At 44.7% G+C, this 252,845-nt stretch overlaps 1 protein-coding gene and 1 pseudogene across 1 annotated transcript; one reads left to right on the top strand and one right to left on the bottom strand.

The window, feature by feature from the left end:
* Positions 1 to 10,790: 10,790 nt before the first annotated feature.
* ARHGAP24 (Rho GTPase activating protein 24) lies at positions 10,791 to 142,861 on the bottom strand. Its single transcript, XM_066631829.1, has 8 exons — positions 142,621 to 142,861; positions 76,083 to 76,205; positions 44,142 to 44,349; positions 28,269 to 28,401; positions 26,554 to 26,627; positions 24,128 to 24,249; positions 18,751 to 19,813; positions 10,791 to 11,671 (listed from the first exon to the last, which is right to left on the bottom strand). Exons 1-8 carry the CDS (start codon positions 142,631 to 142,633, stop codon positions 11,428 to 11,430), a joined length of 1,980 nt encoding a protein of 659 aa, XP_066487926.1. The 5' UTR covers positions 142,634 to 142,861; the 3' UTR covers positions 10,791 to 11,427.
* LOC136656150 (5S ribosomal RNA) lies at positions 37,683 to 37,805 on the top strand (annotated as a pseudogene).
* Positions 142,862 to 252,845: the final 109,984 nt, after the last annotated feature.

Below are 252,845 nucleotides of genomic sequence, written 5' to 3'. Positions count from 1 at the left end.
CATTTCAATTTTTATTGAAAGGCCATAAGGAATGGGCCACCAATATTAAATAGGAGTTGCTGTTAACCAACCTGGTGAGCCGAGTGGCTGGGCCAGGCCAAGGCAGTTTTGATAGCCTAAATGAGAGACAGCAGTTTGCAGAGGTTCCTCCTGCATCCTTGATCTGGCCCTGGGGAAGTGAGGTCCACCAGGCAGGAAAGGCTGCATTCCCTTCCTTGTAGAGCACATGGTGAGGACAGGATGGAGAAAGAGCTACCAGGTTCCTGGGATCAAGACCAGGGTGAAGTCTGAGTGATACTGCAGGGAATCAAATAAAACCCATGGATTTGTTCATCCAAAGCCTCTTAATTTTCCCCATGAGGCTGAAGCACTGCCTGGTATTGCAGCAGGGGATGTCTTTGCTAGAGGGAGGAGAACATTTCTATAGCAATGACTTTTATTTGTTGGCAAATGGCCTCCTCTATGTAACTGTGTCTCTGTCGAATTGCAGCAAGACAGCAAGGGACTCAAATTATTGGGTATTATTTCCTAGGTTTTTTTTTTTTCATGCAGAACAGTTCAGTGCATCACAGAAAAAATGTCTGGAGCACCATCAATCTAGGCGCTTGAGGCTGTGAATATAAAATGTATTCAAGCCACATCCATTGTGGGAACATTAATTAGAGAGTAACAAATGCTTAGTTGCCTTCGGCGTCACCTCTTTTCCTGCTACCACCTCTTTCTTCACGACAACTAATCTGAAACTCCCCCAAGCCCAGACCAGAAGAGATTTGCACACAGAGCAAGAAAAATATTCCAGTGGGTGCCTAAGAGCAAGCTGAATTGACAGCCTTGAAAGTCGTCTTTTTTGAGAAGCCAAGAGATAAATATGGTAGCCTCAAAGTGTAACAGGAATTAGCATTCCGTCTACTAACAGTGAGAAGCTACCATACTGAGGGCTGAAGCAGTAGAGGAGTTGAGAGTGTTTTAGGGTGAAACTCAGCAGGAGGAGCATAATTCATCCTTTCCTATATGTACACCCTTTTCTCTGCTACCCTGCTGGTGCTCAACACACTTTGATGGAGGACAGAGTGTGTTGTGGCAAAGCTGGCTATTGTTGAGTGATCCACAGGCTGTGTTCCTCTCCAGGGCCCTGGAACATGGGATCTACAGATGCCTTTGTGCACAGATGGATTGCAAAATAATGTTTTTAGAAAATCTGAAATATCGTGTATTTCCCCTAACTAGATACTAGGAACTATCAGCTGGGGTTAACCTTAAGAATCAGCTTTTATGCCATATTCAAATAGCAGGAAGTAACATTTATATATGGCAGGGGTGTCCAAAGTTTTTGGCAGGAGGGCCACATCATCTCTCTGACATCGTGTCAGGGGCCGAATTAATTTACATTTCAAATTTGAATAAATTTTCATAAATGAATATATTAAAGATGAACTTGTATGAATGAATGATGGTCTTGCAATAGCTCAAGGCCTATAAAAGGCCTTGCACAAAGCAAGGCTGGCCTTTCCTTTGCTGTCGCTACTGCATCGCAGACATGAAACAGCAAATAGTGGAGGGAGCCCTTGGCCCGTAGCTCATGCAAGAGGTTGTACAGTCACCCTCATGCTGAGAGCAGTTGCATCGGGCCAGTGCGGGCTCCAACAAATCTCTGGAGGGCCAGAGGCTCATTGGAGACTGGGGGCTCCCTGAGGGCTGCATTGAGAGACCTTGAGGGCTGCAAGTGGCCCCAGGGCCGGGGTTTGGGCACCCCTGATATATGGGACTCAACCTTCTTACAAAATATGTAACTTCTCAGTTACTTTCCTTAAAACTATCATGCTTAAAATGGCTGAAAAAGAAAATGATGCTACACTTTTGTTAGTTGAAGCTCAAACAATCTTTCCCATAAGGCAAATAAATGTATAGGTATGTACAGATATGTTTAATGGCCACAATCCAACAGAGTTCAGGTCTCCTAAAATCGCAGTAGTCTAAAACAAATGGAATTCTGTGTTGAATTGTGGCCACTAGTAATTCTAGAGTGCTATAGAAGAGAAATATTTTCTTCCCTGAAATATTCCTATTGCACTATTTTATTTGCATTTCTAAACGGTGTAGGTTGGTAGATTTTCCTTTGAATTTAAAAAAAACAAAAAAAGAAAACCAGAAAAGTTTAGTTAGTGCAGTATGTATAACAGCAATAAACAATAGATTGCTACTGCAACAAAAATTTAGCAATATAGGGGGCAATCCACCACGCACTGCTGGTGTGCCAGTCATGTGAGTGGGCCGTTTACACGGACCATCTGCAGCTTCCATCAAAGGAGGAATCGCACCATGGTGACGTGTGGTGGATTGCTCTTGAGTTCTTTCTAAAAGCCATTAAATAACATTACCTGTGTGTGTCACTGTAACCTTGACTCTGCCCAAATGAATGGCAGTCCCTTAAAAGGGACGCCGTGGTGCATCATGGATGCCACAAAGGCAATAACAGGGAAGTTACGTTCTAAGCAATAATGGCATCTGCTAGCTGTGCATTTTTCTGCCCAGTATTGTGGGCAATTTAAAAAAAAAACCCTTTTCAACTGTCCATCAATTTGGTGCTGATACCACAGGCAGCAGGGATTCTCTCAGAATTAAAAAATCAATTGTCAATGCATTTGGGGAGGGGGAATGTGCCACAATCCATAGTAACAATAAAACAACCAAGTTTGCTGAGGATAGCAAACTGCTCAGGACAGTGAAAGCTGAAGTAGCCTTTGAGCCCAGTCCCATCCAACTTTCCATCACTGATGCAGCCGTACCAATGGGGTGTGTGCTGCAATCTGCAGTTGGGGGCAGGGAGTAGTCATGGAGGCCTCCACAAGGTGAGGGACTGTTTGTTTCTTTGTCTCTGGGCTGCATTGTGGCTGCATCAGTGCTGGAAAGTTGGATAGGATTGGGCTCTCTGAGGAGTTTCAAAAAAGAAGATTGGGTCACCAAGCAACCGATGGTTACATGCCACGTAATTCCAAAGTGCTGTTCACTGGGATTGAAAAATAAATCCTAATTTTATGTCAGTGTTAATAGGTTTTTAATGGGCTGCTACCATCCGGAAAGATACTTTGATACCACTAAAGAACAGAGACTGGCATGAGCAGTGCACTGTAAGGTGGGATTGCTCGAAAGGAAATGCAAGTAAAGCAGCCAGTATCAAAAAGCCATAATATAAATCTACAGCCTGCCCTCATTTACGATGCAGTCCTGGACCGGTTTACTCAAAAGTAAGTCCCAGGGTGTTCGGTGGGACTTGCACCCAAGTAAGCATGTCTAGGATTGCAGCCTAAGATTACTGGGTGCCATGCTAGTGTGATCCACCTCAAATAAATGTCATCAGATGCACAGGACTTGCATTAATCCAAAGGGATCTGGTTTTACTCTTATGAAGAAGCATTTAAAATGAAAGGGGGAGTGGCTTAAAAAAACACAATGGACTGGGGACTTGATAGAGGTTTATAAAACTATTAGCAGTTTTTAAAACTCACCACATATTAGTACTCAGAAACGCCTTTTGAAGTCATCAGTCGCGGCTTCAGACAAAAGAAGCCTGTTGTCAACAAAGCAATGCGACAGGAACATGAGAATCATTGCCACAGGATGTTGTGGTGGCTACTAGTGTACCTGGCTTTTAAAATGGTTTAGGTACATCTCAAGCAGAAAGTCTGTCCCTGGCCATCTAGACCACTGCTCTCTCAGGGCACAATCCTATGCCTATCCAGAAATAAGTCCTGTTGTGCCCAACTCCCAGGCTAGTGTGGATAGGATTGCAGCCTCAGCCATTTTAGTAGACCTAGAAAATATAAGAAGTTGACACGGAACAAGGAGTTGTCGGACTACTGCCTGCGTTGTAAATCCTTATAAATTGAGTCAGGAACTTGGTCCGTAATCAGTCAAAAAATTTACTATGGACTGAGTTTACCTTTTTTTTTTTATTGTGTGAAAGGCAGATTTATGTATCCAAACAAATTATAGTCAGTTTTCCTGTCTCCAGCTTCATAAATAAAGCTGTCTGAAGGATGAAGGTATGTTCTGTAGAAATCTAAGCAGGCAACTTGTTCCCCATAAGAACTTCTCACCCTGGATCTGCAGCTCAATTCACACCAAAAACTGCAGCCAGCTCATTCAACAGGGCTTGGGTGACCTTTGTGATGGGGATAGAGGGAAAGAATGATCCAGTTGTGAAGGCTGTTTATGCATGTAGGTCTCGCTTGCCAGTGGTGTCACTAGGGTTTGTGGCACCTGATGCAGGAGGTCAGTACATCACCCCTATGATAGAACTCCTCCCATGCAGTAGACAGGGCAACTCACCCTAGGTGGGGAATGTAGTGATGTACCATCGCTCCACCCCTGCAGGGTTGTTGTTTTTTGTTTTTTTTGCTATAACTTTTGATAGAGATATTTCAACACGGTTTGTTTCATTGCATTCTGCATGAAATGTCACATTGATTGATACATGACGGTATTGTTCAAAAATACCAAGATTTAAAAAATTTGGGCCAGTCATGGTGTCGCTCCCCTGTGCATGTCACCTGGAGTGGCCCGCACCCCCTGCAACGCCCTAGCGACACCACTGTCATTTGCTTGGGTGAGATGACAAGTTGTAAAATTACTTAACCGCAATTTGCAGATTGCAATGGAGCCGAGGGATAATACAATATTTTAAGGACCATGGGACATTAGTTACCATTATTTTGTCATTGGGAGCCCATAACTAATATAATGTGATTATATAATCAATAATCCCGTTTATCATTTGACTGGTCTGACTATCATTTGTCAGGCTACAAGAGGGCAACCCTAGTCAGCACTGCAGGGCTTCATGTCAGAAAGAGTAGAAAATTAACAATTTATATTAAAAATCAAATGAAGAGGCAAAATGACAATGGAGATGTTAATGCTTTTAAACCAGTGTTTCTCAAGCAGTGGTAGTACTTACTACAGGTAGTACTACAGGTAGTACTTACTACAGGTAGTACTACTACAGGTAGTACTTGAGGTGGTGTCCGATGGTACGCACAGCACCCCCAGACCTCTGCCGCCCAGCAGGGGGAGCAGTCACACCACAAGACAAACAGCTATAGAAGGTTCAGCTTAGCGGACAGAGCTAAAAATGCCCTCCTGAGCCTCTTACCAGTGTTTGTCGTGTTGTGTCTGGCCTCTCAATGCAGAATGCATCCAGATGGTGCTTCGTGTATGTGGACCATTCAAAATGGCACAGTGGGGGACGAATGTTGAGAAAAGCTGCTTTCCATTCCCCCACCCATGGAATGTAAGTCAGTTGCCCTAAATCCGGTCTCATAAGAGGTGGCAACTTCAAGGATTCCCCAATGCGTTCTGCATTCTTGCATTGAACAAAGGTTGCTGGCATGCTTGGCTGCCAAAAGATAGTGCAGTGCAGATGAGATGTGGCCCACAGTCGGGAACATCAGCCTCGAGACATGGGCTTCAAGGGATGTGCAGCCCAGTCGTCCCCCCCCCAACAAGTAATTGTTGACTGACAGTTTTTATTTCCCTCAGAATTTCTCAGGGAACATTCAACATTTGCCCAAGCAAGAACCTTCCATTCACCCTGGGTGCTTCATCAGGTGGTATTTGGTGACCACTCAAGATGGTGCAATCCCTCCCTCCTCCCTCCACCCTAGCGTCCCATACCTTTTGCTAGTTTTATATGCATCATTTTGACTCCAGAAACTTCTAGTTACTCAGACTAAAGGGCCGTGCATGATCCATTGAGCAAAAGGGCATCTAATGAATGACCCAGCCAGTTCAGAGCCACCCAAGAGAAGCCAGTGGAATTGTTACCCCTGCCATATTCAGAAAGACCCTGAACTCGTTTTGGATAGCTACGTGGATATTTATATTATTGTTTTACTCTGACATGCTAGTTTTCTATGAGTGGGGCATTTATTTTTATTTTTCGGTTTTTTTGTACTGAGGTACATTCATTAATGGGAGCTCCCATCTGGAGTTGCGTATTGCAGTCACAGGTCTATCTGTGCTTTGTGACAATCCATAGTTATTGGGTCCAAACGCTAGGTACTTGGAAAGGGGCATAGATGACATGGAGGATAGAGTTCCAGTGCCTTTTACAGTTGTGCAGAAAAGACTATTTTGGCACCTGAAACATGTTTTCAACGTGCAGCATCGCAACACCACCAACTGCACCTGCCGAAATTAGTCTTCCCCCCTATGTAAAATAAGGGTCTCGGAGCATTGTTCTCTATGGCATCATTTTGATGGTCATGCGTCCTCAGCGAAAGGTGTGGAGCAAGCATCTCAAAAGAATTAGATTTTGTTTGGATAGTTTTGGAAACCACACTGGTTTCCACTTAGTGTGTTTGGATTTTTTTTTACTTTTAGTATGTATCTTTGTGAGCCACCTGCAAACAGCTGTGATCTTTGTAGCCTGCTAAATCCAGGGCATGAATTTGCATTTCTAGGCTGGAAATTTCCTCTGTAATATTGGCTAGAACCCTGCATCTTTAAGACTCTGACGGCTGAGCTGGTTTGAATATGAATGAATGACTTTAAAGGGTGAGGGAGAGTAGATTTGAATTATTCCACAGATACCCAAGAGCCGAATCCTGTGCATGTCTACTCGGAAGTAACCCCCATTATAGTCAATGGGGCTTACTCCTAGCTATGTGTGGCTAGGATTGCAGCCTTAATGAGGAAAGATGGTTAAACTCGTGGAGCAGAAGCAGTGCGCTATTTTCCCTGAGTAGCCCTGTTTACCTGATAGATCTCATTTTCTTACAAAAAGTGTGTCCCTTTCTCACAGGCTGGTTTTAGTGCCACTGATGAATGGGAAGCTGCCATTCATAGCCCACTTACAATACACTCCCTTCTGTAAAACTGGTTGCACTAAAGTGCTGCAAGGGGGTGTAACCCAACACCCCTTGTGCTATAGACACCAACTGAACTGGAGTACTTTGATTTGAAATGACTTAGTCCCCGCTATGTTATGATTTGTCTCATATAGCGTGCTTTATTTTATACTTGGTTTCCCTGTAAGATAAGGTTCCCTGTAAGATAATATGCCTAGTTTAAAGAAGTAACCAAGAGGATGCCTTGTCTAAGCTTTCTTGTCTAAGAAAGCTCCTGGCAGAGCAGGGATTTGACTCTGCTCCTGTTCCACGTAGCCTGACATGGTCCTAAATTAAGTCCTATTAAGTGTGACAAGACTAAAGCAGCTCAAATCCAAGTACTCTGCTAGACTGCAGATTGAGCTGATCATCTTGAAAGGCACCTGAAGACCCTGTATTTATTCCAAAACAAAAGACAGATGCAGCATCCAAAGGTGTCCCACTAATGCCAAACTCTGAAGACCTTTCTAGGTGGCATAAAGAATTCCCTTTTAGTCTTAACTTCACCACTAGGGTGTGCTTGAAGCAACACAGAAAGTGAGCCAGTTTTAAAGTGAATGTACCTTCTATTAAGTGCAGTTATGTGAGCAATGCAAACAGCAGAGTTTCTGAAAGGATGACATCTATTTATCCACGTATGAATCTCTGGAGTCACAGTACACTCCTTCGGACCTAGATGAACGAGCAACCAATCCAACTATAGTTGTGTACAGTGCAACCAATTCCATGACTCTATATAAGAGAGTGTAGATGGACGCGCACTGCAGTTTGTATGCGTCACTGCAAGATTTGCATATAAAAAAAACAAACACCAGGGTTCAATTCCCAGCATTTCCAGTTCAAAGACCTCAGCTTGAGATCCTAGAGACCTGCTGGCAGTCAAGGTAGACAGAGATGGTCTGATTTGGCATGTCAGCTTAATATGGGCTTCAGGGGAAATATTCCAGGGACTTAAAGTAAATGGAGCAAGACACACTACATTCAGTGAATTGGGTTATTTCAGTTGAGCAGGGCTGTGCATTTCGCCTACCTAGCAAGATACATCTATGTAAATATCTCTACCAATTCTCCCCCCTACCCTTTCCCTCTTTGTAACTTATCTATAACGGTCCATCACTTTCTGCGTTTTTCAAAGGCTGCCATATACCTGCATATGGTACCGCTGGTCATTTCCTCTCTTGGTGATCAGCCAGAGGGCGGAAAAGTCTTTGAGGGTTGAATGTGTATATAGAGAATTATGTATATTTAGTAAACTGAAAAACAAAAACCGTGGGACTTCTGGCCAGTAATATGTTTCGCAACAAATGTTTCCAGGATCTTGCAAACCCAACTAGCGACACCAAACTGTTCACCTTGCCATGCCCATCCTGTAATAAGACCTTAAGTTGCACCTGCCTGTAGTTCTGCATGATTGGATTTCCAAATATAATTCACAATGACCAGGAGTGTAACCTCTCAGTGTTGATAAAAGTAGTTTTTATATCTCTATATATACGGGGAAAACAAAACAAAAAAAAACATGCAAGAGCCACAGTTCAGCATCAAGACTGGAAGAGGAGAAAGTGTCCAACTTCATTGCAAGGTCTTAGTTTTGAACGTGATTTAAGTCACAGCCAGTGAGCATGGATGAACTGACAATTGTGACATTTGATAAGGCAATGAACCTCATTACATTTTGTTTCCTTCCGCCGTTTACTTTCTACCTTTCATTGTTTCCTGTGGGTGGTACGAGGGGGATTGGAGGGGTCTTGGCTTTGTTCATCAACCTTTTGTGAATCAATGTTGAGTCGATGCATTCTGACTTCTGTTTGTTTTGAGTTATTAAAAGCAGAAGGGAATCTATTTTCCCCTTTGTGCCAAAAAAAGAAAAAAAAAATCAGAGTTCTTGTCTAAATACTTTGCACTGTTGTCTTGAGTCCTTTGGGTTGTCGTCTTTGTTGTGTTTTATTTCAAAAGCAAAAACAGAGAGAGAGAGAGAGAGAGAGAGAGAGAGAGATTGGATGTTGCATCCAAGAAATCATTCTGGATGAGGAGCATATATGGTATTCTGTGATGAGGGGAGGTGAAGTACACTTTATTATTATTTCAGGGCTAAACTATCCTCGAGTGATGTTTAGCTCTGGCATTCAGCTTAGTAATTAAACACTACTCATTGACTTCCTCCCAATTGTGATCCTGGCCCCTGTGCCACCAAAAAATGCTGCTCCGTGTCCTAAAAACATCACTTCTGGTTTTTGGAGAAGGCTTCTGAGTCTTCCAGAAGACTCTAAAAACATCACTGCTGGTTTTAGCTGACACAAAGGCTTTCTAACTGCTGTTGGGGGCAGACTGTCAGGCAAACAAGGTGTTCAGTGGGCAAATATCAATGGGTTAAGAATGGAACCACATTAACCATGGGCAGGCTGCAAAACAGGTGGGCTATTGAGCACTGACAGAGTTACCAGGTTGGTATGCCGCGCAGAATTTAAGAACTGAGTCTCACATGCCTGGCTATGGCACAAGCCCTGCCAGTCCTGCTGATGGAGCAGTTGGTCATAGGGGAGAGGAACCAGATGGCCCAGGAAAGGTAAGTAAAAATGTTTTTTACTTATCCCTCCATAGGCCTCCTGGCCTCCAATTTAGCTGGTGTAAGTCCATGGAGAGTCAGAGGGCATGTCGGGCTGGGAAAAAGGGGATAGGATCTTGGTATGCACTGCTGCTGCATTGATCCACTCTTCCCACCCCACCCCACCCCACCAAACTGCCCCTGACACAGTTCACTCCCCACCCCAAAACAATCCTCCCTCCTGCTGCATCCCTCACTGACTTAGTGGCAGCACAGGAAGGAAGTGGTTCAGTGCGGCCTCCAGTTGTTGGCTGTAGTGACTGTGGCCCACAGAATGATAATTGCGCTGTTTTTCTGGGATGTACGCCGATGGATCACAAGCTGTCTCAGCCCTGCATAGGCTTGGACTCTCCACATATGAAACTAGCGAGGGTGTTAGAGGGTGCACCAGAAGCTTCACTGGAGACACATACTAATACACATACTGTATTAATGGTAGTTCTAAGGATGGACTTTGAGACAGAAGCAGAGGTGCATAAGTTTTGGCTGGCCTCGGAAGCTTCACTAGATACGTAATCATGACAAATCTGCTAGTCAGGGATACATTTGATAAGAATAGGCCCTCGGTTTGGCTGTACTTGTCGTAAGAGGCGACTAAACAGCCACCGGGTAGATGGGACTCGTCAGCCTGGGAAGGCAGCTCATCTGAGAGAAGGAAAACTCTGATCCCAAACCTCCACTGCCTTGTGGCTACATCCAGTTATGGAGAAGGCTTCAGGAGTCAACCTCGAGGCAAAATCCGGAGCCGGAGTCCCTGAGGCAGTTCATGGCTGAACACAGTCACGTTCTGGCAACTCCTGCGACGCCGCTGGAACCATCCGTATTGGCCTCTGCCTTTCCATTGGACCATTTCAGCGACGTGGAGAGGGGGGATTTGCTGCATGGGTAACAGCCTATCCTCCATACCTACTTTACCCAGGCTTCGTGCACTGGAGAGGACACTCTGTTCCAGAACCACCATTCAGAGCGTGACACCATAGTCTTCCGAGACTGAAGGATGCCAACAACAAAATATAAACCATTCCACAACCTTTATAATAAAACATCTGCATTTTCTCTAAGTGCTCAAAGTGCAGTCATAAGTAAGCAAAGTACTGGGACAATTCAAGGTGCCATCACAACCTCCCTATTCGAGTTCCCTTTCCACCAACCCTGCCCTGCCATCAGCAGCAGCTTGCCAGCGTAGGAAGAGGTCTAGATATAGGAGGGCTTCCTGCACCCCCTGGCACCCTTAGGGGAGAGCCTGGACCCAGATCTATTAGTCGAAAGGTACAACACAAGAAAGAAAAGAGTTCAAGCTCAGTGATACTCATGTTATATTTTTATAAAATTATTTACACTTTGGTCATGGGCAAATCCACTGGCACAAACAGCACGGTCACGCATTATCTTTTTGTTTGTTTGCTTTAATAGCGAACAACATTATATATATATATATATATATATATTTGTTTATCTTAATTCCCCAGTGACAAAGGCAACCAAAGAAAAAAAATTAATATACAAAATAAGCCGATGATAACACAAAGCCCAAAATAGCTTATTATGTTAAGTAAGTGCAAGGGAGAAAAGCCTCAATATAAAGCTTGATTGCAATGACGTTTCCATTTGCTAGTTTAAATATAAGACTGGCATTAAAATATTTTTTTTTCATGTCTCTATTTTTGTCTCCCAGGATGACCTATTTAAAATCTATATACACAAGCCCAGTTGTAACACTTGACAGTAGCAATATGATGTACACGAGGGGTATGATTTCTCAGTTACAAAGGTCACAGGGCAGATGCGGTGTGTTGATGTCAACACAGTGCCTTTTTTTTGAAGGTTGACAACATCACGTTGAGTGCTAGCCTCAGCCGGGTGACCAGTCACCTGTTCCAATAGAATATCCTGACAACCCTCTTCCCAGAATTCCACAGTCTTCGTTTGCCACGCTCATTGGATCCAGATGGTGTTGCCTCTTTCCGGCCTACGTGGCTCTACGGTCAGTTCACCAAATGTGGAGAAGAATTGCTCCATCTCTTTCTGCAGCATGTCGTTCCTCTTCTCAGCGTCCTCTTTGGCCCTCTCCGCATTGCGCATTTTGATTTCAACCATCGTGAACTTCTTCTTTTCTTGTTCCAGTTCATCGTGCAGGTTCATCATCTCGGTCTCCAGGGAGAGGTTCCTCTGTTCAAGGCTAGATGGTTAAAACAGGAGACAAAGACTCAGTGTAATTTGGCATTAACACAACATTGGAAAAGACTTTGCACTCACGCTTAGGTTTAATGCTTTACAAACTTTGGGGTCTGTAATTGCCCAGTATTTCAGAAGTAGAATAACCATTTCAATAGGGGTCCACTAACTCATGATCGTCAGTGAGCAAAATGGTAGTGTCAATGACCTGACTGCCTTGTGAGGATAAGTGAACTAAGGGTACAGTCCTAACCCACTTTCCAGCACTGACATAAGGGCAATGCAGCTCCTAGGTAAGGGAACAAACACTCCCTTACCTTGACTGACACCCAACTGTAGGATGCAGCACACGTCCCATTGGCACAGCTATGCCAGTGCTGGAAAGTGGGTTAGGATTTGGGCCTAAGGGACTCACAAAGCATCTTCTTCTGACCCCACTGGATCCTCTATGTATCAGCCCACACTTGACTCACAGGCTGGCACCTACGCTGGGCCAGAGGACAAAAGCAGGTTTACATCAAAACGCATCTGCAAAAGAAGTATGTCTAGTTTTAAATGAGCCACTTGGGGGTGAAATAGCTATCCTTCTTATGCAAATTCCCTTTGTTATTTAAAGTTTCTGGTTTCCTCAAGTCCAAATTTAGCTGGAAAAATGAGTTAGATCTTCAGCCTATGGCTGTGAGTATACCACAGTTGACAAGAGCCCACTGGCATGATTGCCAGGGGCAAGGATTTTAACTGACTGCTAATGAAGATCACTACCTATTAACACCCTTTTGCCCAACCTGAAGGGGATAGGCCTGAGGAAATGTATTTTCTTCCAGATGTGTAAACTGGCCACAAGCACATTCATGGAGAAGGTGAGGCTGCTTTCAGATCAACAGCTCTAAGGGCACCAGTGCTTGGAATAAAGCTGGCTCCACTGCCAGGTATCAAACAGCCTGATACAAGGGTGCCCCAGCACTGATGCCTTAAGGCACATTTGCGAAACCCAAGGAGTCTCAGGATCTGGTAGGCATTTGGAGCTGCCATTCCTGCGCTGGACAGGATTGGGCTGAAAATCTGTTTAATTGGCTGATAAGAGACACCCACTGATCCAATGCAAAGAGTACTTGAATTAATTCTACTGTTTTTAAAGGAAATGAGTGGGGAGAGTCAGGCTGGGGCTTGTGGATTTCGTAAGCTCCCCTCTGATATTTCACCCCATCATTAGGACTCTGCACACAAGCTGCTCTCTCAGAGCAGTAGATAATAAAACTAATAACTAAGCTAATAAAACCTTTTGATAGAAATAACTACTGGTGGTAAGTCATATGTTTCCTTCTTGACCTGCACGCTGACTAATTTCACGTAAGAAATGGTGATATTGACCTTTCTTGGGTCATATAAAATTGACCCATCAGACAACTGGAAATTATTCTGCAGATTAGAAAATGGGGACTTTTTCTTTGGTGTTCTTGTTGGAACGTGTGCGGTTTTTTCAAAAAAAAAAATCATTCCATTAGATTGAATTGGATTACTGCATATTACTTGTTTATCATCCTTCAATTGATAAATATTTCAAACATAATTACCAGTTATGTTACCAAACATAATTCATCTGGTTAGCTTCCCTTCCTGACTCCAGCTAGATTGGACACCTTTTCTAGGAACTCCACATCCCAAAGCTTACATACCCAAACCTTCATTGTGAGTGAGATGGGCTTGGGGTGGGGGGGTCCAGCAATTGCTAACACCCAGCTGGGCAGATGATCCTGATCATTGAGGATAACTAATGAGTTAATTATTCCAAAGAGTAATATCATGGGATCCATTAGCAATGCAAACTCGATCTTTGCTTCGATATCATCTAAACTTAAGAGTCTAAAATGGTGATGTCTTACAGTCCAATCCTATTGGGCACATCTGCTGGCAGAATGAGTGTTCCAGCCATGTTCCAGCCTTCTGGCAGCTGCAAAAGGACCTCTGGCAAGCGGGCAAAGACGTGTGCTGCCAGACCACCAACAGGGAGGCCCCAGCTATCACCTGCATGCAGCGATAGCTTGGGACCAGCCTGCTGAACCAGTTAACACATAGGGGAGGCTGGACGGGACAGGGCGGATTGGTTCTATGCAGCAGTGCGCCAGTGATTTGTTCCCTTACCTTACCAAATGTTCCCTTATTCAAAAGGAGACTTCTGGGATTCCCCCTCCCCCACCCTGCAGGATGCAGCACAAGGCATTTTGGCATGCTTGCATTGGCAGGGGGAAGCATAGGATTGGGCTGTTAGGACCATAAAATATACAACAGAGCTGCACCTGTATCTTCCTCATCTTTTCCATCAAACTCTGTCCAGTCTCACAAATCATCATGTTTCCTTCTTCAGTTCTTAATTACATGTTTAATTTGCAAATAGTGACACCACCAAATTCCTTGCCCTTGCATTTCCAACTTACAGCCCAATCCTAATCAACTTTCTAGCACCGATGCAGCTGCAATGCAGCCCCAATATAAGGGAACAAATGTTCCCTTACTTTGACGAGGCCTCCATGACTCCCCCCCCCCATAGGATGGAGCATATGCCCCATTGGCACAGCTGTATCAATGCCGGAAAGCTAGTTAGGATTGGGCCGTTAATCGTATTGTAAAATTATCCTCCTAGATTAAAGACCCAATGATAAACACATCATATTGCAGCCACAGCATCATATCATCAAAATATTCCTGTCCTCTATCTCTTCACTATAAACATTCCTTTGAATGTTATGCTGGAATAATAATGACCATGTATTTAGGGCGAGCAAAAAGTCTTACTATCCCTGGTGGTTATGGGTCATCAACATCCCCTTCTACTCACGGATGAAAGATTAATTTGCTTTCACTTGCTTGTCAAAAGCCATAAATTACACAAGTTTTACAACCTAATCCTATCCTTCCCCTACAATGCAGCAGTGCCAAACTGGCTACTGCTGCATCCTGCAGTGGGGGAACCATTATGGGGGTCTTCTCTGGCAGGACCATGACAGGAAGGTGCAGGGGGTACATTGTACCTGTGCCTGGGGTAAAAAAAAAAGGGGGGCCTGAGAGTCAAAAGATGAGATCTAGAAATTTCCTGGGATTTCAGAAAATGTTTACATATATTGTGTGAAGACTAGCAGTCACATTTTGTGTAAGCCCACATTTGTAGAAAATTACAAATTACAATCCAATGATCATATGAAATTGTGATCCATTGGAGAAAGGGAAGGGCCCCAAAAGAAACCTTATAACCCAGATAAAATTCCTCTCAGAAGCCCTGCCTCTGGGTAAGGGAACAATTGTCCCCTTACCTGGGGGTAAGCCTCCACAGCATGGAGGAGGGGTCTAAATAGCTGGCATAGGTCCATGTGGACTTACACCGTGGGATCAGGTCCGGGAAGGGGGCTAGGATTCTGTGGCCTCTTTTTCCCCTGCTTTTTGGCTTCATCATCTGATATTCAGGTGCATGCTGAAGACAGACATCCTATTTCTAGTTAGGGTATACCCATTGACTGACCTACTGTTAATGAATTTTGCTCAACTTCTTTAAAAGGCCAGTTATGATAGCAGCCATCAGCATCTGATGAACTTCCTGGAATCCAATTTAGTCAAATGATTAACCCTGTGGATCAACACAAGCTCCATCAAATGGGAAGCCAAATAGACTTTTAGAGAGCCTCATAATTAGTGGCTATATTCAGTATTTTTTTTTAAAAAAAATTCCATTATGCCACTGGTTGAGATTGCCGATATAAATACTCTCTTTTGCTGAAGAGAACTGCTCACTCGTAAACAAGCCTGTTTTCTATTCATTTGTAAGGTTGTCAGATAATTGGGTTTCTTGTCACCCATTCCAGATGCTGTGATAAAAGTATCCCCACTGTACATTTCTTACTCATGCCCACGCTCAGACTAACAAATGCCTTGAAATAAACTAGAGTGGAGTTATTAAATCTGCTCATTCACGGCTATTGGAAAAAATTATTCTGAAATCTCTCTTGGGATAGGGAGGAGAGAGAGTACTCTGAAGTAAACAAGCACAATTGTAAATCCTCAAATAACAGCAAACAATTTTCTATAATTGTGCCAGATTTATACATGCTGTTCTCTTCCAAACTGTTGTGATAAACAGATTATGTTACTGACATTTTAAAAAATACAATTTCCTGTGAGCTGGCAAGGAATTTATGAATGGTGGGCTTTTCAGAGCATTCATGAGTATCAGGAAGGAAGATTAATGCGCGGTCATGGATTACAGAAAAGGCGAGGCTGTCACTCTACAAAAACTGACAGCCCAATCCTATGGACCTTTTCTCACAAAAGGTCCTGTGATGGCACAAATGTTAAGTCACCATCACATGATGGAGCCACTGACAAAAATAGCCAGCAGCTTTCTGCATGCTCCAGAATCACCCAGGTATCTGCTAGCCCAGGTATGATAGCAGAGGGGAGCAGTTTGTGGTGGAGAAGAAATGTTGGGAGCTGGCGGAGCTTGATGGCAAAAGTCCATGCTAGATTCTATCCCATTTGCCAAACCACCTCACCCCTTTCCTCTCCTTGGACATACACCAGCTAAATAGTGTAGTGGACATACACCAGCTAAATAGCTGGTGTGGGTCCAAGGAGACCCACACGTGACCAGAAAGCCAACTGAGGGCACTCTGGTCATTCTCCCACCATCGCATACAGCACACACTCTGCTGATGAGACTGCATGCCGTGTTGTAGTGGAGGATAGGATTGGGCTGTAAATGATCTTTGCGTGAGGAGGCCCAGACAATATTCTTTCCTGCCTCTGCCCCTGCAGCTGCTGCAAAAAGCAGTGCCCGCCATCTTCCTGACTGCCTGCTTGATGGGTCTTCTCCTTCTCAGGATGGTGGCAGCTGCTCTGATCCATTTAAAACAGCCAGTGGGGTTTGCCCCACACTGACCTGCACTTCCCCTTCTCTTCCAGTTGGCCCTCTAGACCGGGACTTGAGCATCCACTGAATTTCTCATCCATGGGGGGGGGGGCGGTGTTTCTGGAACCAAACCCATGTGGCTAAGGCGGGCCCACCTTAGCATCTAATAATGAACCCTATTTAACTAGAGAATCTGCTGTGAAGTGATCATAAAATGAATCCATTGTCAAGTGGGGGTCCATGATTTCCTCCACAACAGTAAGGCTAATATTTTTTTTTTAGTCTGAATTTTGTGATTACACGTTGTGATCCATGTTTTGCGAAAACATGGCATTCTAATAACTCCCCCAACATTTTGACATTCACAGTCCAAAATGGGAAGCCAGCTAGCCTCCGTCTTACACTGGGTCATGCTAAGTTGAAGCCTTTTTCTAAGACTCATTTGCAATTTTCTGTAATGGAATCAAAGCCTCCTGGGCTCAACCAAAATCCATGCCATGAATCGGAAAGACCAGCCCTTGCAGAGGGACTTTTGTATCTGCAGTTGCTGAGAAATAATTTTTCCTTTCTGAGTGTCTTCAGCTCTGTCCCTTGACGACGAGTGAAATAAATTTTGTGATGCTCGTTAACATTTACAGCTGGATCTTTAGATCACTTGGTGAGTGACACATCACCCCCTAAGAGATAAATTAAGCCAAGCGCTAAGATGTCATCTGACCTTTTTTTTGCTTCTTCATTTTTAATGCAACGCTCTGTGACAGAGCATATAGAATTTAAATAATTTTTTTTTTTCTCCTGGGATCTGAGTGGAAAGCTCAATGTAATGATCTTAGCTCCCCTGACTAGCAAACAGTGTGTAGCTGTTTCTATCCAGATGGGAGTATAAGCCACCCCAAACAGAAACCAGTTAAATTAGGTTTGGATATGTGCAGATGAAGAATGTATTCTTTTGCAGATAAAAAGGCAGGCAGCCATGTTGGGTCACCAGGAAATCACAGGGATCAAACTTCCCAGGACACCAGGACCTTCTTCAGATAAATTGGTGCCTCGCAAGACGAAATTAATTCGTTCCGCGAGTCGTTTCGCATTGCGAAATTTTCGTCTTGCGAAGCGCGATTTAAAACAAACCAAAACAAAAAAAAAAATGCAAAAAATTCGTCTTGCGAAGCACGGCCATAGAAAAATTTGTCTTGCGAGTCACCAAAAAAAATCACAAAACGCTTTCGTCTTGCGAGTTTTTCGTTGCGCGAGGCATTCGTCTTGCGAGGCATCACTGTACATTATTAAGGAAAAAGCCACAGAGCAGAGCCAAAAGTTCTCACAAAAGAATTCTGGCTCACCTTTTCAAGGACTGGGGAGCACACAAAAGCTCCTTTCCCAAATTGCACCTTGTTTTCCAGCTCCTCTCCCTAGTAGCAGTTGGTGGCCACCTCAGCTGGCCCTTCTTATCTGAAAGTTTGGTACCCGTGGATTTGACTCAGCGCAAGTGTGAACCCTGCAGCTGGAGGGTCTCAAGGGCCTCCTGGACATGACTGGAAGTGCCTTCTGATCACATCCAAGTCGTGGTTCTGGGGTGTGGGAAGGGCACGTCCAGCATCCCTGAGCCTCAGAAAGCCTCCTGGAGGTGTGGAAGGGCACCTCCATTTTTCACGGAATTTCTCATAAAGTGGCATTCAAAGCCTCCCTACTTCAAGGAGACTGCTAGAGACAAGGTCCCTGTGCTGATGTGTCCTCCACATGCCTCACTACATAAGAACATAAGAACAGCCCCACTGGATCAGTCCATAGGCCCATCTAGTCCAGCTTCCTGCATCTCACAGCGGCCCACCAAATGCCCCAGGGAGCACACCAGATAACAAGAGACCTGCAAGGCCTCCTGGGAATTGTAGTTTAAGAACATAAGAACAGCCCCACTGGATCAGGCCACAGGCCCATCTAGTCCAGCTTCCTGTATCTCACAGCGGCCCACCAAATGCCCCAGGGAGCACACCAGATAACAAGAAGACCTGCAAGGCCTCCTGGGAATTGTAGTTTAAGAACATAAGAACAGCCCCACTGGATCAGGCCCTAGGCCCATCTAGTCCAGCTTCCTGTATCTCACAGCGGCCCACCACTACTCTCCTGCCTAGACAAGGCCTCTGCACTAATGCGCCTTTGAAGCTGAGCTCCTATCCCTGGCCGCTTACCTTTTTATCCTTGTCTCGTACTCCACCTTCTGCTTTGCCATTTCCTGCTTTAAGCTCGACACCAGGCTGTGCAAAGCACTGTGGTTGCTCGTGTTGTTGACCACAAATGTCTCGCTGTTGTCGCTGCTGCTTGTGGCTCGGCTGCTGCGCCCTCCGATGCTTCTGCGGTCCCCTTTGCCCTCGAAATCACCTTGGTTGGAGAGCTCCTCTTGTTGGGGCTCATCTAACACGGGGTCTTCAAAATTGGCCCCGTAAAAGTCTTGCTCAGGGCAGGTCGTGGTAGAAGAGCGACAGGAGTTGGAATGTTCAGGGAGGGATATTTCACAAGAGGAGGTGGACCACGTGGCGCTGTCGACGCTTTGCTTGTCTTCGGCGTTCACCAGGGAGAACTGTTGGTGCACGTTGTCGTACGTTGAGAGTCTGTTGTGCTGGCCTGAGTCGCTCATGGGCTCCTTCGGCTTGCTGTCCCTCAATGTCACGTACCCATTGGGCATCCAGCTCTGGTTGCGGCTGTTCAAAGAGTTGCTGTGGGGGTCGGTGCTGGAGATGCCCATTCGCACACCTCCGTTCTGCACAATGTGTGTACCCATTTTAGTGACCGGCCCTTTCAGGGAAGATGTTCTTCTGGCCTGCAAGGTTCCATTGGGCAACGCTGGTGAGGTCTTCTCTTGGCCCTCCACGGAGCTGCTGAAGGACCCATTGGTGACGATGCCACTGCCTTTATTAAAGGCTGGGTTTTTTTTCACCATGAGGGGTGGGCTTCTGGTGACATCCAGTTTGTGGATGCTGTTCCTGGGACTACTTGACTTGCTCCCAGTAGGAGACCCGTTGTCCACCAGGGTCCTTTGAGGAGACTCTGGTTTATCCCAAGAACAGCGTTTCACTGGGGATTCCTTGGTGTTGTTGTTCTCTTTGTTCTGGAGCTGACCAAGAATCATTTTCTTCTGAACCTCATTGTTGTTGTTGCATACCTCCTGCCCGCCTTGTGAGTCAGCGTCCTTAGGGAACAGCAGCTCGTGTTCACTGATCATCATGGACATCAACTGCTGAACGACAACTGTACCTAGAAGAACACACATAAGAACATAAGAGAAGCCCCACTGGATCAGGCCATAGGCCCATCTAGTCCAGCTTCCTGTATCTCACAGGGGCCCAACAAATGCCCCAAGGAGCACACCAGATAACAAGAAGACCTGCAAGGCCTCCTGGGAATTGTAGTTTAAGAACATAAGAACAGCCCCACTGGATCAGGCCATAGGCCCATCTAGTCCAGCTTCCTGTATCTCACAGCGGCCCACCTAATGTCCCAGGGAGCACACCAGACAACAAGAGACCTGCATCCTGGTGCCCTCCTTTGCATCTGGCATTCTGACATAGCCCGTTTCTAAAATCAGGAGGTTGCGCATACACATCATGGCTTGTAACCCGTAATGGATTTTTCCTCCAGAAACTTGTCCAATCCCCTTTTAAAGGCATCCAGGCCAGACGCCATCACCACATCCTGTGGCAAGGAGTTCCACGGACCAACCCCACAAACGTGCCCCAGTTTAATGCACAGCAATCATTGTTTTAAAAGAGGCGCAATATCACAGTTTGCATTACATCTAATTATTGTGAGAATCACAGTGAAAGATGATTCTCTTCTATAGGACTAACTTGCTGGCAAAAAGCAAACGCAAAGGAAAGTTTGCGTTCCAGTTTCAAGGGTGATAGCGCTCATCATAATTTGTTTCATTGCACGTAACACTTTACACAGCGGTTCCCAAACTCCCAGGGAGTTTGAGAACCCTGGGAAGTCTTTGCGGGGGGGACGGGGGACGGGACACGACCCCCAGGATCATAACCCTGCTGGGGACCAAGAAGCTTTTTTTCAACTTACCCCTTTCTGCACTGGCAATTTTTCATTATTCTGAGGCACAAGAAGCCTATTCTGTGAGCCCTCCCCCCCCCCAGGAGGCCAATGAAGGAAGGGGTAATTTGAAAAAAAAGACCCTTGGTCCCCAGCAGCAGCGCAAACCTGGGGAACTCATTGCTGCCTTCTCCCCTTCACTGCCCCACAAAGGGCCAGGGACAGTACTTCTCAGGTGAGTGAGTCACAACCCACCAGTTTGAGAATCACTGCTTTACAGAATTCCACAACAAAAATACTGATCCCTGCCCTGAGGAACTTACAATTACAATGTGTAAGGATATGCCATCCAGGTGTTGCCTGCATGCTTCAATCAAGTGTGACCTGGCTCATTTGCTTGAGTTAGTTATTCACTTCAGGCACTCCATACAGTATCTATATTTGGCTCATTCACTCTGCTTATGGAGTTTATTAAAGTCAGTGATGGGCTGGATTCCAAATAGATCAGCCCCCACAGTGGTCAGGTGGCATGAACCGGTGCCGGAAACCTAGATCCATGAGGACTCCTGTGTACTGCACAAGGCTGCACACGATCGAACCCTGACTATCCATGACAGCATGCATGTGCTATGATGGCAAGGGTCCGTGTGAAAATACACACTGGGCCAGATGCACGGCATCCAGTTTGCAGAGCAGCAGGTGTGCGGATTGACCGGAAAAACTGAGCATGTAGTGAGCCAACTGCACTGCTGCTCTGTGGTGTGTCCAACAATGAACAGAGCTGTTCCAGTCTCATTCTTCATATACTGGTTTGGCCATGTGACTTGATTGGTAGCTGAAGGGGGGGGCGAAGCAGCCAGTCTGGTGGGGAGCCTCAGCGCGGCGGGCAAGCGGCCCCTCCCTTTGGAGCCATTCCCGGCGGGGGGGGGGAATGGAGCCTCCCCCCCTCCAGCTATGCCACCAGACTTGATTCCCCTGTTGACTGCCCAAAATTGATAAGGCTGAGCTGTCATGTCAGAACAAGACAAATATCTAAAGATAATAGTCTGCTGCTCTACGAACACCCTGACAGTGAACAGAAATAAAGAGTGGGAAGATGAATGATCTTATTACAATTTATGAGGTTCACTTCAATATTACTCAAAGCTGGCACAGTGTGGAAGTTGGTTGGACTCCAAAATTCACAGCGGGAACTTGGCGAGGTGTTTTTCTCCTCCCTCATTTCTGCAATTCCTTCATTTCTTTCATTACGCCGACCGGAGCGGTGTATCGTAATTAGAAAAGGCTGTTCAATTAATTGAATATAAATATTGTTGAGCACGCTTAAGATGAGACTGGGAGCAGCCATCGAAATGCACCGCGCAGTCCTTCACAGTGTGGAATACGAGGTGCCTTGCGTTATGATTCAAAGCAAACTCCCTCAAGTCAGGAGGGGTTCATTTGGAAATGCATTATATAACCCATAACAAATGACTGCCTTCCTTTCTGGGGAAGGTGGCGGTGCGCTAGCAACATGACTTCCCTTTAATTTATGAAGCCTGCCTTTGGAACATAACAACCAGGGACAACACTGAAGCTGTTCCAGTGGAACCACACCTTTCCCCTCCTGGATCCTTCCAGTGATGAGGTCAGAAGGCTTCTAATCACAGTGCCTATTTGTTGGCAACCTTCAGTCTCGAAAGACTATGGTATCGCGCTCTGAAAGGTGGTTCTGGAACAGCGTCTAGTGTGGCTGAAAAGGCCGATTCGGGAGTGACAATCCCTTCCACACTGGGAGCAAGTGCAGTCTGTCCCTGGCCTGTCTCCCTGGCTATGGGCCTTCCTTCTTTGCCTCTTAGCCTCAGACTGTTGGCCAAGTGTCTCTTCAAACTGGGAAAGGCCATGTTGCACAGCCTGTCTCCAAGCGGGCCGCTCAGAGGCCAGGGTTTCCCACTTGTTGAGGTCCACTCCTAAGGCCTTCAGATCCCTCTTGCAGATGTCCTTGTATCGCATCTTGTATCACATCGTATCTTGTATCACATCGTATCTTGTATCACAGTGCCAGTTTAGGTATTTTTCAAAGTGTGCTGAGCAGCCTGGAGCAACAATTTCATATGTGTGTTGTATCTACAGTGGTTAGACTTGAATATTAGAGGTTCCATTCTCCAAATGGAAACTTCTACCAACTGAAACACCAGGACTATCCCAGGTGAACTCCCAATGTGACTTCTGGATCAAAAGCAGGGGAAGGGCAATAGCCTGTGAACTGTTAGCTGAAATATCCCTGAACTGGGTGAATATTACTCCTTTTTTTTCTATCATGCTCACAGTATGATGCACTGGGGCCTGCATCTCCACGCTTGCATCATAAGAATGGATTGAACAGGCTGGAGGTCTCATATAGGTTTGTGTAAAGCCCCAGCCTGCTCAATGGGGCAACTCAGATCTGTGCCTGCTAAACGGCCATTGCAAGTTCAAGTTGGCCCCTTTTGGATTCTCAGGCCCAGGGAGGAAGAGAGGATGCAGTGTGCACTGGTGCCACCAAGCCTGCCCCCTCCTAAGACCCAATCCGGCCATTCCCTGCCCATCTCTTGCCCTCTTACCTGCTCCAGCCTGTGTTCCCTCTTGTTCTGGCGCTAGCAGTTTGGAGTAGGATGGCCTTCCCACTGGTGTGCCTAACTACTGGGCTGTCACAACGTGCTTTACAGCATGTTTGCAACAGACTAGGCCAGCGAAGTGGTCGCTACACAGGTTCTAGAGACCATCATTTCCCTGCCCCTTCCAACTCACAACCTGTTTATGACATTTTTCTACCATGGTTAGTACTTTTTTTCTCCTTCTAGACTGGCCCCAGCCAATCAAATGTACACAGCAAATGAGACAACAATCAGATCAGGCTGGGTGATGATGCCAATGAAGTCAAGCAACGTCCAATCAAATTGCAGGAAGTGCTTCCTGAATGTGATTTCATTTCCCAACCATTTCATACTTCCTTTGAAGCATTCACTGAAATCATCATTCCAAGCGTGGGGGAAGTACTGTTTGATACAGATGGTGTATCTCGCTTTAACAGACTGCTGTAAGTACTTAAGCTTAGGGCACGACAAAACTTTGCAGAGAAGTACAGCATGCAGATTGTGATTGCAGCCACTCAAACTTCAGCTACAATTTCATAGCATAGCGATTCTTCAGATTCTCCCCATAATGAAGTGTGGGGATGTAGCTCAGTAGTACAGCACCTGCTTCATGTGCCAAAGGGCCCAGGTTCCATCTTCCACATCTGCTATGCTATGAAACTGTAGCTGAAGTTTGAGTGGCTGCAATCACAATCTGCATGCTGTACTTCTTTCTCATATTAGTAAACCACATCTTTGTGGATGAGAGTAATAGATACCCACTGAAGAGGGAGAAGAAATAAAAACCTGAATTGGAATGCCAGCCAATGCCTCTATCCTCATGCAGGATCGTGAGCCTTCAAAATTAAGCTGATGAACAATACATGTGTCATTAGGAACATAAGAATTGCCATCCTTGGCTATTTTTACTCACCTTCCATGATAGTCAGGGGGTCTTCTACTTTCGGACGTAGGATGTTCGGGCCAAACACTGTAGCAAGGTTCTGCACACTCATTTTGTTTACTCCAGAGTAGGATTGGACTTCATCCAGAAATCTGTTAAAATTTCCCATGGACAGAAGGGGAATAAGGAAATCAAGAGTCAGGGTAGAATCAGATATAACTATACATATGTATGTATTTCTATATATGTAGATATACAGCAGGCTGTTACTAGTGTTCTGTATGGAATCTGCCAAAATTTGTGGGATAAAAAGAGAATTGGGGAGAAAAAGAGCCTGGAAGGAGGGGGTGGTCAGAATTCTAGGACAGACTAACCGAGGAACTCTTAACTACATGGCTATATTTCACCGGAAGAAACATACCAGTTTAAACCTTTGCCCAGTGGTGTGCAAAGAGGTCTTTTAAAAACCAGGTGGGCATAGGGCTGAAGCATCTGGGTGGATATACCTGGTAATTTTTCAAAGCATGCTGAGAAATTCCTGTGAGACACCTGTGTGCCTCACTTATAGAGGCACCCCATGAAACAAACATGGGAAAAGTCATAATCGGGGGCAATTCTAAGTGACTATCAGAGGTGTAACACACTGCCCCAGCGACCGGGGCAGTAATGTCATGTGAGGACACATGTCATGTGTTCTCCCTGGAGGAAGGCGCTCACTGCAGCGGCTTTGCATCACTCATTCCTTCTTCTGTGGAGGCTCCTCTTGAAGGGGAGTCTCCACAGGAGATACAGGGGTGCAAAGCCACCAGTTCCTCCTACTTAACTAGGGGGCAGTCATGCACCTCCCTTGGCATAGCACTCAGAGCAGGTGCCCCTTAGCCTCCACCCTTGTTACACCTCTGATGACCGCTGGGGCACAGGTGTGACTGAAGTATGTTCCTGATCCACATTAATAAGATGGGTAGAAAAGCATCACCCAATGTGAGGATGACATGGTTACTTCCCAGTGCCACAACACCATTACCAGCTACCACAACAGGGCCAGCCATATGCAGAGCTTGTATGTTTGTATGTGAGGGTAACAGGTACGTTAGAAGCAAACTGAAGCTGCATTGGATATAATGTTTGAGGGCATATCTATGAACTTATAACCCTGTATCTCTATGAGCTGCCCAGATCTTTTGTAAGATTTGCTGTAGCAAGTGGAAGTAATCTTGCAAAAGGAAGAAATCACATTCTGAGGGGTGAGGCCAGGCTCTCCAAAGGGAAGAAAGGGGAAGAAAGAGAAGGCTTTTTACTGGAAGCTCTGGAACTGGTAGTTTGAGAGGCAGAAAGAGCTGAGTTTCACCCTGTGTGGCTTCTTTTCTGAAGAACTACAAGTCCCAGAGATCCTTGTTTCTGGATGACATTTCCTGTACACAGAGAACAAAAGCAAACAGCATGTGGCATCCAGCTGCCAGCACGGAGGAGACAAGTAACCATAATAACTGTTATGTATGTAAGTTATGCAGGATTGAACTCCTGCATAACTGATTGGCCCAGACTTATGGCTGGCCAATCGGGTGATGGATCGAAATCCTACCATCCGATAGGCCCTCTAGTTAATCTAAGTTCTGGCCAATCGGGTGATGGATCGAAATCCTACCATCTGATTGGCCCTCTGGTTAATGTAAGTTCTGGCCAATCGGGTGATGGATCGAAATCCTACCGATTGGCCCTCAAGGTTTCAATTACACCAATCACGGGAAGTCTGGGCGGAGTTAAAGGCTATAAAAAGCCAGGGGTTTGCCTTGTATTTTGCTAGGTTCTGTTCTGAAGATGGAATAAACGTATTGAGCTGTTATCACTATGCCTTCCTTTATTCGCATGGACCCACTATATAACAATAACCATTGAGATTCCAGGGATGACAGGAAGGCGCCAGTGCTGTTGACCCAGAACAGATGCCTGTCAAAAAGTTAGTCCTCTGGTCTGGAAGGGTGCATAGAATTCCCAGGGACAGAGACCGGTGTCTAAAGGGCATTTGTCCCTTACCTATAATTAATATATTTGCATTGTCTACTGCCAAGTTCAACTCTAAATAAAAGTCAGGCAGCCAAATTTACACGGAGTTTAAAGTAAGGGAACTAAAAGAAGCAAAAGGACCTCTATCAGTACCCCCAAGCTTTTTAAAAGATGGATCATGTGATCAATGCAGATTATGAGAACCAAAAGCATGTTACAAGTTTGTACCAGGCTTAGAACTATGATGCTTGCCCATGTAGGGTCAGACTGATCTTAAATTCTGTAATGGGATTCAGTAAGAGCTGGAGTTTTAGTCTATCAGCTCAATTTGACTGGTGAATTCCAGTCCTGTTCAGTCCTCCCAGTCCTGATAAAGCTCTGCAAAGATAAAGGTTCTTAATGACGGCCATGGAAACAGCCCACTGCTTTGAGAGTATGGCAAGGATATTTACCTGCAAATATACTTCAAGAGGTTGTAATTGACAAGCGGCAAACTCTTCACCTGCTTCACCAATTCATTCAGTCCCTGTGTGGAAATTCAAAAAGAAATGGAATTCCCAAACATTTGCAGGGCGGAAAACCTTAGAAAACAGACCAAACCATGAAGTTCTCCACTAATTACCCTGCCCCAAATCCCACAACTAGATTATGATGGATCGTAGCTGATTATAACTTTGTGAGACAGAATACAGTTGCCTTTCAGAATGAGAGGCCAGGAGGCTTGTGCTGTATCCCACACAAGACTGGGGCCTGAAGTGGCTCAACCAGAGGCAAGGGGAAACTCTTCCCCTTAACCCCAGGTAAGTCACCACGGCCCCAATTGGTCTCCTCGGACTTGCGCCACCTCAGGAGGTCACTTAAGTTGGAGAATGGAGCGATTGCAAACAGGTCTTCGCTGCTTGGGGAATGGTGTTGGGACCCGGTATAACAGCTGGGTCCCGGCCCTGCTTCCCATTCCCTGCCCACCCACCCCCAGAACCACCCTCCACCTGCCCTTTCCCCACCCTGGAATGCCTCCCTCCTGCCTCCTCCCTGCCCTCCCCAGACCCCTGCGCTGGCCTTGCTCAGCCAATGCAACCTACCTGGCCCTAACAGCCACAGAGCCTGGATGCATCCTCTGTGTGCTGGCATGGCTTGATTCCAAGGAGGTGTAAACGTGCTTTACGGCACGTTTGCAAACCTCCTAGGCTGGCGCAAAGGACGTGCACCGTCCTAACATAGGGTTAGGATTGTGTCCACAGTAACTTAAGAGTTACTGAAGAAAAAAAAGGTAGCTGGCATAGCTGGTAGTACCCAGGAAAATCACAACACTGCTGGCAGTAAGTTCTTTCCCTGAAAGACTGCTGTGATGCCCCCCTCCTAGGTTTTACCACCCACAAATGAAGTGGTGAAAAGTAGGAAGCCATCTCAGGCTGATCCTATATACATTAATAGTTTATTTTTAATACATCTAATATGTTTAGATAAGGGAAAGATTAATGTAATCTATCTCCGGAGGGGCGCATCTGCCCAGAAACCTCTGAACTATCATTTGTTCTTTCTGCTGCTCTCTTGACCTCACAAAGATCTTCTGTGCTCCGATTAGCACCAAGAACATATCCAGATCAGGGCTTGCTTTTAGGTTTGTAAATGGAATATTGACTGCTTCTTTTCTCCAGAAGCCTTTAGTAAACCTAATTTAGTAAACACCATTGTGGAGGGGCAAACACAGACTCTGTTTAAAGAACCGTTTCCTTGCAAGGAGTAGAAAAAGAGCAGTTGCATCTAGTCCTTAAGAAAAGCAGCCCTCTGCTAAGATGTGCTCAAAAGAAGAAAATATTACTGCGTTTAAATTAAGACACTTATCCTCAGAGGACCAAAGAGGCCTGTGTCCTAACAGCTTCGAAGTTCTCCCCCACCCTAGATATCTAGTACCAGTCTTCTTGTGCCTTCAAGAACAACAATACCTGGATGATGAGAAACAGCCACTGCTTGATCATGTACATCTCTCTGTCACATTCTCAGAGCTTAACAAAAGAAGAGAAGGCTCTAGAAATATCACCTACCTAGGTGGCCAAGTATTCAGTTAATCCACTCAGTGGATTCAGTTAATCCACTCAAACTCCCCCCCAAAATGCTACCAGGCATCTGATGATTCTGTAAATTAAAACCGAGTCTGCGAACTCACCGTCTCCTCCTCCTTGCTGAGCATTTTGGCACAGGAGAGAAAATCTTCATATTTGGAATATGGAATAACCGGCTCCGGGAGCTCTCTGAGGTACAGTTTCAAAAGTGATGCCACTGTGTGTACATCTGTATTTCTGTGGGAAAGAATCAGGCCAAGATTACAGCAAGAAATGAAATGTTCGGCACCTAGAAGGCTACCGTCCATTGCAGAATTCAGCCAATATTGCCAAAGGCAGTTGAATCAGCAGTTCAAAAGACATATATGTGATACAGTCAGATTACAGCTAAACTTTGTGAGTTAATAGCCACTGCTCCACAGGGCTGGCTAATCCTCCAGTACTGTCCCCACAGTTTGTAGCAGCAAATTCCTGAAGTTAATTGTGTGTTCTATAAGGAAATGTCTGCATTTTGTCTGTCCTGTATCTACTGCCCATCAGTTTCATTAGATGACTAGAAGTTCTAGAATTATGAAAGAGGAAGCAATCGTTCTCTCTGCCTATTTTCTGAAATCCATACGCATTTCTGGGCAAATGTTTGTAGCTCAGACTAAATTCATTTATCTTCTCTGTTTCGAAATGAGCCAGGCCTTGGAAACTGTGCTATATCCACATATTGCCACTAGATGGTGATATTGTAAAATAAGATTAGAGAAAAGCCATAAGAGTTTCCATTTGCTGCAGGGCTACTGCTATACTATACACTGTTTTCAAGGTGGATGGTGAGCCCAGCTAATGAGATGCGAATGGTTCATAAATGAGAGCTTAATTTCTAAATGAGAAAAACATTGTCATGATTCAAAACCTGCCCAAGAACCATCCCTCTGACTGGGGGATCCGTCCCCCTAATCACAGATTCATGGAAGGATTGCAGCAGCCTTGAATGATGGGGCTCCCTTGTATTGGCTGAATGGAAAGGGGTCACACTTTGCCAATCTTGTGGTGGGCACATACACACCTGGGCAACAAAGTTACTCTTTGAGATGGCAACTTGCTTCGTAGGGAAAGCACAAGGAGCAGTGCGCTTGTCTTGGCCAAGCATGCAGTGAACTGTGTTGATGCCAATTCACTGAAGCTGCCGCGACAGCCACTTGAATGAAGGCAAACTGCGGCAGGATGATGTGCTGTGAGAGCCTCCCTCTATCTTAGCAAAATGAGAGGGAAAGAACCACAGAGCACTTGAGGTACTGCAAATAGGTCATTATAATGGCAACTGGAGCCACTTTAAAAGCAGGCAACCCATAGAACAATTCTCAGTGGGGCACCTTCTTCGCTCTCAGAAATGGCTTGGACAAGGAGGGGTTCGTGGATCAGAACTGTGCAATGCAGTTCTAAGGAGAGGACTGGAGTTAGGAAGAAAAAAAAGTGGTGTAGAGCTCTGCAAAAGTGCACTCTGTTTTACAGGGACGCTGTACGAAACAGTTCCGGCTGAACATTAGCTAAGTAATAAAAAGAAAAGTAATTTCTACCACTCCACCCCCTTCCCCTATGCACTGACTCAAAGCCGCCACTGCTTTTCGTTCCAGCAATTTTTCTCTCTGTTCAATCAACTCCTGTTTTGGCCCTTTATTTCCCCCCGCACCGGACATTCATTAAAAATTAACAAAAGTTGTCAGTTGCACAAGAAATGCAGACTCAGCAGCACAGCTTCTATTAGTGCACCAGGAAGGCAGGCTCTGGGCCGCTCGGGGGCTGATTATGGACTTGAAAGTTTTGAGGGGGAGGGCAAAATCATTTTCTTCCAGAATCAGTGTGGCATCATGCAGGGACCAACACTCCAAGCTGGAACAGCTCAGGCTTGCATCTCTTTGGCTCACCATTTCAAGGACTGAGGGGGAGGGGGGGGTCTCTTTGAGAGTTGTTAGGAAGCCGAAGTCAACCTTACCTTGCAGGGTTGTTGCAAGAATGCAGATGGGAATGACTTCATGTACCCTGCGCTGAGCAGTCAGGTGGAAGAAATAATTGTGCACATGCACCAAATAGGTTCGGATTGCTAAAAGCTGGATTGCCAGTGCAAAGGCTGGATCCCACGCTATTGAAAGTATGGCTGGCACATTCCTTTCGGACCCAATACACCCAAATGGGGGGACCTACCTGATAACAGAGGTGTTTTAAAATCAGCATTTGCCCCCTGGCTGCTGTTAAGCCAACCAGAGTCATCCCACTATTTCTGGCAGTACTGCCCTTATACAAGTATTGCCCTGCTAATATAAGGTTGCTCATCATTGTTATGGCATAGATACTAGTTTCTAGATGGAGATCAATTTCTCTACCTTTTCTTACTATCTTCTCTGACACTTTAAGTGCATTTTGCTCTAGCAACAACCATCCATTATGCAAGGACAGCTGATCGTGGAAATGCACCCTGAAAAACTGACTGTGGCTCAGCTGGGCCACTGCTGACCAGCAATGTAGCCAGGGGGCGTGACACAGTCAGTACTGCAGGTGCTGCAACATGCAGTGTGAGTGGCACCACCCACTTGCTGTTGGAGCCATTCTGGGCAGCAGTGGCAATGGGCAGGTGCTTGCTGAACCAAATGGCATCCCCTGGGTGTTGCCGTTACTGCACGGGATGGCTCCAACAGCGGGTGGAGTGGCCACTCGCAAGGCATGATGCAGAGCCTGTAGTATTTACTGAGCTGTCCCCCTTCTGGCTACACTACTGCTGCTGTCTCTGGTCTGCAGTGCTTCTGCTCCAAAGAATTTGCCACTGAGAAATCTTTAGGACAGTTGTTCCCTGTCAGGTCAGGGAACTGTGGTTCAGGACCCACTGATGGGTTGCAACGTGATTTTGCCTCAAGCCCTGAGGCTGTTCAAAAATCAGATACTGTAGCTGCTAATTACCTTGCAAAGAGCTCAGCTCCTGCAGTTTGCAAGCACGTGTAAATACAGGGAGATAAATGTTTGAGGGTCTTTTTTCAGATAGATAGATAGATAGATAGATAGATAGATAGATAGATAGATAGATAGATAGGTAGGTAGGTAGGTAGGTAGGTAGGTAGGTAGGTAGGTAGGTAGGTAGGTAGGTAGAATATTATTTCTTTCTAGATCTCCTTTTTAAAAGTCTGGTAAACCTAGATGGGTTCCGATAGAGTGTCATTTTAAAAAGTGGGTCCCGTGCTAAAAAATTTGGGAACCATTGCTTTAGGACATCAGCACAACAGTTTCACTTGCCCACCACAGGCAATCATGTCTAAATCCCTTGCTGAAGGTTGCAGACAAGTCTGCAAGTCAGCTATTTGGGCTGATTAGCACAGAATTTAATTAAACAGTACATACTCTTTCGGATTTTCTAAATTCTTGGCCTCTCGCATTGACTCCTCCCTCCTCCTCCCCTTTAAACTGATATGCTTGCATGGACATATCCAGATAGAGACAGGCTAATTGTTTTGTTTTATTGTCCAGCAGAATGCCCACTGCCACTCAACTATAAGCCACCCCTAGGAACAGAATAGAAAGGAAAGTGTGTGTGTGTGTGTGTGCGCGCGTGCGTGCGTGCGCGCAAACAGACGCAAATCCTTTCCCCTGCAATTAGACAGCACAGATTCAGAGCTGTTTCCATCCAAGGCCTGTTGTTGCAGACTCCCTTCACAGCAGCTGCTGCGTCAACAACATTTTGCTTTGCGGTATCTGCAAACAGTGTGGAAATGCCTATCAGGCCAATTACACATCCCGGGGACGTTCATCCCGCTCCTCCATAGACAGCAGGTCACCGTCAAGACATACGTAATGTTTACACTCCCAGAAAAACACACACACACACACACACACACACACACACACACACACACACACACACACACACGCACACCATACAGACAGAATGGTGTGATGCCGCAGTCAACATTTTAAGGACGCAAAGTAAAGACCTCAGGTGGGAAGATGTAGAAGCAATAAAGCCAGCTCATGCCAAGAGGAAAGGAGTGTCAGGCCGGTTCACACACATGCTGTTTGCCGCACAATTGCTTTGGAACCCTGGGGCAGAGGGGCTGCCAACCGCTTCGCAGCTGAGCCTGAATTGCAGAGAGGCCCCTTTATTCTTCTTTTTAAACTATATACTTATTGAAAATACTTACTGAGATTATTAGTAATAATAAGTGAAGCATAGAGTAAGAAAAGGGTGGAATCACCCATCAAGCACCACCAAAAGCATAAAATAATATGATATTATTATTTTAATGTCTCCCTGGGAGTACTTGGCTTTGCCCTGATCCCTACGAGGTCTTTTTCCTACATGGGTGGTGGTCTTTTTTCAATGCCTCAATTGGTTTATAAAGCTGGCTCTGCTACACAATTCTAGACAAGCGATGAGCCTCGTGGTGCTCCAGATTTTTGGATATAGCTATATGGCAACCACATGTATGCCTCAGAAATCAGTAACACAGCTATGGGTGGGCAGAGAGCACTGCAGGTGCCACAATATGCCGGGTAAGCGGCCTCTTCCACTTGCCGTCCGAGGAATTCTGAGCAGTAACAGCAATTGCGTTACTGTTGCTGCCCAGAAAGGGTCTGACAGCAAGCAGAAGAGGGCGCTTACACGGCATGTTGGCGGCCAAGAAATTTGCTGGATAAGTCACTACCTCACAGTGATGTTGTGAGAACAAGCTGCTGTGTAGAACACCACCACCACTCTCAAGCCCACCACCCTGAAAGACTGGGAGGAAGGCTTTCATATACAGGAGTGTCCTGGTATCCACAGGGGTTCCGTTCCTGAACTCCCTGCAATTAAGTGAAACCGCGGCATTAGGAGACCTGGAGAAGCCCTTAGTGGGCCTGCAAGCTGTCAGTCCCCCTGAGGCCTCTGCTGGGCTCAGAAGACCCTTCAGAGGCAAGGCGCGCAGAGGGTGCATGCATGGGGTCACACGAACCCAACCCATGGATAAGTGAAACGGCAGATACAGGATCCACGGACACAGACCCCGCCATAAATAAATAAGCTGTCTTGTTGCTTTAGCACAGACATGTCACTTTCTTCCTCTGACCTCTTTGACTCTTACAGGGCACAATCCTAACCAGGTCTACTCAGAAGTATGTCCTATTGTGTTCAATGGGACTTACTCCCAGGAAAGTGAGGTTAGGATTACAGCCACAGTCTTCTCCAGTGACCTTTTTGCTTGCCCTGCTTCTCTTAATACTACTGGCAAATCAATTCTGATGTCACAATGGAGCTTTGCAGGCATAGGTGCCATTGGTTTAATTGCTCTGATGTCACACAGGGGTCAGGCAACCTGAGATTAGACAGCTGATTAGTATAAGTATGAATTTCAAGCTCCATGAGCAATTCTCGCAGCTCAAACTTATGGAAGCCTACTGAGATGTAATGGTCCATTCCTATCCAACTTTCCAGCACTGATGCAGCCCCAAGGTAAGGGAACAAATGTGGCGGCCTCTGTGACTGCCCATCCCTACAGGATGCAATGCATGCCCCATTAATATGGCTCAACGGGTGCTGGAAAATTGGATAGGATTCGGCCATTAGTCCCACTGAATTCAATGGGACTTACTCCCAGTTAAGTTTCCATAGGACTGCAACCATACAAACCTACAACTGGACTCTTATACCTGGAAGTAAATCTCAGTAAGGGTGCAATCCTAACCAACTTTCCAGCACTGGCATAGCTGTGCCAGGTGGGGAGCAGACATGGAGGCTTCCTCAAGGTAAGGTAATGTTTGTTCCCTTACCTCAGAGTTGCATTGCCCTTACCTCAGTGCTGGAAAATTGGTTAGGATTGCGCCCTTAGTCTCATTCAATTCAAAAGGACTTACACAGGATTGTGTAAAATCACATTACCATTACCTGGGTTTTCAAAAAAAACATTTTGTTGATGGCAAAAGACTTACAATAGCTGGGCTTACAGGCAAAAACAGACAAGATCACGCTTGCTACTAATTTATGAGATGCACAATGGTTATAACCCTCTCAGATGGACCACTTTTAAATTCCTTGGAGACCTGCACTTTGTTTAACTATGGAAATTGCCTAGGAAATGTTCCCACATAAATATTAATGTCCATCTTTCTGACATTTCAAATATTTCCCTACCTTAACAGATCTTCCCAATCATACAATAATGGCAATCAGCAAATGATGGGAAAAGATAATTTACTTTTTACCATCTTCTTCTTCTTCTTTTTTTTTTTAATGAGAAGAAATCCAATTTGGTTTCTTTCATTCAAACATTATTTTAAAAGACTTCGAGTTTTCATTTAATTCCTTGTGTATCCATGTAATTAAAAGTTTGCTTACATTAGCTGAGGTCAAATGGATGGTGTGTTTGTAAAATTACAGACAAATGCATAATCTCAATGACTATCCGAACTCACGTTTGCAGAAGAGTGAAATCTTTGGGGAGCCACCATTCACCCGGTTGTCAGAACTAACAGCCCAACAGGTGCACTCTTTACAAAAAAACAACAACCAGGTAATATTGTTCTGGAAATCTTAGGGTAATTCAGGTTACTTAGGCAATAAATTATATGGATGTTAGTCATTTTGTCAAGAGCCTGTCCTTGGGGAAAGCTACTAGTGAACAGATTTTACTGTGCAGCTGATCTAGCTCAGTGATTTAGGGCCCAGTCCTATCTTCTTCCCCCCCCCCGTATCCGCCCCCCTGCAGCTGCATCAAAAAGGTATGTGGGGGCCAGCTTGAGAGCAAATGGGACGTGCTGTTGGCAACCTTCAGCCCCAAAAGACTATGGTATCGCGCTCTGAAAGGTGGTTCTGGAACAGCGTCTAGTGTGGCTGAAAAGGCCAATTCAGGAGTGACAATCCCTTCCACACTGGGAGCAAGTGCAGTCTGTCCCTGGTCTGTCTCCCTGGCTATGGGCCTTCCTTCTTTGCCTCTTTGCCTCAGACTGTTGGCCAAGTGTCTCTTCAAACTGGGAAAGGTCATGCTGCACAGCCTGCCTCCAAGCGGGCCGTTCAGAGGCCAGGGTTTCCCACTTGTTGAGGTCCACTCCTAAGGCCTTCAGATCCCTCTTGCAGATGTCCTTGTATCGCAGCTGTGGTCTACCTGTAGGGTGCTTTCCTTGCATGAGTTCTGCATAGAGGAGATCCTTTGGGACGTAAGTGTAAAACATCTAAACTTACCTCCCAGGAAGGCCTGGGGCTGCCTATGGGACTTCTCAGACACACCATATTTGGTGGTGTATGTCAGAGGAGAGAAAGGGATGGGGAGCTTCCAAAAGAAGGGGATAGGATCTGGTATGCACCGTTGCTGTGGGATCCATCCTGTCCTACCTCTTCCCCACCTCTGTTCCTCCCCACCCAGTTTTGCTCCCAGCTTTCCCCCATCCTACCCACATGCACCGCATGTGGTCCAGCAGGCACAACACAGACTAGTGATGGAGCTGCAACACTGCTGCCTCTTGCAGCTGTGCTTACAGAATGGCCACCGGTGGAAAACCGTGCACACCAATGGTAGCCATTTTACAACAGCAGAAGTCGCTCCTGCAGCTGTAATTCACTCTACCCGGCATGTAATGCACTCCATAGCAGTGGTTCTCAAACTTCCTAGGAATTTTAGTGGGGTAAAGTCTTAGTGGGGGAGAGGTGAGGGCAGCAATATGATCCCCAGGATCGCGTCGCTAACAGAAGTGGAAGGGGGGTTCTTTAATTTACAGGTGGCTGCACGATGTTGCAAGAGGTGCATGGAGATGTAAACGTTCAATGTTTAGAACATTGGGAAAAAAGGCGCAAAGCACTTCAGTCTTTGTGTCTGCAACTAGGAAAAGCTTTGTGCCCACTTTCTTCAATGTTCTAAGCATCAGGGAGCCCTGCAGAGGGCTGCACAGGGCTCCCCGCTCCTCCTGCAATGTCCTGCAGTCACCTGTAAGTCAAAGCACCCCCTTCCACCCCCGTTAGCTACGTGATCATTGCGTCACTGCCCTTGCCCCCTCCCCAGTCCCTTAAAAGGATGAGGGACCCTTTACACAAACTGGTGGGTCAGAACCAGTGCTCTATAGGACAAGGGACTATATGCCTATATAACTATCTCTCTTTTATCCTAATCAACGGCAATTGTTGGCATCAATTGAGTCAGTTTGGATTTGAGGCATCTCCCCAGAGAAGAGCATGGATGAACATAAGAACATAAGAAGAGCCCCACTGGATCAGGCCATAGGCCCATCTAGTCCAGCTTCCTGTATCTCACAGCGGCCCACCAAATGCCCCAGGGAGCACGCCAGATAACAAGAGACCTGCAAGGCTTCCTGGGAATTGTAGTTAAGAACATAAGAACAGCCCCACTGGCTCAGGCCATAGGCCCATCTAGTCCAGCTTCCTGTATCTCACAGCGGCCCACCAAATGCCCCAGGGAGCACACCAGATAACAAGAGACCTGCAAGGCTTCCTGGGAATTGTAGTTAAGAACATAAGAACAGCCCCACTGGCTCAGGCCATAGGCCCATCTAGTCCAGCTTCCTGTATCTCACAGCGGCCCACCAAATGCCCCAGGGAGCACACCAGATAACAAGAGACCTGCATCCTGGTGCCCTCCCTTGCATCTGGCATTATAACCCATTTCTAAAATCAGGAGGTTGCGCATACACATCATGGCTTGTACCCCGTAATGGATTTTTCCTCCAGAAACTTGTCCAATCCCCTTTTAAAGGCGTCCAGGCCAGTCGCCATCACCACATCCTGTGGCAAAGAGTTCCACAGACCAACCACACGCTGAGTAAAGAAATATTTTCTCTTGTCTGTTCTAACTCTCCCAACACTCAATTTTAATGGATGTCCTCTGGTTCTGGTGTTATGCGAGAGTGTAAAGAGCATCTCTCTATCCACTCTGTCCATCCCCTGCATAATTTTGTATGTCTCAATCATGTTTCCCCTCAGGCGTCTCTTTTCTAGGCTGAAGAGGCCCTAGATGCTTTCATATTCATAGCAGCTGTCCCTTCAATAGCATAGAAGATGATGATAATTCCTTGCATGCAAAAGGAAAAAAATATATTAATTTATTGCAAATTGCTTTTGAGGGGTCTCTGATGAATTGGGATAAAGATATGTCAGCTATTTTACAATGAACTCTGTTGAAGAAAACCACTATAAGTTGAGTACCACAGTCCCTGAACACAGGTACACAGTCAGGTAACCTGTGTTGTTTTGGATTTCACAGTATTGCTGCACCTAGTTTCTGCAACTCATTTGGTGGACTCCTGTGCTGAAATGGTCTAAAGCAGTGGTTCTCAAACTTTTTGGCATTGGGACCCCCTAAAAAAAGGTTTCAGTTTACCAGTCACTCAAGCCTCGGTGTAACCCCAAGATGTACATAGCCTAATTACCCTGTCAGTTTTGCAAACCACCAACAATTGGGTCATGCCCCACTGATGGGCCACAGACCCATAGCTTGAGAAACACTGGTCTAAAACAAATTGTTTAAAAGGGGCAACAGAATAGCTGCTGCTGCAGGACCTCGGACAGCAGCCATGCTCAACGTTTTGCACATGCCTGATCTCGTCTGATCTCGGAAGCTAAGCAGGGTCAGGCCTGGTTAGTACTTGGATGGGAGACCGCCTGGGAATACCAGGTGCTGTAGGCTTATACCAGAGTCTTTCGAGACTGAAGGTTGCCAAACAACCAGTAGTCAGCAAGCAGGGACCACCTTTATGGAGCACAGGGGACAATAGGTGGCTAGAGTTTCTCCCCCATATGTCTTTCTCACATCATGGCCTCCTGTCAGTGCTTCAACCCCTGTTCACTTGCTGCAGTTATCCCCTGTAATAAACCTGCTCACTGAGCGGAGGTTGCCCACCAGCTTCTTCACAGGGACTTGTGAGTTCTGACTGAAAATTCATTCTCTGGGCTTTACCACAGAATTACTGTATTGCCACCAGGTCCACGTGGAATCCGGACCCTCCAAAGAAGGGAAAGCAGCTAAGAAATTGCTTAGAGGGCCAATGATCCCCATTCTTTAAAGGGGGAACATTTTTCATTCAATTATTTTAGGAAAGCACATCTCATGTTTTGCATATGCCACTAACAGAATCAGAATATCAGAAGGGCAGCCCAATCCTGAGCTGCCCAGTGTGCGGGGCTGCTGCAGTGCCAAAATGGCTTCTGCAGCACCCAACGCTCCCTGGGCAGCTGCTGCCACAGGAGAAGGGGACTTTTGTCCCCTTACCCTAGGGTAACGGAAGTAGCCCCACAATGGGGCTATTTGATTCTACGGCAGCTCTTGAGCCAGTACAGAATCGAAGGGTCCTGTTTTGGACCATGAGGCTCTGAATCCAGTGTGGCTGAGCTCTGCTACTACCTTCTATGTGTGACTGTTGCTTTCTTGCACTTTGCTCCCACATGACATCATTAATGGATAAACTTTTTAAACAAGGGTCATATGTGAGATCCTTTCAGAAACATGATCTGGGCTGGTCTTCGAGGGGTTCAATGTTGTGCAAACAAAGGAAGCTGAGAGTTTTACTAGAGCTCTGACAAAGATAGGCTAGTTTCAGTTTTGGAGAAGATGTGAACAGTTTCAGGACAAAAACAGATGTGCTGCAGGACATTCATTATTAAGGTTTCCTACATTAAAGGAAATAATAATAGCTGCTAATGGGGTGGAAAAGCAAGTGTTTCATATGGAAGAAAAGGGGACATAATTGTTGACACAACTACTAAACATGTTTTCAAAAACTTGCCAGAATTGACTCAGCACTATTTATAAGTTTTCATAAGAAAAGCCCAGCTGGATCAGGCCAAAACCCCACCTAGTCCAGCCTCCTGTATCTCACAGTGGTCCACCAGATGCCTCAGGGGGCAGAGAAGACAACAGACACAACCTTCAGCCTAGTGCCCTCCCTTGCATCTGGCATTCTGAGGTAGACCACTTTTAAAATCAGGAGGTTGCATCTAACTGTCATGGCTTGTAACCTGTGATGGACTTTTCCTCCATAAACTTGCCCAGTACCCCCTTTAAAGGCATCTAGGTCAAATGCCATCACCACATCCTGTGGCAAGGAGTTCCACAGACTAACTATTTCCTTCTGTCAATCCTAACTTTCCCAACACTCAATTTTAGTGTTTGTCCTCTGGTTCTGGTGTTGTGTGAGAGGGAAAAGAGCATCCCTCTATCGACTCTATTCATCCCCTGCATAATTTTGTATGACTCAATCATGTGCCCCCTCAGGCACCTCTTTTCTATGCTGAAGAGCCCCAAACGCTATAGCCTTTCCTTGTAAGGGAGAAGCCCCAGATCAGTAACCAATTTGGTTGCTCTCTTCTGCACCCACTCCATTTCCACTATATATCCTTTCCGTACTATGTATTGATTTTAATTGATTTTAACATTTTATATGGAAAAGGAGGGCATATGGGGAATGATTCACTTTAATGGCAGTGGTGCTGGGTGATACAAAAGAAGGGGCAGGACACTTAAAATACTGTATGCATCCATGAGTATCCAGGAAAGATCAGGATTTAAATTCAAGCAAATACATAGGACGTCACTAGAATTTCCTAGTACACAATTGAGTAGAACACACTATTAACATAAGCCATGCAAAATACCATCATAATAACATGAAATGCACAGACAGCCTGAATTTAAACTTCCCACACTATTAACTAACCCTTTTGGTCACTTCCACGCATGAAACCCTGTTGCTACTTGCAAGGAGCAGCTCTTTTTATTTATTTTTTAAAAATGTTTTTTCTTTATTTTTAAAGAAAGATATTTTTAAAGATAGAGGAGATCATAGAGGATCTCCTCTATGGAGAAGTCGTGCAAGGAAAGCGCCCTACAGGTAGACCACAGCTGCGATACAAGGACATCTGCAAGAGGGATCTGAAGGCCTTAGGAGTGGACCTCAACAGGTGGGAAACCCTGGCCTCTGAGCAGCCCGCTTGGAGGCAGGCTGTGCAGCATGGCCTTTCCCAGTTTGAAGAGACACTTGGCCAACAGACTGAGGCAAAGAGGCAAAGAAGGAAGGCCCATAGCCAGGGAGACAGACCAGGGACAGACTGCACTTGCTCCTAGTGTGGAAGGGATTGTCACTCCCGAATTGGCATTTTCAGCCACACTAGACGCTGTTCCAGAACCACCTTTCAGAGCGCGATACCATAGTCTTTCGAGACTGAAGGTTGCCAACACACTTTTCTTTCTTGCTTGTTCAGAAACAAAATGCTGGAGACCTCAGGGCTTTTTCTTGTGCAAACTGCTCCTTCAGGTCTACAGAGGAGGAAAGAGAATGAATACAGAAACCCCCACGAAAGACCATTTTGCAGCAGACAGCAGTCTTGCAGGGCCCAGCTTGCAGAACTGCCTTCACAGAGTGGCAGGAAAGGCAGTTGCTGAGGCCAGCAGAATTGTGCCTTAGCTACACACACAGGAGTGCCGCAGCATCTTCCATCACAGCACACCTCTCCTCAGTAGACTGCAGAGGCGGTAAATGCCTGGCTGCACAAGATCACTGCAGAGCTGAAAGGGCAGGGCCCTATCACAAGAGACTTGACATAGACTCAAATGCTTCCTTCCAGTGGCGTAGCTAGAGAGGGGGCAAAGCATTAAGTTTCGCAAGGAGCCTCACCGTGGCATGCAAGCAGCTACTCCCTCTCCCCTTCAGAGTCCTTCTTTCTCAGTGCTTGCCAGATAGAAAGTTACAATTATTTTGTGGAGGTTGCAAAGATTTTTCCTTCCCCTGGTGTTTAAAATGTTGGTTTTAGTAGTAGGTTATGACTAACAACTGAACTGTGATGTGACATCTTAAACCAGGGTGTCAAACATAAGGTACAAGGGACGGATGCAGCCCCCAGTAGCTCTTTATTTGGCCCTTGGCTTCTCCCAGGCCATCATAAGCTGCTCTCAGCTGGTGAGCTGTGCTGAGGTGTCACTGCTGAAAGGGCAGCCCGCTTGACAATTGGGCTCCCCCATATCTTGAAAACATAATCAAGATTTGCATATTTTCTCTTCTGCCATTTGCAGCTAATGAGTTTCTAAGTGAAGGAAAAAAGTGCTAATTTCTGATCATGATGATCTGCTTCATGACATCACTTCCTGCTTGATGACATCACTTCTGGCCCTCAGTAGGCATCATAAATACTATTTATGCCACTGTATGAAATGAGTTTGACACCCTTGGCCTAAACCATACATATGTATCTCTATAAGTAGGGCACTACTCGGTTAGACCAAGTGTCCATCTAGTCCAGTATCTGGTTTCCAGTAGTGACCACTCAGATGACTTCAGGAAATCCACAAGCAGGCAACAGCATTTTTCTGTTGCTTGCTTGCTCAAAGTATCAAGCACTTTGCCTCTAAACAGGTAGGCTTCACTTCACTCTCAAAGTTCACAGATTCTCTTGTGTTTCGTTGTTTGTAGTTCATAGTATCTCCATGACTTTCAGCCCAATCCTATCCTCCCACTGCCACTGACGCAGCCACACAAAAAAAGGTGTGCTGCATCCAGCAGGGAAGCAGATCAGTTGGCTTGAGAGGCAAAGGGGGATTTAAATCTTCTTACACAACCATGAGTCTCCTGCTTCAATATGGGTCTCCTTGAACCCGTGCCAGTGAAATCACTGGCACAAGTCCAAGGAGAGAAAGAGGTGGGGAGGCTGCAAAAAAGAGGAATAGGATCTGGTGTGCACTATTGCAGCTGGATCCACCCACTCCTGCAGGCAACCCATCCCTCATGCCTCCCCCTCCTTGCCCAATTTTGCCACTTCCCCCCACCAGTATCTGACCTGCTCCAGTGGGCAATCCACTGGAGGACTGGGAGTGCTGCTGCCGCGGAAGACCACGTCACTCCCAATATAGCCACCGGCTGAACACTGTACGCTCTGTCGGCAGCCATTTTGTGACAGCAGACAAAATGTTACAAAGGTTGAGTGTGACAGCCCAGTCCTCACTAGGACTGGGCTATAAGTCTAATTCCTTTTCAAGACACAACTCAGTGCCCCTTACCATATGCTAGTGTTTCTCAAACTGTGGGTCGGAACCCACTAGGTCAGTGTTTCTCAAACTGTGGGTCGGGACCCACTAGGTGAGTCCCCATTCATTTCAATATTTTATTTTTTATATATTAGATTTGATGCTACCAAGGTATGTGACTGCATTTGGGGAAATGTTACAGACCTGAACTTTTAACAGGCTACTGTGAAGATGCTTTTAACCATGATAATAAATGGAACTTACTCATGGGTAAGTGTGGGTAGGATTGCAGCCTAGAATTATAAAAAAATTTTCCTGCTTGATGATGTCACTTCTCGTCACGACATCACTTCCGGTGGGACCTGACAGATTCTCATTCAAAAAAGTGGGTCCCGGTGCTAAATGTGTGAGAACCACTGCACTAGGTGGATCATGAGCCAATTTCAGGTGGGTCCCCATTCATTTCAATATTTTATTTTTAATATATAAGATTTGATGCTACCATGGCATGTGACGTCAATGGGGGAAATGTTACAGATTTGTACTTTTAACAGGTTGCTCTGTATATACTTTTAACAATGATAGTAAATGGAACTTACTCTTGGGTAAGTGTGGGTAGAATTTCAGTCTAGGATTGTTAAACGTCTTCCTGTTTGATGATGTCACTTTCAGTCATGACATCGTTCCGGTGGGTCCTGAGAGATTCTCATTCTAAAAAGAGGGTCCCAGTGCTAAAAGTTTGAGAACTACTTCATATGTTAAGATAGTGAATTCTATAAGAATTATGCATTATGAATGTAGCACTGTCTTTTGCCTGTCTTGAAATTACTTCAGTCAATTTCACTGGCACCTATTGAGTTTTTGTATTAGAAAAAAGAAATGTCTCTCACACACTTGTCTCTGCACTATTAACTTTTGATCATCTTCTTCACCCATCTTCTTCTTATCCATCTTTTTCTAAACCAAATCATTTTAAGGGTCTTAGCCTTCCTTTGGAAGATTGATACTCAAACCTGCTGATCATTTCAGTTTTCCTTTTCTGTGCCTTCCCCAACTCTATAATATCCTTTTTGAGATGAGGCAACCAGAACTGTTAATGTGAGGCACATTTATAAAAAGTCATTGTGATATCGATCATTTCCAAATCCTTTCAATTCTCTTTAAGAAATTTGCCTTTTCACTGCTTCTGCACAATGAGCTCACATTTTCAAGGAGCTACCCCTCCACAACCCCTAGATCTCTTTGCTGGATATTCACAGTAACTTCAAATCCCATCAGTACAAGCTGCACCTTGCATTTTTGTAGAGAGAAAGGAGGGGAAAGGACAGAGAAAGTGAGAAATTGAAACACAGGAGAGACCAACAGTGAGACTGGAGGAGAGATTCAGTGAGTTTAAAATAATAAATTAAAAATGGGTTGGTGGGTTGCAGGATGGTCTTAAAGGCTGATATGGAAAGTTAACAGCTGGTTAAGCTACAAAACCAATTATCCTGGAGTGAAAGAGCTCCAGTTCCTAAAAGGGATCATTTCTCTTTCTTTTAAAATACCTTTGAACATGTAACAGAGGATCAATTTACGCATTACTAAAACAGGGTACTGCAGTTCAACCATACTCTCTTTGAGTATGTCTGAGAAACAGAACTATCTGAGATGGGACCTTCAAGTCTAAGGAGGGATTGGAAACCAAGAGCCCAATCCTGTTGCTCAATAGCATTTCCGGCACTGATGCAGCCATGCCAACAGGTCGTGCGCTGTATCTTATGGTGGGTGGGCAGTCACAGAGGCCTGCTCGAGACAAGGAAATGTTTATTCCCTTACCTCAGTACTGCATTGTAGCTTCATCTGTGCTGGGAAGTTGGATAGGACTGGGACCCTAGTATTCCCAAACTAACAGTTTATACACTACGTAAGAGCTTACTTACTGTGTTAAGAGCCAGTATCAACAAAATGGCTCATCTGGTCCTGGATGGTACCACTGGCAAAGAAAGGAATACAGGTCTTTGTTCTTACCTGTCAAACAATGGCTTCTCTCCGCAGTCAAAAGCATCTTGTAATTCTTTGACAAGGTTAGCCTGACCCGGTAGTCGGAATAGCCCCTCTTCCTTCAGCCCACGCAGCCGAATAAAGTCCACACACTGTTCCACCAACATGGGAGCCAAATGGTTTCCATATCTTTTCTCATAACGGACGGTATCTTCCAGTTTCTGGCCAAAAATACCTGTTGGTGACAATAAGAGGAGCTATAAGTCAAGTTGAAGGAAGGAGATCTCTAGCCTCAAAAAAACGTGCAGAGAAGTTTGTAAGGGTCCCTTCTGGATTGAAAATTAGTTCTGATCCCTTCTTTTCCCCTCTCTTATTTTTGGGGGTGGCAGTTGTGCTTACAGATGTAAAGCAAAAGAAAATATTGACAACAGATTGATCCTACAGAAACATTGCATATATTACTGACGTTGGCAGTGAAATGAAAGACTCAGAATTTGAATGATAATCTGATTGGATGGCTTCAAATCTCTCTGATTTAAAAAAAAAAAAACACACACAAACAGTTTTGCCTGTCAAAATCTAAGACTTATGTTGTGCTTCCTCCAGGGAGCTCAGGAGTGTGTGGAAGAAATGGGATTATGACATTCAACTTTATCCTTATAATATTCATTGTGATGTGCCCTATACATGAGGTAGGTTAGGGCGCAATCCTGACCCGGTCTGTGCTCATCGGCTGGGCTGATGCAAGGAAGAAAGGTAGGCAGGAAGGAGGTGGGGGAGGGGGAGGAGGCGGGAGGGAGGTGTTCCTGGGCGGGGGGAGGGTGGGCGGTGAGTGACAGGCGGGTGACAGGCAGGTGGGGAGTGGGAGGCGGGGCTGGGATCCGGTAGTTATGCCGGATCCCATCCCCGTTCCTGGGGAGAACGGAGTGGCTTTAAGGCTCCAAGGAGACCCATAGACACAAGTGGTCATTACTCAGAGGTAAGGGGAAATGTTCCCCCTTGCCTCTGGCTGAGCACTTGCGGCTGAGCCTCTTGGCTTGCCTGTTCCAGCGCAGGATAGGATTGCACCCTTAATTAATGAGGCAGTGACTGGCCCTGGGCCAAATTCAGCACTCTATAACACGTAGGCATTCAAAAACATTAAGCCAAGCAAATTGCGAAAATTCTGAGAATATATAGGTTTGTGTGTACGGAACTAAGGTGGTTTAGCTTGCAATTTGTTTTCTTGAACTTTCATTTTTATATTTCTTTTCCCATTTCAGCTGCGCACTAAGCTATTTTCACAAACACTGAAAATCCCAAAGGACAAATTTCTCGATATCACCTCATTCCTCCTATATGACTGTTCCTTCGACAAGACAAGGGGAGTTCAGTAGGCAGTCACCAGCAATAGGCAGAATGTCTACAAAGTTCAGAGCATGGAAAGGATGTTTAACAAAATCTAGATACATTATTTGACACCAAAGCTTAGCATTCTGCCACTCTCAGTTTTGTGAACTGAAACGTTCACAAAAATAGTAAGTTGCACTCAAACTCCATTGTGAATGTATATAAGAACTTCTGACCAATCACAGGAGAGGTGGAATTTTTTTTTCACCCCTCCATCCTTCTCCCCAAACCTGCTGCTGTGAACTGGGGGATCCTTGGGAAATTATGTCACACAGGGCTGGGGAAGAGTGAGATGAATGAAAATCTTTTCCTCTCGCATGATCAGAAACATGCAAACTCAGAGAAGACAGAGTTTGGATACAACTCAATGTGCTTATAATGCTCTCTGTCCATGACATGAATTGGAGCTATGGGGTGGATTAAATTGATCGGCTGTTCTTGCAGCCAACACAATGGATTTTTGCTCTCTGTCTGCATGGTAGAGATCTTCATCATGTGCCTATAATCCAGTGATTTTCAACCTTTTTTGTCTCACAGCACCCTGACAAGGTACTAAAATTGTCATGGCACACCACCTGTTTTTTGACAATTGACAAGGCACACCATGCTGTTGGTGGGGGGCTCACATCCCCCAATTGCCCTAGTAATAAATGACCCTCCCCCAAACTCTCGCAGCACACCTGCAGACCATTTGCGGCACATCAGTGTGCCACAGCACAGTGGTTGAAAATGGCTGCTATAAACCATGGAGTTTAGAACGTCGCCATCTGAAAGCAACCAAATGTCATCAGAATGACCATGGAGCAAGTAAGGTTTCTAGCTCTAACATGGACATAGGATAGTACTCCATCACTAGCCCAGAAGTGGAATTTCTAGGATTGAGTTCAGTTTCCACCTGTTTTAATTTTCACATTGAAACAAGCCCTTTTGATAAGATGGAACTATTTTGCGGAGGTGGAAAGTGAGTTTTCAAGGCTGTTTTGTGCCACAGTTTTCCATGTTCAAAGGTGTATAGCCCAAGAAAAAGTCCTAACAAGATGCTCCTAAGTGCAATTTTCAATGAAGTTTGTCAAACATTCAATTAAAAAATGAGTGGGTTTGTCCCAGTCCTAGAGAATTTCTTAGCAAATGTTAAATTTTCCAAACATTAAGTTTTTTTTAGGTGTATGCTCTCTCTCTCTCTCTCTCTCTCTGACACACACTGACACACACACCATGGAATCCTGGAGATCTGAGACTGCAAAATGTACAACCTCTAGAATAACCTGTCAAAAAGAACTTAACAAAACATTAATCTGAACACAAGTTTTGCTGATTCCTTTAGAAAGGGTGCCCTCATCTTCCCAACCATGTTTCTATTAGCAACCAATTTTGCTGGCCTTGAATATATACTCTTTTTCTTTTCTTTATCTTTTTGGCAAGGATTCAAGGACAAATCAGCTACTGTTTTAGAAGGCACACCTGTTTCTTTATTTGCCCCTGTCAGGGTCCAGGGGAGGGGGGATGAATACCCCCAGGGTAGCTACCCTGCTGCCACCAGCCCAAGAGTCAGGATCACTAGAAGGATTCCCTGGGCTGAATCCCCCTTCCTTAGTGGGTCCTCTTTAGTTCCTCTCTCTTACTCTCTAGAGCAGGGGTGTCAAACTCATTTAATACAGAAGGCCAAAGTTAGCATTCAGGGCTCCAGTTGAGGGCCGGAAGTGATGTCATTAAGCAGAAAGTGACATTGTTAAGCAGCTAATGGCCAGAAATCAGACCCTGTTCTCATACAGAAACTCATTAACTGCAAATGACAGAAGAGAAAGTACGCAAATCTTGATCATATTTCAAGATTTGGGAAAGCCCAATTTTCATGTGTGCTGCCATTTCAGCTGTAACACCTCAGCAGCTGAGAGCCTGAAGGCCAGATAAAAAGCTTCCGGGGGCCACATCTGGCCCCCGGGCCTTATGTTTGACACTCTTGCTCTAGAGGAAGGAAGTAATGGTCCCAGGACTCTCAATAAGGCCCAAACAAAAAGGAATGAGAAAAACAGTTTACTAAGATATATTAACAAATAAAAGGCTTCAATATAAATCCAAATATGCAGTTGGCTAAAGCTTGCAGGACTCCCCCCCCCAGGCAAAACCCTTTCATGAACTTGCTAAAAAAAAACAACTACAAAGAGAAGATTAAAACCCTAACACAATCTAACCTCTTTTCTGACTAGCCAGAAGAACTGGTTTAATTTCTCTCACTCATAATACCAGACTGAAGCGAACTCTCCTTCAGATCTCATCCATCAAGGAGGCAGCAAAGTTCCCTTCTCTAAAGGTTTTTTTTCTGGTTCATTGGCCATAACTTTTGATAAAATAGTTTGTTTCATTGCATTCTGTGTTAAATTGTCTTTCCAAAGATGTATAAGATGGTATTATTCGTGCATACCAAGCTTTTCTCAATTTTGGCCACTAGTGTCAACCTCAGCTTCTTGCACCCCTAAAGCTTGTTGCCCAGTGCAATTGCTATTCCCTGCACCCTCTTAGCTACATCACTGATAGGGACAACATTTGTTCTGGTCTTCAGGCACATCACCCATTTACCGCTAGCTGTCCAAGATTAAGGGCGCAATACTAATAGTTAGGCTGTCGCAAGGAAGTTGCACCGGCCTAACTAATAGTTGGGATTGCGCCCTTAATCTTTGACAGCTAGCAGTAAAGCACGTTTGTGCCTCCTCTTATGTCGGCTGGGGACCTGGCAGTTATGCCGGATCCCAACCCTGTTCCTCGAGCAGTGTGAAGTGGCTCCAAGCCGCTTCGTTCTCCTTGGATTTGCATCACCTCCTGAGGTGGCTTAGGTCTGAGGAGGTCCATCGGGACTGTAGTGGCTTACCCCGGGGGTAAGGGGAAGAGTTTCCTCTTACCACCAGCTGAGCCCATTCTGGCCCCAATCTTGCACTGGATACAGTGCAGGCCTCCTGCAAGTTTATGTCTGCCAGCTCCTTCAGTAAGTACCCTGGCACATATGTAATCTGGTCCTGGGGACTTAAATCCATTTAAAATAACCAAAATTCCTTTAATCAACTCTTTACTAACCTAGAGCATGCAACCTTTTCAATGATGTAACCCCATTCCAATGTGCTATATAATTTTCACCTTCTGCTGGTATCTGTCTAGTATCACTATGTCACCTCTGCATCTTGAAACTGTGATTACATCACGATTGTGAGGTGTTTCTTGTACATCTGCATTTGCATTCAATTTCAATTGCATTTCAATTTCATGTTGAGTCTCCTGCTTCTAATGGTGTTTGGACTAGGTGGTCCCTTCCAACTCTGATTCTGCGCTTGCAGTCTTGAGTTTTAAAGAGCAAAACACCAGTTTCCTTGTGTAACAGATGAGTAAGCAGGTGTACACAGTAATAGGCTGTGCATAGATCTTTGTCTTGGTATAGCTCACAATGGGAACACCATACATTTGTGGGTTTCTGGACTGTAACTCACAATACCTGCTAAAATGAGTACAAAAATTTCCCATTTGACAAGACAGATGGAATCAAATTTGAGTGAGGGTCTTCCTGCCATGCACTCTGCAAATTTGAGTAAATTAAAACTTTGTGATCTGCAAGGATCCTCTGTACAATGGATACTATCCTGCAACCTTTTAGGATCCAGCCAGGAAGACAAAATGATTGATTCCCAACTACACCCTTTGGTGTATCTTGATTTTTCCCAAATCAAAATGCTCCATATGATTAAGATTTTTAAAAATGTCCGTACGGTATATGATGAAATTACCCAGAAGAAACTGAGTGCTTTATTTTCAAGAAATTCTATTCTATTAAATCTGTTGACAAGAACTACTGCCCTTTAGATGATCAAAGTGGTGGAGCCACATGGAAAAAAAAAAACAACCCACTGAATAATTATTTATTAACTGGAGCATTTCCAAAAGTACAGGTAAAACAAATACATATACGTTTTTGTACATCTGGGTTTCCACTGAAGGTCAAATCTAATCCTTGCTGAGTAGCACAATTCCTGTTAAGCCGCACAACCATGCAGCTCCAAGTCAAACTTGAGGCAGAACCAGGAAGTTCAGCGATGACACATAATGTCACACCGGTGTGGACCCCTCACAGGGAACACTGTGTAATCTACAAATTCTATGGGAAATTATATACATTAAACCCACACGTCTGGCAAAAATTAATGTAATTAGAGTTCAGGATGTGATCTACAGACTATATTCCAAAAGAAGTGTCTTCATTTGGTACAATAGGTCAGGCAATTATTTTGAAAACTGTGCAAATCTCATCAGCCAAAAACTTTTATAGACTTGAAGCACATATTCGAAGTCATGTAATGTGGATTGCATATTCCAGGGGTGGGCAAACATTTTGGTAGGAGGACCACATCATCTCTCTGATGATGTGTTGGGGGCTGGGGGAAAAAAAAGAATTCATTTACATTTCAAATTTGAATAAATTTACATAAATGAATATATTAGGGATGGAATTTGTATGAATGAATGAATTTTACTGAGCTTATTTATAACTTATAAATGTATTATAAATGTATTATAATTTATATAATGTATTATACATTTATATCTTATAAATGTATTATAAATGTATAACTTATAAATGTATTATAACTTATATAACTTATATAACTTATAAATGTATTATAAATGTATAAAAGCTGTATTATAGCTTATGAGAACCATAATACAGGCATGTAGAACCACATGAGAAGTAGGAACTGTCTGCAACACATCTTGCACACTGAGAACATACAGACCAAGCCAGAAACATAAGGAGACATAAGTTGTTCAGAGGCAATGCGGGTGGGGGGGGATTAAAATAATATCCAGCAAAAAGCAGAAAACACACGGAGACTATAAAAGGCCTTGCCCTAACTTGTCCCACAGATTGTGTCTGGCAGTCGCGGGCCAGTGCAGTCTTCAACAGTCTTCGACAGGCCAGAGGCTCATTGGAGACTGGGGGCTCCCTGCAGGCCAAATTAGGGGTTCCCGAGGGCCACGAACGGCCCGCAGGCTGAAGTTCGCACACCCCTGGCTTAGTCTTTTGATACATCATAACAACCCTTTTATGACTGAACCTAAGTGGTAAGAGTGTGAATTTTTTTTTTACCAATCTTTGAGTGAATGCAGGTGCAGCTGGGAAACTTCGTCATGTTGCTAGTGATTCCAAAATGATTAAACAAGAGTGGGGTATACCCCAACATGCATGTTTACACATGTGATGGTTGTATCACTGACAGCTCTCCTTTCTAACATCACATTTAGTCTGCCTAGCAACCAAATAATTTACTGCACTTTACTCTTGATTTCCTCTTATTTTATATTTATTCTGGCAAAAAATATGACTGTGTTGTACCTATAGTTCTGTTTCTCTTATCATTGTTAAATGCTAAGATATTTTGTGTGCATCCCAAGCCAACTGCACAAAGTCCCTGTACGTGTGTTCAGTCCCCTATGTGTACATGTGTTTTAAAGCATGTCTTAATGCTTGGTTTATCAGATGGTTTTCAAACAGTGTTTTCGGACCTCTTCAGAAGCTCATCATAGATCCTCCATGAGAAGATTAGCAACTTTTTGCCCATTTCCAACATTCTCCCACAATGTACAGCTGTAAAAGAATGTTGGGTGAATCTCGGTGTTTTCGAATAATACCATCATGTTATATATCATTTGGTGCAGAATTTCATGCAAAATGCAAAGAAACAAAATTGTTTAATTGCATCTGTAGCAAAAGCTATGTCCAAAGAACCAGAAAAGGAAAACACAATTGCCTTATGTAACAAAAAGTGGATTTTCTTAACTCAAAACTATCCAATGAGACTGATTGTTCTGAGAGCCAGTGAGGTGTTTTTCCATGGATTAGAACTTTTATTCAGTTGTGTGAATGTCATCAAGTTGGCCAATTTTTTTTTTTTTTTTGCTGTTGACCTATATATTATAATAAATAAAGTTGGTGGGGATGACACCAACCTTGATGATGCCACTGCATTTAGGCTATGTGCATGATATTGTAACTTACTCTGTGTGGTCTTGCATGGGAGTAGGTCCACCATGGGGCTAATGCAATGATCTCTTGCACCAGATGACACACATCCCAGTGATGCTTCTGATAAAAGTGATGAATTTCTTTTCTTAATCTCCTTGAAATCCTTCAGTATTTATTGGTAATCAAAAGAACTGCGCAAAAACTTAGTGGTTTAGACTAGTCACCTCAGTCAACCACTTGGAGAGTTTGTTTTTATAAATGTTTACTCAACGTTTCATCAGGACGTCAGACACTCTGAGGTTCAGGGCATGCTCTGAAAATAACACCAGTGTTGTGTAAGTCCCTGCCTTTTGTCACCTCACATGTTCCTCTTCTATACATAGGGAATAAAGGTAGCAACCTCTTTTGCAATGTTGTTAGAATGAATAGGTTGATTGTAAAGCCTTATGTAAAATAGGTAGGGCCTCGGTATCTGCAAGGGATCCATTCTTGGACTCCCCCATAATACAGAAAATCACAGATAAGGAAATCTACGGTTTTGACCCCTTTAAATCCTCCAAAGGTGACCCGAGCTGCACTTCAGTCACCCCCAGAGGGCATTCTGAAACCTTCAGAGGCCACGTGCATCCACCCACAGCCTCTGCGGCTTTCAAAATGATCATTATGGTAATAAAAAATGCTGCTTTTGGTTTCCAAGTGGGTTCCAAGAGGGAACCCACAAGTGTCTTTTTATGTCTTATAAGGTATTCTGAGGTCTGGGAAGGGATTTGCATAGGATTACATGCATAGGATTGGACTTTTAGTGTGTTCTCACTCACTCACTCACTCACTCACTCACTCACTCACTCACTCACTCACTCACAGAGCACCTCCAGTGAGTGCTAAACTCTTTGTGGCATGTGTGGCACAGTGTCTGAGATAATACACTCTAGACTTGGAACTTTTTAGCACCATGTTTCACTGTTCAATCATAATTTATCATTAATCTGCTTTAAAAAAGAATGCAAAAAATGAAAAATCCTATTTTTACTACTTTATACATCACAGCGCATCTTTGGCAGTTAGTCATTTTGTTAAGGAGCTCATGTATATTCATTGGTTGCCTACTCCCGACAGACTATTAAAATCCTATTTTATTCTCGTGCATATGGTTTATAGGGCTGTGCCAACACAGCCGACTCTCTGAAGCTCTTTTAGGGTGGCATGTCCAGCAAGTTTTCTTTTCTCGTCTCTGGACCACATTTTAAAAATGTCCTACTGGATGAGGCCAGTGATTCATGTACCTCAATGCATCGTTTCCAACAATGGCCAACAAAGATATCATGACTGCCATAAGTAATTTGTTGCTATTCCCCAGCATGTGCGTAATGCCACTGAAGATGAGCTGACATTTTGCTTTCATGAGCAATATCCACTGATAAAGCTATCCTTGGTGAAGGCATCCCATTTTACTGAGAACTCGTCTATGCTTGTGGCCATAGCAACATCCTTGGCCAATAGGTTCTACACAATGATTGCACATTGTATGGGATAAAAAAAACCCAAACGTTTTCTTTTATTTGTCTTCACTGCACTACCTATCTCCAATAAATGATGAATGCCACAGAGATTTTATTGTACTTTTAAACTATTCATTACTTATCAGCACTTAAAACCTTATGAGAACAAATAATCTCTCTCTTTAGAGAATCAATCATTTTTCCCCTATTCCTGATCTCTTTCCTGTTGCCTGGCTGTGCTCACAGCTCTGCATGTTGTGGGGCAGCCATATCTTGTTCTTCTCACTTCATTCACTAGGATGGAGAGTGGGACAAAAACCTAAAAGGAATAGGAGGGCACCCCGCTATGCTGAAGGTATCCCTGAAGATAAAATGCTGAGTTGAGCCACCACAAACCAGGTGCCCCCCCTTCGTTCAGGACACCCCTGAAATGACTGAGGGGAGGCGAAGGGATATTTTTGTCCTTTTCTGAAAGTTAAAATATTATTTTCCCAGAAGCAAGGAAGTCTAATTTAATACAACTAATTAGTAGCACTAATTCAAAAATTAAGTTCCTTTCATGCTGTCGGCTGCATCTTTTCTGCAAAAATATTGTGCTGCTCCTAGCAGCTGTCTGAACTAAATGCTTCTTTTGATGCGTTAACAGCACTGAAGATGTGCCTCTCTGCACCCGCACAGATGGTGTCAAGGAAACAGCCTGAACTGCACAAGAAATAATGCTGACACGCATATGTTTCTTCCTGTTTTCTTTTCCTCCATTGGTGTTGCTGAAGAAATGTTACATAGTAGAGCCATTAATGGGAAGAAAAAAAATGCCATATGCCTCTGGAAAAGTCGACACACCATATTATTCCTCGAGAGAAGACAAGGAAAACTCAGATGGAGGTCTTGCTAGATTAATTTATAGGGTCTGTCATGTTTCCGTCATCATCTTCCCCAAACAACTTTGAAACCCTTTCACCCAGAGAAGAAATAATGTTTTTCCTGTTTTCATTTATATTTCATTTATATTCTGCAAAAGAGCCGAGGCTGGTACCCATAGAGGTTATCCCTCTTTATCTTCACAGTAACCATGTGAATTAAATTTAGGCTGCATAAGGGCCCTATCCTCGGTAGCTCTGTGTGATGCAGAGACATGAACACAAGGAAAAACCATGCTGCCAGTGGGAGCTCACATCTCCCATTCCCCCTATTAATAAATGACCTTCCCCCAAATTCCTGTGGCGCACCTGTGGACCACTCGCGGCACACCAGTGTGCCACGGCACAGTGGTCGAAAATGGTTGCCCTAACCACTCTGCCACAAGAAGTCAGTGTGCAGTTCCCCATGTGTGTCTGTTTTACTGTATGCATGTACCACAGGAAGGAAAGAGTTGTTGCTGGTAGTTTCCTACCATGTCTATACATAGCTAAATGGAATTGGGTGGATCTGTGATGAATAACCTCATGCAGTGGAGGAAATTCATCCTGTGTAGGTTTGGTTTGGTTTTTTTGGAATGGTTTTGAAGACATCACTGTTTTTCAGCCCTATTTGCAAATTCCAGGGGTAGAACAAGGGACAAAGCATGTGCCCTTCCCCTGATGGTGCTGTTGAGGACAGAAGCTGAACTTGGAGTTGAGCCAAGGGAAATCACAAATGTTTAAAAGAGACATCTCTTGGATTTCATTAGGGAAGCAAGCGCAACTCATAACCTACTCAGCTGCCAGCTACCTCGCCACTGTGGCCTACAAGCGATTTGATTAAACCTTTTGTTTTCGCTGCATGACATAAACTGAAAACAGGAGCATTTGGCTGGTCAAAATACATGGCTGATGGGCTACATTGCACTTGGAAGGTCACTGTGTGGACCCACATGAGGTTTTCCTATTAGTTGGCAAGTAATGGGTGTTAATGTATCCTTCCTGGTTGGTGAGAAGAAGGCCTCTTGAGTTGGTTGTGAAAGAATGGCAGTGCCTTTTCACAAGCTCACATCTTTCACTGTGTCGGAGCAAAGGAGCAACATGGCAGCTCAAGCCAATGAGGGTTCCACACCAGGGGACTTTCCCGCAAGAGGAAGGCTTTTCCATGACAGTCATTTATCTCCTTGAACGGAAGGAGTTCAGCCCTTGAACAGAATCACACACAGAGAAGAAAACTTTATGGTGTAAGAGCTTTCAAATCTTGCTTTTTTTTCCCCCTCTCTGATGCCTCATATAGCCTGACCCAGTCTCATTTTCACTCTTGACACTGTTGCTCTTGGTAACACGCAGCAGTTATGATATGAGGTTTAGACTTTTCCCTCTGGATTTTCAAGGACTAGTGGGAGTTTACCAGATGCTTCCTGAGTCACAGTAGTTTCTAAGGCTTGGGCCGCTCTTTTGTGATAAACTTATTCTGGGACATGGGCCCCTCATAGAGAAAAAGGAACTCAGTCTGGATATCCCACCAACTTCTCTGGGGTCCATGATGTTCACTGTACCTTGTGTCTCAAGTGCCTGCCTCTACCACCCTTGAATGAGAAATGCCTCTTCTTTAGATTGGAAGTTTTCAAACCCTTCTACCTTCATGGAACCATATTTGCATTCCATATATCTGATATTTGTGGACTTTCCACTCATCTGGCATGAAACCCCAGTGCACTGCAAAGGGCTATATTTGATTGTGCGCACTTAATTCCTGAGAAGAACTGGCCAGGCTTTTTGAGTCACGCTGTTGCTCTGTTTAAACACCCAACATGTACACACACACACACACACACACACACACACACACACACACACACACACACACACAAACACACACACACACCCCGCACCTCTCTAGCAATGCCACTGGTTTTTATACTGAATTTTAGGGAAGAAGCATCCTAGGTTCAGAACCAAAAGCCCAAATCCTTCCTCAATGGGTGATACATATCTGAGGAAAAGGAAGACTTGCCTGTCATTTTTTTTTCTTATTTTCCAATTTAAACAACCTTCACGAACACTCTTGCTGGGCTATTGTTCAGTTTCAGGCTGGTCATTTTCCTCATTACAGGGCACACTGGTTATATTCGCAAGTGAAAAAGAAACAAAGGTTAGAGATCAAGAGAGGTGTGGCACCCTTCCTGAAATGTCACTAAATCTTAAGTGACCCTAAATTCTTCTAACGCTTCTCAAAATCCGAGATTCGTAAGACATCTTTCACGAGGTCTTTCAAATCTGTCTCAAACTTCACTCTGTGCTTCTCAAGTAGTGGTACTGGTACCACCAGTGTACTTGAGGTGGTGTCTGGTGGTACGTGCAGGACCTCCAGACACCTGCCACCCGGCAGCCACACTAGGAATACAACACAACAAGCAGTAGTAGAAGGCTCAGCTCAGTGGGCAGAGCTCCAAAGCATGCTTTCCGGTAGTCAAAAAAGCCCTCCCATCTACCCTGAGCCTCTTACTTCATTTCTTGCTTGGTATCTAGCCTCCCAACCTAAAAGTAACTAACTATGATGTCATCACCAGTTACTTCTGGTGACCAAATAGGTTACCAGATAGGTGATTCTGGTTACTTCAAATAGATGGACCATGTGAAGTGGTACTGCAGAGGATAAACCTTGAGAAACACTGCTCTAAGTGGAATTTGGGTGTAGCTAGGAATTCAATGAATATCCAAGGTTAACAATTATTATTATTATTATTATTATTATTATTATTATTATTATTATTATTATTATTATTAACAGTATTTATATACCGCTTTTCAACTAAAAGTTCACAAAGCGGTTTACAAAGAAAAGTCAAATAACTAATGGCTCCCTGTCCCAAAAGGGCTCACAATCTAAAAAGATGCAAAAGAACACCAGCAGACAGCCACTAGAACAGACACTGCTGGGGTGAGGTGGGCCAGTTACTCTCCCCCTGCTAAAGAAAAAGGAGCACCCACTTGAAAAAGTGCCTCTTACCCAATTAGCAGGGGCTAATTCCCCAAACAAACATTTCATATTTGATTGTTTCCCCAATAAAGCAAAAAGGTAATTCTAGATCAGTGAAAAACAAAACAATAACTCAATGACTCGTGCAAGATGTGTGCAATGAAGCCAATTACACAAGAATGGGAAAGGATGTGTTTCATGTTTTCAGCAGTAGCCCAGCATCCTGTTCAACAGTCAGCACTTTGAAAGGAAGACTTAGGAAAGAATGGGAAGCTATTCAGCACCCTAGATGGGGAACAATGAAAACCAAAACTGTTCAGCAAGCACCATGTACAACAATGAGCTGATCAGCATTCTGAACAGAGAAATGATGGCACTGTCTAGAATGAGACCTACATGTCAACTAACTATTTGGAAAACCCCATGCTTGCAAAAATTGCATAACCACTTTGTCAGTTAAGTTGTCCAGTTGTGATGTTGGTTTTTGGAATGGCAGCAATATTTGCAGAAGTAAGACCATAAGAACATAAGAAGAGCTTTCTGATCAGGCCAAAGGCCCATCTAATCCAGCTTCTTGTATCTCACAGTGGTCCACCAGATGCCTCAGGGAGCATACAAGACAACAAAAGATCTGCATCTTTGTGTCACTCCCCTGCACTTGGCATTCTGAGATAGCCTGCTTCTAAAACCAGGAGGTTGCACATACCCATCATGGCTTGTAACCTGTGATGGACATTTCCTCCAGAAATATGTCCAATCCTCTTTTTAAAGGCATCTAGTCCAGGTGCCATGACCACATCCTGTGGCAAGGAGTTCCACAGACAAAAGTCGGAGCTCCCTGGCAAAATTTCACAAATTGGTTCAAAATTTCTGCACTGCCACTTGAAATTCGAAAAAATACATTTCCTGAACTGGACAGTCCAACTTCTCTTTGCATTTCTCTTGATAAAACTGCAACTCAAAGACAAAAAGACAGGCCTTGTTTCACCTGCAAAAAGTGCCTGTGTATTACTTCCAAATCCCAGTGTCCTGTAGACAAAGAATTAATTAAAACATCACAACTAACAGACCATGCAGTGAACAGGATGAAGTTTTATTAGCTTTAATTCTCAATGAGTTCTTCCACTCCTTTCTGCTTCAGTAAACCTGATTTTTAAAAGCACTGCTCAGGAGCAGACTTTAAATGACCTGAAAACTGCCCACGGTGCAGAAGTCCTTTAAACCCATGTGCTGCTTCTGCATTGGTCACTCACACCACCATGAAGAAAGCAGCAACCTTTTCTGTTTTGCACAGCCCAGGACTGACAGCTGCTCCTTGCTGTGTCACAGATGAGTAAGGCATGTTTGGTCAACTCACTGGCCACTGTGGACTGAAGGGGCTGGAGGTGCACATATGTTCTTCCTCTTAAAGAGTAATGGAGAAGAGCCACAGCAATCAGAACAAAGAGTCACTGTATTGCTGAAATATGTGGGGGCACGACAACAGCTGACAGTCTTATTTCCTTATAAAAAAAGTCTGGGACAGTTAAATTAAAAAGCGGGAGTAAGGGTTGGACCAACTGCCTCCAAACTAATCAGTTAATCTTTTTCCCAAGTTCTGAACATTCCAGAAATAGTTACAACTGGAGCATTAAAAAAAGCCACAAGCAGCCATATAACGGCACATGCTGTTCCTTTAGTTATATCAGCTGTTCCTTTAGTTAGCCATATCAGCAATGGCCTAAAACCCATGACCAGGTGACTGGACAGGTAATCCCATCCTATTGTGCGCAAACAAGTCTGCTGGCACTCCTAGGACTTCCCTGCCTGGAGCTGAAGGCATCAGCTGGCATTACACATGCTATGAAAAAAGTAATAGAATTACCTTATAGAATTCTTTGAAAAGGTCAACAGGCATGTGGATGCGGGACAACCCGTGGACATTATATATCTGGACTTTCAGAAGGCGTTTGACACGGTCCCTCACCAAAGGCTACTGAAAAAAACTCCACAGTCAGGGAATTAGAGGACAGGTCCTCTCGTGGATTGAGAACTGGTTGGAGGCCAGGAAGCAGAGAGTGGGTGTCAAAGGGCAATTTTCACAATGGAGAGAGGTGAAAAGTGGTGTGCCCCAAGGATCTGTCCTGGGACCGGTGCTTTTCAACCTCTTCATAAATGACCTGGAGACAGGGTTGAGCAGTGAAGTGGCTAAGTTTGCAGACGACACCAAACTTTTCCGAGTGGTGAAGACCAGAAGTGATTGTGCGGAGCTCCAGAAGGATCTCTCCAGACTGGCAGAATGGGCAGCAAAATGGCAGATGCGCTTCAATGTCAGTAAGTGTAAAGTCATGCACATTGGGGCAAAAAATCAAAACTTTAGATATAGGCTGATGGGTTCTGAGCTGTCTGTGACAGATCAGGAGAGAGATCTTGGGGTGGTGGTGGACAGGTCGATGAAAGTGTCGACCCAATGTGCGGCTGCAGTGAAGAAGGCCAATTCTATGCTTGGGATCATTAGGAAGGGTATTGAGAACAAAACGGCTAGTATTATAATGCCGTTGTACAAATCGATGGTAAGGCCACACCTGGAGTATTGTGTCCAGTTCTGGTCGCAGCATCTCAAAAAAGACATAGTGGAAATGGAAAAGGTGCAAAAGAGAGCGACTAAGATGATTAAGGGGCTGGGGCACCTTCCTTATGAGGAAAGGCTACGGCGTTTGGGCCTCTTCAGCCTAGAAAAGAGACGCTTGAGGGGGGACATGATTGAGACATACAAAATTATGCAGGGAATGGACAGAGTGGATAGGGAGATGCTCTTTACACTCTCACATAATACCAGAACCAGGGGACATCCACTAAAATTGAGTGTTGGGCGGGTTAGGACAGACAAAAGAAAATATTTCTTTACTCAGCGTGTGGTCGGTCTGTGGAACTCCTTGCCACAGGATGTGGTGCTGGCGTCTAGCCTAGACGCCTTTAAAAGGGGATTGGACAAGTTTCTGGAGGAAAAATCCATTACAGGGTACAAACCATGATGTGTATGCGCAACCTCCTGATTTTAGAAATGGGTTATGTCAGAATGCCAGATGCAAGGGAGGGCACCAGGATGCAGGTCTCTTGTTATCTGGTGTGCTCCCTGGGGCATTTGGTGGGCCGCTGTGAGATACAGGAAGCTGGACTAGATGGGCCTATGACCTGATCCAGTGGGGCTCTTCTTATGTTCTTATGTAAAAGTGCCATGTGGTGGGTGGGAATGAGTGGCCACTCTCCCTTTCTGAACACATCACTTCTAGGAAACTTTTCTGAAGTCTCCTCCTCCTTCCTCCTACGCCTGAGGAAGCAGTGCAAAGATGGAATGTGAGAAAACACTGGTGGCAACAGAGGGAGGGGGAAGAGCAGAACACAATAAATAGCATCAGCAATGAGAGACAGAGATGATAGTTGGTGCATGGGGATGTCGGTGTTGAAGGGCACATAGGCACACACTCAAGGCCCTCTGGAATCTCTGCTTCTCCAAGGGTAGGGCATCCCTGAACACAGAGTGCATATAATCTATATTATTCAGTCAACCCTCACGCTAAGGTTTTGTATGGCTACAGAGTTTCTACTATTCATTTATTTAAAATACAACTATTTCATCTTCTGTTCCGTTAAAGCAGTGGTCTCCAAGTGGAGACCTCTGCACACTGGCCAAGGCTTACCGAGCATGGACAGCGCTTACCTTTCCGCTGGGGAGCTTCCGCAAAGTGCCTCCGTGAGCCCCCATTCTTCGCTGTGTCCAGCTGCTTCTGCCCAGAAATCCAGGGCAGAAGCAGCTGGACTAGAAGCAGGGCTAGAAGCTTCTAGCTGCAGGGTTAGAAACAGCTGGACACGACAAGGAATGGGGGCTCATGGCAGAGGCTCCCCAGCAAAATGATAAGTGCTGTTCAGGCAGGGGAGGGCTGAGGAAGGACACCAGATCTGAGTCTGGAGGTGGAGAGCCCTGCATTAAAAGGACCATCAAGGTGGATGACAGATCTTCATTAAAACAATTTTGTGTTTTGTGACTGATTTTATTTATTTATTTTTAAAAGTTTCTTATTGTTAGCCGGCTAGAGACCTCCCACTAGGGTGGGAAAGCACGGGGTATAAATGTTTAAAATAAATAAATAATGCTATAATCAATTTAGAAACAACATTCAAACACTAAGAACAGAAGCAAGAAACGACACAGGATGATAGTCAAGATACTGTACAAACAAAGAAAACTCAATAGGAGTTCAACGGTAGCAAAAGTGTTTTTACAGTCCACTTGTAAAGGGCAGCGCTGGGACCAGCCAGGCAGGCATTGTTGGGGGAAAGAACTCTACAAGCAGGGGGGCTACCACTGAGAAGACCATGACCCATGTCCACAATAACTGTGCTTCAGTTAGTGGTGGGGCACAGACCAGGGCTTCTGATGAAGAACACAGTTTGTGAGAAGGCTGACATGGCCAGTCCCGTGATTAGATTTGTTCTCAGTTTCTCTAGAGCAGGGGTGTCCAAAGTTTTTGGCAGGAGGGCCACATAATCTCTCTGACACTGTGTCGGGGGCCGGGGGAAAAAAGAATTAATTTACATTTCAAATTTGAATAAATTTGAATAAATTTACATAAATGAATATATTAAAGATGAACTTATATGAATGAATAAAGGTCTTGCAATAACTCAAGGCCTATAAAAGGCCTTGCGCAAAGCAAGGCTGGCCTTTCCTTTGCTGCCGCTACTGCATCACAGACATGAAACAGCAAGCGATGGAGGGAGCCCTCATCCCACAACTCACACAAGAAGTCAAACAGTTGCCCTCAAGCTGACAGCAGTTGCGTCGGGCCAGTGCAGGCTTCAACAAATCTCCAAAGGGCCAGAGGCTCATTGGAGACTGGGGGCTCCCTGAGGGCCGCATTGAGAGGGCTCGAGGGCCGCATGTGGCCCCAGGGCCGGGGTTTGGGCACCCCTGCTCTAGAGGTTAGGATAGGACAAATGGGTTTAATTCTCAAAAAAAGGGACATTTCAAATAAATGTTAGGAAGGACTTCCTGATGGTACAAACTGTCAGTTTGCCTCAAAACGATCTGTGTAAGAAGGTGGTAGACTCTCCATCACTGGAGTTTTGAAACAGACTAGACAGCCAACTATTGGAGGCGCTGTAGACGGCTCCATTTCAGTTTCAGCAACCTTTATTGGCATAGAGGCTGCATTTACTAACTGCTTTTCTACGAAATGTACCCAAAGCAATGTGCAGTATAACACGCAAAACTACATTTACGGTAAATAATACAGTACAACAGCTCATTCAATATAAGCCACAGTAAAAGCACATTATCACATAATATAATCACCGCCTCACTATAAAAGAGCAGTAAACTGACACACGTAACCCTTTTTAAACACGTATTCAGTGGTCTACACACAGCAGCAAATAGAGAAAGGCCTCAGGGAGACATAGGCAGGGCTGGCCCATCCATGAAGCCAACTAAGGGCCCGATTCTAAACAAGTGCGTGCCGGCTCACCGCCGACGCGCACTGTCGCAAACGTGACGTAAGAGCAAATTCCATAAAGAGGGTGTCATCACAGGGGCTGTCCATGAGTCTGTGTTAAGACTCACAGATTTATGAGTCTGCAAGATGGGACACAAAGCAGGGTCTTTCCAGCAGATCTCAACAGATGGAGAAGAACATGTGGAAGGAGGTGTTTCCTTAATGGCCCATTCCTATGCTGACTAGCGCCACTGCAGCTGGCATGCGAGAGGTTGCAAATGTGCCATTAGGCATGTTGCACCAGCCTGTCACCACCACTTGGAGGCCTGTGCTTGCTGGAGCAGGTAGGCTCTCTGCTGGATGCTGGGGACAGGGGGATGGCAGTACAGGGGAGGCACTCGGGGAGGGCGGCAGTACAAGTGTGGTGGGGACAGAAGCCACAGCTACCGCCACAACCTATCCCCCCTCCTTGGCCTGAAAGGCTGACACGGGACTACCCAGATATGAGCTACTGCTGGTGGGGATCCAAGAAGCCCCATAGGGTTGTGGAGCTATAGCTGGGGTAAGGGGACGAATTGCAGCGTGGGACTATAAACGTGAAAGACCCTAGACATTTAAGGCTTTAAAAGAGCCACCAATATTTTGAATTGGTCCAGAAACTTAGCAGTAGCCAATGCAGTAGAGCAAAACTGGGATACTGTGTTCCCTGTGCCTTGTGTTCCCTGAGGAGGTGAGTAGCCAGATCCTGCACCAGCTCTGCTTTTGGGTCAAAGGAAGGTATGCACTAAATGGGATGCTTCTTTGGTGTGCATGAAGGTGTCAGTTAATCGAACAATTTTTGACAATTGTTCAGGGATCAAATCCCATACTCTCATCATCAGGTTCCCATATCCCCAAGGGGTAGGGATACCCCCAAGGATACTCTTGGCTAAGAATCCTGATCAACTCGTATCTGCCAAGTCCAGTCAGTGAAGTAAGAAGAGCCTCGCTTAACACCGTATCCCCAGTTCCTATGCTGTCTGGATGGCTCAGAAAGATCTGATGCATTATGGGCCAAAACCCAATAAGAGGATCAGAAGCATGGTGTTTATTTTATTTCTCATTTTTTTATACCACATTTTAGGTGGAAACCTCAGCAAGCAGCTTATATAACAATAATAAAAACAATCACCAATAAAGACCGAAAAACGCAATAGCAGAAAAAAAACAGAGCCAGCATAGGTGTACAATTACACTGAAACCGGCTAAAACCCTGGGCACATCAAAAAGTCTTCATCCAACTGGTGACCAGAAAAAAAAAAATCGTAGAGCCAACACCAGAGTTACCTCTGCTAACTGGGTAAGAGGCACTTTTTCAAGTGGGTGCTCCTCTATTATTTAGCAGGGGGGGAGTAACTGGCCCTCCTCACCCCAGTAGTGTGGTGGCTGTCTGCTGGTGTCCTTTTGTATCTTTTTAGATTGTGAGCCCTTATGGGACAGGGAACCATTAGTTGTTTCATTTTCTCTGTAAACCACTTTGTGAACTTTTGTTGAAATCATGTTGGCATCCTTCAGTCTCCGAAGACTATGGTATCACACTCTGAATGGTGGTTCTGGAACAGAGTGTCCCCTACAGTGCGCGAAGCCTGGGTAAAGTAGATATGGAGGATAGACTGTTACCCATGCAGCAAATCCCCTCTCTCCACGTGGCTGGAATGGTCCAATGGAAAGGCAGAGGCCAATACGTTTGGTTCCAGCGGCGTCGCAGGAGTTGCTAGAACGTGACTGTGTTCAGCCATGAACTGCCTCAGGGACTCCAGCTCCGGATTTTGCCTCGAGGTTGACTCCTGAAACCTTTTCCATAACTGGATGTAGCCACAAGGCAGTGGAGGTTTGGGATCAGAGTTTTCTTTCTCTCAGATGAGCTGCCTTCCCAGGCTAAGGAGTCCTATCTACCCGGTGGCTGTTTAGTCGCCTCTTACGACAAGTACAGCCAAACTGAGGGCCTATTCTTATCCCCCAGCCCCCAGGGGTAAAGTTGTTGAAAAGTAGTATACAAATACTGTTAATAAAAATAATAACAGCAGAGAAGACTTTCTGCAGAGAACATTTCAAAGACAGGGGGCCACTAGGGAGAAGGCCGTACAACACATGGCCATTTCTAGACACGGAACATCAAGCAGCGTCACCAACCTATATTTATTATATTTGTATTCCACTCTCCTTCCATCAAGAAACACATTGCAGCACCCATGGGTGGCCCAGGCAGTCACCCATTCAGGCTCTGACTTGCTTAGCCTTAGCAGGTGGCAATATCACATACCCTTAAGCCATGAAGTTTCTGTTCTGAATCCTTGTTGGTACAGGACTGTATAACTGGTCTCATTCAAACATATTCATCAAAGTCCTACTTGCCCATTTTACTAATAAATGGGAGGTTAAATACAGGCCTATAATTACTCAAGTCTGCTTGATCTTATACAAGTGCTTTTTTCAACAGAGGTTAACACCTCCTTCAATACCCTTGGCATTATGCACTCTTTAAGGAGACGTTCACTACAGCTGCGCTCAGCACACTTGTCTTCACTAAATGCCCTTGTCTTCACTAGACATGATGGCCAGAAGTTGAGCAGCCAAGTGGCAGGCTGAAAATTTCTACGAATATGGTCTTCACTTGCCAGGGAAAATCTGACATCACCTGAAAGGTATCCACAGAAATTTGACAAGCCCCCTTATCCGTGGGGATTCTGTTCCAGAACCCCTGGCAGATAGCTGAAACTGCGGATATGGATTAATACCTGTCCCCCTGGTTTGGACACACCAGAGGGGTTTCTGAACCCCACAGAGACAGTGTTTGTCCACCTGCGGCAGGCCTCAGAATGGCCGTTTTCAGCCCAAAAAAGTTACTCTCAAATTTTGACCAAAGAAGTAACATATTTCGGCCAAAAATGGCCATTCTGAGGCCCACCGAGGCTGTGGGGAGACACGGACATCTGCATCCTCTGCAGGGCTCAGAAGCCCCTCCAGAGGGATTGATCACAGTTGCCCTTGCCTCTGGAGGGTGGGGGGCACGGAGGGTTGCCCATTTCAGCAGATAAGAGAATCTGTGGATAAGGGTTCTGTGGCTATAGGGGTCCCCGCCCGTGTACTCCCCTGCCTCATGTGTACAAACCAAGTTTCACCCAAAGTGAAATTTTGAGGTACATTTGAGATGCCTGCACAGACAAAGCAGATAGAACAGTGATTTTCAACCACTTTCTGCAGGTGTGCCAAGGGAGTTTGGCACATATTGGAGGATGTGAGCCCCCAGCTGGCAGTGCAGTGCACCTTGACAATTTTTCAAATAACTGAAGCTGTGTCTTGACCATTTTTGCGCCATCTCAGTGTGCCATGAGATGAAACAGGTTGAAAATCACTGAGGTAGATAAATTTTAAGTAACGCTGCTATAATTTTGATGAGATTAGCAATATTTCCGAGAGGATATTCCACCTGCCCCTAGAGGTACCACTGAATTTGTCTGATGAGCAAAATTCAAAAGCAAAATACTTGTGGGGATTACATGGGAAGTCAAATGGTTTGGAAAAGATTCACAGTTTCAGGGTTTGGGGGGATCATTTCATGTACCTCACTTCTGACAAATAGACCACTCAGAATAGTTCACTGCAATCCACTGTCTCACTAGTGCCCAAGCCACATGGGGTGACATGCAAAAGCACAGCTTGTCCTTGAGATAAGTGACTGATCTGTGATGCAATCTGCCTTCCTTCCCCCTACCCTTCCTCCTTGGCCATATGCAGAGTGAACACTGGGATGGGCTCACAGTCATTGATTTATCTTCAACCATTCATTCCAAGAGCTTCCCAAAGGCAATAAAATGAATGACAGCATTCTAAGGCTGGTAGTCAAGAGGTCATCTGAGTCATTGCAAAGAAGGATTCTACATACAGCTCCCTTCCCACCCACCCCCAACCCCATACACAGGTGACAAATTGTTTCCTAGATCTTCTCACCTTCCTGGAACTACATGCATGCATGCAACAATTTTGCAGGTCTCTAATGTTGCCTCTGAACATGAAGTTTCATTGGCTAAATAGAATTAACCTTCATTCTCAGAAGCTGGGGACAACCACCGTGGAAAGGCTGTTGCCTTTTAGCTTTGCTTGCAAGATTCCTGAAGGCATGTGGCTGAGCTGATCATTGCTGGAGAATGCCGGAATAGCTGAGCCCTTGATTGTCTCCAGACAGGATCTCCTTGTGTTCTGATTCTGATCCCTATCCTGATCTTTTCCCTATCAGAGAATAAATTACCAGCTGAGCTAGTCACACAGACCTGCACACAAGTGCCCAGTGAAAAATCTACACGTTAGTTAGAAATACTGGATTACAGAGGGTTATTACAGAGGGTTAAATGAGTAGCTGCAAAATGACAGCTAGCAAACACACACCCCCAACACACAATGTACAGCAAAATGCTAACAGGAGAGCAATGGATGTGTACTGCAGACCCTCACCAGACATCTTTAGCTTCAAACACCTGGACTTACAGCTGTCCTGCCTGTTTTCAGGCAAAGCTGAACACTTCCTTCCACACCAAAAGTCTGGCAACCGCTGTTCAAGCTTTACTATGCATGGTGCCTGACTGATTTTGCGAGCTCTGATGGAAAAACCCCCAGTTAACCATTCCGCAACTCTTTTACATCCAGTCCACAGGTCGTGAAGAGAAGAAAGAAATCGTGGGGACTACAAATCAAGGCTAAATCAAATCCACCTAGCACTGCAGGCATCTTTTATGGGTTCTACATGCCCTTTGTTTCTGAATTTCTATGGAATACATCATAGCTCTCCTTTCTCACACATCCTCCCAATGACGCTAAAGAAAAGGCTTTGAAGGGGAAAAAAAACCCACGCAAAAGACAAGGACATGCTGTACCTACCTTTGCGGAAGCTGAAACAGCGCTTAATTCTTCTGTAAGTTGTTTTAGGAACAAAGGGGGACGATGCTAAAGCACCAGAGGCACGGCCCCCTGGACTCCGGTCTTCAGGCATCATGCAGCAGGCCTGAGGAAGAGTTGCAACCTCAAGGCATGCGTTCAAACCCACTTCTGGATGACAGGTTGCAATCAATCATTCTTATTTGCTACTGTTTTTACCGACATTTCCACCCCACTCCCCGGACTTTCTAAATTTTGATCCTCTCAGTCTTGGCAGATTTGGGTTCTTGAGCTCCTTAAGTTTAAAAAGATATTATGTCTTCCCTGTGATTTCAGAGGAATTTTTTTTTTTCTGGTCTTCCCAAGTCTTTCTCCTTGAGCTTTTCTATTTTATTTCCTGCCGAGTGGCCACAATGCAAAGTCATCACAAAAGAATTTCAGCAGAAAGGTAATATCTTCCAATAGACGTGCCTCGCAGGGGTCTCATGGCAAGGATTTTTTGGGGATGGGGGGGTCGATGCTTCTTCTCAGCTGGAACTGTATGGGGGTGGAGCGAGTTGGGAGAGGAGCATAGATTCCGCTTGGAAAGGTCAGCAAATAGCAACACGCAAGGCGGAAGATGAGAACAATGACAAAAAGGGCCCCCAAAGAATTGCCTTGGACGCTCCTTGACGACTCCTTTTTTTATCTCCGCGAACGGGGGACAAAAATAATGACAGCATCTCCCAGAAGGCTACATGTGTCCATTATGGAAGCTCTTCAAAGGGTCTCTTCGTTTTCCTAATTATTATGCAATCAAACGCCTCCCCGTTGGACAGTCTGTGGGGTTTTCTGGATGATTTGTTGCCTTCCCTGCTCCTTATTGACTCGCATGTCAGCCCTGGCGGCATTGACCGCTCAACACCACCACCACCACCAAGTTCCTTGGCATCTGCTGGAGAAAACACACTTCACGCCAGAGACGCCGGTGCTGACATGCTCCCTGTCCTACTCTTCTCAACGGAAGCTTTTCACAGGCTGCTGCTACTGTTTGCCTGCTGCTGTTCTACTACTGCTGCTGCCGCTGGCTGCCTTCTGCTCCAGCCCGTCGCATGCATGCAGCAGGTGCAAGCAAAAAAACAATGTACAGGAAGCTCAGCGAGCCTGTACAGCTCCTACAATGTTGATTTTTTAAAAGGAAAAAAAGAGCAAGTGTTGACTTGGAGCTGACTTCAAACAACAGTCACATGTATGGCTGCTTAAGAGCCCTTCTGCCTCCCACACGAGCGGCCCCCAGCTCCCCCATTCTCACCACCCCTTAATCTTTGCTGTGCCTTCAACCCTCCCAGTTCCACGCTATTTCAACTTTCATGCTCCGTAATCAAAGCTGTTGTCCTCTCTTATCAACAGCAGCAACCAAAATGTCACCTTTTAAAACTAATCAGGAAAGGAATTTAATTCACAGATAAGCATTCGAAGAATTGGTTTAAAAAAAACAAAAACAAAAAAAACCCCTGCGCTTTGTACCTTTTCTGTTTGTTTTTTTTCCTGCTCATAAGTAATTCGTCCCTGGCTGGTTTCTCCCTCTCTCTCCCTCCTCTTGCTAGTACAAGTTAACACCACCGTTTAATAATATGGTTAATCATTTGCAGAGCTGCTTGTTCTGTGATCTCTGCCATCACGCTATTCCAGCAGGAGGTCAACTCCAAATATTAGAAGTTCAGCAAAGGTTACAGGCACTACCCTTGCTTCTATTGCTTTGGAAATACATGGGATCTTGCCCTCCAATTCCAATGGGGGGGGGGGTCAAAAATAACTGTATGCGTAGCTGAGTTTTTCTGCCACTTATTTCCCCACCTTCTCTCTTGGAAGCCACCTTGTAAAACGAGGCTTGTGACCTATCAAGCCAAACACCAGCCACCACAGGACTTGACAAACCTCCTGTTCTTGATGCCTGCCTGGTTTTGGCCAAAGCAGAGGGGCTGACAAGCAACCAGCAGGGTCTGCTCAGACACACACCACCTATTTTGGTGGCATATGTTCATGGAGGGAAAAGGTGTGAAGGAGAAAACCCAGCATGCACCATTGCTGCCAGATCCAATCCCTCTGCCTCCCATAATGCCCAGTTCCTTCCCTTCCCTGTCCACAATCTAGCTCCGCACCAACTTATCTGCTCTGAAGTTGGTTGACTGTTGTGCCAGGGGGCTGCCGCCACCACCACTGAGTGAGGTGGTGGCTCCAAAATGGCCAGGATTTCACTGTGTGCACTGCCACGTGACCTGTTATGACCACAGATCTCTGTTATGCTGTCGTGAATGGTCCAATCGGACTGAGCTGCAAGTTGCACTGCCCTGGTTTGAACACAGGATTATTAAAGAAGTCAGGAAAGGACCATGGCTCAGTGGTAAAACATGTGTTTTGCAGGCAGAAAGTTCCAAGTTCAATCCCTGGCACAGCAGAGAAAAATTCCTGTCTGAAACCCTGCAGAGCCACCACAGGCCCGTGTTGACAACCTTGGACCAAGTAGACCAATGGTAAAATTCAGTATAAGGCAGCTGCCTTTGAAAAGGTAGATCCATGAAAAATTGATACAAGAATATAAAAGAATGGACAGATCAGACCAAGGCCCATTTAATCTACTACAGCATTTTAATAGCAACCAACCAGATACTTCTAGTTACTCAGAAGGGCATGAAGATTAGAACTGCTTTTCACCGTTTTCTTTTTGTGCTCTGGTATTCAGAGGTGTACTGCCTTGGTACAAGGAGGTTCTATATATCATTTAGTGGGGACTAGCTATTAATCAATGTCTTTGCCATCAAAAACGTACTGCATTTTCTTTTTAAAAAGCCATGTAAGCTACCAGCAATCTTGACACCTCACAATGGAGAATTTCTCCTATTTAGCACATATTGTGTGAAGTCTGAAAGTTGAATTGCTTAATTGGGTGATCCTGAATTCTGTTAAGAGAGCAGGAATAAAATGTATCTCTCTTAGCTCTCACACATATCTGTCATACAGTGGCAGACCTGCGGTAGGGGCAGGGGGGCAAAAGCCCCGAGCAGCACATTTGATGTGCCCCTGCTGGTGTCTTTGCCCACCGCACCGCCCTGCCTGCCTGTCTGAGCCGTTCTGCAGGCAGGCGAGGCCTTGCGTGGCGCTTGGCAGTGGGTGAAAAGCCTTCTGAGGCATCTCCCGCTGTTTTAAGCAACACTTCTGGCTTCCCAACAAAACCAGAAGTATTGGGCTTTTTGCCTGCTGCTGAATGTTGTGCGAGGTTCCATGAGTATTATGGGGAAGAAGGGGGTGGTGTGCTGGGGAGGTATCATTTCAGGGGTGCAGCATGTTGCAGACCTGCCCCGGGGTGCAGTGAGGGCAGGTCCACTACTGCTGTCATATTCAGTTCACCCACCTTGTTCACAGGTCCGGCATCTGTGGATTTCACTATCCACAGATGGCGTGGAAACAAGGGTCCCCTTTTAAAAAATTTTAAGAAGTAGATATCAGTAAGGAAACATCCTTCCCTTGAGGTCTTCCAAATGCACAGCTTGAGGGCTAAATCCTATCTAACTTTCCAGCCTTAGTGTAGCTGTGCCAATGGGGTGAGTACTGCATCCTGTGGTGGAAGGGTAGTTATGGAGGCCCTCTACAAGGTAAGAGAACTTTTGTTTGCTTGCCTCAGGGCGGCACTGCAGATGCACTAGTGCTGGAAAGTTGGATAAGATTGGGCTCTGGGACAGATCCTTGGTGTCTATCTTCGTGATCGCGTTGTAATGGGAGAATTTGCATAAGGTGTGACCAACAACTGTCAGTCAAAGAACAAATTAAAAAATGCAGACGGAGATGGTTTGGCCACATCTTCAGAATGAACACCAGTTGGCGGCCACACAAGCGACCTGCCTACAGGAGGGTTCAATCGGCAAAGGAAACCAAAGACATTGTGGCTCAAACACATTGAGGAAGATCTATGGAACCAACGGTTGACCATCAACAAGGCTAGAAATATCACCACCAAATGGTGATGAATTGGTGTATTGGCTAAGGGGATGACCTGCTCTCCAGTTAAGCTAAGGACTGAAGAAGAAGAAGAAGAAGAAGAAGAAGAAGAAGAAGAAGAAGAAGAAGAAGAAGAAGAAGAAGAAGAAGAAGAAGAAGAAGAAGAAGAAGAAGAAGAAGAAGAAGAAGAAGAAGAAGAAGAAGAAGAAGAAGAAGAAGAAGAAGAAGAAGAAGAAGAAGAAGAAGAAGAAGAAGAAGAAGAAGAAGAAGAAGAAGAAGAAGAAGAAGAAGAAGAAGAAGAAGAAGAAGAAGAAGAAGCCCCCTTTAACATTTCAAATACAGGATGAAAATAATGTTTAATAGTTGCAACTTTCACATAAAAAGGCAGCAATGAATATTTCAGTATTTGCTTTGAACGAAGTACATCTAACAAATTATTAAAACAAACAAACCCAACCCAACCCACAGTCGTCAAGTCAAACATCTCTGTTGGTTCACTGAACATAAGAACATAAGAACAGCCCCACTGGGTCAGGCCATAGGCCCATCTAGTCCAGCTTCCTGTATCTCACCAAATGCCCCAGGGAGCACACCAGATAACAAGTGACCTGCATCCTGGTGCCCTCCCTTGCATCTGACATCGCCCATTTCCCACTGCTATTTGATTCCTTATAATTGCCACTTTCTTTGCCTCAGTTCTGGAATCTCATTTGCCCAAGTTAACATTTTATATGACTGGCTGTAGTGTAGCACTTGCAACATCATTTCCACAAGCAGCATTGTGACATCATCCAAAACGCCACGTGAATCGCGACAGTCAACACGACGCAAATAGCACTGTGAGCAAATGAGGATGAGGATTGCAAGGGCCACGATGAAGAAGGATAATGACACCAAGAAGAACTACATTAGAGCAACATGCTATGTTTGCAATAGGCGCTGAAGATAATTGAAATGGGAAATGCCTTTTGACACAAAAAAGCACAGAATGTTCAACTTAGCCCTCATTAACAAATGTGATGGGGGACAATGACACAGAATAGTCAACAACACTTAAAAACACACTTTCCTTGTGGTCTGCAACCATCTGAGGACACGTCTTTTATGTTTCTAATGCAATTTAGGCCCACTGCCAACCAATATCCATTATAGCAGAAACCTAAAACCACTAAAAGCCTTTTTATTCAATGCCAGCATTTGCGCTCTTTATCAGCCAGTGACTCCATTTTTCTTCACAATGGCAACTCATGGCAAGTTGCTAAAGATGTCTGAGCACTCTAAAAGGCATTTACCAATGTCTTAAATCCTAAACAGCATGTAAGGCACAATCCTGTCCTTCACTTGGGCCGATGCAAGTCCCTTGTGCCAGCCCAAAAGTGTTGCAAAGGTGACATAAGGTACTTTTGCGCCACTTTTCTGAGAGATGGACTGGTGCACAGATGCTTGCTCACCTCCCCATGCTGATGCAGGCCCCGGAGGACTGGTGAGTTGTATTGGCCAAGCTTGGCTGATGCAGGGGTCTGGGGAGCATGGGGAGGATGGAGAGAAGGTGGGAGGTGTTTTGAGGCGGGGGAGGGTGGGCGAGAGGCATTCCCGGGGGCAGGCAGGTGGGGAGCAGGAGGCAGGGCCACGATCCAGTGGTTATGCTGCATCCAGACCCTATTCCCGGGCAGCCCGGGGCAGTCCTGGGCTGCTTGGATTTGCGCCACCTCATCAGGTGGCACAGTTACAAGTAAACCCATTGGGGCTGTTGCAGTGTGATACAGAGTAAGGAGAAAGGCTCCCTTGCGCTGCCTTGGGCCCCAAACCTGTGCTGGATACAGCACAGGCCACTGGTCTGCCTGCTTCCAGCGCAAGTTAGGATTGTGCCTGCAGACTCTCATGGGGTCAGAAATGATGATAACTCTCCCTAATCTGGCCCACATTCATGGAGAAGAGGGAGGGAGAGCTCACCTCTCCACGCACTTGCATGCTGGTCCCATCTTGGATTTCTCTAATTGTCCACGGGGGTCTGTCTGAACACAGTACAGGCCTGTAAAATTCACCACATAGGACCATTGTGCGGTCATTTCCCCAGGTAAATCTAGTAACTGAGCATGTGATCTTCTAGACCAGGGGTGCCCAAACCCCGGCCCTGGGGCCACTTGCGGCCCTCAGGGAGCTCCCAGTCTCCAATGAGCCTCTGGCCCTCCGGTGATTTGTTGGAACCCACACTGGCCCAACGCAACTGCTCTCAGCGTGAGGGCAACTGTTTGACCTCTTGCGTGAGCTGTGGGATGAGCGTTCCCTCCACTGCTTGTTGTTTCACATCTGTGATGCAGTAGCAGCAGAAAAGGAAAGGCAAGGCCTTTTATAGATCTTTGTGCAAGGCCTTTTATAGGCCTTGAGCTATTGCAAGACCTTCATTCATTCATGTAAGTTCATCTTTAATATATTCATTTATGTAAAAGTATGTAAATTTATTCAAATTTGAAATGTAAATTAATTCTTTTTTTTCCCCGGCCCCTGGCGCAGTGTCAGAGAGACGATGTGGTCCTCCTGCCAAAAACTTTGGACAACCCTGTTCTAGACCTATGCACACTGGAGTTTGTGAGTATGGGATGTATTTGAATGTTACAGTTCTCTGTGTATGCCCAGGATGCCAGAGGATGCATGGCAGGTGGTACTCACCCTCCTCTATGCAGATGTACTGAGGTGGTGACAACAATATCCAGGAACAAATCTTATTCCTGAAGTGGGGGCATTTGTCCTAGGGGCTGCTAGCTAATGGCTGCAATTTTCCCCTCTTTAATTTCCATGCTGCGTGACACTTGCCATGATTTTCCAAGAAGGTTCTTGGAAAAGGTGGTAGCCACCAGCTCAGACACAAACGGTGATAAAGGAAGCGAGGGGGGGGGAGGTTTTAAGAGTTTGGGTCTCCTTTGGTCCCTCAAAATTAGCCCTAATTTTTGGCCAGCAAGCAAGCCGTGACAGACAGTAAAACAGAAAGAACAGCTTCTCAGAGCCATGGGAAATTCAGCAAGAATCTGACCTTGTTTACTCCACTAAAACTCTCCATTGTAGGTCACTGCAACCAGAGTGCAAAATTCTTTGGACCGTTCCCTTGTTTCTGCACAGGCATGAGATTCCTAGTAGATGGGCGGAATGTATTTCAAATGAGTTTCAGACCTCATTCAGTCAGTGTCTTCTCCCCACAGGGGCATCCCAGACACAGCTGCAGAAACATCTGAAGGTAGCTGGGCAGGCCTCCAGCTGAACGGGTGCCACAGCACAGGACCACCAGCCAAGGGCTGAAATTCCCTTCCTAAGCAAAATCCCACAGCCTTAAATTATGGGTAGGGAGTATGCATGTTGTGTAGTTCCCCACGGAGGTTCTGTTAACAATAATTTTCTTCAGGCCCCCCCATGGTCTAATTGATAAGTGGAAAGGGTGATTTTCCAAGAGTAAACATAGTTTTCAGCTGCATCTCTGTTCTCTCCTATTACAAAAACAATACAAGTGTCAGCTACTGAACTGCCCGACATTTGTTTTCACAGCCAAGCATTACTGGTGACAAGCCAGAAATTCTGTGTTCTTTTATGCTGATGCTCTAGTCTGGTGAAAAACCGGGACACTTGAGAGTAATTCCATCCTTAACCCAATCGGTTGCTACTGGGAGATAAGATCATAAGTCAGGAAGACCACACAGCGGACTCAGACCTCTTGCAAATGGCACCCATAAAACAGACTTGACACACAAGTTCTTCATCCATTCAGTAGAGAAAACCGCTCCACGACTGCACTGCTTTTGAGAGTGTGGAATTGCCCCCTCACTGAAAAGGAATCTCATATGAGCTTGGGGGCCATTTCATTCTCCCTGCACATAAGGTCACCTAGCAATTTGTGACATTTGCACCAGGTAGTCTTCATTATAGCAGGTCTCACTGTTACCTAACACAGGATCCATACCTATTTGGCTAGTTTAATCTATGGACTAGATTTCACAATACAGGTTGTACCTCGTTTTCCACTGGGGTTCCATTCTGGAACCTAAAGGGGATTAAAAAAAATCAGTGGATACCAAATCAGTGGAAAAATAGCTTTAAAGACCCACTTCCAGGTTTCCTGCGCCTTCATTGTCACCCAGAATTCATTAGTATAGACACTATACTGTATTCAACCAGTAGATAGGTGAATAATGGAATTTAATGGAATCTAATGGAATTATTCACTCCATCTAGTGGCTGAATGCAGTATAGCATGTATACCAATGCATTATGGAGCTACAAGAAACCTGGAAGTGGGTCCTTAAAGCTATCTTTAATCCCAAGATGCTTGCAACCAGTGTGGTTTAATAGGAAATTGGATTTGGGTGCTTTTTCCCCTTGTTTCAAGGTATTTAAAGGTGGATCCTGGTGAGTCAAACCAAGGGATGCCAAATCAGTGGATACTGAGGTCCCATCTGTACGAGTTTGTACACAGTTTTGACATTGTGGTGACTTTAGGAAGATGCTATGTGCACCAGCAACATGAAATGGGCAACACACCTGCTATCTAGATGAAGGGGCTTATTTTATGGGTTGCAGAGAAATATATATATATATTGAAAGGATGTGAATAAAATATTACCGGAAGCAGTTTGTTTACTGCACTATTGCAAACCTCATAGGAGCATGAGGCATTATCTTTGTCAAAATAGTGGAGGTTGCCATATCTTTATGTTTCATTTGATTTCTCCTTTTCATTGCAGAGAATCCCTGCCTGGCACTTGTCAGAATAAAATAAGCTGTATGCATATATTTCAACAAAAATAAATTGTGTCTGTCTTCTCATATCTTTGATGGACATACTCACCACCTCCGAAAGGCGCCCAAATAACCCGGCGTATAGACTTCACCCAATCCTCCATATCATTCTGAGTGCTGGCCATAAGGAGGTACGTCTCATGGTTTGCTGTCATCCGCTCTCTATCTCCTCCTACAAGAGAAGAGAGCCACACTTTAGAGCACTGGTTGGTCTTCAATTCTGCACCAGTGGTACAATCACCATTTTCCTGTTTTGTTTACGTTTTCTGTTTATTTAGAAATGTGGAGAAAAGAATTTTTCCCTGAGTGTACTTGTTTTAACCGGTAAACTAGATGAAATGAAACCTCTTAGCCCAGTGGTTCCCAAACTGTGGGTTGGGACCCACTGGTGGGGCATTACCTGATTTTTGGTGGGTCGCCAAAGAGTGATAGAAAGATCAGATAACTAATTGCCCCGAGCTCTGAGGCTATTCAAAAATCAGATACTGAAGCTGCTAATTACCCTGCAAAGAGCTCAGTTACTGTTGTCTGCAAGCATGCGTAAATATAGGGGGATAAATATTCAAGGGTCTTGTTTCTGGTTATTACTTACAAATAAATAAATAAATCTGGTAAACCTGGGTGGGTCATGATATAATGTTGTTTTAATAAATGGGTCTTAGTACTAAAAAGTTTGGGAACCACTGTCTTAGCCTAAGGAAGATCATTTCCACAATGCATGGGGCAATCTCCAAATGATAACCGAGAGCTAATTTCAATATTCAGCTGAGTGATCCAGACTGGGGGGGGGGGGCGTGGTGGTACTGCAACTATTTGCCCCAGGAGGAAAGCTGCCATTAGACCAAATGGTTTTTTTTATCTCCCAGGTCATATAACAGCTAGTTTAACCCTTTTGCCCCATTTGCAGTTTCAACCCTGCATAGGAGTCACTGCCACCGCTATCTGTCAAAATAAAGCCCCCATGGACTCAGATGTTATGTTTAAAATCACATCTATTTTGGTCCACAGTTAATGGAAATTGGAACCACTTATTTTTATTAATAATAACAAACAGTATTTATAGACTGCCTTTCCCCTCTCCATTGTGACCTGCAGTGTTTTTTTTCCCCCTTCATATTAGTAGTGGTCCCATCCCCAAGCGACTCACAATCTCACAACGGTCTCCCCAAGAGACTCACAGTCTTCCATATTATATATACTTTACAGCGTGATCAAATGTAAAGTATTTACTTATGAAGGTAGCAAGCTTTATGACACTACAAGCTCTGTTTTCAGCCAAGATCACGGGAAGCAAAAGATACAAGACAGTACAAGTTTGCAGCCACTCTAATATAGACTCCAGTAAATACACAGCACTCTCTCTCTCTCCCCCCCCCCCATATCTTGGGATGTGTTTAACCTGAGCTGGGAGTGCACTATGCCTGACTGCCACAACCGGATTCATCCAGCTTCTGCCTGGTTGTGCCACAAACTCCTGCGACTTGTGCCATATCACACCCCAATCCTATGCTGCCCCAGCACTTAGAGGAGCAGCAGCCTTGATATGGCTGCCACTGCATCTTATGGGCACATGGACAGCCTCTGGAGCCTTGACGGGAACATTCCCTACTGACCCAATGAGTCTCCTCGAAGCTGTGTCCACTATTGAATGGGTGGAGAATCGCTGTCTGTGCAGAGGCCCATGTCTGGCTTACAGGGCAGGGAGGGAGCGCAGGATATGGCTGCAGAGGCTGTTGCCATCTCTGCCCCTTCCCGGGCCTGATTCTCCCCTCCCCTTGCCCAGTTCTGCCTTCCCCCTGCGCCAAAAAGTCTTTCCACCAAGCAGCGGAGATATGCACTGCCAGCTGCTCCTCTGAGGACCTCGCCAACTGGCAACGGCCCAGAACTGGCACTCCTTGCTCCCCTGCTGCCATGAACATGCTTTAAGGCACGTCTGCAACATCCAGAGCTGGAGGAACACTGGGGGTAAGGCCCATAGGATTGGACCCTTAATCACTTGTGACGCATTTTGACTGCCCATGCGATGACACAGAAGATGAGGCCAATCAGATTCCAGTTTTTACTCTAAATCAGGGGTGGGCAAAATTTCGACTTTAGGGATCCTGGACCTTTAACAGGAAGAGGGAATTTCAGGAGGTGCAGCTTGTCACCTAACAGATGAAATTTTCTCTCCTACACAATTGTTAAAGGTTCAGGGTCCCTAAAGTTGAAAGTTTGCCCAACCCTGCTCTAAATAAATTATTTTCAACCTTTTTCATCTCATGGCACACTGGCAAGCACTAAAATGGTCAAGGAATACCATCTGTTTTTTGACAACTGACAAGGCACATTGTGCTGTCAATGGGGGGCTCACAACCCCCCAAATGGTTCTACTAATAAATGATCCCCTCCAAAATTTCCATGGCACACCTGGGAACCATTCGCGGCACACCAGTATGCCACAGCATAGTGGTTGACAATGGCTGCTCTTAATCCACAGGAGCTATTAGCAGTGTAGCATTCTGGCATTTGTGCCCTGTCATATTTCACATAAGGAAGGACGAGGAGGAGCTATGAACGCAAGCATATGGGCTCACCGAAGCTCCAGAAACATGGAACTCTTGATACTGAGGAAATTGGCTTCGGGTTTGTCTGAAGACTTGCTCTAAAGCACAGCATGAGATGGGTAGACAAATGCCATTCCCAGAAAATAAGGAGACGCTAATGGCTGGGGCCTGCCTGAGGGGTGATTTACAGATCATACAGCAATATCCTGCTCCGTCATCCTACAGCTCTGCCAGGAACATCAAGGCACTGACTTCAAGTGACAGTTGCTTCAGTGTATTCCTGACAGCGGCGACAAACATTACTGGCCACTCAACAACTTATTTTAGTCAATACTTCATGTCTGAAAATGCAGCCAGAGTATGGTCATTTTGAGACCTTGATGTTCATTTGGTTCAACCTTGGACAGCAAGATGATAGATACTGACGCCTCATATATGCTGTAATGCAAGCAGAAAATGCAGCATTTCCCAGCCCCAACCAGACCACTTTTAAGAGTTTCCTTTCCACTCACAAAGAGCCAGTGGTATTCACATGGTTATTACGGATGGGAAAAAAAAAAAGCACAGGAGTGTGAAAGAGTATGACATGTAATCATGCCAAGAAACACGTGGGCAGATGAAGCACTGCCTTGGCTACATCATATTCCAGAGTGTTATAAAAGAGCAACAGTTCATTATAGCAAAACAACACAACAGAAAGCAATAAAAACATCAGGAAAAGAGCATAAGAAGAGCCTAAATGTTGAGACCAAAGTTTCCACTTTGGTCCACTATCTTGTTTCCCACAGTGGGCAGTCACAAGCCTCCAGCAAGGCTGCAAGAAGGTAGGAAAGAAACAGCAAAAGGAATTCAGTGGTATCCCCCCCTTTGCATCAGGAGGTCCCCTACGCCACTGAATATGGCCACTGAGTTCCATTTTCAAGGGAGCAACAGCAGGGGAGGGCTGTTGCCTTCATGCCCTGTTTGTAGGGTTCCTGGCCTTGGGTGACCAACCAGCAGCACTGGCATAGACAGGCCTGGACTTGGGCATGCAAGTCCATGGCCCTAGTTATGTACAGAGTACTCCAGCCTACCTGCTCTGTGCTAGGATGTCTATTTCCTGGCTCCACAGATTGGAGGTCAACCCTGTACAGCACACACAAGCCGATCTGATCCAAAACTTCCTGGTGCCTGAGGTGGCATGCAAATTCTGCCCCCAGATCTAGAGTTGTGCTATCTCCACTCCTCCTAGTGGGACTCTCTAGCCCTCCACTCTCCTTTCCACCACATTTCCTCTTCTACTTCGCTTTTCCCATTCAGAGTGGGCAGATGGAGATGAGTGCCCCCTGCCAATCTGCTGTCTGAGGCAACATTCTCAGTTGGTCTCATGCACGGGCTGACCTTATGCACTTTAAGCTAGAACTGTGGCACATATTCCAACAACTGGAATATGTAATTTTCACATTCTGTGTTACTGCCTTGACTTTTCCAATGTCCTTGGAGGACGGGCAGCAGAAGATTTCTGACAAGTACTGTTCTTCAGTATCACAAAACCTCAGCACGTACAAAAACAATACAGAAGATTGGGGCAAATTCTTCACTTTACCTGAGCCACAAACACACCAGGCTACCTTCGCACATCACTCTAGTTACGCCTGTTATGCAGGATTGACAGAGACCACTGAAACTAACGTACGTTCAAGGCTTTTATTGTGAGGAATGGAACCTGAACCAAAAAAAAGCACCTTTGTTCCAAATTCCCCAATTGAGTGAGGACCTGAGGCAGGCACTAGGCGGGCAGGAGGCAGCAGGACTTGAAGCAAAGGCTCAGTGTTTGTTCCCTGGATCTCTGAGGCTCTCCCAGGGGCTCCTTGCTATAACTCTCTCCTCAGCTCTTCTGTAGCTCCGCTCTGCAGCTTGGTCTCTCCCCCAGCTTGCTCCTTCTCTCATCAGCTTCCCTGGTGGTCCCCTTCCTCTGTAGAGCTCGCTCTCCAAGTCTCCTCATGGCAGCTCTTCCCTGGTGGTCTATCCCGCTCCTTGCTTGTGCAGCCCCTTTTATAGGCCTCTGCACACAGCAGCCTCTACCTTCCCTCTGCTGGTACCTGCAGCCTCCTCTCCTGCAGCAGTTTTCCCTCTGGTCCTCCTCAAACAAACTCAAGTTTTACACATAACACGCCAGAATAGAGAAACCATGTAAACAGAATGAGACCATATAGGAAAAAACCATGCCAAGTGGTTGCACATTTCACAGGCCACTTGCCAAGGGGTCAAGAAGAAGCCTCTCAGCACCACCTTCCAGACCTAACAAGTAGAGGTGGAACCACACAACACCGTGCCACCCAGAGAGTCCAGAAGGATGACACGATCAAAGGTATCAAACCACTTCAAGAGAGCCAGCAGAACAACAGGGCCATGCCCTTCCTCTTTAGCTCCTGGCAAAGACCGCCCACCAGGGCAACAAAGGTGTTTCAGTCCCCAAACCAGATCTAAATCTAGAATGGGGAGTATCAAAACAATTTAGTCAGGAATACTGGGAGTCAGATGCCTGCCTCGTTAGAAGGAGTTATAACTGCAACACCCGCCAAAGCTGGTAAAACATTCCAGAACATTCTGCCTGTTGAAGATGTACATAGAATTTAAAAATTAAGGATTGAATATCCTTAATTTCAACAAAAAGCTGTTTTTTAAAAAATTAGATCTTTCCTATTTTCTCTTTACCTTGAAGGCTTTTGATGTTTTGTTCAATGTGTGGATTCCTTAAAGAAAACTTCAAATATCACCCAACCGTTTGGAATCAACATGGTGAGACCGACCTGTTCTCTGCTCCTTGGAGTGGCCAGATTCTCCCCCTCCCTTGGCACCTGGCAAAATGGTTTATAAGTAACTCATTCTAGCTGCCTGTCCTTTCTCTTGCAAACTCAGATGCACTCCAGTGGTTTAGTAAATAGTAAGAGGAGAGTTGAAGTGTGCTTCTTGATCAAGGCTCCCTCTGACCACTTGACCCCACGCTGGGTGCAGCTTTGTGCAACCAGCTGGTATGGCTTCGATGTGAGCAAAAATAGTTTAGGAACATCTGCCCAGCAGGTAGGAGGAAAAAAAAAAAAGACCACAGCAATTCAGATCCAGGGAGGTGCAATTCTGGAAGAAAAACAGAGAGGCCTTGGCTTGCTTTTTGCAACATTGCACCATACCCTCAGTACGGAACAAGAGGAACTTGTTGAAATGAGTTAGGGTTTGTTTCCCGAACAATCAAGCCCAAACAACTCCCTTGCTGCTTTTTTTCTTCTGAAAGAAAAATGAAAGAAAGAAAAATCTTAAGAATTCTTTAAGAAAGAAAATTCTTATCCAAATTTTAAAAAGAAAAACATATTTTTCTTTTCTAAAATCCAGACCCAGGGACTCCCGTTCTTGATTATGTAATTTTATTTGAGCATACAGTATATACAATATGAAAGTGAGTTTTCCAGTGAACATACTAAAGATCAAATTCAACTGATGTGAAGACTCTTGTAGTCCAGTTCACAGCTCTTAGCAAAGGTGATGCAAGAGGAATTAGCTAAGAACATAAGAAGAGCCCCGCTGGATCAGGCCATAGGCCCATCTAGTCCAGCTTCCTGTATCTCACAGCGGCCCACCAAATGCCCCAGGGAGCACACCAGATAACAAGAGACCTGCAAGGCTTCCTGGGAATTGTAGTTAAGAACATAAGAACAGCCCCACTGGATCAGGCCATAGGCCCATCTAGTCCAGCTTCCTGTATCTCACAGTGGCCCACCAGATGCCTCAGGGAGCAGAGATACCTCAAAAAATGCACAAATACCAGTGTTGGCATGGACATATTGATTAAGAAACAAAGAGTATAAGGCATGACCCTGCAGAGGAAAAGATCTTCTGAAGAGACCATCGTTTGCCCCCATTAAAAAAACAAAACTCTTTCTGTCTGCGGAAAGCGGGACTGTTGTATCTTCCTTTTGGGATGGCTTCAAAGTGTTAGGACCAGCAGGTGGCATAGTTACCAGAAGTGATGCAGGGAATGGCTGTTTGTGGGGTGGTCTAGCCATGAGGCAATCTGATGTGGCTTGCACAGATGATGGGGGTGGGGGGCAGGTTTGGGGTGCCCTTCACTGCCACTGCCTCCATCCAGTCCACCTCAGATGCAAGCCCCATTGATCTACTTCCCCCCCAGCTCAAGCAGGAAGCAGATGATCTGTCTCCTTCCCATGCTCCATTGCATGGTTTTCACAAACCCAGAGAGACGGGGCTTCCAGATTTGCTTAAAGTAGTGTTTCCCAAACCTTTTCGACTGTGACCCTAAATATAGTTTTTCTCCTAGCCTGGAGACCCATGGAGTTGGTATCTACCAATAATAATCACAGGGAATGCTGTCTTACCGTGACCCTAAGGAATATCCATGCAGCCCTCATTTGGATTGTGATCCCTGGTTTGGGAGCCACTGATTTAAAAGGGAAATAAAACTTTGTTGCCGTGTTCCTTCAATAAAACCGGAAGTTCTGCATTTCTGAATCTGCAAAAACTGCATGATGGTTCCTGGTAAGGGGCTTATTTTTTCAGCACTCTGTGGCAAAACTGATGCATTGTCTCCCAGTTGCAACGCCCCTGCCAGTAGATAGCTAGTTCAACCATGATGCAAAGCTCCTGTTCCTTTTCCCCATCAATTCATGCCCTTTCTTGCAGAGTCCCACACAAACATTCCTTGCAGAAGATGCATTTGTGTGCTTAATCTTTGTCCTGCCCTGCAGCCATGCCCTTGTGCTTCCCCAAGAAGATTATTCTGCCCAAGATAACAAGGCTCTACCATTTCACTGCAAGCCAATGATTAATTTTTCTTGACATCATATAAGCAAAAGTCGTAGCAGGAATTCACAGCTCATTTTTCAGGTCTTTTGGCATTCTGACCCTCAAGTCATCCTGACTGCTGAACAAGACCTTCCAGACAAATACAATGAACGGCTCACCTCCTAGACATGCAACATGGCAGTTTTTCCTCTCTTTGAAGTGTCCATGCCAGTGACAGGGTATAACTAGTACTGCATAGGATACAAAGATGTATACATCTGAATCTTGGGTCAATAGAGAGGGAAACAGATGCGTAATATACGCATTTTTTTTGTCGCAGGGATTGTGGGTGGCCTCCATCTAGAACAGTGGTCTTCAACCTCTTTCAAGTCACAACTCCAAGTAAGTAAGTAAGTAAGTAAGTAAGGGACAACCCAACTCTAAGCTGCCTGGAACAAAGGGCTCTTTCACTTTAACATTTATTACCACGCTAATGTATACTTTGGCTCTTGAACATGTGAGTGAAAGACTGACAGCATAATGCTACCCATGTCTATTCAAAAGTAAGTCCCACTGTGTTCATTGGGGTTTACTCCCAGTATATAGGATTGCAGCCTGACCTGGGAGTAAGCACCTTTGAACAAAGTGGAACTTAGTGAAAAAACCTGGAGTATTCTGCAGCAGGAGAAAAAAGGGAGTATTTTTAAAATGGGGTCTACGTAGATGGGAATACAGAGATTTTTTTTTTTTTAAAGCTAGGAATCTTCTCTTATACATCTTTATTTGCAAATCCTCCTCCTCTTTAAGCACTTCTTTTTCTACATACTGTAAAAAGATTATTTACAAGACTACAGTAAATAATAGATTAAAACTATAATGACATTTTAAATGTTTCATTGAATGGTCATATTGTGAGCAGAGGGGATGAGAACGTTGATATAAACTTTAATAAAAGGTTTAACAAAAGAATATGTCAAAGTACTCTTCGCTCACAACAGGAGAGGAAACTGAGCGCTTTCCACATGCGCTGCCTCCGACGCATCCTCGGCATCACCTGGCAGGACAAAGTTCCAAACAACACAGTCCTGGAACGTGCTGGAATCCCTAGCATGTATTCACTGCTGAAACAGAGACGCCTGCGTTGGCTCGGTCATGTCGTGAGAATGGATGATGGCCGGATCCCAAAGGATCTCCTCTATGGAGAACTCGTGCAAGGAAAGCGCCCTACAGGTAGACCACAGCTGCGATACAAGGACATCTGCAAGAGGGATCTGAAGGCCTTAGGGATGGACCTCAACAAGTGGGAAACCCTGGCCTCTGAGCGGCCCGCTTGGAGGCAGGCTGTGCAGCATGGCCTCTCCCAGTTTGAAGAGACACTTTGCCAACAGACTGAGGCAAAGAGGCAAAGAAGGAAGGCCCATAGCCAGGGAGACAGACCAGGGACAGACTGCACTTGCTCCCGGAAGGGATTGTTACTCCTGGATTGGCCTTTTCAGTCACACTAGATGCTGTGCCAGAACCACCTTTCAGAGCGCGATACCAGAGTCTTTCGAGACTGAAGGTTGCCAATACAATGTCAAAGTGTAATCCATGGCATTGGAAATTTAACACAAAATAAAATCCCAAGGAAGAGAAAAAAATTCAATCTGCACATAACTAGAGATGCAAGACAGAAGAATCTGTCACATCCAGGTTGTTCAAAACCCAAATAACATTATGCCCAGGTTGAGTTCCTATTCCTGTTTCATCTTGTGCCAGGATTTTAATCTCACAAAGCACACAGAACCAAAGTATTGCCAGCTTGAGGCTAGGAACCCTTACAACAAAATAACTGTGTCCCCAGGGAAGCAAAGTTGGCTAAATAATATGTCATACAGTTAATCCCTCTCCTCCCTGCTGTTTGTCAAGACAGTGGAAGTTTCACTAATACAGCTGCTAATTAGCTAAAAGCCGCCACTAATAACTTGTGACTCATTTTCTAGAAGCTCAAATCTATTTGATAATTAAAGCGGCAATCCAGTGCACACTTAGATGGGAGAAGGCTTCATTCAACTCAATGGGGTTTATTTCTGCTTAAACATGCAAAGGATTGTGCTGCACATGTTCAAGTAGTTTCACTTAGAGCACAATTTTCACTTTCTGTCTGGCTGGTGCAATTCCCTTGCACCAGCCCAGGAGTGTAGCGAGTGTGCCGTAAAGCTTGTTTGCATCTCAAATCAAATCATCTCCTTTTGAGTTGACTGAACTGGTGCAAAGACATGCGCTGGTCCACAAAGACCAAATCCAGCCTCCACGGCGCCTGACAAAGGTAAGATCGTGCTGGCAGAGGGTGACCGGTTATGGAATGTTGCAGAGGGTGGTGGAGGGTGAAATGGGGCCATTTCGGGGCAGGAGAGGGCAAACCAGTGGGCAAACTTCACCAGGGAGGGTGATGGGACCAGCTTCCGGAACTTAGGACCTATCCTAACCCCCTCCCAGTCAGCCTGGCGTTACACCAGGTTGCTTGGATCTGCGCCAGCGATTTCGTTGGGGCAGATCCGAGTAGCTCCATAGGAGTGCCTGTTGCATAACACTGGGCAAAGGGAAATAAATCCCCATACTCTGAACAGCAGCTATGTGCTGGATAGGGCGCAAGCCTGTTGGCCTGCCTAATTCAGCGCAGGTTAGTATTGAGCAGATGGATGCATAGCTATGTATTCGTATTATTAGAAGATAAGGTTGTCTTTGTTAACTAACCTCCTGATTTTAGAAATGGGCTATGTCAGAAGGCCAGATGCAAGGGAGGGCACCAGGATGAGGTCTCTTGTTATCTGGTGTGCTCCCTGGGGCATTTGGTGGGCCGCTGTGAGATACAGGAAGCTGGACTAGATGGGCCTATGGCCTGATCCAGTGGGGCTGTTCTTATGTTCTTATGTAACTCTATCAATTTCAGCAAAACTGATACAAAATGCCAGTAGGATTGTCAACTAAACAATGTGAAAGGTGCTCTTAGAGTTTGGCTTTTGGGATCAAATCCAGAAACTCTATGACATCATCTCAGGGCAGTTCTATACATGACCCTGAAGGCTTCTCCAACAGAATGGTGTCGTATAAATATTTGACATCGGTAAAATAAAAGGATAGTTGCTGCAAGAAAACTGGAGCTGCATGTAAAAATGTGAACATCACATACTTTTGCACAAGTGTCTGGCCCAAACAGGGTTTCCATATGCATGTACGTGGGTGTTTAATGATGCATGTTTATGCCATTATGAACTTGCTGTATACTGGCAAACAAAATGTGTAGAGTTCTCCTGATCGTATGGTGAGCAGGATCTGACTCCATGTTCCGCTTGGTACGCACAGCTCAAATGAAGAAGCATAATTGCCACACTACTATATTATTAATGAGAAAAATAACTATAGGAAGAGAATACTTATCCATGACCGAAAGGGACTGTGTAGCACTGGGAGCGTCAGTAGCATTTGAAGAGACAAGGGCTTAATTAGCCACACTTCCAGTGGTACAAGTCCAGCACTGGCGTGAATTATCAACTTCCCAAGAACACATTTTTACTATGGCATGACAGGAGTTCACGCTACTACTGGACTAGCTCCAGTGCTAATTGAACTAATTAAGCACTCTTGCCTATGCAAACACTTTACTAATGGAACTACTCTCCATACTCCCTGTAGAGCGCAGCTACTTTCATTTATGGAAATGCATTCCCTTGCTTCATTCCTTTAAAAAAAACCATCAATAACTAGCATAAGAATCTGTCTTGCAAAAAGTCACATCAGTTAAATTGACTGCAACGGCTCATACATACTGCCAAAATATACTGCACACATACTATGTACTGCAAACTCAATTATTGTGTACAAAAATACAGTGTAATCGATATTTTATTTGTTGCACTGTATATTTTTAGTTGATTTTTTTCAGCTAAACAAGTTCTTAAAGTTGACATGCAAAAATAATACAAAATGCAATTATTAGCTTTATGTTAATTTAACATGAGTTAACAGCACAACTTCTCAGTAGCCTGAGATGGAACTATGGCTAACATAAAAGTTATACCTGCTAACTGGTTAAGAGGCACTTTTTCAAGTGGGTGCTCCACTTTTATTTAGCAGGGGGAGAGTAACTGGCCCACCTCACCCCAGCACTGTCTGTTCTAGTGGCAGTCTGCTGGTGTTGCATCTTTTTAGATTGTGAGCCCTTTTGGGACAGGGAGCCATTAGATATTTGATATTTGATTTTCTCTGTAAACCGCTTTGTGAACTTTTTGTTGAAAAGCGGTATATAAATACTGTTGTTGTTGTTGTTATACCAAGGATGGATTTTCAGCTTGAATTTGAGAGCGGGAATCAGGGTGTTCACGTGTTCTTACATTCTTGAACTGGTTCATTTTCTGGTTAAGAACATAAGAACAGCCCCACTGGATCAGGCCATAGGCCCATCTAATCCAGCTTCCTGTATCTCACACTGGTTCATTTTCAGTTTTGCAATGGCAATTTTACCCTAGCATCACTATTACGGGTATGCCCCCTTATCCATGGGGGTTCCGTTCTAGAACTCCCCCCCCCCCACAGACACCATGAAACAGGTGAATACCCATTCTTGTGGTTCAAGAGGTCCCCCGGAGGGTTTTCTGAGTTCAACAGATGCCAAGGACATCTGTTCCCAACCTCTGCCAGGTTCCGACTGAGCTTCAGAGCTCAAAACACATGACTTCCAGTTTCACGGAGAAACAAGAAGTGATGTTTTTAATGCCTTATAATGCATTAGGAGGACCAGGGAAGCCCTCCGGGTTTAGGAGGCTAGCCGGACCCGATCTCCATATAACTGAATCTGTGGATACAGATTGCAATGATATGCCCCCCGGTATATCATTACATTCCATTGTTCCTGGGATCAGGCCTGAGGTTAGAGGAGGTAGGGGGGCAAAATCCCTCAGGCGCGAACCTCCAAGAGGGTCCTGACAAAACAAACTAAACAGCACAAAACAAATTAAAAATACATGTGGGTTCCTCAATCTCAGCCTACCCAGGGCTACGGTGCCACTACTACATGTTTAATCCACTTTCAATGCACTTCTATTAACCATGCATTCTGGAGATTGTAGTTTGCTAAAGGTAGTTCTAACAGCTCTCAGGCTTCTTAACAAATGACAATCCTCACACAATGCACTGGGGGAATTTTTTTAAAAGGCAGCCTCCCAACCATCTGGGGGGTTGCCACTGCTGACACCAGTAAGCTCCACTTCTTTTGCTCTCCCTGGAAATCATGAAAATGCCTCTGGTGGAATCTTGGCTGAAGTGGACATGGAGACCATGCCTTCCTGGCTTCCTGGCTTGGAAGATGGTTGAACGTGGACAGCTTCTTCAGCAATGTGAAGTCTCTTCAGCAACATCAGATGGACTAGATAGAAAACAGAATATTCGCTGCAACAAAACATTTCTGAATCCCCACCCTGTGTTAAGAATGGCTGTGGATCTAGACAGATAGAGGCTGCAGTTCAAAGTTCTCACTAGACAGGCTGCTAACAAGCTGGAATGCCAAAAAATATTGCTAGGGCATTACACTGCCAAAGATACCTATTTGAGCACCACACATGGCAGGGATTCTATCCTCCTCCTCCTCTAATTAATCTATTGGCCTCGTTCTTTTGGAATGTTTCATACTGCTACTTCTCTTTAACTCTATCACAGCATTGCTTTTAGGAGTCTCAGATTGGATTAATGCACAGGTCCTTCAGGCCACGAGACATATATATAATCAGGCCATGGTACCTGAGCATCATAATTCTGCCCAAGTCAGGTATCTTGCCCCAACATCCATTTATAAAAGTCTCTGAAAGACAACTACAGATGAGTTAGTAGAGCCTCCACACTTAAAGAAGGAAGGGGGACCAAGTAACAAGTCATGAATAGAAGTGCCTCTGTGATAAAGAGGGGAATAAAATGGTCAAAGTCACCAGATTTATTCATGCCACTCATTTTCCCACATGCAGTGGGAGCTGCATGATGGAATTTATCGCCACTTTGCTCCTTCTCCATGGTTTCTCTGAAATTCCCTTCATTTGCAACTTGTAGTTACTGCCTCAGTGACAGGCAAGGTCTGGCACTGGCTGAAGGCCTATGCCTGTAGACCCCTTCCGGTATCAGCATGTGACAGCCAAGAAACTTATTCCATCACTGTGCCTGGCACCCACATCAACCAATGGGAGCATCTCTCTTCCAGATGCCCCTGCATCTTCACGGGGCCTGTAGGTGATGCTCTCATTGGCTGATGGAGACTCATGCAGCAACTCCCATCTTTCACCTTCCCTATTGGTCGATGGGGAGGAGCTGCCATCACAGATTGCTGTCATTGATGGGAAGCATGAGAGAAGCCAGCACCCACCTCCCACTGATAAGTACAGGGCTTTCTCTCAGAGACTCCAGCAAGGGCCTCACCCAAAATGTCTCTATGTTGTTGTGGCCATCTTGGCATGGCTATTTGTAACCATCTGGCTTCCCTAGACATACCGAAAATCAGGATGAACTGAAATTATCCCTACAGTTTTGGCTTCACTTTTATTGTATTTTTAAAAGCCTCGTTTTTGTCGTGTTTTCAACAGCTCGCTCAAACTTTCTGTAAAGTTTTGTCTTAATGTTTTGACTAAATGTCTTTGTAATAATTCCTTTATTTACACACATATGTAGAGCATATGTGGAAGCAACTGGTGTGTGCTTCTACCAGGCTGGATTCAGCGCCCTACCTTTTCCCTCCCCTGCATAAATGGCATTTATCATTCTGAGGGGGAGGCGTTCTTCCCGGCTGCTGATCTCCCCCAAACTGAGCTCCTTCTCGCTGCTTCTGGGTTCCGTAACCCATCAGCCATTGCGCCCAAATTTCTGGGCAGGTGTGGCGGGCTACAGTTCAGTTTGACGGAGATTAGCAGAGGGGAAGGATGGCTCCCCAGTAAGTGCCGGTCGCGTCGGGGATGCCTTTCCCATTGCGCAGTGGTCCCTGGTTTAGAGACTGCTGCTTTACAGCCTTAATAATTAACCAATTTATTTAAACATAGACTTTCGTGGATGACAGGTTCTGCAGCCAGTCATTCTGGATCCCTAACAAGTGACTTCTCTTACAAAGGAATGAAAGTCCAGCTGTAACAACATGCAACACCATGGAGATGAATGGAGTTCTCCCTTCCGTGATGAACAAGCCTTGGATTGGAAGATTTGCAGTGGTATCCAGGAAAGACAACTGCATGCACTATACAGAACAGAAGGCTACAGCAGTCTCCACTGTGCTACTGAAGTGAAAAGCCATTGAATTAGTTTACTGTGACTATTTCCCGTACAAGGACATTAAGACACTGAATATTTCACATTGTTGTTAACAATGTGGATTCAGAACATAGCTATTGTGCATCCCACTGGTCGAATTAGCACTCATCATTCTTTCCCATTCAAAGCAAGGCCCTGGACATCATGCAAGGCTACTGTTCTTCAGTTCTCCACTTGCTACTGGATGATACATCTACTTGTGCACTCCACCTGGCACCCGTCCCCCTACTACAGGGGTGGGCAAACTTTCAATCTTAGGGATCCTGGACCTTTAACAACTGTGCAGGAGTGAGAATTTCAGCAGGTGCAGCTTGTCATCTGGGAGATGAAAAGCTGCACCTGCTGAAATTCCCTCTTCTATACAATTGTTAAAGGTCCAAGATTGCTAAAGGTGAAAGTTTGCCCACCCCTGCCTTACTACGTACCTGTATGGGAAGATAGTCTGAATTGCCCCTCAACATGCAAATTCAATACTACTAATGTGCTTGTGCATCAGCAGGAATATACACCAAATGGAGGAATCAGTGGTGTCACAAGGGTTTGCATCACCTGGTGCAGGAGGCCAGCACATCACCCGCATGATGGACTAACATCCATACAGTGGGCAGGGCAATGGCCTGGGCAACCGACAAGAAGTTTCCCATTTGCCCTGCCCTGCTGGTTTTTTGGCTATAACTTTTGATAGCATAGAGATATTTAAACACAGTTTGTTTTGTTGCAATCTGCATGAAATTACACATGATGGCATTATTCAAAAATACCAAGATTTAAAAAAATTTGGTCAGTAATTTGGCCCCATACATGTCACCCAATGTGGCTGGCACCCTCGTGCCCCCTAGCAATGCCACTAGGACAGTGACTTTCAACCTTTTCCATCTCAGGGCACACTGACAAGGCACTAAAATGGGCAAGGCACACCATCAGTTTTTTGACAATTGATAAGGCACACCTTGCTGCCAGTGGGGGGCGGGGAAGGACTCACATCTCCCATTGGCCCTACTAATAAATTACCTTCCCCCAAATTCCTGTGGCACACCTGTGGACCACTCGCGGCACACCAGTGTGCCATGGCACAGTTGTTGAAAATGGCGGCACTAGGAGGAAGTAATGCGTCTATGATGCAGAGAGTTCCCCAGATGCATTATCTTCACCAGCTCCATTACATTAGGCCAGATTCTTCTTTCATCACTTCCCCTTTCAAACCCGAAACCAGACGATTTACAGGCATTATTTCCGACTTATTGCTTAATGAATGTTCTTTTGTGGAAGGACAAGAACTATCTACAAATTGTTTCTCCTCTGCAACATCAAATACATGATTTTAGCACGGTGGGCTAAAATTTATGGATATTCACTGAATCTCCGCCCTTCATGTACTTTAATAAACTCCCTTCCCCTTGACTTGAGAATGGCTCCCTCTCTTGAGACTTTTCAGCGAGACCTGAAGACCCTTTTGTTTAAACAAGCCTTCTGAGTTCATGGCCTTTTTAACATCTTTTCTATATCTTTTAGTATTTTTACAGGCCTGATTCCTCTATGATTTGCTGCATTCCTCTATGATTTGCTGCATATGATTTTGCTCTTTTTATCTGACTTTTTATCTGACTACTGTTTTTATGGTATATGTTAATGTGTTTTAATATGTTTTTATTTGCTGTTAAATTATGTTTTTAATCTGTTTTTAACATGTTGTAAGCTGCCCTTACAAGGCAGAAGGGCGGGATATAAATAAAGTTTATTATTATTTATTATTATTATTATTATTATTATTATTATTATTATTATTATTATTATTACCCATTGATTGGGAGAGGGGAAGGTTTCTACCAGCAGTCTGGAATGTGTCTGTGCCTGCAAAATGCAAGCTTTATTAGTTGTATGTCTTTGTTTTAATTAAAACAATGTTTCTCAATGTTTGTCCTCCGTCGTACCACTGCACACGGTCCACCTTTCCAAAGTGCCTGGTGATGACGAAGTAACTGGCGATGACGTCATTACCAGTTGGGGGTTGGGAGGCCAGATGCAATGCAATAAACACCAGTAAGATGCTCAGGGTGGGCAGGAAGCTGGAAAAGCATGTTTTGGAGTCTCCTACCACTGTTTGTTGTGTTGTGTTCCTGGTCTCACTGCTCTGCGGCAGATGACCAAGGATCCCAAGAATACCACCAGACACCACCTCAAGTACCATTGGTTGAGAAACACAGATTTAAAACATTGGTGCCCATCCTGAACTTTGATGCAGAAGAGTAATGGAAGCAGAAGAAAGAAACCCTCTTGCATGACTAGTGGACCTAATTGTATTGAGAGGATGGTGTGGATCATCAAGCTCTCCCAGTAGCACTCTCGCTTGTAATGTGAGCTCTGTCAACAGTGGATGCAATATTTACAAAGTGGCTTTCAGACAGTTGGTTATTTTGAGATGCATTACACTGAATCACCTCTAAATCCTTGATGACAGGTAATGCGTTCAGCTTGATAGATACACCACTGATCAAGGCAGCTATCATCATCAGATTCATTGTGCTGTTTACATGCACCTGTTAAACATTCACTGCAGCCTGCTACTTGTCACAACACAGCAGAGAAAGCCAGCGCAGAGCCCACATTTGATGTAGGTGTCCCAGGGAGAACGGAGCAGCTCCAAGTCACTCCACTCTCCTTGGACTTGGTGCAAGTCCGAGGAGACCCATAGGGGCCAGTGGCCCGTACCCTGAAGTAAGGGGAAATGTTTTCCCTTACCTCTGGCTGAGTTGCTTATGGCCCCTATCCTGCGCTGGAGACAGCGCAAGCCTCTTGACTTGCCTGTCCCAGCGCAGGATTGGATTGAGCTCTAAGGACGCAATCCTAACCCACTTTCTAGCACTGGCATAAGAGCAATACTGCTCCGAGGGAAGGGAACAAACATTCCCTTACTTTGAGGAGGACTCTGTGAGTGCCACCCAACTGCAGGATGCAGCACATGTCCCATTGGCACAGCTATGCCACTGCTGAAAAGTTGGTTAGGATTTGGGCCTAAATCTGTTATTCCTTCCCCCCACTGTGTGTGCACCAAAGACCTTTAATCCCACATGTCTGTTCACCCCTGCAATCAATATACCATGATGGAATTATTAGAGAGGTGGTGGAGCTGGTGGAGTGTTTGGGCTGGATGCTAGAGGCCTACTTCTTTAGGACGGTTCACTCCTTAGTAAGCAGGTGGAGCCTGGGAAGACTAGCCCAACCCAGGAGGTATATACGTATCAAAATTCAATTGTATTCCACATATTGTTGAAGCAAGTTCTTGGCTTAAAGATACCCACAGTCCAGCAACTCCAGCCTGCTCTTACACTATGCTGATTGAGAGATTACAGCTGGGTTGTGGCGTCCCCACTGTTCTGGAACCTGCTCCTTCCCCCTGGATCTTTGGTTGGGAGACGGGGCAAAACCAACATAGTAAGACTGGCTGACACTACAGCACTTGCTCCCATTGTGGGTTGTCCAGAGGAGGTTTGGGTCACAGGCATTTTCATTCTGTATCTCACTAATTTTTTTTTTTTTAAACAAAGAAATAATAATAGTAACTGGCCCACCTCACCCCAGCACTGTCTGTTCTAGTGGCTGTCTGCTGGTATTCATTTGCATCTTTTTAGATTGTGAGCCCTTTTGGGACAGGGAGCCATTTAGTTATTTGATTTTTCTCTGTAAACCGCTTTGTGAACTTTTAGTTGAAAAGCGGTATATAAATACTGTTAATAATGTTAATAATAATACATTAGTGCACTTAGATATTTTTGCCTGCAGTGACCTCAGCATTGGCAGTTCAGATTTTCAACAGCCAACCTGTTCTTTTGTGCTAGTTCAAAATAGGAGCACTCTGACTTAGAGATCCATTCCCTTTATGAAACATACCGCTTTAAAAACCTGACGTCTGCAGCCTTTTCTAAGTGCTTTAATGGAAGGGGGGGGGGAGGAACCAGGTAATTTTAGTCCAGTCCCTAGAGGGCATCGCATGACATCATGGCTCAACTCAAAGAAAGAAAAGTAACAAAGGAAAGCAGCACCCACTGAGCAGCATAAATAAAAAATGAGATATTTCTGGTCAGGCTCTCGCACTGCTGAGGCTGGTGGAGGCTTTAGAGGAGAATGCAAGTCAACAGTGAAATCCTGTTGCAGAAGGGGCATTTTGCTCCGCATCATTAGGTGAATCTATACTATTTAGGAACCGTATGCAGCAGAACACAGTACTCCTTCGGTGGTGTAGCTAATGATCGTTTAGCCCGGTGCTGAGCTCAAAATGATGCCCCAGAAGTGACATCACACCCGGGCTTTTAAAAAGTGAAAATGGGGGAAAATCACCTCCCCCAGCAGCTTGCTGCCCACTTGCCCTGCCATCCCCTCCCCCAAGCCTTGACACCCCCTCCCCAGGCCTCCTTGACATACTGAGTATTTACAGAGTACACCTAAACATATTCCTGTGTGTGAATGCGCCCAAAGGTGTTCAAAAATATTTTGGTATGCGCACCAAGATGCCAGGACTATCTGCGGCTCCCTGTGGAGGTGTAACCACCAGGACCCACCAGGATTTACTGCTGTATAATTTATGAAATGGCCTTTAGATGGCTGATTGTGTACTGGTTTTGTTAACAATCTTGCTATGTAGTTCCCACCTGTAGCGTAGCCAGAGGGGGGGGCAGTAAGTACAGCAGGTGTCACAACACACTGTGTCAGCAGCCCTTCCCATCACTGTTGGAGCCATTCAGGACAGCCAAGGGGGGGGCACTTACAGGGCACACTGTGGTGTCTGCTGTACTTACCATTACCAACATCCTGCTGGCTATGCTACTGGCTCCCATTTCTCCAAGGGGTAAAACATTTTCAGAGAGGACTATCTAGGACTTTGGGATTTCCAAAGGACTTCCTTTGGAAGAGAGAGCACTCACGATTTATGGCATCTTTGCAAAATTTTCTCAGTTTACAAAAATATAAGCAGAACACAAGCAAAGGCAGAAAGGAGGCACTGTTACAAGGCAACAGCTCCACTACCCCAGATCTGATGCCCCACAGTACCTTCAGCCAGTGGCATAGCTAGAGGGGGTGCAAAATATTAAGCTACTTTAGTAACCTCAGTTTATTCAACTAATTCTTCCCCTGGGGGCTGGGGATAAGAATAGGCCCTCAGTTTGGCTGTACTTGTCGTAAGAGGCGACTAAACAGCCACCGGGTAGATGGGACTCGTTAGCTTGGGAAGGCAGCTCATCTGAGAGAAGGAAAACTCTGATCCCAAACCTCCACTGCCTTGTGGCTACATCCAGTTATGGAAAAGGCTTCAGGAGTCAACCTCGAGGCAAAATCCGGAGCCGGAGTCCCTGAGGCAGTTCATGGCTGAACACAGTCACGTTCTGGCAACTCCTGCGACGCCGCTGGAACCAACCGTATTGGCCTCTGCCTTTCCATTGGACCATTTCAGCGACGTGGAGAGGGGGGTTTTGCTGCATGGGTAACAGCCTATCCTCCATACCTACTTTACCCAGGCTTCGCACACTGGAGAGGACACTCTGTTCCAGAACCACCATTCAGAGCGTGACACCATAGTCTTCCGAGACTGAAGGATGCCAACAACAACTGTATGAGAAGGAGTTTTTAAATAATAATATAGTGTAATAGTCACATGGCTCAAATTTGTTGTATACATTCCAGCAATTCCAATGTCTGAGAGTCAGTAACACAGATGCTGTAAAGGTGGAGTGTTGCAGTAAGTTGGCTGTCCTGAAACAACCCCATTGAAGATGACAACAGTGGTTACCCAGACCTTATAGCTGTTGCAATTGGGCCCTTATTGAGCTGTCTCAACTAACAGAGAGCCAGGTGGCGTAGTGGTTTGGGAGGTGGACTTAGACCTGAATGACCCAGGTTCAAATCTCCCCTCAGCCACAAAGCTTTCTGGGTGACCTTGGGCCAGTCACTTTCTCTCAGCCTCACCTACCTCACAGGGTTGTTGTGAGAACAAGAAGGATGGGAGGAGCAGCTGTGCAAACTGCCCTGAGCTCTTTGGAGGAAGGGCGGTATAAAAATGTGAAAAATAAAATAATAAAAATACCAGTTCAAGCTTCAGGGCCCAAAAATGAAGCTCCATCACTGATCAGGTAGCGTTCCAGGTTGTAACACCCCTGCCCTTAAGGATGGGAAATTCAAAATAGCAAAGCAGCTTTATAATCTCCTTCTAACAAATAGAAAACGTACCTTGCTTTACACCCAAGCATAAGAACCAATCTGAAATGGATTATCTAGAAATGTCATCTCTTCAGAGTAATATTTGTATTGTATTTCCAGTAGCAGAGAGAGAAAATCAAAAGACAAAAGGTAAGTACCTGTTCTTTCTTTATGAAATTGTTCAAATGAACTTTGCCAGACAGAGAACTCTTCCTCCCCACACCTGCCACTAACCACAGTTAAATGAACTTCAGCCATCTCATTAGACTTATCAGCATATGAAACCAGTTTGCCAGGAAAGAGCTCCTTTTGCCAGCCAGGTGAGCTGTAATGCATACCAGGTTCAAAAAGGAAGGCATTTAAGGGCTCCTAATAAATGCTCAACCATCAACAAATCCTCATTAAGCCATTAGTGATTCATTATTGTGACACACTGAACCAGCAGCCTATACATCTGAATTTCTATACCTTGCAACCCCAGACAAGATTCTGCCTGAATGACACAGAAAGGAAGAGAAACTGACAGACAAAAAGTACAAATTTGAACAGCCAGGTTCTAGTGATAGCTGCCTAAGAGAAGGAACAAAATGCAAATGACAGCGTGATTGCAGGGTTATTTTCTTCTAGTATTTAGCAAGCCTCAAACTGCCGCCAGTTAATCTGATGGGGCTCTATTAATTGTTTCTGCTTGTCTGCTCTCATGTTTTAGTTATTATCTGCACACGACAAGCAGGGAGACTTTGGGCGTGAGATGACAGTTTGATACGTATATCCTAAATGCACTGAGCGAAACCTAACTTTGATGGAAAGCAGTCACAAAATCCCCATTGATTTGAATGGAGTTGGACTGTAAATATACAGTAATATGGAAATTCCACTGAAGTCAATGAGCCTTCCAATGGTCAGACAGGGCATTACAAAGACTGGGGTTTAGGTGTTTCACGTAGCAGCAGGCACTGGGTCAGGTCTATCCCCAAGGCAAAGTTGAGGGGGGCAGTGTATTTTCCAGGAGACAGATGACTCAACAGCACAATCCTAACTTCTTCCTTGGTTGCTACAGCAATATGCGAAGGTGATGCAAACGTACTATAAAGCATATTCATGACATCTCAGGAGTAAACAGCATTGGCAGAGCCGCCTGCACCTCCTCAGTGATGCTGAATCCTGATGATCAGCCGGACAGCACAGGTAAGGTTGTGCTGGGTGGCCTAGGGGTGTGGGAAGGGTGGCAGGGAAGTGGAGAGGGGGCGTTTCTGAGTGGGGGAGGGTGTAACAGGGGCAGATCAGGTCCAGGAAGGCAGTGGGATTGACTCCGCAGGCATCCGCAATCCTAACCCAGCATCACGCCGGGCTTCCCAGATTTGTGCCGGCTAAATATCAGGTTCTACTAGATGACACAGAGTTGGAGAGGAGAGCCAAAATCACAGCTACCAGTTTCAACACATAGCTTCCATTTCACGCCTATTATTTTAGAATGTATCACTTGTGAATGTCAACAGGAGAAAAGTTTACAGAAAGGGCCCTTTTTCTCAACCAAAGATACTGCTAAACAATATCGGTGTTACATATGAACTGCGCAAGGTGCAAAATTGCTTAAGTGTCCCCTCAGTCTTGGATAGCTTAGAAATTCATTTGGAAAACATTTATCTCTGTTCCAAGACCTCACTCAAACACTCCCGCTCATACCTGACATTCCTGCAAACTTCCCAAGCAGTTGGCACATGCCCGCTCTTGAATCAACCACGCTTGGTGGATATAAATTTTGCTACACAATTCATCTCAGCTCTTTCCAGGAGTGTAAGCGATACAGCTTTGCCATGTATAACCTTCCATAAACGGGTGATGAAAAACAACAACATGACAGATCCCTTTGTTTTCTTAGGCAAAGTATTTACCTTTTAACATCACATAAAAATCAGCAAGCATATATACAAGCTTAACTAAGAGAGACAAGCCTATTGGGGCATGAACTCTGGTTGTCTAAACCCATGCATATTCGTTTCCTGGATTAAACATACAGACAGTCTCAAAGTCGGTCATTTGCATTCCAGAAAACCTGAACTTGAGGCAGGAGGAGTAGATAGAAAGCAGGCCAGCAAGAACTCTTTTAAGTGTGTTGATCAACATTTGTAGCCCTTCCTCTATTCTGTTAAGTCAGTGTTTCTCAAACCCACTAGGTGGGTCGCGAGCCAATTTCAGGTGCGTCCCCATTCATTTCAATATTTTATTTTTAACATGTTAGACTTGATGCTGCCATGGTACCTGACTGCATTTGGGGAAATTACAGATCTGCTTTTTTAATAGGCTACTATGTAGATGCTTTTAACAATGACAGTAAATGGGACTTACTCCCAGGTAAGGGTGGGCAGGATTGCAGCCTAGGACTGTTAAAAATTTTCCTGCTTGATGATGTCGCATCCGGTCATGACACCACTTCTGGTGGGTCCTGACAGATTCTTATTCTAAAAAGTGGGTCCTGGTGCTAAATGTGTGAGAACCACTGTCTTAAGCAGTTAATATTAAGCAGGTAGGTAGGCGGTCTGGCTCAGTTGGTAGAGCTGCCGTCTTGTATGCCTGAGGCTAATCTAAGGCTGCCAGTTCAAAACAACCGGAAATACCCGAGAACTGACGACACGCTGATATACTGGTGAGCTGACCCTCGGTGGCAGAGAGGAGTTGTCGTCAAGTGGAGCGTGGGAGGCGAAGGGCCAGAGAGAGACCAGACCGGGAAGGAATCCAGCTGGAAGGAGGAGTTCTATGAAAGACTAGAACTATTCAATTGTAAAAATCCCCACGGGGTTAGAACAGCCTGCCTATGTAAACCGCTTTGGATTAAAGTCTGAGAAATCTGACGACCAAAGAAAGGCGGTATATAAATACCTGTATAAATAAATATTGCAAGTGATAGTGACTAATCATAAGAATCAGTCGATCCTAATCAAAGGGACAGAAATAGGGAGCACCAAGTAAGAAAAAAAAAATCTTGGAATAACAGCTACTTTATATTGTATAATTCAGGTAGGGCCAATCCTTACCCATAATCAAATCTGTTCTTTGCATCATTTTACAATTACACTGCAACACAAAAAGTTGCACATGCAGGTGTCATAACAGGCATTGACATAGGGATAGGAACTGGAGCTATGACTCATGGACCCTGAATCCCTTTTCAAACCTATGCTCTAAAACAGGGGTGTCCAAAGTTTTTGGCAGGAGGGCCACATCAGCTCTCTGACACTGTGTCGGGGGCCAGGGAAAAAAAGAATTAATTTACATTTGAAATTTGAATAAATTTACACAAGTTTACATAAATATATTAAAGATGAACTTATACGAATGAATGAAGGTCTTGCAATAGCTCAAGGCCTATAAAAGGCCTTGCACAAAGCAAGGCTGGCCTTTTGTTTGATGCTGCTACTGCATCACAGACATGAAACAACAAGCAGTGGAGGGAGCCCTCATTCCACAGCTCACGCGAGAGGTCAAACAGTCGCCCTCACGCTGAGATCAGTTGCATTGGGCCAGAGCAGGCCCCAACAAATCTCCAGAGGGCCAGAGGCTCATTGGAGACTGAGGACTCCCTGAGGGCCGCATTGAGAGACCTCGAGGGCCGCAAGTGGCCCCAGGGCCGGGGTTTGGGCATCCCTGCTCTAGAAAAACTAGATGAGAATATGGGCTGTATATTTTCCTGGCAGTAGCCCTGCAAAACAGACCATTATTCTCATTTTTCAGATGGTGAACTAAAGCTAAAAGTTAATGCCTTGCCCAAAGCCATTCAGTAAATGTATGGCTAGGGAGAGATTTGAATCCCACACAGTTGTGCTTCTTGCTTTATATCCCTTCCACAAGCAAGGATAGGTAGGAGGAACGAGGGACAGTTTATGTGGTTTGTGTAATTGTGTCTGTAGGCAAATTGGGCCCTCCCCAACTCCTTACCGAATGGTGGTGCAGAATATATTCATTGACCCACTGCAGAGATCCCTGGTCTGGGTCCCACACCTTCCAACCACTATGCTATAAAACAACATACCGCTTTATAGGTATGTCCGAACCAACATTCAAGGCCCAAAGCAAAGTCCCAATCCTAACCAATTTTCCAGCACTGACCTAGCTGTGCCAAAGGGGCAGGTGCTGCATCCTGCAGTTGGGTGACAGTCACAGAGGCTTCAAGGTAAGGAGATGTTTGTTCCCTTGCCTCAGAGCTGCATTTTCTTTACTTTGGTGCCGGAAGGTAGCTTAGGATTGCGCCCCAAAAGACTGGGCTAAGGCAGGCTTGTCAATAGCCACTCACTTGGTTGCCTATGGCAAGAACTGATTCGTCATCATTTTGACCAGATGGGGCAGCTTTGGATAAAGTTAGAATTATTTTCTCTTTTCAGAATGTTGATCTGTGTTAGGAGCTGTCCAGCTGTCGATGACACTTTGCACAGCTGCTCCATGCAGGAAATCACCAGGGATACAGACTGGCACATGATGCGGTCCCATGTATTGCAGTAGCTCCACCCAGTGGCATAGCTACATGGGGTGGTGGTGTAGTAAGCACTGCAGGTGCTGCAACACAGCATGTAAGCAGCCTCTCCCACTAGCACAGGGCTTTTCAAACTGGGGCGCCACGACACCCCAGCCAGAGTGCCCTGGCCACTTTTCCCTTAAGGGGCAGGGGGGAGGCAGCAATGCGATCCTCAGGATCGCGTCACTAAGGGGCCTGCAGGGACTGGGATGCACTCACCAGTCCCTGCAACAGCCTGTCAGGCACGAGGAGAGCCTTGCACGACCTTCCGCAGGGCTCCCCAGGTCTTAAAAAGTGAAAGTGTAGTGATCGTGCTCCACTTCTGGTTTTTCAGAAGTGAAGCATAATTGCTCCAGTTTCACTTTTTAAGCTGCAGGGAGCCCTGCAGACATTCGTGCAGGGTTCCCCGCATCCTCGACAGGCTGCCGCAGGGACTGGTGAGCGCATCTCAGTCCCTGCAGCCCCCTTAGCGGCGCGATCCTGGGGTTCGCGTCGCTGCCTCCCTTCTGCCCCCGCAAGAACTTACTGCAGTTCAAACTCTCTAAACCGCTGCACTAGCTGTTGGAACCATTCTGAGAGGGAGGAGCTTACACAGCGCCTGCAGTACTTACTGCATCTTCCATAATGCACCTTCTCCACTGACTCCACCCACCTGGGCTAGCCAAACAGATCAGTCCTACTGAAGATGCACCACCAATTATCACCATAATCATATGTGAGCAGATGGACTAAAGCAGTGGTTCTCAAACTGGTGGGTCGTGACCCACCCGTTCATGTAACGCTTCCCCCATCCTCCTGCAGCCTGTTGCAGACTTACATTGCAAAAAGTAAGTGGAAAGCACCCCCCTCGCTTCCCCCAGTCCCTCTCCCGCAAGAACTTACTGAGGGAGTAACGCTCCCTCGAAGTTTGAGAAATATGCTGGACTAGAGAGAATTTGTGGACTTGTATACACAGCAAAGCAATACTAAGGACTGAATCTGAGGAATTTCACTGTTTGTGGGAAGTGAAAAGGAGCGTGTTAGAGCAAGACAACATTAGGAGACCACCACACAAGTCACACCTGCAATTCGCAAAGCATCACCCTTCCCTTTAGGTTAGAGCTGACGGAACTAATTCACTACTCTGATGACATCTGCTGTGGGCTCCTAAGTCATCCCCTTATTGCAGCCTGGATTGCTGATGATCTCATGTCAGTTTTCACAGCAGGAAGGACAGTGACTGTTGAGACTTTGGACAAGTTCTGTCCTCAGTAATTGCATGCCGCCCATCTCAATTTGCCACCTTCTTTCACGTGGGCAAATCAGCCTTCAGTCACTCTCTGTTGTAAGCAGCTGTATTTCACGGACTGTTCAAATTATTTCTGAATAGAGCATTTTATCTGGTAAAAAAACAAATTATGTGGTATTTTTATGTGCTGGGCACCTCAATCCTCCACTGGAGTCGCCTTGCGCAACTGTACATTAGTGATGCATGAACTAGCCCAAGGAAAGGGTGAGAGGATGTGATTCCAAAGAGACTTTATCTCACAAAGACTAGCAAGGAATGAATACAGATCCTCTGGGTTAAAAGGAAACATCTTATAGGTGCCTCCTACAGACCTGAGCCAGAGGTTTAGCTGGCAAAGATCCGAGTTAGTCCCATTGGGCAGGCTGGGGCTCAACATAGGAGTAAGGAAAAAAAGAATGTTCCCTTAGGCCAGCCATTTTCAACCACTGTGCTATGGCACACTGGTGTGTCGTGGGTGGTCTGCAGGTATGCCGCAGGAGCTTGGGGGGTGTCATTTATTAGTAGGGACACTGGGGGTTTTGAGCCCCATACCAGCAGCATGGTGTGCCTTGTCAATGGCCAAAATACTGATGGTGTGCCGTGGCAATTTTAGCACCTTGTTAGTGTGCCATGAGATGAAAAAGGTTGAAAACTGCTGCCTTAAGCTGAGGATCCCTCCAGCCTGCTCAATGTCAGTGCTGGATACAGTGTGGGCTGTGCAGCCCCATTGCGCCAGCGCTGGATAGCATTGGGCTGTGAGTTGGTATAGACAGGGTGAAGAAACCAAGAAAATGCCTGAGAGATATGCAAGTCATTTCAATGAACCACTTTTCCAGTGGTTCCTTGTGAAAAAAATCAGGCTAGTTAAACTAGCTGTATACATTTAAAACCTGAAAGCTGATTCATTCTAAACTCAATGGTTTGCATTCCCTAGCAGTTTGTCAAACCAAAGGAGATACAATCCACTATATCATGGCTCTCCTCACCCCGGATCTGGGGTAAAGAAAAAGCCCCTTCTCCCCCGTGAGGGGCACTTACTGTTCTGCCGCATTGCCACTTATTTTCCAAGCCATTCACTGCACACTGCGGACAGTAGTGTCTGCCTGGACGTCCTGCTGCACAGCCTGCTGGGATGCTGGACAATAGACATGAATGCCCAGAGCTTCCTCATGCAGTGATCATCTTGGAAAATAAGTGGTAATGCGGCGGAATGGTAAGTGCCAGTCAGGATGGGGAGGGCTTTTTCCAGACACAGCGCTGCACTATATAATAATTTGTAGAGCAATGATCTCTGTGCCTGGCTTGTGGGTTTCCCAGAAGCATTTGATGGGTCACTGCAGGAAACAGGATGTTGGGCTAGATCAGGAGAACCCAAACCCCGGCCCTGGGGCCACTTGCGGCCCTCGAGGCCTCTCAATACGGCCCTCAGGGAGCCCCCAGTCTCCAATGAGCCTCTGGCCCTCTGGAGATTTGTTGGAGCCCACTCTGGCCCGACGCAACTGATCTCAGTGTGACGGCGACTGTTTGACTCCTCGTGTGAGCTGTGGGATGAGGGCTCCCTCCACTGCTTGCTGTTTCACGTCTGTGATGCAGTAGCAGCAGCAAAAGAAAGGCCAACCTTGCTTCGTGCAAGGCCTTTTATAGGCCTTGAGCTATCACAAGACCTTCATTCATTCATATAAGTTCATCTTTAATATATTCATTTATGTAAACTTATGTAAATTTATTCAAATTTTAAATGTAAATTATTTCTTTTTTTCCCTGGCCCCTGACACAGTGTCAAAGAGTTAATGTGGCCCTCCAGCCAAAAACTTTGGACACCCCTGGGCTAGATGGAGCCTTGATCTGATCTTGCAGTGTTCTTGTCATGTTCTATTTCCTTACATCATTTAAGAAAAATCCAAATACCAAAAGAGCAAAAGCAAACACTATATGAAACTCACAAGCTTCCTATGCATGACTAAGAGTTATGCAGAGCAATACTTCACTGGAGACTCCTCATCAACACTCAAGAAACAAGTGATTTCTCATGAGAAACCCTGACCTCCTGCCAAAGAGGAATTCCCAAAGATTCCCTGGTGATCTTCACTGGGATTTCTTCCTTTGAACAGTAGACTTCACTTGCTATATCATAAATTGCTTTGGTAAGTTTCCCAAGTTTCAAAACAGTTTCCCACATAGCATGGACAGCTGCGACTCTGTCCATCCTGGTCAGTGACACAGCTGAATATAACCCCAGGTTCTGAGATAGTTTGCCACCGAATACTGGTCGGTGGGCAGCAAAAGCACTCATGGGGCAATAGTGATAGCAAAAACACCAGCATGTGGGGTTACTACCTTCACGTTCCACCTGTGTGCTTTCCAAAGACATCTGGCTGCCCACTATTTGCAAACAGAGGACTGGACCTTTGTTCTGATCTAGCAAGACTCTGGTGTTCTTCATATAAATATTTAACTCACTGATGCAGCTGGTTTAACACCTTTTTTGTTTTTTGTTCTCATTGCTTTCCTTACAAACACACAAGCTGAGCATTTGGCTGGAGTAAGGCAGTAGCACTCCTTGCAAGAAGTGTTACTTTCCTAGCTGGCGTGTTTGGACTTCAAAGTATCCTGGTTCTTGGCTTGCTCTCATCCAGCAACTTCATTCTAGTCGCCTCTTGCAGAGGCTAAAATTCTACTATCTGTCTTACTCAAAGCACACACTCCTATCAGGATGCTTCCTTTTTCTCTCCACAGACTAAACAAAGTGGGGAGGATCATTTGATATTCACAACTTGGCTCCTTCCTCTCAATCTGGAGGGTTCCAATGGGAATTCAGTGAAGCTTTCTGTATGACCAGACTCTGATTTGTGTAACAAAAGGTTGGGTCCCTGGTAGCCATTAAGAACTACAGTGAACCATCCATGTTATGGACCAATAGGGAGGAAGGGGTGCTTGTTAAAGCTGAGTTAAATTCAGAGTTTAACTGCTCCTCTCCCAATCAGTCACTTAAATCTCTAATTTAGTGGTTTGGTTTGTTAGCTGGAATAGGAGGTAATACACCCAAATTAAAATGTCACTTTTTCTGATTTTCTCCAGTAATTGAAGAGCTGTAGATCACATATGTAAACCCAGTTTTAGTCTTTTGTCTGGCCTGGAAATCCCTGATGGTACATCTTGCTGTCCAGTGTAGTTTAACCTTCAGGGATCCCTGGAATGACTGTAAAGGTTTGGGAAAAAGTCCTTAGGGAGTTTCGAGGGACTTCATTTCTAGGGAGAGTCTAGCAAATGTTTACACATCCACACACTATACATAAGGTTTCTAGCAGCCTCAGAAGCACATGACACCAGTTGTTGTTAATTAATTAATTAAAATATTTCTTTCTAGGTCTCTTTTTGGAAAATCCAGTGGGTCGCGATAGTCATTTTAAAAAGGTGCTAAAAGGTTTAGGAAGCACTGGCTTACACTCATAAATACATGTCCTTTAAAACCCTTGCAGCACACTCACTCCCAAAGAAGATGGAGGGAAGAGAAATCCAGCATCATCAGTAGAATCCAAGTTAGACTTGGCTGAGAGAAAAGTTCCACAGTGCCCTTGGCAATGGTGATTCCTCCATGTTGTGTTTTTAAAAAGCCAGATGATGTGAAAAGCGATCAGTCAGTGACAAAGGTAATCAGTGACAGCCTAAGGCTGAAGGCCTAGCAAGATCACATTCAGCAAACATTCATTCCCCAGCAGTGAAGTGACCCTGTCTGCCCTGTACACAACCATTAACCCTCTCAAGTCAAGACCTGAGAAAAAATTGGAAATGCTAGAAGGAATTCCTGGGAGAGAGTACAAAGGTTAGGCAAATACAGAATACCCGTCTACACAACAGCTCCAAGTCCAGCTCTTGTCAGGCACAAAACAACTAATGCCATCTAGACTGGAATGCACATCTCCACCCATATCAAAAGGTGCATTAACAATGAAGCTCACAATGTGGATTTAGATGCACATATGAAGCTGCCTTATATGGTGAGGGACCATAGGTCCATCTTGCTCAGTACACTGACAGGGAGCAATTTTCTGAGTTTTCATAGAGGTGTATTTCCTAGCCCTACCTGGAAACAGCAATATTGAGGCTGCAATCCTATGCACACTTTCGTGGGAGTAAGCCCAACTTAACACAGTGGAGCGTACTGCTGAGTAGGCCTGCATAGACCCGTGCGGTGAATCTACTATGGAACCTCTCTTGAGCCATTTCTGCCCAACGCTGCATATACGCAACAGGGATCAAAGGTGTACATGTGTGGGCTGGGCAGAAATGGGTTAATCAGCATCCACACTGCGCAGTAGGGATCATACTGCTCCATGCAACTCCTCCTTGCTGGGCATGGGCACAGTTCTACATTATAACAAGCTGTGCCTTTATTTTGTATGGTTCTGGATACAGAATATTTAAGCATAGGAAAAACCCTGTTAGGTCAGGGCAAATGTTCATCCATTCTTGTCTCCCGTTTCCCACAGTGCCAAGGCATGAGGGAAACAATACTCTTCCTCTGTTGGTCCTCAGCACCTCTCTGTTCCACAGAGACTTCACAAAGCCCATGAATGGCTAACAGCCACTAATGGACTATTCCAGTGTTTCCCAAACTGTAAGCTGTGGCTCCCTGTAGCCAGGGGAGCTGCAGAATCCTTGTGAAAAACCCACTGCCCCATACAATATATTGGATTGCATTTCTAATGGGGAGCCATGGCCAATGGCCCAATAGGTCAAGGGAGCCGCCAGTCAAAAATGTTTGGACAATTCTCTAATACCCTTAATGTCATCTAAATTAGTGCCCACCACCACATTTTATGACAATAAATTCCAAAATGTTCATTATGCCACGTGCGAAGAAGCATTTTCTATTGGCTGTGTGAAGTCTGCTATCAACCAATATCATCAGATCCTGCTCATGTTCATGAATCCCACTCATAAAAGGCCTGGTCCAAACTATACAAAAACCGCATTTTTAAAAAGTGCAAAACAATCACTGATACGTTGGAGTGGATTCCTGAGACACGATGCCACTGAAACGGCATACGATAATTCTGCTGAAAAGCATTCTCTGATTATGAACTCACCACACAGTTTAGGACAGGTCTAACTTTTTTGTCTTGGCAACAATGGTGAATATGCTGGTATAACTAAACTAGACTTTTTCAATGCTCCAGTTACATGGAACCCTGAGGGCACCTGGCCTTTCGCGCTGGCTCTCTGAGCTACTGTTTTTAGGAGGCAATGGAGAACCACAATTTGACTGAAACTGGGGGAGTGGAGCAGGGCTTGTGGATGCTATTAAATCCCCCCCACCTTGACCTTCATGATGTGAGTTTAGTTGGCCCTTGGTACCCATGGGGAGATTTTTCCCAGACCCCCTGCAGATATAGAGATTTTTCCCAGACCCCTATGGATAAGCGAATCAGCAGGCCATGACCATCATAGAACTTCCAGAAGTGTCTTATGGTTGCATCCAGAGGCGTTCTGAGGCACGGGAAGGCCATCCACATTCTGAACTGGCAGATAAAAAGGGCCCACCTGGTGGCTGTTATTCAGGATTCATGGGCAGGATCGAAAGGATGCTCATAAATCACCCTAACAAAATGGCATGCATTCATCCTGTGCACCTTTCCTCCAGCCTATGAAGCGGAACAGCTGCCCCAAACTCTGAATTCATTGCCTTCCACAAGACCATGTCAGAGAGAACCAGAGTTCAAATAATTACTTGCTTCTGGCAAGAAGTTTTGCACGTGACTCTCATTCTACTCAGCCCACACGCTAGTATCAGCTCTTTTTGTGAGATTCCTTGCTTGATGTCTAGACATAAGAAGCCGGGGATACATTTCAGATAAGAAACTGTTAGATGTTTATCCAGGGAAAACCTCTGAGCCTTTCTGCCCTCCACCGAATGCTGGCAAAGAGGCAGGAGGATGGGACAAGGCTATGGCAGAAAGTGTTCAGCTGTGAAATCAAGCAAGGAATATGCAAAGGCAGAGAAACCCTTGAGAAGCTAAACAAGAAATCACAGCAGGTCAGAAACGGGAACAGCTCCTCATGTATCACTGACTTCCTTGCCAAGGGTTTGCTTCTCTTTAATTAAGCTCTCCGAATGCTCGCTTCCCTTGAACCGTCTCAACTACGCTGCATCACAGTGCCAACAATTTTCACACCATTCCAATTTTTTTAATTGTGCAGTTTGCCCACATATCCCAAGTAACGCGTGATGAATTTGGATTATAATGGGCCACAATTTAGCAAATTAATGATTGGACAAGTTTCTGGAGGAAAAGTCCACTACGGGTTACAGGCCATGATGTGTATGTGCAACCTCCTGATTTTAGAAGTGGGCTATGTCAGAATGCCAGATGCAAGGGAAGGCACCAGGATGCAGTTATCTGGTGTGCTCCCTGGGGCATTTGGTGGGCTGCTGTGAGATACAGGAAGCTGGACTAGATGGGCCTATGGCCTGATCCAGTGGGGCTCTTCTTATGTTCTTAACTACAATTCCCAGGAGGCCTTGCAGGTCTCTTGTTATCTGGTGTGCTCCCTGGGGCATTTGGTGGGCCGCTGTGAGATACAGGAAGCTGGACTAGATGGGCCTATGGCCTGATCCAGTGGGGCTGTTCTTATGTTCTTATGTAGGTATCTTGCTGCATGTCCTAACTAAACTGAGGTTCTGCTGCCTTTTAGTGCAAGTGGCAAACTGGGCAATCCTACAAAATCCTGTCCTCATGATTGTGCATTGCATTGTTCTCCTGTTCATTTCAAAAACTGGGATGAACTGAGATCCAGAAATTCTACGCAGTTATGTTCCATCCTTTCTACATGCTGGCAAAGCTGCACCCTATGCACTCATGGTACTAACCATCACACTAAAAGGATTGTGTAGAACCTCTTATGTATGTCAATACCGCCCTCACAACATACAAGCATGGGTTGTATCACCAGATACAACGGAGGACAGAGTGCCTACACATTTAACCACTGTATAGAAGAGGGAATTTTGGCAAGTGAAGCTTTTTAAAACCTTTCATGTTGCACTGCACCTGCCAAAATTCCGTCTTCTACACAATGGTTAAAGGTATAGGCACTCTGTCCTCCATTGTATCTGGTCACCTTGGGGTAGAGAGCCTTTCCCTCCCTACTTATGACTACCCTTAGCCTTAACACTGCTTTCAAAAATTGAGTGCTGCTTTCCACAGAATGACTGGAAAGGGAGCCAAGAACAGAAGGAAGTCCTTGATTTCACCTGAGTCATAGGAAAAGATGGAAGAAGTACTTTAAGGAGACCAAGCAGGAATGCATGACAAAAATGTATTTTTCCTACTTTGGTACTATGAACAATTTCTTAGGTATCATGGACTGGTGGACTCCTAAACTTGGTTAGTATCTTTTGTGGACTTATTTTTAAGGCTAGGTACTACTACTACTACTACTACTACTACTACTACTACTACTACTACTACTATGCATACATCACACAGTTACATAGGCAAAAATATAGAAGGAATGCTACTCTTGCCCCACCTCCCCGGGGTTATTTTAAATTACCGAAGTGTCTACACACATAAGTTTGCAGGTCTATATTTCTTTAAGAAAGGTTATTGTTTGCTGTTTGCCAAGAATCCACTTGCTACTGGTAATTTCTACATACACAATTCATAATTTCCTCTCACTTCTTATAATCCTACTTTAATTTTATGTATAGTTTAATGATATGTTTACTCAGAATTATATACCACTGTGTTCAGTGGGTCTCAACTGTAAAATAAAGTTGCACAGGATTGCAACTTTATCATTATTTGAAAGGATGCTGAAAGTGCACTCACCATGAAACATCAACCCAGGCAGCAAAACCAAGGAAAGATAACCTTTACCCAGAGCACACTGAAGCATGCAATCATCTATCTGGGAATAGCCATTCATTGTGTCAGCTTCTCAGTTCATCAACAGACAATGAGGGTTGAGCAATCAGTCAAACAACAGACTGTGCTAAGTTTTCACCCTAGTGTTCTCTGCACATTTTAGATCCTAAACACAAAATCTTGGCAGAGGCCATATTTGAAAGAGGAGTGCGTAGAAATCCACTGGATATTACATAAAAGCAAAAAGTGGTTGCAAAATTTACTATGAATTGCATATTATTTACAAAATGCAGACATAGTTACAAAATTATGACAAACTGCAAATAACTTACTCAAAGCACATTATGGAATTGCAATGTTTACAGTTCTGATGCATGGAAAATATTAATCTGAAGAATTAATATCAAGCATTTTCAGAAGTTCATTCAAGGATATTCTATCAGCATACACCTTATGGTAGATGTCTTGATGTAACCTCGTTGTTGTTTTTTTGTACATATGCACCCAGGAAAGGTAGCAGATTAATAATTACTAAATACAAGAGGTTACCAAATACAAGAGGTTATGCATTTTTGCCTTGCATAAACCCATTTACTACAAGGTAACCGTTGTTATGACTATCACGAAACCAGTTAAGAAAAAAAAATGTTCTTAAGACAAAGAGCAACACAGTTTTAAAGAATAAAACTGAACCACAAAAGTAACACATACACACAAACTATTATAATGGTACAATAATCTTCAGAAATCTTTGTTAGTAGACAACTGGCACATAAAAGAAAAAAAATTAGAACTCACAGAGTTTTCACTCAGCTCTGTATCTACCCAAAACAGACTTTCAGCTCAAGGTTAAATTAACCTGAGGGAATTCATGTTTCCAATGCAACCTAAGCAAAATGTCATCAAGATTAAAGATTACCTGCACAGGACAAGAATGCTGTGAAAGGAAGAATAACTGAAAGAACAATAATTAGTTACCAGGTGTTTTCTTTGGGTCAGCGATGCCAGCTTGTAAGAAACTACACGACAAATACCCAGGAAGGCCTTCCAGGAACAAGTTCCTCCACAATCTATGCCAAATCTACTCCTGACCTCTCAGCAGCAGTTGCCAGACTACAAGCTGGGGAAAAAACCTTCCAGGTTTTCATTCCACTGGAAAGGTCTCTTACTAGAGACTGTGGCTGCAATCTTATTCAAGCATGCATTGAACTCAGTGGGGCTTACCCCTGATTAGAAATGCATTGGATTGCACTGTGTTAGTTGTAGAGAAAAGATCTGCATAGGAATTAGGGCATCCATTTTCAACCACTGTGCTGTGGCACACTGGTGTGCCGTGAATGGTCCTCAGGTGTGCCATGGGAGTTTGGGGCAGGTTCATTTATTAATTAGGCCATTGGGGAGTGTGAGCCCCACACCAACAGCATCGTGTGTCTTGTCAATTGTCAAAAAACCGATGGTTTTAGTGCCTTGTCAGTTTTAACAAACAACAGAGAACAGTTATTGCCTTCAAGTCCTGTTTGTGAACGTTCTGGTGGCCCCTGGCTGTCCATTTTTAGGAAAAGGGTGCTGAACCTTTGACAGATCTTTGACATAGCCTTGGCCAGAGATTCTCAAACTGGGCAACGCAAGTCTGGGAGACTCATGCTGGCCAAGCTGCTCAACAGCATGAATCCAACATGATGCGCTAGAGTGCTTCAGGGAGAGCTGGAGTGGAAAGCTGGGCTGTCTGTGGAGCTGTGGAAGGGCCCACCCACCCTCCGTGGCCAGTTTTGCATTATTTTTAAGCTGTTGTTCCAGGTACAAACCTGGAAGTAAGTGCTGATGACATCATTATGTTATGCTTCATAACATACTTCATACTTACTTCTGGGTCCAGAGCTCAATGGGGGTGTCACGGCTGGGTAAGTTTGGAAAGCACTGGCCTGGGCTCTCTAGAACAGTGGTCCCCTTGCATTTCTCTTTCTGGAGTGTAACTCTCCGGAGAAGACTTTCCTTTTGCTTCTCCCACTTCCAAAGGCTTGCATGATGTTATAGCTATGACCCTCTTTAGACCAGGTTGCAATCCAGTGGCATAGCTATAGTGGGTACAATGGAAGTATGCCTCCAGTTTGCTCTCCCCTCCTGGAATGGCTCCAAAGAGAAGGGGGATGGGCCCCTTTCACGCTGCGGTGAGGCTCCCTGAAAAACTTCGTGCTTTGCATCCCCTCTAGCTATGCCACTGCTGCAATTCATTTATGGCTTACAAGAAATGAGCTGAAGACCACCTAGCATTAGGTTGCTGGGATTCCTGGAGCAGAGTCCTGTATGGCACTCCTTGATGGCCAGTTGCACTAGAACTGAAGGTTCAGAGCTCCATCAGAAGAGGCAGTTCTCAGCCTTGGCCACCCTGGCCAACTTTAATGCTACCCCTGAGAGAACTCACCATGCACCCATGCCAAAACAGTTTGCTTTAATCAGTGGGATAAAAGGAAGCCATTTTGGCCATTGCGTCTGCTTTTCAAAGAGGATTCTATGGCTCCCATAGAGTTGGAACACATCTGGAGATTCTTAGCAAGAATAGGAAATGCCCTGAGGGTAAGCCAAACTGCAATGTATTAAGTTTGTACAGTGTACAGACCGCAATGTACTAAGTCCAGTGAATGAGAACACAGATATTGGATGGAAAACCAAGAGGAGCCCCATGTAAGAGCAGGATACCCAGATATTTAAATCATCTGAAAAGATAAAGGATCGTGAACTTACACTTGCCCTTTACCTGCACCTAAATCTTGCCAAATTCAAGAAAAGATTTCTCTAGACCAGGGGTTTTTGATTTGTCATAGCAGACTTCCTGAAAGCTTATAGAGTTAACAGTATGTAATCTTCCCTTGTGTTCTGCACCCTACATAGAATGAGATAATAGAATTCTGGGCTGCACCACTTTAGACTGGTGGAAGAATGTCGTATTTTTGAATCCCCCTATAACAACTTACCTTCAATACACGTGGAACCTCGGTATCCACTGATTTGGTATTCACTGATTTGACTCACCACTGATACTGAGGTCCAACTTTAAATGCTTTGTAACAAGGGACAAAAAGCATCAAAATCCAACTTCATACCTTCACGCTATTAAATAATTATGTCATTCCATTAGATTGCATTATTCACCCCATCTAGTGGCTGAGTGCTGTATAGTGTCTATACCAGGGAAGCACAAACCCCAGCCCAGGGGCCACTTGGAGGCTCCCAATCAGGCCCTCTGGGAGCCCCCAGTCTCCAATGAGCCTCTGGCCCTCCTGAGACTTGCTGGAGCCCGTGCTGGCCTGACGCAACTGCTCTCAGGACAACAGTTCGACTTCTCATCTGAGCTGTGGGATGAGGGCTCCCTCCACAACTTGCTGTTTCATGTCTGATGCAGCAGTGGTAGCCAAGGAAAGGCTGACCTTGCTTTGTGCAAGGCCTTTTATAGGCCTTGAGCTATTCCAAGATCATCATTCATTCATATAAGTTCTACCTCTAATATATTCATTTCTGTAAATTTATTCAAATTTTAAATTGTACATTAATTCTTTCTTTCCTGGCCCCTGACACAGTGTCAGAGAGATGATATGGCCCTCCTGCCAAAATGTTTGGACACCCCTGGTCTATACCAACACATTCTGGGGTGACAGTGGAGGAGCAAGAATCCTGGAAGTGGGTCTTTAAAACTATTTTTCCACTGATTTGGTATCCGCTGATTTTTTTATCCACTGGGGGTTCCGTACCAGAACATCGTGGAAACAAGGCACAATCTGTAATAAGCACAATCTGTATAAAGGGTATAGCCCAATAATTTCTCATGGGTGTACATGCAGGGAGATTTTTACATGCATGAACACCCAAAAATACTCCCCCCAACACACCCCTCTAGTATGGAGTGGCTTAGCCCAGAATTCCACCACCCCAGTCTGCCACCTAATTTTTTGTAATGTGAACACATCAGCAAGAGGCAAACTAAAGAAATAAAATCAACAGATAAGAATGCAGCTTATTTTCAGGTGGTTCATCACACATCTTAGGGTGGGTAGTGAAGAAGATGGGTGCCCCTACTACTAATCCAACATTTATAGCAAGTGTTTTAAATATTTGATTCCTGGCTGTAACAAATCACATTCTAGGAGAGGCTCTGGGAGGAGACAGCCTCCCTTGGTGTCTGTCCACTTCACCTTAGGGAGGGCCACAATTCTGCTGCTATTGGCTGCTTGGAACTGGAGGCAAAAAAAAGAAAAAGAAAAAAAGTATGGGCTGAATAATGGCCATAGCAGAAACAAAGAGAAGTGTTTCCATAACTTCATTTTTTTTATGTTATTCCAGACTGGTACACAATGATCCCCATTTACTGCTTAAACATTCTTTGCAAGGCAATAAGTGAATAATTGCATGTGGAGGTAGGAGGTGGAAATCAATAGTAAAACAAGCATATCAGCAGCCAACTCTGCCTCCTTGAGCCAATACAAACAATATGCTTGACCTTGGCAGAAGTCACAGCAAAGTAGCTCCTTATCTAATTCCCAGGATGGGTACCTGATTAGCCAGAAGGTCACTTAACTTATTTTTAAATAGAAATGCCTTTGTTGATTTGCAGCACTCTGTCAGTGAGGAAGGCAAAGCTAAGTGTAAATGCAATACTGTTAAAATTGTGTTGCAGAAGACTCTGGCCAGGAGGTCTTTCAGCTGCCCGAACACTGTGCTGGGGATAACTCAATCAAGAGAAGTCATTTATTTTCAGCATCTGGTTTTTGTTGTGCTGAGAATTCACCACTGGGGCAAACTGAAGCTTTTTTCCCTTATAAAACAGCATGCCTGCGTGCGTGCGTGCGTGCGTGTGTGTGTGTGTGTGAGAGAGAGAGTGTGTGTGTGTGAGAGAGAGAGAGAGAGAGAGAGAGACTGGACTGGAGCTGCAATGGGACAAACTGAGTTAAGCTTCCTCAATCATGACATGGTGTGACACAGCTGACTAGTACAGTGTTTCTCAAACGGTGGTCAGGACTCACTAGGTGGGTCGCAAGCCAATTTTAGGTGGCTCCCCATTCATTTCAATGTATTTTTTATTTTTAATATATTAGACTTGATGGTATGTGTCTCTTGGTTTTGAAATGCTGAGAAATGTTACAGATCTGTACTTTTAACATATATACGCTTTTAACAACGATAGTCAGTGGGGTTTACTCCCAGGTAAGTCTGGATAGGATTGCAGCCTTTGGGATGTTTTCAAGAACTTTTTTAAATAGATCAGCAACTGCTTGGGAGGGTTAAGAGGGTTCTTCTTTTAAACTTAGAAACTTTTAATTGATTGATTGATTAATTTGATCTTGTTGTATGGGGGAGGGTTTAAAAATGTTCCAATCATGTCACTTCTGGCCATGACATCATTTCAAGGTTAATGACAACGTCATCACTTCTGGTGGGCCCTGAGGGTTTCTCATTCTAAAAAGTGGATCCTGGTGCTGAAAACTTAACAACCATTGGACTAGTGCAGGGGTCCCCAAACCCCAGCCCGGGGACCAGATGCGGCCGCGGCCAGCCTCTATCTGGCCCTCAGCCAGCCTGTTGTCTCCTGAAAGCCTCTGGCCCACTTAGCTGAACATGATTGGAGCTGTGCTCTGGTTGCATGTGGAGGGTGTTCTAAGGGCCAGAGAGGTTGAATGAATGAGCCCATTCATTCATTTATTCACTTATCTAAGTTCATCGCTAATTTATTTATATAAATTTTATATTTAAATTTTTTTTCCTCTACACTGTGCCAGATATTTGATGTGGCCCTCTGGTCAAAAAGTTTGGAGACCCCTGGACTAGTGGATAAAGACTGCTCTGGACAAAGTGGTGTCAGGTCTAGCTTTAGCCTTCCAGGTTAAAATGTAGTAGCCATGTAAAGCTTTTACTAATCGTTTGTCACCTCTATTATCGCCTCTGATATTTCACAGGTCAAGTGTGGTGCACCCTTCAAATTGTGTGGTGACCAGAGTGACAGAATGTCTAAACCAGCCATTTAGAAGCCAAGGGTGGAATGTAGGGGTCTATCTAGCCTAGAGGGAAAAGAAGAAACTAGGTGGAAAATGACAGGGACTGAATTCCAAACAGGCATGTAAACATCACAGTTCTTAACTTCTTTGACCATGGTTGATTTTAGGAGTTTTCTTGAAATTTTTTATCCCAGCCATGTCTGCAACCCTCCTCCCAGCGCTCTTCTGTGAAAGGACAGATTTTTCAATTTGTCTGACTAGACACAAAAAATCCTTATCAGCCGCACAGACTCTATAGACAGGAACATTTGACCGGCAGTTACTGAACAGAACCAGACACACTCCAGCTACTCTTCTTGTTTGTTAAATATCCATACTCTAACTGATGCACTCCTCTTCTCACCCCTGCCTCAGGTAGACATATACACAGAAATGAGAACAGCAAAAAAGAAAAAAAAAGGTTTAAAAGGCCAAGGGGCTAGAAGAGGTGCAGTGATTTACCATTCTTGTGCAAAGTCCACTGACAAGCACAGCAGATCAAGTCGTTTCCTGGCTGTCCTAAATTAATGAAGTGTTGCCTTTGGTCCAGGCTTGTGAAGGAAGGGACCAAAATGACCATGGAATGCAAAAAATGCAGTGGGTGACTGTTCTTAAGAGGAAAAAAAAATGTTTGAGCTAAGTCTGATTTATATTAGCAAGTACAGGTAATAAAACAGTCTCTCTGGCTGAATGTAGTAAGTCACAAAATCATCTTTGTACAAGCAAACTCAAAAATAGACTTAAAAAAAAATTAATTCTAGCACAGCAGGTTCTCACTGGAGTCTCCCTCTGCGATTCCCCGGCTGTAAAGGGGTGACTTTCATCAGTAGAGAGATTAAAATGTTCTCCCACTGGTTTCTGGATGTCACTATGCCTTATGTTAGATTTGGGTTCATTTATTATTTTGCACAGAGGTCGGCCTGTTGATCCTATGCAGGAAGCAAAGAGTTTATTGGCAGATGTACAACACTGGAGGATGGGCAAGTATGGTGTTAATGCTGGTGTTGCGATCTGGTTGTATATCTGGTTCTGAGAACGTCTCTTTCCATCGTGCATTGGATTGGGCTGCAATTCTGATGTTCAAGAAACTTACTATAGCTCTGTATTCAGTCATTTAGTTTTGGTACAGGTTTGACTGCAGAAGTGAGCAGGAAATGAGATGCAGAAGTGAGATACAGGAAGCTGGACTAGATGGCATTCAGACTGGCTCTACCTCTCCTCCCAACATCACATCCTGCAAATGGCTCCAAGGTTCTACCAACATCTACAACAAAAGTTGGTTTTGCAAGTCTAAACTTTGCCCCCACCTCCTGTCCTATACTTAAAGCATCCCTGGACAGGCGTATGCCCACCCTTTTGAAAAGATCTCTAAAGAGCAGGACATTTTGCAATTACAGAAAGGTAGATTGAGGTAAAACTTTAGAAATAATTTGAGATTCAGAGAGCTTCCAACATTTCCAGTCCCACTGATCCCAACAGAAATGTTACGGATATGCACTTTTGCTTAAAAGTGCCTCAGACGTGGCAGGCTTGAGAATATTCAAGATATGGTCTCTTTGAAGTTCTGGTCTCACTGTAACAGCCAAGGTGTAATTCTATAGACTCCGACATTTGCAAAGAGCAACCATACCAGCTCATAACACCATGTTATAAAATGAAAGTTGTTGTTTTTTTTTTAAATAAAGTAGCAAAGAACATTCAAGCAGACATGCAACTGGCAATTGTAACTCTCTGAAACTGGCTCAAGTTTTTTACCGCAGCATCTTAGCCATCTGTTGTAACAGGCAAGTACTTCCCTAGCAGAATATTTGGGCCTGACATCAATTTACAATTGCAACTCACTTAAAACATTCTTCGGTTTGCAAAGCAATGTGAATTCCCAAAGTTTTGCAAGTTGGACAAACGTCCAGCACACATTCAGAACATGTCTCACCACATCCTGAAGAAGAAGAAAAAAAATCTGGATAACAGCGGATTACAATCAGGCTATGTAAGAATTCATGAGACCAGTTCAGCAAGCTAACATCCACCTATTGGGTTATATTTACTATTTCAGAAACAGTCATGCGAGCCAACTTTTTCATTTACTTTTGCATATATAACTCTGTATTCTGTATGTAAGATTCACTATCACAGGCTCCAGCTGGGTCAATGCAATATGAATGACTTATTATGACGCAATCCTAACAGTGACTTAAGGCCCCCTGCACTGGCTCCTGAGTAAACATGCCATAAAAGCCAGTTTGCGCTGACTCAGAGGCAAGCCACACCGGCAGGTGGGGGTTTGACACGGGGTAAGGGGAAAAATATCCCCTTATCCTGATGTGACCTCCAGCAGCCTCCCAACCTACACTGTATCAGTGGCCCATATAATTCACTCACTAGTTTTCACAGTACACATGTCCAGTTTAAAGCCTGGGCCTAGAACTGTGTTTTAATCCATAGAGTAATTAATAAAGACCAAATCTGAGCACTAATTAATATAAGTGCCACATTAATATAAACTAGAGCGATTATAATGTTAAGTTTCCAAATTACCTTCCCAACATATCTCTCTGCTTCTCTGAACATTAATAGGACAAGCATATTATTAATACACCCTGATTACAGCACTTAAAAAAGAATAATGTAACTCCTACTGCACATATTAAATCTATAATTCAGCAGAAGAAGCTCAGTGACAAAATGCCTGTGGTACCACTAACGCCGAATGCCAAGATAAAATTACAGCATTAATTTAATCAAATGTTAAACGAATGCAAACATGTTAGTAGTAAATTGAAACTTGGAAAGGAGGACGGTATGGCTGTGAGACTGCTGTCCAGATGAATTCTGAGCCAGTCTGCATGGGAGCAGCCTTCTTCTTTAAAAGGAACATGATAACTTGACCAATGTTTGGACACAATGTCCAAATCTGACAGGAACTAAGGTTGCATTCCTATTCGCCAGTATTTTTCAGCCTTTTTCAACTCATAGCACACGGACAAAGTACTAAATATGAAGGCACACCATCAGTTTTTAACAATGGACAAGGCACACCCTGCTGATGATGGGGGGCTCACATCCCCCAATGGCCCCACTAATAAATAACCCTCCTCCAAACTTTTGTGGTGCACCTGCAGACCGTTCACAGCTCAGTGGTTGAAAATTGCTGCTATACTCACTTATCAGAAAATCAGGTCCACTGAGCTCGGTATGTTTACTCCTCAGTGATTACTGCTTACTCAGTGTTTACTGCAAGTTCTGTGCTGTAATATACCAAAGTGTGCACGTGTATTTTTATGGGCATGAATTCTGCATGTTTGTTTGCTGTGTTGTCCGGTTCAGAAGAGCCACAGAGCTGTAGCTTAACAAACCAGGATTCCTCCGGTGCAAGCAAAGTAGGGAAAAAGATCAGAAAGGAAGTGCATAGCTTGGGTTGCATTCACAACCCACTGACTATAACGGGACTTACTTCTGAGGAGACATGCATAGGATTGGCCTCTAAGTTATGAATTTTTGTTGTCTGAACTCACCCAACATGCTGTGTAATATGAAAAATCCCTCATTGGTCCTTTTGCATCAATTTCCAATAACCTGGTGAAAAGTTAAGCATTTATTTGAAGTAATGTAGCTCACATAAATTTTACTGCCCCTGCTCCCAAAAAATTGTTCTGGTACTTCGGAAGTTAGGCCTATTCCTGGGTATATTTGGGGCAATGATTTCAAAAATGGCATGAGTTTCGCTGTATCAGCTCCTGTTATTCGCTCCTAAAATAACAATACACAATTATATTTCTGCACAGAAGCATATAAGGTGGCTATGCCGTATCTCCAAAACTAGAGCTGATAGGGCAAAACTGATGTCATTTTTGGAATCAGCACCCCAAATACATCCAAGAATAGGTTTAAGGCACAAAAATGTGTGTTGGGCCATGTTATCTGTCAAAAAAAAATTTCTTTAATTCTTCAACATCTTCCATTCTAGGATGGAAAAAAGACCAGGTTAGATTCCATTCATCAGTAACAATGGAAGCAACCATTCCAAGCATGGCCGCTACAGAGAAAACTAATCAGAAGCAATTTTTGCATTCTGTAATCTTGAGCAGGAAGTTAATCATTTCACAACTTGGCTACTTCCCTGATGGAAATCTCTTTACATACATTATTTCCATGTATTTGCATAAGGACCTGATGGAAAAGGCAACTCAGACTGAGGGCTGCTTGCTTCTTTTTAGCTCATCCCCACCTTTTTTTTTGTTTTGTTTTGTTGATGGAAGATGAGAGTTCAGTGACCTACATATAAAGGCTCCCAAATCTTCCCTTTAGCAGAGTTTATATGGCTAGACTGGACAGAAACCGATTGCAGGTTTGGGAGGGGGGATCACACCAGCTAGTCCTCTGCTAACAAAGGGTTCTACACAATGGGCAGATTAGAGGGTTCAAAAGGCAGGCTTTGAGTTTCACTGTCAGTAGTTCTTTAAAGGCCAGTGTAAACACAACACCCTGTTTCACAGCCATTCAGGTCAATTTGGGGTTGCAGGATCACATTCTCGGAAATAAGAGGGATGATGGAGTGGCGCTTGTTCCGCGGGGCTGCCGTGTCCTGTAATATGATGTTTCATTGAGTGACTATGAATAAGAGAGAAACTCTGAAAAGAAGGCCGACATGAACGTTAGGTCATTTCAGTGGCTCTAAAAACAGTCCACTTGCACTGCTGACAGTCATTGTACTCTGGGGTACAGGCAGGCTGCTTTAGTTCCATCAAACGTCAGTGGGAGCAAGGTTGAGTATACAAGGCAGCCCTCGTTATCTGTGGGGACTCTGTTCCTGGAACCCCCGTGGATACCAAAATTCACAGATGTTCGAATCCATGGATTTTGGCCATCTGGACACGCCAAACGTGACTGGAACAAGGTGCCAGTCATGTCCAGAGCCTCGAATGGCCTCGGGGGGCTTCAGAAAGCCTCCTAGACACAACCAGAACATACATACTCTTGCACAGTATTATAGGGGCCAACCGGACCAAGTTCCTAAATGCATCATGTGGCCCATTTGGGAGGAAAGAGATTTTTTTTTAAGTTGGAGGGGTAGTAATAAATCATAAGCGTTGAAAGCCAATCAAAGATCTCTGTAACTAAAAATAGCACATAGTGGGGATCTGTGATTGGGATCAGAATCATGGTGGAGGAATGTGCTCATCTATCTCCCAGAGCAGTTTTGCCAAGTTTTATGGGAGGGAGCCCTGTTAATAACAAAACTCCCCCCCCCCCATCAGACTAGGTTTCATGTCTAGGTGCATGTCTAGTTTGGCCCTTATAATATTGTATGTATATGAGATGGTCCTCCAATGCTCCACTACATCTTTAAAATATGCCTCCTCCCCAACATTTCAGTTTTGCTTTTATACATGCTGTTTCATACTTTCTTGATAGCTGGAAGCTCTGGGCAGCTTCCTGCAGGGTCTTTACTTTCATGGCGTTTCTGTAAAATCAATTTTGTTCACAAATGCACAAACCGAGTACGGTGGAGGAGGCCTGCAACTAGACAGGCAGAGCTGGTCTTTAGAGCAGCATCAGGATTACTGTAGTAATGAATGTGAAGCACCTTGAGTGCGCAGACTTGCTATATATATGCTAATTGCTTGCAGCTCCTCTTAGTGATCAAAATTCAGCTCTCCAAGGCTGTTTTTTTTGCCAGGTAGCTGAAGAACTCAAGAATGTTTCTTTTCTGGTGACTACCTACAACCCACCCTTCTAGCCAGACATGCTTAAAGAGAATACCAGTTTCAGCACCCAGCCTGCAGTCAGATGTGATTTGCATTCAAGACTTTGGGAATACTGATGCCCATCAAGCTGTACACAAATATACACAGATAGCTATCTTTTGCAAGTGCCATTTGTAAGACTTGTTCAAACTAACCCTCACCTACCGGAGTGGGAAAATTCTGCTTTTATGTACCAAAAAATAAAAACACAGTACAATTGTGTGCTATATTTCACTATTAGCGACACCATTGATTGCATTGTCATATTCAAAGGAACTCCCATTTCCTCAAAACATTAGGAATAATATTCACATTTTCTCATAACATTAGCAATAATAACCATAGGCAGGGCCAAATAAAAATATAAACTCAAAACACTGCTTCTAGAAAACCCAAACCCTGCAAATGAGAAACTGAAATGAAATCTGCAACCAGTGCAATTTAGGCACACTAAGTAATGTCTTCTTTTCCTTAATTTGCATCATTTATTCTGCATTTGTTTTATGACTTCCTACAATTTATTCTGCTGGCTAGTTCTTGCAGAGACGTACAGAAGTCCTGGCCTATGAATGGTGCATTCACAAGAAATCTTATTTTGCAACTTCCCAGAGACTTTATGAGACTTGACCAAGCAACAACTAGACCTTCTCAAACATATTATAATGACTGCTGCCTAGCCAGTTTTTTTGCTAGGCAGGTTCCAGGCTAATGGTCCAGGATGCCTAGTTAATCACAGTAGATATTTTTAATGAGACTTTTCAGTACATAGGTCATTCTGGAATGAGTGAAGAAACCAGATTTTGGAGATTTTCTATGATCCAAAAATGGGGACAACATAAAAGTATGGTGTGTATGGGAAACCTTTTTATTTCATTTTGTAGCTTTGAGAAAGTTTTCTTTTTAAAGAAAGAGCCTTGAAAAATGTAGTAGAAAAGCCCACAGATCCAAAAGCCTATCACCGTGACACCAAAATTAGCAGGGAATGTCTACACCAGTGGTTCTCACACATTTAACACTGGGACCCACTTTTTAGAATGAGAATCTGTCAGGGCCCACCGGAAGTGATGTCATGTTTGGAAGTGACATCATCAAGCAGGAAAATTTTTAACAATCCTAGGCTGCAATCCTACCCAGGATTAAGTCCCATTGACTATCATTGTTAAAAGAATATACATAGTAGCTTGTTAAAAGTGCAGGTCTGTAACATTTCCCCAAATGCAGTCATGTACCAAGTCAAATATATTAAAAATAAAACATTGAAATGAGTGGGGACCCACTTAAAATTGGCTCGCAACCCACCTAGTGGGTCCCAACCCACAGTTTGAGAAACACTGGTCTACACAAAGGAATAGCTCTAACTCCAGACGCTGTGTTTGGTAGAAGCTTTATAAGGATGTCAAAGCAAATACATTTCAAAGTTTGTGAAATATTATCTGGCTTCCAGTTTTCAGTTAAACCTGTTTCTACTTAGTTTTCATTCAGCTATATTAACATGAAAGTTGAATGGATTTGATTCTAAATATTCCCAAGCAACGATGGAAAGTGGCTTTGTTCTGAATCCAATGCAGGTGCTCTTAGCCTTGAAAATTCCCATTCTGACATTTCTGTAAACTTAATCAACAGAGTCCGGAGGCCTTCCAATTGGAAAGTAAATCACTGGGGCATTGCTTCTCAAGACAGCAGGCTGACATGCATGTGTGTATGTTCTTGGCATTCCGACATTCAAGTTCCTTCTAAGCATGTTGGGAATTATTTATCTATTTAGAATTTATCCATTTTTCAATCAAAAAGTTCTCAAAGTGGTTTACATAGCAAAACAATAAAATGGTTTCCTGTCCCAAAGAAGCTCGCAATCTAAACCAGCAATTTTCAATCTTTTTCATCTCATGGCACGCTGACAAGGTGCTAAAACAGTCAAGGAACACAATCTTCTTCTTCTTTTTTTTTTTTTTAACAATTGACAAGCCACACTGCACTGTCAGTAGGGGGCTCACATCCCCCAGTGTTCCTAGTAATAAATGACCTCCCCCCAAACTCCCACAGCACACCTGCAGACCATTCACGGCACACATTTGCCACGGCACACTGGTTGAAATTCACCAATCTAAACAAATACAACAAAAGCAGCCACCTGCAGCATTGCAAGAGCACCCATTACCTGCAATATGCAGCTGTCCCATAATGCCCAAAGTGATGAAACAGGCTGACAGGTTTGAACAGACTGTGCAGATCTGTCAAAGAGGACAGCAGCTCCTGATGCCATTTTGAATTTCACCCGGCAATGGGCCTCAGCCAGGTTGGATGGAGCATGAATCCTACCTCAAGTGTAATGATAGCCTTCTATATTCTGATTAGAATGCAAGCCCCCTCTAATCTGGCCCAGCAAAAACACAGCATACTCATCCTTGGCCCCTTCCCCAGTCATACCTCTGAGTCCCACCCCACAGTTAAGGAGAACCTCTATCAGCTCCTCTAGAGCCCCCTAAAATCTAAAGCTGACCTCAAGAAACTCCTCAGTGGCATCAGAAACCTTGTAAGCTTTCCAGGTGAGATGGATACGGATCTTCACAAATCTCATTAAAATCATCTTATTTATACCAACAGAGGCAGATGTGGTCCTACAGCAATTGCAAGCACAGCTAGTACTAAGCAGGTTGAAAAACAGTAATGGAAACGTTCGTTTCTCCACCAGCTATGAAATTTCATTCTATGGAATTTACTTTTGGCGAAAGGTTAATCTCTGAAGTTATTTGGTGTAATCAGACATCACAGTACAAAGACATGCTGTGCCATACAGTTTGGGATTCCTGAAGCAGGGAAGAAAAAGGTCAACAAAGTCCATCATGTTCACACTTCAGCTGAAGAACAGTTGTGCGTGATTGTGTATCTGAGACTCAAGCTGCAGACCTATGCGCACTCACCCATGCACAGCATACTGGCTCTTGAACACGGTGGGGCTTACCCTTCCTTCTAACTAAACACGCCTAAGTCTGTGCTGTAAGTAGATTTGAATATAGCTTGCTCTTAGGTTAAAGGATTATATTCCCACCTTTGCATTAGCAGTGGCTAAGCCTTTCCATGCAAGAGTCAGCCAAGGTTCAGGTGCTTTCACCCCATCTTCACAAAAGTATGTATCAAGGTAAGCAGCAGCCCAGTCCTGGACTGCCCTGGCTTTCAAACATCTTACCAGCAGGAATTCTTGCTGCATCACATCTGCTATGAAACTCCTGCAAAGGTCCTATGCACAGAAACCTGCACTTCTAGTATGCATTATCTGCTCACGTGGAATGTTGGCCTATTTATTGTCCCACACAAACCGGGCATCCCATAATCTGCCCAGTGTACCACCACAGCCATGAATGGCAAGAAAAGACCAGGAACAGTAGGTGAGGTACCTCTGCTTGTCTATCATTGCAAGTATTCTCTTTGAAGAATCCCTGATAAGCAAGCACTGAGAGTCTACCAGCCCAATCCTGGGTGGCCTGGGGCGCCCCGGCTCGTGGGAGGTGTCTCTGGAGAAGGGAAATTTCGTCCCCTTCCTCCAGGTAAGGTAAGTAGCCCTGCAATGGGGCTATTCACTTTACCGTAAGGTAAAGGCGCTCGTGTAGGGCACTGAGCACGAGTGCCTTGAATCCTGCAGAGCAGAGCTCCGCGGACCCGCCTCCCTCCCTCCGCCAGGCACGCCTCCAGCCCGCCTCCCTCCCCATGTCACGCCTCTGCGTCACACCTCGCCCCCGGCCTCTCTTCACCCCCCGCTGGCCTCCCCCTCCCTGAAACACCTCCTCCCCGCCCCGCCCCGCCCCTGCTTACCGTGCTGCGGCTCTGCAGTCCATGAGACCACTGAGCCGCAGAGGCTGGGCGACCGCCCCGCGCTAGCCCAGTACCAGCCCTTGCTGGGTTAGCATGGGCGGGAGCCCAGCGGAGAAGCTCGCAAACGTGCCTTATGGCACGTTTGCAACAGTGCTCAGTGGCTCAAAGCCATGCCGCCGAGCACAGGATTGGGCTCTAAGTGGGCACACAATCTGAAAACTACTTCACTGCCACTTGGGTTGATGTGGATTGATATTTTACACTTTGCTGTTTATGTGCTCTAAAATCCTTCCTATTCCCTCTGTTTAAGATTTATAGAGGAAAGGTCCATCACAGGTTACAAATTACGATGACTGTACATAACCTCTGGATTTTATAGGTAGCCTGTCTCTGAATGCCAGGTGCAAGGGAGTGGCAACAGAACATGTCCTGTTATATTGTGTGCTCCCAGAGACAACTGCTAGGCCACTTTGAGATACAGGAAGCTGGACTAGATAGGCCCTTGGCCTGATCCAGCAAGGCTTTTCTTATGGGTGCACTTTGCCAAACTTGTCTGAATGACCACTTCAGTTGGCCTCATGGATGGGCCAGCCTTGACTTCACGGTCTGGAAGATGGGATGAAAGGTCTTGCTGGCAACTATGCCTCCTTCACTACCCCTCCAAGCTACAACAGATACCTGGATGGTTCTGCTCCGTCAATAGGGCCGCTATCAAACACTGCTGCAACAAGCAGATCATTTTATAAGACTCCATGAAGAAAGGCCCTCCTGCCCCCAAAGAGAACTCTTCCACAGAAGCTGAGCCACCCAACAAGTGATTCATAACTATATAAAAGTTTGCATAACTAGCAGGACAGCCCTATCAATGTGATGCCACACCATGAAACTTGCTTGGCGGCTTTCATGGTCAGCATCAGGCTTACAGCTCTGTGGAACTGCACTATGCACAACCATTGTGGTTTCTGCAAAAGCAACAGCTCTAAACAAGTTCCATTGCTATGGAGGAACTACTGGCTACCACATGTCCAGTACTCATGTGCTGGCTTCTGTTTCTGTACATGGCGTCTTCACATATATGTCATCCCACCATAAGTCCAATAGCAAATTCTGACCTCCTGAAGCCATTAGATAAAGGCCATCCCAATGTTCAATTGAGCTTTACTGCCCTTTTCTGAACAAATGCATTCAAACTGAAACAAGGAAAGTGTTCTGAGTTACTCATCAGTTGTATCCCAAGAACTTAAGACCAATATTTTAGCCTCCTAACAACCTGTGAGGTCGGTTGGACAAGTGGCAGTAGACCTTCCCCAAAATCACTCATGGAGCATCACAGATGAGCAGAGCAGAAAGATCTGATGACTGCCTCAAAGGGAAGGCAAATACTTCCAATTTCATTCTGATAATCTTTCATAAGGCCATTCTGCCTGTGGGACAGCATAAGAACATAAGAACATAAGAACAGCCCCACTGGATCAGGCCATAGGCCCATCTAGTCCAGCTTCCTGTATCTCACAGCGGCCCACCAAATGCCCCAGGGAGCACACCAGATAACAAGAGACCTCATCCTGGTGCTCTCCCCTACATCTGGCATTCTGACTTAACCCATTCCTAAAATCAGGAGGTTGCGCATACACATCATGGCTTGTACCCCATAATGGATTTTTCCTCCAGAAACTCGTCCAATCCCCTTTTAAAGGCGTCTAGGCTAGACGCCAGCACCACATCCTGTGGCAAGGAGTTCCACAGACCGACCACGCGCTGAGTAAAGAAATATTTTCTTTTGTCTGTCCTAACCCGCCCAACACTCAATTTTAGTGGATGTCCCCTGGTTCTGGTATTATGTGAGAGTGTAAAGAGCATCTCCCTATCCACTCTGTCCATCCCCTGCATAATTTTGTATGTCTCAATCATGTCCCCCCTCAAGCGTCTCTTTTCTAGGCTGAAGAGGCATAGCAAATTACTATGATTCTACATCAGTGGCATCAACAGCACGTACTAAAACAACACCTGATGTTTTGTCATTGAAAGTGTGTCACCAGTTCCGCCCCAGAGAGTCTCATGCCTCCTTCCAACATCAATATTGCTTTGTCAACTGATGCTCTGTCCTAAACAAAGTCATCAGTATTATGTGTAGGTTTGGTTATGGCTACTGTATCTCTCTAGGCTGTAAACCTAATGGTTACCTGGTAAATTCCTCTTGATTTACCCAACAAGCAAACAGTTAAAAATGTTGCCCTTAGATACCAGGGAAGACAACTGATGCATCATGCTGAAACAGAGCAGTACCACAAGGAGAGCTTCCGGGATATTATTAGTTGCTTTCTGAGAAATAATCACTGTAAATCCCAGGGTCTTTCTCACAATTCACTGCTAGCATTCCCTCCCCCTGCAATCTATATTTCATAATGCCCCAATGCATCTCTGAATTTCAGCTCTCCCTTAAACCCCCTCCCGTTTCCCATAAATACTAACTTGTACTGTAATTTACCTTTTTGCAGTTTGTTCATTTAAAACCTGAATGAGTAACCATTCCCCATATGGGGCTGCATTAGATTACCAGCTAGGCCCAGCTCATGCCTTTATTTATGATTTTGAATCAATTTCAGCAATACATTTTTTTCACATAGAACTGCACATTTTGTAATTTTTCTTCTCCATCCAGTCCAATATGTATCTCCTCTCTGGCATGAGCATTAAAAATTAAAGCTGATTTTTAGATTCTGGTCTCGTGGATAAGCTTCATTTTGTTCCTTCAGATATTGCGATCTTTGAAAGTGTTTTGAAATAAGAGTACAAAAGCTTTAAAATGCAGCTTGTCTTTCGAATAAATATCAGGATCACTCTGAACCTCCTACCAAAAAGTGCCGCTGGTACCACCACCCCCAGCCTTGATCTATCCTCCTCCATCCCCATTCCACCTCCCTCCAGACCCCCACACTGACTTATCGGTGCCAGGGTTCCTGTCCAGGCCACTGGGACATAACTGCAGCCACTTGTGGCAGCAGCCTGGCCATACTGACTGGCATGTTGAGTTTTGCAACAGCTTTAAATGAACTTGAGCTTTGAAGGAACACTAGTTGCGGCAGTCCAAAGCCCTCATTGGATTGGGCCATAACTTCTGTATCAGATGACCCAGTTGATTCTATTTTTAGTTCTACATGTACTGGCAGAAGCTTATTGTACTGGCCAGGATTTATTTGATTTAAGTAAATAAACAGAAGTTCAACTCTGCAGGAGGTCTGGCTCAGTTGGTAGAGCTGCCGCCTTGTATGCCTGAAGATCTGAGGCTGCCAGTTCGAAACAACCGGAAGTACCCGAGAACTGACGACAGGCTGATATACTGATGAGCTGACCCTCGGTGGCAGAGAGGAGTTGCCGTCAGGTGGAGCGTGGGAGGCAAAGGGCCAGAGAGAGGCCAGACCAGGAAGGAATCCAGCTGGAAGGAGGAGTTCTATGAAAGACTAGAACTATTCAATTGTGAAAATCCCTATGGGGGTTTAGAACAGCCTGCCTATGTAAACCGCCTTGGATTACAGTCTGAGGAGAAATCTGACAACCAAAGAAAGGCGGTATATAAATACCTGTATAAATAAATAAATAAATAAATAAATAAACAAACAAACAAACTCCCTTGCAGTGTTCAAATTCTATGACTTGACATCATCACATCATGTCTGAAAAAGTCTGGTCATTTTCACACTGTACATGAACATTTAAAAAGCATCATTAAGGAGTAGATGCATTTTTCTTCTCAGAATACAATAGTTAACACTGATCTAGGCAGCTTGCCAACTCCCCTCATCTGATGAGGTCTGCATGCTTTTAAGAAGCAAACATACATAGTATACAATCAATGCTGACCCTGCCATGACTATCACTACTTCAGACAGTAGACAGGAATAAAGTTTAAAGGCCACAAATTTTGGACAGCAATCCAGAATGTACTATTGCCATCAACAGACTTACTGTTCTGTAAGTCACAGATGGGATCCAGAGGAAACAAGAGCACATGTGTGCAAGCACAGCAATACCTTGAACAGCATGGGAAATACATTCCCCATAGTCAAGCACTTCATGAAACCGTAGTATTTGAGACATCTTCCACCTGAAAAGCAGCAAATGGGTGCCGATTGACCCAGAATGCTCTGCTTCCATTTGTCCCTAACAGCTGCTTGTGAAGGCAGGTGCAGTGTCATTTCCAAGAGGACTTCAAGACCTCCTCCAAGAGGAGCAGGTGCTTCTTCTGAAGGTTAGGTTGGAGCATACTGTAAGTAGATGGATGTTTCCAATGCAAAGAGTTGTACTTCAAAGACAATACTGGATCATGCCTTAGGGCAGCTATTTTCAATCATTGTGCCACCGCACATTGGTGTGCTATGGAAGGTCCACAGGTGTGCCGTGGATGTTTGGAGCACAGCGGTTGAAAATTGCTAAAAAAAACTCTTCCAGGTTCTGTGGCTCTGTTATTAGGGCAACTGTCTGTAGTAACAAATGGTTTGTCCTTCGTCCTCTGCCGGCAGCATAGGAAGAGGGACAGACAATTCATTATTACAGATGGCCGCCCTAGAAACAGAGCCGCAGAACCCAGGAAATTCTCCTAGAAATGACTTCACAAGAGGCAAAGACCGTAAAGGTTAGTGTGCTGTGAGTAAAAAAAAAACCATTGAAAATCACCGTCTTGGAGCCTAGAAGAGGTTTTCAGGAGAAATCACAATTCTTAATTCTCTTCTTAATATCCTGTTGCACCCGCAATATCCAATAAGCACCTAGTTTGACGGAAAGTTAAAAAGCAATTTGAATAATAGCAGCTTAAAAGGGACTCAATCAACACTGTGTCATCCCCCTGTTCCACTTTTCAATTACGAGGGCTGCATGCCTTGAGGGAGGATATTGTTTAGGCACATCACGCAGACACCACAAAAATCTCTAGCCTGTTGGACAAAAGCAGCACAGTTAATATATGTCTTGTTGTAATAGCTGTAATTTAGGAGGCTGAAAATTAATCTCTTAAATATCGACCAGCTATGCCTTGTAATATGTTTAACGCTTATCTAGCAAGATACTCAATAGCTTCATCCTATTTTTTTAAAGCTTCCATTTATCTTTATGGCAGTGAATTGGTTTCTCTGTATATATCATGCCAAGCATTTCACTCCTGTCACTGGTGAAGAGCCCTGCTGCCTCTACTGTTTGTTAGGTTTAGGGTATGCTCTTATCAGAAGTTTATGCTAGGTTGATGTGGGCCTGTATATTTCCTCTGTTGAGGTTCTTCACTTCATCCCTCTCTTCAATGAAGCTTCAAAGGACACAATATCAGGGTCCAGATGTGGAGTGAAAATGCCAAGGCAGCTTCACTAACAAGATTGAAAACATAGTTAATGTCCCTAAAACCTAGAGCACTGGTTCCAAAACTATGAGTCGGCACCCAAAGGGGATTGTGAGCTGGTTGGGTCATGAAAACTTTTTGAAACATTAAAAAACAAAGCACCCTTGCCTGGTTTGCAGAAGAAAATCAATAGCTGGAATGCCAACACCTGTGGAATGAGGTAATTTTCATACCTCCAAATTAAAATGTCCCATTTTCCAATTTTCTCTAGGAACTGGCATGCTGTAGATCATGTGTGAACCCCGTTTCAGCCTATCGCATAGGCCTACAAAATTGAGGGTCAGAAAAGTTTTTCCAAAACTTTATGGTGGTTTGATATGAATTTGGGGTGCCAATTCCAAAAATGGCATCCGTTTTGCCCTATCACGTCTAGTTTTGGAGATACGGCATACTTTCATTAGTGAATGGTTCAAACAGCTTTCTCTTGAGGAAGCCATGGTGTCATGAATAGGATTGGGCTGTGAATCAAGAATCTTTTGCCTTATGTAGATTGTCATGAAGGTTAGAACGTTTTCTAGAAATTGGTAGTCTAGAAACTGGAAACTAATCTAGAACTTTAGTCTCGGACACCACATACATGGCAAAGAACTCGTGAATAAGCTTCAGTGGGTGAACACAACCTGGTGAGGTCACAGCCTCAAAACATGGAAGCCTCTGTGCAATCCCCTTCAAATCGGCCAGGTGAAGACATTCCTGCACTAGTAAAAGCCCAATGCACCTTCTCTTTCTTCTCTGTCGTGGTATTCTGACTGAGGCTGCATTCAACTGAGGTTGTGGATATAGGCATCTGTTTGGTTGTGTGCATAAATATCATGGAGATGGAGATGGAGCTCAGTGGGAGAACACATATTTTGAAGATACAAGGTCCCAGGTTCAATCCCTGCCATCTCTAGGCTGGGAAAGATCTATCTGTTCTGAAACCCTGGAGAGCCACTGCCAATCAATATGCAAAATACAGAGCTAGCTGGAACAGTGGTCTCACGCTGTAGAAGGCAGTTTCATAAATGCATAAATTATGTGTAATCACTGTGAGTTTGTTCTGTGTGTTCCCTTCAGCTGCTACTGGTCAAAAGAAGCTTTAAAGCACCATTCTTATTTAGTTCTAATAATCATACCACTACGATAGCCTCAATAACATAGATTCCTGCCAGTAAATGCTGGGAGTAGCAGATACCGTACTTCATTGCTGATCTATGAGCTGGTTAATGGCACTCTGAATTTCACAAACCAAAGGGAGGAGGAGACGTTTGTGGGACAGGCAAGGGCAGTGCAGAGAGAGAAAATGGGTCTCACAGCCTCGTTAATTTCAGCCTTGACTCCTGAACCGGGCTGCAATTCATTTCTTATTCCATAAAGATACAGCAGTTTTTCTTCTGATAAAGCTTAGGAAATAAAACACCAAATTCACACATCACAGCTATTTAATAGGCCTTCACTACAGAAGCCTGAGTAAGCCATTATATATCTGTTCAGAAATATTTAATGGTACTCTTTCTTCTTAGAATTTTTTTTTCCCAGCCTCTGACCTGCACTTTTATTTCCAGGGGAGATCTGAACACAGCAATCATCTTTTTTTCTTATTTCATACCGATCCAATGATCAAAGTGGCAAGAGATAAGAGGAGTGGAATCACTGAAAGCAAAATGAAGTGTATCTGTTCCATCCTGGAGCAATAATATCCACTACAATTTAACAGTTAACTACTTTTTCTGTAACTTACCCAGCAGCCACTGCAAAGTTTGCTTGTTTGTTTTTAATTAAGATTCAGATAGTGAAAGCTTGATTTAAGGTCACAGGGCGATTTTCTGACTTTCATTTGGGCCTCACATCTCTCTAACCAGATGTGAAAGGGCATAATTGATCAGTAACTTCAGTGAGCAAGGCTCAGTGAAATGGATGAAAGCTGTTCAAGAGCGGAACAGCCGCCCTGTTTCCGCCTGTGCCGGATCTTGGGAGGTAGGGATGTGCTGGAGGTATAGCGCCAAGTCTTGAGTTGAGGCCCGAGTAACCCCGTTCCCAGGCAGCCTGAGCCTGCCCCGGGCTGCTTGGATTTGCGCTACATCCAGACGTGGCGCAGATCCGAGTAGTCCCATTGGGGCTGCAGTGGCTCACCCTGGGGTAAGGGGAAGTGATCCTTCTTGTCCAGGGCTGAGCCAGTAAGTGCCCAAGCCTTGCACTGGATACAGCGCAGGCCTGCTGGCCTGTTTCAGCACAAGTTAAGATTGCGCTGTAAATGTCCCACCAATATCAGTGAATGTCTCACCTAATTAAAAAACACTGTGTCACACACTCCTTCCACACAGCAAGGCTAATCCCATTCCTTTCTACTACATGCTGTTAAATCTACATTCGTAAAATATAGAGAGAAGCCGTATTATGCATTCAGGGAAGAAAAGCCATTATCCAAAAAGGCCCAAAGAGAGAAAGTCTTTGTCAGTGGGTAGACAGTTTCAAATTCTTTCCCCTTTAAAACCCTCTTTTTCCACCCAAGTCTTTGTCGTGAAAGTGGGACATCTTTCTATTTAGTCTGCCACCTGGTGGCTAATGCTAAACAGGTAATATTTAAGCAGCACACTTCTTACGTGCTAAATATTGTGCCTTGTGCCTTCATTGTGCAAAATAATGTGCCTTGTACCTTAGTAAAATACTGGACATACCTTTCTCAGTAACCCTAAGAACGGTCTTCTAAGATACGGTCAAAGCCTAGCTACAGCAAATAAGTAGTTTTCCTTATTCTGAGTTCAAAAACGGGTACTTCATACTGTTGTCAGAACTGACTGACAACAGGCACTCTTTCTAACTCTCAGAGGCTGCTCATTCTTTTTCTCCAGCTTTCCTGCTACCAGGGATCCATCAGTTAAAGTTGCCAGGGACTGAACCTGTATTTATGCAATGTGATTTATGTCACCGAGGGCACAATCCTAGGTCACCCTTGGGCTGGAGCGAGTCCCTTACGCTGGCCCAGGAGGGTTGCAAAACATGTCTTAAGGCACTTTTGTGCCTCCTCGAGAATCAGCTAGGCTGGTGCACCGAGCAGCGCCAGCCCGCGAAGGCTGAATTCAGCGTCTGCACGGACGGAGGGACTGAGCCTTGTGTCAGCTGAGCTTGGCCAACGCAAGGCACTCGGGTGGGTGGGGAAGTGGGAGGAGGCAGGAGGAAGTTCTGGGTTGGGGGGCAGGCGGAGGGCAGTGCCGGGGATGGGGGGAGCAGGAGGCGGGGCTGGGACCTGGCACTTTGCTCTCCTTGGACTTGTGCCACCTCAGGAGGTGGTGCAAATTCGAGGAAACCCATAGGGGCTGCAGCGGTTTACCCTAGAGGAAGGGGAAGACTTTCCCCTTACCTTTGGCTAAGCCACTTTGCAGCCCTATCTCACACTGGATACAGCACAAGCCTCCTGGTTTGCCTGTTCCAGTGCAAGATAGAATTGCGCTGCACATCACTGATTAGGAGGAAACAGAGCAATGAACCCCAAGTCAGCTGATTTAAAAAAAAACAAAAACTACCAAGTAATTTGACTGATACAAATCTAATATTTTTGAAACTGCAAACGCTGAAAACAACCAGAACACTTGAGAATGTAAACAGACTTAGGGCGCAATCCTAACCCCTTATGTCAGTGCTTTCCAGCACTGGCATAAGGGCAACGCAGCTCTGAGGTAAGTGAACAAACACTCCTTTACTTTGAGGAGGCCTCCATGAGTGACACCCAACTGCAGGATGCAGCACACGTCCCATTGGCACCGCTATGTCAGTGCTGGAAAATACTGACATAAGGGGTTAGGATTGCGCCTTCTAGGAGTTCTAAGGTCCCAATCCTATCCTTTAGCCCCTCTGCCAATGCAGCCATGCCAAGGAGACTTGTGCTGTATCCTGCGTGTGTGTGTGTGCGCCATGATGCGATGGGAGAAAGAAGGAAGGCAAAGTCCTACATAGCCTATTGTGGCATACCATGGTCTCCTATGGAATGTCAGTTCTGGCAGCAGTCCACCCCAGTAGGACTGGGCTGAAAGCCGCATGGACAACAAAGGACAGGTAAGTCATTTTTAATCTTAATGCTCAACAACAAGAACAACTGAACTGCAGCAATGATAACTCACAACTAGCTTTCTGACACTATCCCATCAAGGTGAAAAAGTCATGCCACAAGTATTGGTTTAACCATTCACAATCAAGTGTGACCTTTGTGAGCTTAAGGTACTCCATGTCACACCGCAATAGTTTTTGCCACTTTCTGTGAATATGCATAGCGTGGAACTGCAGGGAAAGGTACTGTATAATGAAAGCCCTTTCTAAGGGCTAAGAAATCTAGCAATCAGAACAGAACCTGAATGTTGAAACAAGGATTCATTAATTTAAAGCTTCCCAATAGTGCATCAGACCACTGGTCCACCTAGCTCAGTACAGTCAGCCCTCAGTATCTACAGGGGACCCATTCCTGGTTCCCTCCCCCGATACAGAAGTCTGTGGATAATTAAATCTGCAGGGAGGGGGGAGCCAGAAGTCAACCAACATTCTCTAGACATGGGCTCCTCACTTGTGTTGAGTCAAATCCATGGATGCCAAACCCATGGATAATGAGGTCCCACTGTATTGTTTATGCTGATTGGCAGTTGTTCTCCTAAGTCTCAAGCAGTAGCATCTTTCCCAGCTCTCCCAATTGATGCCCTTTCCACTGGAGATGCCAGGGACTGAACATGGGACTTTCTGCACACAAAGCACGTGCTCTGCCATTGAGCCTCAGACTTTATGTTACTTCCTGGTTTCCAGATGGTGATTAGAAAAATGGATGCTAGGCACTCACTAAGATTGCTCCTCAAAACATAGGGCCATCACAAAGTTATTTTGAGGACTGAAGCAATGAGGCAGACTTACACAAATGTGTGCATGTGTGAGAGGGGAAGAACGTGGGAAGAATCCTTGCCACAGGATGTGGTGACGGCATCTGGCCTGGACGCCTTTAAAAGGGGATTGGACAAGTTTCTGGAGGATGTGTATGCACAACCTCCTGATTTTAGAAATGGGCTATGTCAGAAGGCCAGATGCAAGGGAGGGCACCAGGATGAGGTCTCCTGTTATCTGGTGTGCTCCCTGGGGCATTTGGTGGGCCGCTGTGAGATACAGAAAGCTGGACTAGATGGGCCTATGGTCTGATCCAGTGGGGCTGTTCTTATGTTCTTATGTTATGTTAACGCAGGGGTGGTCACTGAGGAATAAAATGAAAGTAAAGCACATAATGGGAGAGTCACAGAATTCCTTACTGCAAAGAGAGCAACACTAGGACTTGGCTCCTAAACTAGTTTTGTGGTTTACTATGCTAGTCTGGTGGCCAACCTTCTGGCCTCCAGTGCCAATCATGTCAAAATAATTCAAAGAGCCTTTTCGCTTTGTATCTCCCCCGCCCAACTTTCCACAGATGAAAACAGCAACTTGCTTGAACACCTGAGCTCCTTCCCTCATTATATGTGGCTCTGTTACCTCTGCTGCATACTATATTCATTTATTCTACACTAGATGCCCTTCACCAATTTGAAAGCCACAGTAGGGTTTGTTCTTTGGGGTTAAAGTAGCTGCAGTATGTGAAACGGTAGGCTGTGCACCACACAGTGCCTTCGTGTTTGTGCACATGCATTCGGATGTGTATGTAACACAGACGAGATGCAGTCAGCTCCGGTCAGAGATTTAAAAGTATAAAAGATCAATGTTCATACTGTCAAAACATTGCTTAGAAACATGCAAGCCTTCATTTGTCCTGGACAAATTCCTCTTGAACTGTATCTCTAGCAGATCTGACACTGAGGGGTCAGTGTTTTGGGCTCTTCAGTCTAGAAAAAAGGCGCCGGGGGACGACGACAGACGACATGATTGAGACATACAAAAGTATGCAGGGGGTGGCTAGAATGGATAGAGGGATGTTCTTTTTCCTCTCACACAACACCAGAACCAGGGGACAGCCACTAAAATTGAGTGTTGGGGAGTCAACAAAGAAAAAATTTCTTTACCCAGCACGTAGCTGTGGAACTCCTTGCCACAGCATGTGATGATGGCATCTGGCCTGGATGTCTTTAAAAGTGGATTGGACAAATTTCTGGGGGGAAAGTCTATCACAGGTTACAAGCCCTGATGTGTATGTGCACCCTCCTGATTTTAGAAGTAGGCTACCTCAGAATGCTAGATGCAGGGGAGGGCACCAGGATGCAGGACTCTTGTTATCAGGTGTGCTCCCTGGGGTATTTGGTGGGGCCACTGTGAGATACAGGAAGCTGAACTAGATGGTCCTTTAGCCTGATTCAGAGGGGCTCTTCATATGTAGGTCCAACTTGCTTCTATCCAAACTACCAAGGATGCCATTAGAGAAGCAAGGAAGTGATCAGAATCTGCAACTGAAAGGGGCTAAGTGTTTGGGTTCCTCCATGATCATTTCTGCTCAAAGAGAACAGTTTTTGCACTGCTCCTGTAGCTTCACAGTTTGAAGCAGCAGCAGAAGGAGCTATCGATGCACAACTATGACAAAAGGACTTGTCTCATAAAGCTCTCACATTGGGAAGAACTGCTCTGCAAAGCTGATTTTTTCCTTAGTTCCTTGCAGACTGTTCCGTGACCAAATCCTTCGATGAAAATGCAATAGCTGGTTGTCGGTTCAGGTCTGCTACTTTATTTTGCATTCCAAAGGTTGCGCTGACTTTCCAAACAGAGAAAGGGCTGGCAATTCAAAGTCACCCTCTGTGGGTGCTCTGAATTCATTCGACATAACAAGACAACACCAAACCAGAGCAAAGCTGTGACAAATGGCAGAATAGTTTTTTATGCTTTCCGGGCAAAGATACAAGGAACGGAGCTGCAACAGCTCTTAACAGAGGCAAGTGGACAAAGGTGCCCTTTGAGGTTAATAAATCTCAAACTAAGGACTGAGCATCAGTCGTGCACGTAAATAAGGCAGAAAACATTTACAGTAACTAGGCAATGCAAATGGGACCGGGCATTTGGGCTGTGGCAATTCTAATTAACCTTCTCAGCTTGTTATTGGGGTTTTATTTTCCTGGAGGGTTTTTAAAGATGTTTGCGTAGTGTAGTATATATAATGGTAATCCCTCTCAAGCACTCACATGGTTTGCCAAAGTGGATCTCACTTTGGTGGCAAACTCCAGCACAAGGTATTAACAACAGCAAAGCCTTGCTTCCAGAAGTCTCTGTCTTCTGGGAGCCAGTGGTTCTCAACCAGTGGTACAGGTACCACCAGTGGTATGGTGGGTGATGTTGAGTGGTGTGTGTAGCACCCATTGCTGGGCAGTAAGATCACAATGAGAGCTTCCAATGGTGATAGGAAGCTAGAGCTGGTGGGCAGAGCTCTAGCACATGGTTTCTGAGCACAAGAAAAAGCTCTTCCGCCCACTGAACCTCTTACTGATCTTCTCTGAAACCAGAAGTAACTGGCGATGACATCATTGCCAGTTACTTCCAGTGGCACCTCCAAGGACAGCATGACCACAAGTGGTATGTTGGGGGAATGGCGCTGAGAAACGCTGCTCTAGGAGTAAGTCACATAGTGCTGTTCTAAAGCTCTGGACAACAGAGAGGAATTAGTTCCGCCTTTAGATGAGAAGCTATTTAGATGGGAGGCTTCCTATTTGCTGTGTCAGCAGACCAGGCAAAGAGCTTCATTTAACCTCAGAGGCCAAAACAGAAAGTTGGAGATACACCTTATCTGCCACATTCAGGAACACGTACAACAGAGCTACAAAAATCCCAGGCACCTGTGATTTCCCCTGTATAGGTACTAAAATTGTGATGCCGTAGCCTTGGAATACTGAAACATAACATATTTTCCCCTTCCCTGACTGGAACTCCTGATATCATCTGACCCACAGACTCATTTCCCTTCAGGTTGTGGATCATTGCCTTAGAAGCTCTCCAAAGATCTTATCTACTGGTGCTGCCATATTGCTTGCCAACCTGGCTCCCTGCTCCAGGCACAGCTTGCCAGTCCCAGACCTGAAATGGATCATGATGAGTACCCTTCAGTGCCAATCAGCACATGAGGCACAGTCAAATGCAAGAAGAATGAACAGTTAGCCTGCATGCCAGCAAGCTAATCCTGTTCCCTTTTGCCGGAGCTCCTGGAAGCCTGGCAACACTCACCTCCAGCATACATCCACTGTGGCACAATTCAGTTATCCACAATGCGCACAAGCATGTGTTTGCCAAGCCCATTCTTTCTGTGATGCTATCAAAACATTCGGTCACATTAGAGTGATAAAAGAAACAGAATCAAGGACTGGGCAATCCTGTTAGATTCTCAATGGCTACTAGGGATACAGAGTAGGTTTACCTTACGTGCCACTGTAGTGTTTCTAATGCACCTTTTACTTTGGAGAAGAGCCATAACTGAGTGAAAGAGCACATGCTTTGCATACTGAAGACCCCGTCAGGCCAGCGCGGGAAGGAAAGTCGATGGCTCCTCCCGGCCTGATGTTCCGCCGAAGTTGGGGCTCAGCCACTAGCTGGCCACAGCTGAGGCGGATTCTCTGGGTTGGGACAAGGATAAAAGCAACTGTCAAGATCAGCCGGGGGGGGGGGGGCGGACACGAAGCAATAGGTAGTATCATGTACCCATGCTGAGTAAAGGGAGCAACTTGACGCACCTTGAGAATAACCATCACCTTCAGCTGCCTGCCTGCCCCCCTCTCCCCAAGGCCAGACTGACTGTAGGGCTGGAGATAAGTTAGACTTGTGGAAAATTGCTGCCGGTTCCACTTATGGTCTGTTGAAAGCCTTATTACCTCCCCTTCTGTTGTAAAAGCTGGAACCGTGCCGCTCCCTTGGAAGACTGCCTGGGGAGAGGAACCCATCTGAGGAACTGACCCAGGGGCATGCCAGCCTAAAACGGGTGGGGACAAGGACTAACTTGGATGCCACATCACCACAGACAAGGTACACTGTTATCTGTGTGTGCTCCCTGGGGCATTTGGTGGGCCGCTGTGAGATAGAGGAAGCTGGACTAGATGGGCCTATGGCCTGATCCAGAGGGGCTGTTCTTATGTTATGTACAATGGACACAGGAAGGGACTCTGTGAGTGGGCTCTGCTCAAGCTTGTTTCAGCTTCCTTTGAACAGGGAACATCCCACTTTTATTTTCTTGGATGACTGAGCTGGGTGTTGCCATCATTCTGTTTAAGTTTTGCCCAGAGAACCAGCCCCACCAGTGACATAACTGAGAGGGGTCTACTGTTGTAGCAATAAAGTCCCCTTTGCCCGTTCCTCAGCTCTCTGTGTGGTCTTTTACTGAGCCTGACCAAGATGGCCTAACAAAGTGAACGCCTAGAAATCCTGAAACCCACTAGGAGAAAGAATAAACTTTCTTTATTCTTTTCCTCCACAGTGTCACATATCCCCAAACCCATTTTCACTGTAAAAATGTCTCATGCAGGAACTAAGGCTTCAGTGGCCTTAGAACAGACAGTTTATTCTTGCTCCTAGTGGGTTTCAGGATTTCCAGGTGTTAGCTTAGTTGTATTTTTCTTTATTCCCTTGATAATGCTCTACAGGGTTTAGGGTGAAACGTCGGTTTATTAGTTAGACTTGGTGAACGTGGCCTTGAAAGTTGGAAAATGAATTTCTCATGAGGTGATAACTCTGGCCACAGAAGCCTTAAGGCCCAATCCACTACAACTTTCCAGCCCGGTGCAGTTTACCTTGTGGAGGACTCCATAACTACCCACCCACCACAGGATACAGCACAAGCCCCATTAACACAGCTACACCAAGTGTGGAATGTTGGAAAGGATTCGACCATTAGTTCCTAGAGTTTCTCTCCCTTTTCAGTCAGGGGTTTTTCCTAGCTATGTCTTGAGGTACCAGGGTGGAACTGGGGACCATTGGTGTGCAAAACACACACTCTTCCACTGAACCATAGTTCCACTCCATGGTTCCACTCCAACTAAAGCTGGGAAAGTTGTTGCAATGTGGCTACGGCTTCAGGTGGTCAGAAGATGAGTCTTCTTCATTAGGAACACTTCTCACCACATTCTGTGGCTCCCACCCCTGCATAATGACCTCAGATAACTGTGGGGCTCATCTATAGTTCCTCATTTATAATAAGGAGAAAAGTTAGAAATGATTTGAGTTACTGGGGAAAAAGAATTTAAACAGGTTGTGAAAATAAAGAAAAGTATGGCATGTAAATGTATGCAACTTTCCTAATTTTCATAAAGTATTTAAGCCACTTCTGCCCAACGTTGCATATACACAACAGGGACCAATTGTGTACACCTGTGGGCTGGACGGAAATGGATTAAGATACAGAGTTTAGATTCAGTTAGTAGAATTCAGAAGGCTTGCATTTGCAGTATATATGGAGTTCTGGGTCCACTGGGTCTTTGTTAAAATTGTATTTCATACATATCTCTTGTGCAGTTAAGTTATTACACTATAATTTCAAAAACGAGACCTTAAGTGCACAATGCCAGACTTATGAATTGCAAGAAAAGTGATGCACCTATGACTGGAGTTTATTCAGCTCACTTTTCATGTCAGCATATAAAACCACTACAACAGATGCCCACGGGTACGTCATCTCAAATAAGAAGGGGTGTACAGCTTTCACTGAATGTCCACTTCAGCCCTGAGTTACAACTAACTCACAGGGCTCAGTTTTACTATTGGTAATGTTAGACTATCATAAAAAGCCCTGAATTTAATTAGCAGAGAAAAAAGAACCCTACACGTTTGAAACCCTATCTTGGTTTGAAACAATGAGTTAAAAATAAACATTGAACCTGCCAAGACAACAGATTCCCAAAATTAAAATGTACAGGTTAGTAGTGCTTCAGCTAGACTTTGAATTAATCTGTTATAATTAGTCAGTTTCACCTGAAAACACCATCACTTGGGAAACAAAAAAACAAAATCAGAAACTAAACCCGACGCCTCCCGACTCTTTACTTCCAAATCCTCATTGTCAGTTGTGGTGTGTTAAGATGGATTAGGACGCACGGAAATTTCCCAAGAAATTCACACAATATGCCTTCTAGGTTTTGGCAGTAGTCGGAGAGGATGGAGATGGAAATGAGGTGGGCACAGCAATCCCACTGCCAGCCCCAACAGCTGAAAACATGCAAGCAATCTAAAGCAAGTCTGAACTCTCACCTTCGTCTAACATGCACTCCAAGGAAAGGGCCAGCTACAGATGTAGACACTTCCAGCTCTCCCAGCCAGAGCTGCTGCTACTGCTGCTGCCTCTGTATGCTGCTTCCCAGACTGGCTCCTGTACTCCCACTATCAGTGTGCTGGCTGCAGTTTCTCCCATGACACCATCACGCAGGAATGACAACAACTTCTCTCCTGCGCAGGCATACCGAGAGCTGTTGAACTCAGGTAAGCAGAGTACACAAGGCCAGTGCAAGGTGAACCAGCGGGAGCCCAGAGAGGGATGAGGCACCCTGAGCGCCAGGGAACTGTTTGCCTTTGAAAGTGGTGCTGAGCTACAGAAATTGCAGCTGGAGGCAAAGAGGGGGTCAGGAGAGCAATGAATCAGAGAATCCAAGAGGGGCACTGACTTTGAGCCAGGCTACAGACCATCATAAACAATCTTGCCAATCATAAACAAAATACAGAGAGAAGTATTTTTAGATTATAGTTTGTCATCACCAGTTCTATTCAAGTGTGTGTATGGAGAGAGAGAGAGAGAGAGAGAGAGAGAGAGAGAGAGAGAGGATTCCTTAGTGTTTAAACCAAATAAGATCAAAAGAAAGGAAGAGACCAACACTTTTTACTTACAGACAATTAAAGGAAAAGTTTTATCATCCCCACCCCAGCAAAACCGTCTAATAATTTACGGGAGGGGGGAGTATTCGGGGCTACTTTTTAAAAAAGTAACTCTAAACTGATCTGGTGCCTTGACTCAGTTCCTGCAAAAGGATCTCTTAAAGAAGGAGGTTGGAAAGAAGATTTTTCAAAAGATTTAATAGCTGTGATGGATGTCAAAGGAATTTGTGGAATGAAACCCTGGAAGTCAGATGACTGCGTGCTAAACTGATTCATGCTTCTTCCTTAGATACAGGCTACAAGGCCAGTTCATTTCAATGGGGGCTGAACAGGATAGCAATCGAGTTGATTGCACCCCAAGTGAAAGAAAGACCAGTGTGCGCATGTACACATAGCAAAATGAAATTTTAGAAATTAAGGTTCTAAACCTCATCCTAAAAAGATTTGATCAAAAGTAAGTTCTACTAGGTGCAATGTGACTTACTCCCAAGTAAGTACAATTGTGGTCTAAGCATGCTGTACAAATACACAATATATAAACAACTCTAGTACAAGTCCTCTATAGTCATTTTACTTTTGTGTATCATTGTCCTTAAGCTTACTCATCTCTTTGGAATGGCAATTTCAATACAAAAAGCACGTCCATTTTCCCCTCCATTTCCCCCAGGCTCCAAAATCAAGTGCCTTACTGCACAGGGACAAAAAATTGGGCTGGTTTGTTTTTGTTTTTATTTTTTTTCCCAAGCACTTGCCCAAATCACCCTTGGGCTGAATGCCATGTGACCAAGTAGCTAGTTAACTATCAGCAAGCTACAAGAGAGACTAAAATTAGTTCAGGCCCTCACTGAAAGCATGGACATGCTCATGTTCCATCCATGCTTGCCATGAGCAAACAATGCTGTGCTTCAATAATTAATGGGTAGGGAGGCACAGATATTTATTTATGTACTTGCTATATTCATGTACAGCAGTATCTCCTGTGAATGTGTTCCTGGAAAACAGTGTGCTGTGTGAAACAGTGCTCCAGGGTAGTAATTATAACATGGTTTTAAGTAGATGTACTCACAGTATTGTATTTACCAGTGCATTAGGTTGGAGCCTGGTACATAAATGACCACTGCTGCTGTTGTTATTCCTGCTTGGTGGAAGATGATGGGAAGAGCTATTGCTAGAAGGATGAACCAGGTTGTGACATCCTTGGGAACAACAGGCTACTGGATGAAAAAAAAGGTATCTAGGTAAATCGCTTTGCCTGCTGTTTCTTCTCCTGAAGGATATCTGGGCATCAAGCAATTGGCCTCCTGCTAGCCACAACACATGGCTCTCATCAGTGCAGTCCTAGCCAGAATACAAAGCTTCTGTGGGCTGAAAGCACAATGCAGAAAAGTGTACTCTTCTGCACTGACATTTTGAAAGTTTTATGGATTTTAAGCTTTTCCTTTTTTATAATATTGAAAAAAACTAGGATGAAGAGCATTATAATGAAACAGTGCTTTAGAAAGCAGTGTTCTGGGAGGTATTACTGTCAAGGATAACAATCACGATGAATATTCAGCAGTCAGCCAACACTCAAGTTGGTTTACATTTTTAGAACAATGGCCTACACACTGGGATACAGGATACGAGCATAGTCTTGAGCATGCTTGGGTGCCTGACTCACTCCCAAGGTTTTGGGTGCTCAGAGTTGTTGGTTCTGAACCCTAGAGCCCTCAAAGATCCCTGTTCGGTAGTACTGCCACCACCCTGTAAAAGCCAGTGTCTCAGTCCAGGGAAACCAAGACCCTCTAGGCTTAACTATATCCCTTGTAGGCACTGAGCACTTTCTTTACTTAAAGTCTCACTCCTCAAGTTTCTAGTCCACAATGAGGATTTTTGGTAGCTTGCTGAACGGCTAGGCAGGATTCTGAACCTTTGTCCCCAACAGACAATGAACCAACATGGTAAAAGGATTTTTACTTTATTAAGTACATAGGGTTACAAAAAGTTACAAAAGGCAGCAAATGCTAGAGGCATAAAAACTTCTAGGAAACATATCAGCATAAAACAACAAAGCTAACTGGCTAACTCTATTATTCTCTAACCCTCACCTGGGTCAGCTTCTTTTGTAGATCCTCAGGCCAGTTACCTATGGCCACATGGTCCTGGTGGGGCAGGATGTGCACCCACCACCTCTCTCACGAAGAGACCAGGAACAAAGACCCTGTCCTCCGGAAGTGGGGCTGGAAGCTCACCCTCTCAGCTCTTCCCTCCCCCCCTGGAGATCTATAGCTGCATTCCATCCTTGATGGGCGTCTTTCTGGCTGCCTAGGTGTTACATAATCACCTTCCATTGAGTTGTAAATCCTAGCAGCTAGGAAATGCAAGCCACTTCTGTGTTACTGTTTTAGCTTGGTTCAGGCCTTGCAATGCTACTAGGCCTGAACTGTACATATTCATGACACTGACCAGGTATGTACTTTTGGGGCTTTCTGAGCAAAAAGAGTGAGCATGCTGGCTTTTCCCCACTTAAAAGTGACATTGCTTTCACTGTTGTGGCACTAACCACTGTTTGCACTACCACATCTCAAGCTGCTTTATAGTCATTCTGTGAATCTAGCCTGTGTCTCTTGTTTAAATGGGAATAAAATACACTACCATAAAAGAGCACTGTGCAGTTTATGCGGTGGCAAACACATCTCTTTAGGAAATCCTATTCACTGTCAGCAAAAGTATCTAGTCAAATTAGCAACAGCAGCTCGCCTTTCTCTAACAGCACAACCCTGAACACACTTACTCAGAATTAAATCCCAGTGAACTCAGTGGGGCTTGCACCTTAGTAGTTGCTCAGGACTGCAGTTTCATTCACTCCCATTCTGGCAGTAACTCATCGCTATGTCACATCGGATGGACAGTTGCTTGCTTTTGACGGGCTCAGTTGAGTCACAAAGTTTTTATTAGTTTTAACACCTGTTAGCCCTGCAAAGTCAACAAACCGGTGGGAACGAGAGCCAGATTCCATTCCAGTTTGTGCACAAGCCGATGGCTAATGTGGAACTAGGTTCAGGAGTGGAATGCTATGGAGTTATAACACAGTCGAGACTGCAGTCAAAAGATGAATGAAAAGTAGTCCAACGTCAAATTCAGCACAGCTGGAGCACTTTATATTGATTTTGATAGCAGCCCAATCCTATGCAAGTTGATTCATAGATAATAAGCACACAAAAACTCGATGAACTGTTATATTCAGATGCACGACAGCTCTGATGGCCTGATACAGTGGGTGTGGGGGGTGATGTCATCTAGGAATTACTTTGCTATTTCAGTCAAGAGCCATCTGGAGTCCACCATTCTGAAAGGCAGATGCTTCTGGAAAGTCACAACTAAAGTTATGAGTTATTTATTTCTCACACAGATATCCTGACCATCCTGCAGCATGCTCAGGACAGCTTATGTGGCATTTACCCCACTTCAGCCTCACAGGAAGCCTGTGAGCTTGACTGAGTGTGGGCAACTGATCCAGAATCACTCAGTGTGCTTCATTAATCTGATGCCTTTCTCTGCTGCTTAGTGAAGGAGACTAATTTTGAAACTAGGGGGTTCAAGATCAGATCCCTCCATTTGGAAACCCTTAGGCCAGTGATTCTAAACGTGTCCGTTGTGATGCCTTAGGGCGGGGGGTCTCTAAACTTTTTGGCCAGAGGGCCACATCAAGTATCTGGCACGGTGTTGAGGGCCGGAAAAAGAATTTAAATATAAAATTTATTTAAATAAATTAGAGAGGCAACTTAGATAAGTGAATAAATGAATGAATGGGCTCATTCATTCAACCTCTCTGGCCCTTGAACACCCTCCAGACGCAACCAGAGCACAGTTCCAGTCATGTTCAGCCAAGTGGGCCAGAGGCTTTCAGGGCACAAGAGGTGGGCAGCAGGCCAGATAGAGCAGAAGTGATTGTGAGGAGCTCCAGAAGGATCTCTCCAAACTGGGAGACTGGGCAGCAAAATGGCAGATGCGTTTCAATGTAAGTAAGTGTACAGTCAGGCACATTGGGGCAAAAAATCAAAACTTCACATATAGGCTAATAATGGGTTCTGAGCTGTCTGAGACAGATCAGGAGAGAGATCTTGGGGTGGTGGTGGACAGCTCAATGAAAGTGTCGACCCAATGCGCGGCAGCAATGAAGAGGGCTAATTCCATGCTTGGGATCATTAGGAAAGGCATTGAGAATAAGTTAACTAATATTGTAATGCCATTGTATAAATTGATGGTCAGGCCACACCTAGAGTATTGCTTCCAGTTCTGGTCACCACATCTCAAAAAGGATATAGTGGAGATGGAAAAGGTGCAAAAGAGAGCAAGCAAAATGAATACTGGGCTGGGGCACCTTCCCTATGAGGAAAAGCTACATTGTTTGGGCCTCTTTAGTCTAGAAAAGAGGTGCCTGAGGGGGGACATGATTGAGATATACATAATCATGCAGGGGATGGACAGAGTGGATAGAGAGACGTTCTTTTCCCTCTCACATAACACCAGAACCAGGGGACAAACACAAAAGTTGGAGAGTTAGGACAGACAGAAGAAAATACTTCTTTACCCAGCATGTAATTAGTTTGTGGAACTCTTTGCCACAAGAAGTAGTTATGGCATCTTGCCTGGATGCCTTTAAGAGGGCATTGGACAAATTTCTGGAGGAAAAGTTCATTATGGGTTACAAGTCATAGTAGGTATGTGCAAGCTCTTGGTTTTAGAGGCAGGCTGCCTCTGTTTGCCTGATGCAGGGGAGGGCACTGGGACGCAGGTTACGTCTGTTGTCTTGTGTGCTCCCTGGGACATTTGGTGGGCCGCTGTGAGATACAGGAAGCTGGACTAGGTGAGCCTTTGGCCTGATCCAGTGGGGCTCTTCTTATGTTCTTATGTTCTTGCCACGGGCCACATCTGGCCCCCAGGCTGGGGTTTGGAGACCCCTGCCTTAGGGCAGTGATTTTCAATCTTTTTCTCATGGCACACTGGCAAGGCACAAAAATGGTCAAAGTAACCATCAGTTTTTTGGCAATTGACAAGGCACAGTGTGCAGTCAATGGGGGGGGGGGGCTCACATCCCCCAACAGTCCTATTGATAAATTCCCATGGCATACCTGGGGACCATTCACGGTACACCAGTGTGCCACGGCACAGTGGTTGAAAATGGCTGCCTTAGGGCATTATGGCACTGCGGGATGTCTCCAGGTGTCCCGCCTACCTGTTCCCCTTGGGAGCCGCTAGCTTGGATCTCACAAGATTTCATGAGATCCAAGATCGTGGTGCCTGCCTGAGCCAGGAAGAAGATGCTAGTGGGGGTGTCATGACCCACGTAAGTTTGGGAACCACTGCCCTAGGCCATTACAAGTTGAGCCCAGCCCAGTCTGAATTTCATCTCAACTCATAATGGCTTGGCTAGCTCATGTGCCAGTTTCACTTCCCCCCTACCTTCTCTATAGTATCACAAATGTATCACATTGTGATGTGGAGGACAGAAAAGAGTGACTGAAGTTAAAGTTGAAGGCTGCATCTAAGGCTTGTTTGTTTTTGGTTTCTTTTTGTTTCTGCCTGGGAAGACTCTGGCCTATGTCTTTTTTTCTATTCCTTTTGACCAGAGGTGTAAAAACGTATACTTTTCAGAGTTAAGCTGAGAGTTGATTTTTTAATTCTTCAGTGAAAAACTTTGGAACGTGCTTGTAGTATTTATTGCTCACTTTGGAAGGAATTTTATTTTTATTTTTAAATTTCTTCTGGCCAAGGAGTCAGGAGATTGAACAAACTACACTTCCAAGAATTAAAGCATGCACACGCACTATAATTCACTGAATTTCCACTGACAATGGACAATTAGAGCATGCGCAGGTGCCTCTGGAGAGAGCTGCAACATGAAGGGAATGCTCATCTTTTGCTTGAGCTTTTCTGAGCATCTTCCTAAAAATCTTGGAAGGACCCAACACATTCTGAATGGAACATTCTGAAATGAGATGGGTGGATTTTACTCATCACTATTCACCAGTTTCTGGTACTCATCATAGCCCATTATGGGGGCCAGGTAGAAATATTTTTCTGTCATCCAAACTGGCTGTGGATGGCAGTTTTTTCATCTATCCCAGACTGGCGTGGGAGGGATGGTGTGTTCAGTAGGTTTCATGTTTCAAAAATTGGTCACTTGTGTTTAATAAAGTACCCAAGTCGCAGTCTTCATTGGGGGGTCTTCACTGGGGGGTGCAAGGGTAAATAGAATGCCAGATGCAGGGGAGTGGTAGCGAGATGCAAGTACAGGTGTCTGCAGCTTAACAACCTTCAGCTTAACAACGGACTGATCTTAAGAGCCTCTTAAACAAAGAGGCTCTTAATGAGGCAGTGAGGACTTCCATAGCCTGCAGGAGAGTGTCTGTTTACACAACAAAGAGGCCCTTAATGCAAAGAAGAGGCAATTTATCTCCAGTAGCCTGTACAGCCAGCAGTTTTCTGACAAGGAGTGCCTATTTACACAACAAAGGCACTAGGTTGGGCTGAATGTTCGCTTAACAACCAAATTGCAGAACAACAGGGATTGGAGAATGTATCCCCATCGTTAAGTGGTGTACGCCTGTATTTTGTGGTCTTGTGCTCCCTGAGGCATCTGGTAGGCCGCTGTGCGATACTGGAAACTGAACTAGATGGGCCTTGGGTCTCAACCAGCAAAGGCTTTGGGTCTCAAAGGGCTCTTCTTTATGTTCTTATGTTAAAACCACAACGAGAGTTAACAAATACTAAATAGAATTCCATATCCCCTGTCAAACATTGTCAAATATCAACTATTAAATACCAAAAGCAAGTAATAGAGTAAGCAATCAAAAACCACATGCCATATGTTGTAGGGCTGGGGTGTTAAACACTGATATAAAAATAATAGACAGTTATCAATATTCAGTATTAACTTTTGTACAGCAAAGCATTGAGTGTACTCGGGAGGGAGAAGGAATTTGTTTCAGTTTTTAATGTAAGCTAGTCTCATCAACCTGTGGAAGAAATTGAATCTCAGTTGTGAATAAGACTGTATATCTTCACAAAATGTGGGACAGACAAGTTTTAAAAATAGTTCCATTTCTCTGGCGACGCAGGAAGGGGAGAAATACTATTTTTAATAGCAGTTGTATTTACTTTTACCTCAGAGAGAGCCAAGCAATGCAGGAAGCCATTATTTATTAATTTGGGTTGCTAAAAACAGGATACCTTCCCTACAACATATCTGCATTCTTGAGACTTTTTTTTTTTGGTAGTTCATTTTCAAAGTTTTTACAAATATAGCATGTCTCCTTCACATTGGGGCCTCCAGCCCTGTCTTTACGGACTGAATACTATGGAAAGCAGGCTGTTCTAATATACACGTAAGGATGTCTGGGTGACAGGTGACAGCCTTGCACTTGGCTGCCTTAACAGAAACTAAGTATTTAAAAAATGCCAATTTCTTTCTGCTTAATTCAGTGGTTCTCAAACTTTTTAGCCCAGGACCCACTTTTCAGAAAGAAAGTCTTTCGGGACCCACCAGAAGTGGTGTCATTAAACTATCCTAGGCTGCAATCCTATCCACACTTACCCAGGAGTAAGCCCCATTGACTATCATTGTTAAATGCATATATATTGCAGCCTGTTAAAAGTACAGATCTCCCCAAATGAAGTCACATACCATGTTAGCATCAAGTCTAATATACTAAAACAAAAATATTGAAATGAATGGGGACCCACCTGAAACTGGCTCATGATCCAAACAAAATGGCAGCCTGTGATTATTGAGTTCCTCTTGCTCCCTTCTCCCCCCATATGTTTCACTTAAGGAAGAAATTGTTAATGGTTTCCCTCAAACACTTTTGAAATCAGCACCATTGCAAAAAGACCGCATGGTCAAGCAGACAGGTTGTTTTGTGGATTGATTCGTCTTCTTCATTAAGGTCCAACCAGAAAAATAGACCTGAGCCAGCCAGCCAGCATACTGGGATGGGCGTAATCCACCTGATTCAGCAGACTGATCCACCTGACAAGGTGCACAAAGTTATCACAGAAACTAGGTTATTTCATGAAGACTCAGGGTCTTTCAAGAGGACTGCTTGATTGAACTATAATATGTGCAGTTATTATTGCTGATTTGTGATGGGAGATCTAAGAATTCTGTTTCTAAGACAGCAGTGCTGCTCTGGGGAAACTGCATTGATTGCATTGCTTTATTGTTGTTATTTGTCCAAACTCTCTCCAATTTACCTTGGTGTCCTGGATGTTATGAGCAGGGATGAAACTGCCTTAGTCCAGTCTGACCATTGGTTCAGCTAATCCAGAATTGTTGTCTCACAGCCCAATCCTATCCACACTTTCCTGAGAGTAAGCCCCATTGACACTAATGGGACGTACTTCTGAATAGAGTATAGGATTGGGCTGTTAAGCTGGTAGCAACTCTCTAGTCTTGGGTAGTGGTAGTTTCTAGCCCTGTTGCCCATGATCTCTTCCACTATTTATATAGCACCATCTTCCCTCTATTTCTTATTCACCCAGACAATAAGATCTTCATGGACTATCTTGCCTTGTAGTTCTTCATTTATATATGTGAGAAGAATGAACATAAGAACATGAGACTCACTGGATCAGGCCAAAGGCCCATCTAGTCCAGCTTCCTGTATCTCACAATGGCCCACCAGATGCTTCAGGAAGCACAGAAGACAAGACACAACCTGCGACCTGGTGCCCTCCCCTGCATCTGGCAATCTGAGGTAGCCTACCTTCAAAACCAGGAGGTTGCACATACCTACCATGACTTGTAACCCGTGATGAACTTTTCTTCCAGAAATTTGTCCAATCCGCTCTTAAAGGCATCTAGGCAAGATGCCATCACCACATCCTGTGGCAAGGAGTTCCACAGACTAATTACACGCTGGGTAATGAAATATTTTCTTTTGTCTGTCCTAATTCTCCCAACATTCAATTTTAGTGGATGTCCCCTGCTTCTGATATTATGTGAGAGGGAAAAGAGCGCCTCTCAATCCACTCTATCCAGCCCCTGCATAATTTTGTACAAAATCTCCATTGCATTCCCCCATAGGCACCTTTTTTGCTAGACTGAATAGCCCCAAACTCTGTAGCCTTTCCTCACAAAAGAAGTGCCCTGATCCAGCAATCATTCTGGTCATTCTCTTCTGCACCTTTTCTAGTTCCACTATATCTTTTTTTGAGATGTGGTGACCAGAAATGTATGCAGTACTCCAGATAATATATGACAAGATAATGGAGATATTAGAAATAATATTATACAGGTATAGAGAAGACATTTCTCAATGATAGGGACTACATTATGAAATACCCTTCTGAGAGAAGATTGCCAGGCTTCATTCCTTCCTTCCAATGATGGGTGGAAGCCATTAGTTTCAAGAGGCTCTCATGTGCACAGTTATCAAAGATTAAGGGCATGTGGGACAGTGACATGGTTTTTAAACAGGCAGAAGGATTGAAATTCTGAGGCCCTTTTATATGGTTGTGAATTTCTGTTCTGAAAGCAGTCCCAAGCCTTCTTCTGTCGACTGCCATGCTTGAAACAACACTGGATGGAATTATTTTTACACATGTCAGCAGCCTGACAGCTCGATTTACAAGATTTGTGGTGCAGTGTTGCCATACACCAGCCTCGCAATGGCAGGAGAGAAACCAGCTGATTCTGAGCCTCTGAACAAGCTTTGCGCTCTTGCTCCTGCAATGGGTCGGCTAACTGTTCTTGATGGGTGCACTTAAGTGACCCACATTTGCCATCTGATGTGCCAATGGCAGTACAGACACAACAGCATTGCATCCAGCAGACCTGGCAGACAAGATTAATCAGTCAGAGAAGAGGCTGGAGATAAACCCATTCTTCCAACTGCTCCTCAGAGGACTTACATTGTAAAGGTGCTACCCTAATCTGTTTCAGAAAACATTCTTATTTCAAGTGGCAAGGTCAGTAAGGACATACCAAGTTCGTATTAATGCTATACTTTTTCTTAACTGCTGTAAAACCAGTACAGGTCGCGTCTGAACATCCATGGATTTTTCATCCGCAGATTTGACTCAACACAGGTCACCCAATCAGGCCTGTCCTGTAGTCCTCCAAACATGACCGCAGCAGAGCTCCAGAGGGTGTTCAGAGGGCCGGGGAGGCCACGCGCAGCCTCTGCGGCCCTCAGAATGAATATTCTAAGGAGTCTCCGAGGCCTTAGAAGGAGGCACTGCTCCTGTTGTGTTCGGAGGGCTACAAGTGTCAAGACCCACGGATTTCATTATCTGTGGGTTTCACTTTCCAAGGGAGGTCTGGGAATAGATCCCCTGGGGATACCAAGGCACCATCTGAAATGTCTATTCTAACAAGCTGTGCCTGGTCCTATGTCGTTCAGGGGTTTAAAGATGAAAGCCATCTCGTTTTTTAAAACAAAGTAACAGAGAAAGTTAAATCTAGTGAATGCTGACATTCACATACACAAATTCACAAAGGCTAATAATTCTGGATTAAGACAGATTGGCAGAAAAGCAGAAAAGTGCTTTATAAATGAATTGAATATATAGTCTGCAGTTCTCATTGCATTCCATCTTTGTTGATCTCTGACAGATAGCTAATGGTGGTTACTTAGCTGTTCCCTTAGATGACCTCATTACTTTCCATGATGTCACGGCATTCTGACAAAAGTCCTGGTTCATGAAAGTGGCATCCAACTGCAATCAATACACCATTTGTATAGAGGTCCTTCAGGGCTTCATGATGACCCTTGTTCAAAATCTAACAAAACATGCTTGGTGCTGGAGCAGGCAATGATTCAGGGGAGGACATAAACACTGACTTTGGCATTTACATTTCCTGAACTCCTATAACCCTGCTAGTATGCCGACCAAAGCACTTTCTCCAAGCCATAAAGAAAAGAACGGCAATGAGCTTAGAATATTCAGAACATGGCGAGCAACCAAAAGAGTCTGAGTGGGGCTTTCTTAAAAAAATAAGCAGTTTTTTGCTAAATAGGAAAATCATTTTAGCCAAGTGCCCTATAGCAGTGTTTCTCAACCAGTGGAATGGGTACCACCAGTGGTACTTGAGGTGGTGAGCAAGACCTACACATGCCGCCTGGCAGCAAGACCAGATACATGACACAGCAAACAGCAGTAGGAGGCTTAGATCAGCGGGCAGAGCTCCAAAGCATGCTTTTCCATGCTCACAAAAGCCCTGTCCACCTTGAGTCTCTTACTGGTGTTTGTTGCTGGCGTTGGCTGTGTTGAATTGAAGTCATCTCAGTTACTTCCAGTCGTACTTCGAACAGGTGGACCAAGTGAAGTGGTGCAGAGGAGGACAAACCTTGAGAAACACTGCCCTATAGTTGTTGCATTCACACAACTATATAGAGGTTGTATTCACACGACAGCCTGAACACATTAAGTTACAGGTTAACCAGTCTGCATCTGAACACACACACACAAGAAACAGCCACCAGGCCAAACTGGTTCACCTAAAGGACTAATTCTCAGTTTGGGTGTGACAAGTCTTGCATGCAATTCCCATTCAAGCCCACACACTGAGAGAGAGGAGCATACTGTCATGGTGAATGGGTCCATTGATGGCTATTGGCTGTTACAGATAACTGGAAAACTAGTAGCCATACCAGAATGGGTTATATTATAAGGAAGAAATATCTCTCATTCACTGCACAGAATGGCACACCTGGACTCACACCTTTTTTTCCTTTAATGGCGTTTTTCTTCTGCGTTATTTAATAGAATGGTGCTGCGGTCATCGGTTTTAATGCAATTAAACCTCTTAGTTATGCACCACAGCTTTGCCAAATTACAACTGTATATTATTGCTTCCATAGTTTATTAATTCTATGGAGCTTCCATTATGGACAATTCAGTCTTGAGGTATACACTTCTGATAGAGCCTGTTTTAGAGTCGTAAGTGATCATCTATCAAAATTAATATTAGAATTGCAGGTGTGTGAAAGCATCTCCAATGTGATATTTCGCTATTTAGTGAAACTATGTTGGTATCTTGCAAAATTCCTCAGATGTGTCATCAGGGGAACCTTCACATTTAATGCAGGTTTTGGAAATCCAGTTCCAACCTAGAGGTATGCAGAATCCTCTTGAGAAATGTTGCTGGTCTTATAGAAATGCCTTTGCCTGTCCTCAGATTTCCTTGGATGTCCTGCCTGAAAAAGAGCCCTCAAATTTCCGTCCCAATTAATTATAGCAGAAACTAACTCCTGGTTAAGGCCACATGCCTACAATCAGAGAACCTTTTCTTTCATGCTACTTTATCTGGAATAACTATCTGCAAGATGCCATGTTTTTGAGCATTAAAAAATGTTGATAAAGGCTATACAATTTCATATTTAAATTATCTTGCATCTGTATTCTTGGGCGAGTGGATAACTGCTCCCTTGAAAAAAGCCAGCATGGTGCAGTGATTTGAGTGCCAGGCTGGAGAGATCCGGGTTCAAATCCCTGCTCAGTCATGAAGCTCACTGGGTGACCTTGGCCAGTGCCAATCTTTCTCTAGCTTCTTCACAGGGCCTTTGTGAGAATAAAATGGGTGTTGAGGGAGACTAACATAGGGTTTGCGTCACCCGATGCAGGAGGCCAGTGGTTGGTTGGCAACCTTCAGTCTCGAAAGACTATGGTATAAGCCTGCAGCACCCGGTATTCCCAGGCGGTCTCCCATCCAAGTACTAACCAGGCCTGACCCTGCTTAGCTTCTGAGATCATGGTATAAGCCTACAGCACCCGGTATTCCCAGGCAGTCTCCCATCCAAGTACTAACCAGGCCTGACCCTGCTTAGCTTCCGAGATCATGGTATAAGCCTACAGCACCCGGTATTCTCAGGCGGTCTCCCATCCAAGTACTAACCAGGCCTGACCCTGCTTAGCTTCTGAGATCATGGTATAAGCCTACAGCACCAGGTATTCCCAGGCGGTCTCCCATCCAAGTACTAACCAGGCCTAGATTGGGCATTGTGTCACCTCTATGATGGACCTCCTCCCGTCAAGTGGGAGGGTCAATGCCCTGGGTGGTGGATGTGGGGATGCACCATTGCCCAGCCCACTGGGTTTTTTTTGCTATAAATTTTGATAGAATAGAGATATTTCAACACGGTTTGTTTCATTGCATTCTGCATGGAATCACACATCAAATGATATATAAATGATGGTATTATTCGAAAGTACCAAGATTTTATAAATTTTGGCCACTAGTAGTGTCACCCCCCTGGGTGTGTGACCTGCTGTGGCCTATGGCCCCTCTAGTGATCCCAATGCCCACCTGTACTGCCCTGAAAAAGAGAGAATCAAAATGCCATTTTAAAAAGGTCTGGGTAGAAAAACAATATGAATATAGGAAGAATACAGGATGCAGAATAGAGGAAGAAAATACAAGGTTGTTTTTTGACCGGGTTGATTTTTTTTCAATAACCTTGGGGAAAGATCCATAGCCTCCATGAGATTTACAGGCTCTTAATTCTGACAAGGCTAGTTGGCACAATATTGTGACAGAGCACTTAAATGTCATTTCAGCATGTAAGCGCCAGTTCTTGCACACCTGAATAGGGAGCACTTGACATATAGCGCCACTGCTTCCTTTGGGAAATGAGGAAAAACAAACCCTGAATCCATAAATCCAGAGAACAGCATTGAAAGTGTATAGAAGCAGACTTTGCCTTACAGAAAACCCATGGACGGGGGAGGGTGAGAAGAGGAGGATGTCTATTTCATCTTTGAATAGGAAGTAATTGCTTATTTCAGTTCAGCGACATTATTCACAGGCAAATTGAAAAGCAGGGTGAGGGTGGATAGGGGCTGTTTACGTTACCAGCAATTCTAAAAGTGATGGAAATCACAATGCCCTCTTTTAATCTCCCCTGAATCTTGTTCCATATTCTCAAAGGCATCGTTAGGCTTTGCAACACCTGGTACAGGAGCTCATTGTGTCATCCCCATGATGGACCTCGCCCCATACCAGAGACCATACAGAATACATTACATGTTTTTTATACATACATACATTGCATTACGATATCATACGCACAGCCGAAATGCAGATGCAACACTAGTATTGGTGTCACCTCATTAACTGTATTTTAATACGAGATCGCTGTACAGGTCACCCAACGAATCAGTAAACAACAAAAAACTAGTCGCCAACCTGATGACCCTCACACAGCTGGAGTTCTAGAATTAGCTCTGAGGCATGGAAATGAGAGCTGCCTCATAGTAACACCTTACTGGTTCCTTGCTGTGTCATAACAACACCTCATTGGCTCTCAGAATATTCAGTCACATTGGTCAGTATTAAGTCAAAGAAAACCATTTTTTGTAACATAAGGCAGTTGCGTTTCCCTTTTCTCGTTATTTGTTCATAACTTTCGATAGAATACAATATTTAAACACAGAATACAGATATTACAGATCATTCATCATTGGCATCCTTCAGTCTCGGAAGACTATGGTATCACGCTCTGAACGGTAGCCCTGGAACAGAATGTCCTCTCCAGAGCACGAAGCCTGGGTACACTCGTCGGGTCGGGTACAGATATTGATAATATTATATATATAATATATTTATATATTATATATTATATTGTATTTCTGATATATTACAGATACAGCTCTATTACAGATAGAATACAGATGTTTAAACACAATTTGATTCATTACATTCCGCATGGGCAGCCCAATCCTGAGCTGCCTGGAGCACGGGGCTGCAGCAGTGCCGAAAATGGCTGGCTCTGCATCCTGCATGCTCAGCAGGCAGTGCCAGCGGCTCATTGGGAGAAGGGGACTTTCATCCCCTTTCCCTAAGTAAGGCAAATAGCCCTGCAAAAGGGGCTACTCGGTTCTATGGCAACCCAAGGGTCAGTGTAGAATTAAGAGCCTCCATGTTGGGCTGGTTGCATGACAGAGAGGCTCAGGATTTTGTGGAGCTTCCCATCAGCCTCCCGCCCTGCTCCCTTACCCTGACATGCCTCCTCTCTGTTCTCTCCCCGCCCTGCCTTCGCCTCCCCCTGCCCCGGAATGCCTCCTTCCTGCATCCCCCACACTCCCACCTACCTCTTTACCCCCAGTGGTCCGCACAACTGCTGAGTGGTGGAGTTCCAGTGCTCCACTGGGGCTAGTCCAGTGCTGGCCAGCACTACGCTAGCCAAACAGACAAAAGAAAATATTTCTTTACTCAGCGTGTGGTTGGTCTGTGGAACTCCTTGCCACAGGATGTGGTGACGGCATCTGGCCTGGACGCCTTTAAAAGGGGATTGGACAAGTTTCTGGAGGAAAAATCCATTATGGGTTACAAGCCATGATGCGCATGTGCAACCTCCTGATTTTAGAAATGGGTTATATCAGAATGCCAGATGCAAGGGAGGGCACCAGGATGCAGGTCTCTTGTTATCTGGTGTGCTCCCTGGGGCATTTGGTGGGCCGCTGTGAGATACAGGAAGCTGGACTAGATGGGCCTATGGCCTGATCCAGTGGGGCTGTTCTTATGTTCTTAACTACAATTCCCAGGAAGCCTTGCAGGTCACTTGTTATCTGGTGTGCTCCCTGGGGCATTTGATGGGCCACTGTGAGATACAGGAAGCTGGACTAGATGGGCCTATGGCCTGATCCAGTGGGGCTGTTCTTATGTTAGGCTAGCACGGGTGCTCCATTGGTGCTGAAGGCCGCAAATGTGCCTTATGGCACGATTGCAACAGTGCACGCCGGCAGTAAGACGTCGCCCACTGCATAGGATTAGGCCCTAAATTACCCATTGAATGATAATATAGCATGACGTTATTTTTCGAAATTCCAAGATTTCACAATTTTGACCAGTAGTGGTGTCACACATCCCTGAGTGCGTCACCCAGTGTGGTCTGCACACCCCACACCCTTGTAGCGATGCCACTGTGTATTTTCTTTCTTTGTCAAACCGTTAATATATGTTGTACATGGTGATAACGTGGTGGTCCAGCATTTTCCACTAACCTGCTTATACTTCTACCCCCCACCCCATATGTGTGTTGTGTGTACATGAGCTACAACTTCGAGATTTAACATCTGGGGACCCTGGGAAGGGAGCTGAACCCTGAAAGATGACAACTAGCAACTACTCATGAGCAACATTTGAAAAACGGCACTTGCCAAAGGCAACAGGAGCGACATAGATTTATCTGGGACATGCAACAGGATACATGGATTGTCCTTGGTCAACAAGGCAGCAGGAGCATGTGAATGATTAGAAATAAAAAATAAAAATACCCCAGCACTGAAAAGAAGAAAAAAAAAAAAACATTCACTGTCCTTGGTTATCTCTGCAGACTGTAGACCTGCTCTTTCATACAATCAAGACTAAACTGCAGGAAAAGAAAAGTATTTTAAGAGCATTTCTGTGGTTGTGTTTAAATACTTCACTTCATTGTAACTACAGCAATACTGTCAACATGAGTCAAAACAATCACACTTTTTTTTTTCCTGAACCAAACAGCTGACATTCATTTCAATGAAGCTTATGCAAAAGAACTTTCCAGAAACCCATACAAATGTGTTTCTCTAGGAGGGGTTACCATTCGGATTTTCTGCCTCAAGCACCAGAATGGCAAAAATCAGCCCGGACCCTTAAGTGACAGATCAGGGTAGGTAAGAATCCAAAGCCATAATCTAGTGATATCTATGTATAAATAATCTTTGTATCAGGAGACACACTCCTAAACCACAAGCTTCTGAGCTCCCCACAAGCCTTCATCAGGCTGAATGTGGAACAGAGTCACACGGGGAGGAGCGACTCAGAAGCTGGGCACTGGAAGAGCCTAAAAGTTTGCAGTTTAACAGTCTTACAAGTTGCAAGAATTATGCAAACTTAATCAGGTTAGCTTCATAAGGTGATGGACACTGATTTCAGAATGCATCCTAGGCTCCTGGGTCAAGAAAGAAATCAGTTCCACAACAAATCCAACCTTCCATGTCTGTTTTGCACCCAACCTGATGAAGAGAGTTCCAAAGGACTCAGAACTTTGCTGCTTAGAACGCTGTGTCATTTTGATTGGCCTGACCTTTGGATTTTGCTAATGGATCAACACAGCTACCTATGATTTTTGTACAGCAGGCTAGATTACTGTTTCACATAACATCTGTTGGTACGCTTGAATGTCACTCCACTCTACTGTCAATAATATTAAACCCATTACTTAGAAATAAGCCCTTTTGATTTCAGTAGCATTAAATTCCATGCAGCTACTGCACCAGACCATCTGCTTCTTAAATTGGACAAAATGTGTTTGCACAAAGTTACTGTATGTGATATAAAAACACTGCTCCACTTCATAAATGTTCAACTTTGAAAGCCTGGCTGACAAGGTTATCTTGGTTCTCAAAGAGTTACTTCTGCCAGGTATAACTAGCATGTTTAGCAGTGGTTCTCAAACTTTTTAGCACTGGGACCCGCTTTTCAGAAAGACAGTCTGTCTGGACCCACTGGAAGTGATGTCATTAATCTGGAAGGTACATCATGGCTGGAAATGTGGCTAATCATGGCTAATCAAGCAGGAAAATTTTTACCACTTCCATATGACAAAATCAAATTAAGAGAGCAATCCTATGCACATCTACTCAGAAGTAAGTCCCATTATAGTCAATAGGACTCACTCCAAAGTAACTGTGGACAGGATTGCAGCCCATGTAAATTAGAAGTTTACATAGTAGCCTGTTATAAGTATAGATCTATAACACTTCTCCAAATTCAGTCACATACCATTAAGTCTAAAAATAAAAATACAAATAAAAATAAAAATAAAAATAAAAATAAAATACACATTGAAATAAATGGGGACCCACGTGAAATTGGCTCGCAACCCACCCAGTTGGTCTCGACCCACAGTTTGAGAAAAACTGATGTAGATAATCAAGTTATGGCATGGTAGGAAAAGTCATTCTTCTCTCTCCTTACATGTGAAAAAAATTAATTGAAATTTTTGTATACTCAGCAAACCGTAACTGAGCTGTATGCCTAATATATAGATTGTCAGATGCCCACAATCTTGTATTGAACTAATTGCTCCTTTAAACATTCATTTTAATAATTGCCAATGTAGTCACAGGAATGCCTAGGCAGTTTAATTTCCCTAAGGGAGTACAGTACGCTGTATTATGCAAAGGAAAATCAGCTAGGAATGTAATTCATTAGGATATCAGCCTATCACATTTTTTTTTTCAGAAGCAGATGCTGTTTTAAGGAGCTGCATCAGCACATTTGGTAGAGATAATCCCAATTGATTTTGCATTAAAATGACCAATTGATTTCCCTCTTGGCCTTCTGGGGGATTGAACCTGTCTGTGCAATTAAAGCGTGTAAAGATTTCCTCTGAATCTGTTAAAGGTGCTTATTTACAGACCTGTATCTCAGTCATAAACAACCAGCTCTAATCCAGCCGAGCATTGATAAAATGCTTTACATTAATGCACCAGATACATAAGATCAATGTATGAGATATTTTAAACTTGCAATTACAGAGAAGGAAAATCTCCTTCAAAATTCAAATTGATAGGATCGATCCGTTCATCTGGATTAGTGCTCTATGAGGAAAGTCAATGGGACTAATTTAGGAAGACGATAATCAAGATCATTCGTTTTAATCCTCGGACTGAAAAATAAAGAGTTGTTATTTCATTAGAAAGTACACATGGCTAACAGCAGATTGGAGATGGTCATTCTGCATGTGTTGTGGAAACTTTTATCCATTTAAGTGGGACCTGGGTAAGTCTGTTATCCTGCACATGCCCCATCTTGTCTGATCTCAGAAGCTAAGCAAGGTCAGGCCTGGTTAGTACTTGGATGGGAGACCGCCTGGGAATACTGGGTGCTGTAGGCTTATACCATAGTCTTTCGAGACTGAAGGTTGCCAACCATTATGGAGGCATTATGGAGGCATGCATGTTGCACGCATGTATTTAGGAGTTCTATCCTGTTACATCGCTTTACAGCTAGAGAATTAGCCTTCATGCCTACTGCATGTATTTTGAACATGCCTACTTCATGCCCATGCATACTGGAGACTGATTGCCTCTTCTTTGAATTAAGAGTCTCTCTGATGTATAAAAAGATACTCTGCTGCAGGCTGTGGGAGACCTGACTGTCTCATTGAGAGCCTCTTTGCTGTGCTTCGATCACCTTTGTATAGGCAGTCTGTTGTTAAGCAGAAGGTCATAAAACGATGCACGCATGTATTTAGGAGTTCTATCCTGTTACATCGCTTTACAGCTAGAGAATTAGCCTTCATGCCTATAAAAGGGTCTGCTAATTTATTTCCCAATGCGCAGGGCACTCTTCAATTAACTGTGAGGGAAAGACTGGCTTGATGAAAAGTACTACAGGTATTACTCCATAGGTGCTGACCAGTGAGATTCCTTTAAACGGCTGCCAAAGAATCTGAACATGGCATGCTGTCAAATGCAATTGTACAAAGCGTGACAAGATTGTTTGTGATTATATGTTTTACGCTGCAGTGCTTCTCAAACTGTGAATCAGGACCCACTAGGTAGGGCGCAAGCCCATTTCAGGCGCATCACCACTTCCATTTCGACATATTTTATGTTTAATATATTAAACTTGATGCTACCAGGGTATTTGACTGCATTTGGGGAAATGTCACAAAACTGTATTTTGAACAGGCTACTTTGTGTTGGCAACCTTCAGTCTCGGAAGACTATGGTATCGCGCTCTGGATGGTGGTTCTGGCACAGCGTCTAGTGTGGCTGAAAAGGCCGATTCGGGAGTGACAATCCCTTCCACACCCGGAGCAAGTGCAGTCTGTCCCTGGTCTGTCTCCCTGGCTATGGGCCTTCCTTCTTTGCCTCTTTGCCTCAGTCTGTTGGCCAAGTGTCTCTTCAAACTGGGAAAGGCCATGCTGCACAACTTGCCTCCAAGCGAGCCGCTCAGAGGCCAGGGTTTCCCACCTGTTGAGGTCCACTCCTAAGGCCTTCAGATCCCTCTTGCAGATGTCCTTGTATCACAGCTGTGGTCTACCTGTAGGGCGCTTTCCTTGCACGAGTTCTCCATAGAGGAGATCCTTTGGGATCCGGCCATCATCCATTCTCACAACATGACCGAGCCAACGCAGGCGTCTCTGTTTCAGCAGTGCATACATGCTAGGGATTCCAGCTCGTTCCAGGAACAGTCCAAACAACACAGTCCTGGAACAGGCTACTATGTATATGTTTTTAACCATGATAGTCAATGGAGCTTACTCCCAGGTAAGTGCAGATAGGATTGCAGCATTTGGGATGTTTGGAGAGTTTTTCAAAACTGATCAGCAGCTGCTTGGGAGGGTGAGGAAGGTTCTTCTTTATTTTAAATACATCTTTAAACCTATGCTTATTGTAAACTTTTAATTTACTAAGAGCCCAATCCTTATCTTGCACCGCCAGTGCTCTGCTGGCAGTAAGTGTCACAAACATGCCATAAAGCACACTCACAGCCTTCTATGCCAGGCCAGTGCCAGAGATGGCGCAGCGCCAATGGACCATTAGTACTCTGACACTTGGTGGTTGTGTGGACCACTGGGTGATGGAGAGGTGAGTGGGTGCATGGGTGGAAGTGGGGAGGCAAGTTTCTGGGATGGTGGGAGGCAAGAGAGGATGGGGAGGAGGCATACTGGGGGGAGGGAGTGGGGCAGGAGGGAGGTGGTACCAACAGAACTCTGCTCTGCCAAATCGAGAGCCTCCATGTCAGACCACAAGGCCCAACATGGAGGCTCTTGATTCTATGGCAGCCCAAGGGCTGCCACAGAATCAAGTAGCCCCATTGCAGGGCTACTTCCCCTTTCTGGGGGGAAGGGGACAAAAGTCCACTTCCCCAGGGAGCCGCCAGCAGCTGCCCTATTGTGCACAGGATGTTGTGGCAGTCCTGGCGCAAAGGGCAGCTCAGGATCGGACTGTTAATTAATTGATTTGATTTTGTCATATGGGGGTGTTAAAAATTTTCCTGCTTGATGATGTAACTTCCAGCCACGACATCGCTTCCAGGTTGATGACATCACTTCCGGTGGGTCGAGGCAGATTGTCATTCTAAAAAGTGGGTCCCGGTGCTGTGAAAAGTTTAAGAACCAGTGTTTTACAGATTTTGAAATTTGGTGCCTGTATAAAAGGGAAAGAGGGGATAGAATTGCGATGGAAGAAGAATGTGTCCCACTTTCCATTTCACAAGTACTGGAATTATCATGAGAGAGTGAATGTGTTCCCATTGCTAGATATACAGTATCACTTATTCTGGCTTTAGTTCAAACATACGGGACGCTAAATGGAATGGTCTGGCACTGCTGCTTCTAAGAGAATTATTAAAATGAAGAAATGCTGGGTTGATACACCAGTCTTTCAGTTATTCTTTTTTTTTACTTTGGAGGTTATGGAGAGCATGGTTAGTTTTGTGCAGGAATTCCTCTCACTGGGCAATGCTCTACAGTCATTTCTTTGGGTAATATGCACACTATAATCAAGAAGTAATTAAAGCTGATGTGAATTAAGGAAGCCATATGTTTCAGTGTATTTCTTGACTTCAGTCCCTTTTTATTCACCATGCTGTAATAATCACCTCACCCATTTTATCTTAGTTATTAGCCATTAGTTATTTGATTTTTCTCTGTAAACTGCTTTGTGAACTTTTTGTTGAAAAGCGGTATATAAATACTGTTAATCATCATCATCATCATCATCATCATCATCTTGTTTCAAGAAACACACTTTTAAAAAAAAATTTGAAAATGAATTTGGAAGTTGCTTATGATTTTGTCCATATTTTTCCTCTTTCATGCACACTATCCTTTTAAAGGGAGACTTCTATCTCTGATCTATTTACTGTGCAATACACACACAGAGACATGTACACCGAAACAAAACCAAGCTTGTGACAGTTCCTTGTCTATCCCCATACATTGCAACAAAAGAGAAGCCATGCTAGTCTGCAGCACCACCAAGAAATTATACATCTGATTTGTTCAGTCATGAGTCCAGTTCAAATATAGTGAGTGATTTATAAAGTCTGGATTTTGGCTGTAAAAGTTTGTAGTCTAGTTTAGATACTCAAAACATATAGACGAACAAGCCTTGCTGAGGGAGAATCAGCATGGCTTCTGTAAGGGTAAGTCTTGCCTCACAAACCTTTTAGAATTCTTTGAAAAGGTCAACAGGCACGTGGACATTATATATCTGGACTTTCAGAAGGCGTTTGACACGGTCCCTCACCAAAGGCTACTGAAAAAACTCCACAGTCAGGGAATTAGAGGGCAGGTCCTCTCCTGGATTGAGACCTGGTTGAAGAGCAGGAAACAGAGAGTGGGTGTCAATGGGCAATTTTCATAATGGAGAGAGGTGAAAAGCGGTGTGCCCCAAGGATCTGTCCTGGGACCGGTGCTCTTCAACCTGTTCATAAATGACCTGGAGACAGGGTTGAGCAGTGAGGTGGCAAAGTTTGCAGACGACACCAAACTTTTCCAAGCGGTGAAGACCAGAAGTGATTGTGAGGAGCTCCAGAAGGATCTCTCCAAACTGGCAGAACGGGCAGCAAAATGGCAGATGCATTTCAATGTAAGTAAGTGTAAAGTCATGCACATTGGGGCAAAAAATCAAAACTTCACATATAGGCTAATAGGTTCTGAGCTGTCTGTGACAGATCAGGAGAGAGATCTTGGGGTGTTGGTGGACAAGTCGATGAAAGTGTCGACCCAATGTGCGGCGGCAGTAAAGAAGGCCAATTCTATGCTTGGGATCATTAGAAAAGGTATTGAGAACAAAACGGCTAATATTATAATGCCGTTGTACAAATCTATGGTAAGGCCACACCTGGAGTATTGTGCCCAGTTCTGGTTGCCGCATCTCAAAAAAGACATAGTGGAAATGGAAAAGGTGCAAAAGAGAGCAACTAAGATGATTACGGGGCTGGGGCACCTTCCTTATGAGGAAAGGCTACGGCGTTTGGGCCTCTTCAGCCTAGAAAAGAGACGCCTGAGGGGGGACATGATTGAGACATACAAAATTATGCAGGGGATGGACAGAGTGGATAGAGAGAGATGCTCTTTACACTCTCACATACTACCAGAACCAGGGGACATCCACTAAAATTGAGTGTTGGGAGGGTTAGGACAGACAAAAGAAAATGTTTCTTTACTCAGCGTGTGGTTGGTCTGTGGAACTCCTTGCTGCAGGATGTGGTGACGGCATCTGGCCTGGATGCCTTTAAAAGGGGATTGGACAAGTTTCTGGAGGAAAAATCCATTATGGGTTACAAGCCATGATGTGTATGTGTAACCTCCTGATTTTAGAAATGGGCTATGTCAGATGCAAGGGAGGGCACCAGGATGCAGGTCTCTTGTTATCTGGTGTGCTCCCTGGGGCATTTGGTGGGCCGCTGTGAGATACAGGAAGCTGGACTAGATGGGCCTATGGCCTGATCTAGTGGGGCTCTTCTTATGTCATCATGGATGGAAAACCTGGGTTTCCCTCCAAGGATCCATTTTTCATCATAACACTTGAATGAGTGGCACTGGCAAAACTTGCAGATAGTTTTGATCATTCACAGTGCCACAGTAGCAACTGCAAATGCACTAACAGCACTCTCTTACTACTAGTAGATAACAGGCCTGGGCTTCAAGGGTGCCATCTAGACCAACAGTTTCCAGACTTACCCTGGTCACAGCACCCTTCTTTCATAGCACCCTGTCACAGCAGTGCTGCAGAAGGATGGCTTGTCTTGGTTGCTAGCACTCCCCTGACTTGGCCTGGCCAAGATGGTGGCACATGGGAGAGTCAGGAGTTCAACACACTCGTTTCTGAACCACTTGGACAGACAACTTTGAGGGTCTCTGAACCTGATGGCCTGGAGCCTGATCCTCTGAGACCTGACAAAATGCTATTTTTCCATCCCATTTATATCAGATCTTTCTGCTAGCTTTGCTAAACCCTCCAGAAAACAAGCTTTAAAAGCTAGACATCATGGGTAATTTTTGAAATTGGCAGTACCCTTTTTGGGCTGGGCAAGAGAATGCTTTTGCCCAGGGTATTTCCTGTAACTAACGTGATTTAAATGTTTTTAAAGTATGCGATGAAATGTTTGAGAAAAAACAAACTAACCCAAACCTCTCAATATTACATTTTCCAGACATCCTCAGTACCAATCCTGGGTAAAAGTCTGGCATCTAGATTCTCATTGCACGTGGAAGAACAGCACAAAGTCAATCTATCCATGCATCTGAAAAATTGAACCAGTACCAAAATGAAAATAAATTCTTGGAATCATCTTCGCATGGATGACATTGGTTTACAATGAATTAATATGTATTAAATGTTGTTTCCAGGACTACAGTTTTGGAGGGTGAAAAGTCACAGTGATAAACAGCAGGCATACTCAACAAATTATGAAATTTATTTTACAGTAGGGTATAGGAGATTGTATTTTATTATTATTATTTTTTTACATGGCTTCTGGTAATCGAACGCTTCTGGAAGAAACAGGACAACTTTTTCCCACTGGTGCAAGGAAGGTGCCAAAGAGATTTTGATTTAACTACCACAAAGGATTTCTGAGATTTAGTATTTCATATGCAGCATATGTAACATTTGTATAAAAAATACACTTATTTCTTCTTATTATAATGCAGAAACTAACCTAGACATAAACAACAGCTTAGAACTGAGTGTTGGACAGGATGTACAGTCCCCACTTATCATTTTAACTTTATAACTTGAATCACACATGGTTTACATCATGCAGTTAATTTTATGTCGGTTTCTACGAGTATTTCGGTTTCTTTAAAAAAAGGAGTGATTTTTTTGGCCAACCTAGTGATTTGCCAAAAGGATGCCAAAAGGATGCCAGCATTGTTCCTTATGGAGCACCTGCAGGGAATGAATATTTATCATGTACACTGCCAGATCCCATTAACTGTACTGTTTTTAATCACATCATCTGCCGTCCTTTTCACACAACAAATTCAGTATCACAGTCGGGGGAATGAAGAGGGTTCATGTCACATAGAAGTATGCACCTGACCTTCTGAAGGGTTCACCCATCCCAAAGCAGAACACAGGGATATTTCTTATCACTTATATAGCACTTTGAACCAGTGGCATTCCTAGGAGGTATGGGGGATGCGGGTCACACTGGGTGTCACAATCGTGGGGGACGACAACACCACTACTGGCCAAAATTGTGAAAATCTTGGTATATTTGTACAATACCATCATGTTATATATCACTCAAAGCATAATTTCATGCAGAATGCAATGAAACAAACCACGTTGAAATATCTCTATTTTATCAAAAGTCACAGCCAAATAACCAGAAAAGGAAAACACAACTGCCTAATGTAACAAAAAGTAGATTTGCTTAACTCAAAACCGACCAATGACACTGATTGTTCTGAGAGCCAATGGGGTGTCATTATGACACAGCAGGGAACCTGAGGTGGAAGGGCCTGGGGGATGGTGCAGACTAACTACAAAACGTGGCCAAACAAAATGGCTAAGAAAAAGCCACCATGTTCAGTATAAAGCTTGCTGACATGCTTGCTGACCTGAAACTGGTGAATGTAAAATTAGAAGTGTAAAGTTCACAGGTGTGCCTGGTGCATGAAGAATCTTGAAGGTCAGGGTAAAGCCCCTGACTAGGAAAGTCCCTCAGTAATCAGACATTTGGGTCTGGATTTCCCCTGTAAGTTCATGTGTGTGCACTCTTAAAGTATATAAGTAACTGATCCATTATGGGCTGCTGCTGTCAGAGGTGAGCAGATTCACCTTTTGCTAGCAAATAAACTGCAGTCAGTTTTACTCTGTGTCAGTGTTTCATGCTCAGGGCTGGAAAACGGACAGCTCCCATGAGACATCCCTAAGGGCTTTTCACAACAATACCATCATTAGCTTCTGTCATTTTGAGGCAGTGGATAGCAGCAATGACAAAAGAAGACTTTCCTTGTGGAGATGAACAGGGAAAGACAATGTTCCTGGAGCAAAGGGAAGGACTACTTTGATATCTCTCACAAGCCTTGCTAGGAACTACCTAGTCAATGTAGTGCTGCTCTTTTCAGTTTTGGCCTTAGTTCAGTTCTTACTATCTGCTTTTTATTTGATTTTGTATTTCTACCCGACTTTTCAACCAGATGGCCTTCAAAGCACCTTACAAAAATTTAGAAAAGCAGTCTCCAAACCACGGACCACTATGTCTGGAAAAAGCCTTCCCTGCGCTGAACAGCACTTCCAGTCTGCAACCTCTTATCATTCAAGTCAACTGCTCAGAAACTCACGATGGGCAGTCATTTCCACATCAAAATCAGGACGCACAGCCTGCTGGAGTGATGGGCAACAGAAGCGGCTGCCTGGCACAACTTTCTGATCAGATCAACTCCAAAGATAAGAGGCAGCAGAGCAGAACAGTAAGCGCTGCTCAGTGCAGGGAAGGCTTTCTTCAGAAGCCGGATCTGGCTCATGGGCTGGGGTTTGGTGCCAGCTGATTCAGAACACCAAAATAAAACATTCAAATGACAAAATCTGTTTCAACAACTGTAGCAAAAACCAGGAGGCTCATGCTCCGTCAACTGAAACAAAAGGCACCTCAGAACCAGAAATGTTTTCACCAGCCATATAAAGGATAAGAGGAGAGCACTGACTTCTCATGGAAGGCCTGAGCATTGCACTGACCTGTTGACTTGCCAGTCAAAACTTCAGTGGCATTGACGAGCAGAGCAGAGCCTCCCAAGAAGATCTTAACAGGCAGGTGGAATCAAAGTAGAGCAAGCAGTCCTGACTACAGATACCCCAAGCCAAAAACATAGATTGGTCATAATCCTAATAATAATAATAATAATAACTTTATTTCTACCCCGCCTTTCTCCCCGAAGGGGACTCAAGGCGGCTTACAACATATTAAAAACAATTTAAAAACAAATAAAAACATATTAACACATACTAAAAACAGCAGTCAGAGTAAAAATAGGTAAAAAGAGCATAGAGCAGCAGCAAGTCATAAAAGAATCAGGCCTGTAAAAAAAAAATATTAAAAGATGTTAAAAAGATGTTAAAAGGCCAAGAACTCAGAAGGCCTGTTTAAACAGAAGGGTCTTCAGGCCTTGCCGAAAGGTCTCAAGAGAGGGAGCCATTCTTAAGTCAAGGGGAAGGGAGTTCCATAGCGTTGGTGCCACTACTGAGAAGGCCCTATTTCTTGCAGCCGCCCCACGTACCTCCCTAGGCGGCGGCACTTGTAAAAAGGCCTTCTCTGATGACCTGAGAGGGCGAGCCGGATTGTACGGGAGCAGGCGATCTCTAAGATACCCTGGTCCAGAGCAGTATAGGGCTTTAAAGGTCAATACCAGCATCTTGAATTGGGCCCGGAAACGAATGGGCAGCCAGTGCAGCCGCTGGAGAAGCGGACTGACAGGGTCGAACTGCCTACCTCCAGTAACCACACGGGCCGCCGCATTCTGCACTAGTTGCAGTTTCCGAACCGTCTTCAAGGGCAGCCCCACATAGAGCGCGTTACAGTAATCTAATCTCGATGTCACTGAGGCATGGATCACCGTGGCCAGGTCTGCACGATCCAAGTACGGCCGCAGCTGGCACACCAGCCGAAGCTGAGCGAAGGCCCCCCTAGCCACAGCCGCCACCTGGGAATCCAGGAGCAGCTGCGAGTCCAGGTGGACCCCCAAGCTGCGGACCTGCTCTTTCAGAGGGAGTGCAACCCCATTCAGCGCAAGCCGATAGTCCAGCACCTGCATCGAGGATTTCCTAACCAGGAGAGCCTCTGTCTTATCCGGATTTAATTTCAGCTTGTTAGCCCCCATCCAGATCCTCACTGCCTCCAGACAGCGCTCCAGGTCCTCAACCGCCACCCTGGAGTCTGGAGGAAAGGAGAGATAGAGCTGGGTGTCATCAGCATATTGATGGCACCCCACTCCAAACCCCCGGATGACCTCTCCCAGCGGTTTCATGTAGATGTTAAATAGCATGGGGGACAGAATTGAGCCCTGTGGCACCCCGCATCTCAAGGGCCAGGGTGTCGAACAGGCATCCCCCAGCACCACCATCTGGGACCGACCCTCCAAGTAGGAGCGGAACCACCGCAAAACAGTGCCTCCAGCTCCCAACTCGGCCAATCGGCCCAGAAGGATACCATGGTCTATGGTATCGAAAGCCGCTGAGAGGTCCAGCAGGACCAACAGGGACGCACTCCCCCTGTCCAGAAATCCTACAGTGACGCCTTTGATTTATTATTTGAACTCTAGGTCTATGGACCTAGAATTAAAGCACCAAACCCGGAAACTGCTTAGACTTCAATCTCCAGGCTAGACCACCCAAGTCCAAAGTTTTTAGGTTCTATTTATTTGATATTTAGAAGGGACACACAGAAAGCTGAGGAACTGGCATTTAAATCATAAGCAATCAGGGAATATCTTGAATGCTGTTTTTCATATGGCCACATAAAGTCTGTAAAGGAACAAAGAAGTTGTCCTTTGGCCGCCTGCTCTCTGATGTGCCTTCCGACCGATTAAAATTTACATCAGCACAACATTAATTGTAAAGGTCTTTGGCTCTTCTCACAGACATAAATTTTTAAACTATGTGAAACAAGACAAAACAACACCACCACCACAACAGAACTATTGTGATTGTTTCCCCCAAAGAAACAGCTATTGAGAAATGGCCAAAGGCGAGGAAGTAGACATTAACAAACAGTTACTGCAACCAGAAAAGGCTGACCGGTAGGACTCTAATAAAATTTGGGTGCACATGTGATGTATCTTTCACTTACCTATGAATGGCCAATTAGCCAAGATAGCAACCAGTGATCTGGTTTCCAGCTGGAATTTGTCACCCAAGTTAAGCTGATCACTGAGAAGTACAAAGGCCAACAAAGCATCCACCATAGACTGAAAAAACCCAGAAACACACAAACACTGGATTTCTATAGTTGCTGCTCACAAACAATGGATGTGGCCAACCAGGAAATGAAATTAGGCTAATATGCCGTACAGCAAGAGGTTAGAAAATAGCGAGCGTCCTATTCCCACAATAAATAAGTAAATAAATAAATAAATCACACACACAAACCCTATTTTTCAAGTCAGGGTACAAATATTTGTTTAAAACTACTTGCATTAAACAACTTTGTATCTTGGGGAGACAAGTGGATCATTTTCTTTAAGTGGATCAAGGGCCCAATCCTATCCAACTTTCCAGTGCTGATGCAGCTATGCCAATGGGGTGTATGCTGCATCCTGCACTAGGGGTGCAGTCACGGAGGCCTCCTCAAGGTAAGGGAATGTTTATTCCATTTATATATATATAAAAGAAATTGCTAATAAAGAAATCATGATTTCCTGCCCATACACACACCTACAATGCCAGGTGCGTTATCAGTAGCAGACCTCCACAGCCCCGTGCCCCAGGACAAAGGTCCGCGATGGCACCCCCCCTTGCGATGCCACCGCCCCCCTTGCACAAATCTGCTCCCCCACCTACCTGGAGTGCATGGTGCCTTCTACGACTCCAGGATGCATTAGGGAAGCCACCTGAAGGTTCCCTGATGCTTTGAACTGTGCTTCTGGCAAACCTGAATCATAGTTTCCGACCCCGTCGGGAGCCTCAGAGAGGCTTCCAAGGGGTCCTAAAGGTGCACATTTGCCCCATCAAATGAATGGGAGGGCCGCCATTGTGTATTATGGATCAGTGCATAAGCATCAACCTTTAACAAGACCAAAGAACTCTTGTCTCTGGTCAACACTGACTGCAAACAAATTCAAAGACATGGATATACATTTATGTGGCTTTATAACTAAGAGGATAATGAAGATTTCACTCAAGAGTGTAAAATCAAGAACCAATTAGAGTGAGCAACTACCGATATAGTAAAACATATGTGGGTCTACGTATAGTTTGGAGTATTTTTATGGGTTTCCTTTTAAAACCACAGCCTTGTTTTTCGCCCTGAAGTCTCTCTTGTACAGCATAAGTTCCCCATGTCAGAATAGGCTCACTTAGTGAGAATTAACATCACTTGGCTTCAATCTGTTGACTCTGTACCAGGCAGGACCAGGCCATTATTTGCATATAGATACATACATATGAGTTAGCTAGCAAGGGGCCATTAAGTGCACAAGTGAGCAGATGCGAAGGAAAGGGCTATAGCTCCTGGGTGATTCTGTTTATTTTTTCAGTACAAGCAACGGCTTCCAGCCATGAAAACTGTGGGAATTACTGCAGTGTGTGAAAATTCCTTTTTACAGTACTCTCGGAGTCCAGACTCTCAGACAATTGCAATCCTTCCCAAATGGGATGCTGGTCGCTAGCCAGCTTGGAAACTCAGCCACAGTTAGCACTCTCAAAATGTTCCCTTTTAACTATTACAGAGACTGTGCAGCTGTCCTTCTGCACGCCAATGGAAGCAATCGCTCCATACTGGGAAGAGGCAGAACAGACAGTGCATGAATTTCAGCCAATGGGGGAGAAATGGCACAAGTGGAAGCAGCGTTGACTAAGGGCCAGGCTCCAGATGGACACAGGTTGCTGGGCCAGGTGGAAATGTAATTCTTTAAATGCTGGTCCTAAATGCATTATATGAGCCTTCCTTGTACACTGCATGGAAATAATTTTCGACAATTTCAGCTGAACCTACTTCCAGGCAAAAAAAACATGTTCCCAAAACACACAAAAAATGTTGGCATGTGGAACACCCCAATTCCTCTGTTGGAAGTGAGAATTAGGTGAGAGTATCTCACCCCAATTCCCAGTTTTCATGAACAGCTGAGAGAGAGATAGAAATCTGTTTGCGGATATGGATTTATTTGTATCTATGAACCACTGTGGATCAGCCAGCAGGAATCCAACACACACCAGAAACCCCTGCAGGTGGGGGTTCATATCCCTCACAAACACATACAACCTATAAACAGCTACATTTTGAGGAGGAGCCACGATTCCGTGGCAGAGAACATGCTTGGCATGTGTGAAATTGCAAGTTCAAACCCTGGAATCTCAGGGGACAGGTCTTGGAACAAATGAACTCTTAGAAAGTCTGCTTCTGATCAGAATACGTAGAAGTGGGCTAGATGTAGAGTTGTATCTTCCATATTGTGAGAAGATAGCTTCTTCCACACAGTGGCATAGCTAGGTCATATGATGCTGGGGGCCCATAAATTTTTGTCACCCCCATCCGACAAAATTAATTTATCAGCAGGTTAGGGCTCCCTCCAGAATGGGGAGTGAAATCAGGCACCAGTCAGAATGGGAGCACAGGTCTACCCAGCAGGTAGATCTGGGCTCCAAGTCGAGACAGGAGCCAGGTCTACCTGCATGAAAGAGGGATCCAGAAGGCAGTTGGAATGGGAGCCCAAGTCTACCTGAAAGGTAGCTCTGGGCTCAAAGTTCAGACGGGAGCCCAGGTCTACCCACCCAGCAAACCTTGGTCTCAGAGACCAAAGTTCAACCAGGAGTCCAGGTCTACCTGCCTGGTTGATCTGGGCTCAGCAGTTAAGGTAGTGCTCATGCCCCCTCCACATCACAAATACTAGATCCATCCCTGGTGTCACCCCCAGGGTGTCACCTTGCTAACACCTTATTGGTTCTGTGTTGTGTCATAATAACATCTCATTGGCTCTTTGAACGATCAATCTCATTGCTCTGTTTTGAGTTAAGGAGGCTGCACTTTTTGTTACATAAGACAGTTACATTTTTGTTTTCTGGTTTTTTTGGCCATAACCTTTGAAAGAATGGAGATATTTCACTTCGGTCTGTTTCATTGCATTCTGTTGTAAATCACACATCAAATGGTATGTTATATACTACTATACTACTACTATATTATTACTATATTACTACTATATATACTACTATACTAATAATATATACTACATATATTGTTATGTTATAATAATATCATCACGTCATATAATATTCCTAACAACCACAAGTTTAGCAATTTTGGTCACAAGTGGTGACCCTAGGATGGCACCCCCCCCCAGGATGGCACCAGGAGTGAACTGCCCCCCGCTAGCCACACCACTGCTTCTACAGACAGCTCCCATCCCCTTTCACATCAGGTTATAAGAATGTAAGAAGAGCCCTGCTGGATCCAGCCAAGAGCTCATCCAGTCCAGCTTCCTGTATCACACAGTAATTCAGCACATGCCTCTGGGAGCACAGAACACAAACATACCTGAGCTCTGTTGCCACTCCCTTGCTCCTGGCATTCAGAGATGGGCTACCTCTAAAACAGGGAGGTTGCATACACCACCTTGACTTCTAACCTGCAAGGAACGTTTCCTCCATAAGTCTGTCCAATCCCATTTTAAATCACAACATCCTGTGGCAAGAATTTCCATGGATGAATCACACAATGAGGAAAGAAATATTTTCTTTTGCCAGTCAATTTTCCTTCCCACTTTCCACTCTTACTGGACATTCCCCTGGTTCTGGTGTTTTGTGAGATGGAAAAGAACTTCCTCTCTATCCCTTCTAGCCATCCGATGCATAATTTTATATGTCTCAGTCATATCCCTGTCAGATGCCTTCTTACTAGTTCGCAGAGCCCCAAACTTTGTAGCCTTTCCGAGTAAGGGAGGTGCCCCAACCTCTGAATCGTTTTGGTCTCATCTGCACCTTTGCCAATTCCACTGTAACCTTTTAGAGGGGATAGCAAGGGGACCCTCTGTTCCTTTACAGAAGAGAGTGAGAGCCCGATCCTATCCAAATTTCCAGGGCTGGTGCAACTATATCAATGGGGCTTGCGCTGCATCTTGTGGTGGGGGGGCAGTCACACAGGCCTCCTCAAGGCGACTTCCTACATCCGCAGAGGCGGGGGACCGTTTTCTATGGTCCGCCCCCGGAGGCTAATGGATCCTGTAGGTTTCCTGAGGGCTCTGGGGGATTTTCCCACTGCCAAGACTGGCGCCTCATCTGAGGCCCTGGTTGACCTCTGGAATGGGGAAATGACCAAGGCAGTGGATGAGATTGCTCTGGAGTGACCTCTGCCATGTCGCAGACTTGGAGTGGCTCCTTGGTTTACTGAGGAGCTGCGAATGTTGAAGCAGCAGGGCAGGCGTCTAGAGCAACAGTGGCAGAAAACTCGTGATGAATCTGATCGGACATGGAGTAGAGCTCATTATAGAGCCTACTCCGTGGCGGTGGTAGCAGCGAAGAGATCGTTCTTCTCTGCTACCATTGCGTCTGCTGATAGCCGTCCAGCAGAGCTGTTCCGTGTGATGCGGGGTCTCCTTCATCAGGCCCCTCTAGTGGACCAGGACGAATACACGGTCAGCCGCTGTGACGTGTTTGTGCTACACGTTGCAGATAAAATCGATCGTATTCGTCGCGACTTGGATGCCACATTGACAATGTCCCCTTGGCAACTGCTTGTCCAGTGTTGTGGGATTCTTTTCAGCTTGTACAGCCTGAGGATGTGGACAGACTCCTTTGGAGTGTGAGGCCATCTGCCTGCCTGTTTGACCCTTGCCCAGCTTGGCTGATAAGAGCTGCCCGGGGTGGACTGGCTGAGTGGATGGGGAGGGTGGTTAACTCTTCCTTGATGGAGGGGACATTGCCACTCACTTTGAAATGGGCAGTGGTTCACCCCTTCCTGAAGAAGCCCTCCCTGGATTCCACTGTGTTGGATAACTACCGGCCAATCTCCAACATCCCGTTTCTGGGCAAGGTAATTGAGCGGGTGGTGGCGGTCCAACTCCAGAGGGTCTTGGATGAAGCGAATTATCTGGATCCTTTTCAATCTGGTTTCAGGCCGGGCTTTGGGATGGAAACTGCCTTGGTCACCTTGGTGGATGACCTACGCTGGGGACTGGACAGGGGGAGTGCGTCCCTGTTGGTCCTGCTGGACCTCTCAGTGGCTTTCGATACCATCGACCATAGTATCCTTCTGGGCCGATTGGTCGAGTTGGGAGTTGGAGGCACTGTTTTGCGGTGGTTCCGCTCCTACTTGGAGGGTTGGTCCCAGATGGTGGTGCTGAGGGATGCCTGTTCGACACCCTGGCCCTTGAGGTGCGGGGTGCCGCAGGGTTCAATTCTGTCCCCCATGCTATTTAATATCTACATGAAACCGCTGGGAGAGGTCATCCGGGGGTTTGGAGTGGGGTGTCATCAATATGCTGATGACACCCAGCTCTATCTCTCCTTTCCTCCAGACTCCAGGGTGGCAGTTGAGGGCCTAGAGCGCTGTCTGGATGCAGTGAGGATCTGGATGGGGGCTAACAAGCTGAAATTAAATCTGGATAAGACAGAGGCTCTCCTGGTTCGGAAATCCTCGATGCAGGTGCTGGATTATCGGCTTGCTCTGAATGGGGTTGCACTCCCTCTGAAGGAACAGGTCTGCAGCTTGGGGGTCCACCTGGATTCGCAGCTGCTCCTGGATTCCCAGGTGGCGGTTGTGGCTAGGGGGGCCTTCGCTCAGCTTCGGCTGGTGCGCCAGCTGCGGCCGTACTTGGATCGTGCAGACCTGACCACGGTGATCCATGCCACGGTGACATCGAGGTTAGATTATTGTAACGCGCTCTATGTGGGGCTGCCCCTGAAGACGGTTCGGAAACTGCAATTAGTGCAGAATGCGGCGGCCCATGTGGTCACTGGAGCTAGGCGGTTTGACTCTGTCAGCCCGCTTCTCCAGGGGCTGCATTGGCTGCCCATTCATTTCTGGGCCCAAGGTGCTGGTTTTGACCTTTAAAGCCCTATACTGCTCTGGGCCAGGGTATCTCAGAGATCGCCTACTTCCGTACAATCCGGCTCATCCTCTTAGGTCATCAGAGAAGGCCTTTTTACAAGTGCCGCCGCCTAAGGAGGTATGTGGGGCGGCGGCAAGAAATAGGGCCTTCTCAATAGTGGCACCAACGTTATGGAACTCCCTTCCCCTTGATTTGAGAATGGCTCCCTCTCTGGAGACTTTTCGGCGAGGCCTGAAGACCTTTTTTTAAAACAAGACTTCTGAGTTCATGGCCTTTTTGAACATCTTTTCTATATCTTTTAGTATTTTTACAGGCCTGATTCCTCTATGATTTGCTGGGTTTTTGCTCTTTTTATCTGACTTTTTATCTGACTACTGTTTTTATGGGTATCTGTTAATGTGTTTTAATATGTTTTTATTTGCAGTTAAATTATGTTTTTAATCTGTTTTTAATATGTTGTAAGCCGCCCTGGGTCCCTTTCGGGGAGAAGGGTGGGATATAAATAAAGTTTATTATTATTATTATTATTATTATTATTATTATTATTATTATTCCCTTATCTTGGGGCTGCACTGCGGCTGCACCGGGGCTGGAAAGTTGGATGAGATTGGGCCCTGAGCTAGGGACTCTTTACGACCCTTTTTTGTATATGAAAAACATCTCTCCAACATGGAAGGTTTTCTTTGGTGCCTACAGGCAGTGTCTAAAGCTCTCCCTGGGGCTCACAGCCAGAGAAGTGCAGGGCCATCAGCTGTTCAGCATTTTTCCTTTCCAAAAGAAGATGTTTTTATTTTGTGCAGAATAGTCACACACATCCACTGGGCTCTTTTGACATGAAATAATGGTGCCAAATCCTGATGAGCAGATCCTCACCTTCAACAATTTGCTTGCATGATGGAAGAGAAGCCCTGGAAAATGTTATTGTTAATGACAGCTTATCCCTTGGCTCAGTGGAGCGCAGACGCCATAAATACATGTTTCATGGCTGTCTGTTTGCCGTAAAGGCACCTGCTTGTCCCATTTTCAGCTCCGGTGATGTCGAAAGATAAACAGGTAAAAAATGGGCAGCCAAGTGCTACTTTTGTGGAAGCAAACCAAAACTGTGAAGGAGGCTGTTCATAACAAGGTACATAGATCTTTATGGGTAGCTCAGTGACTCAGGAAAAAGACAAAGTAATAATTCTTTAACGAACTATAAAATCAGGGCCACTATCCAGGTTTGGCAAAAACATGACTACTATATTACACCAGGGTTTCCTGCAGCAGTATGGACAACTTATAGCATGCATATGCAGCTTTAAAGGTATTGCAGGTATGGGCAGGAGGTCTGGTCTAGAGGGTGGAGCCTCCATTTGCCTGAAGATAACATCCACAAATTCGACAGTTCGAGGCCACCGGCACCGTGCGACCTTGAAGCAGCTGACAAGCTGAGCCAAGTTATTCCATCTGCTCTGAGCGTGGGAGGATGGAGGCCAGAATGTGAAACCAGATCAGAAAGAAACATCTGAATGTTGTGGTTCTTGAAAGATAGAACCTTCTATCAATTGTAAAAATCCCTACGGGGATTTAAATAGCCTGCCTATGTAAACCTCCTTGAATAAAGTATTGAATAAAGACCAAGAAAGGCGGTATATAAATACCTGGATCTTAGGTCAGATATAATTTCTGACTCTTGAGAAGTGATGATCAATGGTCCCTATTACTCACTGTGAGCCCACCTCTTCCTCACTGCCAGTGGTGGTGGCTGCCTCACTGTTGCTACACCCACTCATCTGCCAGCAGGCAGCACAGCCAAGCAAGCAGGTGGTGGCCACTGCTATTCCTCTTCTTCAGTGATGCCATTTGCGCACCCTTTTTGGGGTGAAGGAAGAGGGTTATTGGGCAAGCAGGTGGCAACAGTGAAGAAGAGGAGTAGTAGATCCAAGGGGCTTTTGAAGGACCTCCACTTTGCTCAGGATACTTTAGGATGGTGGCGTCACTAGGGTTTACATCACCTGGTGCAGGAGGTCAGCGCATCACCCCCATGATGTACCTCCTCCCACGTGTAGCGCCCTGGGTGACGCACCATCGCCATGCCACGCTGGTTTTTTGGCTATAACTTCTGCTAGAATAGAGATATTTCAATGCAGGCTATTTCACTGCATTCTGCATAAAATTACACATCAAATGATATAGAACATGATGGTATTATTCAAAAATAGCAAGATTTAAAAATTTTTGGTCAGTAGTGATGTCACCCCCTGTGCTTCATCCTCTGCGGCCTGCACCCCCGTAGTGACAACGCTGCTTTAGGCTACTGCTGCATCTCCGAGAGAGGTCGTCCAGGTATTTGGGCTTCCTTACCGTCAATATGCTGATGACATTCAGTTCTAATTCTTATTCCCGACATCTAATCCCAGTGGAAGCCTTTGACTGGTACTTGGAAGCAGTTCTAGACTTGATGAGGGGAAACAAGCTGAAACTTAATCTAGACAAGCCAGATACATCTGCTCCAGTCTGTGGCATTCATTTGACTTTACATGAGTTTGTGCCCCCCCATGAAGAATCACATACACAGCTTAGGGATGTTTCTGGCCTCAGAGTGCTTCCTGAATGCCTGCTGTGGCTTTTACCGACTTCCGCCAGCTGCAGCCCAATCTAGACATGACATCCTAGCTTCAGTTATCCATGCATGGGTTCTATCCAGGTTGCTTTACATGGGGCTGCCTTTGAAGATGGTTCAGAAGCTTTCATTCGTTCAAAATGCTGTTGCTGATAATGGAGATAAACCCACATATTAACCCTCTGTCATGCTGAGTGCCAGCATACTTCCCAGTCTAGGCTACGGCATTTGGGCCTCTTCAGCCTAGAAAAGAGGCGCCTGAGGGGGGACATGATTGAGACATACAAAATTATGCAGGGGATGGACAGAGTGGATAGAGAGATGCTCTTTACACTCCCACATAACACCAGAACCAGGGGACATCCACTAAAATTGAGTGTTGGGAGAGTTAGAGCAGACAAAAGAAAATATTTCTTTACTCAGTGTGTGATTGGTCTGTGGAACTCCTTGCCACAGGATGTGGTGATGGCATCTGGCCTGGACGCCTTTAAAAGGGGATTGGACAAGTTTCTGGAGGAAAAATCCATTACGGGTTATAAGCCATGATGTGTATGTGCAACCTCCTGATTTTAGAAATGGGTTATGTCAGAATGCCAGATGCAAGGGAGGGCACCAGGATGAGGTCTCTTGTTATCTGGTGTGCTCCCTGGGGCATTTGGTGGGCCGCTGTGAGATACAGGAAGCTGGACTAGATGGGCCTATGGCCTGATCCAGTGGGGCTGTTCTTATTAGTTGTAGCTATTAAAGATCTAAATGGCTTGGAATCTAGTTACCCTAAAGACTGCTTGCTCCCATACTAATCTCCCCCAGACCCTGAGATTGCTGAAGGAGATTTAGCTCTTAGAACAACCACTAAGAGACTGGTGTACATGCAAGCTTGATGTGTAATGTATATAACTGTCTTTTTAGAATGATTGTATAGAATGATAGCTGCCATTGAAATCTGGCCAGACTTGGATCTCAGACTGAATACTTTACAGTTGTGCTTTTGCCCTGCAGGACACATTCTCAGTTGCAGAGGATGCATCTACTTAATACTGGAATCCAAAACAATAATGGGTTGCACACTGGAGCTGACCATTCCAAATACTTTCTTCTACTTTCCTGGCAGACTTGCACTACCTATTTTATGAACCCATTTCTGTGAGTCACTAACTGCACTTGCTGCAGATAGCTCCTGTGATAGCCTAGAGACAAGTTAATGAAACAATCTAGAAAATGGAAGTCTCCGGCTAAGGATAAGGTCTAATGACGCATATGCTATTAATTTAAGTAGTGCACTGCTGCCTGCATCAAACAAGCCCTTAGGTCACCCGCTGCCTAACACGCGTGTTTCAAAGAGATGAAAACTTCCCCCACCCTCGTCCCCGTTCAAATGAGAAAATATTGTCCATGTGCAATCCAGGGGGAAATTGTTCATTTGGACAAACTGATTGCTGTATGCAACAAGCTGAATGGCCAACAGGAGTCCTGTCACCAGGCCCAGGAAAGCATGCATGATAGAGAGCTATGGAGTTACAGGGAGATAACAGTTCACTAGACAAATTCATCCCGCCAAATTAGCATTCAGATCCTGGGAACTGCAGGCTGCAATGTTGTAAAAAACAAGTTATGAAACTGAATGGCTTATTCTTAGGCATAAGGGAACAGACACTACACTTAGTCTCAATGTTCCATTATTGTCCATGAAACAGACATGGAGTATAGCTTCTTGTTTTAAGAATGCTCACATAAAACTGCATGAGAAGAAATGCAAAAGAAAGAGGAGAGGAAGGGAATTGTCCAGACTCAGAGCACACACGTTCTTAGGCCACTTCTCACTAAAGCTGAGATTTTTAAAATCTGTCAGTGGAACGCAAGATCCTTCAGCAGACGGCCTGCATAAGACTGGGCCATTAAACAGAACTTCCAGTTAGCCCTTACGTCAGGGCTTTTCAAACTGGGGCGTCACGACGCCCCAGCCTGCGGGCCCTGCCCCCTTAAGGGGCGGGGGCAACCTGGAGGCAGGGAGGAGGCAGCGGCACAATCCCCAGGATCACGCCGCTCAGGGGGGCTGCAGGGGCTTGGGTACATGACCTGCAGCAGGGCTCCCCGCAGCAGTGAAAGTAGGCGTGGAGCGATCGCGCTCCACTTGCGCTTTAGCGGAGGTGGGGTGCAATCGCTCCACATCTACTTTCACTGCTGCGGGGAGCCCTGCTGCAGGTTGCACAGGGCTCCCTGCACCCCCGGGGGGCTGCAGGGGTTTGGGTTCATGTACCCAAGTCCCTGCAGCCCCCCTGAGTGGTGCAATCCTGGGGATCGCGCCGCTGCCTCCTCCCTGCCTTCAGGCTGCCCCCGCCCCTTAAGGGGGCAGGGGCCAGGGCCTGCAGGCTGGGGCATCGCGACACCCCCGTTTGAAAAGCCCTGAAGTAAGGATCCTGGGGATCGCGCCGCTGCCTTCCCCTGCTGCCTCCCCCTCCTGCCCACGCAAGAACTTTGTGGCTCTCAAGCTCTCCCAGAGAGTTTGAGAACCACTGCCTTACGTGAATGAGCAAGTGGAAACCATAGGTTGCTACAGACAGCAAAGGGTAGCTTGATCTCTGGCACTGGTAGAGAGCAGAATGAAACCATGGAAGCACCCCCTTAGCCCTGCTTAGGGATGCGATCCCGGGGATCGCTTCCCTGCCTCCCCTCTTCCCCTGCCCCTTAAAGGGATGGGGGAAGCATTACACAAACCCACCAGTCTGAGAACCACTGGTGTAAAATATACGAAGTGGCTGTCATACTGAAAAGTTTGGAGAACCCTGGTCCAGACAATAGCCACCCTCCTTCTTGTCTCACATAATATTTCCTGGTTTTCCTTTAAAAGGGGAAAGGAGTCCACTGTCTGATCAGTTGCTGGCACCACACCGACATGCCACATCACTACGTGCATCTCCTCTTTGGTCCAGGCCAACAGTTTTGTCCCACCAGCTCTGCTGGGCAGCAGAATCAGTCCAAGGCCATATTTGGGCAATCAGTTTTCCTGTGTGGTTGCATGTGACCCATGGTAGCTTACAAAGAGTAAACGCTTAAGAAATCAGTCCACTGTAGCTACACTCTGATAGAGCATTCTTCAAAGGACAGGTGCATTCCTTGATGGGGAAGTGTTGCAGTAGAAGCACACTTTACAGCTTTAGAGCTCTGTGAGGAGTCAGGGAGCATAAATGAGTTGACTGACAAGGCACGTGCAGATGAGAACCAAGACTGGGCAAGTAGCTCATAGACATGTCAGAGATCCGAGCAAACACTTTCCAAGGCAAGAACAAAAACACCTCTGATGCTTCACCGGTGCTGATTGATTGAAATCTATGCTCATTTTAAAATTGCTTAACACTGAGCTGGGTGGGAAAAATACTTGAGAAAAGCCTCCTTCAAGGTGTTGCTGAGCTGTAGCTCCTGCCACAAGCTGCTTGCCAAATTAGCATTCCTACACAATAATCTCTCAAGCATCTCCTTAACAAGAGTCTCCGGCTATGCATGACATATGGGGCAGTTGTAAGGCAGACTGTTAAGAAATTAACACAGCAAGTAGTTCATGCATCTGTTGAACCATTCTGTTGTTCATCCACAGAGCCGGGCTTAACAAGAATGAGCTTCACAGTTTCTAGATGAAAAATGCTATAGGAAAGCAAGCCTGGCATCAGCTATTCCCCCAGTTCTGTTTGCAGCACCAGAGTCAAGTCTTTCTTTCTTTCTTTCTTTCTTTCTTTCTTTCTTTCTTTCTTTCTTTCTTTCTTTCTTTCTCATCTAAAGACACACACAGTTTCTGATCTCTCTCTATACCCAGCCTTCCTTAGTTATCAAGCCAGGGGTCGACAAGCACTAAAGGAACACACACAACAGCAACACACCACAGCAAAAGAAAAGTCTGTGTCTTGGTCAGGAAGTGAAAACACATCCCTTTAGCTGCAAACGGTCCGTCGGAAACCAGTCACCTAAACAGCACTAACATTCAACACGGCTCCAGCATATCTGATGCGATGTACAGTGTATAAAAAATAACATAAAGATACCTTGAAATGAATAGGTCTGCCGGTCCGTCGCAGCTATTTCTTCAGCACAGAGTCTTGCTTACCTAAAACATCACCATTCAGCTCGAACGGAATGGCTCGATTTGTTCTACTGACAAGCCGGGGCACAGCAGCCCTTCTTTTCAAAAAGCTGTTGGATCTAAGCCACTATAGTTACTATTTATTTTAAGCACTGAGGGGCCGTTGGGGACATAACCCACGTCTTTTTACTCTGAGAGGGCTCCGCCAACATTACTCTCCCATGACTTTAAAGGGGAAAAACACCAGAAGGAATTTTATGCTATAAATAAATTAGAGGACTGCATGAATGCTGTAAATATTGGTAATTTGGAGAGGCACTTTACAGGAAGGCACAGAGGAAATAAGCTTATCCCCAGTCAAACCATTTGTCCAGCTAACCCAGCACTCTTTACACTGATTGGCAGCAGCTTTGTACAGCTTCAGGTGGGGGTCTTCCCCAGTCCTAGCTGGTGAGGCCAGGAATGGAAACTGGGGTCTTCAAGTGCAAAACACACACCATGCCATGGGCCTCTGTCTCTCTACCAGATAAGTGGATGGGTTTGTTTTTTAAATGACAGAATTCCTAAATTGCATTATACTTATGGCCCAATCCTATGCATGACGTATGCTGATGTCGCTCCCCTTACACTGATGCAAATTGCCATAAAGAAACCAGCAGCCGTCGTAAAAGATGCTCTGACCGAGAGCTAGTCAGCACACTGTCAGGAAGGCCTACACTTCCTTGCCCATGCCATTACTTCCCCTACTGTTCACCAGAGTAGGTAAATCAGCAGGAGAGCAGAGAGAGATGGGGGCGAGCAGAACGACAGCAAAACTGGCTGGGAGGATCAAGTCTTGGAAGGGGTGGATTCAGTGGACGTGTTGGCCACCAAACCCTAACCCTCTTCTTGGACCACATCAAACAGCACTGGTCCACATGAACCTGCACCAGCAATCTAGCTGGCGCAAGTCCGACTACACCCCCCCTTGCCCACACTGTGGAGGATTACCCCAGGTAAGGGAATGTTTGTTACCTCATTCAGAGGAGACCTCTGCTACTCCCCCTACCAGAGGATGCAGCAGTAGACAGGGGCCCTGAATGCTTTGTTGCAAAACATGTTCTGCTATGGACCAACCACATCCATGCAGTCAAGAAATGTACCTGAGATTATCTCTCTCAACTCCCCAGGACTTAGTAATGAAATGTTCTCACGTGGCAAAGGCACAGTTGAGGCACTCTGCATCCCTTAAAGACATTTTAATGACTTCAGAGAGAGAGAGAGAGAGAGAGAGAGAGAGAGAGAGAGAGAGAGGAAATGGTGCTTGACTCTATTGCCTTTACCCAAGTTTCTTAGCTCTAATTGATTCCTTGAACTACACACGTTATCTTTATTTAAACCACCAATCCACTACAATTTATTCTGTTCAATCCACTGGGCTTTCCAAAGGCTGATTTCAGCTGACAAGTCATCACAAACAGTTGCTATACGCTTTAACCTGCAACATACATTTTCTAAATAAAAGGGGTGGTGGTGCAAGGGAACCATTTTTTTTGCACAGGCAGCATTGTATATAATTACATTATCCAAGTTGTCTACAGTTTGCACTCATCCAGAGTTCTTGAGTGAGTTGTAGATTATATCACCCCCTCAAGTTCCATAATTACTCTGACATTCTAGCTGGTGGAATTCCAACCAGCAAAGTGTCTTGGTCTATCATCTGGAAAATGCATTGTTTTATCTTCCTTGAAGTCAACTGTAGTAAATCCACATCTCTCCCTCCCTCTCCACCACCCCCCATGGCCTAGATTGCACAATATTTCTCCCTATGAAAGATGGGAAAGGAGGGTGTTTTTCTACTTCATCTTCCTCCTTCATTCATGTTGCATTCCTGTCTATCTAGAAATCTATGTAACATTTAAATAGGGCATGTTCGCGCATACACATGCAGAGGCTTCTGTTGTGTAAGTAGTTCCTAGTGTGCATGAGGGGACCTGATTGTGTTTTTATGGCATGTCATGCTGTGTACCCTACACAACATTATGCCTATACGTCACTGGTTCCCAACCCCTGGCCCATGGACCACAGGTGGTCTGTGAGACCTTGAGAAGTGATCTGCGAGGTCTCAGAAAAAAACAAAAACACCATTGATAGCTTCCAGCATCTTGCCAAGCAAGCGCTTCCTGAAAGAACCCCAGAGAGGGAGGAGAACAGACCTCCACAGTTGGAAACAAAAGCAGCAACTCACAAATAAACTAATAAGTACGTTACAAATCTCTAATAAATCTTCTCTATTACCAAGCTACTTGTTATTTTTGAGTGTGGGGGAGCGGGGTGATGGGTTGCATGTGGTCCATGACAATTCCAATTTTTGCCCCAGTGGTCCATGAGCTCCTGGTGGTTGGGAACCACTGCTCTATCTGGACCTGGTGTGTGGAATGAGAAGACATGACAGCACTCTCCAACCTCACATAGGGTGAAGAAGTATCATCTGAATCCGACCCATGTAGTTTTGCTATTGTTGGGTTCTGGACCAGAAAAGGACAAGAGCGTTAAACTGCCTTTCTAAATGTGAGTGTCAGCTGATAAACAGATTAGAACAGCTACACCGTTCTATAAAAAGTGAAAATCGTTCTCCATCCAACCTGGGGGAAAATATTAATATTTTTCCTGGAGGAAAAAGTCAAATAACCCTTTCTCCATTTACTGGAAGGCAAGCCCGAGCCAAATGCACTAGTGAACATATCCAAGATCTCCCCTATAAAAATGATCCAGCTGCTCCCCACATATTTTTGTAAGTTAACACCAGCCCAAACATCTGTTATACACCATAGCTAGAACCTCTTTTTTGCAGCAAGGAGGAACACTGGGGAATGATAGCAGAGCCAGAAACTCTGTTATGGGTCCCTACATTCAATTCCAAACACACATACACCTCTGCTCTCATTTAGCTGATCAACATCTGCAGAATTCTGAGGAAGGAAAGGGAGCCTGCATTCTCCAGGGATCAGTAGATGACGTCTTGGCTCAAATCATGGCACTCGGTCCTGCTTGCACAGGCATATCAGGAAGTCACAGTATATTAACTTGAATTTAAAATGAGCACAGACATGACATGCTAGTTTATATAGCAACAGATACAAAAAAAAAAGGATGCAGAAAGTATAGGCATCACCATTTTTGTTTATGTTATTGGGTTTTTTTCCCCTTACATTCCTGCTCTTTAACCATGTTTTCAGGATGGTTTGCAAAAAAAAAAAAAAGCACAAGAAAATCACAATTTAAAAATAAACAAATGAATGAATATTAACAGAGGCAATTAGAGGCAGCCGTTAAAAAAAGCTTTTAAAAAAAACAAACCTCAATACTCAAAGAACCTGGAAGAATATGTGGTACTTTTCAGGTTTAAAGTACAGTGGTGTTGCTAAGGGGTGCTGGGGTGCGAACTTCACCAAGTGACGTACTGGGGGGGGGGGGTGATAACACTACTGGCCAAAATGGTAATTCTTGGTATTTTTGAATAATACCATCATGTCATATATCGTTCAATGTGTAATTTAATACAAAACGCAATGAAAGAAACCACACTGAAATATATTTATTCTTTCAAATGTTACAGACGGAAAACTAGGAAAGGAAAACACAACTGCCTTATGTAACAAAAAGTGGATTTTCTGAACTCAAAACTGATCAATGATACTGATTGTTCTGAGAGCCAATGAGGAGTTATTATGACACAGCAGGGAACCAATAAGAATATGAGATCTCTCATTTTCATGTATCAGAGGTAATATTAGAATTCTTATTTAGTTGTGTGATTATCATCAAGTTGCTTATTGATTTTTTGGGTGACGTGTACTGTTCTATATTAAAGTAAATAAAGTTAATGGAGTTTAAATCAATGCTAGTGATGCCACTGCATTAAGGCTGTGTGCATGATATTTTAATTTATTATGTATGGTCTGGCACAGGAGGAGTTCCATCATGAGTTCATGACCCCAGAGTTCATCATGCCAGTGAGCTCTGGCACTTTGTGACGCAAGCCCTAGTGACAAATCTAGTAATGTGAATTACATTTAGGTGATCTACACAACAACCCTGGCAGGTACTACTGATGTTTCTATTTTACAAATAGTAAAGGCATGATGGATGACTTCTCCAAGGCCATGCAGCAAGTCCCTGCTGCTCAGGATTCTGAATCACGTCTCCAAGACCCAACCCCAGCAAATCATCCCCAATGTACATCTGAACATTCCCGTTATTTGGCTTTTGTACCATCTGGACTTGCCACTCAGTTTTGCCTGAAAAGAAATTAAAGTTATTTGGGAGGGTTCCAAAGGTGAAACTTCTGGGGCAAGGTCAATCTAAGGTACAATTTTAATTAATTTGCATGATCCCTAATATGGGGAATTCAAACAATAAGCTTCTGTATCCAGCTGGGAGGAATGCTGATCAAACAACAGCAGGGACAAGGAATGCCATCAACATCCCCACATACTACAGTGTTTACTCATAAGGCAATCAGTCTTTGACATACAGACCATCCTTATCTGTGTTACGATACAGGATGCAGGGGATGGACCAGAATATTCCACTATCTGCTAATAGCATGAACTCCTCAATTATCTTTGTCAGCCACTGCTGTGAAAGATATTGTCAGTAGCCCACAATTGCAGCCACTCATCAATCACTAGAGTTAATTCAGTGAAAGAAAAAAAATTACACGGATTTTGTTATAGGACTTTGCAACCAAATTTCTACTTGTGCAATGTTTTTTTCTTCCCCTCCCATCTCCTTTCCCTCAAGCCAAAGCAGTGGTGCTCAAACTTGCGCCCACTGCATGCCCATTGCATATCCGGACCACATCCAAGTGTACCGCTCAGGTGCCGCGTGACCTCCTCTTTCGGAGGACAGGGATGCTCTAGGTCAGTGTTGGCGAACCTATGGCACATGTGCCAGAGAGGCACACCGAGCCATCTCTGTGGGCACGCGCGCTGAGCCAGGCAGCCTGGAGAGGGGCGCTGAAGCTGCTGTCGCTCTAAAGAAAATGGAGGCTCTCTCCGAGACTCCCTGTGTGGGGAGGGAGGGCTGCTTCCCTTTTATTGTTTGAGAAAATGAGCAGTGGCAAGGTCTTGCAGCCACCCCCTCCCTGCCAATATTTCTTTACCCAGCATGTAATGAGTCTGTGGAACTCTTTGCCACAGGAAGCAGTGATGACAACTTGCCTAGATGCCTTTAAGAAGGGATTGGAAAAATTTCTAGAGGAAAAGTTCATTATGGGTTACAAGTAATAGTAGGTAAAAGATGTTAATGTATGAGTTGCTTTTTCTAAACTAAAACGAGAGACAAAAGCTTGTGTCGAGGGCTGACTTTCAATAGATTGCAGCGAGGGAGCTGCTCTGCTACGTACGAAACCCTGACCCAGGTCGTCTACGAATGATTTAGCACCGGGTTCCCCACGAACGTGCGGTGCGCTACAGGCGAGAGGTGGCCCCCTCCTGGCCGCGCTCCGCTCCCAAGGCAGACGGCTCTCTGCACCTGGCCGGCGGAGGGGGGGACCCCCCCGTTCCTGGCCCGGCTATCCGAGGCCAACCGAGGCTCCGCGGCGCTGCGGTATCGTTACGCTTAGGGGGATTCTGACTTAGAGGCGTTCAGTCATAATCCCACAGATGGTAGCTGACCCTGAAGACGGTTCGGAAACTGCAATTAGTGCAGAATGCGGCGGCCCATGTGGTCACTGGAGCTAGGCGGTTTGACTCTGTCAGCCCGCTTCTCCGGGGGCTGCATTGGCTGCCCATTCGTTTCTGGGCCCAATTCAAGGTGCTGGTTTTGACCTTTAAAGCCCTATACTGCTCTGGGCCAGGGTATCTTAGAGATCGCCTACTTCCGTACAATCCGGCTCATCCTCTTAGGTCATCAGAGAAGGCCTTTTTACAAGTGCCGCAGCCTAAGGAGGTACGTGGGGCAGCGGCAAGAAATAGGGCCTTCTCAGTAGTGGCACCAACGTTATGGAATTCCCTTCCCCTTGACTTGAGAATGGCTCCCTCTCTGGAGACTTTTCGGCGAGGCCTGAAGACATTTTTGTTCAAAGAAGCCTTCTGAGTGCATGGCCTTTTTAAACATCTTTTCTGTATCTTTTTAGTATTTTTACAGGCCTGATTCCTCTGATTTGCTACGTTTTGCTTTTTATTTCTGACTTTTTATCTGACTATGGTTTTTATGGGTATATGTTAATGTGTTTTTAATATGTTTTTATTTGTGGTTAAATTATGTTTTTAATCTGTTTTTAATATGTTGTGAGCCGCCCTGGGTCCCTTTGGGGAGAAGGGCGGCATATAAATAAAGTTTAATAATAATAATAATAATAATAATAATAATAATAATAATAATAATAATAATAATAAATTGCTGTGTTGGCACATTGCGATAAAAAAAGTGGGTTTTGAGTTGCGGTTTGGGCACTCGGTCTCTAATAGGTTTGCCATCACTGCTCTAGGTAGTCACGTTGTCTGCCCAGTGTCCCAGAAGGCTGCGCAACAGGATGTCCACTGCCCAGAGCATTCCTGTCCTCCAAAAGAGGAGGATGTCAAGTGGCACCCAAGCGGAACCGAGAGGTCCACTCACTGGGCGGATGGATCCATGCAAAGGCTGGATCCGGCCCCTAGGCCTGGGTTTGCGAGACCCTGAACTGAATCAACTCCTCTCAAACTGTTCTGTGTATGACTTTGCACCAGAATGAAATGATCTGAACTGTGAGAAGGAAAGAGAGTGAGGCATTTTAGACACTGCAGAGAGTTTCTTTGCGTTTGTTTGTGTTGGTGTTTTTTTTTTCACTTCTTGGAAAGCTTCCTAATGTTTATTTGGCTTGTCACAAATCAAGCGACTTGGCAAAGACAACCTCAATTTGTCATTTTCTGTTGGTCTTAATGACTGCTGAAATTCTTGGCAGCTTTGAGCAGTTGTATGTGACTGAGTGTGCTCCAGCTGCATTCCAAGAAGGAAGAACCCAAGCATTTCTTCCTTACGCACAGTGACAACACTAGGGGGGGTGCAGACCGCACCAGGTGACACCCTAAGGGGTGTGTGTGATGCCACTATTGGCCAAAATTGTGAAAATCTTGGTATTTTCAAATAATACCATCATGTTATATATCATTTGATGAATCTCTTATATTGTCCCTGAGGCAGTTCATGGCTGAACACAGTCATGTTCTGGCAACTCCTGCGGCGCCGCTGGAACCAACCGTATTGGCCTCTGCCTTTCCATTGGACCATTTCAGCGAAGCAGAGAGGGCGGATTTGCTGCATGGGTAACAGCCTATCCTCCATACCTACTTTATCCAGGCTTCGCGCACTGGAGAGGCCACTCTGTTCCAGAACCACCATTCAGAGCGTGACACCATAGTCTTCCGAGACTGAAGGATGCCAACAACAATATATTGTTAGTAATTATTATCTTGATATCACTTCCTAGCATTGTATTAGATGAGACTGCAATGGGCAAAATCTTTAAGGTCTGGGGCGTTACAAGATAAGATGGGCAGTCAAGCTGCCAGCTGCACTCTTCATATGTTAAATACAGAAATCAGACTAGAACCGGCAAATCTCATTAGCGACTGAAAAACATTTCTCTTTAAAAACTTTGATGACATAACCAGTTTGATGCTAACTGTGCTGTGTTCCTGCCTGTTTAGAATCGATGGTGCGCTCACTGTTAAAAGGCTAGCTACAAACCATTGGTACCTCCGGTTTAATGATGTCAGGAAGGGTGATCTTAGTGCAGGATGAAAAAGGTTCAAATCAAATTACTTCAGATCAATCACAACATCAGGGCCTGGGAAAGCATGCCATTGATTGTGTATACATTTCCCTTTTATGAGCTTATGTATCTTTTAATGCTGTGAGGACACTGTTAATGAGACTACTGTAGAAGCTTTTCTTGGCAGTATGTAGAAATGAAGTGGGTCAATTCAGACTGCAGAGGAAGCAAGGGTCTCAGGACTTCAGTAAGAATGTGCCTGCTGACACTATGGAAGAAATCCTCAAGTAGATGTTCAGAAAGGTTAAGAATGTGGAGAGAGCATATTAACATGAATCTATCCCTTAAGGCAGGGGTGTCCAAAGTTTTTGGCAGGAGGGCCACATCAGCTCTCTGACACTGTGTGGGGGGCCGGGGAAAAAAAGAATTAATTTACATTTAAAATTTGAATAAATTTACATAAGTTTACATAAATGAATATATTAAAGACGAACTTATATGAATGAATGAAGGTCTTGCAATAGCTCAAGGCCTATAAAAGTCCTTGCACAAAGTAAGGCTGCCCTTTCCTTTGCTGCTGCTACTGCATCACAGAGGTGAAACAGCAAGAAGTGGAGGGAGCCCTCATCCCACAGCTCATGTGTGAGGTCAAACAGTTGCCCTCAAGCTGACAGCAATTGCGTCAGGCCAGTGCGGGCTCCAACAAATCTCTGGAGGGTCAGAGGCTCATTGGAGACTAGGGGCTTCCTGAGGGCTGCATTGACAGGCCTCAAGGGCCGCATGTGGCCCCAGGGCCGGGGTTTGGGTACCCTTGCCTTAAGGCAATGGTTCCCAAACTTACCTGGGTCATGACAATCCTGCAGCCTCTTCTGCCCAGCGAAGTCAGGTACTGCCATCTTGGATCTTATGAAATCTCTTGGGATACAAGACGATGGCATCCAAGTCTCATAAGATTTCGTGAGATCCAAGTTGGTGGCACCTGGGGCAATAGGTAGAAGGGGCCACCAGGAATATCCCACTGCACCCCTGCGAGTGTGTGCAATGCCCTAAGGTGTTGCTAGGCACACTTTGGGAACCCCCGCCTTAAACTACTCAGGCTGCAATCCTAACCACACTTTCCTGAGAGTAAGCCCCATTGAACAAAATAGGACTTACTTCTGAGTAGACCTGATTAGGATTGTGCCCTCATAGTGGAAACAAGATGACAGCTGGTGGTAGTATGAATGAAGTATCATTGCCTGTAGGTTGAACATGCATCCCAGTATACCCAAACCATCCCTGGACTGGCCTACCTATGCAGAAGGAGGAGGTGATAAATTCAGCAGGGACTGTTCTAGAACAGAACAGATGCTGCTGCCCATGCATAGCTGCCTGGGCCCACTGGGAACCACATGGCAGGTGATCAAGAACACTGAGAACTAAATGCTCAACACAAAATGCTTCTATTTTCCTAAAACTGCTATCGGCACATACGTTTTTCCTGAATAGGAACTTCCAGAACACTTTGAAATTTGTCTTGATGTGGCAACACTGAACAAAATAGTCCTACTTTATCATGTACAAATCTTCTGGTTCATTTGCCATGCTCAGCAGAAACAGTTTCCTTGGCAGGCCTTAGAGAATGTCTCTTCTTAATCAGCTTGCTCAACTGCTTTCTCTCCTGGAGCCAAATATTTACTCTCCTAGCACGATTTTTCATGGCAAAACAGAACCGGGGAAAGACCTTTGGCTTCCGTAACTGTTCTGGCAAGCAAGAGCAAGAATCGCTCGGCTTTCTCCATATCCACAGCTTTGCCTACATCCACTCATTTAAGAAAAAAGAAAAAAAAAAAACACCAACCAGCTCTGAACTCGGAATCATACAAACAGGTTTCAAAGCTTCACACCACATGTAAACATGAATTCAAACAACGAAGGAAAATCTGCTTTTTTAAATTGCTGAACTGCTTTGATTGCAAGTACAAAAGACTGGTTGAAGTTAATGTTAACCTAAGCCATAATTACCAATCTTAAGAATCATTCACAAAAAAGATTCACAAAGATACTTGTGACATCAAATGCAGTTTGTGAAGACGTACAATCTTTCAAACTCCACAGAGTTCTTATGGAAGCAAAAGTGTCATCATATGCCTGCCTTTCCAGCTTATCAATGCTTCTCCTGTGGTTTGATGCTCACTCTTACAGGGTGTTGAGTAGAGCAATGGAAACACCATCCCTTATATTTGGTTCTTCCGGCCTGGATACAGAGCTCTGTCTATCTGTGGTTTCCCAGTTATTCCATTAGTACTCAAGTGGATCTAATCACTTTGCCATGAGTAGTTGAGCTAATAGGTTTTATGGTCTAGGATGCACCCGGAACAGCTGTTTATTTTAGTGGTATCTGAAGTCATTAAACAGTTACTACTTAATCATTTTGCCAAAAAACAAATGTTAAAAAGGTATGAACTTTAGGAGTGGGAAATGTAGTATGCTTGTAGAAATGCTTGCTTGCTTTCAGCCTGCTTCCAGTTATTAAGGGGATGTTCTAATTCAATCACGGGGTATGCTGTGCAGAAGACTAGCCATTTTAACATATGTAAAGAACAGGGTAATTCATGTCCTTCCCAGGTGGAAAAGCAGCTGAGCAGCATTCTCCTGTCTAGAACCACAAGAAACTGTTTGAACATTAACTTTTTGACTGATCTAATTCAAAGTGTAATGTAATATAAATTATATATTTATGCATTGATGTTAACATTTCATATATAGATACTTTAACATGCACTTATGTTGCAGAAAGGATGTAGTAGGACACTATTTAATGGCCCCAATAATCACAGTGTCTACAATGACAGGTTTGCACTCTCTTAGCTGTGCTTACAGGTATAGCCTGTTTACTATAGCCCACTGAACTCAATGGATGCCACTGATGGACCACACATCCTTCATCTGTATATCTCCACTTTGGATTCTGGTAGTCACTGCAGTGTCAGGTGCGATGGAACCTAGAGACTGGCTGTAATATAGACATACACAGGAAGTCTAGAGATGGGCAGCATAAGATTGTAATGCATTAGAATAGCTAACGATTGTGTAGCCCAGTGCTGAGTTCAAAACGAAGTCTTGCAAGTGATGTCACAAGCAGAATTGACATCACGCCCAGACTTTGAAAAACCCACCTCCTCCCTCAGCAGCTCGCCACCCACTTACTCTGCTACCACCCCCAACCAGTGGCATAGCTAAGACATTTATCAGCTACCTGGGGTCAAAGAAGATTTTGTAGCCCCCCACAACAAACTCAAATTTAATGAAGTAAATAAATAAAAAGTGTATCCCTTATTGGTTAGAGCAGTGTTTCTCAAACTGTGGGTTGGGACCCACTAGGTGGGTCGTGAGCTGATTTCAGGTGGGTCCCCATTCATTTCAATATTTAATTTTTAATATAATTAGACTTGATGCTACCACGGCATGTGACTGCATTGGGGAAATGTTACAGATCTGTACTTTTAACAGGCTACTCTGTATGTGCTTTTAACAATGATAGTCAATGGAACTTACTCCTGGGAAAGTGTGGGTAGGATTGCAGTTTAGGATTGTGAAAAATTTCCCTGCTTGATGATGTCACTTCCGGTCATGACATCACTCCCGGTGGGTCCTGAAGTGATTCAGAAATGATTTAGATTCTCATTCTAAAAAGTGGGTCCCGGTACTAAAAGTGTGAGAACCACTGGGTTAGAGAGACAGTGCTGTGATGAAGAGGTGTGGTTATTCTGCCCCTGCTAAATATAAGAGGAGCACCACTTGAAATAGTGCCTCCTTACCCAGTTAGCAGAGGTAGCTATTTTATGATGCATAAAATGAGAGTTAACTCATATAAACACCTTATTGGTTCCATGTTGTAACATAACAACATGTCATTGGCTCTCAGAACAGTCAGTCTCATAGGTCAGTTTGTGATAAGAAAATCCACTTTTTGTTCCATAAGGCAGTTGTGTTTTCATTTTCTGGTTCATTGACCATAACTTTTGATAGAATATGGATACTCCAACACAGTTTGTTTCATTGTATTCCACATTAAATTACCATTCCAATGATATATAACACGATGGTATTATTTGTACATACCAGTTTTCACAATTTTTTCCACTAGTGTCACGCTCAGCTTGTTGCCTCCCTAAAGCAATTGCTACCCCCTGCACCCCCTTAGCTATGCCACTGCTGTAATGCAAAGTCTCCAGGATCCTTCTGGGTATCTTAAAATCCACAGAACCTGCAGTTTTCACTTGCTGTTTTTAAATGGAAGTTTGTAACCACACAGTGGTAAAGGTATATATAAAAATAAGATAACACAAATACTAATAGCCGTGAAGCAAAAAGGAGGGAGAAATGAGACCTAATTAAGTGCGTCTCTCCCCCCCACTCATTTTCATTTCCATGTTTTTCCCCCCTCCCAAGGGTTTACTGAAGCTTTTCCCACACTTTAGATTAGCCATTTCAAAAGAGGAATATTGTAGTGCAACATGTTTGGCATCCACTGCGTTTATGCAAATGACCTGTACACATGCTCAATTATTCACAAATATATATGCAAATTTAACTGTAGCCATCCAGCCAAGGATCAATTTTCAATGTGCCCCTCATTGCTGAACAAGCTGCCCAACCCTGCAAGTAAGCTAATGTACCTTTAATTAAAATGGGCTAATATACCTACAGATGGCCATGTAATTTAGGAAATGCTTTTGGAGTCTGTAGCATGTGACCCAATGCAGGAAATAAAGACCATTTTTGATGTATTTATGTTGCATTTTAATGTGTTTATGATTACATAAACTATCCCTGCCCTAGGGCCCTAGTTAAAGGTACATAATGCTTTCCAAGTAAGCAAGCCCTAAAATAACACAGACGCCAGTTGGGCAAGTAAAAAGCCAGAAGGAAAATAGGTCCTATGCACTGCATTCCGTGTACGTCTATTAGGGCGCAATCTTCACTTGGGCCGGCACAAGTCCCTTGTGCCAGCCCAGGAGGGTCGCAAACGTGCCATAAAGCACGGAAACTGGGCCAACACATGGAGGTGTGCCGGCCTGCGGAGGCTGACACAAGCTTCCTTGGTGAGCCTTGCCTTGGTTGGGCTGACGCAAGGCTCTGGGCAGGAAGGACGCGGGAGGGAGGCATTCCTGGGGGAAGGGCAGGCAGTGGGCAGCCCTGGGGGTAGGTGGGTGAGGAGCAGGAGGCAGGGCTGGAATCCAGCAGTTTTGCTGGATCCCAACCGCCATTCTCGGGAAGCTCGGAGCCGCTGCAAGTTGCTCCACTCTCCTTGGACTTGTGCCACCTCAGGAAGTGCTGCAAGTCCGAGGAGACCCATAGGGGCAAAGGTACCTTACCCAGAGATAAGGAGAAAAGTTTCCCCTCTATCCTGTGCTGGATTGGCAGCCTTTTGGCTTGCCTGTTCCACCACAGGGTAGGATTGCGCCCTAAGTCTGTTTGACATAAATCATGGATGTGTTTTTGATAAAATATGCTTCTGGTTTTCAGGGAACAATTTTGTTCTCTTGAAGCCAAGGTAACTGAGCTGGAGAATCTGAGAGAACTAGACAGGTATGTGGTCAAGACCTTCAGGGACATTATAGACACACCCCATTCCCAGGCTGACATCTCCTCTGTCATTATGGAGAATGAGGAAAATGATCCATTAGAAGGGAACCATCCCTTGGATGATTAACTTGCATCCTTTCATGTTGAAGATACTCCTTTAGGGCTGGGTAATTCCTAGACAGAGAGAGAGAGAGAGAGAGAGAGAGAGAGAGAGAGAGAGAGAGAGAGATGCTCTGGAGCCAAATTTAGGTTGTCAAGCAGGATGCAGAAATTCAGGACCTCCTGTGTAACCTGCTTTTAAATGCTGTTTCACACACAGGACCAGCAAAACAAACAGAGGGTCTCAGTGCAAAGATGGTCTTATGTACCCAGCAGCTTTTCACAAGGTACGTTGCACCTGCCACTGAAGCATTCCAGACGTCGGAGAGAGGAGGGAGGCAGAGGACTTCAAAAATGAGGGAGAGAGATGAGACAGCTCTTGCTGCCACTTCCTGTAATCCTGCCCTGTAGCCAGGTATGTTTGGGAGAAACGAAGAAGCAGGTTTAGCCTTCATCAGAACTGCCCCTGCTTTACCTTCTCCTATAATGTATAAGCAAATGGTTGCCATTGCTCTGATGAAAAGGAAAGGACCAAATCTCTCCAATGCAAGACTGATGTTGTGTTCTACTGGTAGCTGGACTCTCTCCAACAGGTACACAACACACAGAGATCTCTGCTGCACCCTCAGAGAGGTCTTTGCAGTACTTGACACACAACCCGCTGGTGACTATATAAACAAGCCCTCTGTCGCTGTAAAAACCAACTGAATGAACGTTCTGTCTAACGCAATGGCTGCCCTGAACTTAGTTGAAATATTTCATTGCAGTGCAAGCGTCTTTCCCCCGCCCTCATTGACCACTTGTTATGCAATTGCTCTGAAGCTTCGCTTGACTTGTTTTTCAATGGAGCTGATTACAGCCACCTGTTCTGCGCTCCAAGTAAGAAGCTTACTTGGGGCTACAATGGGCCTGTAGTATCAGCACCACGAAGATACCCTTTTCAGTGTCAAGAAAAAATGCATGGCAAATGTTATAAATGAAAAGGCTTCAGTGGATGCCTAGAAATTAATAGGAAATATTTTTGTAAGTAATTTAAATTAGAGAAAGTCATCACTGTAATGAGACCTAATTTTAAGCGTTGACATTTTTATAATACCCGTGCGCCTGCACAGATCAGCGATTCTTGATTTCAAAATAAGGCTTTTAATTTAAATGCAAATGGAAGTGACTATTTACTTCTTTGCGCTTGAACAATAAGTTTTACAGATGGATTGCGCCTCAAAGAATTATGCAACCCAGGTGCCCACTCTCCTGTTGAAGGTCACATTCGGAGGTATCAGTGCATTCAACCACCTAAAGGCTCAGTCTTTTACTCACCTATAGATTGACTCAGTCACCTAAAGGCAGAGTCTTTTACTCACCTATAGATTGACAGCACTAATGCTGCCAGCAATTGGGGGGGGGGGGACTTTAAAAACCAAGAAATAACCCAAGTTTAATTTTTATTTTTAAAGTTGTTTGGAATGGTACAAATCACCATTGGCATTTCCTTCCTGAACTACAAGTTTGGTTCATCAAATCTTGTCACCCAGATTTGAACAAAACTTGCAAGAGCCAGTGATTGCTTTCCCTTCATTCTTTATGGTCTCCTTGTGCAGCGGCGGACCTCCCAAGTCCCGTGCAAGGGGCAAAGGTCCGCAATGGCGCCCCCCGCAGGCTGTCACTGCCCCCGCACGAAAATCCACCCTCCCCACTCACCTGAGGCTCACAGAGCCTCACATTACCTTAGCCCATGTCGGGGAAGCCTCTCTGAGGTTCCCCAATGCTATAAAATGTGCTTCCAGAAAAGCAGTTTCCAATCCCGTCGGAAGCCTCAGAGAAACTTCCGCATGGTCCTAGAGGCTTACACCTCGGGCATTTGCACCATCGGTCCTAATGGTAGATCCGCAACTGTCCTTGTGGGACAATGGTATCTGAAGGGCAATGAAGGGTGTTGTGGTCATACAGAACTGGAAGTGACTTTTGGTTGTGTCCAGGATGCCTTCTGAAGAATTGGGAGGACATTCTTCTAATCCAGAAGCTACTTCTGGTCACATCTGGGAGGTCCTCTGAGGCCCTCCAGCGACAGGCTTCACATCTATGGATACTAAAATCCATGGATGCCAAATTTCTGAGAAAGTTGCACAATTTTAAATACAGGCCTGGGAGTTTCTGGTGCTCCAGTTTTGGCAATACAGTGTTATGACACATGAAGGAGAAGGTTCCCGCACTTTGCCAGCACCACACTTTGAACTGTTTGACCTCACACATTGCCTTATGTTGGCACCATTCTTGTCTCCTTTGGCTGTGCAAGGGACCAGAAAGTAGTTTTAATGGATCAGACGCACTCACTGAGTACATTCAGTTCTTCCCAAAAGCCCTATGAAGATAAGCCCATCCATCATATTCATTCAGAGTTGTTGAAAGATAATTTGGGATCTTTTATGACCTAAACAAATTCATAGTCTATTCATATTTTGTAAGCAGTAAATCCTGTAGAAGAAGAATTCTTATAGTGAACTTTTCCCAAGTCAAGAAACCATTAGACTTGCCAAGGATTGTGGTCAAAGATGGGCAGCTGAGCTTGCAGGAATGCACACTGCCATTCCAAATCTGCATAAGGTGAAAAAAACAAACAAAAAGGGAGTATGACCAGCAATGCTAGGTGAGGTCTTTAAGACCTACAAGGGAAGGACACAGGTTCACCATCCAAGGGATGGTTCCCTTCTAAAGGATCGTTTCCCTCATTCTCATATAATGGCAAACGAGCTGTCGGTCTGGGAGTGAGATGCCTTTATCATGTCCCTGAAGGTCTTGCCCCCATACCTCTCTGGTTCTCTCGGCTTCTCCAGGTCAGCTATCATAGCTTCAAGGGATCAAAAATGTTCCCTGAAAGTCAGAAGCTCATTTTACCAAAAACACATCCATTATGGCAAACAGATTGACAGTCATATTTTCACAAAACTGCACATTTCTGGAAAGGTAGTTTGGTTTGTGTGGAGCAGCAAAAACAACAAAGAGATTTGTGGCACTTTAAGCAGCAAACTGCACCCATTGAAATGGCAGAAATGCAGGCCAATGCTAGGTGTTGACACTGCAAACAGAGAATCACTTAGCTCTCAAAGAACAGGCTAGGGAAAGAATCAAGAAGTTACATTTCTGTCCCATCCTTCCTCCAAAGTTCTCAGGGTGGCATACAAGTTTCTCCCCCCCATCTTTTACGCTCACAACAACCCTGTAAGGCAGGTTAGGCAGAGAGATTGTGACTGTCTCAAGTTCACCCAGTGAGCTTCGGGGCTGAGTGAGGATATGAACCTAGGTCTCCTTGCTCCCAGTTCAATCACTATACATACCATATTGGCTTAAAATATCTCATTCTCTAGTGAAAAACTGCTCCTCGTCTCTGTTTCATGATCTCACTACCCAAATGCAGTTTTTCAATTCACCTTCTGAAACTTACGGCTATATGGGCAGGAGGTATGGTCTGGTGGTTGAGCTGAAAGCTGCCCAAATAAAAAAGTAAGCAGAAGCGACTGTAGTCCTGTGACCTCACTGTGAGAGGGTGATGGACTTGCAACCAATATCGCAGAAAGGCAGAGGAGTGCGAAAAGCCAACTTCCAAGAGACAATCTGGTTGACTGCAGCGGCTGCTGCTGGAAGGCATACCCAGCAAAAAAGAAATGATGACCATGCCGTGAAGGGATCCATCTGGAATGAAGGTTTCTAGGAGTTGCTCGTAGAAAAAAAAATATTGTAAAAACCCATTTGTAAAAAAATGGGTTTCGTATAGCCTGCCTATGTGAACTGTCTTGAGTTTGTAAGACTGTCACACGCTGTAAGAATCACTGAGGAAAAGGCAGTATAAAAATACTGTAATTATTAGTAAATATGTCACTACAGTCTTCTTTGTTCTGTGCGAGCCACAGCGGACTACATAGTAGTGAAGCACCTCTTCCCATCATATCCCACCAAACGTTTTCCTCCATTCTGATTGGATCTCTGAAAAGGGAAGCTGAATGTTGCATTGGTCAGCCACTCAGGTCTATAGGAGTCATAAGCACCAGCTGCCTCTGGGAAGTCCACAAGGAGGAGGAGAAGGACCACTTTTCTCCTGCCATTCCTCCTCTGCAACTGGTATTTGTCAGTTGATGCCATCAGAGATGCTTGTTCCTTCTCGTCCTGGTAGCCAATCTTTGCTGTTCCCCCCTCATCCTGGATTTCTCACACTCCATATTCCTTGGAGTGCTATCTGGGCGTTCATCTCTGGACATGGCATCTGTACAAGCCTGTACATTTGCTTTTCATGCCTGAACCCCTTGAGACTTGATTTTGTCTGCATTCTTTGTGATTCTGATTCAGTCTGCATTGTTATGACCGCTCATGTCTTGACACGGTTCATGGCTGAAGCATGTAGGTGTCATGTATGTTCATCACACATTTTATTTTCCTTTGTGCTTTGGTGAATATCTCTTGATGCAAATCAGAGGGGCTAATATCTAGTTAAAGACACCCATCAAAATTAAAGCCACAGAGCAGCCTAGAAAGAAAGAAAGAAAGAAAGAAAGAAAGAAAGAAAGAAAGAAAGAAAGAAAGAAAGAAAGAAAGAAAGAAAGAAAGAAAGATCCACCTGAATGAAACAATAGATGGCTACAGTCATGGAATGTAAAAGGAAGGAATATGAAATTGATTTTATTGGTGTGGTTTTTTTTTCCTTTCCAGATGTTTCACATTTCTGTGTTATTTTTATTTCCATTCATGTGAATGGGAATTCTGTGTTCCATACACTCCACCATCCTTATTCTCTGGTCCCTGACCTCAGAAATCACTGCCCCAGTTCTGTCTCTATTTTTGCTTCATGATGATGATGATCAGTTAACACTTTCAGTATGGGTTGCCACAGTTATCAGTTCTTAACTCCTTTCCAAGGGGTTTCTAGAAGCTGAATGCATGAAGCCACCTGCAAGGAAGGCACCCCATTGGTCCATCTCGCACAGAATTATCTACACACCCTGACTCCTAGTAGTTCTTCTGGCTTGAAGAAAATGTTACTGTTTACCTTGTGCTACTATCTGCATGAAAAGCATGGGCTCAGCTCCAGAAATATGAACCTCTTCTGAGAGACAGCATCAGCACAATCCTATACATTTCTACTAAGAAGTGTGTTGAACACTGCTGTGTTCAATGGGCTTACTCCTAGGATCATGTGCATAGGATTGCAGCCCCCTCCCCCACACACACACATACATATGCATTAATGAACTGATCAATAGTACTGTGCACATGCTACTAAATGCATGTGCACAGAATACTAACAATGCAAGTCTATGCATGCTTACTCAAAAGTACGTTCCACTGTGTTCCATAGGATTTACTTTTAGGTAAGCATGCACAGGACAGCAGTCTAAGGCAACTTGCAATGCGGAGTCCTCCATTTCACACACTGGAGCTGATGAGGATTTTTTTTAACTGCAGACAATATATTATAGGACAATTATGAGGTTTTATGAGAGTTTTTCCCCCAGAACATCCTTAATCCAACCCCTCTCTTGGCTTTTAAATTGCTGTAGCACAGGCTATTGCACAATAAATGACTACAGTTTTTGGCAGATGGAGTATAGCCTTTAGCGTTATGTAAAAGGGGAGGGTAGCCTGGGTAGCGATCTTTGGGTTGAAAATTGGAGCATGAACAAGCCTGTCCATATGTTCCATCTATGAAATGTTGGAGGCACTGATGTAGCTAGAGGGGGTGCAAAGCACTAAGTTTCCCAGGAAGTCTGCAAGGGGCAGCCTCCCCCTCAGAGGGGGGGCGCATACACCTCCATTTTGTTCACCTAGGGGAGGGGCAGGGACCCCTTGCATGCCCTGGTGAGGCTCCCTGAACAGCGCAGTGCTTTCCATCCCCTCTAGCAATGCCACTCGCTGGAGGACATGATGTATTTCTGGATCTGGATTAGGTCAACTGCTGAAATGGGCACCGAAGGCATCATGGTACTGGCTGTGGTTTATTTCATCACATGAGAAGAAGCTTTTAAGAAAATGTACATATTCAGTACTCCTGTGCCTGCTTCCATAAGTGACTAAGCACCTGTTAAAACAAAGGAAAGTTACATGAGATATGTCCGAGAGAAACGGCATGTCTAAAATGTTCTGGAGGTAATTGCCCTGTATGAAAGATGAACTCTCTTCCATCTTAGCAGGGTTTCCTTAGAACAATGATACTGGATGGAGCCAAGTTGGAGGACATGGGGATTGATAAAAGATTACTGCTGCTGATTAGGTCCCTCCATTTAAATACCTCCTGCAGGGTTAGATGCTCCTGGAGGGGGAATCTAACTCACTCCATCATCACTAACAAAGGGGTCAAACAGGGCTGTGTCTTGGCCCCCATGCTTTTCAATCTATTTCTAAATGATCTTGCCCCTTCCCTGAAGGAAGTAGATGGCCATTGTCCAAAGCTTGGCGCATGCCAAGTGCCACTACTTCTGTACGTGGATGATGCAGTACTGATATCTCGTACTAGGATTGGCCTGAAACGTCTGCTCAGGCGCGCCACAGAGTATTTTTTGACCAACAAGTTGCAGATCAATTATGCTAAATCTAAGATAATGATATTTGCTAACAGATGGAAGGCTTTTAAGTGGTCTTGTAATGGCAACAAAATGGAACAGGTTAAGCATTTCAAGTACCTGGGTATCAACTTCCATTACAGGCTCACTTGGACTTTTCATCACAAGGCAGTGCAGAACGCATCCAAACTAGCTTCCTCAGCCATTTCCCGTTTCTTTTTCACCTGCGGCAATGGTTATGTTCCGGCCGATCTGGAGGCGTTTAAGGGGAAGGTTCTTTCCCAGGTTCTTTATGGCTCTCCTGTCTGGTATAAGGTTATCAACCAACCACTAGAACGCATCCAAGCCTCCTTTTTATGGAAGATTTTGGGCTTACCCAGGTGCGTTCCCTACTGGGTTCTGTCTCGAGGTGGGGTTCATACGATTAAGGACTACTGCATGGTTAAGACTTCTGAAATTTTGGTTTAGGATTTTATTTAACCCCACCTCCTCTGGTCTAATGCACCAATTATTATTGGATCCAGTCCTGCCTATAGAGATCACTGATCTTCTAACTAAAATTAAGTCAATAGGGCTGGACACTGCAGAATTAGGTATGATTGGCTGTGATGCAGCTTACAGAATCGTTAAAGGAAGAATTCTTGATATCGAACAACAAGAGCTGTTTAGTGCCGCCAGAACCACATGTTCTCCACTCCATCTCCATATTCCAGTCAGTTTTGGGAAACCGGCCTCCTTCTTTTACCACCTGGTGTGCCCACAGGCCCGGAGAGCTTTCACACTGGCAAGGTGTAACACTCTTCCATATGCCTTATTAACTGGCAGGTTCAGCGGTATCCCCTACTCAGAGAGGAAATGCAAGTGTGGTAGGGATTGCGTTGAGACTTTAATGCATACCTTTTTTTACTGCCCGCTACATGATGCAGGAAATATCTAGGCCCATTGTTAGCTAGGATGCAGGGCTGGGAGGATTCAATCATGCTTCAGTCTCTCCTTTCTACACCTGATTCTGAGACGCTGGATTAATGTCGCTTCCTTTTTATCTGGGGTAATAGCCAGGCAGAGCCCTGGGACTCTGGGTAGTGACTGATGTTTATGCTTGTGTTGTGTTGTCTTTGTATATTTCTGTTTTGTTTTGTTCTTTCTCTGTATTTTATGCCAATAAAGGTCTTACTGAACTGAACTGATACTGGATGGAGGCTGTAGAGGGCAGTATTGTTGTATATGCCACCTATATAGATCAGTACAGTATATCATATGAGCTTATATTGAAGACAGTGTTTTATATCGTCATCAACAACAGGGGCTTCCTAAGAAATTGGCTGCATTGTACAGAACAATAATCACTTTCCCAACTTATACACACAGTTGCACTGAACAAGTTCCAATGTCTCTCTTTCACCCCTTTCCTCTCAGGCTTCAATTAGCTTAGGGTTAAACTTAACAACACTTTATAAGGATAAATATTGCAATGTACTGCCAAAGATATGCGACTTGTGATTTTATCATTGTAGAGAGGCCACAATCTCAAGAGAAAAAAGATACTTTTGAGTGGACAATGACTTTCCCAGTTTTCATTCCTCCAGTCATCTGCTTGTGTGGACAAAGCAGTGTCTGATACAAGGTAAACCAACTGGCACTTCTCGAGTGAGGATGGGGAGAGGGGCCTATTCGTCCACAGAGCTCCGTACTATATGTGACTTAAAATCCCTTTCCAATGACACACAGGAAAAGGGCATAGTGTGGCCCCATTTTTTTCAATGCTACAAACATTTGTGCATGGAAGCTGAAGATGCGTAGTTAAAAGAGAATAAGGTCAAAGCTATGATGGGATACGAAAGGACCACATTTACAGACCAATCCTGTCTAGGCCTTGAAGTTCTGGAACTTGCACACTACCACAGCCCTTTGCAGTGGTGCAAAAGGTGGGACGCGTTTGGGCCTCTTCAGTCTAGAAAAGAGGCGCCTGAGGGGGGGACATGACTGAGACATACAAAATCATGCAGGGGATGGACAGAGTGGATAGAGAGATGCTCTTTTCCCTCTCAAATAACACCAGAACCAGGGGACATCCACGAAAGCTGCGTGTTGGGAGAGTTAGGACGGACAGAAGAAAATATTTCTTTGCCCAGCGTGTAATTAGTTTGTGGAACTCTTTGCCACAGGAAGTAGTGATGGCATCTTGCCTGGATGCCTTTAAGAGGGGATTGGACAAATTTCTGGAGGGAAAGTTCATTACGGGTTACAAGTCATAGTAGGTATGTGCAAGCTCTTGGTTTTAGAGGCAGGCTGCCTCTGATTGCCAGATGCAGGGGAGGGCACTGGGACACAGATTGTGTCTGTTGTCTTGTGTGCTCCCTGGGACATTTGGTGGGCCACTGTGTGATACAGGAAGCTGGACTAGATGGGCCTTTGGCCTGATCCAGCAGGGCTCTTATGTTCTAATGACGCCGTTGTGTGCTTCAAGGCTATGCCACAAATGGCCAGAGGTCCAGCATTCAGGTCAGTGCTTCGTAGAGGCTGTGCCAATGTCGATAAGTTGGTGGAGGGAAGAGGGGTTTGGGAACATTCAAGCAAGGGGAGGGGGAGGGCAGGGAGCAAGCCGAAGGGGTGGATCTCAGTGGCAAAGGGGCACGCTGGATTCTATCACCCACTTTTCAACCAGTCCTGCCTCTTCCTTTTCTTGGACATTTGCCAGCAAAAAAAAAAAAAAGGCATCAGTCTGAAAAGACCCATAAACTGCCAGAAGGCCCACACAGAGGTAAGTAAAAGTTTTTTACTGGTTGGTCTTCTAATTGCCCCACCAGCACCCAGCAAAACACGCAGCATGCACTTCGTTGGCATGGCTGCATTCTATAGTGTGGCAGGGGATAGGATGGGCTGTTAGAAACATATTGGTCCAGCACATTCCATTTGAACCCATTGGAACAGTTCCCAGAAAGATTCAGTTTGTCTCTTTTTTTTATTAATTTTAGCTGTCAGGGGCAGAGCCGGACCACTCACTAGGTCAACTGATGCAGATTGATGCAGATTGATGCACTCATCTCTCTCTCCCCACTTGCCTCCTTCTCCTTCCACTCCCTGAATTGGAAAGGAAGAGGCAGACAGAAAGGAAGAGGGTAGGAGAATGCTGAACTAGAACATTGGAGAGGGGGTAGAACACAGGCTAGCACAACCTCAGCATCCATCTTGGTGAGGGGCACTAGGTCTGGTTACACAGGTATTGCATCTCTGATAAACTCTGTCTCTTTCGCCGATCGAGATGCTGCGGGATCAAAAGAAATAGAGACTACTGTTGGTTTGACACAATGTGCCCTTCCAGCTTCTCCTATCTCGCTTCGAAGGCGGCAGACTTGTGGGCTAAGTGCCAGGTTCTTCTGCCAAGGTCGAGGACAATAGCAAGCTCTGTACGCCCAGGAAGAAGTCATGCCAAATAGCAGCAGATGGCACCGTCCAATCCTGTAGTGGTTGCACTGCAGTTGGCAAGTTGCAGAGATTGGTCTCCCTGGGTAATTTCCTTCCTCTGCTCTCCCCACTTAGGCAGCCAGCACCTGGCTGAAGTGTCTGTGGCATTTTTCACTATTACCCCCAGAGAAGAGCTTTAAAGAGCAGACTCTCCCTTTGGCCACAAAGGGCGCATGGACTGAAGTAAGAGTTGCGCCAGTAAGCATGTGGCACTTACAATTACAGCTCAGGGGAGCAGCAGACATGTGCCTAAAATCAATAGCTTCTTCCCTATTCCCAGGGAGCAAATTGTTCTTTGAAAATAGAAGTCACCAGTTTTGCACTCTCCAAGCTTGGTAAGGCTCCAATTACCTTTAAACATGTCTAACAAATGTCTTCAATTTTATGGTTTTCTTTGTCTAAAGGTGCCGTCGTATTTTGTTTTCAAAGGCAGCATGTAATACTGAAGAGTTAGAACTACACAGAGACTAAAGCTGATTGCAACATCTTCAGATCTGGGCTGGATTGTGGCCAGTGTGTTTTGTCTGCAGCTCTGAAAATTCAGTGTTCTTCAACTGGAAACTAACAACTTTCCAGATTAAACAAAATGACACAGAGACTTGATTAATAGTTTACTAGACTGTAGTACGCAGGAGCCAGCCTTTAATAAAAAACCTTCCATTGGCATGTTTCACAGGAGAAATTGTTGAGAGAATAATAATAGTAATTACTGCTGTTAATACACCATCCATGTACTTGACACTATGAAAGGGCAGGAGCTGACATTTTAGGGGGGAAAAGACACAATAGAAATGATAGTGGAAAGGGAGGGGAAATAGAGATAGGGTAAATAACAGAGGAAGATGCCATATTAACCAACTGAGGCTGCAGACCTATAGAAATTTACCTGGGAGTAAGCCCCTTTAACAATAGTAAGGCACTACTGACTACATTTCGTGCTGGAATCCCTAGCATGTATGCACTGCTGAAACAGAGATGCCTGCGTTGGCTCAGTCATGTTGTGAGAATGGATGATGGCCGGATCCCAAAGGATCTCCTCTATGGAGAACTCGTGCAAGGAAAGCGCCCTACAGGTAGACCACAGCTGTGATACAAGGACAGCCGCAAGAGGGATCTGAAGGCCTTAGGAGTGGACCTCAACAGGTGGGAAACCCTGGCCTCTGAGCGGCCCGCTTGGAGGCAGGCTGTGCAGCATGGCCTTTCCCAGTTTGAAGAGACACTTGGCCAACAGACTGAGGCAAAGAGGCAAAGAAGGAAGGCCCATAGCCAGGGAGACAGACCAGGGACAGACTGCACTTGCTCCCGGTGTGGAAGGGATTGTCACTCCCGAATCGGCCTTTTCAGCTACACTAGATGCTGTTCCAGAACCACCTTTCAGAGCGCGATACCAGAGTCTTTCGAGACTGCAGGTTGCCAACAGGCAGGCACTGACTACAGAAACAGGATTGGGCTGTAAAAAACTTTGGATCAACTCAAAAGGTAACCAATTCAAGGGGTAGAAGATTTTTTTGAATACAGACACTTATACAAATTGTAAATGTAGTAACAATCCTAAAATGAGTGAATTATTGGTGAATTATTGTTTATAGGCACAGGGCCCAGCCTATCAAATTTTCCAGCGCTGGTGCAGCCGTGCCAATGGGATGTGTGCTGCATCCTGGGGTGGTGGGGCAGTTACAGAGGCCTTATCAAGGTATGGAAACACTTGTTCCCTTACATCAAGGCTACATGGTGGTTGCACCAGGGTTGGAAAGTTGGATAGGATTGGGCCCTCAGTTGGCCACATGCATATTCTGTGTATTGATTTTTGCAATTAGCTGTTTTAGATTTCTTTCTGTTGGATTGAATTGTTTCTTGCTATGCTACTAAGGTTTTTTATATTGTTTATGGATACCAATTAAACCAGCATTTCTCAAGGCTTGTCCCCTGCTGTACCACTGCGCATTGTCCACCGACTGGAAGTACCGCTGGAAGTTACATCATTGCCAGTTACTTCCAGGTTGAAAGGCCAGATGTGGACGTTACAAACACAAGTCAGAGGCTCGGAGAAGACAGGAGGGCTTTACTAAACATGCAAAAAGCATACACTGAGCTCTATCCCTGAAACTAAGCTTTCTACCACTGTTTGTTGTGTTGCATTGCTGGACTCATTGCTGGGCGGCAGACATCCAGGGGTCCTGCAAGGACCACCACCTCAAGTACCTGTACCACTGGTTGAGAAACATTCGATTAAACTGTTATTTATATGCTGCTGTTGTTTCTATTTATGGTATTGTAACTGTCATATTTTGGTTGGTTGGCAACCTTCAGTCTCGAAAGTCTATGGTATAAGCCTACAGCACCCGGTATTCCCGGGCAGTCTCCCATCCAAGTACTAACCAGGCCTGACCTTGCTTAGCTTCCGAGATCAGACAAGCTCAAGCACATGCAGGGTAACAGATGTGCACTCTTTTTCAGCAGAACTCTAGCCCTCTTCAGCAATTGTGATCCTGGCCCCTGTGCTGCCTGAGGCCAGGACCCCCAAAATGCCACCCCCCAGGCCTCAAATAACTTCACTTCCCAGCTCTCAGAATACCTTCTAAGGCCCTCTATAGGGGCCTTAAGGAAAAAAAAAGGCGGGGAGAGGGGCTGCTGTGGCACATTTGTCCCCTTGACCCCTAGGTACACCAGTATTCTTCAGGCCTTATAAAGCATGGATGATGTCGGAAGCTAAGCAGGGTCAGGCCTGGTTAGTACTTGGATGGGAGACCGCATGGGAATACCGGGTGCTGCAGGCTTGTACCATAGTCTTTCGAGACTGAAGGTTGCCAACCATGATGTCCAGGAAATTTGGGGCGTGAAGGAAGAGTGGGCCAGTAAGGAGGTAGAACAGGAGGTGAATCTACAATTCATCAAACTGAGTACCGGTAAGCAGCCCTTGGGGTGCCATTGGGATATCACCCCCCCCCCAATTGTCTTTACTAATTGTTTTACCTATGTTGTATTTATTTTTTATTCATCATATTCTATCCCACCTTTCTCCCCCAGAGGTGATCCAAGGCAGATAACAATAGCACAACACTCACAAAAACACCATTTTAAAAAGTACAACACAGCCTAATTCATAATGCATTCAAGCAACCTAAAAACAACTACAATCAAACACAAATACAATACAAATGGCAGGGCAGCAGCAGATAGCTTATAAAAGGGACCAACTCGTAAAATGCAAATGTCCCTGTTTAAAAAGGGCCGATAACTCAGAAGGCTGGTCTAAAAAGAAATGCCTTCAGGTCCCGCAGCGTGTCTCCAAGGAGGGAGCGGTTCGTAAAGCAAGAGGGAGGGAATTCCACAGGGCTGGTGCCACTACTGAGAAGGCCCCGTGTTATTTATTGCAAGCCTCATTGTTACTTTTCGTGAAACTTGTAAGACACCCCGAGCTTTTGCCTTGGCAAAGGAAGGGTGAGATATAAATTTTCCCAGCGGCTCTGACAGTGAGGAACACAATAGCTTCTGGTAATTAGCTCTACAAAATGGGTGGATCGGCACTGCCTTCTGGTGGGGCTAAAAACCTTCTTTTTCGGTTTAGCACCCCCCTTCCCCCCCTTTTTTTTTAAAGTTTTACAGCCCAATCCTATCCACACTTACCTAGGGGTAAGACCATAGACTCTCATGGGACTTACTTCTGAGTAGACGTGCATAGGATTGGGCTCTTAGTTGCCGTTCAATTATTGCAGGCTGGGTTGCTCTGCTTTTATCACTCATTTGCTCTGCTGTTTTTAGGACTTTTATCATTTATTATTCTGCCACGTATGATGGTTTTTCTTTCTGATTGCATTGTAATGGAATCTTTGTTGTTCCCGTCCTTCGGTGCCCCACTTTTAAGGGAGCAAAGGTACGATAGGAATAAGAAACCTAAGGCTTAGGAATATTTGTGGCCCGCATATATGATTGAGAGAGATGGAGATAATCACTTCCTCAGCACAGGTGAGCAGCCCTGCAGCTTTTATGAGCATTAAGCATGCCAGACTGTAGGAACTTCACATTAATTTTAGTTAATGAAGGCTGAAATATTCCAGTATAGCACTTCAAGTCATAATGGAACATGGAGGGGGGGAGGAATCACCTGATCGGTGCACACATGCTCACAGGCAGCTTGACATTACTTGCTTCACGCAGGGAGAACTGTGCACAACTTTGGAGAAACCCATTTATCACACTGGCTCCAAAGTTCACAAAAAACACCCTTGGGGCAGGGGAGGAGACTGAAAAACAAAGGCGGTTGCTGATCAATGAGTGTTAAAATGCAATATACGTAGGCATACCTGTGAGGGTTCCATTATGGAACTCCCTGCAGTTACCTGAAACTGTGGATATGGGCAAATGCTTCCCCCTCAACACCCTCCAACTCCCCTTTCCTCTGGAGGGTCCTCAGAGGTCCTTATAATAGGCATTAAAAATGTCATTTCCAGTTTCACAGAGAAACCAGAAGTGACAATTTTTCAGCTCTAGGGCTCTGTCGGAGCCTGACAGAGCCCGCGAACAGATATTCGTGGCCTCTGCTGGGCTCAAAACTCTCTTTGCCTCCAGAGGGGGGCACTTTGGGTATCCTGACAGATTTATCTTTACAGGTTACAACCAGAATCAATTGTGTGCAGAAACAAACTAGCAACCAGTATGGGCATTTAAAAGCTCACAAGATATGGTATCTAATGGTCAAACCAGTAAGCAACCTAGCTGTTCTCTTCTGCACCAGTTAAAAGTGTGTACCCAACGAGAGTTCGTCATGACTAACCAACACTGAAATCAACGAAAGAAGCGAGTTTTGACTAACTTAATTCCCACTAATTTCACGCAGGTTCCGGGCAGTTTGTGGCTCACCCCAAAGCAAAGGGAAACTTTTCCCCTTGCCCCAGGGAAAACCACTGCAGCCTCAATGGGGTTACTCGAATATGCGCCACCTAATTTGGCAGTGCAAATCTGAGCAGCTTGGGACTGCTCTGGGCCACCCAGTATCTGGCATAACTGCTGGATCCTGGCCCCGTCTCCTGCTCGCCACCCACCCACCCACGGTCCTGCCCACTGTCCATTCTGAAATGCCTCTTCACCCTCCCCATGCCCCCCACAGACCCCTGCATTGGCTGACGCAACTCACCATTTCCCCAGGCCTTCGTCAGCATAGGAAGGCTGACGCACGTCCATGCGCTGGCCCACCTCCCCTCAGAGTGGCACAAAAGTGGCTTACAGCATTTTTGCAACTCTCCCAGGCCGGAACAAGGGACTTGCATCAGCCCAAGTGTGGGTCTGGGTTGCACTCTAAGGATTTCACCCAGTTTCCCCAAAGGTTCTGGACATACAGCACACTGCAATTCCCCGTTCCAATTGCGATCAGTTACATTATAACTGGGGTCAGGTGATGTTTTTCCAGGAACTGCCTGAGCTGGTGAACAAGTCAAAGCAGATAAAAAGTTACGGTCTACATCACTATGAACCCTTTTAGGAAGACAGTTTTCATCTATGAAAAGAAGTAAGCTTCTCTTGGCCATGCCACATGTGTATCCCTGTGGAATTTCAATGAGACTTACATTTCCATATGTCAAATGCGCACTAGTTTTTTCCCCCCTACATAAGCGGTTTCCCCCTATTTATCTATTATTTAATGCATCTGTATTCTCCAATTTGCTCAGGACCATCTTATCTCTCTGGAAATCCTAGTTCAGTGTTTCTCAAACTGTGGGTCAGGACCCACTAGGTGGGTCGCAAGCCAATTTCAGGAGGGTCTCTATTCATTTCAATGCATGTTTTATTTTTAATACATTAGACTTGATGCTACTATGGAATGTGACTGCATTTGGGGAAATGTTACAGAGCCGTATGTATATGCTTTTAATAATGACAGCTAATGGGGCTTTGGGTTAGGATTACAGCATTTAGGATGTTGGGTAATTTTTTTTACCAGATCAGCAACTGCTTGGGAGGGTTCAGAGGGTTAATTATTTTCAATAATTTTTTAAACTTATTCTTATTGTAAACTTCTAATTTACTTAATTAATTCGGTTTGATATTGTCTTTTAGGGGTGTTAAATTTTTTCCTGCTTGATGATGTCACTTCATAAGAACATAAGAACATAAGAACAGCCCCACTGGATCAGGCCATAGGCCCATCTAGTCCAGCTTCCTGTATCTCACAGCGGCCCACCAAATGCCCCAGGGAGCACACCAGATAACAAGAGACCTCATCCTGGTGCTCTCCCCTACATCTGGCATTCTGACTTAACCCATTCCTAAAATCAGGAGGTTGCGCATACACATCATGGCTTGTACCCCATAATGGATTTTTCCTCCAGAAACTCGTCCAATCCCCTTTTAAAGGCGTCTAGGTTAGACGCCAGCACCACATCCTGTGGCAAGGAGTTCCACAGACCGACCACGCGCTGAGTAAAGAAATATTTTCTTTTGTCTGTCCTAACCCGCCCAACACTCAATTTTAGTGGATGTCCCCTGGTTCTGGTATTATGTGAGAGTGTAAAGAGCATCTCCCTATCCACTCTGTCCATCCCCTGCATAATTTTGTATGTCTCAATCATGTCCCCCCTCAAGCGTCTCTTTTCTAGGCTGAAGAGGCCCAAACGCCGTAGCCTTTCCTCATAAGGAAGGTGCCCCAGCCCCGTAATCATCTTAGTCGCTTCTGGCCATGACATCACTTCCAGTGGGTCCTGACCTTCATTCTAAAAAGTGGATCCTGGTGCTAAAAAGTTTTGCACTTTTTGAGAACTGCTGATCTAGTTTACTGCTGATCTAGTTTACTGCAATGCATGACACTATATCATTGCAACACAAAATATAATTGCAACCTGTCTCAAGAGTGACAGTCTATGCTGTGAGGCTGGGGAGGGTACTACACAATGCAATGACATCACAGCATCTACTACGTTAAACTAGTCATTGCCAAAAAGGGAAAGACATGGAGCAACAAGTCGTGGTGTATCTCTTATGACATTTAGTTCTCCACTTAAGGAGCTTCTAATCTGAGGATAATACTGGTAGCTTGTTGTCTATCTTAATGTTCAGGTCCACCCTGAAGGTGAGGGACTACTGGCCTCCCTAAGGTCATTTTAGTGGGCAAGAAGCAGTACTGAACAAAATGCACCAGTTTCCTTTGCAATTCAAATGGGGAAGGGAAGAACAGCGAAAGTGAGCAATCAGTCATGACTCGAAGACCCAGTGGCATCATTGCAGAAGCTTCCATGCAAAAGTTAACAGCGCTTGAGGCTGTAATACCAGGTAATGTCCCACTGCCTTGCGATAAATAACCTCCTTGCTCACTGTACGAGACATCACAGGCAAAATTAGTTCAACTGAAGTACGTATTGGCAATGCCCTTGAGGTTTTGTGCTCCTGACGACTAATGAAGAGGCACTGCTGACTGTCAGGGAGTGGTGTGGGAGGCATTCATCTTCATGGCAGAAGCAATTAAATCCACTAGGGTCTCAGAGCATGATGCACACAGAAGGAGCTAAAGCCCCAGTCTTTAAGGGTTGGTGACACCCAAGGAAAAGGGCTCTGAAACGTCAAATACGCTTAGGTATCCCTTGATAGCTGCCTGTTGTGTGGCACAACAGAGAGCTGTGCATAAGTCCAAACTACCCTTATTTACCAGTCCAGTCCATGTTGTCTGCAACCTGACTAGTAACTGTCCCTATTTTGTCCAATATGTCCCCACGATCCTTTCCCTGGCTGGCCATCAACAATCAGTGGTGTCACTAGGGTTTTTTGGCTATAAAGTTTGATAGAATAGGTATTTCAACACGGTTTGCTTCACTGCATTCTGAAAGAAATTGCACATCAAATGATGGTATTACTGGAAAATGCCAAGATTTTAAAATTTTTGGCCAGTAGTGATATCAACCCCCCTTTGCACACTACCTGGTGCACCCCACATCTCCCACGCCCTCCTAGCGATGCCACTTTTGACAATTCAACCCTGTCAGCGTTTGTGTGAAATCTATTTTATTTCTGTGGATTGTGGCTATTTTACTTCTATGGACAACTGCAAATATTTGGCTCCAATGTGCATAACTTTACACATATTGACACTGAACCATACTTTCCATTTTTGTTCCAGGTCTGAGATATCTTTTTGGAAGACTATACTGTACTTCAAAATCCATTTTCGTGATCCCCAGCCCGAATTGTATGGTGCCATCTGCAAATCTGGCCACAAGTTGTGGAAATAGAGAGCACTGAATTCTCTGTTTTGCAAGTTCAGCATCCCTTTATGAGATAAAACAAGAGAAAATTAATTTTCAAGAATTATTACTAAGAATGTTATAAAGAATGGCTACAGTTCAATACTATTTTTATTTTAAAGTTGTTCTCTTGGAGTTCAGCTGCATTTAAATTCTAGTTTGCTTAGATTTGCAGCTAGGCTATATATGTGTGTGTGTGTTTGGAATAGGCAGTGGTGTCGCTAGCAGGGTGCGGGGGGTGCGGGCCGCACTGGGTGACGCGCACAGGGCGGGCTACGCACACGGGGGGGTGACATGCTAAAATCTCGGTGGTTAGGAGTAACCCCATCATATTATATACCGTTGGATGTGGAATTTCGAGCGGAATGCAATGCAAAAAACCAGAGTGAAATATCTCCCTTCTAACAAAAGTTATGGCCAAAAAACTGGAGAACAAAAAATGCATGTATCCCTATGGAAAGTGAAACTGAGCTGTATCGCACGTTTACTCACAAGTATGAAAACTTGCCTTAGGCCATCGGAAAAGACAGGCTGAGAGGAATTCAACGACACTGGAAAGGTCCTGATCCAGTGAATGCAGCCCCCAAAAACATCTGAGAAGGAAGTCCCTCCCTCCAAGCAGATGAATGTATTGAGCCCTATGGAAAGCGAAACTAAGCCTCACAGTCGCATTTACTCACAAGTAAGCAAATGTGCCTTGGCTGGTGTAGAAGATCAGGTGAAGGAGAGTGCAAGGCTACTCTGGTGCAAGGACCAGGCAGGAATGGTCCTGATCCTATACACCTGCAGCTAAACAAGTGCTCCAGAAGGCAGCCCCCCCCCCCCGACTAAAAAGGATCAAAACAGAGGCTTCAGCTGATAAGGTGAACTTTTTTGAGACTTGCAAAGCCAGGAGGATCCTGTCAGTGATCTGGTTTAAACAGAAGTTCTTACTGGGCACTGGGTAGGGCTGAAAATCTTACTGATTTTGGAGGGGGGGGGTGTTATTGCAGGCAGGCTACAGAGAAAATTCACTTGGCGGAGCAGGGTTGGCTTCTGCTTATTTAATTATTTGTTTTACTTTAATTATTTGTACTTATTTATTTTAATTTGCCTGACGTTGTCACTTCCACCATGACATCACTTCTGTTGGGTCTTGGACAGACTGTCATTCTAAAAAGTGGGTCCCAGTGCTAAAAGTGAGAACTGCTGCAATAAGGTGTTAGTAAGTTGACACCCATGGAGTGTGTGTGACACTGCTAGTGACTAAAATCATAATTTGGAAGAATAATACCATCATGTTATATATCAATCAATGTGTAATTTCATGCAGAATGTGTTCTATCTTTGTTCTATCAAAAGGTACGGCCAAAAAACCAGTGGGGGTGGAGTGATGGTACATCACCACGCCCACCACCTGGGGTGTTGCCCCACCCACTGTATGGGGGGGTGACACGCTGGCATCCTGCACCAGGTGACGCCACTGGGGATAGGATATGGAATTCTCCGTGTGGCAAGGTCTGTCTGCACTATAGTATTACGAGAAAAAAGGAAAAATCAGAATGTCAACAATTATAGCACAATCCTAAATAGTATAAAGATGGTGCCTCTGTACCACTGAGGGATCCATTCCCAGACCCCCTGCAGATGACGAAAACCGCAGATAATGAAATCTGCTGCTTTCTGGCCCATTGGAGGTCCTGAAGCTTTTGGAGGCTTCATGTTGGGCTAAATTTGGCTCAATTTGGGTCTAGAGGGCCCGTGTTGAGCCAGATCCATGGATACAAAATCCACGGATCAGCAGGACTCAGAGCCCAAACCTATCCAATTTTCCAGGGCTGGTGCAGCTATATCAATGGGGCATGTGCTGCATCCTGTGGTGGAGGAACAATCACATAGGCCTCCTCGAGGTATGGGAACATTTGTTCTCTTAACTCGGAGCTGCATTGTGGCTGCACTGGATCTGGAAAGTTGGATAGGATTGGGCCCTCAGCCTGTACACAGTGTGAACAATAACACTGTTTTTAAAAAAGGAGGAAATTATAAAAATCTTTAGTTTGAGATGACATTTCAGGGCATAGTTCACTTGTGCATTAAAATTTTTGGAGGGACATCCTAGCTTATGTCGTGGCTGAGTTTCTGCGTTAGAAAAGATGGTTTACAATGTCACCTCTTGCGGTCACGTAAATTAGAGAAAGAACAGGGCGTGAAACATGAACGGAAAGTATGGATACGCAGAGAGAAAATTTGCATGAAAACAATACTGGGGATAACGCAGCTCTGCGCTAATACAGCACGCAAGCCATGCCTTAAGTCTTATTTTCCATGCTTTAATACAGGAATGAATTTGTAACTGCCAGGCAGCCCTGGGTGATTTGTCAGCATGAGCCACATTCTGGCAGCATAAAAGCAGCACCAACACTGTGCCCTTTGGAGCCATTGGTGCAAACAGCTGCAGGCTCTGCATGCAGGCCAGCAGCTCCTGGACACCCTGCTGGAGCTGTTCAGAAGGGGATCAGGGTGGTACAGAGTGGGTCAACCCAGGGCAGTTCAGGGGAGGATCTCAGCAGCGGACACCAAAGTCTGATCCCCCTTTTCCCAGCCCAACACATCCTGAGGTCTGAGGAGACCCACTGAAGGCCAGGCAACCTACAGGGAGGCAAATAAACAAATGTTTGCTTAACTCTCCTGGGCCATTTGGTCACCCTCTGATCAGAGCATGCAGCACAAACTCTGTCAGTGGTGATGCATGCCCTGGGCTGGAGGGGATGGATTGGGCCGTCAACGTTATTGTAAACCAAAGTTTTTTTGTTTTGTTTTTTTAAATTTTGTAATATCATTATGTTTTTTTTCCCAGTACATTAAGGGCACTTTAGTTTTGTACAGGAGAAACGTTAGTTTCAAGAAATGAGATTGCTAGCATAAGCCAAGTGCAAATCATTTTGCTTCGCAGAAACACTCCAAGGAGGATTTCAGTTTGAAAACTAACAGACCATCACATCAGACATGGTAATTACTCATTAAAACCTTTTTGGGGCCAAGAATGGCCAATCTTTCCTTCTTCCCCCCCCCACATTTTTGAGCTCAGCAGAAATGAAAAGAGCTTGCGTCTCAAGAACAAATGTCTGGAGAACTTATCCAAAATAATCCAGCCCATCGTATCCATATTCCACAGTCCAGATTGCAGCATTTTGAATATCCTGTAATTAACCATCATTTTAGAGCCACATGTTTTCTCAATCACACAGCCTCCTGCTACGAGGCGATGCTGGCATCCAATTCCTAAACACACTGGATGCAATCCAGACAAAGCAAGGTTCACTTAAGTATCTGCTAAAATGAACTGAGCTTGTAGCCAGATCCAATGCATCTCGTTGTGGAAATGAGCTCAGTGAATTCAGTTTGGACTTTCTTCCAAATTTACATGTACAGCCTTAAATACTAATCCAGGCTCTTGACATTCCACTGGTTTAAATGGAACTTAAATATTCCTCACTTTCTCCAGATTGAATTTATATTGCGGAAGACCCCTCATTTCAACAGAACTTGCTGTTGAATAAGTTACTTAGGATTGTCCAGTCTCATAGATGATGCTGGTTTTCCAAATTAGGCTTCATGAATGCATGCTTTGGCTTGGTTTTTCAGCTCACCATTGGGCTGTATAGTGCACCAGTGGGATGCAGCCAAGCAGAAACTGAACAAGTGAAACTTCTCTAATCACTTGCGACAGAAAGACCTGAAGAATGTTTGCCTAATGCAAAACTTCCAAATACCACCTCCCATCATAGTAAAGTATAAACTCAAAACTAAATCATTGACCATTTGCATCCATTGAATAATATCCTCTAATTTGCTGCCTACCCCCGCCTAGTGATAGGGTGGCCACCTACCGAGGATGTGCTGTTCTTACGGCTACCTTATATTAATGAGTGGTGGCAGCAACAAAGTTTTCTATCTGTCTCCATGTTGCTGGCTCTAATATAGTTAATGCTATACAGTAGAGGCCACAGTCAAGCACTAACTTGGTCCCATGCCTAGCAGAAAGTCCATCTGTGAATAGCAGCTGCTTGCCACCACTTCATTTAGCCTTTGACACATCCTCCAGCTGTTGGAATCCAACATGTACACAATGGTACAAAACCCAGCTGATCAAGGAGGTAAAGCAGCAACTGCTACCAGTACAAGATCTGGAGACCTCTTCTAGGTCCACTAGGCGTAAAGGAGGAGGAGGAGGACAGAGGAGGAACCAAAACAGCAGCCCCTGCCACAAGCACAGGGGGCACAGCAAGTAGGACTCCAGTTTCTGCTCCGTTCCCTCCTTCTAGCCACTGCCATAATGGACTGCCCAGGGCAATGACATCATGATGCAGTGACATCACTTCTGGCTTCTCCCCAGAGGAGAGGGTGCTCACTGTTGCCACTTTGCACACCCTGTTCTTTCTCCCAAGAGGCTGGGAGCCTCCAAAGGAAAAGGAAGGGGGCGTGCCCTCTAGGTCTACAAAGCAATGGCATATGGACTAGCAGCAGCCACTGCAGATACAGATGGAGTTCTCTTCCTGGACCCACCAACGGGTCTGATTCTGAGATGAAGATCTCACAAACACTTAGAATCAGCCCTGGGGAAATTAAATGCAATAATATGGATGGTTGCTGGTTATACTGTCCAAGTGTCCTCTACTACTTCCAGATCAAGAGTTTCTCATTTCTCTCCAGCGTAACTTTTCTAAATGCAGTTGTCACTATCCCTTAATTTAAAGCAGCAGCAGCACTGAGGATGCAGTATCCTTCCCCCCCCCTCCTCCAATAAAATAGCACTATCACCATGGGGACAAAATGACCACACAAGACTTGCCTCAAATTTTAGTCTGGATAATAATTAAGAATTTACCCAGCGTGTAGTCTGTGGAACGCCTTCCCACAGGAAATGGTGATGGTAACTTGCCCAGATGCCTTTAAGAGGAGATTGGACAAATTTCTGGAGGAAAAGTCCATCACGGGTTACATGACAGGTATGTGCAAGCTCCTGATTTTAGAAGTAGGCTATCTCTGAATGCCATATGCAGGGTAGGGCAGGGCAGGGCAGGGCACCAGGACGAAGGCTGTGTCTTGTCTTGTGTGCTCCCTGAAGCATTTGGTGGGCCACTGTGAGATACAGGAAGCTGGACTAGATGCACCTTTGACCTGATCCAGCAGGGCTCTTCTAATGTTCTTATGTTATGAATGCAGCACAACAAGATGTAAAATATTTACAGCTGATTAACTGGGTAAATAAATTGGGTAAATAACAGCCCAATCCTATGCCTGTCTACTCAAAAGTAAGTCCCATTATATTCAATGGGGCTTACTCCCAGGAAAGTGCATATGGGATTGCAGCCTCAATAAATTAACTGCAATATTGAGCAATTATTCAGGTTAGTTAGTTTAAAAATAAGTACTTTACTGGACGTACATACCAGGCATCATCAAGTCAACAATGAACTGCCCCAGCTTTACTGTAGTGTAACAATGCCATGTACAAGCTTGGCTGGTTGCCCTTTTGCAGAGTGCTTAGAATACAAAGCAGCAAACAGACCTTGCCTGGTTTTTGTTGTTGTTGTTGTTGTTTTGGATGAGTTTCAGGAAAACTAGGCAGTTGATTCTTTCCTGCGAAACGGATATTTCAAAAGTGAAAGCAACATCAGGGGAAAAAGATGTTGCTAGGAAGAAGTGGAAACACACAGCACCAGTGGGAACAACACAATTTGATAGCAGTCTGTTAATACAAGAACCAGAGAGGTGGAAAGATTAAGAAGAAAAACACAAACTATGGCCCCACCTGCTATTCACTCACAAGAGCTCTTAAGAAGCTTTAGCAGCTGGATGGAGTAAAATGATTTTAAAAGTGTGAGGCTCACCCATCCATTCTGCCCAATGGAAAAAAGCATTTTGAGGGATCTCAAGAGTGTCTGAATTGATTGATCCGTTCATCGCTGGAGGTGCCTTTACAGCAAGCTAAAGATGCTGGAAAGGACCCATCAAAGGAGACGGTGTCATTTTTATTATTAAAATATGGAGCTTTCTATCTCTAGTGGCAGCCATGAACGCTGAGCTAGGATAAAGCAACATTCTGGTTTAGCAGGGAAATGACTTTCCACAGGAGCACCTACCTGGGTTTAGAAATCCCCAGGTATGCTCTGTGGGTGTTTCCATGGATGCTGTTAGCATTGCTGGAAGGGCTGCACCAATAGTACAGGAAGGGTCACGCAAGCGTTACTAAGAGGGCAGTGTTAACTGGAAAGGCTTAGGATGTTGGACATGGTGCCAGCATCTGTGCAAAATCATTACAGCATCCAAATCGGACTGGGTCACCAGTCCAGCAATTAATATCATCTCTTGCTTTCCCATTCCTCCATTGTGACAGGGATCAGGGATGGAGGATTCATATTCCTGAGTAATGGTGATGCTTTTAGGACACATCACCCATATTAACTATGGACTGGAGCTTGAGCTGCATCAGAAAATCCTGGTATTTTCATTTTCTCTCCTGCCCATTAATTGGTATATAGAGAGTGGATCAATACAGCATGGGAACTACCTCCTCTTAGAGGCACTGAATAGTAGATGCATCCAATATGATGGTCTAATTTTTCAAGTTCCTCTAAGGAGGGAAACCAATCTACCGTAGAGAACGAAGGACAACAGTCTGAAGCGTATGTATTGGGAACATTTTTCTCTTCATAAGATATATTTTAAAAAGAGAAAAATGATAAAATGCTTCCGAGGCCTGCATTGCTTGCAAAAGTGCAATACTTGCTCTTCTGCTTGGGGAATGATGCCAGGACCTTAACCTCAATCTTCATTCGATAATGGGACAGATAAAGCAACATGATAAACATAAAACAACAGGACTAGGGCCATTTTACAAGATACTCAACCCACTTTACAGTCCTTAACCTAGTATGACCATGGATCCATAATGTCACTGGCTCTGAGATTTTGAGCCCATGATTCTAATTTTCCACCCTTCAGTAATTATGTTTCTTTGTCTTTGAATCAGAACATGCAAAATTGAATTTGAATGCACTGACATTCTATTGTGTCTTCGACAGAAGAGGCAGTAGATAAAAACCTGTAAATTTCAGAAGTAGTACTGAAGTAGTAAGTGGTATGAAACTCAAATAAAATTGTAATATGTAAGATATATATATATTAATAGACAGAGTGAGGGAAGGAGAACCTACATAGCAAAAAATAAAAAAAAAATCAATGGCTATTTTAATATATAAATGCAATTCAATCTTATATAGATTTTTCATTGCAACATAATGGCCATATTCATCTCCACAAGCATGATTTCTTTCTCTTTTGTTTTCACCTTCAGACCCAGTTTTCAAGTAACACACAAAAATTCAAACTCCCACTTGCATTCTCCAAATAAGTTGTCAACAAGGCAACAAACAAAAGTTTAGACTCTGCCCACAGATTTGACGTACAGATACAAGACTGTCCCCAGTTGCTTTTGGAATTAAAACCATTCCATCAATTGTATGCATAATGAGGAATGGTCCGGCTAAGAAAATGCAAGTTTCAGAGCTCAGACACTGCAATGCCATGTATATAATGCTCAATTTGAGTTGTGTGTTGTTTGTACTGCGAATGCAATTCAAATTCAGGCATGCTTCACAGGTTGCACACATCCAGTGAGATTTGGTTTTGCATCCCCAGCAGACACGCCTGCCATATCACAAATTACTTTTGCAAGCTCTCCTAGTTTCAGACGTCATTTGCCATGCGGGGGACTGTGATTTCAAAAACACAACCTCAAACCTTCCCAGTCTTGTGGAATTAGGACGAAACTACATTTAAAAGGTTTTAAAATAGCGTAGTTAAAATTGAGCAGGTCTTTTTCTAAATGAAAAGCAGTCATTGCAGAGAGGGGACCTCTGATCTGGACTGGAACCTCTGTAGGCTCAGGGGCAGAAGATGTGCTTTTCATATAGAAGGTTCAGGACTCAGCTCTCTGCTGAAAGATCTCAGGTAGGGGGCTAGGAATGATCTTCATCTAAATCCTTGGTTGGCAACCTTCAGTCTCGAAAGACTATGGTATAAACCTACAGCACCCGGTATTCCCAAGCGGTCTCCCATCCAAGTACTAACCAGGCCTGACCCTGCTTAGCTTCCAGGATCAGACGAGATAGGGCATGGAAAGACTATCACACAACACTGACAAGGCACTGACATTGTCAAGGCATACCATTAGTTTTTTTTTGCAATTGACAAGGCACATGATGCTGCTGATGGGATGCACGCACCCCCAAATGGCCCTGCAAATAAATGATCCTCTCCCAAACTCCTGTGACACACCTGAAGACCATTTATGGCACACCAAATGCGTCGCAGCACACTGGTTGAAAATCACGGTCTTAGAGAAATGCTACCAGTACTGGGCTAGACGGCCTGGCTCATTAGCAGGCAGTTTCATGGGGAAATATAACTTCCCAGCACTCCCTCTATGTGCTACATACAGTATTCATAACTGTATTAGAAGCCTTGGTCTATGCTCAGTAATCTAAATCCTGGCTGAGTGCAAGTGCTTTATTTAGCAATATTTCCTGCAATCATCTTGGCTATTGTAGATACACAAAGCAAAGGAACCTCAGTCTCACACACGGTCTCTGGACCTAAGAGTTCTTACAGAAACAGAAATGGTTTGATATTGATTGATTCAGCAGCCTGATATTGCAAAACATGGCGAGGTGCGGATGAGGGACGGTGAAAAGGCTATAGGCTATAATCTCATGTCTGGATAAAAGGACTGGAACCTCTGTGAAATGAAAGCTGAACAAGCCACCATTTCATCCGCTCTTCTCCAAAACAGAAAAGGTACTGAAATTATTGCTTTCTGGGCATAGATTAAACAGCTCATGAGTGGATTTCAGGTCTGATTTAAATATTCCCACAACTCATAAATGGAGAATAGTGAATATGTTGTGCTAAAAAGAAGAGCCAATTCTGCGAGTAAGGCAGAATATAGGCTGAGTGAGAGTTAAGTGTGTTGTAACCCCAACTACCAGGATCAGATAAGAGCAGCAGGTACAACAAGGAGGGTAGTGACCATCTTGCCTGTTGAAACTTGGCTATTGAATCAAGGCTCTATACAGGTGCTGGTAATTTAAGCAATTTATTTACAAGGTTATATACATCACCTTGGCAGGGTTCCTCACACAGGCCTGCACACTGTTTCTCCTCGTCCAAGGGCCAAACTGCACCTTGCTTGGTTGCCCTGGTCTTGGTTGGCCTGTTGTGTTTTTTTACTTCTTTAAAATAATAGTGTGTGGGTGTAGTGCAGGGGTGTCCAAACCCCAGCCCTGGGGCCACATGTGGCCCTTGAGGCCTCTCAATGCAGCCCTCAGGGAGCCCCCAGTCTCCAATGAGCCTCTGGCCCTCCAGAGATTTGTTGCAGCCCGCACTGGCCTGACACAACTGCTCTCAGCGTGAAGGCAACTGTTTGACCTCTCGCACGAGCTGTGGGATGAGGGCTTCCTCCACTGCTTGCTGTTTCATGTCTGTGATGCAGTAGTGGCAGTAAAGGAAAGGCCAGCCTTGCTTTGTGCAAGGCCTTGAGCTATTGCAAGACCTTCATTCATTCATATAAGTTCATCTTTCATATATTCATTTATGTAAACTTATGTAAATTTATTCAAATTTTAAATGTAAATTAATTCTTTCTTTCCCCAGCCCCTGACGCAGTGTCAGAGAGATGATGTGGCCCTCCTGCCAAAAACTTTGGACACCCCTGGTGTAGTGAAATGGGGTGAAACTGCAAAAGGTAGGAGATCTTCAGCATTCCCCCCATAGCAGTTTTGATCCCAATCATTCCTCCTTGCACTATTTTAATTAGGAAAAATAAAAGCTCTCATTGAAAGCCAATGGCAGCTTTTCTTCTAATTAAAATAGTGTGGGAGGTTGTAATCCAGACTGAAACTGCATCACAGACAAAAGTGCCAAAGTCTTCTTATCCCTCACTGCTGTTTTGTTTTGTGCTCCCACACACTGTTAACAACAACAAAACACTGGGCCAACTAGCATGTTCTTCCTAATGTGGGGTTTGGCCTTAAGGTGGGTGTGTGTGTGTGTGTGTGTGTGTGTGAATTTAGATCTTGGGTTGTCCTTAAGGTAACAGTGCACACTTCATACAGTGTGCCTGAAAAAAATGAAAGAATGCACCAGAAAGCCAATGGTATCAAAATACTGCTAACAATCCACAACTGAACTGAGTGATAAACGTAGCTCTGCACTACGTATCCTAGAGAACATACCAGCTTTCTCCAATTCAAAGCAAAACTAAAAGGATGAGAATTGGATGCAAATCAGAACTCCGTTTAAAGCACATGTATATCACATATCCTCATTCAAGCCATAAAAATATTGCTTCCATTGTGAGTTCAAAGCAAACTAATCTGGAATCTGATTCCCACACACAGAGTTCTGTAATCACATGCCAAAATGGATGAGGATGGAGGAAGTTTAATTAGGACAACTAGATACAGTTTAGATCTTTCCCCTATATTTTCTCCAGGGGCATAATAATGATAATAATAATAATACAATTCATCTGACTAACCTCTTTGCATTTCAGCTGCATCAATTAACATTTAGACATGGATTCCTTGGCTGACCAGCCTACATCTGTCTGCATTGCTTTGCAAAAACATTTGCAGAATTTCATGCCTTTTAAACTGCGGGGGGGGGGGGGGGGGAGACGACAATGACAAAAAACTCTCTAGCTGCCTTTTTTGCCAAAATCACAGTTGCCTGTTATGTGCAAACAAATCTACCAGTGGACACCATCCGTCAGTGGGTCTGAATGGTGTGAATGTCTGGGTGTTCACTAGCTGTGTCCTATAATAGGGAAAGACATTGTTCAGACAGGGCTGATTAGGGAGTCCCTGAGCTAGAGCTTTAGCAACACCTTCCAGCTAACCTTTCAGCCAGAATTCAATCTACTGCTATCTTTACCATTGATGCTGCCGTTGAAGAAATGAAATGTTGCTCAAAGTTTACAGGGAATGACAAAGAACCTCCTCCTGGCAGCCAAACTGCTAGTTCTGCTGTTACCTCCAAGCTGGTTTGGATTCCCCAGGAGAGCATGAATTTCTGTTTGCATTGAAATTGCAAGACACTTTTGCATCCGATAAAGTAGTGTTCTTCAACCAGTGGATCAGGACCCCAGTGGGGTCATGAATCATCATTTTGGGGGTTGTGGCAACCTTTCAAAGCCGATGCAAGAGAGGGCTTGGATTCAATCCAATTGTGGTATTGAGTAACTTAGGGCACAATCCTAACCAGGTCTACTCAGAAGTAAGTCCTATTTTGTTCAATGGGGCTTACTCTCAGGAAAGTGTGGTTAGGATTGCAGCCTAAAACTGAGTAAAAGTAATCCTGCACATACTCTTCTTGCTGTCTTGCCCTGTAGCGCATAATGCTGGCTTTACTCAGGTTGATACCTCACAGGGTTGTTGTGAAGACACAGGAGTTAGGGGGAAATGGAACAGGTGGTGACGGGAGTGGGTAGCAGTCAAACTGGGTCCCAGAAGGAGGGTGGGATCAGCAGTGGGTCCCCAGTCTCACACCGTATTGATTTTGGGGGGTTGTGACACGAAAAAGGTTGAAGACCACTGCGATAAAGGAACTGGATAAATGACCCAGAATGGGGTGTTTTGTGTGTGTGTGTGTAATCTACAGATGGGCAGCCCCTGCAGTGCTTCAGATGAACAGGAATTTTTTTTCTTTCACTGTTATTTCTTTTCTTTCTTTTTCACTGTTATTTCTTATTTGACCTCTCACACTGCTTACCAGCTATGGTACCAAATCACTTACAAAAATCATAACAGCATAAAGCCAACATTTGTGACAAAACACAGTCTTGCAACAGGCACATCAAATGAACCAAAATGAGAAATCCAGGTGTTGCATCCAGTAGCCAGAGTTTTGGACCTTAAATCTCTTCCCATTCCTTTCCTTCCTACCTGTGTGATGCACTGGAAGTCTCAAACTGTTAGTGTCAGCGGCAGAATGAAGACAACCTCCTCCTGCACAACTGTGGTCACTTGCAGTGGGAGGTGTCAGTGTGTTCCCTGCTGTAATTCAGCAGCACTACTGCGGTAGGTGACTAGGTGGTTCTGGCAGCCACCAGATCAGTCAAGTGCCACAAGAGTCCAACAATGTTCCACTTAGTCCTAGAGAGTTTCTTCTCTTTGGACTGCTCAGGTGTGAAAAATGTGCCACTCAGATAGAGTGGCCACCGGGTAAGATGGTGGAATGCCTTATCAAAGGTAGGATCTCAAAACACATAGACGAACAGGCCTTGCTGAGGGAGAATCAGCATGGCTTCTGTAAGGGTAAGTCTTGCCTCACAAACCTTATAGAATTCTTTGAAAAGGTCAACAGGCATGTGGATGCGGGAGAACCCGTGGACATTGTATATCTGGACTTTCAGAAGGCGTTTGACATGGTCCCTCACCAAAGGCTACTGAAAAAACTCCATAGTCAGGGAATTAGAGGACAGGTCCTCTCATGGATGAGAACTGGTTGGAGGCCAGGAAACAGAGAGTGGGTGTCAATGGGCAATTTTCACAATGGAGAGAGGTGAAAAGCGGTGTGCCCCAAGGATCTGTCCTGGGATCGGTGCTTTTCAACCTCTTCATAAATGACCTGGAGACAGGGTTGAGCAGTGAGGTTGCAAAGTTTGCGGACGACACCAAACTTTTCCAAGTGGTGAAGACCAGAAGTGATTGTGAGGAGCTCCAGAAGGATCTCTCCAGACTGGCAGAATGGGCAGCAAAATGGCAGATGCGCTTCAATGTCAGTAAGTGTAAAGTCATGCACACTGGGGCAAAAAATCAAAACTTTAGATATAGGCTGATGGGTTCTGAGCTGTCTGTGACAGATCAGGAGAGAGATCTTGGGGTGGTGGTGGACAGGTTGATGAAAGTGTCGACCCAATGTGTGGCGGCAGTGAAGAAGGCCAATTCTATGCTTGGGATCATTAGGAAGGGTATTGAGAACAAAACGGCTAATATTATGATGCCGTTGTATAGATCGATGGTAAGGCCACGCCTGGAGTATTGTGTCCAGTTCTGGTTGCCGCATCTCAAAAAAGACATAGTGGGAAAAGGTGCAAAAGAGAGCGACTAAGATGATTATGGGGCTGGGGCACCTTCCTTATGAAGAAAGGCTACGGCGTTTGGGCCTCTTCAGCCTAGAAAAGAGACGCCTGAGGGGGAACATGATTGAGACGTACAAAATTATGCAGGGGATGGACAGAGTGGATAGGGAGATGCTCTTTACACTCTCACATAATACCAGAACCAGGGGACATCCACTAAAATTGAGTGTTGGGCGGGTTAGGACAGACAAAAGAAAATATTTCTTTACTCAGCGTGTGGTTGGTCTGTGGAACTCCTTGCCGCAGGATGTGGTGCTGGCGTCTAGCCTAGACACCTTTAAAAGGGGATTGGACAAGTTTCTGGAGGAAAAATCCATTACGGGGTACAAGCCATGATGTGCATGCGCAACCTCCTGATTTTAGAAATGGGCTATGTCAGAATGCCAGATGCAAGGGAGGGCACCAGGATGAGGTCTCTTGTTATCTGGTGTGCTCCCTGGGGCATTTGGTGGGCTGCTGTGAGATACAGGAAGCTGGACTAGATGGGCCTGTGGCCTGATCCAGTGGGGCTGTTCTTATGTTCTTAACTACAATTCCCAGGAGGCCTTGCAGGTCTCTTGTTATCTGGTGTGCTCCCTGGGGCATTTGGTGGGCCGCTGTGAGATACAGGAAGCTGGACTAGATGGGCCTATGGCCTGATCCAGCGGGGCTGTTCTTATGTTCTTAGAGACTGGACTGCTCTCTGATAGCCCATCCCTGCACACCCATTCACCAGCTTGACCGCCATGTGGTCTCCAAGCCACCTGTCTGTACAATCTATCTACTTCTGAACTCCTCATCCCAGTCCTGCCTTCTTTTGCCAATGTACAACATACTGATTGTTACCAACTGCTTGCTTCACTTGGTCTCATTGATAGTTAACAGATCAAACTCTTTTATCCCTTGAACACTCCATTTATTTCAGTGACAAGAGCCTCAAGATTTAAAGCAACCTGTGCCAGGACAACCTTTCTTAAAGACCGCAGGAGAATGAGGGGTGAGGGGGAAAGTCTGTAAGTAAGTGTTATCATTAGCAAAAATAGCCAATTATTTTTCTCAAATTGAACCATTAATCATCCCCAGCATCTGTTTAGCTGAAACTGGTCATTAGTAATCAGGAGAAAATCACAACTGTTTTATAGTGAGTAAAATTCCCTACCTGGAATCACTTCAAAGAGGAATTTCCCTGGACTTTCGTCATTACACGGATGCTCAATCACTCGATTTCCTGGCAAGAATATGGTACCCTTCAAATAAAACAGAAATACTGGGTGAGACTTTTAAATAAAGGTAAAAAACATTTTAAAAAAAACCCATGTTAAACTTGCCCAATACAGGTCATTTGTAGCCACTGAAAGGAAGTACAAGCAGCCTTATACCCCCTGCTGGAAGATGCTTAAGCTCTGGCTTTGGGAACTGACCAGCTACCAATCATCCTTCCTTGTGTGCTACATACAGAAACCTCAATGTACAAATTTCTGACATGACACAAAGCTTTTGAGTTCCAGCCTCTGCGCCACACCGCAATTTAACTCAGAGCTCCTCCGCAGCTAGACGAACCCAGAACTCCAGCAGCTGAAGCTGTGCATGCCTCTTGCCTCTCTCAGTAAGCAAGCCAGCCAGCAGGCCTTGTGCTCCTGCAGCTGCTGGCCAGCTCTTCTGTGGCATGCTGACCAAGGCCCTATTCACCTCTGGGTCACCCAAGATTGTGCTAGATCTCATGTGAGAACTGGGCAGTCCCAGAAGTGATTGGTGTGCAGGTGTGACCCAGAGGGGGAGAGGGCAGAAACCATGCCAGAGGGGGATGTCTGCACCTGGTGTCACACACTCTCAGGATGCCTCTGATCAGAAGAATATTACAATTATCGAAGGCCAAGGACTTTTTTGTGTGTGAGAGATTCACCGGTTGGGAACCACTGAATTAGGCATCATTATATATATGATGATATATATATTATATATATGATGATATATATGATATGATATATATCATTATATATATGATGGTATGAGAGCCAGGGTGGTGTAGTGGTTTGGGAGGTGGACTTAGACCTGGATGATCCAGGTTCAAATCCCCCCTCAGCCACAAAGCTTCCTGGGTGACCTTGGGCCAGTCACTTTCTCTCAGCCTCACCTACCTCACAGGGTTGTTGTGAGGACAAGAAAGAGGGGAGGAGCAGCTGTGTAAACCGCCCTGAGCTCTTTGGAGGAAGGGCGGTATAAAAATGTGAATAAATAAAATATAATAATAATATCTATATATCTATATATCTATATATCTATATATATATATATAGCGTTGTAGGAAAGTTGTTTGCCCGAGTTGCACTAAAGAGGCTCCAGGTACTTGCAGAGAGCGTTTATCCAGAATCACAGTGTGGATTCCGAGCCAACAGGTCCACCACTGATAGGGTATTCTCCCTTAGACAACTGCAGGAGAAATGCAGGGAACAGCCACTCTTTATAGCCTTCATAGATCTCACAAAGGCCTTTGACCTGGTCAGCAAGGATGGCCTCTTCAAGATTCTCCCCAAGATTGGATGTCCACCCAGGCTCCTCAGCATCATCCGATCCTTCCACAAGGACATGAAAGGCACTGTTGTCTTCGATGGCTCCACATCAGACCCCTTTGACATCCGACGCAGCGTGATGCAGGTATGTGTTCTTGCACCAACCTTATTTGGGATTTTCTTCTCTGTCCTGCTGAAGCATGCCTTTGGAACCGCAGCAGAAGGCATCTATCTCTGGACCAGATCAGACGGAAAGCTCTTCAACCTCTCCAGACTGAGAGCAAAGTCCAAAGTCCAGCTGAAATGTCTGCCTGACTTCCTCTTTGCCGACGATGCAGCTGTCACTACCCACTCTGCCAAAGATCTCCAGCAGCTCATGGATCGTTTTAGCAAGGCCTGCCAAGATTTTGGACTGACAATCAGCCTGAAGAAAACACAGGTCATGGTTCAGGATGTGGACTCACCTCCCTGCATTACAATCTCTGCGCATGAACTGGAGGTTGTCCATGACTTTGTGTACCTTGGCTCAACAATCTCTGACACTCTTTCTCTGGATACCGAGCTAAACAAATGCATCGGTAAAGCAGCTACCATGTTTTCCAGACTCACAAAGAGAGTCTGGTCCAACAAGAAGCTGACGGAACATACCAAGATCCAGGTCTACGGAGCTTGTGTCCTGAGTACACTTCTGTACTGCAGCGAGGAATGGACTCTTCGCTCACAACAGGAGAGGAAACTAAACGCTTTCCACATGCGCTGCCTCCAACGCATTCTCGGCCTCACCTGGCAGGACAAAGTTCCTAACAACACAGTCCTGGAACGTGCTGGAATCCCTAGCATGTATGCACTGCTGAAACAGAGACGCCTGCGTTGGCTCGGTCATGTCGTGAGAATGGATGATGGCCGGATCCCAAAGGATCTCCTCTATGGAGAACTCGTGCAAGGAAAGCGCCCTACAGGTAGACCACAGTTGCGATACAAGGACATCTGCAAGAGGGATCTGAAGGTCTTAGGAGTGGACCTCAACAAGTGGGAAACCCTGGCCTCTGAGCGGCCTGCTTGGAGGCAGGCTGTGCAACATGGCCTTTCCCAATTTGAAGAGACACTTGGCCAACAGTCTGAGGCTAAGAGGCAAAGAAGGAAGGCCCATAGCCAGGGAGACAGACCAGGGACAGACTGCACTTGCTCCCGGTGTGGAAGGGATTGTCACTCCCAAATCGGCCTTTTCAGCCACACTAGACGCTGTTCCAGAACCTCCATTCAGAGCGCGAAACCAGAGTCTTTCGAGACTGAAGGTTGCCAACATACATACATACATATAATATATAATATATAATATATAAAATTATATATATATTACCCCTGGGGGCTGGAGATAAGAATAGGCCCTCAGTTTGGCTGTACTTGTCGTAAGAGGCGACTAAACAGCCACTGGGTAAATGGGACTCGTTAGCCTGGGAAGGCAGCTCATCTGAGAGAAGGAAAACTCTGATCCCAAACCTCCACTGCCTTGTGGCTACATCCAGTTATGGAAAAGGCTTCAGGAGTCAACCTCGAGGCAAAATCCGGAGCCGGAGTCCCTGAGGCAGTTCATGGCTGAACACAGTCACGTTCTGGCAACTCCTGCGATGCCGCTGGAACCAACCATATTGGCCTCTGCCTTTCCATTGGACCATTTCAGCGACGTGGAGAGGGGAGATTTGCTGCATGGGTAACAGCCTATCCTCCACACCTACTTTACCCAGGCTTCGCGCTCTAGAGAGGACACTCTGTTCCAGAACCACCATTCAGAGCGTGACACCATAGTCTTTCGAGACTGAAGGATGCCAACAACACACACACACACACACACACACACACACACACACACACATATATATATATATATATATATATATATATATATAACATATAGGATGCCAACAACATATATATATATATATATATATATATATATATATATATATATATATATATATATGGGCCTAATATATATAATATTATACAACAACAAACCTTTATTAGGCATATAGTTTTACAACTAATATCTCCAAATAGTCATGTATGAAGGTATATATTAAAAGAGAGATAGGAAATAAGAGTTAAAACACACCAGTTTGCTTACACAGTTACTCCAAGTTGCTTAGAACCAGCAACTTAGCCCGCTTCAAGTTGCTCACATGTAGAAATTGTTTGCAAAATCGTTCTTCCTGCTGGGCATTTCTAAACCTACCAAGTAGGTCATTAGAAGGCTTTCAAAGGGGCACTCTAAGAAGGACAGGTATTTTGGTTGTAGACCAAAGGTATGTTAAGATGGAAATTTAGGGGTGAACATTTTTTTTGTGCTGCAGCCAAAATCTCTTGCCTTTCTATGTCTATTAGTCTTGTTATCAAGAGCCTGATAGAAGTCTCAAGTGTAGCAGCTCCTTGTAGATCTTCCTCGAGACCCATTTGTCTAATTTTCTTATTGAATAGAGCTAAGCAAGGAGACAACAGCGAGTCAGTCAATAACCCCTTTAACAAAGGATTTTGGTCAGCCCTGAAGCACACTTTGGCCCAGTATTTTAAGAAACTGGACCAAGCTAGAAACTCCAGCCTATATTGGCCTGTCTCCAGGCAAAGTGCCGCATATATATAATATTATATATTATAATCTTATCTTATAATATATATTATATTATATATTATATAAGAGTCAGCGATTGCAGGTGCATTACCATCATTACACAAGCAGAAATTAACAATTGTTCAATTTGTCAAGTATTTGTACACATTGTTTTGACTCCTGTTTTTCCATCAAACAGAAACATACAAATGCACACTGCAATTAGTCACCATTGGGGGTTTCCATTCCCTTTGTTATAATAATAATAATAATAATAATAATAATAATAATAATAATAATAATAGTAATAAACAACTTTATTTATATCCCGCCCTTCTCCCCAAAGGGACCCAGGGCGGTTCACATTAAAAACAGATTAAAAACATAATTTAACCACAAATAAAAACATATTAAAACACATTAACACATACCCATAAAAACCATAGTCAGATAAAAAGTCAGATAAAAAGAGCAAAACGTAGCAAATCAGAGGAATCAGGCCTGTAAAAATACTAAAAGATACAGAAAAGATGTTTAAAAAGGCCATGCACTCAGAAGGCTTCTTTAAACATAAATGTCTTCAGGCCTCGCCGAAAAGTCTCAAGAGAGGGAGCCATTCTCAAGTCAAGGGGAAGGGAGTTCCATAACGTTGGTGCCACTATTGAGAAGGCCCTATTTCTTGCCGCCGCCCCACATACCTCCTTAGGTGGCGGCACTTGTAAAAAGACCTTCTCTGATGACCTAAGAGGATGAGCCGGATTGTACGGAAGTAGGCGATCTCTGAGATACCCTGGCCCAGAGCAGTATAGGGCTTTAAAGGTCAAAACCAGCACCTTGAATTGGGCCCAGAAATGAATGGGCAGCCAATGCAGCCCCCGGAGAAGCGGGCTGACAGAGTCAAACCGCCTAGCTGCAGTGACCACACGGGCTGCCGCATTCTGCACTAATTGCAGTTTCCGAACCGTCTTCAGGGGCAGCCCCACATAAAGTGCGTTACAATAATCTAACCTTGATGTCACCGTGGCATGGATCACCGTGGCCAGGTCTGTACGATCCAAGTACGGCCGCAGCTGGTGCACCAGCCGAAACATCCTGTTATATTTAAATTGTTATATTGCTGGCACAGCAGAAACATCCTGCCATTTAAAAGATGTTATTCCTCTGTAACTTGACAACTTTCATTCCCACTACTTGTCGTGGGTTTAAAACAAATATAATTAAAAATATTGAACTGCCACCACAAAAATACACAGGATATTAAATTTTCAATTCAAGTTGTAACCAACTAATATAAACACTAGGTTTGGAAACAATGTTAAAGAATACAAATGTACTTCCTTGATAAAGAACAGAAGTCAAGAGAATCAAATATATGAGGTTTACCGGGTCTGACATGAGAGGTAGTCATAGTTGACATTTGTCAGTGACCTATCGCAGCAGAGGACCCACTACCAACAGGAGATGCTGAAGGATCTCTTCTTTCTTGATAGGAGGAGCACCTTATGAGAGCCAGATAAACTGAACAAGAGGAGGCTGTGATCTGTTCCTTTTGCTGCAATTAGATATCCTTCCCATCCTTGGGAAATGACCAAGTCCTCTCTGCCATGCTACAGGGGCCTCTCTAGTGATCTCCCACTGCATTATAATCTCTTACAGCAGAGAGCACTCTAGAACAGTGGTTCCCAAACTGTAGGTCAGGACCCACTGGTGGCTCACGACCTGATTTTTGGTGGGTCACGAAAGGAAAGATGAGATAAATAATTGCTGCAAGCCCTCAAGCTATTCAAAAATCACTGTAGCTGCTAATTATCTGGCAAAGAGCTGAGCTCCTGCAGTTTACAAGCATGTTTAAATACTGGGTGATAAACGTTTGAGGGTCTTTTCTTCTGGTTATTACTACTTATAAAAAAAATATGTTATTTCTTTCTAGATCTCTTTTTTTTTTAAAGTCTTTTTCTACCCTACTTTCCCAGAAGCACTGCCAAAACAAAGGAGACAGTTCACAATTCACTTAGATATACTGGGAAGGAAAAGAGAAGCAGGTAAGGAAAGAGGCTCCTTTAATCCACTGGCAGTGGCAAAGACCCAAACACAGGTTTACACCCTCACTAAGAAGCGGGCTCAAGAAGCAGTCTTCTTCAGGACGCAACCTTACGCACTCTAGCTAGACGACAAGCCTCATTTAACATGGTGGGGCTTTTCTTCTGAATAAATGTGCTTTGGATGATGCCGTAAGAGAAACTAAATGACAGCTGTAGTATCAAGCCTCTTTCCCACTTCATTCTCCTCATACTTACGATAATGTGACTGATGTATTTCACGCATAGTTAGCGTCTGAAGTAGCCTCGCTTTGTGGGAAAGATCTGCAATTATGACTATGTTGCAAAAACATTAAATACTTGGCTTTTGTTAGTAGGACTTATCTAATCACCATTGCATGGTAATGTAGGTTATCCATTAAATCAGCTGTACCAATGAAAGGGATTTGATTCTCGACTTATTGCACGGCCTGACAGTGGACTACTCCATATTGTTTATAATTTACTTAAATTTCTAACTAGCCCAATTCCCAATGTCTCAGGCTGGAAGAAACAGAATCAATCAAACATGAATAATGTTTGGCGGGACGTCTTGCTCAGTTGGTAGAGTTCAATACGGAGGGGTTTAAAAAGCTGCACCTGCCAGATCCCCTCTTCTATAAAATGGTTAAAGGTATAGGCACTGTGTCCTCCATTGCATCTGGTCACCCTGGTCCAATTATCATGTGGACCACCCTTTTAGCAGTGCTGCTTCTGCTGGGTATCGCTTTGCGGGCCAGCAGCTGAGATGTGTCTGCTAAGTGACACCTGAGCAGAAGTCTGAGGCAGGAGGTCTGGCTCAGTAGGTAGAGCTGCCGCCTTGTATGCCTGAAGATCTGAGGCTGCCAGTTCAAAACAACCGGAAGTACCCGAGAACTGACGACACGCTGATATACTGATGAGCTGACCCTCGGTGGCAGAGAGGAGTTACCGTCAACTGGAGCGTGGGAGGCGAAGGGCCAGAGAGAGGCCAGGCCGGGAAGGAATCCAGCTGGAAGGAGGAGTTCTATGAAAGACTAGAACTATTCAATTGTAAAAATCCCTATGGGGTTTAGAACAGCCTGCCTACGTAAAACACCTTGGATTAAAGACTGAGGAGAAATCTGACGACCAAGAAAGGCGGTATATAAATACCTGCATAAATAAATAAATGAATAAAGGGATCAGTGGTGGTGTGACCTGGAATGTGCCCAGCTCTGCCTTAGGTACACTACCACTACACAATTAAAAAAAAATAGCAGACACCAGGCTCCGCACATGGTTTCTCCAGCTCTGTCACTTGCGTAGTTCCTGTAAATCAAAGTGCAAGTTCTGCACTACTGTGCTAGAAAAAGTTGTGCAAGAAGCACGGTAAGGAGGCATGCGATTCATTTTCCACTCACACTTAGCAATCGGAAAGTGGATCAGATTACGTTGAATTTGTGGTGGGCTTGAGGGAGGCTGTAGTAGCAGCAGGGCGAAGTGCACCTCTATCTGTTGCCCTCGCACCCTCCACCGCCGTAACGTACTGTTGATACAATCCACATCACCTTGCCTAGTGGATGTGCCATCCATGAAAAGGAGGATATAAAACATCTTTCATTCTACCAAGTTCTTGCTCCAGAAACTGAAATCCAATCTAGATATTCAGAAAAAAGATTTGTGGTACAAATATCCTTGACGTAAACCAATGCCAAATGCCCGATCATCACCCAAAACCGGACTCAGATATTATTGGATTAGATAGTTAACTGCTGATATTATCTTACTGAGATGTTATGTTTATGAGATGGATTGTTGCTGAAATAGGTCAGTGTGTCAATATGAAAGTGGCATGCTTATTGAATTATTGTGGGTTTATTTTAACAATATTATATTATTATATTCTTAATAATACCGATATGGATTATTTTGAAAGTTTTGCATTGATTGTTTTTGTCTCTGTTGTTAGCCTTTTAGGGGTTTCCTTTAAAAAGAAAAGTGGGGTTCAACTAGAACCAATGGGTACAGACTGCAAGAGAGGAAATTTTGATTAGACATCAGGAAAAAATTCCTGACGGTAAGGGTGGTTTGGCAGTGAAACAAATTGCCGAGAGGTGGTAGACTCTCCCTCACTAGAGATATTCAAGCAGAGGCTCAACAAGCACCTATTGGAGATGCTCTAAGAGGATTTCCTGCCTAAGGAAGGGGGTTGGACTAGATGACCTATCAGGCCCCTTCCAACTCTATGATTCTATGATTCTATATTAAATAAAATCAGTAGTGGTGGAGAGTTAGCTTTCCTCTTCCTTCCCTCTTAGCTCATGTGCAGAATGTTGGGACATGATTCAGCATCAAATGTCTTCCCAGAGCTGGTAAACTAAGAGGGAGGAATAGTTTGGGAGCAAGAATGACATATTGAATGAGAAGAGCATCAAAAATATTTTGCACCTGCCTGAAATTGTGATGAACATTTCAGTTCTACACACTATTAAGAAGCAATGATGCGCCATCTTTGGAATGGAAAACATCAGCTGAGCAGATCCGAGGAAGCTGCTCTGCGATTGTCCATGTAATTTCTAGTCTTCCAGATTAAGCCAGTGAATTGAAAGATGGATTCAGCACACTGTGGCCACTGAGTAATAACACGCTCTGATTATATAGTGCACACACATGCACACATATTTAAAAAAAAAAAATTGGAGGTGAAGAAAGATCAGGATACTAGCCCTTCCGCTTAGCCAGCTTACTTTTTCAGTGGCAGTGGAGGAAAACAGAGATGCGTCAATTCCCCTAACTCCAGAAACTGCTAATATCTTCATTGAGAGGAATACAAATCATGTCCTCAGTCCCACTTAGAGCACTGGTGCCATAGCACAACATTTTTCTTACTGCCAAAGAGAATTAAGTAGACCAAAGCCTCTGGGAGCCAATGAATCAAACACCCCAAACCTATGGCAGACTGGGCTGCTGACCGTGGTGCTTTGCAACAGCAGAACAGAGGAACACGGTGGAATGGTAAGTGCCACTCAAAGGAGGGCTTTTTTGAAGCCCAGGTTAAAAAAATGGTTGGTGACCTTCAGTCTCGAAAGACTATGGTAGAAGCCTACAACACCCGGTATTCCCAGGCGGTCTCCCATCCAAGTACTAACCAGGCCTGACCCTGCTTAGCTTCCAAGATCAGACAAGAACAGGCATCTGCAGGGTAACAGTTGCTGCTAAACAACCCAGGTTCCGCTGTCACAAAATGTCTTCCGATAGAACGGAAGCATTGGCAGAGCATTGGCAGTCATTTTGGGAGCACTGCTGCAAGAACACTGCCACAATCTCATCATTGTTCCATTTTCAGTCAATCCATCTCCATCTGAGCCCTTGCACCTTTGTCTGCTTGTGCCCCCAAGAACCAGACCCCAAGCTTGTCTTGGAGTCCACAGCTTGTCTCTGAATTTGCCTGATGCCTTGAATGACAGCTGACAGTAGGAGATCAAACTGCTTCCCTCTAATCTGTAGAGTGCTTGTGATCCCTTCCTCAACCCATATCTCTCCCCAATATGCCGGCTATGCAATAAAAGGCACAAACAGCAAAATCCCACTGAACATCATCTTCCAGTTCACAACACCAGCTCCAGAAAATCCTGCTGGATTACTGATGCGCCCTCTGACTTGGTTGGCATCCCACAAGATCTCACAAGGACGTTCCAGCATGTAGGCAAAAATCCACCTTCCCAGCTGAGCCCAACACGTAAGCCCTGAGCAGCTTCAGTACCTCTTCCCACCCATCCCCCCCCACCCCCGGGTAATTCTAATGAAAAGGTCAAAGTTGCCTCATTTAGTGTGTTTGGATAAAATGATTTCTCAGAAATGCCCGAAGTTTAAATGCGTTTCAGAAAAGAAAAGCCTTCAGCACAGCAATAATTTGACTGGATTCTTCTTCCCCTCTGAATCCGGAGCAGTTCATTAAAATCCTAAACAGGTGGCATGTTTGGCAGCCCAACTGTGTTATATGCAGAAGACAGATTTATTATGCCTTTCATTTTGAAAATATTTATGCAAGGATAGAGACAGTGAGATAAAATATCTTGCTTGCGAGAGCCTCCTGTTCAAGGCTGCTGTGATAACTGTCACATCAATCAAAGCAGGCCATAAAGATGTTATCATCCATTTTATAATTATCATCAATTAAGCACAAACTTTGGAGTCTTTTTTCCCCTTTTTCATGGGGCTAGAATCGCATTTCACTGCTTAAACAAACCCAGTCATGGGCTATTGGCAGAGAAACAAGTTCCTATAAAAAGGGGTGAATAACTTTCACTGTGATTTGCAACCCTTGACTATAAAGAAGGTGGTTGGATGCACAACCCAACAGTTATGGTCGGAAGATTGGCGGGTTCAAAACAGGTGGCAGTACAGTCACTAGAGAGAAACAAGTGATATGCTAAGTGATGTGGAGCAGGATAAAAGAGGCTTCTGTTGACTGATGTAAAATTCAGCTTGCTAAGCATGAACAGAACAATTAGGGAAGTAACCTCAACTTCATGCTACAAGCAAAGGCTTTGCACTCTAAGGTTCCAATCCACCTCCAGTCCAAAGGATCAAGTAGCAAGTGATGAGAGATGGGAAGGCCGGGGAAAAAACCGGAAAAATTCGGGGGAAAACTGGGTTTTTTCCATTTTTTTCCTGAAGCCTTTTTTTTTTTTCCAAAAAATTGGAAAAATTGAAAAAAGAAAAAAATTGATTATGGAATGTTTTATTTTAACATAATGAATAAAATATTTTAAGACAAGGTGTTCAAATATTTTCCAAATCATTTCTACAAAATATGTATGGTATCAGGTTATTCTAATTTCTGTGCACTGAGGACAAGCAAGTCTGAGTTACAAACCGAACTCCCCAATGCAAGAACAAGATGCATTTCTTCCTTTAGAACAGGGGTCTCCAAACTTTTCGGCCAGAGGGCCGCATCAAATATCTGGCATGATGTGGAGGGCCAGAAAAAAAATTTAAATATAAAATTTCAATAAATAAATTAGAGATGGAACTTAGATAAGTGAATAAATGAAAGAATGGGCTCATTCATTCAACCTCTCTGGCCCTCAGAACACCCTCCAGACACAATCAGAGCACAGTTCTGGTCACTTTCAGTTGAGTAGGTCAGAGGCTTTCAGGAAACAAGAGGTTGACCGCGGGCCGGAAAGAGGCTTGCTGCGGGCCGCATCTGGCCCCCGGGCCGGGGTTTGGAGACCCCTGTTTTAGAAGGTGCTGCTATTGTCACAAGAAAAGAAAAAGGTTTCTGTTTTGTTTTTGCATGTAGGTGGGTATGTTTGCTTCTGTTCTGTCCTCTTCACTAGGCCTCAAAGCACTGGAAGAAAATACAGAGCCACAAAAAGGACCTGAAAATATATATTTAATTTAAAAAGGTAAGAGTTTACATTTATCTGATTACAGAAAACTGAATCATTTAGCTACATTATCTTTATAACTTTATAGTGCGCATACATTGGGGCATTCATCATCTGGATGGATGCAGACAACCCCACATATGCATCCAGTATACTGCTTTATCACTTGGTAGGTTGATGCAGACAAAAAAGTTAGGCCAGAGACAGTGGCGTCACCAGGGTTCACATCACCTGGTGCGGGATGCCAGCGCATCACCTCCCATGCAGTGGGCGGGGCAACACCCCAGGTGGTGGGCATGGTAATGTACCATCACTCCGCCCCCACTGGTTTTTGGCTGTACCTTTTGATCGAACAAAGACAGAACACATTCTGCGTGAAATTATGCATTGATTGATATATTCCTCCAAACTGTGATTTTAGTGATATTGCTCACTAGTGTCACCCCCCGCCCCGGGTGTCAACTTACTAACACCTTATTGCACCTTATTACCCCTGGGGGCTGGGGGATAAGAATAGGCCCTCAGTTTGGCTGTACTTGTTGTAAGAGGTGACTAAACAGCCACCGGGTAAATGGAACTCGTTAGCTTGGGAAGGCAGCTCATCTGAGAGAAGGAAAACTCTGATCCCAAAACTCCACTGCCTTGTGGCTACATCCAGTTATGGAAAAGGCATCAGGAGTCAACCTCGAGGCAAAATCCGGAGCTGGAGTCCCTGATGCAGTCATGGCTGAACATAGTCACGTTCTGGCAACTCCTGCAATGCTGCTGGAACCAACCGTATTGGTATTCTGTATTCTGCCATATTCTGCCTTTCCATTGGACCATTTTAGCGACATGGAGAGGGGGGATTTGCTGCATGGGTAACAGCCTATGCTCCATACCTACTTTACCCAGGCTTCACGCACTGGAGAGGACACTCTGTTCCAGAACCACCATTCAGAGCGCAATACCAGAGCGCGATACCAGAGTCTTCCGAGACTGAAGGATGCCAACAACATTGCAGCAGTTCTCAAACTTTTAGCACTGGGACCCATTTTTTAGAATGACAATCTATCCAAGACCCACCAGAAGTGATGTCATGGTGGAAGTGACATCATGAGGCAAATTAAAATAAATAAGTATAAATAATTAAAATAAAACAAATAACTAAATAAGCAGAAGCCAATCCTGGTCCACCAAGTGAATTTTCTCTGTAGCCTGCCTGCAATAACACCACCAAAACCAGTAAGGTTTTCAGCCCTATCCAGTGCCCAGTTCAATTGAAGAACTTCTGATTAAACCAGATCACTGTCAGGATCCACTGGGTTTTGCAGGTCTCAAAAAAGTTCATCTTATCAGCTGAAGCCTCTGTTTTGTTTCTTTTTAGTGGGGGGGGGGGAGCTGCCTTCTGGAGCACTTGTTTAGCTCCAGGTGCATAGGATCAGGACCATTCTGGTAGCCTTGCACTCTCCTTCACCTGATCTTCCACACCAGCCAAGGCACATTTGCATACTCACGAGTAAACGAAACCATGAGGCTTAGTTTCACTTTCCATAGGGCTCAATACATTCACCTGCTTGGAGGGAGGGACTTCCTTCTCAGGTGTTTTTGGGGGCTGCATTCACTGGATCAGGACCATTCTGGTGTCGTTGGATTCCTCTCAGCCTGCCCTTTCCAACAGATCAAGGCAAGGTCGCCTACTCACGAGTAAACGCACGATATGGCTCACTTTCACATTCCATAGGGATCCATGCATTTTTGTTCTCTTTTTTTTGGCCATAACGTTTGATAGAAAGGAGATATTTCACTCTGGTTTTTTGCATTGCATTCCACTCGAAATTCCACACCCAACGGTATATAATATGATGGGGTTACTCCTAACCACCGCGATTTTAGCGTGTCACCCCCCCAGTGCGCGTCACCCCCCTGTGCACGACACCCGGTGCGGCCCGCACTCCCCGGCGACGTCACTGGCCAGAGAGTAGTTGGGGGGGGATTATGGCTTCTTTCGTTTAAGGAAATATCTCCAGTTTGTGTTTAAAAAATAATTGGAAATCAATCTGTATGATGAGGGAATTTGATTAGTGGCAAGTGGAACAAGTGTCAGGTGCTAAGGCAAATGTTGAAGTGAAACAGGTGACTTTCTAGGGCCTACACTGTCTGTCACATATAAGAATCTATGGAAGTGGGTGTATCAAAGCTTCCAAGTGCCAATTTCTGCCGCACCTGGTTGATTCTATCAGAAGCACAGAAGGCATGCTGAATGTCAAACTATCTTATACCATGCCTCTTCCTTTACATTTCTTTCAGACACCAAATATAGATCAGACCATGCAGCAATATAAATGGGTGCTCTTTAGGAGATGCAATAACCAAAATAGCCCTTTCTGTGTGATCTGTCTGATCATAATGCTTGAGACAGGTAGAATTTCAATTGAAGCTGGTCTTTGGAGAGCTGTTAAATGGAAAACTCAGAGTAGAGTCTATCCAGTGCCAGGCTGTTGGAGGGAATGGGGCAAAGCCATGCACTGAGGCCTCCATGGTGCTCCTTGAACACCCCTTGCTGGTTCACTGGGGGTATCACTACCACTGGTACTGAGGGTCCAGGAGTCTGCATGGTGGAATAGGTCCTTAGCCAGTGCCCTTCCAAGTTGATCCTGGCACCTTAAAAATTCATCACACCTGGAGTTTATCAAAGCAAAGAATGCTAGACATTGAGGCACAAAACCTCTTTGAACTTGCTTCTAGAATTTGCTCCCCTCTTAATTTCTCTATCCCGCTAAAGTATGGGCAAATGGCTCCTTATCTGAGTATTCTGATCAACCTTTCTGAACGTCGTGCAATCTCCTTGGCAAGATTCAATGTGTTTCCATCCAAGGTTACAGAAGGCAGATATAGGCAAATACCATATAAAGAACGCCTCTGCCCTTGTAATTTGGGAAATGTTGAATCAATTATACACATTCTTTTTTATTGTCCTCGGCACACTAGATCCCGCCACACTTACATGACTCCACTTCTCGGCAAAATGAATGGGCTTTCGGATGAGGCAAAACTGAAGTGTCTCCTAAATGACTGCTCATCAGATGTGCTAGAGGGAGTTTCTAAATTTTTACTTTTGGCGATTTCTAAGCCTTCTTAATGTAATTTGTCAAAAATGTTGATATCTTATGTTGAACTGTAAATGTTTTATTAGTAATTTAGTATCTTAACTCCGTTTTTGATAAACGGGATTAGGACTAATTATGTTTGCTTTTATGATTTCTCTATCTATGCTTAATAAAGGTTTATTCATTCATTCATTCAGTTAATCACAAGAAACAATGCCAAGCATGCAACATGTAAAGACAGAAAGGCAAATATAAGGGGCACAGTTCAGTTAAAATTATGCACATTAAGTTCCCATCATTTTGAACACCAAAAAATGTAAGCATGCGCTGAACTCTTTCCCATTTAAGTAAAGCACTTGAAAGGGTTGCACTTTACTTAGATTGTACCCATGGTGTTTAAAGGACAATCTTTTATAACAATTTCAAATAAAAGGATATCCCTCAAAATAAAATCCTGTTTATATCCCTCTAAATGCTTTATACGTGCCTATAAAGCACAGGGAAGACACACACACACACACACACACACACACACACACACACACACACACACACACACACACACACACACAAAGTGTGTTACAGAAACAAAGAGAGAGAATTACAGACAGCGAGAAATAAATACCATCCACTGTACTATATCCAATTCAAAGAAATGTGTTAAGGCTTCCAGATTAAATGCAAGAGGATCTTTTTTTACAGTCCAACTCCAGGTTCATTCAATTTTTCTGCCCTCATGAGCCAATGCATTTGGCAGGAAACTACTAATAAAATCTCTACCCCTAGCAACAAGTCATGTTGTTCTTTTAGCTGCTTATTCAGCTGAAAATACCACTTTTATCACAGATGTAACGGGCAGAGAAGGATTCTCTTGAGTGGTAATAGACTAAAAGAATTTGATTTTTTTTATTTCCTCCCTGGTTACAGATTAATGAAAACTTTCTCAGATATTGCTACCTTGCTACCTGAATCAGCATGCAGGGCTTGTAGAGGATCCAAGAAACTATCCCACAGATACAGTTGTTTTCTGAGATAATACAAGCGTTGCGTTTTTGAGGAACAAAACAAATCCCTTGTTCTTAGATAAAGAGTCAACAAAATCATTAGATTTTGCTGTCATTTCTTTTATGAGAAGCAGGTGTTTAAATGTCAGGCAATAGCAATAAATCATTACCTCACAACCAAAGGCTTGATTTGGTGAGATTATCCCAAGATGTGCAATGTTATTTTCAGATCTTTGGGAAAGAAAAGAGGCTCAAGTGCTGCTGGTGGAAGGGAAGGGTATAATTTGTTCATTGACACTGGCTCTTATAACCTGATATCACAGAAGAACAAGGGCGTCAAACCACAGCTTGTGAGCCACAAGCAGCTCTTAGAAACATGCTGTCTGAGCTCCTTTTTGCATCACAATTAATATAAAAGGTAAATAAAAAATTTTCAAGCTTTATAATTAACAGGGACGTGTCAGAGCCACAGCGCAGTCAAGTCTCAAGTCTCTGCCCCCTTTGAATTGAGCTGCCCATGAGTCATGAGCGGCTGTTGCGATTCATCTAGAGCCATTTTTAAAGTCATTTTGAGTCTTTTCAAGAAATGAGTTGAGTTGCTGAAGTGGCGAAAGAAAGAAAGAAAGAAAGAAAGCAAACTCACAAAACAGAGTCGCAAGCACACACAAAAGCAAGTCTTGACTCGAGTCGGCTCTGGACTTGGGGGTTTTACCCTAAAAATGAAAAAGACTCAAATAGTCTTGACTTGAGTCTATTTGAGTCTTTTTTCATTTTTAGGGTAAAACCCCCAAGTCCAGAGCCAACACCCAAGTTTTGACACATGTGACTCGAGCATGTACAAGTTGTGCATGTTTTTCACAACTCCAAGTCATCTGAGTTGCAGCCCATCCCTGAATTAGAACATAAATTCCCTGTATTAAAACATAAATTTAATGTTCATGGGACAAATAACCACAATATGAGAGAGAGAGAGAGAGAGAGAGAGAGAGAGAGAGAGAGAGAGAGAGACAGAGAGAGAGACAGAGAGAGAGACAGAGACTGGGGTTTGTTTTTTCTCATTACAGTCTTGAATACATCCAAGAGCAAACCTTGCTGCCTCCGCCATCTTTTGACTGTATTCCCTACTAAAACTAGAAAATGACACGCTCCTGTTGGCCTTGACACATTTTTGTGGATGCTGTTAAATATTGTGTTAAAAAGGTTAAGAGAGGGCAAGGCAATGTTGTACCCAAAAGCTACTGGAGGAGTATAGCTCAGTAGTGGAGCACCTGCTATGTGTACAGATGTGAAGACAGAGTGTCCACTAGAGTGACCACCAAAGTGAAGTGGACAGAGCAATGGTCAGACTCGGTGGAAGGGACCTTCACATGTTCACACTTGAACAAAAATTACATTATTGTGTTACCTTCAGCCAGAGGAGGTGCCCTGCTATTTCTTCTCTTTTTCCATCTGACTGGTGACAGCAGCTGATTAAGATGACACCCGAGTACCTTCCTCCCCGGCTGAGTGATAAAATAATTCTCAGTAACAGCTGGAGGCTCCACCTGCCTCAATCCCTGTCATTCTGCAGCCACATTCACTGCTGTTGGAGGTATCAAAGGCAGGCAAGAAACACTTTCACATCCTCGCAAGAAGACAGCGATGCTATTTTGATAAGTCTGGTGAGTCATGTTCCAAAGAGGCTTCAGGAATGAGGCGATTCTCAGTCCTTCCTCATACAGTTGTTTTCAGGATCTCTGCCTAATTTCATACTTCCTGGCCAAACTCAACCACTAACAACATGCTAGAAGTACATACATTTGTGCAGGAAATTCTGTTGCTCACCATTACTTCCTGTATTAAGGATTCATACAGAAGGAGAATCTTCTGAGACTGATACCACAGTTCCCATGATTACTGCATGATCTGAGAGTTGAATATAGGAGTAATTAAATCACTCCCATCCTAGATCCATACATTAATGGAATCATTTGTGCACAGAGGTTTACCCTTGCATAAGTAGTAGCCACACAAGCCCCAATCTGGATCAGTGGGGGAGGGATTTTCTTCCTCCCCCACCACCACCACAATCCCAAACCAGATCCTGCCCTCATTCCAGTGGTTATTTGCCCTGGGAGAAAAGCTTCCACTGGTGCCAGCAGAAGTTTCCGTTCTTTGTCAACAGCAACAACTTTTCTGGGGGAGGGGACAATAAGGGGGGCAAAGTGTTAAAAGTTCCTTCCTCCTCCAGTGTGGTTCCAGTCCAGATTGGAGCCCACACAGCTATTTTCATTTGAAAAATCAAGCATTGCAGGACCAAATCATGGTAAGTGTAGTTTGACCTCAGGGCTCTCCAATTCCTGGCAGCTCTTAGGAAGTGGACATAGGAGATTGATTCAGGGAAGGAAGCCAGAGGGGTTAAGTTTACCAAGGGGAATAGATCCTAGTGGTCAACATTTACGCACCTCACCTGTGCTCTGCTTTTCCTTTTTAATGAGCATTTGAAAGGGGAAGAAAACTGGGAGTTATGTCTGCTACCACCATCTCAGGTTAAATAAACTAAATGGGGGGGGGGGAGAGAGAAAATCTTAGGAAATACTCATTTACCAGGGACTCTTATTTCAAATCAAATTGCAGTACTGCCTGTGAGCAATTAGACACAAGAACCCACTGTATTACCCACAGGCATGTACTAGGCAGCCAAATACTCAAAATATAACTAATTTATTAAAGATCAAAAAGAAAAGAATTTTTTTTTTTTTAATGGGGGAAATTGAGGTAAAAATACAACAAACAGGCTGATGAGAAATGCCTGAACGGCTGGTTGGGCACAAAGAAAAAGTTTGACCAAACTGAATACAATAACTAGTAAAGTCCAGCAGAGGGAGCCAGGCGTTACTTGAAAGCAAAGCACCCTAAGCGTCACTAAACCAGTGAAGTTTGCAGGCTGCCTTGCAGTGAAAAGAGCAAATAAAACAAAATTAAGTCCTGAAATGTGTCTAGGACATAGTCCTATTGCTAACGACATACATTGTATACATGTATACATTGTATTGTCCCAGGAATTGCGGTCCCTACACTAAATGAAGAATAAGTGTGCCTTCCACACACTAACACTAGATTTCACAGCAGACTGAGCAGAAATAGACATGAGCATCCTGTGATGTCATGGAGTTATCTTATAAGAGGAGTGGAACGTACCTGACCTCTGCAACCCAACCCTTTTACCTCTAGACAGACAGGTCTGGCTGCCAATCAGTGGGTGCGTGCCAGTAGGTGGCTTGGCTACTCCAGACATGAAGAGGAATATGAGCCACAACCACAGGTGCTTGCCTATGGCATTTTCAATGGCATTTTCAAACCAAGAGTGCTGCAGGAGAAGGTCCCAGTAGCTTTTAGGCTGCTGCAACGCACAGGAGCTTCTAGGGTAGGGGTGACAAAGTAATTCCACATAGTGGGCCGAACAGCATTTACGACGCCTGCGGAAGGCCAGAAGTGACATCATTAGGCAGACGATGGCCAGAAATAAGCACTTTGTTCTCACTTAGAAACTCATTAGCTGCAAGTGACAGAAGAGAACACGTGCAAATTTTGTTCATAATTTCAAGATATGAGACAGCCCAATTATCAGGCTGGGAGAGCCCAAATATAATGGGGGGTGTGTGGATAAACTGCTTCCAGGGGCCACATCCAGTCAGTGGGCCTTCTGTTTGACACCTAGTGGATTAGAACTGTCCAAAAATTAGGATAAATAGGCAGAAAAAAAGGGCACTCATTGTTGAATATAATGCCCCGAGAGCAGTAGTAGTCTTGAGGAGTTACTCCAATTACGCATGCAGCCTTACACACAACAACTGGTTTTTCCAGCATCAGAAATGCTCATCTTCAAGCCATGCTCCCAGACAGAGAAACATGAAAAATCAGTCCAACAGGATTCACTTCAATTGAACAATCCAAATGCTAATAGAAGGTGAAACTTCATTGCTGTCTGGAAGACACCAATGGCCCATAACAGAGAAGATTATGAGTTTGTTTGGGAACACACTGAGCCTCGTTTGCATCTCAAAGCACAGGTTAGAATATCTTTCCTCCCCATGTCCATGTGCCTGTAATGTGAATGGATGCAGTGAATTTATTCAAAGCAGAGGATAATTCACAATAATCACCTCTAATGAGATTTTGTTTTCACTCCAAAGAAATGTAAGCTAGTGGATGCATTTTACACATGAAGAAATAAGCACTAAATGAATTCTTTATTTAAATCATATGGGCTTAAACCTGTAGCATTTCCTGGGGATTAATTGCCAGCTGTGAGTGCCAGCAGCTCAGGGAGGCCAGTGACTATCCAGAGCTTTGTCAGACAGACTAACAGCCCAATCCTAACCTGCCCTGGGTCAGGCAGGCTGGCAGGCCTGCTCCACATTCAGAGCAGGGTTGGGGCCAAAAGCAGCTCAGCCCAGGGCAAGAAGGATCATTTCCCCTTACCCCAGGTAAAGCCACAGCAGCCCCAATGGGGCTATTTGGATCTGTAGAGATCCAAGCAGTCCAGAGCTGCCCTGGACTGTCTGGGACCAGGGGCAGGATCCGGCATAAGTGCCGGATCCTGGCACCACCCCCTGCTCACCCGCCAATGGGCCCACCTACCACCTTCCCTCCCCTGCCCCAAAACACCTCCCTCTTGACCTCCACATGCCACCCCAACCCCCGTGTCAGCCTAGCTCAGCCATCGCAGGTTTACCATTACACCGGCCCAATGGGGCTTGGGCCTCCCTCCTCTTAAGTCATCACAAAAGTGCTTTATGGCAAGAGACATGGGTGCACTCTAAGATCTTCTGGATTGTACCCTAAGATTTTATCTACCCACCACTATGTACACTATGCACCATGAAAAGAGTGCAGGTACCTTTTCTATTCTTCCTTTGAGCCTTGTCAAAAGGCAAAGTAGGCCTCAGTTGGAGTTACAAGCAAGGACATGGACTGCTGAAATTCCTGCATAGGCCTACAAGCAGTACAGGTTTGAGAGGCTACAACATGAAGATTCATGGCTCAGTTGAGAAAGGCATAGAAAGTGGGGTGCAGAGACAGAGTTGTGAGGCTGTAACCCAAATATCTGCGTTGTACCTTTACATTCCCTAACGCAGTGGGACACAAAGCCACTTCTTTGTCAGAATGCCAGATATAGGGGAGAGCACCAGGATGAGGTCTCTTGTTATCTGGTGTGCTCCCTGGGGCATTTGGTGGGCCGCTGTGAGATACAGGAAGCTGGACTAGATGGGCCTATGGCCTGATCCAGTGGGGCTGTTCTTATGTTCTTATGTTCTTATGTTCTTGTTCTCCTACCGAATCTTCCCATTGTGATGCCATGCCCCTCTAACCGCCGAGCTGCTCAACACAGCAGATGAAGGTAAACAGCAGCATTGCTGGAGCTTGTCCCACCCTGGGGCCATCTCTTGAAATGCCAACGCCCCTAATCTGGTAGTAATGGCAGTGACATTGATGACATCGGCATAGTTACTTCCTGCAAGCTCTGAGTGACTGTGGTCACTCAGAATGACCAGGTCACCCGTTTTTTTCCACTTAGAAAGAAGTGGGCAGCTGCTCTAAGCAACCATTCTGAGTGGCTACGGGAGGGGGGGGCAGTGGATGGTCGTGGCACCCAGGTCACTTGCCCCGCTGACCTCCCCCAGGTACATTAGCGGAGGTGAATACAATAGGTAGAGTACAGGAAACATGTACTCTTATCTGCTTGACCCTATGGTACTTTCTCACAGAAATACAGAACAGATACACACACTCACAAGTTAAATTAAGGTGACATTAAAATTTCAGGCGTTTATCTGCAGGAAATTACACTTGTAGTTACATCAGATGCCAACCTGTATTTCACGCCTTTTCCCCCTTAAAAGTTCCAAAGCAGCTCTGCCACCTTTTTTTCCCCTCAGCTCCTTCTATCTTTGCTTCAACAGGTTAAGGAAGAGGGGTGATGGGATCTCCCTCTTCTAAAGGAGTGGGGCAGAAGGCTTTACCCTCCCTTATTACTTCAGTGTATTTGAAATCACAGCTGGCAACTCTATTAATGGGTATGCAAGCTGTTTACATCTAATCAATTTTGTGGCTTCAGAAGCACCACTGGCTCTCCAAGAAAATAGATCTAGCTACAACAGGACTGCAATATTTAGTTTAATACTTACATCCAACTTTTCTACTGTACATTTCTCTAGATATGTAGCTCACAAGAATCAAATAACCTTGATAATTGAAAACATCATATGAAAGGAGCTGTGAAACTATTACAAAACAAAACAACGCAACATTAAACCCTGCAGTTTAAAAAAAAACAGCTTCGCAAAATAGTTATTTCATCTCAAGGGGTTGGCAGAACAAAAAGGTTTCAGCCTGAAGTCAGTCCAGGAAAAGCTTCTCCACTTGACTCTGTGGAAGGTATAAACTGGCCCCCACAGTTTCACTCCTCAGCTGAGCTAGAACAGTTTTCCAAGAAAGGCTAATTCTGAGACTTGAAATAAACCACAGACCAATCGACAATTGAAAGTGGATGTGAAATTTTAGAAGATTATATTACAAATTGATGCAAACCCTGTAAGTTCAAGGATGTTCAAAGCCAAACTCCTACACACACGCACAAACACGATAATCAAATTAGTAAATCTACAGTCATGGTGGTCTTTTTACATCTGGGTAGAAAGTTGGGTTTCTTTGTTGTAGTCTGGTTAGGTTGCAGAGCTCTGTGCCTCCCTTTAGTCCACCACTACAAAATACATTTGAGGGGATAAAGTTAT

This window comes from Tiliqua scincoides, chromosome 6 (genome assembly GCF_035046505.1).
Source record: "Tiliqua scincoides isolate rTilSci1 chromosome 6, rTilSci1.hap2, whole genome shotgun sequence".
NCBI classification, from domain to species: Eukaryota; Metazoa; Chordata; class Lepidosauria; order Squamata; family Scincidae; genus Tiliqua; species Tiliqua scincoides.
This window is presented reverse-complemented; position numbering and strand designations above follow the sequence as displayed.

Excerpts from the sequence above, each read along its gene's own strand:
- ARHGAP24 (XM_066631829.1), bottom strand. Across the intron at positions 44,350-76,082 it reads TTGGGCGCCTTTCGGAGGTG|GTATTTTTGGCCAGAAACTG; the intron begins GTGAGTATGTCC and ends TGTCACCAACAG. Across the intron at positions 19,814-24,127 it reads CCCCCTGACTATCATGGAAG|GTACAGTTGTCGTTCAGCAG; the intron begins GTGAGTAAAAAT and ends GTGTTCTTCTAG.